The 275,960-nt window shown below is 35.2% G+C and overlaps 4 protein-coding genes and 1 pseudogene across 5 annotated transcripts in view; all 5 read right to left on the bottom strand.

Moving 5' to 3' along the window:
- Nucleotides 1–36,295: 36,295 nt before the first annotated feature.
- LOC109456049 (transmembrane serine protease 11A) lies at nucleotides 36,296–70,431 on the bottom strand. Its single transcript, XM_019748049.2, has 8 exons — nucleotides 70,353–70,431; nucleotides 68,219–68,337; nucleotides 55,640–55,707; nucleotides 53,513–53,673; nucleotides 47,048–47,219; nucleotides 41,692–41,951; nucleotides 38,166–38,308; nucleotides 36,296–36,457 (listed from the first exon to the last, which is right to left on the bottom strand). Exons 1-8 carry the CDS (start codon nucleotides 70,429–70,431, stop codon nucleotides 36,296–36,298), a joined length of 1,164 nt encoding a protein of 387 aa, XP_019603608.2.
- A 30,053-nt stretch (nucleotides 70,432–100,484) lies between these two features.
- LOC109456021 (transmembrane protease serine 11G) lies at nucleotides 100,485–122,763 on the bottom strand. Its single transcript, XM_019748007.2, has 9 exons — nucleotides 122,607–122,763; nucleotides 121,937–122,055; nucleotides 118,858–118,925; nucleotides 118,095–118,255; nucleotides 109,580–109,618; nucleotides 108,672–108,843; nucleotides 107,432–107,691; nucleotides 104,163–104,305; nucleotides 100,485–100,839 (listed from the first exon to the last, which is right to left on the bottom strand). The coding sequence occupies exons 1-9, from the start codon at nucleotides 122,761–122,763 to the stop codon at nucleotides 100,678–100,680; spliced, it is 1,281 nt and encodes a 426-aa protein (XP_019603566.2). The 3' UTR covers nucleotides 100,485–100,677.
- Nucleotides 122,764–145,788: 23,025 nt separating this feature from the next.
- Nucleotides 145,789–219,747, bottom strand: TMPRSS11F (transmembrane serine protease 11F). Its single transcript, XM_074318186.1, has 10 exons — nucleotides 219,665–219,747; nucleotides 193,491–193,642; nucleotides 187,083–187,201; nucleotides 177,737–177,804; nucleotides 175,422–175,585; nucleotides 173,144–173,182; nucleotides 163,376–163,577; nucleotides 159,907–160,166; nucleotides 150,761–150,903; nucleotides 145,789–146,749 (listed from the first exon to the last, which is right to left on the bottom strand). The coding sequence occupies exons 1-10, from the start codon at nucleotides 219,673–219,675 to the stop codon at nucleotides 146,591–146,593; spliced, it is 1,317 nt and encodes a 438-aa protein (XP_074174287.1). The 5' UTR covers nucleotides 219,676–219,747; the 3' UTR covers nucleotides 145,789–146,590.
- LOC109439533 (large ribosomal subunit protein eL34) lies at nucleotides 176,049–176,426 on the bottom strand (annotated as a pseudogene).
- Nucleotides 219,748–269,143: 49,396 nt separating the features above from the next.
- The window catches only part of LOC109436813 (transmembrane protease serine 11B-like protein), an 18,785-nt gene continuing 11,968 nt past the window's right edge, over nucleotides 269,144–275,960 (bottom strand). For both annotated transcript variants that reach the window (XM_074318171.1, XM_019715639.2), the window contains 6 exons: nucleotides 273,636–273,796; nucleotides 272,895–272,933; nucleotides 272,198–272,372; nucleotides 271,266–271,525; nucleotides 270,681–270,823; nucleotides 269,144–269,863 (listed from right to left, as the gene is read on the bottom strand). In XM_074318171.1, coding sequence (XP_074174272.1) covers nucleotides 269,702–269,863; nucleotides 270,681–270,823; nucleotides 271,266–271,525; nucleotides 272,198–272,372; nucleotides 272,895–272,933; nucleotides 273,636–273,796 — 940 coding nt within the window. In that variant the 3' untranslated portion in view covers nucleotides 269,144–269,701. The remainder of the gene's footprint in view (nucleotides 269,864–270,680; nucleotides 270,824–271,265; nucleotides 271,526–272,197; nucleotides 272,373–272,894; nucleotides 272,934–273,635; nucleotides 273,797–275,960) is intronic.

The following is a 275,960-nucleotide window of genomic DNA, read 5'->3' as shown; positions in this document are numbered from 1 at the left end:
TTCTGCCAGTTAACGAAATTTTCAAGAACAACAACTTGTTCTCTGTTTTGCTCTAACTCCTTCCAAGACCTTGTGTTGGACAGTTACTGTAGTAAGCTCCCTCACCTGGGCACTGTCCCCAGGGATGTACAGAAGAGAGGTCATTCTGTATGGGGAGAAGGGTAGAGGGAGTCAGAACAGTAGCGTTTCTCACTGTTATAAAGATGGGGATGTGGCCAGAGGCTGATTGCTGAGATCCAGAAGAGTAGCAAGCCTCTGAAATGAATTAGAGTTGTACGACCAGCAGAAGATTTGTGTGATTTATCATTTTTTTCCACATGAATTTGTCAACCGCAGTGTAAGCCAGTAGAGTTATACTAACACAGCATCCGGTACGATATCAGGCATATTGGCCAGGTCCTGTCTTCTCCACTGCCTCCTCCCCACCACATACACACTCACACTGGGAAGCTTGCCAGAAGAACTGAGTGTGAATTCTTGTTTTATCCCTTGTGTGCTTGGAGATTATATTGTCATTTATCTGAGCTTTTCTTCATCTGAAATATGGAAATAATGCTACCTGCCTCACGAGGCTGTTTTGAAGATCAGTGAGGTTACATTGGATGTTATAAAGTATAGACTCCTGGTTAAATAGGTTGTCCACTAGCCTGTGAGCACCTTGAGGGGTACAGTGGTCTTCATGCTTATGCTTCTGACACTTTCCAGGGTGCCTGGCATATATGGGTGGTTTGCAAATATTTATGATATTTATAAATATTTGCTGCATGTGCCAACTGCTGACCATGTTTCAGATTTAAAAGCCTTAATGGAGCTGAAAAGCAGTTACATTTAGCCAGAATATAATCTAACTTTCATTTTTTCTATTCATTTTGCCAACATTCTCATGTAAGTGGGAAGGGAATGCTATGAAGGTCAGCGATTCCTAGACATTTAGGTTTTACAGCAGGGTAGTGTTTGGGCTGTATCCAATTCACAGACTTATAGAAGGGTACCTTCCGGTGTTTTGCAATGTACTCCCTGTGCATTGTATGCTGTGGTTCTGGGACCAGTAACATGTCAGAAGATTATTATTAGAGGTGGACATAGAATCACCAGCTTTCAATTTTATTGAATAAACACGTTATTCAACACATGTTCAAGCATGCTCAAACATTATCATATAATAAAAGGTCATTTGAATACGTAAAAGTAGAAAGGACTAATCTCAGAATAATTTTTAAAAATGATGAATAATTTAGCTTTAGCTTTATGATGTCCTTTTACTCCATTGCTCTTACTTGTTCATTTTGCTCTACTCACTGACGCTGTCCAAAGTCCAACATTTGGGATCCACTAGTGGTAATTTTCAAGTTGGAGAAAATTGGCACTTTGACATTCGCTGACTTTTGATTCTTAGTTTATTCATCTGTTGCCTTATGGGGTTGCTGTACCACTGATGTGTGATCACAAATGCACGGTGTTTGGCATTCGTGAGTTCAGTGAATGTTAGTAGCCACTGAGCAGTGGGAGAGCAAAAAGGAGACAGAGTACAAGGCAAGGTTAAACCCTCCAAATCTAAATAAGTTTCAAATTGATTGATTCTCCTCCTCAACCAGGAATTCACTCTATTTCCAGAGGAACTAATGTGTCACGATCTATGAGTGTGGAGAGAGAAGTACTGAAAAACAAAGCTTAAGTTGGAGAGCCAAACCCCAGAAAACAAAAACCGAATGTTAGAGTCAGCATATCCTTTAGCTTGGATGAGCTTCACCTGGGAATGACTTTAGAGCCAACTTTGTTTCAGTTCATGGAAAACATCTTAAACCCAGTGACCATGAGACACATGACTCAGTAAATAAAGGGTGTGGAGCCCAAATTACCTTAATCTCACAAGCCACAATTAATTGCGTAAGAATGGATTGTTCCACCCTATAGACACAGCTGAAGAAATATCTGCTTTTTTGTTGGTAGTGCAACTTGTCTTTGAGCTTCTCTATGTGTGACTGGTTATAAAGCTTATGCCACACAAACTCAATTGTGCACAATATTTACTCTGTAAACTATTAGAGAAAATATAAAGTTTTCAAATACTGAATTTTGACTCATAATGCAATGGAAATCTGTACAAGAAAATACCTTGCTGTTAAAGCAGCGTCCTGATCAGGGAATGTTTTAGTGTTTACATTTAAACAGCAAAACAAATATCTAATTGTGACGTGTTTAACTAGCTTTCCTCTCTTTCTTTCATTGACTTGGAAAAGTTAGATAAAAGTTAGAAAACTTATTCTGTACTTTTATTTGGAGACCCTAAGTGTCAGGAATTCTATGCATCTATTGCCAGTCTTCACAATGGTCTTGTAAGGTAGGTATTGGGATCCCTGTTTTCAAGACAGGGAAACTGAAGCTCAGAGTAAATAATTGCTAATTACTCAGGAGTGACAGAGCTGGAAACAGAAACCAGGTTGGTTTCAATCAAAGGACATGTCTCCTTTTTCACACTGCAGGAGATGGGAAAGCTGTGGACTCCTATCTCTCTTGACCTCATTTTGGGGAACCAAAGGGAATTAGTATTCATTAAGTGAGGATTTTGTCTTACACAGACTAAGTGTGCAATAAAATAATCATTGATTTAATTTTAATATAATAGTTCAGTTCAAAACTGAACTTGCTATCTTTTCCCCCCACTGCCCTCGCTCCCCACTATTTCTAACATTGGTGAACTCACTACCCTCTATCTACCTTGTACCCTAAGTGAGAGACCAGGAATTAGCTGTACTTACTCCCTTTTGGTCACTTCCCATATTCAAGAGGTCACTAAACAGTGCTTATCTCACCACCTAAATCTTTTTCTCTGTAACCTCTATTTCTTTTTTAATTCTGGAGGTTATTTCTTTACTTGAAATGTCTCTTAACTGGTCTCCCTTCTTCCATTAACTAATCAGGTAACTCAAGAGACTTTTGTTGGGCACCTCCAATGTTCTAGGCGCTGGGAATACAACGAAAATAAATAGATAAAGATGGCAGTACTAATGGTGGGAGAAGACAGAAATGAATAAGATAAGTAAATTGAGGGGGAAAAGCAGGAAGGTGGGAAAGGGAGTGGGTATGGGTGCTGAAAGTTTAGATAGAGTGGCCAGGAAAGGCTGTGCTGAGAGGGGGACATCTGAGTAAAGACAAGAAGCAGGTGAGTGAACAAGTCATGACCATACAAGGGGAAGAATGATCCAGGCAGAGGGAACAGCAGGCCCTGTGCCAGGAGCTCACCCGGTACATTTGCTGGACCGAAGTGGAGTGAGCAAGTTAGGGGTGGGGGGTGCATTAGAGCTGATAAGGTTAGAAAGATAGCAGTAGGGAGTCAGCGGGTGGGGGCAGATCATTTTGGGCTTTGTATGTAAGGGTTTTCATCTTTACTCTAAATAAGATAGAACGTCTTTGAGGGTTCTGAGTCAAAGAGTGACATCAGATCTACTTTAATGGGGTCACTCTGGGCCCTGTGTGGGGAGTAGTGGGCTGGGGATGGAGTAGGAGATGACTTAGCAGATCATTCAATAATTGAGGTGAGAGATGATGGGAGTTTAGACAGGCTGGTAGCAGTGGAGGTGGTGAGAAGTCAGAGTCTTGGTATGTTTTAAATTTAGACCCTAGAGGATTAGCTGATGAATCACGTATGAGATGTAGGAGAAAAGGAACCTAGATTGAATCCAACATTTTTTTGTTTCTTTTCAAGCAATCCTTTAAAACCCTTGTAGGGATTTTTTTTGAAATGTATCTGCCTCGTTTGAAATTTATTTGTAGCTCGTCAAGATCCTCAGGGTGGCATCCAAACCTTCCACATGGCATTTACGGCCCATCACAATCACCACTGCTGCTTTATTTTCTGTTGCATCCTCACCTGTTGACTTATCCTCAGCCACAGGCCCAGTGAATTCTCATTTTATTCTTAAGATAATTCAGGCATCTTTCTTTTCCCTTCTTGTGCCCTAGCTGCCCCTCATCTGATCTTTTAATGCTCAATGGATTTCCCTATTCTAGTCCTTATCCCTTCACGTGATAAACAATGATTTTCTTGCTTGCACCCACTTCTAGGCTATAACTCATGAAAGGCAAAAATGCATCTTGTCTGTCAGGATATGCCCCATCCCTAGCACAATACCCATTACAGAGTCCACATCAGGCCTTATTTGTGGATAAATTAAGGAATGAGACTGCAGAGAGGGATTTAAAAATTGTACTGTAGTTTGGATTTTTATATAGGATTATATAGGATTGTGTGCTGCTCTGCATTCTTGTTTTAATGCTGACAAAATATAGATCAGAGAATAATCTATTGAGTGTTTACCATGTATTTGGTACTGGGTTGAGTTTTTGTACATCATTTAGTCTAATCCTTGTAAATAAGTCGTTTACAGATGATGAAATAGAGACTTAGTTACTCAGTAAGTGACAGAGCTGGAATGTGAATCCAGGTCTGTCAAGCTCAAACTCAAATGTCCACATCAGATGGGAGGAGATTTTCTGTTAATCATCACATTATTAATAATTTCTATCACATTTATTACCTTATTGTTGATGCTCAGAGATGGAAATTCAAAAATAATTCTACAGACCTTATACTACAGGATATATTAACACATACTTTTGATTATGTTTCTGTGTCTATATTATATATTGAAGTTAAGAGTATGAAAAATGGTTCCAAAGTAAACAGATTTACTCTATTTTAGTCAGTTTCCTTAATTCTTGATGGTTACCACTATGCAGGCAGGAGAGACGAATTCAATGGTTTAATTTTTTTTTAAGTTGAGGAGGTCTTTGTTCAAACAAGATCTTGTTTGGAAGCTCAATAATGGAAAACAGATGAAAATAGTATAGCTTTTCTGTTTGAATTTGGGGTGGGAGAAAATGACCTATTTCCTGCAGATCAGTGATCTAGTCCAACACTTTTATTTTTCTCTTTTTTTTGTTGATAAACTTGATATCAAATTTGTTGATATCAACTTTATCAACTTGATAAGTTTAGGTACACTGTACAAAGAAAGAGAGATACAGAGTTAGTGCCACAGTTTTTAGACTTCTTGAATATATCTGTTTTACTAAATCATGCTTTCCGGAAACTAGATTTATATGGAAGAATTCTATCCTTTGTAAAGTATTGCATAGGGAAAATAGTTTATAATATGGTAATAACTATGTATGGTGCCAGATGGGTACTAGACTTAGTGAGGTGACCATTTTGTAAGTTATATAAATGTCTAATCACTGTGTTGTACACCTGAAACTAATATAATGTGTGTCAACTGTAATTGTTCAAAAAGAGAATCCTGTCCTTGAATCACAAATACTCAACACTCTGTATGTGTACCTTTAGAATGCACTACATGACTTTCTTTTAATTCAATAATTTACTTTCCAGTTTATTTTTTTTAATCTCGGGTAGCATTTAAATAAGTTTATGTTCCTTGAGACTATAAATCGTTTTATACTTCCTGAGGATACAGAGGCTGGGCAAGTGGTGAAGAACCTGAGCTAGCCTATATAATACTTTTGTGAGATTTAGGAAAAGACAACTTCTCTGAGAGGCAGAAAATTATAAAAAGCTGCTCCTTGAGCCACAAGCTGCTCCACTCTGGGACAGATAGGTTGGCAGGGAGCATAGGCGCTGTATCTGCCTCCAGTCTTTCCCTGAACCTTGCATTTCTGTGTATTGCACAAACTGCACAGTTGTATATAGTAGACTTGAAACGATGTGTGAAAATTCTGGAATTTGCTACTTGTAGAGAAAGCCAATCTAGGATTGAAGTTCTTTTTACAAATTTTGTAAGTTGATAGAGACGAATGACTAATAGGTGTATGTGTGTGTGTGTGTGTGTGTGTATAATGTATGCATAATGTATGTAGTAGTTAAGAAGTTGGGAATTGATGATGGTTCATGAGAACCTGCTGCCAATGAAACTAAGAGTGTGGACTCAATTGTTTCACAGGATAGTTAAGGTTTTCCTTTCCAAGGCTCAGGCTGTATTCTGGAACTCAGGGCTTTTTTAAGAGGTAGAGGTCGTAGAGTTAGCCCCAAGAGAAGATGTGGCCACAATAGGGAAAATCCACCATCACTGCTGTGAGAAAAATAAATGCCTTCCCTAATGATGCTCTATTCATTTTTTTGTCTAATTGGTTTTAAACTTGAAGGAATCATTTTCATATTGGGAAGTCCATGAGCATTTCTTCTCCAGTTTATTATTATAGCATTGAAATGTATTTCAAGTTGATTCATAGCAATTATTAGCTAATTTTTTAAAAAAATTCACTAAATTCTAATATTTAAGGCTTTATTAACAATTATTAAAGAAAGAAAATATTGTAGGTTAGGCTTTATCACAGTGTATCAAATCATAATTTATTTGGACCATGCTAAATTGAAAAATGGTTTCAGTTTTGTTCTTTGTTAATAAGGTTCACTTTATGTTTCTACAATAAGTAAGGAGGGTGCTGAATTTTTTTCAATTAAAAAAGATTTCTTTCTGAGTATAGTGTTTAATTTTTGCATTGTAAAAGACACCTACGGGGATGTGCAAGGAGAACTAGAGTTAGAAGACTTACATTGTAGAGACAGCCTTGAGTAATTATTTAGAAGATGTCTGAAGACTGCTGACTGACAGAGTCAGTTAAAGACTTAGAGGCATATTCTGATTACTGCTCTGCTACACTTAAGGTATACTTGCTTTTAGAAGGAAGGCAAACTTTGCTGGAACTGTATAGCTGCCCAAAGAGTGGGTTCTTGCTTACATAATTGAGATTACATAGCCTTTTTAGTGTACAAATGGGCACAGTGAGTGACATGGTAGACGGTGTTATTGTCTACACAGGTGAGCCTACCTAGGTGATTTGAAAACAACAGAACAGATGGAAATATTTCTTCTGGAACTTCATGATTTTGGTATTTTAAGTATATTTCTCTAGGAGCCACCAAATCCATAAAGTGATAAGTGCAATACTTTGTTGACTCTACCATTGTAAAGAACATGTTCCGAGTGTTTCAATACCAACACCTGTAACAGAAGAAGTCCTGGCACAGGTTACTGACCTCCTTGCTGATTAACATGGGAGAGGCAAGCATGTACTGTAGAGGCCACTGCTGTTCAATGCTAGTTTCCTTCTGAGTTCTAAAAAGTGTAGCTATTGGCAGAGCCATTGAAACCAGAATTGTTTCAAAGAAGAAACTAGTTGATTTGCTTCCTTGTCTAATTTCTTCCAAATAGCACTGTTCCCCACCTTGATTTAGTTTCCAAAAACTATGTTTTTTTCCTCCTTTGCCTTCTCTTCTTCCCCTTCATTTCCTTTCCTTTTTTTCCCTTTATTTTTAACTAAAGATGATCTTTAACTTTTATTAGCACGAACATTATTTTTCCAGCTTTCTGAAAATTACAAAAAGATTATTCACGACAGTAAAATGTGATATTTTATTGTCAAATGCTCTTTGGGAAATGAGTAATTGAAATTAGTGTAAAAAATAAATGTATCTATTGGGATGATGAAAATGCTCTGAAATTTTATTTTGGTAATAGTTGCACCCTTGTTTTTTTTTTTTTGAGCTTTAAGTAAGAGAATTTATTTTGTAAGCCAAGAAGGCCATTAAAAATAGAATTATTCCCTTGCTTATTATATTCCAAGGTAGTATTAGTCTTAGTAACGTTTTACAGTTTAATTTAGTAAAGCTAATAGCACATTTCATTTTATTGTATTTAATCTTGTTAAGTGCCTTTAATCCTGTTTTGGACAAGCTGTATATAGATTAGCAAAATAATAAAGAAATTCATGAGAGTAATGACCAATACAAATTTGGAATGATTAGTGATTTCTATCATAAATACAGTAAATATAATATTGCATTATTCTAGATTTATTTATACCACATGAAACATTTTACAGGCCAATCTTTTTGAAGTTAAATTTTAAGCTTTAACAATAGAGAGCATTTTTTTTCTTAAAGAGCATAATATCTACACATCTTCCTGCTATTTTCCTTTTTTTTTTTTAATTTATTGGGGTGACAATTGTTAGTAAAATTACATAGATTTCAGGTGTACAATTCTGTATTACATCATCTATAAATCCTATTGTGTGTTCACCACCCAGAGTCAGTTCTCCTTCCATCACCATATATTTGATCCCCCTTACCCTCATCTCCCACCCCCCCCCCCCTTACCCTCTGGTAACCACTAAACTATTGTCTGTGTCTATGAGTTTCTGTTTCTCACTTGTTTGTCTTGTTCTTTTGTTGTTTTGGGTTTATATACCACATATCAGTGAAATCAAATGGTTCTCTGCTTTTTCTGTCTGACTTATTTCGCTTAGCATTATGCTCTCAAGATCCATTCATGTTGTCACAAATGTTCCTATATCATCTTTTCTTACCACTGAATAGTATTCCATTGTGTATATATACCACAACTTCTTTATCCATTCATCTATCAAAGGACATTTTGGTTGTTTCCATGTCTTGGCCACTGTAAACAAAGCTGCAATGAACATTGGAGCACACGTGTCTTTATATATAAATGTTTTCAGATTTTTTGTGTAGATACCCAGGAGAGGAATTGCTGGGTCATATGGTAATTCTATTCGTAATTTTTTAGGAACCTCCACACTGCCTTCCATAACGGCTGCACCAGTCTGCATTCCCACCAACAGTGTATGAGGGTTCCTTTTTCTCCACAGCCTCTCCAACACTTGTTACTATTTGTCTTGTTGATGATAGCCATTCTGACTGGGGTGAGGTGATACCTCATTGTGGTTTTTATTTGCATTTCTCTGATGATTAGTGATGTTGAGCATTTTTTCATATGTCTATTTGCCACTTGTAGGTCCTCTTTGGAGAAATGTCTCTTCAGGTCGTCTGCCCATTTTTCAAATGGGTTGTTTGTTTTTTTGTTGTTGAGTTTCATGAATTCCTTGTATATTTTGGATATTAGCCCCTTATCGGAGGCACTGTTTGCAAAAATCTTCTCCCATTCAGTTGGTTGCCTCTTTATTTTGTCAACGGTTTCTTTTGTTGTGCATAAGCTTTTAAGTTTCATATAGTCCCATTTGTTTATTTTAGCTTTTACTTCCATTGCCTTTGGAGTCAAGTTCATAAAATGCTCTTTGAACCCAAGGTCCATAAGTTTAGTACCTTTGTTTTCTTCTATGCAGTTTATTGTGTCAGGTCTTATGCTTAAGTCTTTGATCCATTTTGAATTAATTTTGGTACATGGTGACAGATAGCAGTCCAGTTTCATTCTTTTGCACGTGGCTATCCAATTCTCCCAGCACCATTTATTGAAGAGGCTGTCTTTCCTCCATTGTATGTTTTTAGCTTCTTTGTCAAAAATTATCTGTCCATATTTATTTGGTTTTATTTCCGGGTTCTCAATTCGATTCCATTGGTCTATGTGTCTGTTTTACTGCCAATGCCATCCTGTTTTGATTATTGTAGCCCTGTAGTACAAGCTAAAGTCAGGGAGTGTGATACCTCCAGTATTGTTCTTTTTTCTTAACATTGTTTTGCCTATTCGGGGTCTTTTGTGGTTCCAAACAAATCTGATGATTTTTTGTTCTATTTCTTTAAAAAAATGCCATTGGGATTTTGATGGGGATTGCAATAAGTCTGTGTATTGCTTTGGGTAACATGGCCATATTAACTATGTTGATTCTTCCAATCCATGAGCACGGAATGTCTTTCCATTTCTTTGTGTCTTCTTCAATTTCTTTCAAAAATGTCTTATAGTTTTCAGCATATAGGTCCTTCACATCCTTGGTTAAGTTTATTCCTAAGTATTTTATTCTTTTTGCTGCAATTGCAAAAGGATTGTTTTTTGTATTTCTTTTTCTGACATTTCATTGTTAGTATATAGGAATGCAAAGGACTTTTCTACGTTGATTTTGTAGCCAGCAACTTTACTGTATTCGTTGATTGTTTCTAATAGCTTTTTGGTGGAGTCTTTAGGATTTTCTATATATAGCATCATGTCATCTGCAAAGAGTGATAATTTAACTTCTTCATTCCCAATTTGGATGCCTTTTATTTCTTTCTCTTGCCTGATTGCTCTGGCAAGGACTTCCAACACTATGTTGAAAAGCAGAGGTGATAGGGGACAGCCCTGTCGTGTTCCTGAACGTAGAGCAAAGGGCTTCAGTTTTTCACCATTAATTATGAGATTAGCAGAGGGCTTGTCATATATGGACTGTATTACGTTAAGGTATTTTCTTTCTATACCTATTCTATTAAGTGTTTTAATCATAAATGGATGTTGTATCTTGTCAAATGCTTTTTCTGCATCAATTGATATAGTCATATGATTTTTGTTCTTTATTTTGTTTATGTGATGTATCACATTGTTGGATTTGCGGATGTTGAACCATCCTTGTGCCCCAGGGATGAACGCCACTTGGTCATGATGAATAATCTTTTTACTGCATTGTTGTATTCGATTTGCTAGAATTTTGTTTAGGATTTTTGCATCTGTATTCACCAGAGATATTGGTCTGTAGTTTTCTTTTTTTGTGTTGTCCTTACCAGGTTTTGGTATCAGGGTAATGTTTGCCTCATAAAATGAGTTAAGGAGTACTGTCTCTTCTTCAATTTTTTGGAAGAGTTTGAGCAGGATTGGTATTAGAGCCTCTTTGAAGGTTTGGTAGAATTCACTATGAAGCCATCCGGCCCCCCACTTTTGCTTTTGGGAAGGTTTTGGATGACTGATTCAATTTTGTTACTGGTGATCTGTCTGTTTAGATTTTCTAGTTCTTCATGGTTCAGCGTTGGAAAGCCATATGTTTCTAAGAACTTGTCCATCTCTTCTAGGTTATTGAATTTAGTGGCATACAGTCCTTCATAGTATTCTTGGATGATCCTTTGTTTTTCTGTGTTGTCCATGATAACTTCCCCTTTTTCATTTCTAGTTTTGTTAATTAGTGTCTTCTCTCTTTTTATCTTAGTGAGTCTAGCCAAGGGTTTGTCAATTTTGTTAATCTTTTCAAAGAACAAGCTCTTTGTCACATTAGTTTTTCCTATTGTCTTTTTGTTCTCTATTTCATTTAGTTCTGCTCTGATTTTTGTTATTTCCTTTCTTCTGATGACCTTGGGTTTCATTTGTTCTTCTTTTTGTAGTTCTTTAAGGTGTAACATGAGGTTATTTATTTGGGATTTTGCTTGTTTCTTGAGATAGGCCTGTAGTAATATAAATTTCCCTCTTAAAACTGCTTTCACTGCATCCCAAAAATTTTGGTAGGATGTATTTTCATTGTCATTTGTTTCTATGTATCTTTTGATCTCTCCTCTAATTTCTTCTTTGACCCAGTCATTCTTTAAAAGTATGTTGTTTAATCTCCATGTATTTGTGTTTTTTCCTGCTTTCTTTTACAGTTGATATCCAATTTCAAAGCCTTGTGATCAGAGAATGCTTGGTATGATTTCAATCTTCTTACATTTGCTGAGGCTGATTTTATGTCCCAATATATGGTGTATCCTTGAGAATGTTCCATGTACACTAGAAAAGAATGTATAGTCTGATGTTTTAGGATGAAGTGCTCTATCTCTATATATATATCAATTATGTCCATTTCATCTAATGTGTCATTTAGGGCTGCTATTTCATTATTTATTTTCTGTTTGGATGATCTATCCATAGTTGTCAATGATGTATTTAAGTCCCCTAGTATAATTGTGTTTCGGTCAATTTCTCCCTTTAATTCTGTTAATAGTTGCTTGGTATATTCGGTGCTCCCTGATTGGGGGCATAAATATTGATGACTGTTATGTCTTCTTGTTGTATAGTCCCCTTTACCATTATGAAATGTTCATCTTTGTCTCTTGTTATCTTTTTCACCCTGAAGTCTGTTTCATCGGATATCATGATGGCTACACCTGATTTTCTCTGGGTACCATTTGCTTGGCGAGTCAATTTCCACCCTTTCACTTTGAGTCTATGCTTGTCCTTGTAGCTGAAATGTGTCTCTTGGAGACAGCATATGGTTGGATTTAGTTTTTTGATCCAATCTGCTACTCTGTGCCTTTTTATTGGTGAGTTCAGTACATTTACATTTAGGGTGATTATTGATATGTGAGGATTTCCTGTTATTGTATCTTTAGTTTTCTGGTAAGGCTGTGTCTCCATTGTTTCTTTGCCTTTTTGTTGTTGTCTATTATTTCTGTGTGGTGGTATTCTATGATGTTTCCCTCTGTTTCTTCTTTTGTTACAGTATACATTTCAGTGTTGGATTTTTTTTGAGTGGTTACCATTAAGTTTATGTAAAAGAAAGTTTGATATTTAGAGTATTCCATTTTCTTCAGCATGCTTGCTTTCTCCATTCCCATAGTCCGGTTCAGGCCTTTACTCTCCCCGTTTTTATGTTTTGGTTGCCACAAATTGTCCCCGTTGATGGTGGTTGAATAGACTACTTTAGTATTTCTTGTAGTGCAGGTTGTATATTAGAAAATTCCCTCAGCTTCTGTATGTCTGGAAAGGTCTTTATTCCTCCTTCGTATCTAAAGGATATCTTTGCTGGATATATTATTCTTGGCTCATAATTTCTCTCTTTCAATAGTTTAAATGTTTGGTTCCACTCCTTCCTGGCTTGTAGAGTTTCTGCTGAAAAATCTGATGATAATCTAATGGCTTTCCTTTGTAGGTTATGTCTTCTTTTCACTGGCTGCCTTGAGGATTCTTTCTTTGTCGTTGATTTTAGACAGCTTCAATACAATGTGCCTTGGAGAAGGCCTCTTGGGATTGAGGTAATTAGGTGTTCTATTTGCTTCTTGGATTCGAGGGTCCAGTTCTGTCCACAAGTTTGGGAAGTTCTCATCAACAATTTGTTTGAATATATTCTCTGTTCCCTTCTCTCTTTCTTCTCCTTCTGGTATGCCCATTATTCTTATATTGCTCTTTCTGATGGAGTCAGAAAGTTCTTGTAGAATTCTTTCATTTCTTTTAAGTCTCAAGTCTCTTTCTTCTTCCATCCATGTCATTTCCAGGTTTCTATCTTCGATGTCACTGATTCTTTCCTCCATCTGGTCAACTCTACTACCTAAGCTGGTTATTTCATTCTTAATTTCTTCTATTGAGTTCTTAATCTCCAGAAATTCTATTTGGTTCTTTTTTAAAATTTCAATCTCTTTCGTAAAATGCTCATGTTGTTCTTTGATTGTGTTTCTGAGTTCATTTAACTGCCTTTCTGTGTTTTCTTGCATCTCATTGAGTTTTTTCAGAACTGCAATCTTGAATTCTCTGTCATTTAAGTCACATATTTCCATATCTTTAAGTTCCTTTTCTGGAGACTTTTCACTTTCTTTCTGAGCTGTCTTGTTGCCTTGGTTATTCATGGCTATTACTGATTTATTATTTCTCTTCCTAGACATCTACAGGAGTGGCTTCTGCAACAGGTTGATAGGAAGAGGTCTTTCTTTTGTTTTCCAGTACTTGTTGGTAGAATGTTTTATTTTCTCTCCAACTGCAGCCTTGTTTTTCTCTCTCACATGGTAGTGCTATGTTTTCTCTGCACTATTCCAGCTTCTCACACAATGGGGGTATTCCCTGAGAGACGGGCTTCTCCTCTGTAATATTTAGTTGCATTAATATATTTTTGAAAACATCTTGCACTCAACCGCTTCTGAATTTAATCCTAGTGGCTTCTTGCCCAGATTGTCTAAGAAGCAGAGGAAAGATATGACATTCTCAGTATCATTTTTTGCAGCATGATTTTGCTCCCAATGAAATGAGCAGAGTTCCAAGGTCTCTGATACTAATATTTTTGAGACCTACAATAGAATGTATTCGTCAGAGCTCAGGAAAAATGCTGCAGACATATCTCTTATCTTGGGAAGCAGTATGCATAGTGATGGTAAAACTGTTGACGTGATCAGAAAAGCTGTTTGACACAAGACAAATCACTTCTCTGAACCTTAGTTTTCTCCTTTGTCATTAAATGAAAAATCAGTGAATTTATAACCATCACACTGTTCTTTTCTCCTCTCTCCTTCACAAGGATGGCTCCTTCTCACTTCCAAGACTACCCTGTTAGGAAGATTCTCTCACCTCTACTCCATTCTCTCAATTTGTGCAAACCCATTGCTCCTTAAGAGGGTCTGTCTGCTTCCACATTCCTTATTTGTCTCCCCATCCCCACACCCCTCCTCTCCGCAGTAGACCGTAAGCTCCATGAGAGAGGCAGCAGTTAAGAGCACAGACTCTGAAGCTGGACTAAACTGGGTTTGAATTCTACTTTTGCCATTTACCTGTTATGTGAACCTGGGAAATCACCTAACCTATCAATTTCCTTATCAGCAAAATGGTGGTAACAATAGAACCTACCTCCAAGTTATTATGAGGATAAAGGAGTTCAAAATTTAATAAAACAACTAGAATAATGTCTGGCATGGGGCCCTATGTCATTGCTTGATGAGTCCGATAAATGAAGGCAGGGACTGATTGTAATTAGTTCTCTACTGCACCAAAAGTTTTCAATGGTCTGTTCTTTAAATGAATCTGTAAGTGAGAGAATGGATTAGGTGATGGAAGTGAGGCTCTGTCTTCTCTGAACATTACAATGGCTTCTAACGGGCACAAATACCCACGCACAAAAGGGATTCCTTTTTGTCTCCTGAATAAATGTATCTGTTTACTCAATTTCTTTCATTTTTATAAAAATATTCCCATAGCATACTAGTCCTGTATTTCATACCTGACTTCAAATCTTCAAATAACTTTCTTATTAGGGGTGAATGCAGCTGGTGACTTTAAGTTGAAGCTCGTTTACCATTTTGAAAACCCGAGGGCCCTTAAGACTTAGGCGAAATCTACTCTCCCTGTGCTCTATGAATGGGAAAACAAAGGATTGATGACAATACATCTGTTTAAAAATGATTTACTGAAAATTTTAAGCCCACTGTTGAAAACTGCTCAGAAAAAAAAAAAAAAAGTCCTTTCAAAATATTACTGTTCATTGACAATGTATTGTAGTGATGTCTCTAATCGATCGGGGCGAAGTAAATTGAAAACTTCTGGAAAGAATTCACCATTCTAGATGCCATTAAGAATGCTCGTAAGTCATGGAAAGAGGTTAAAATAGCAACATTAACAGGAGTTTGGAAGAAGTTGATTCAACCCCTCATGGATGACTTTGAGGGGTTCAAGACTTCAGTGGAGGAACTAACTGCAGATGTGATGGAAATAGCAAGATATGTAGAATTAGAAGTAGAGCCTGAATATGTGACTGAATTGCTACAATCTCACAATAAAACTTTAATGGATGAGTAGTTGCTTCTTATAGATGAGCAGAGAAAGTGGTTTCTTGAGATGGAAACTACTCCTAGTGAAGATGCTATGAAGATTGTTGAAATGACAATGAAGGATTTAGAATATGACATATGAGGTCTGACAATTGAGTTCACGAACTCAGCCTAGAAAAAGTGCTACATACCTCATTGATGAATATCACTACAGTCAACTTTGAAGTATTCTCCTGGGGAAGCTGTGCAATGACACCAGTGCCTAGTCTGCCCTTCAAAGCAATTTTGGAACTCTTTTTGGAATGGTCATCAGAGCTGTCATCGTATTACCCCTGATATCTTGAATGTCATCAGAATATCTCCTTTCAATATTTCCTTTATCTTTGGGTAAAGAAAGAAGTCAGTGGGGGCCAGATCAGGTGAGTAGGGAGAATGTTCCAATAGTTATTTGTTTGCTGGCTAAAAACTCCCTCGTGGACAGTGCTGTGTGAGCTGGTGCATTGTCATGATGCAAGAGCCATGAATTGTTGGTGAAAAGTTCAGGTCATTTTCATCTTTTTCACGCAGGCTTTTTAGCACTTCCAAATACTAAACTTGGTTAACTGTTTGTCCAGTTGGTACAAATTCATAACAAATAATCCCTCTATTTTTTAAAAAACAGCAACATTGTTTTGACTCTTAATTTGTACTGATGGAAGTTTTTTCGTCCTGGAGAATTGGCAAACTTCCATTGTGCACTTTGTTTCAGGGTTGTATTGGTACACCCATGGTTCATCACCAGTGATAACATGGCCCAAATCATCATCTTGCTTCTCCAAAAGGTCTTGCCAAACTTTGACTCTCCTTTGCTTTTGTTCATCAGTGAGCTCCTTCGGGACCATTTTTGCACACACCTTTCTCATGCCAAGATTTTCATTTCAGATTTTCCTGTTTCTCTATTGATGTTTAATTGGTCTGCTATGCTTCTCACAGTCAGTCGATGATTTTGACTCACCATTTGATGATTTTTTTGCAATGTTTTCATCAGTTCTGCTCATTACTGGCCACCCTGACCTCTCTACATCAGTGACACATTCTCTCCCCTCAGAAAAATGTTTAATCCATTTGTACACTGCTGTTTTCTTCATGGTATTATTCCCATAAACTTGGACTAACATGTTCCTGATAGCACTTCCACTCTTGCCAAGTGTAACAAGAAATTTAATGTTTGATCGTTGCTCTAATTCAAGATCGGAAATTCTCGCAATGGCACACAAAAACACGAAACAACAGTAATTAACGCCACTGAGCAAGACACCACCACACATCAACAGGAACACAGCTGTGAAACATTGATTTACCAAGGTTATGAAACATTACTGAGCTGTTTGTACAGTGCTGCCAATGTCAGCGCACAGTGGCAAGTTCACAGACTTAATTTTCAGACCTTGTATGTTACATTGTTATAAAAATTTATGAATAATGATAAAAATATAATTCATAAGCTCACCACTTAAATTAAATACAACAAAAATAATTCATGTTTTTTAGTCCTCATTACACTTTTACACATGTACAGCTTTACAAAGTGATAGTTGATGAGTAAATACATTTTTGTAATTTGTTTTTTACATAAAATGAGAACAGACATAGTATATAAATTACTTCACAGATTTTAACTTATTTAAATGAATTTGTCATATCCATTGCATGAATATGAAATAATTAATATTATTTTCTTTATGTTATTGTTAATTGCTTATTATTGGAAACTTAGACAGCTATTCATTTTTACTCATATATATATTCAAATGCACATTATTGTACATTTATCTTTAAAATTGTCTTTAGATTATACATGACAATATTATATTAGCTTAATGTGTACAACATAGTGACTAGACGTTTGTATACCTTAGGAAGTGATCATCATGATAAGTCTGGTACCCATTTGGCACCATGCCTAGTTATTACAATATTATTGACTATATTCCCTTTGCTGTACTTTACATCCCTGTGACTACTTCTATGACTGGCAGTTTGTAGTTCTTAATCCCCTGTACATATATTTTATTATTAAAGTGATTTGAGTTTTGATCTGAGTTTAAATGTCTCAAACTTTAGAAAACTCATATACTTAACATAGTCAACACAATGTCCATGCTTTTATTTATTCCCCTTTTAAAATGACTTATCAGAATCATATTTTTCTGTGTCATGGAAAAACAAAATGAGCAATATGTGTACTTATGAGGCATACACAAACTCATAAAATTATATAATGATTTTGAGATTGTACTACCAGAATCCAGATTATGCTACAACTTGTTTTTTTTATGTGAAAGCACAAGAAAATAAATATTTGTTAACTTAGAACAAAATAAAACAAATACTATTTTTTCTTAAGTATCAATAAGAATTTACTTGAAAATAATGATGTAATAAGTATATAAAAAGTAGACAAATAATTTCTTTTTACTTTCTTAAAGAGAACTTCAGGATTCACTGCATATTTAATAGCTAGTAATGATAACCTGATGGGAGTTAAAATACAGAATTCTAAAAAATAATTTAAAACAACAGAAGAATTTTTTTACTGATTTCATTTTTAAAGTCCACATACCAATTTTTGAAAAGGTAAACATGAGGAAACAAAAATACTTCCTTATTTAAAGATACATTGTCATAACGCTAAGCCATCTCTGTAGGTTTTTTCATTTTGTAAAAAATTCAGTCAAGCAGCCAAGCACCTTATTTAAACAATATCAAGCATATTACCTAAAAATATCTGAGTTTTAATGATGTTTTCAGAAAAGTAGCTTGACACAGCGCAAATTTCTTAAGCTTCTGTATGTATTTCACAAGTTCTAAGATATAGTAAAACTTCTAAAACTACAGAAGCGAAAATAACACTTACCTATACATTTTGGTCCTGAATAATGAAGAGGTTCTTTTTCTCTCCTGCTCTGAGATTTCCACTCAAATGAATGACGCTCGTGTATTATGTGTGACCCATGAAAGGGCTAAAGACAGAGGAGGAAATCCCATGTGATTATTATCTAACTTGTTAAACAAGTCTGAAGGAATCAGCTTGAACCCACAGTATGATTTATGGAACATAATCCAAAATAGACAAGGTGATTTCACTTTATTCTGGTAAACTGTGATTAAACACAATAACAGGTGACAGGTATTCTGTGAAAGCTTGCAACTACTCCACATGCTGTAGACTCATTATTTTTCATTTAAAGAAGATGTGACACTTGCCCGTATTACTATGTTTTCACATACCTCATTCTTTGCTACAGCAAGCCAAGACTATCAGAAAATACCATACATTAATGAGTAGTACTACCTGTGAGTTGTTCCTTCTCTGTGGTAAAATACTGTTATTCTTTATAGCATATAAAACACAGATTCAGAGAAGTAATTGAGTAGGTGTACAAAGTTGTAGGATAAGCAAGCAGAATAGTTGGAACTAAAATTCACTTCGTATTTTTCTAAGTATGTTTTTTTAAAAAATATTCTAACTCACTATTAGTAGATGAGTGGACAGTAGAGCATAGTAGAGTATGAAAGGGGTGAGGGTAAGGATGGAGTGTCTGGCGGCGTTTGCAGGAAAGGAGCAGAGTCTAAGAAATTATAGAGGCTACAGTAGTGTGGAAGTGAGAGAAACCATTCTTGTCTAATGTGTTGGAAGGAAGTAGGAGATACATTTGGAAGGTTATGCTGGGGTTACTATGTGAGAAATAACGAAGGCTGAAAATTGGAATGTGTAATAGAATTAGACTGTGTGTTAAAACTTGAGTTCTAGTCTCAGCTTTTTCAGCAACTAATTGGGTAACCTAAGGAAAAAAAATCACTTTTCTCTCTATGAGTCTCATTTATCAACTGAGAAAACAAGAAGCTGAATCAGGTAGCCTTAGAGAACATTTTCAACTCTAAAATTCTGTGACTTTATTTTGTAAATCACTGAAAGCTGATGGCTAATAAATTCACTCCAGACTGAAACTTGAGAAGCGTTTACTTACTTCTACATTTTTTAAATGTAAAATGCAAACCAGGCAATAGGGGCATGAATGAGTGGGCTCCTCTCTGCCTTTCCATTATAATATTTTCATCAGATGCTATATCTCATGTCTGATATTATGGTGCTTTTCTGTGTTGTTTTGTTTTGTTTGTATTTTTTAGTAAAATGAATGAAATATTATTTTTAAAACTTTTGAAGACAGTTAACTAAATCACTTTCATTTCATATATTAACATTTAAGTACTTCTCACATGTACAGGTCTTTTTCACACAGTTATACCATAATGTATAACTTTGTACTATGCTTTTTATACTTAATGTTATTTTATAAACATGTACATGTGTTACTAATTTTTATTTCTAGTAGATGTATATATTATTTCTAGTAGCTACATATGTATCCAGTAGCTGCATAAAAAGTATCTTGTAACTTTTTAATTTTGATATAATGTCAAATTTACAGAAAATTTGCAAATATAGTACCTACATTTATAAATCAGTAACAATTTTAATGGTTGCATTTTAAAGGGTGAATCATGTTACTCTGGATAGATTCGTCATAAAATACTGAAACCATCTGCTAATATGAAATAGTTTTTTGTTTTTTTTTATTGTTGATGATTCTTTCAATGACGACCTTCAGAAATATAGTTTTTCAGCCCAATCCTCAATTTTTCCTTGAAATAAATGAAAATAAAAAAATAATTTATTGGGCCAAATTACTTAAATATTTTAATGGCTTTTTAATAATGTACTTTTGTTTTAGTAATTTTTTAAAAGGATGTGCAGTATTGTCTTCTGGTTTTTGTTGACAGCACTTTCCCCCAACTACGCATTCGCCTATACACAACAACTACTCTTTCTCCTCCATCTTTGTAATTCCTGGAGTACTCAACAAAGGCCTTTTTCATGACTCAGTACTTAGTCAACACATATTGTTTGTATGTCCAATAAGTGAATGTATTAATGCAAATCCCAGTACGCCATCATTATTCACAACAGAACTTGGGAATTAGTCAGGGGAGTGGCATGGGGAAAACTGCATTCAGTCTGAAAGTGACTTCCTGCTCATCAGTGATGAGCTCAACACAGAGAGAGAGGTGGGGCAAGAAATTATGGTTTGTGAGGCAAAGGACTTGCTTGCAACAGGGACTAGTTCAAACGATGTTGATTCTTAAAAAATAATAATAAATTAAAGTTTATCGGGGTTACAATTGTTAGTAAAGTTATATAGGTTTCAGATGTACAATTCTGCAATACAAGATGTATTTTTGAATTACAATTGACATTCAATATTATATTACTTTCAGGTGTACAACATAGTGATTAAACATTTATATAACTTAGAAAATGATCGCCATTGTTAGTCTAGTACCCATTTGACACCATACATAGTTATCACAATCTTCTTAACTACATTCCCTGTGCTGTACTTTACATCCCCATGACCATCTTTATAACTGAGAATTTATACTTCTTAACCTCACCTTCTTTACTCATTCTTCAACACCCCTCCTATCTGACAACTATCAATTTGTTCTCTGTATCTATGAGTTTGTTTCTGTGTTGTTTAATCATTTATTTTATGGTTGTTTTTTTTAGTTCCACATATAAATGGAATCACATTGTATTTACATTTTTCTGTCTGACTTATTTCACTTAGCATAATACCCTCTAGGTCCATCCATGTTGTCACAAATGACAAGGTTTCGTTTTTTATGACTGAGTAATATTCCATTGTATATATGTACCACAACTTCTTTATCCATTAGTCTATCAATGGACAGTTAAGTTGTTTCCATATCTTGACATGTAAATAATGCTGTAATGAACATAGGGGTGCATATATCTTTTCAAATTAGTGTTTTGTATTTCTTTGGACAAATACCCAGAAGTGGAATTGCTGGGTCATATGGTAGTTCTATTTTTAATTTCTTGAGGAAACTCTATACTGTTTTCCATAGTGGCTGCACTAATTACAATCCCACCAACAGTTTATGAGAGTTCCCTTTTCTCTGCATCCTAGCCAACACAAAAGATGTTGACTCAGTCTTCAGATCTTGAGAGAGTGGCAGGATAGGCCTTGACCTTTTCTATTCTTAAGGGACAGCCATTGCAAGAATAAGGCACATAGAATAACATACAAAAAATATCAGAATCCTTTTCCTCCCTGTCATAGGCTTGATTTTATTCCTCCTGTTGTACATTCACAAAACTAAGGCAACCTGACCTCGAAGGAACAGGCTTCAAGAAAATAAAAGGGAAAACTTATTTTGATGGAGTATAAACCATGCAGTGTATGAGCTATTGAGACTGTTTTTTTGTCTGCCTAGACTGAGGGGGAGAGAGCATGGTAAAGAGAGTATCTCCAATTACACAAACGTCTATTAATAGATGTAGCTTTGAAAGGAATATGAATCATTCAGTGGAGTCTGTCATAATAATATGAGCAGGAAAAAACAACCAAAATGCAGATGATCTAAAAGGGTGTTGGCCAGTCGTGTTTTCTTTGAATTTGGAGTTTGTTTAGTCATCAATTTCAGGGCAGTATAGTCATATGGCTATGGTTGGGGATGAATTTGTTGTGACCTCTCTCAGAGTTACTATAATAATTGAAAAGCAAAAATATGCCCACCATTTGATATAAAATATTATTTAAATACAAGTTTTATATTTATTGTAAATGTACATTTTAAAATTGAGTAATAATTGGATTTTGTAAGTGTGGTCAAATTTAATTTTGTGGACCATTATATGTAGGTAATTGGGGTTAAGGAAATAAGTATATCCCACTATGTTTCAAAGGATATTGTCTAGTCAGAAGGAATTGTTGTAATGCAAACAGTATGCTCTTTGGAGTTGGAGTACACCTAAAATCAAATCTTGGCTCTTCTATTTATTACCCATCAAGTTTCTTAAAAGTTATTTATCTCTAAAAGCCTCAGTTTTCTTGCATGTACAAATTGAGTTAAAATACTGTTCTCTGGGCCGGCCCCGTGCCTCAGGTGGTTAGAGCTCCATGCTCCTAACTCCGAAGGCTGCCTGTTCGATTCCCACATGGGCCAGTGGGCTCTTAACCACAAGGTTGCCGGTTCGATTCCTCGACTCAGGCAAGGGATGGTGGGCTCCGCCCCCTGCAACTAGCAACGGCAACTGGACCTGGAGCTGAGCTGCGCCCTCCACAACTAAGACTGAAAGAATAACTTGAAGCTGAACGGCACGCTCCACAACTAAGATTGAAAGGACAACAACTTGACTTAGAAAAAAATCCTAGAAGTACACACTGTTCCCCAATAAAGTCCTGTTCCCCTTCCCCAATTAAAAAAAAAAAAAAAAGTCCTGGACCAGATGGTTCACAGGTGAATTTAAAAAAATAAATAATTAAAAAATACCATTCTCATAATGCTATGAAGATTAAATTCAATCAAATCAAATGAAATGAACTTAAGAATAAAGCACCTGGCATGTTCAACAATATGTAATGTAGTCATTCCTTCAGCAGTAATTCCCAAGGCAGTTTGTATGTGTATACATGTAGTGGTTACAATGGTGAGAGGAGGAAAGCAGGCACAGTTTGAAAATGGCACCAGATATTTCTGAACTACCCTCCTCCCTAGATTCACACACGTGCTTTGGCTTCTCCAAACCAAACGTTCATTCAAACATGGTTTAATAAATCCAAAGCTCATCACAACCTGTGATGGCTTTAATGTTGACAACCAGTTATTTTCTTATGATTTTTACATGTCATTTAAAAAAACAGTTTCTAATAGTAAGAAGCATCTTGGCCATAGGTACCTTTATAACTTGTTAAGGGAAGAAGTATGTGTTCTGTACGCCTCTCCTAAGCCCTCCACATCAGTCTCCCTTGGGCTACATAGAGTCATTTTCTTCTATGGAGGGTAATTCCCACCTTCTTGCATACATACACACATCTGACTTCTGCACTTTTCCTCCACATTCAGAGAAGCAATCATGGCAAATAGAATATATATTAATATACAACTCCCTAAATCATTTTACTAACTGAAATGTCTGGCTGATAAACTCAATTAAAATTATCCTGTATATCTACAAAAGGCTTTTAAGTGATTTTTTATTTGGTTGATAACAACGGTAGTATGAATATATATAACTGCTATAAGTTGTATCTATTTTAACTTTGATTTTATAAATGTCTGACTGTTGGTCTTTGCTGGCTCTTCAGTACTGCCCAGCAATGCAGGTAGATTTCCCTGGTCAGTGTCTAGTTAGTGTTTACAAAACTATTTCAGATATTCTCTACCCCTCCCCAACTATTTGTCTTCTATGACTTACTCCCTGCCCTTGCTTTCAACAGATAACTTACAGTTCTACAATTGTAGAAAAAAATAGAACATCCTTAGATGAACACTTTACTTCCTGTCCATCTTAGATGGCCTGTACTTCCTGTTATCACGTCTATAAATCTTACACGAAGTCTGACAATTAAGTTCACGAACTCATCCTAGAAAAAGTGCTACATACCTCCCTGTTGAATATCACTATGGTCACCTTCGAAGTACCGATGTCAGCACCTAGTCTACCCTTCAAAGCAATTTTGGAACTCTCTTTCTGGAATTGCCATAAGAGCTGTCGTCCTATTACCCTTGATGTCCTGAATGTCATCAAAATGTCTTCCTTTCAATATTCCTTTATCTTTGGGTAAAGAAAGAAGTCATTGGGGGCTAGATCAGGTGAGTAGGGAGGGTGTTCCAATACAGTTTTTTGTTTACTGGCTAAAAACTCCCTCACAGATAGTGCCGTGTGAGCTGGTGCATTGTCCTGATGCAAGAGTCATGAATTGTTGGCAAAAAGTTCAGGTCGTCTAACTTTTTCACACAGCCTTTTCAACACTTCCAAATAGTAAACTTGGTTAACTGTCCAGTTGGTACAAACTCATAATGAATAATAATCCCTTTGATATCAAAAAAGGTTAGCAACATCGTTGCAACAAGTTTGCAAACTTAAATATCAGGCCATGAACAGTGGGAGAGATGGAGGCCATACATGGCTCTGACAGCTTGACCTCTCACTTCTCAATGCCAATAGAACTAACCTCTCCTCTCAATGTCCAACCTATCATCATCAGGGATGAACACTGAACACACAGAATGGCACTATTCCTCAAGTGGCCACTTGGTGGCAGGTCGACTACATTGAATCTCCCATCCTGGAAGAGCCAGTCAGTTTTTCTCAGGAATAGATATTTATGTCAGATATGGGTTTGTCTTGCCTACCCAGAGGACCTCAGCCAGCAGCACTTTTCAGGTTGTTGGGAACATTGTAATTGAGTAGATTCCTTATAATCAAGAGTAGGATTTTTTTATAATCAAGAGAAGGCGATACTTCTTTAGTAACTGATTTCATTGTGATTATTACAAGTTGTTAAAAGTACCTTATATTGTCTTGTTCATTTGGAAGTGGAATGAGAGTGTTTGGCACTACCAACTGCCAGTTATCTTCACTTTTTTTAAATTTGTAGAGAAAACAACGCAGAGAAGTCACAGGTTTTTCTTTTTCTTTTTTTATTCCTATAAACTATGGTAATTTAGGTATGACATGGGTTTTTTTCTCAGTCTCATATCTTTTATATCTATGTTTTCATTTTAAAAGTATTCTTGAGCAATAATAGACCATGCATTAGTATTTAAAAATGATAGTAAAGTTGTATCAAAGACAGTATAAAAACCTCACAAGCATTTGGACATGGTTCTTGCTCAGTATTAAGAAAGTAATATTTAGAAGATTCTTTGTAACATCATTAATATCATGAAAGATAGCAGATGGTACAATAAAATTAATTTAATTATAACATTAAAGTTAGAGATAATGCCTTATATGTTGACTTGAACATATGGTAACATTTTTAAAGTAGTAATTTCTGAAAAATGTATCTATAGCTATGCGATGTTATATTTAAGATGCCTTAGAACCCATTAAATTATGGGTATTAAATTATGGGTATGGATTCCCATGGTGAATGTTCTTTTTAATACCCTATTTGGAACCACCATGGTGTCCTGCCACAGCACAAACCAGGTCTCCAGAAAAGAGGGATTCACTGGAAAGGAGGGACAAGTGGACGCGTTGTGGGAGATAAAATTGCATTAAATATTGGCATAAAAACACTTCTTCACTTTTGTTTTTAGATGCTTTAAAAGAAACAACCTTTGTATGTTTAAAAGACAGTGATTAGATCATTGTGTAGAATACCTCTCCCTAGGGGAGGAAGGATCTAGGAATATTTACTGAGGTCTCGTTGATCTGGGGATTGGTGTGTGTTTGGGGAATAAAATATCAATAATTAATAAAATAGCAAGAAAAACATAAATGGTAGAAAGGTGACACAAGTTATACCTAAATATAAAAATGATGCCAATATACATGAATGTATAACAGATGTAGTTAAAAGACACAGACTCTTCTGATGGTTTTTTTGTTTGTTTGTTTTAATTTTATTGGGGTACAGTGTGTTTCTCCAGGGCCCACAAGCTCCAACTCATTGTCAATCTAGTTGTGGAGGGTACAGCTTAGCTCCAAGTCCAGTCATCATTTTCAATCTTTAGTTGCAGGGGCACAGCCCACCATCCCATGCAGGAATTGCACAGGCAACGTTGTTGTTGAGAGCTTGCACTCTGACCAACTAAGCCATCCAGCCGCCCCTCTTCTGATGGTTTTAAAAAGAACACCAGTTATCAGGAACCTACACATTACCATACACATAACTAAAAGAGAAAGAAAGTTAAAGAGAAGAAGAACAAAGATAATAGGCAATTAGGCAGAGATGGTAAGGGTAGAGGTCCAAAGCAACAAACAGGAAAAAGAAGGCAATTTGTAATGATAAAAAGTACACAAATACACAATTTTAGAAATGAGAACAATAGCGTAATAACAAATGTAGAAGAGATAAGAAATGATAATATGTGAAACTATACTAAAAATACTTAGTCTCAAAATTAATTTATGAAAAAGAAGCAAATTATTAAAATTGATTCAAGAACTAGGAAACTTGAATAGAAAAATAACCATGGAAGAAATGGAAAGTATATTTTAAATTTTTCCTAAAAGCATCTGGACTCATAGTATTTCCAGAAACAGTTATTTCCTATGCTATCTTAACTGTTCCCAAGTATATAACATGCTGAAATCTTTTCAGTGAATTGTGTAATGCTGACTTTAACTTGATTAATAACAATTTTGATAAAGCACTAAGAAATATACCAATCTAGCCCTGAGGAATTATTAACTATATTTGAATAAATAAATCCCTGGCTCTATCTTTTCCAGAATAAGCTACATAGTAGGGTTGCCTATGTAGACTACAAATCAAACCCTTGTAATTTAGAGTGTTTGCCCTTGTGAGCTGCACTTTGAGGTTGGTATCTGAAAATGCTGTTTTTCTTTTACTTATAATATGCATAAAGTGTCCTACTAGATCTTTAGTCATATAGACCTTTCACTGAACTTGGATTTTTCCTACTTTGGCCGTGAGAATTGCAAAAGTAAATTTCTTAATTTTGTTTTCTTGGATTTGTTGTTGTTATTTTGAATAGGTTCATTTTTCCATTTCTTTTTCTAGGTTTTTATTGCTAAATTAAAAACAATCTACTTATTTATTTATTTATTTTTAAAGATTTTATTGGGGAAGGAGAACACAACTTTATTGGGGAACAGTGTGTACTTCCAGGACTTTTTATTTTTCCAAGTCAAGTTGTTGTCCTTTCAGTCTTAGTTGTGGAGGGCGCAGCTCAGCTCCAGGTCCAGTTGCTGTTGCTAGTTTCAGGGGGCGCAGCCCACCATCCCTTCCAGGAGTCGAACCGGCAACCTTGTGGTTGAGAGGACGCGCTCTAACCAACTGAGCCTTCTGGGAGCTCAGCAGCAGCTCAGCTCAAGGTGCCGCGTTCAATCTTAGTTGCAGGGGGCGGAGCCCACCATTACTTGCGGGACTCGAGGAATTGAACTGGCAACCTTGTGGTTGAGAGCCCACTGGCCCATGTGGGAATCAAACCAGCAGCCTTCGGAGTTAGAAACAAGGAGCTCTAACCACCTAAGCCACCGGGCCGGCCCAATCAACTTATTTTTTACACAGCTTTATTGAGATATAATTGACACGTAATATTGTGTAAGTTTAACATGTATGATGTGATGATTTGATACACATATACGAGTATATTGCACAATGTTCCACAATAAGGTTAGTTAACACATCCTTCACTGTACATAATCACAATTTTATTGTTATGAGAAATTAAAGCTCTGCTCTGGTAGCAACCATCAAGTACATAACACAGTATTATTAACTATAGTCATCAGGTTGTATATTAGATCTTGGAACTTATCTTAAACTGAAAGTTTGTACCCTTTAATCACCATCTCCCCATTTCTCCCTCCCTCCAGCCCCTGGCAAACTAATGTACAGCATAGTGGCTATAGTTAATAATAATGTATTGTAAAGGTAACTTTGTAAGGTAATGGATGTGTTAATTAACTTAATGTGGTAACTTTCACAACGTATAGGTATTATCAAATCATCATACTGTACACTTTAAATATATACAATTTAATTTGTCAATTATATATCAATAAAGCTGGGAAAATGTTAATAGCATTTAAAACATCTTCACAGAAACATCCAGGATAATGTTTGACCATTTATCGTTTACCTCTATGTTATACTGCCCACCATCTAGCAAATATGTGATTCCATAGTGTAATTGCTTACAGATATTTTAAAAGATTATTTGAACCTATAATCAATAATCCAGTTGGTTCAAATGGGCATCAATGGCTGGTTTTATATTAGTGTTTTACTCTTTTACCAAACTATGAAATATGTGACTGTAGCCAGACACTTGAACAGGGTTTGAGGTCATTTGGAACAGATGAAAATGTATCATAACACCTTCTGACACAAGATAACAATTTTCAAGGTTAGAAGAGCATGTGGTTGCATGTTTTTCTTTTTGTTGTTGTTGTTGTTGTTTTCGTAATACTGGTGCATTTCCATCAATTCATCCTTATCTGTTTTCCAAGGTGTTTGAACAGGAACATTTAATACTGTGACAGTTGTCTGGGATTAGGAATAGTCTGTAGTCATGGAACAGGGAGAAGTTATTCACCTCACCTTGGAATCCAGTCTGTGTTATTTGTCCTGTGCTATAATCTGTTGATCTGATTTTTTCCCCCAGAGGTATTGAAATGAAAAGGAAATAAGGAATTTGGATCAAATAGGAGATTGTGTAACCAGAGCATGTTGCCAGGTTCTCAAAATGGCCTAGTGAAAAGCAATGTGAGGGCTTGGATGTTTTCAGAGTGGTTTTCATGAAAAGCCAGGAGTAATGTTTGTGCTTTGTACCGGGAGTTAGGGTGCCTTGCCTCAGACATAGTGGGGGAGAGGAAACAGAGCTCTGGTCAGCTGTGAGCATGACTCCTGAGCTAGAAGGGGCTCCTCAATGTTCCATCCTATTTCCTAGTTGTCCATTTAGACTCCTGGGAAAGCTGGAGGAGCTTTGAGTGTTGGAGGAACAGGGAAAGCCTTATGCTGGACTACCATTGTGTGGCATATGATAGAGTCAGATTCCATTACCACTTTTAGTACAATTTCAGGAAGAACACTGATAGGCACCCTAATGCTCCATCTAGGCCACGATTCCAGCAAGATCACTGACAACAGTTTTTTAAGAAGGAAACTTCAAGGTTGATTAAAAACTTTTAAGTTTCACCAGTGACTCATTTCATACTTTTCTAAAACATATTCTCTCTCTCTCTCTCTCTCTGTCACTCACTCCCCCCACCCCCCATGCCTTTATGTGGGAGGTAGTTTTTCTGGAACCTCAGAGATAACTGTAGCTCCTGTATATAATGACATGGATTACTCCAATTTCCTTACCTAAACTAACCCTGCTTTCCATCACTGACACTATCTTCTCTCAGGGACCTCCACTCATACCAAATTCTCCAGAAAAGCATTCCCACAAAGATTTTTTTTAAAGAAAAAAAAACTTATTTCTTCAATATCAAGCATACTTTTAAGATTTAGAACTATTTATTTCAGGGGAACCAGCATCATGGAATCAGGTGCCATGACAACCATGGTACTACCACAATTACTGCCACCATTTCTTCTGGTGTGTTGCTTTCCCTGGAGTAGACAGTCAAAACTGCCAGACAGCTCCTCAATCCTGGAAGCCAGGTTTACCAGGTTTTGTCTTACAGCTGCCAAGCTGTTTGTTCCCCTGCGCCTTTCCCAGGATTTCACAAGGGAGTGCCTCAGCAAACTGAGGCCTGATGGAGAGATATCGGAATAGCTCCTTTGAGGGGAAGTCTCAGCAAACTGAGACCTGATGGAATTATATCGGTCCCTCGCCTTCAATGGATTTCTTGGAGATGTGCGTGTGTGTGAAGGCAAAGTTCAGGCTGGAACACATTGGGAACCTTCGGAGAGACAGCCAGCAGGCTACATAACACACAGATTTTGAGATTAACAATCATTACCTCTTTAGAAGTTTACCAATAAAAACTACACGTTGGCTCAATTCAGGGTTCGGTCCATTGAGACTGTTCCCCTTTGCCCGTGCTTATACTCTGTTTGTGACTACTGTCTTTTCTTAACCCTGCACCGCCCTTCTCCTTCCCCACAACCCACGTTGTGCTGGACGCGACAACCAGGCATAGGGAAAGGAAACTTTTTTCCTAGGAAAATCTAATGAACTTGACAATTTGGAAATCATCTAGCCCCAGCTTCCAACTAAAGCAGATGGTTCCTCAAAAAGTAGAAGGAGAATTCCTGTGGATAATAGTGCCCACCTGAATGCCAGAGACTGCTGGCAGGCCCAGAGTGCAGTTTACTCTATGAAGGCAGTGACCGCATAACTCATTCAGGGACGTGCTCAGCCTAATGCTTTTCTGGACCATGGTGCTTCCCTAGCTGATCCTTAGAGCCCATGTAAAATATTCACCAGGTTTTTGTTGTTGTTGTTGTTGTTGTTTGTTTGTTTGTTTGTTTTGTGTGTGTGTATGTGTGTGTTTATTTCAAAATGTTTACAGAGATTTACAGTGACCCAGAATACTACATAACACCATCTAGTATGTCTAAACCCAGGATACCTATTTCAAGACTAAGGACAGATTAGGGGAATCTGAGGAACTGCTGTTTGTTAGTTTTTAGGTGTTATTGTTTGTTTTCTTTTTCTGACTCCTGGAGCCTCTCCATTAACATTGGTATAACACTACCCTGGAGGGCTCCAATACCCTCCTGGAGTTTAGTCCCTGCCCTGGCCCTTTATCCACACCATCACCATCACTTTCCATGGAATGTTAAGCTCCATGATATACAGCTATTTATTTAGGGAAAAATACTTTTAGTTCTGTTCTCTGCCTATGCCTATTGATAAAAAGAGTTTCGGCTTGGTAATTAGAAAACTCTCCTATTTTATATTTTCTGCCAACAACGCATTTCAGCCACAGAAGGACTCTTCTGCTACAGAAGAATTCCCTGTACTAACTGCTTGTACTTCTTCATCCAGAGCTCAGTGTTCCTCTATATTACACTGCTTCTCTGAAGCTCTGGCAGCTCTTTTGTTTGTTTGTTCAAATAGACTTTATGTGTAGGTCAATTTTATGTTCACAGCAAAACTGACTACAAAGTGCAGAGTGCTCCCGTACACCCCCTGCCTACACACACGTGCTGCCTCCCCAACTCTCAGCATCCCTCAGCAGAGGGGTGCATGTGTTACAGTAGATGGATTTATGAGTGCACTGACACATCATTACCACCCATAGGCCAAAGTTTACATTAGGATTCACTCTTGGTGTTGACGTTCTGTGGGTTTTGACAACCAAATAGTATCATACAGAATAGTTATACTACCTAAAAACCCTCAGTACTCTACCTAGTCATCCCTCTCTTCCCCAAATCCCTGATAACCACTGATCTTAGTGTCTCCTTAGTTTTGCCTTTTCCAGAATGTCATGTAGTTGGAATCATACAGTATGGAGCCCTTTTAGATTGACTTCTTTTACTTACTAATATATATTTAAGTCACTCTATGACAGGGTCTAGAGGTCAGCTAGACCCCTTTGAGGGGATGGCAATTATTAATATTAATCTGCTAACTCTCAACTTCAATTGCCCCATTCATCGACAAACCTCTTTTCTTCCTCAACTCTTCCTGTGCCAGTTAACCAAGACCCCGCTTTAGCTTATATCTACACATCTCAACAACGTTAACCTAAGGAAGAAAACCCAAGTCTGTGCAGAGGTTCCCAGCTAACTCCTATTTTTGTCTACTGAGAAGTGTGCAGGCTAGAGGAAAATGTTGTTAGAACCCACCTTAGAAATATAGCAAGCACATTTGGGTCTTTCAATGAAGAAACCTGAGAGAGTAACTTTATCTCTTCCATCCTTATTTTTGCAAATAATATTTTTATATATTACTCTATTAAAATCTGACTCATTTTACCACTAGTTTGTCTAAGAATTAGGTTCTAAATTTCCAAACTTTCTTTTGAACTTATTATTCTCTTTCAGACTTTCCTTGTTTCTATGTAAGTCGATTTGTATTTAGATTCCCCTTCCTACTGGCTAAAATCTGCAGATTAACAATCTGTAAAATGGCTTTTGGTTTAGCTTTTCTCCAAAACGTGATTTTAGTAATTCCAACTTTAGCTTAAATACCACAGTCCACGAACAGGTGAGTTTTTAGTCACTGAGACTAAAACATAGCATCTTTATCCAAGGTTGGATGCTGCAGGCCCATCCTTACATGTGGAGAGCCTTAACATTCTCACCGCTTCTCCATCCTTTATTAGCCCATGGGCCCCAGATCATTTCCAGTAGTATGTTTTTGGATTTCAGTGCGACATTTAGGATTTTTCCCTCTTTATTTAATTTAGTGACTTCTGGTGTGGGAGGAGTCCCCTGAACTTGGAAAACAGCAAAACAGTTTTAAAAAGTTAGTTTACCAGTTAAATCTTGGTTACTAATAGAAAAGAAAAGGCATCTTACATGGATAATTAAAACTGATGAACCAAATATCATGTTTTTCCGTGAAATCCAAATTCTTTTATTTCTGTGAGTTTTTAAAGAGTAGATAATGTATATGATTTTTAAATTTATCTCTATTGTCTCCCATTTGGCAAATTCAACAAGAAAGGGCTTCAATCAGAAGAATATATTAATAATTATGGATAGCTAACATGGCCATTGGAAGTACTCAGAGTTTTGAAGTCCATGGGAGAAAGAGGAAGAAAGGACAGTCTTGGTAGATTATATAAAAACAAAACAATAAAGGGAATGGGAGGTTTGCTTTTTGGCTTTATTTCCAGCTTTTCCTATGCATTTGGGATGTGCTCATTTAAAGGAACATGGGGAAGAGTTTTTGAGTTAGAGGGGCTCTGAAAGTTCACTATCATGCATGAAGGGCCTGCCTACTGTATTTTGGTTACTTCTGGTGTAGGCAGAGAGTAGGAGGTTTTTAGGAACATTCAAAGATATGCAAAGTAGGAGCAGTCCAGGTAGGAAAGCAGTGGAAAGGAGAGTGACGTAGAGGAAGCAGTTAACAACTGAGAACTGAGTTTTCTTTCCTTCATAGGAATTATAATTAGCCTCTGTTAATTTATTCCTTCACTAAACATAGTATATACAGAATACTGTCTTACATACTGTGGGAGATACAAAAATGAATAAAGTAGTCTTTAGCCTTATGAAACTTAAAATATTTTTAGAGGCAATACATGAACATAAACACGATAATACAGGGTAAAGTATGTGAAATGCTTTAGAGGAGGAACAAAAAAGTCAGAAAGATTTTGGATAGAGAGTAATTTTGTCCAGGATAATAGATAACTGTAGGGTGAAGAGAACATTGCGAGAGGAGAGGGGAGAATGTGTTCAGGAAATAGATAGTAGCATGTATTGCTTATGTACTCAGGAGTCCTGAGTATAAGCAAAACAAAACTCTGTTGGTTGTTGGAAGATTGTAAGGTCCTTAAAAGCTATGGTGACATGGATTTGGACTCTATTTGTCAGGCAAAGCAGTGAAGCTTTGAGAACATGGGAAAAACATTATTGAAAAGTATCACATTTAGTTGCAATTTGTTAAATGGGTAAAGTAGGAAGGTGGAAGAATGGTGGGAGTAGGTGAGATAATAACAATATGGCATTAATAAGAATGAACGTGTATTCCAGAATGTATTATGGATACTGCAGGTTATGACCTGTTAGATTGTGACATCCGTTTTGTTGACCAGGCAAGCATTTTTAAAACATGAAATAGTACAGAATAGAAAATATTGGATTTTATTGCATTTAGTAAGGTATTGTTTTATGAAACTTCTGTTTCCATTTTTAACATACATATATTTTGTTATGTATTTTTGGAACTGTAAAGTAAAAAAATAAAATACGTTTTTGTGATGTGGTCAAGATAGAGAAACTCTACTAAAGGGTGTATTTATAAAAACCCATCTTCATGGTATTGGTTAATGGTGCTTTCTGAGTATACACCAGTCTTGGCAGAGGAATGAGAGAAATCTTCCAAGCACACTGTGTGGGGAGATCAGTTTGTATTTGAATTAGCCACTGACTGAAGTATCAGTCATTTATTCTGCTGTTTCTTTTAGAAACATGATAGTGAATGTTTGGTTTGATCAGGAGACTATAGTTTTTGAATACTCAATGCATTCAAAAATTTTGAATACTCCAAACTCAAAATTTGAGGTATCTCTCACATTTCTGAAAAACGCTTTCAGAATAGTAGTTCTCAACAGGGGACAAGTTTACCCCTTAGGGGACACTTGCTAATATCTGGAGATATTTTCGCTTATCACAGTGTGGGGGGAAGGAGTATATTATAGACATCCAGTAGGCAGAGGTGAGGGTGCTGCTAAATATTCTACAATGCACAGGACAGCCTTTTACAACAATTATCTGGGCCAAAAAGTCAAAACCACCAAGGTTGAGAAATCCTGATTCAGAGTGATCCAAACAAGTTATTTAAAAGAAATGAACAGCAGTTGAAAGAAAGATTCATGCTTTGGCCTAACACAAATTCAGTAATATTATTTATAGAATGCTCTGACCACCAACTTTATTATTAAAATGATAGACCAATGTGCTTACATGTGACCCAGAATGAAATGCTGCACCAAACAGTTTAGAAATACAAAGTTTATAGCTCTAAGATAATTTTTTAAGTATTAACATTAAAAGTCAGAATTATATATACCAACAAAATATAGAATAATTTATATGCCTATGTATATTTTTATATATGAAGAAGCAACTCTGTCTTGAAGTGAGTTCAGAGAATTGGCAGCCAGCTGCCTAAGTGAATCCCATCATTTAAATTTCTTCTCTTAAGAGTATCCTAATTTAAAACAGATTCCATAGCACTTGCTGAAATTTTTATAGATCCGATGATCCAATAAATATGGGCCCCCAGAAAGATACTTGGCAAGGAAAAGGGCATGTGAAATTGGTACCTGGGTTCTTGACCCAGTGGAGACACAAACTACCCAGTTTTGCCAAGTCATTTATGCTTTCTGGCTTCAGTTCTCTGGACTATAAGTGTCTTGGCCTGCATGACTTGGACAGTCTTTCCTAAATTTTAAAATTCTATGAGTATAAGTTATGGATCAATTTCTTTTGGTGAGTAAATTGTAAATCTCCTTTCCATTATTTTGGGATTATTTTCATGCCTTCTCAATAACATATGGGGGGAAATTATTATAAAGTAATTCAGTTTTCCAATAATTTGGCTTATATTTCGACTACATAAGTAAATGCCATCCCACCTACAAACCTGAAGTTTAACGGGTGTCGTCATGCAGAGTAACAATTTCCAGAAAGCCTTCATATAAGTGTACCATGCAATACGTGAGTTTGGCTTTCCTAATATCTTCACTTTGCTTAGAGGGTACGTTTGCTCTTTCAGATTCCTTTGTTCATGCATTCTGTGTGGTAGGTCCTCAAAATTTATATTTATTTTAAAAAGCATTGTTTTTTAAAACTAGAGTTTCATGGTTGCAATAGACTACTGCCACAAGCCTTAGTGGATATTCAGCTGCAGCAATACAAAGGAATAAACTTTCTATGTAGAAATACAATAATCTGATTATTCAGTGTAGTAGCAAATCTCAATTTTTTTCTAGGCATTTAACCTTACAATAATAAAGTACAAAGCCACCTCCTGGTGGTCCAAATATGCAAATGCATCTATAAAATGTCAAATTTTTGTGCCATTGTTTAGGACTGCTTAAGAAGTTACCATCACCTTCCCAAAAATGTATATCAAAAATACACTTTTGATTAGCAAATTACTATATATACTCATTCATTAATTAGGCTTTCTCTGGGTATATCTGTAAGATAGGGAGGTGTGTGTGTGTGTGTGTGTGTGTGTGTGTGTGTGTGTTAAAAAATCACCAAAAAATAAGGTATGGTTCACCACAGAAAAAAGTTAGAAGATCTCTGGCTTAATTTATCGCCGTATGTTGTTTTCTAGATAAAACTTTCTTTTACAACAAAATAAATAGAACATTCATTCCTTATGGTGGAAAATCCTTTTGGAAAACCTGGAATAGGGAAATAAGAAAAAAAATATTTGTGAGCTCTGAAGAAATCATAGGAACTTCTAGGATGGTTTCCAACTCATTGAGAGTTTAAAATTTTCCTCACTTAAGGAACACGCCTGACAAAGACATTCTAATAATCTCATGGATTATCCTCAAAATATTGCATTGTTCCTCTTTTATACTCTAGTTTGCATGATTTAAACAGTTGAGTATTTCTGCTGTATTTTTCAAGCCAGGCTACACTGACCCACTGCTTTACAAATTTAAATCCCTTATAAATTAGCTATGGGTTATTCGATTGATTAAAGTGATTCTAAAATAAATCATGTCATCTGTCTTGTGTTGTTAGGTCCAGTCATTTAATCTTGCTTCATTAAACTACATCCACTGAATATTTTGATTCTCATATGTGTATGGCCTGCATACAGCTCTCTCTGTTTAAATTTTATAGTGAATTAGAGACCCGTTTTTGAAGTAATCCAGTTTCGGTAAAGAGCCACCTTTGTGTAGACTCCAGGTTTGTTCTTTTGACCACAGTTATCGCCCCAGCTCACAATTCCAATGAGATACCAGGTATCTTTAAGATCCTTTATGACTAAAGGTCCCCCAGAATCACCCTGAAAAAAAAATTTAAAGAGAAATAAAATTAGCTAATTATAAAGCTTATTACTTAAGATTCTTTGATGAACTACATATTTTATTATTAGAAATCTACATGGATTACCAATTATAGGATAATTAATTGAAGCATGGATTTCAAAAGTAATAAAAGCCTTACAGTTCAATTCCACATTTTAACTTTTTTTATTTTTCAGCTTTATTGATGTATAATTGAGTAATACAATCGTATTTATTTAAATTATACATGATGATTTGACATACTGTACTTTGTGAAATGATTACCACCATCAGGTTAATTAACATATCCATCCCTCACATAGTTACCGTGTGTGTGTGTGTGTGTGTGTTGAGAATCCTAAGGTCTGCTATTAGCACATTTCAAGTATACAACACAGAAAGTCAAGCTAATGTTTGTTTTCTTCTGACTCTAAGTAGGGTGCTTGGACTTCTGTTTTCTCAGACAGACTAAGCCCCACACCGTGTATACCTGTTACAATTGCTTTATTCCTGTCTTGTTCCCCTGTGCCTGAGTCCCTTGATAACTTCCCCACTTTTTCTATGACTCCAGCTTTGTCTTATTACTCGCTTGCACACTTGTGGGGTAAGAATCTTGCCTTTGCGACCAATCCAGTGAGGTCTCTTCATGACCACCAGTCCTTCTTGAGGCTTGTCAGTAATCTCACCATTTGCCTAGATTCACGTATCATGTCTTCTCCTAGACTCCTCTTGCCACCTTCCACGTGTCTGCCGTGGCGTGGACCTCTCCTTGGATTCCCTGAATTCTAGCTGTCTTCCTCCACGTTCTTGACAACTGAGGCTAGATGTGTGTCAGATCCTGTTCTTGCCCAGCCTGCATGCTATGTGTCTTTTGTAACAGGTTGCCCATGTTGTGTAATTATGGGACTCTGGGCAGGGCTTGCTGCCACCATTCCCATCACTTCACCATGTGGAATCACCTCAAAGTTTTCAGGATCTCACATTATAAAGTGAGTGCCACCAGGGAGAAACACGCTTTTATACCTTTGTCAGAAAATATGCATGCAGGGCAGATATTGGACAACAGAGGAGGGGAGTGGAAAGGGTACTAGATATTCACAGCATGGACTACTCCACCTCCTCAGCGCTAACTCCTTCTAACCTCTCATCCTCCTTATGCTGAGCCCCAGCAGATTACCTGGGGTTCCCTCAAATACAAATTGTAATTTCACACATTCATAGTTGTGTCTATGCTCTTTCTCTTTCCTATTATTTCCTGATTCTATAACTGGGTAAATGCTGTTTATCATTCAGGCCTCATTTACGTATGATCTCTCTGATATTTGCTCTAAATAGTTCCCTTCAAGCTAAACATATTTATTCCTCATTGTATCACTTATAACATCACATCACAGTTCATTGTTCATGATTGTTTTCTTTTGAGATGTGAGCCCATGAAGGAAAGGGAGTTTTATGAACCTTTGGACTTCTGTTATTAAGCAAAGTTAATTTTATTGGTTTGTTTGTTTGATAGCATCAAAGAAACTTTGCTTCTTTCATTTTGCTTTAAAAATCATTATAATTACGTTTATGTTGTGAAACTTGCGCTTAGAAATTTTTGAACTGACAAGATGTTTGTATTATGTACTAGTATAAAGAACATAGAATATTTCTTAAGCCATATAAAAATGTTTTGAGTTCATATCAAAATAACCTCTTTTCACCTACCCTGCAGGCATCATAAATGCCTTCTAGATATCCAGCGCAAAACATTCCAGATTTTATATCACTGCCGTATATATGTGGTTGCTTGCACACATCATCACTTATGATCTTGAGTCTGGCTTCTCGAAGATCGTTTTGAGATTCCCCTTAAGGAAAAACAAAGTAATTTTAGTGTTTACAATCAGCATTCTTAGCTAGAATGAAGTGAGCAGACTTTTTTCTAAACTTTATCACTATAGAATGAGGTTAATGTAAGCAGTTTCCAGAGAAAAAAGTTTCTGTGTAAAATCTGGCACATTTAAATAATTTTTATGCTTATCACATTTTTATAACTACTTATATTAACAAGCAAAACATTTTGTTTCTTTTTCTGGAAAATTTTTGTATTTTTATTTTTAAAAAGAATCAGTTTGTGAATTTAGGAAGGCATTCTTTTTTTTTAATACAGTTTGTATTTGTAGACTCTAAATTGTTTCCAGAAACTTTGCAGGTCTAGTTTTTCTCCCTTGGCTTGATAAAATAACTGTAATACTATGTACATTGATTTTATCCTTTACATTTTATGAAGCATTGTCACCCATAAAATGACATTTAAAGTCAACAATTTCATTTCTTACATATTGTGATTTTGGGACTCCAGATTATAAACTAGATCCTGAGTTGTAGAAACCAATATGATGACAGGAAGACAACTGCCTACAGTAGAAACTAAGAATATCACAAGCATTCACGTATTTTTGATATCAAACCATACAGTCATTGTGAAACTGACACTGTAGTAGAGAGAATTCTGTGATAATCCCTAGGATTTCTTAGTGATCTCCTCTTCCCCAAGTATGGGTGGGCTCTATGAATATGATGGATGTAATTCTTATGATTAAAGTATGTTATTAGGTGCAGGTGATGGAATTTTGCAGATGTAATTAAGATACAGTTGGTTTGACACTGAGTTCATAAAAAAGGAGATTATTCAAAATGGGCCTGACCTAATCAGGTGACTCCTTTTAGAAAGGGTTTAGGCCTTCCCTGAGTTCAGAGACTTTTTCCTAGTGTCGTTGAAGAAGCAAGTTGTCATGAGTTCTATAGCGGCAAGAAATGGAATTCCACCAACAACCAATGAGCTTGGGAGAGAAGCAGAGTCACAGATGAGACCACTGCCTCATTTGATAACTTGATTGCTGTTTTCAATAAATCCTGGAAATCCTTGAACTATTTCTCAACTATTGGGGGAATACTTAATGACATTTCTCACAAAATACTTGGATTTTTTTCCAAGTAGCTTTTTATTTCATTAATTTTCTCTATTATTTTCTTGCTTTCCATTTTATTAATTTCTACTCTCCTTCCTTCTGCTTGATTTAGGTTTATTTTACTCTTTTGTAGTTTCTTAAAGTGGAAACTTAGATTATTGATTTGAGACCTTTTTTTTTCTAACGTACACATTTTCTATGCATTTCTCTTTCTGCACTGTTTTAGTTGCGATCCATATTGACAAGTTTTTGTTTTGTTTTGTTTTGTTTTTCATTTTTATTCATATGTACTCAAAATTTTCTTTAAGGCTTCCTCTTTGACCTATGGATTATTTAGAAGTGTGTTGTTTAATTTCTAAGCATTTGGAGATTTTCCTGTTATCTTTCTGTTAATGTTTTTTAATTTGAGTCTATTATGACTGGAGAGAATACTATCTTTGATTTCAATTCTTTTAAATTTGTTCAGGATTGTTTTATAAACCTAGATATGGTCGATGTTGGTGAATGTTCCATGGGTGCTTGGAAAAAGTGAGTATTCTGTTATTTAGGATACTGTTCTATCCATGTCAGTTATATTCTGTTACTACTCAAAAAGTATTATGGCAGGCACATTTCTGTACCAACCTCAAACTCCAGGCCAGAAACATTTCTTCCCACCAAGCCAAAGGGAATCTGAGATGCCTCTTTCATCATCATGAAGCAGAGAATGCAAACTTTATCTGAGGAGAAAACCCATCAGAGAGAGTGCTGGTGTAGAAACCACATGTGACATTTGGAGAAAATCTACAGACCATCAAGCCTATTCCTGGTCACATTAGTGCAATGTATTCCTGAGTTCCTTAGTGGAGACTGAAAATTAAGAGTTTATTCCTTACAGTTTAATGTACATAAACAAGTTGTATAGAGCTCTGTGAATAGATCTGGTCATTCTCAGAAAACCCTTTCTTACCTTCTCAAGCCAGAGTTAAAGAAACTCCCTTTCTGTTGTGTATGGATGTACCTTGACCAGATTTTAGAATCCAGAATGTGTCTGGCTAAGTATGCCCAAAAATACATTAAAAAATAAAATCTTTTTTACTTTTAGGAGATTAAGTTAGTATATCAATTAAATCATCTTAGAAAGGGCAATGGAAGCTCTGTTATCAGAGACGATTTATCTCTATACAATATTCTTATTTCTGATCACTCTTAAATTAGCCTCTTTAGTTCTGAAGTAGATTTTGCTGCAAATGGAGACTGTAGCTGAGCAAAGGAAATATTTGTGAGGTGATTGAGGAAAGTGATAATGTGTGATAGAGCAAACTACAGGGAAGAGGAGACGAAAAGGGTAGAGGAGGCTCACAGAGATGGAGCTCAAAGTGAGGGAGACTTGGAGTGAAGGTGGGCACGAGGATTACAACATATCTGTTGTACACCTGGCACTGCATGGAGAACAGCACATAGAAATAGATTTTAGTGTTGCTGAAGGAACATTAACTTCTTTTATGTATTCCCTGTGGCCCATCATTTTAGAACTGTTCTCTCTCATTCTGTGTGATCTGACCAAGCTGTCAATCACACACCTGCTTTTCTTGGTCTAGGTATAGATGGGGGTATTTGAGTTAGCCAATCAATTCAAGGACCCCTGGACCCAAGCTGGGACAAAACAGACCTTTCCAGGGATTAATGTAGATTCCAGCAAAGAGAGGGATGTGTTCTTCCCTTGGCATCTACTAGGTAAAGATGATGTCAATCCTGAGCTGCCACTACGTGAAGCTAGAATCCTTCCATTTAAAGGGGACCTAGGGGGAAACAGAGCCAGCAAGTGGAAAGATTCAGAGATTTAGAGCTCAATGACATCATAAGAACCCCTGAATTCAGCTGTGTCTGAAGCCAGACTCATTTCACTCTTGATTTCCAAATTACAAGGGCAAAAGTTTCCATTTTATCATTATTCTTTGCTTTAGCTAATCTGAGTTGAATTTCTGTCACTTGTAAAACTAGAATCCTAACTAATCCAACCAAGTTGTGTGGAAATGGCTGGCAGGAAATATTTGTGAAGTGATTGAGGAAAGTGATAACGAGTGATAGAGGAAACTACAGGGAAGAGGAGACGAAAAGGGTAGAGGAGGCTCACAGAGATGGAGCTCAAAATGAGGGAGGCTTGGAGTGAAGGTGGGCACGAGGATTACAACATACAAAGTAAGGATGGAGATCAAATCACACTACCCTAAATAAGGCTTAGGACTCTGTGATCCTAAGCCCTATAAACACCTTAGGTGGGTTTTTGAGATACCTACCGCCATAGAAAAGTGCTCCAAATCCTGTGATATAGACAGTTGAATTTGGTCGGAAGGTTGTAGAGGCTTCTGGCAAACAAATCCGGCGGATATCATCACTAAAGGTGACTCTGGGGTAGAATTGCACAACAGCAATGTCGTACTCTCTTGCTGGCGAGTGATACCTCTCATGGACAATAATTCTTTTGATGTTTCTTTTCATTAACGGAGGGTTGATTGTTGTCCCAAAGCTAACAGTCCACTGATATGGATTTATATCCCTGGAAAAGGTTAGAAAGGAACAAGGTATATGAACTGCACTACAATAATTGTATTTAGGTAATATAAGGGAAAATACCATCCTGAAAATACTTGGTTGCAATGATAGCTTTTTTGGACTGTTTAAATATAGTGCACTGCTACTATTTTGAAAGATAAAACATATGCAAACAGCATCTTACAACTGAATCCAATTATTATATTTTAGAACTGTAAAGCACATAAAATATCATTTATCTCTTCAGCAAATATTTGTTGAACATCTGTGTGCTGATCTATATTCCAAGCGCTAGGGATAAAATGGTGAACAAGACAGAAAAGGTTTCTGCTGGCAAGAGTATTAGATTCCAGTGAAGGAAAAAGAATGAAGCACATTAACAAATAGATAAATAACTTCGAACAGTGATAAGGACTATGAATAAAATAAAATAGGTCAATGAAACAGAGTGCTAAGGGGTAGTTAGGGAAGGCTCTTTGGATGACAAGACATTTGGGCTAATATACGTGGTTGACAAGGAGTCAGCTGTGAGAAGATGGGAAGACAAGTTCCTAGACAAACTTCTCAAGGCCTGAGACCAGATGGGCTGCAGTTTAGGACACAGGGAAGAATGGTCGGGGGATGAGGTTACAGAGATAGGCGGGGACCAGATTTTAGAGTGTCATGAATAAAGGGTTTATTCAAGTGATGTGGGAATTCACTGGATCATTTTAAGATGAGAGTAATGTAGAGTCATTTATATTTTTTAAAAATCATGTTGGTTCTTTCTGGAGAATAGATTATTGGAGGGAAGAGTGGATGAGGTAAAAGCGGTCTAAGTACTTTGAGAGATGGTCAATTGTATGTGACTTTTAGCTTGTGGGCTTGAGCATCTGGTGGATGGTGTACATACAGGGATTGGAAAGATCATCTAGTAATGAACGATCATCTAGTAAAGCATATATTTTATACTTAAAGGAAATAAGGCCTCGGGGAGTTAACTATTTGCCTAGTATCACATGTCTACTTGTTTCTCTCTGCTTTTCTCTTTATAGGACATGGTTCCCCATCAAAATCTTTATTAATAGGAAGATTAATGTTCCTTAACTAATTAATTGCACATCATCTGTGAGGGATAAGCCAAGAGACAGATACTGCCCATATAGATACTCCTTTCTCAACTAATTTAATTTATAATAGGTAACTAGTCATAGAAAGAAGCACATAAATGTATTAATGGCTTATAAATCCAATCTGACAGCTATTAATTATGTTGGGATTATTATTTTTAAGGCAATTTAAAATTTTGGTTTTATATACAATTTTAATATGTAAAAATACTCTAATTAGAAAAGCTAAATAAAGATTGGTTTTATAAACACATTTGTTCATATAGCATACATATATTGACATTTTTTGTTTATAAATCAATCTTTTGAGAGTTTCATTGGTGCAAATCTCCCTCAACTTAATCAGGACTAGATGAACTGAACCTAAATCAAGTATTTTGAACTTGGAAATGCAAAGAACAGACCTTGAACTGTTGTTACTCAAATTGGAGTGGTCATTCTAACCCTTTCCAACAATGGCCTGACACTATTTAATACAGTGTCATTTGTAGATGACAAACAGGAAAGAAATACCTTTCATGAGAGATCTTAAGTGAGAATTATGAATAAACTTTCTAAATTTTTAATCTGGGCCAAAATCAACACGATGTAATTTAATGGTAGTCAATATAAATCAGTAATTTAGACCCTCAGATGAATTGTAAAAATTGAAAGTCATAACCGCTGATCTGGAAACCATCCCTACAAAAATGATCTGGGAATTTTGTTGATTATTTGCTTTAAAAAACCAATCATGTAATGACGTTTCTTAAAGTGTTAACTCAATATTAGACTGCAATAATATCAAATAATCTCAGAGTAGGGAAGGCTATAAAGTCATTTAGTCCTCTCACTGATCCAATGCTTGAAAGATAGGACTTGTCACAAGGAAGACATATTCTTGTGTTTAACGCCACTATCTCCTAGCATTGTGACCTTGGGCAAGTTACTTAACTGCTTACCAAGCATGTGGGTGTAATAATCACATAAAACAATTCTTAAGCACCTAAGGATATGTTTGTGGCATACTGGAGCTTAATATATAGCAATAGTTGAATACTCTCAAGAGGCAATTGTCTATGCTTGAACACTTCTGCAGGTGGGGACATCTTCTTTGCCTTAGAGTCCCTTTCTTCACCTGGAATCTCTTACATCTTTGAGCAGTTCTGACTGTTCACAAATTCTTCTTTGATTTCCTAATTCTCATCCATAGAAAAGTACCTCAGATACTGTATATGAATATTACTGTGTATCTTCTCTCCCAGAGCTTTCTCAGTATAAAATTTTTGTCTTCTAAGATAATGTTTCTTAAGTTCTATTGTGCATGCAAAGAACCTGGGGAGCCTATTTAAATGCAGCTCCTGATTCTGTAGGCTGGAAATAGGTCTTGAGATTCTTGCATTTCTAACAAATTCCCTGGTGGTGTGAATAGTGCTAGTCTGTGAACAATGCATTGAGTTGCAAGGCTATATGGACAGGACATACTATCACCTTTCTTTACCATCCAAGATTCTGTAAAAGCATTTCATTTGGTCAAGTTCTCTTTAAGTGTATTACTAAGGACAGAATTCACTATCCCAGGCAGGATCTGACCAACAGAGTCTAACATCTCACGTATTCTGTGTTCTGCATTTCTTTTAATGCAATCTAAATCACAATGTAGTTTTGTGAACAACTGATTCATAGTGGGCTAACTTCCCCCAAAACATTTCTAGGCAGTTTTCACAAGTTAAAGCACATAATCTACTTTCTGTACAGATATACTTGGATTTTATTTATTTATTTATTTTTTTACCCAAGTTAGAGCCTTACATTTATACCTGCTAAAACTGTCATTTAGTTCTTGCTTATTAACCTAACATAATTAAAGTCCTTTTGAAATTTCTGAGTTTCTTACCCACACGTTGGTTTTTCCTTTCTAACTTACGTCATCAGCTATTAGGTTGGTGCAAAAGTAATTGCAGTTTTTGCAATTATTTTTAACCTTTTAAACCACAATTACTTTTGCACCAAACTAATATTTTGTTGGGAACAACTTCCATATCATCTGCCAAGCCTAGAAATATACTGTCTTGGACATGGTGCAGCGTTGAGGTCTTTGATGGGCCATAAAAAATATCCTCAGTATTTCTACAGCAATTCTTAATCATCAACCTTTGGCTGGAATTAATTACTGAGCTACCTATTACCCTTGCATTCAAGTCATTTTTTTTTTCCAGAAAACTCCCCATTTTACTTTGTCTTTATGACATTAGTCATACTATATTTGAAAATTGTGTTTAGTTCTTGAAAGCATGTGTTAGTGGAAGCATTGACAAAATCAGGAACATTCAAAGAAGAACCAAGATGGTAGGACATCTGGAAGTTGATGCTGTGAAATAGTGATATTTATTTTCACATATAGTTTGGAGATTCTCTTATTTTTTGTAATGTTTGGGCTCAAAAAGAGAAGCTAAGGAACAACTGTCCTATGGATGAAGAAATAAATTTGATCCCTGTTTTTCCAGATGAAAGAACAAATATCAATGGATGGAAGTTATTAGGTTACAGATTTGTTGTTCAATGTTATAAAGATATTTGAAAAAAATGGAGCAATCTACCGTAAAATTGGCTAACTTTGAAGCTAGTAAGCTCTCCTTTACTTTGAGATATTCAGTTCTAAAGTAGGTACCTACATAAGGATCTCTGTGCTTTCTAACATATTGCCCTATTGAGTTCCCATGTCTTTTGAACTATAAGACTCTAAGTCTCGATATAGATGTAGACTCATAGGTAGATAGAATTTACTATGGTATCAAAAGTCAGAATTTTAGAGCTCAAAAGAAACTTGGATCCATCTATTCCCTGATACACTATGGTTTAATAACTTGCCCAAGGTTACAGAGAGCAGATACAACTCCCCTGCTGCCTGGGGCAATGTTTTATCCACCAAGTCTTGCTGCACACTACGTGCTTTACACAAGGAAACCCTTGTTATCACCATGATATGTGTTACTGGAGAAAGGCCATAAAGTGAAACTACTTAAAATGAATCCAAAATTTCAAGTGTTAATAGTAATAATAAGATCTGAGTAGTTATTTTGAAAGATAAAACTAAAATTATGCAAAAGTCATTTTATCTTACATTTAATAAAATGTAGGTTGTAATTATGCTCAGAATGAATAAACAATTGTTGCTGTTCATTTGGTCAGCATTGCTCAAGGAGTAGCTCGCCATAATCAGAAGTGTCTGGATGCTGATAGTAACCACTTTGATCACCTCTTGTAATTGCAGAAGTCAAATGCGACTTGTATTCATCTTTTGTTATCAGTATATATTGAGTATTGCAATTTCAATACAGTTTTCCTTTCTTAAAATGTGTATACATTTTTTTGGCACCCTTTGTATATTGTATGAAGTTCCGATTGGGTGGCCCAAGGGTGCCTCTTAATCCTTTGTTATTTAAAGGAATCTCTTTTAAAGCACCCTGTCCTTATCACCTTTGTAATTGTATCACTTTGGTTGTGAACTGCTCTAATTCTACCAGATCTTCATATGTCAATGCTATATAATTTTATTTGAGCAGTTCTCCATTCTCATAGTTACCAACTTCCTACATCCATTGAAGATTTGTTTCACTTTGTAGTTAATTTGATTATTTATAATCAGCATGATACTGGCCTGAGTGTCAGAAACAGACACTAGTATTAAGTGGAGAGGATTGTTTGAGAAATGATTCATTATGTTGTTATTAATAAATATTTTGTGTTAGGATGACTTCTGCTTCCTTGCATAATTTCTTTATTTAAAACTCTGAGGACTTGATCAGTGAATACTAGGATAATGACTTCTGCCCCCACTAACTTTCCAAATAAGTATGCAAGTGTTACATTATTTTAGGAAAAAACCTGAAAGAAGTTTTTCTCATTTTACTTCAGTTATATTTGGGGGCATTGATTATTACTCAGAACACAAGAAAACTCAGAGGTTTTTTTAGCAGTACTAGAATCCAATTTAAAGTCAATAACTTACTTTTTAAAGCAGTGCGCTGCAGTGACAAGCCACGTGTTACTAATCAAAGTGGCTCCACACTGATGTATGTTATTTCGCTGAAGGGAAGCTTGCCAAGGCCAGGCAGCTTTGACTGCAATGTCTCCAGACATTATTCTGTTGACTATCAATGGAACTACTCGTTTACCACAACCTGAAAGAGATGAGATTATTAAGTTACAAGAAATGTCTCTATAAACTTTGATACAAAGAACCTAATAAGAGTACTGCAATGCAATATTTGCATCTATCGTTACAGAAACATGTAAAATCTATCATCTATATTTGCTGATATGTTGATATTTCGCTCACTCCTTACATTTATAGATGTACAATATATTGCCTATTGAAGTTATGCTAAACTGCAAAGGGTTGACCTACTACATACAGGTAAGCCACGTATAGCATGGTTGTTAGGCTCTAAAAAATGACGTGTTATGCAAATCCGTGTTATGTGAAACAAAGAACTAGTACAAAAAAGGGGGTTAGGTCCCAAAAATTAAAAAACAACAACAACATACTATTATATTTTATAGTTAAGAGAAATATTTTTATCAAAGCAATTTTCACAAGTATAACATATTAATATATATTAAATAATGTTTTCTTCGTCATCACTACTAAGCACCATTAACCGAGGGTGTTTTCTTTTCGACAAGATATCTTCATCCTCTGAACTTACTCCACAAACAAAATGGATTTAAAATTCTAATAAATTTTAAAATTCTGCAGTCAAATCTGATACGACATCCACACTCAAATGAAAAATTTCAATGAGATATCTTTTGCTCTTAAAAGCTTTTATTACATTCCATGTTGTTCGGGGATTTCCCTAATTTCAAATGAGATATTTTTTGCTCATAAAAGCTCTTATTATGCTTTGTGTTGTTCGGGGATTTCTCTAATTCTTAAACCGTGTTAGAGTGAAACCGTGTTCTAGGATGCCGTGTTGTACGAGGGTTTTCCCCAATTCTCGAACCATGTTAGAGTGAAACTGTTATATGGGGGTTACCTGTCCAATGTGTGTGTCGTGAAGACTTGCAGTATCAATTATATAGATGTGCTTTGAGTGCCTACTAAGATTATTGTTTCCCAGTTGTAGGAGATCCAACCTTGACATGTAGTCCTCACCAGAAGAACTGACCAGGCAAGTAATTGCCTATTTGCTAGAACTCCTTTACCTGTATATTTTGAGTGACTAGTTCCTAAGGTGTGCGTGGGTTAAGGTATTATGGCCAGTTTCTCACTATTCAGGATGGAGGGTTCCATGTTTCCACAGAAACATCATATTCACTATTGGTGGGAATAAATACGTACTCTGTTATGTACATCAGATCAGAGATTAGTGTGCTGCTTAGGGTTCCTGCTAAGAATTAAGCCTGTTTAGCATATGGTGGCAATAAAGAAACAATGGTAGGCTCAATTCTTATTCCAACTAATGAGATATAAAAAACAAAGTTTACTGGTATTGATTACATTCCAACTGTAGCTAGTCATTTTAGAACTCTCCATCACTCTGCCGTTACTATAGTCTACTACCATTTTTTTTTTTTTTTCATCTGGAGGACTACAACAGCTTCCCAGTTTATCTCCCTGCCTCTAGTCTTGCTCCTCCAACTCATTCTCTGCACTGAAAACAGTGATCTTTCTGATATGTGTAAAACCCTTCAGGGATTTCTCATTGCCCTCCAAATATAGTCAAAATGTTTCAGCATGATTCTGGTCCTTGATCACTATTAAGCATGCCCCTTTTCTATACCCCTATCCCCCATTCGATGTTCCAGCCACACTTTGAAATTAGAAGAAATGACCATGTTCTTTTTTTTCACAAGACATTTTTACATACTACTCTCTCTACCCAGGACACACACCGTGTTTCCCCGAAAGTAAGACCTAACCGGAAAAGAAGCCCTACCATGATGTTAATGCATCTTTTGGAGCAAAAATTAATGTAAGACCCGGTCTTATTGCAAAAATTAATATAGGACCTGGTCTACTTTTGGAGGAAACACGGTATTCCACCTGTTACTTGATTTATAGCCTCTCCTGTTTGCTGTCTCAGGGATCCCTTCCTGACATGACAAGTTTAGCTGGATCTGTGATTGACTCTCATAGTGGTGTGTACTTACTCTGTCATAGCATTTATCACACTGTCTTAACATGTCCTGATTTATTTATATCTTCCCCTATCTTTGAACTCTTAATTTTAGAAGCAGTATCATGTTTTATTCACAGTGATACTTTCTGGCACTTGGTACATGTTAAAAAGATATTTGCTGAATGAATAAATAAAAATGTATAGTGTGGTGTATTTGTAAGATACAGAGGCAAATGCATGAATACCTTTTCTCAAATTCATCACCACTTGTATGAAACTTTCAAAATTTAGGCAGCAATGATATGAAGTAAGCAAGTGGAGCTGCTGTCAATCGTGAAGAGGATATATATGAAGCAAATTGTATAGGTCAGTCATAGATAATGGGGTCTATCTCCTCCCCATTTATCACTTTCTCATTATTTTATTTCTCAGCAGAAAGCACATTTCATAGCATTTAGAAAATTATGAAAGCAAGTTCATTTATTCCAAACCAGAAACATAATTTCTTCAAATTGTCCCCAAATTCGAACCACCTTAAATGTTTTTCTTGAGAAAAGATTGGTCTCAGAGTTAGAAGAAAAGTATTTCCATCTATTGCCCAATTGTTGTTCTCTCCCAGAGAAAATGTAGGACATGGATGGGAAATTATGAGCTAATATTTGAAGATATTGTCCTTTCTGATGTGGAAATTGAACTTGTTTGTATAAGCTAACTAGACTTACATGCTTGGACAGTTAGTTTCCCTGTTGATGAGCTCATTGCTGAAAAACAAAATAGAACATAGAATGATAATTTGATATTCTCCTGGTTGGCCTCAATGACCTGAAATTATCAGAGTACCGAACATATGTAGATTCTATACAGTTGAGCATATACATCAGGAGAATGGCTACCTGATATAATAGTATATGTGCAGAATTTTTGTAGAGACTTATAGGTGATTTCTAATTAGGTGGGTAATACCTCAAGCAGTAGGTGATTAAAACACAAATAGTGGGCGATTAAAAAGCACAAATAGTTTGTATTAATATAGAACATTGGTTTTTCAATGGTGCAGGATAAAGCCTCTTTGGATTTCACCTCAGGAGATAGAGAAAGTAGGGAAAGAAGGAGCAAGTAGATGAGTTCTTAAGGCTCAAACCCAGCCTCAACCAGAACAGTTCTGTTTTCATCTCTTCTATTTAAGATTTCATATAAGCCTTTACTTGGTCAAAGGGTTTAGGAATGGAAAAAACTTTGAAAATGCCCACTGTATTTAAAATTCTTCTAAAACATAGTTCTTAAATTATCAAAATAATTTTTTTTGAAGAAAAAACTATTGTGTATTCTTATCCAACATGAACTGAGTATGGTAAAGAGGAATTATTGGACAGAAACTGAGATTAAATTCTGTTAATTCCTAACAAAGTTAGGAATCTCATAAAGGAAACACAAACATTTAGACTTAAATTGGTAGAAGGTTGTATGAAGACTGATGATTTTCAAGATAAAATGGCTTACTGAGCAGAATGAGGATAAACTTTTACTCATTTGTACCAGTGCCATGTTTCTCAGACTTATATTCTCTGCAGCTAACTTCCCATTGTGCAAAATAAGAATGTTTCTTTCTATAAATCCCACTTTGGAAACTAGTACTGATGAACTCTGCAAAGTGGGGGGTTTGAAAATACTGAATTCACGGATACCTTTAAAGTCATCCCCAAATCACCAAATGGTGAAGAATCAATTTCTCAGGACACACTCTCAATGCTTACCCTGTAGAAGGAACTCAATTTTCCATCAAATGTATTTTTAAGGTAGTAAATTTCTTGTTTCATTTTTTAAAAAAAACTATTTTAATATGCCCCATATTAGCAATGCACAAAAATGGAAAATAGAATTTGTCAGTTAAAACTTCTGATTTAGTTTTAACTTCTGAGCAAGATGCAAATCATCTCTTTCCAGGAATGATACTAGGTTAAGTTTAGTGGTTGTGAGTGTAATTGGATTTTTAAGGGTTGAATTTTTAGGGAGAATGGTTACACCTGGAGGTAAACTACGCATACACAAGTAACTAGCTGTTGAAGTTTTCTAATTTTGACAAAATATTTTTTCTTTCTGCATCTAGGAGTGATACGAAACATTAATACCCTAGTCTTGAAAGTAACCCTCTACCACACTTCTGAGTTGGGAGTAATGTGATTAGCATTCAGGGCTTTACATGCTGGGCTCCAGCATAATGGGAACTGGAGCACACACTCACTGAATGTGGGCGGTGAGCTGCTTTTCCATAGCCATGGTGTTTGCAATGCAAAGATGTTGGTTTCAGCTTTGCTTTGACACATTGCATAACATGAAGGACCCACACCACATAGTTACTTGTCAGAACAAAAACACAGATTTTGACAAATGATGGCTAAATCTTGGGCTGCAGGATTATTTGTAGACTTAGTCTAGAATTTCATCAGTTTTCCATTCATTGGGGGTCTCCAAAATTAAGTGTTCCTGGAGAGCAGTGTTTTTGCCTAGAAGAACTGCCTTGAGGTTTCTACTGTGCTTTCCACTAAATGGGCATTTCCTAAGTGCTAGTAAACACTGTTCTTTTTACGTTTTGAAATTTGGAAACCCTCAAGGTTCTAGCTTGTCTTACTACCTGTCAATCACTCGCATTAATGCTTTCAGGTTTCTAAAGCATATGCATGGTTTACTTGATTTCTAAGTGGTAACAGCCTATTTATTCCATATTCTATTTTCTATTTCCTTGTAGCGCCTCAGGGTATTTCTATAATTTCAGGAGGAGCAAACATTATCATTGAAATTTTACAGATGAGAAAATGGGGGTAAAGACATGGGCCAATACTTGTGTGGTCCTGCAGTCACTCATCAGAGTTAGAATTAATCGGGTAACTCTCACATCGGGTTCTCCAATAGCACATCCTGCATTTTAATCTACTACATCATTAAAATAATCTGCAGCTCTCAAACTGAACCTGCAAGAAACAGAAAGACCAGGCAGCCTATGACCATTTCATGTTTCATTTCTGGTTTCAGATAGCTCAGGCTTTTTAATTACTGGCAAGTTAACAGGTTATTGGAAATTACATGGAATACGTAATGTAACTTATCAGAATTGCCGCTATTTCACAACATCGATTCATTTGTCTTTCCATCTAACAAAGAAAGTGGATTAAGCCCTTGACAGGTTCTTTGCTCTTGGGTTGGGAGAGGTCCTCAGCTTTATTCCTTGAGTAGTTGACTCTTTGTCACATCAGCCCATCCCATTCCCTCAGATTTTCACTTCCTGGTCAGGTTTCCTCTTGAAGAGCCGGCCAGACCCTTACAAGGGCAGGGCACCCTGTTTCACATCTGATATGAATCACTCTGATTATTTTCTGTGACTCTACATGTGGTGTCCATTAGAATTTGTAGGGGAAATCTGCACTTGTCTGCCGGAAGTAAATGCTTGTGGAAGCAGCTTAATGTACAAGGGTAATCAGGTTTCTGTCTGGCTAGATTCCTCAGAGCCTTTAATATGCTAATATAAGGGATGAATTTCCAAGAGATGACTATCATATACAGAGTTTCTAAAATGTGTTTGACCACAGAACCCTTTTTAAATGGAGCCTCTCAAGAAATTAGAAATCTAGGTTTGAATCTTATCTCCATTTAATTATTAGAGTCCTTATCTTTTTTGCCCCTCTTTCACATCTATTAAAATGAATTTGTCTACTTCATAGGAATCTAGAAATTAGATGCTGCATGTAAAGGGCATAGAGAAGGACCCTGATAAAGGTTGATTCTCTTTTTAGAGGAATGATAATGGTATAATGGTTTTAATATATATATATTTTTCTAGTTTAGTGATTTTTAAAGTGTTACTTATAAGATGGCTATAGTGGCTCCAAAGTTGGTTTACTGTTTTCCCAAATGCCCATAGGAAAGAAGTTACAAAAACTTCGTAATTTCACTATATACAGAAACCATCCATATTTTTAAAAGGCAAAATATGAGTTTCTGTTTTAGGAAGGTCCTACCCAGAAAAGAAGTTGTTGCTAAATGCTTGGTATTTTCACTTAGTCATGGAGGCAGTGGCTAGATCAGATTAACTCTCTGTTAGTGGTAAGAGTTTGCCTTTATTCTGGGATGAGTACCAGTCAATTACTGCAGGAAAATCTACTTGATAACTAACTTCAGACATGCTTTCTTCAGAGAATAATAAAACCTTAAAATGTCACTTTTTTAACTTAAAATTTTCTTTCATCTAAATTCTAGCTAATATTTGGAATGGAAATATGGCATGTAAGTGTAAGATTAGACAAAAAATGAACCTAACAGAGAACTTCACATTATATAGAAAGGTAGCTACTTACCATTAACTTGAACTGATGAAGCATTTATTGACAAGGCTCTTGTGTTCCTTATCTTCTGCTTTAAGATGCTATGGATTTCCTTCTTTCTTATTGCTCTTTGCTCAGCAGAGGGGAACTGGAATACCATAACAACATCTGCTTTCACACCATCTTCTTCTGGACTATGATACACAACAGAAAGGTGATTATTCAAAGGATACATCCAGTATCGTCTTACAATCTTCCCTGTATTTTCTTCCCCTGAATTACACCTGAATTGCTGAAAGTGTCAAGGGCTAATCTCACACTGACATCTTTTATATGTCACTCTCTGACCCAAGATCATTTTCATATGTTCCATCTTCAAGTTTCATTATGTTTGAGTGCATTTTCCCCATTAATTTGAAGGCTTGTTATAGCAGTTAGCTAAGATTCAGATATCAAAAAATTATCATTGAAATCACAAACTCTGATGATTGGAAGAAATTTTAATGATCTCTTTGACCAATCACTATGTATCTGATACCTGAATCACCTCTAGAGCATCCATGACAAGTAATCCTCTAATTCTAGCACAGCACTTAAAATAATGGAAGATGTACTTCCTTAGAGAGGCATATTTCTCTTTGGTCAGCTCTGATTTTGAGAGTTCATCATTTTGAGTTGAAATATGTCTCTCTATAGCTTCCATCCATTAAGCTTAGGTCTACCAGTTGGGACATAACATAAACTATCAGTTCCTTCATCTACATAAAATATTTGCAGACAGCAATATTGTGGTCCATGAAGTCTTCTCCAGATTAAACATATCTAACTTCTTGAACTTTTTCTTATACACAGATTCGAGTCCTTTTACTTGTGGCACTGAATTTTGCATACTCTTAATCTTAAAAAGAACAAAGCAATTAAAGGTCTTTAAAAAAAAAAAAAAGAAACCTGTGCATTGATCTGCCATGTCTCTTATTTTTATACTTCAAAAGATTCAATCTCTAAAAAAACACTAAAGACCTATTTTCCTGAATCCTTTGACTCCAAAATCATATCAATTCTGGGGCATTTTTACATATTGTGGTCCATTTAGGCTCTGGAATATGAAGATATAAATGATCAAAACTTTATGTCAAATAGACAAACATATGTCCAAGTAATTTTCCCTCTTAAATCAAAGGGAAAACATTGTTTACCGGGTGGAATTTCTCTGGACTCATGCAAAAACTTATGTAGGGATAATGGCTACAAATACAAAGAAGTTCATAAAAGTATGATAATGTTACTAGAATGTTATGTTTCCAATCAGAATTTGAAAACAGAGGGCATGGAATCTAAAAATTTTCAGCAAGTATGTACTTTTTATCTCCTAAATGTTATAAAATCTATCCAATTTATATTATAAAATCCTTCTGGAGGTCACTGGTTACTCAGTAAACGTATAAGGAAATTGGAGTGCATCCATCAATAAGGCATTAGTCTATTAGTGAAAAAAAAAGTGATTATTATTTCCTTCAAATAAATCTGTCTTAATATATTCATTTTCTTTAAGATGAGTCATATAGCCCCATAGGTTTGTACATATTACCTATATCTTCTGCTGCCATGTGCTTTCCAAATAACACAATTGAAACCTATGAGCAATTTCTGCAACTGATATGAGTCTTTTCTATACACCACAACAAACAGAAAAGTTATTAAAACAGAAACACCTTTTTCTTTGGATATGCCTCCTGCCACTAGGGCTTCATTGCAGCTAAAACTTAAGACCCCATGTTGTAGTCAACTTTGCCTTCTTCATATTTTTGAAATGACGTGTCTGTCAAAAGAATACAACTTGGTTTCTGCAGTGACATGCTCCTGGGTTTTCCCAAGACCACAGATTCTGGTATTTCCGGGCCTTGGAATTAATAGGTGGGGTTTGAATCCTGGTTCTGTCATTTGGGGAATTTTGAACATATCACCTAACCTCCCTGATTTTTAGTTTTCTCCTTTACAAAATGGTGGTCAACCCTATATTGAGACTGTTGTAGAGATAACATTTATGAGAATCCCTAGCCAAGAGCCTAGCTCATAGAAGCACAGAATATATGAGTGTTTCTGTCTCCTTTGTCCTTTGTCCGTGAAGGCTGTGACTACCCTTTGCCCAAATATACATACGTCAGTCTGATTACTCGGTTCTTGATATAATATTTGTTCAAGGCCGAATCTATAAATATATCATCCACCTGTTATTACAAGAGAGAAACTCTGTGTTAATAAGATATTTTATAATAAGAATATACCCTGATTAAATATTAAAGCAATAGAAAACATTTTTAACATGAGTAATGTCATTATTTAAACCAATGGTTCTCAATCCTCACAGTAAAACAAAATCATTTCCAGGACTTTTATTTTTTAACAGTTACAGATGCTGGGGTTCCTTTCCCAGCGTTTTGGTTATAATTGGTCTGGGGGAAACCTAAGCATTCATATGGGCATTGCATTCATCTGGGCATTGCAGGTCTCAGATTTCTTTGCCGGTCTTTGGCTGTAAGTGCAGGGAAGAGGCATTAGAGATTTATGTAGGTGACAGCCAATGGTTTTTTAATTGTTGTTGATTGTAGGCTCTAGGATAAATCAGGGAGGAAGAAAAAGTAAGGTGGTGTTGCATGTTAGATCAAGGTTCTGTTAGTGAGTTTATGTCACCAAGGAAGAAGAAAAATTACTGGTTTTGGTCTATACGCACATTTCTAATTGCCTGCCATAGCATCAAGATGCTGTGGCTTATCCTACCTAGATTTGACTTGCAGTATCCCCTAGTGGCCACTTGGTGGCACCTGTGTTACCTGAATGAGAGCACTGTGTTTCACATTTGATAGAAGTGGAACCACAAGTGCATAAAACATGACCTACATCCTTTCGGAAGGGGCAAGAAGACCAATTTTCATTTTGAAAAATACAAAAGTTAAAAATAAATGGAAGGCTTTTTCTGGGATCAAGGACTTCCTTAGTATTATCAGGCATTCATAAATGCTTAACTGAGAACCAAAATATGCATGATGTCCTTTAACCTTTACAATAACTTTATGAAATAAGAATTATTTTGATTTTTATTTAGTTTCAAGAGGAAACTGAGACTCAGAGACATTATATGAATTTCTTTGGCATCATTTGGATAGTAAATTGGGAATTAAACTTAGGGCTTCTGTCTGTAGGTCCGTCTCTTCCCATCAATCACACAACCTCCCTGTTAAATGTGATGTACATTTTACTTCAATTTCTTTCACAGAACACATAACAGTATGTTATAAGATAACTAGTTGATTGACTTTAAAAAATGAAGTATAAAAGTTGTAAAGATATGTATTTGGTAATAGCTGTACAGTTAAGATCAAAGACATACTTAGAAAAAGAGAACTTGCTGGTATCTCAAATATACCTTTACTTGTATTTAAATAAGGAAAGCTCAAATAGGCTGAGGAGGTGTGGATTTTATATGCTAGAAATGAAACTGTTTTGGAAGATATGTTTTCACAAGTGTGAAATTGTTATAAGCATTTCTGTTCTTGTCACCCACAGCTGGTACTATTACTCAGTATTCTGGGGAAATCCAAAAGAAAAGCAAAGGCAAACAAAAAACAACGGGAGAAAAGTGGCAAATACTAAAAAGAAGAAAAGAAAATAGCAATTGGGTATTTAAAGAAGTTTAATGTGTAATTATCCTCTGAAATTCCAACCACAATTAATCCCTTGGCCATTCCTAACTTGTTGGTGAAGATATTGGATTAAGTTTTTGACTCTGGGTGACATCATTCATTTGACAGCATGCCGGCTGGGAAGAATATCTAAACCCAGTCTCAGTTCCATCTTTGAATAGTTCACTTGTCTGGGAAGACAGGAGCTGAAATGATAACATAAGGAGAGTCTAGGTAGAAGTAACTTCAGCAATTATAGAAATAAGGAAGTTTCTTCTTTATAATTTAAATTCCAGGACCCTGCTTCATTGATTTGGTCTGGGGATACGCCCAGGATCTTTAGGTGACCAGATAGCCTGAGGAAAACACTTTGAGAAATGCTAGGGCACAGACTAGCTGGAAGGATTCCTTCACTAAAGGAATTTACAACTGGGGGCAAATCAGAGCAAACATGAAAATAAACTATATTCCAGAATGGAGTTCATGTATGAACTTGCTTTCTAGAGACCCCAAAATCTTGTTTTCCTGGTAGATTAAGGCCTACCTCATCAGAAACACTTTGCCAACACTTTTTGGCATTCTGAATTTCCAGAAGTTTCAGAGGACACTTTTTTAAGCTGTGTGCCAGCTTGTTATAAATATATTTTTTACACTACCTAATAGAGTTGGTGATTTATACATCAATCCTACTTCCCATCTGGGGAGTTTGTAGTTTTGTAGATGGGGTTAGTCTCCTAACATTGAACAAAAGACCCCCTTTCAGGGTAGTACCTCCTTATGATTGATGGTTTAGAAATGCTGGAAATTGCATTGAGATTAAGTTCTAAGAGGGCAATTTGAGGTTAGTTGGGTGTTTAATGAAAGAGTTAGGGAGAGGCTGTCAACTCAAACAAACAGACCTCGCCCAACCATTCAGTAATCATTCCCAAACTAACTCTGTTTACACAGCTCGTCTGCCTTTTCACTGTCAGGTACTCCCAACTGTCTCCTGTCCCAACAGTGCTCACATAGGGGCAGTTTCAGGGCTGAGAATACAAACTTCAGATAGGCATGCTACTGAAGATTGGCCAATGGGATATAAAGACACTTTCTTCCACCATCACAACAGATGAGCCCCTGAGAACTAAAGGAACCAAAATATTCTATGAAGAAAACTTCAGCTCCTGTTTTGTTCTCCTAATTACAATAAGAGTACCTCACAAAGGATGTACAAAAGATGCTTTTTAAAAAATACACCTTTAGCCCTAAACGGGGCTTAATGGACATTGCCTTGCTGCAAGGGCTGAACTCAAAGTAGAAATAGAGAATAGAGCACAATTGCATTTGAGCCTCCAGTCACAGTCAGACGTCCAAGGGTGTCACCAGCTGCCACTGACCCCCCCAGCCATCTTCGCCACCACTACCTTTCAGGCTTGGCAACACTACTTTCAGGCATGGCCCTTCCTGTGTACTTGCCTTTCTTGAATTATTCCTTTGGTCTGTAGCACCCGCATCCATTCTTCTAACTCTGCTTTTCTGAATCACAACTCTCCTTCAAGGTCTATTTCAGATAATACCTTTTTGGGGGTTATTCCTTGAACCTCAGAGTAATCTTTCTACTTCTTGTCTTAATTTTTCTTATCCCTCTTATACCATCTACTTCTTAATATAGTTACTTATGCAAATATGTTACCTCCTCTACTAAATAACAAATGCTTTATGGATGGAGACAGTGATTCATCACTTCATACTCTACAATGTATAGGAATGCAGCATGCTTTTGAATGAATTAACAAAAGAAAGGGAGAATTTATTTATCAGAAAGCTTTGCATTTACCAAAATACTTTTGTAAAAGTTTTTAATGAGCTTTACATTAGATTGAGATCAATGCTTCTGGAGAAAAAAGAAAATTGACTGTGATTATATGAAGGTAATTTTTCTCTCCTTTTTGACGTTTTCAGGTAATTTGATTCCTTGTGGAAAGCTCTTCCATGATGAAACTACATTAGTTATAACAGAGGAATAGTTATCACTATTGTCTTTCACCTGTGTACCAGGCACAAGCTCCATTGTATTTGAGCTCATTTGCCTTTCACATCAACCCTCCAATGTGAATATGATTATTATCTGCATTATATAGATAAGTAAGTAAATTGTCCAAGGTAACACAGCAGTGAGCCAGCTGACCTCAGGGCAAGCACACAAGTAGGTTCTCACTAGGAGCTCCTATCCACTTACCTGTAGAAAGCACATGTAAGGGGACCTGCAGCTATTATACCCCCTCTCCAAAGGCAGCCTGTTTCCTTTGCCACCAAAAGTAAGAACCATAATCTCAATAGTTCTATTGTCATCCTTTAAAATAGTTGTATCTATTTAAAACTCTAGATTTTGGCAAAACTCAGCATTCAATAGGTCAGCTGTGAATCATTATCCTAAGCCTGTATAGAGCAGCACCAACCTGAGTGCTGATGGGGCTTACAGGATTTTGAGGCTTGTTGGTCTTCTGGGAATCAAGTCACTTCATTTTCACAAGTTTTCTTTATAACTCCTGCAGCTTCAAACCCAGTGCTGTGTCTATCGGAGAAGGCAGTTGGATCCAGTGTCATATGGGTCTGTGACTGTATAGGTGAAGCGCCATGAAAGTGTGACTTTTGCAAACAGCATTATTTCATCTTTTCTTATGGCTGAATAGTATTCCACTGTGTATATATACCACAACTTCTTTTTCCATTCATCTATCAAAGGACACTTTGGTTGTTTCCATGTCTTGGCCACTGTAAATAAAGCTGCAATGAACATTGGAGCACATGTATCTTTATGGATAAATGTTCTCAGATTTTTGGGGTAGATACCCAGGAGAAGGATTGCTGGGTCATATGGTAATTCTAGTCTTAATTTTTTGAGGAACCTCCACAGTGCCTTCCATAGTCGTTGCACCAATCTGCATTCCCACCAACAGTATATGAGGGTTTCTTTTTTTTCCACAGCCTCTCCAGGACTTGTTACTATTTGTCTCATTGATGACAGCCATTCTAACGGGTGTGTGGTGATATCTCATTGTGGGTTTTTTTTGCATTTCTCTCATGATTAGTGTTGTTAGCATCTTTTCATAAGTCTAGTGATCATCTGTATGTCCTCTTTGGAGAACTGTCTATTCAGGTTTTCTGCCCATTGTTTTAATTGGATTGTTTGTTTTTTTGTTCTGGAGTTGTATGAATTCCTTATATACTTTGGATATTAGCCCCTTATCAGAGGACTTATTTGCAAATATCTTCTCCCATTCAGTTGGTTGCCTCTTTATTTTGTCGGTGGTTTCTTTTGCTGTGCAGAAGCCTTTTAGTTTGATATAGTCCCATTCATTTATTTTAGCTTTTCCTTCCCTTGCTTTTGAGGTCAAATTCATAAAATCCTCTTTGAACCCAAAGTCCGTAAGTTTACTACCTATGTTTTCTTCTATGCAGTTTATTGTTTCAGGTCTTATGTTTAGGTCTTTGATCCATTTTGAGTTAATTTTGGTACACGAGACAGATAGCTGTCTAGTTTCATTCTTTTACACGTGGCTTTCAAATTCTCCCAGCACCATTTATTAAAGAGGATTTCTTTCTCCATTGTATGTTTTTGGCTCCTTTGTCGAAAATTATCTGTCCATGTTTATGTGAGTTTATTTCTGGGTTTTCAATTCTATTCCTTTGGTCTGTGTGTCTGTTTTTCTGCCAATACCATGTGACAAAAATGGATGGATCTTGAGATTATAATACTAAGCGAAATAAGTCACACAGAAAACGTCAAGAACCATATGATTTCACTGATATGTGGTATATAAAACTGAAAGCAACAAAGGAACAAGACAAACAAAGAAACAAAAACTCATAGACACAGACAGTGGTTTAGTGGTTACCAGAAGATAAGGGAGGTGGTAGATGAGGGTAAACAGGGTCAAATATATGGTGGTGGAAGAAGAACTGACTCTGGGTGGTGAACACACAGTGTGATATATAGATGATGTAATACAGAATTGTACACTTGAAACCTATGTAATTTTTCTAACCATTGTCACCCCAATAAATTTTAATTAAAAAAAAAGAAAATGTGACTCTCTGATTACTCTAAATCAGGAGATAATGATATCATCCAGTGGGTTGTGACATTATGTGATGTTATCAAAATTATTTGATTGCACTAGTTCTTCTTCAATGTTTCTTAGTGGAATGTTGGAAGGAAACAAACAGACATCTGTGACTGATCATATATAACAAGTAGTAATATATTTGATAACCTTAAACCAAATTGGTTTATATTCCTGAGATTGATAGGCAAAATCAATTCATAGAATTAAAATGTTTGCAATTAAGCGTGATAAATTATGGGTGATACGTTATTAAATTTAAGTATACTACAAAAGCCCAGATCTATAAATTATCTTTTTCAAAAAAGGAAAATAAATACTTTTATCTGTTTAAAGTTATATTGAAGATATTTAAACCAGAATGCCCAAAGCAAGGGAAGATTATTATTTAGATGATTCCTGTCCTTTCCAGGTATGTGGTCCTCAAAATATCTAAATCTGATTATTCTGTCAGACAGAGAGAGAGTAATTTTTCTGAGACTCTATAGTGCCTAAATGATGAATAATAATGTAAACAGATTATCTAGTAGAGTGAAAACTGTGCTATGTTTATAACTTTATCAGGAAACTTAAAGATGGCTAATATTGCTTCCTTTCTCAAAAAAACCCCTCAGCAAAAACCCATCCACATCTTTCTTCCAATCATAGATATTTATGCTAGACGTACATATGCAAATACAATTGTACGAGTACATATATGTATATATGTATATATGTATATATGTGTGTATATATGTATATATATATACATGCATATGTATCTGTATATATATTTGTATATATGTGTGTATATATATATATGTGTATATATATATACATACATATATATATATCCATCAACCTCCTTCCTTTCTCTATTACAGTTGCTTTGACTGTTGTCTTTCTCTTCAAAAACTGATACAGACAAGAGGTTGTAAGTCAAAAACAGTAACAAGAGACAAAGAATGATAATGATAAAGGGGTCAATTCATTAAGAAGATATTACCATCATAAATATATATGCATAAGCACCTAAATTAAGTAAATAGTAACAGATCTGAATGGCTAAATAGACAACCATAAAGTAATAAAAGAGGATTTCAAAAGCCCATTTTCAACAATAGATAGATCATTTAAAGAAAATCAACAAAGAAACAGTGGCCTTGACCAGACATAACAGACATATATAGAACATTCTATCCAGTAGCAGCAGAATATACATTCTTCTTGAGTGCACATAGAACATTCCCCAGGATAGATCACATGTTAAGTCACAAAACAAATCTTAACAAATATTTTAAAAGATTCAAATCATACCAAGTATCTTTTCTGGCTACCACAGTATGAAACTAAAAATCAATAGAAAGGAAAAAGTGAATTTGTCTTAATTTGCAGATGTATGATCTTATATATAGAAAATCCTATAGAGTCCACCAAAAAACTTTTAGGACTAATCAATAAATTCAGTAAAGTTGCATCTTCAATTACAAAATAAATGTAGATCTGAGCTCTCAAACAAGGACTCAGCCACACTCTACATCCAGCTTTTCTAATCTCTGAATATGAAGTTTCTTGACAACATCTGCTTGTTTTTTTCCCCTCAAATCTTTCAAATCCAATCTGTTCTCTCTAGGCATAAGGCCATAAGCCCTACATCAAGCATTAGACATCTTTTACTTATCTTACCTTATGCACCTTCTAGCTTTAAATATCTGATACCTTAGTTAAGTTTAAGTTTACCTTGTCCCAGTTGCTTTTTCTCAACAGAACTTCCTGCTTCAGTGTTGATCAGAGCCAAATGTCATTTTGTCTTCTAATTCATTTAGGGAGTGGTCCTAACTACTCTTTGCATCACTTTCTCTTTCCAAGTTTTTTGTTTCTATAACTCAAGACATAATCTCAAGGATATTTTGTGGATAATTTCTGGCCCTGTTTTTGATGTTCCTGGGTTCAAAGAAGATAAAATTTAGAACTGCCTTGGCTACACGAGCAACAATAACAAAAACCACAGGAGTGTTGTTTGGGGGAAGACAACCCTAAGGAAATTTCCACTTGTTGCCATTGTTAGTGCAAATGATAGTCACTGGCCTATGTTAATAGTATAGTTGACAGAGACTGATTTATCAGGGTTAATTACTTGATTACTGGTATTTTGTGGGATAGTAGTTGGGAAGTAAAACCACATTGTTGACCTTAAGGATGATAGAAGTTAATTAAGGACATGTAATTTCAAAGCCTAATTATATACTGAGGGTGCCAAAAATATGTGTACAAGTGGGCACTTTGGTCAACGTTGCTCAAGCAGTAGTTTGCTGTAATCAGAAGTGTCTGGATGCTAATGGTAACTACTTTGATCACCTCTTGTAATTGTAGAAGTGAAACGTAACTTTTACTCATCTTTTATTATTGATATATATTGAGCATTAAAATTTTAATACAGTTTTTCTTTCTTAAAATGTGTATGCATTTTTTGGCACCCTCTGTATTTACTAGCTATATGATCTCAAGTAAATTAACTTTTATGAACCTTGAATTTTTCATTTGTAAATTGTGATAATAATTGTACCTACCTAATAAGGCTGTTTTTGAGGACTAACTGAAATAATCCATACAAGGTGCTTGGTGTGGTGCTTGGCATTCAATACATGTTAGCTATAATTAATGTTATGGGGTTATAGATTTATAACTTTCACACTTTTAATGACCTTATAATTTAAAATATTTTTTGATATTTCTAAAATATATTCTCCAAATAAAATATTCCCTCAGTCAGTGATCCTATTCAAACTCATAACAACAATGAAATGAATCTATTTGGGAGTATCATGAATTGCTGGTGTCTGGTTACTGAAACCTTCTCTGAAGAATGATGTAAAAGATGAGATATGTCTGTGCTATTATATCAGGGCACTGGGATGGGTTTTAGCAGTATATGAGCATGAATTCGTTTTGCTTTTGCATCTCCGTTTGTATTCAAATCAGTAAATCCCAAATTATGAGGAAGAACAGGACTTGCAACCTGTTTTTCTTGGCTATCTAGTTAGCACGCATATAGGACAGAGAGAAGAATCTGGTTTGATTCATTGGGACTTAGCAACAACAAATAGGAGTGGCTCGGGATGAGGCATGAACCCTTCCTGTAATTCTCCTAAGGGTAACATAGGGAGTGGAGAGAAAGGGACACCTGTCTTATTTAAATAGAACTAAAATAATACAAAGCCTTTCTTGACCATGGGAACCCTAGTTGATCTTCCTTTTCTTTGAAGTTCTTTTGTACTTATTGTCCTAAACGTACAATTTAATCCTTAATTACATTGTGTTATGATGTTCAGTTTCACGTGTGTTACTCTCATCAGTCTAAACAGATTGGGAGCAGTTTGAGTGGACAGATCATGTTTCATTTTCTGCAAAACTGAGGTGCCAAGAAGTATAAAGAGCTGAATAATCACACCATATATTGGGAGAACAGATTGTTAAATTAAATTGGGAAGACTAGCTCATTATATGGAAAATAACACTTGGGTCCCTACCTAACGTCACACTCAAGGGTGAGCTCCAAATACATTAAGGACCTAATTTAAAAGGTAAAACTATAAAGTTAATAGAAGACAATATAGAGGAGTATTTTACTGTAGACTTAGAAAGAAGGAATGACTCTCTTTAAAAAAGCTTTAAAAGCATAACCATAAGGCAAATAAATTTGATGAATGTAATTATTTCAAAATTATGAATTTTATTTCTCATGAAGAACACCCTGGTCCAAATTAATAGAAGACAGAATGAATAAGTATAATATCTACAACAAAACAAGCTATTCATATCTAGAAAATATAAGGAACACATGCAAAGCAATGCTAATAAAACAAAAGAACACTAATAGAAAACTAAGGATAGGTATAGGCAATTTATAGAAATGAAAGCCCAAAAGGCTACCAAGTATATATAATGATACACAAACCCATCAGTAATTAGAAAAATGCAAATTAAATCATGAATAAGATATAACTTGATGGATGGCAGAAATTAAATAGCCAAATAATACCAGGTGTTAGCATAGATTTGGAGACATAGAGATCCTCACTCACTGCCGATGGGAGTATGCATTGATTCAGCCACTCTGAAGAGCAATTTAGCACCAATTAGTCAAATTAAGTGCATGCACACCCAATGACCCCATAATGGTGCTTCCAGAAGAAATAGCATGTGTTCATAAGGGGATAAGTAGGAAGCTATTTAGTGCAGCATTTCTTTGGATGATGGGCAGGAGGTAAAACATGGTAGATGTACATGGTGAGTCATCATGTATTAATAGCAGTTAAGAGCAATTAATTAGATACACATTTACCAATATAGATAGATTTTAACAGATCTGAGTAAAAATGTATGAAACAAAAAGTGATGGAATGGATTGTATATTTGTTTCCCCCCAAAATCATATGTTGAAATCCTAACCCCTAATGTCATGATATTAGGAGGTGGGAAGTCTAGGAGGTGATTAGATCATGAATGGGACTGGTGTCCTTATAATAGACTCCCTGCTCTACACTGTGAGGCTACACCAAGAAGTCTGTTGTCTGCAACCTGGAAGAGGGCCCTTACCAGAACCTGACCATGCTAGTACTCTCATCTCAGACTTCCAGCCTCCAGAACTGTGAGAAATACATTTCTGTTGTTTATAAGCCACTCGGTCTATGGTACTTAGCCAGAACTGATTTAAGACAAGTGATTTATAGCACAAAGACCAATTAGAAGCATGTGCACACAAAACAACAAAATATATTTTTGCAAAAATGGATATAAACAAGAGAACACATATGAAATACAGAATGGTCACCTGCAGTGGGAGACGAATTGGAGGTGTTATGAGAATTAAAGGAGAATAAATAGTGACAATTAGAGAAGGGCTTTGTATGTATTTTTTTTTTTTTTTTGAACTTTTTCAGTTAGCAATTTTTTCAAATGTTACCCCCAGTGGAGAGGACGGTCTGGGGAAGTTTGTATATATTTATATCACTGGTTAAAATATAAGTCATTTCAGCCCTTTTGCAAAGCATACTTCATGCAATCATAAAAATATTAATGTCTTCTTTTAAAATTAAAGTTTATTGGGGTGACAATTGTTAGTAAAGTTACATAGGTTTCAGGTGTACAATTCTGTAACATGTCATCTATATATCACATTGTGTGCTCATCACCCAGAGTCAGTCTCCTTCCATCACCATATATTTGATCCTTTTTACCCTCATCTACCACCCCCTAACTCCTTACCCTCTGGTAACCACTAAACTATTGTCTGTGTTTATGCGATTGTTTTTCTTCATTTGTTTCTTTTGTTCCTTTGTTGTTTTGAGTTTTATATACCACATATCAGTGAAATCATATGGTTCTCGACTTTTTCTGTATGACTTATTTTGCTTAGCATAATAATCTGAAGATCCATCCATGTTGTTGTAAATGACACTATTTCATCTTTTCTTATGGCAGAGTAGTATTCCATTGTGTATATATACCACATCCTCTTTATCCAACCATCAATAGAGTGTATTCGTGATGATAATGTATTATTACCTAGCTTAGCCTTTGCTTCTGAGGTTTCTTCATTCCTAAAAATGCTTTTTTGAAACTTAAAAGTCTACTTTCAAAGAATTTTTGTTATAGATGTACTTTAGCATTTCTTTTACTTCCTTTTAGAAGACCTATTGCATTCCTGTTCATTCACTTCAGTAAAGGCAACGTCTTAGCCTAAAACAACAAATCAGGCAGAAGACAAAACACATTTTTAACTTTCCCAATAAATTACATTTTCCATTATTCAAAGAATTTGTATACCTTTTTAACTAAGGCATACTATTTTTTTTTTCCATTGAGGAGGTTATATGGAGTCACTTAGGAGGAGAAGAACAAAGGAAGTACTGGCGTATGTATCTAGTTTTTATCAGATTTTCCTCAAAAAATGGTTGCAAATTCTATTTTCTAAGGTGCTCTGAATATAAAAGAGTGTAAGATGTATATCAATCTATAAATGTTAATTATTGATTCTGGGTGATGAAACCTCAAGATAGAAAAATTATGCATGATTTAATGATAATTGGAAAAATATATTATAAACTCCATCTCCATCTCCATATTGATTATACGGATGTTTTAACTGAGCGTGCCTAGGACAAAGATCAGGTCGTGATACGGAAAAATTAACATTGATTTGAGATAGAAAGGAAATGTTTGGTTGGAAAAAAAAGGTTTTGACTAAAAGGAACTGATACACCTGTCATTTTCACTCCTTTAAAATAACTGTGCTTCTGTGTTTCCTTGTCAGGGAAGTTAACCTGAACTTAGTGTTTGACTGAGGGTTCACAGGTATCCTGAACAGAGCAGTTATACCGCTGAGTTTACTTTTTGACTTCGGGGATTAATCCTTTATTTCAGTTTTAACAAAACTTAACATTTAATTTAAAAATTACACAACAGTTCTGAGTTCTGAGTATTTTAACTGTATTACTAAATTGGTAAGATAAAATGAGCATTTATGATTGTCTTTCCTTTTCTCATATATTTAAAAATACTTTAAATTTTAAAATGTGGTCTTACAAAAAAAGCATGTGGTCTTACAAATAACCACTTCTGGTATGGTTAAGTTTTCTCTTTTGGGTAATAGTGTGGAAGAATGGGGGGAGTAATGGGCTACGATCCCTTGACCTTATTTCTCTCATCTTTAAATAAAGTGGTTGAGTTAGAAAGAGCATTTTATCAGAATCACCCATTTGTTAGGCGTGGTGATTACCTTGCTCCCTGATCCTCACCTCCCCATCCCATCAGACACTGATTCAGTGGGTGTGGAGTGGGATCTGGGGATTTGCACGATGATTCTGATGGAGGTGGCCAGAAAATAATGTTTGAAAATATTATGGGAAATGATCCACAAAATCCCTTCCAAATGTATTATTCTATGATAGAAAGAATTTTGTCTGACTTACCAAGTTTTCACTCATCTCTCGTAAATCCTTAAGTTGGTATATGCTATTTTGTCCAGAATTACTATTGATTTGTACATCTGAAATTTTAAAGGTGCCATGATAATACTCCGTTTGCTGGCCTGTGATGAAAAGGAAAAACAGGAAGTTAAGAGGCTTTGGCATAGATTTCAGGATTCAACTATAACGAGGCTAATATAAAGCCTTGAATATATCACTGAGATTCTTTCTAATTTAATTTCATAAAAAGCATAATAAAAATAATGATTGATGTTTTAGGTTAATGACAGTAGCTGGTATTTATTGAGTGCTTACTATGTGCCCAGTGCTGTTCTGGGCACTTTACATGTACTGATTCCTTACACCAGCTCTCTAAGATTAATGTCATCCCCACTTCACAGATGAGGAAAGTGGGGAACAGAGGCGTTAAGTAATTTGCTATATGTATACAAGTACTAAGTGACCCTTCCAAATTTTAAACCCTGACATTCTGACTCTAGCATTGGAAGATTTAATTACCATATTGCTCCTTTGCTGAGGTGAAATGTATACCATCAGCAGAGGTAAATGAACATCTTTGTAAATTTTGATTTGTAATGTGAGAGCCAGGGAATAAATTCAATGGAATTGTAACAGCTATATACGCTGTCAGAAGGGTAGTAGATTAGGGGAAAGGGGTTATCACTTTGTGAGGGGTGTAAATGTCTAACTGTTACATTATTTTGTACAATAAAAAACAATAAAAAAAGGAAGAAAAGAAAGAAGGAGGGAAGGGAAGGGAAGGGAAGGGAAGGGAAGGGAAGGGAAGGGAAGGGAAGGGAAAAAGGGAAAAAGCTGTCTGAGGTTGGATGTGAGAATATTGTGTAACAGGATGAATCAATCAGATCTCTGCTCAGGGGTCAGGAAAGGCAGGAACACAAAGAGCAGTGGAGACTCCTGAGGAATGTGGTAATCTTTGTGTAAAGACTGTGGGCAGGCCGCTGGGACAGGAAAGCTACTAGAGAAAAAGATAGAGACTAGAACAACCACAAAACAACCTCTCTCCTAGCTCAGGGAGGACACAATGAGGGTTTCCTAGCTATGGACCTAAAAAAGAATGAGGGATCTCAGGATGGTATATCTCCTAAGTGGGACATCTATGGACTATGTAAAGCCTTTTTGGTCGTCCTTATACTTATCTATGTAATCTATACTGTTATCAATCCTTATAGTCACAGTAAAGGGGCTTTGTGCAATCAAATTAACTAACCTGAGAATTAAAGTGCAGATGGGATTGTCATATGGGGCCCAGAACTATGTTCTTAAGCCCTTTAAAGCTCCTAGTAGAGTCTGCACTCCCCCATCAAGTATGAGGAAGGTGGCAACAGATAAGATCATTCAAGTAAGCAACCTGAACTAGTTGTTTTATCACATGTAACTGTGTCAGAGTGACATTGTGGAGATTTGTCAAAAAATGTAAATGGTTGTACTTTGTGCAGAGAAAGATACAATATAAAAAGAGAGAATTCTGAAATATATATTTGTGTGATTGTAAATGTATCAGGCAATAAAAGAAGAAAAATTCCTGAATATTGTTTCGGAAAGAGTGAAATTGTTTCTCTAAAAAGAAATAACAACATTGTGCCATATTTATTGTTTAACAATCATTTCAAAATTCATTATTTCATTGGACATGTGCTTTTCTTTTGTCCTTGAAATGTTGGTGGACAAAAAAAATGATGAATAAAAGACCCAATTTTAGTAACTAATTTAATGACTCATTTATCATAGTTTTTCATCTGAATATACAATGAATGGTTAGTTTATTATGATTACTAGTAAATTTCAGACAATTACTTTTTTTTTAATCTTTTGTGTAGATTCTCAAAAGAATAATAAATTGTGAGCTCTAAAGAGATAGGAAATTGGTCTGCTTTGCTTAACACTGTATCTTGAGTACCCAGAAAAGTATTTGCATGTAATAGGCATTCAGTAACTATCTGTGGATGGAATGATTAAATAAATAAGAAAATATTTTGAATGTAGACATTTACAGGTAAAAGTACAAATGCTTTTTGGACAAAATTACATTTACATATATGAATATTAGCTTTATAGAAAAATCAAATCAGACTAAGTGAAATCCCATTTTACCTACCAGAGACTAAGAAGTGAGCCAGAAGACCAATGGTCACTGCCACTACTGTTAGTAATAAAGCAATGAGAAGGGCGATCATCCATGGTTGCAAACCTCTGCTTCGGGTGCCAAATCCTACTGCTCTGTAAAAGGAAAAACTTACCAGTTACTCTCATGTTGTAACAGTTCAGGCTTCCTGGTTCTCTTTGGATAAGAGCAAGTTGCTTTAGCCTACCTTTCCCAGCAAGAAGACATTTGTCTTCATTTTTGCTCAAGGTCATCTTGGTGTAAGGGGAGGTGTTAAAAAAATCAGGACCTGAGAATCCGTGATATTGCCCCTGGCTTATATGTCTAGAGGCGTTTTGTGGCTTCATGTAGTGGCCAGTCCTGACTCCTCTTAGCAGTGTGGTACAAAGTAAAACATGCGCATGAATAAGGACCATTCATTCCTTCTTTCTCCAACACTTTATTTAAAAAAAAAAATCTCTTTTATCTGTCTATTCTTTTAGAATTTACAAAGTGATTTCAAATCTGTTATCTCATTTACTTAACTTTCATTTTTAACTTTATTACAAAAATTTTCAAACACAGAAATTCAGAAAGAATGGTATTATAAAACACACCTATATTTATCACATCACTTTATCAATTGTTAACATTTTTGCTGTTGACGTTCATCATGCTGTTAACATTTTGCTTCATTCATTTTTGCTACTATATTTTAATGTGAAATAAGATAGCACGACCTTTCACCAAATCATTATTTTAAACAATTATGATATTTCCAACATAACCACAACACTATAACACTCCTAAAATGTTAACAATATTCCTGTATCTTCTAGCAACCATTCCATCTGAAATTTCTTCTGTTGTCCCTGTTATATTCACAGATGGTTTCTACAAACCAGGACATAATTAAGGACCACATAGCACCTTAGTTGTTATGTCTTTTAAGTGTCTTTTAATTTAAAAGAGTTCTGCTTCCTTTTTATTTTTTAACAAATTTGACTTGTTGAAGAGATCAAGTCAGTTTTCCTTTAGAATGTCCCATCTTCTGCGCTAGTTTGAATGCTTTCTTGTGCTATGTTTTAACTTGTTCTTCTATCCCCCTCATTTCCTGTAAACTTCAGTTTAGATCTAAAGACTTGATTAGATTTGGGGTAAATTCAGTTGGCAAGAATACTTCAGAAGTAACGTTTTATATTTTATACTGCATCACATCAGGATTAGAGGAAATTTCCACAATTTAGGAGTATAAAATAAATCCCCTTTTACCGCAGCACCTTATGCTCACTGTAGTGTTAATCACATTGTATCAAGTATTATTTTTCCATATATATTAACCTATACTTAACTGTGAACTCCTCAATGGGCTGGACCAGTCTTGTTCATCTTGTTATCATTAAAACCTAATAGCTGGTACAGAGCAAGAATTTTATAAATCCATGAGCGTCAGGCAGGTATTTTACCAACCTTACATGAAATAACAGAGGCTGAGAGAGAGGGAATACCTGATTTGTTAGAGTCAAGCAGCTTAAAATGGCCTGGGTTATCTAATTCATTTTCTCATGCTCCTTCTCTACAATTTGCCATTGTGGTCCACTTTATTTATTTGTTTCATTAGAATTTATCTTCTCATGTGTATATTGATAAGCCAAATTCTCTGGGGGCAAAAGGCGTTTTTCATATTTTCTTCAAGATTTAGTGCAATGCTTTCACTAAGTAGACTTTTAATAAATAATGATTGATTTACAGGAAAATTTTCCTTTGAATAATATATATGTTATATATAAATATGTATATATATATATAATATGTTTGTATATATGTATGTAAAAGTATATATATGTGTGTGTATATATATATGTATATATATATATATATATATATATATATATATATATATATAATGCTAGAATGAAAAACACAAACTATTTGGACCAAATAATTAAGAAGGTGGTAGTTTTGCTATAAACAATAAATTCTGTTTGGTATGGAAAATATTGACAATATGTGCATCAACTGATTATAAAGAATGTAGACACTGGCTGTGGAAGGCATGTGTCCTCTGATGGATAAGAGCTAAGGTGCTAGAAGCTAAAAGCAGAAAGTCCATGGGGAGTGACATTACTCTTAAATGGCTTAAAAGTTAAACTCAGAAGGCGAACTTAGAAGCTATTTAGTATAGCTTAACACACTTTCCAGATGAGAAAACTGAGGCCCTGAGATGATTAAGTGACTTCTCCAATATAATAGAACCAGCAGTCATCACACACTCATGTCTTCTAACTGGTAGGACACTATTTTTTTCTCAATGCTAGACTCCCTCTCCATTGATTACGTTTTAATTCATAAATAGATTTATTATTTATTCATTTAGTCCCTCGTTCATTTGTTCTTAATTTTTTTGACCGTTCGTTTTTCCAGAGAATCTTATCAGTTTGTCTCCAAGTTATTCAAACACACACACACACACACACACACACACACACACACACACACAGGAGTAAGGCTGGAACTCAAAGTGATTTATGAAATTTGAAATCTGGCTTCTTGCCATGTGGCTCACTCCATCCTCAAAGCCAGCAATGGTCCATGGTAAATCTCCTTCCCATCAAATCTCTCACACATCCTGAATCTCTCTCCAGGTAGAGCCTTACTTATCCTTTTTTAAGGTGTCGCTTGATTGTGTTAGGCACATCAAGATAATCTCCCCTTTTTAAAGCCAACTGATTTGAGACCTTCATTATATCTGCAAAATCCCTTCACAGCAGCACCTAGATTAATGTTTGAATAACTAGGAGAAGGAATGTGTACACCAAGGGATGGGAATATTGGGCACCATCTTAGAATTTTATCACAATTTAAAATATGACTTTCATGAAAATGGACAGAAATCAATAGCCTTCAGAAAAAGCATGTGAGATATAAAATCGTCTCTAATTATAATTGGGGTGGTGGAGAACTATTTCATTAAAACATAATTCTATGTTAAGCATACAATTAGAAGACTAAGGGATATTTTATTCAAGTAATAATTTGGGGGAATACAAGGTGAACTCTTGGAATTTAAAATGGGAAGAAAGCTGCAAGTAATCCCTCATCATGACCTAATTGTCACTCTTCATTCTTTTAGGGAAATGGCAAGTACAGAGGATACTTATTCAGAGTAACACAACCTGTAGTCTGCATGAAATCCAATTTATCATATCCATTACACCTTCATTAAGCTTGATTATTCAGGGTATTCATGACATGATTTTTCCAAAAATGTTGTCAATGAAAACATGGTAATAATTTGAATATTTTTGTGACTTTGCTTTCTGCAGTCTTTCAGACTGAGAGGAGAATATTTAGAGCAGTATGAATTGTTAATGTTCAGAGTTGGGATATTTATTTCTTCAGTAACCAGTCCTAAGCTGAGGACTTCTATATATGTGAGTTCAAAGATGACTTCAGTTAGAAAATACATTATGGACCCCCTATTCCACATGGATCTCCTTTTTCTAGAAAGACCTTCCCTAAAGGTACAACTTTGGCTCACTCCACAGTCAACCACATGTCCTTTGTAATTTTAGCTATGAGCTCCAAGTCTTTCCTTTGTCAGGATTATTTTTCTGCTTTCTTGTAGGTACATGTTATCATTATACAAATGTAGGTACATGTAATTATTTTACAAATGCCCTTTTACAGATAGATTATGTTTCCATAAATCTTCATGGACAGTCTTTGAAGATTAAAATATACTATTTGATTTAAAATGAAATTGTTGGTTAGCTTCCCAGGCATACCCAGAACTCTACTTAACTCTTATTGTAACTGAACAAAGGTACTAAATGCATTGAATTCCTGGGAGCCATTTGGTGCCAAAAAATTTTACTTCTCTTTTCCTAGTCTGGTGCCCATCCTTTGAGGAAAGTTTTTGTAGAACCAGAGTGCCAAACTCTCCTTCCACTAATGAAAATCATCATTCTCTGAGCCACTGAAATCAGTAATTTGTTATAGAACAGAAACCTTTTGTGTTGACCTAATATACTCTGATATGTGAATATCTAAATACTCACATATGTGAATATCTGAATACTCTGAATATCTGAATACTGTCTGGATACTCTGTGACTATTTTAGAATAGCTCTTTAATACTAAAAGTAGTAAGAACTGCTATATAGTAAATACTAACTTTGTAGGAATTGTTGATATATTGTTGCATTTCATCCTCTAAACACGCTTGTTAGTAGAATTATTTATCTTCATTTTACTGGCAAATAGCTTACTCAATTAATGCAGCCAGTATGCAGAGTTGTAACCTAACTTGGCCACTAGGACTCAGAAGCCCATTTTTCTCTATGATATCAAACTTCCTTTTCAGAGTGATTTTTTTCCATTTTCGGAACAGGCTTCCTATTAACCCAAATAAATAATGTGTGAAATTTCAAACAGCATAAAAAGCAAGTGAAGGCTTTAGCTCAGACACAGAACAGGGCTGGTTCCACACCCATGTGCAGCAATTAAAAATCAGGAGGGATATTTCACCTGCAGAGTATCCCTGGAGGAGTGAAGGGTCCCCTGCCAGGTTCCAGTACTGGGAAGAGAAGTCCCCATACCTTCTGGCTGTGGAAACTGGTGGAGATTGTAGCTGAGTGAGCCAGGTGGCTGATGGAGTCTCAGGTGTTCCTCTTGAAGGGCCCATGCAAGGACTTATTCGCTGACAGGCTCACTTGCTCTGAGCTCCAACATTGGAGCAGCAGCCCTGAATGTGCCAGGGACATACAAAGAGGAACTGAATTGTCTGGCTCAGGGTGAGGGATGAAGGGTCAGCTTTCTGCCAGACAGAAATGCTGTTAGAAGCCATTGTTCCTTTGTTGAGCCTTCACATCACACAGCCTGTACACATAAGCAGGTGCCATATCTGAGTCTCCACCAACCTGGCTAATACCATTTGCCTTGCCCTGGTGATTTCCTGAGATCCTGCCCCACCTAACTACCCAGCCTGCTTCCTGTTGCTTTTCCAAACAAATGGCTTGTCTTAGCTCATGTTGTGGACTTTCCTAAAATTTCTCAAAGGTTCACAAACACCAAACAACCAGTATCTGGCCTTGGTGTGCCCAGTATCTCTTGCTGAGTAGCCCCAAACCCAGCCCTAGCATCAGCTGGCTTCTGGTCACAGCTTAGCCTCTCCCAGGTACCTCCAAGCCCAGTGCAAATGGCAACCATTTGCAGATCACTTTATAGCTTATACCAATTGCCCTGGGTAGGATACAGTCAGTGGTTGACTTGGTCTGCGCCACACCTCTCCCCAAAAGCCCCAGAACCAGTGTATCTGTCTGGCTTCAGACCAGACCGGAGTGCCACCCAAATACCTCCACAAATGATACACTCAAAGGGAAGACTAGGCCGGCACCAGAATCTGATAAAGTGAATCCTGCTCCACAGGGCCAGCCCCTGCACAACAACTCCTCTACTGTAGTCATAACCAATCTGCCCAAGGGTCAGTCCCTTCCACTGATATACAAACAGCAACCAAGGCTCAACTACAACAGGAGAGCACACACAACTCACACATGGACATACCTGGAGCACCTGACTCAGGTGACCTGGGAGACTGTGTCACTGGGCCCATAGGGCATCTACTACACATGGCCTCTCTACCGAGACCAGGAGACATAGCAGCTTTACCTAATATATAAAAACAAACAGAAGGATGCAGTCAAAATCAGGAGACAAAGAAATGTGTCCCAAATGAAAGAACAGAACAAAACTCCAGATAAAAAACTAAACAAAATGGATACAAGCAATCTACCAAATGCAGAGTTCAAAGCACTGGTTATATGGATGCTCAGTGATAAATTTAACAAAGGATAGGAAAGATAAAACTGGAGATAGAAAATATAAAAAGGAACCAGACAGAAATGAAGAATACAGTAACCAAAATGAAGAATACATTAGAGGGAATCAATAGTAGATTGGATGAAGCAGAGGACTGAATCAGCAATTTGGAAGATAAGGTAACATAAAACACCCCATCACAAAAAGAGAGAGAGAAAAAAACACAAAACAAAACAAACAAAAAAAAAGAAGAAAAAATAAATAAAGAAAACATCAAATCAGAGCAGCAAAAAGAAAAAGAATCTAAAAAAATAAGGATAGTTTAAGGGGACTCTGGGACAACATCACATGTACCAACGTTTGCATCATAGGAGTACCAGAAGGAGAAGAGAAAAAGCAAGGAATTGATAACCTTTTTGAAGTAGTAATGACAGAAAACTTACCTAACCTGATGAAGGAAATACACATACAAGCCCAGAAAGCACAGAGAGTTCCAAACAAGATGAACCCAAAAAGGCTCACGCCAAGACATATCATAATTAAAATGCCAAAGGTTAAAGACAGAGAACCTTAAAAGCAGCAAGAGAAAAGCAGTTAGTTACTTACAAGGGAGCTCCCAAAATACCGTCAGCTGATTGCTCAATAGAAGCTGTGCAGACCAGAAGGGATTGGCAGGAAATATTTAAAGTGATGAAAAGTAAGGACCTACAACCAAGATCATTCTACCCAGCAAAACTATCATTTAGAATTGAAGGCTAGATAGAATCAAAAATGAGATAAAGAACTTCCCAGACAAGAAAAGTCTAAAGGAGTTAATCACCACTAAATCAGTATTATAAGAAATGTTAAAGGGATTTTTAGGAGAAGGAAGAGGAGAAGGAGAAGGAGAAGCAGGAAGAGGAGGAAGAGAAGGAGAAGGAGGAGGAGGAGGAGGAGGAGGAGGAGGAGGAGGAGGAGGAGGAGGAGAAGGAGGAGGAGAAGAATAAAAAATTTGAATAATGAAATGGCAATAACTACATGTTTATCAACAGTTACTTTAAATGTAAATGGATTAAATAAAAAGACATAAGATGGCTGAATGGATAAGAAAACAAGACCCTTACATAAGCTATCTACAGGAGACTCAGTTCAGATAGAACAACACACACAAAACGAAAGTAAAGGGATAGAAAAAGTTATTTTATGAAAATGGAAGAGAAAAAACTCTGGAGTAGCAATGCTTACACCAGACAAAACAGACTTTAAAACAAAGGCTATAACAGGATACAATAGGACCCAGTAATTCCACCTCTGGGTTTTTATCTGAAGAAACCCAAAACACTAATTCAAAAAGACTTATGCATCTATATGTTTGTTGCGGCATTATTTACAACAGCCAAGATATGGGAGCAATCTAAGTTTGCTCAATCGATAAGTGGATAAAGAAGAAATGGTACGTATATACAATGGAATATTACTCAGCCATAAAAAAGAATGAAATCTTGCCATCTATAAAAACATACATGGACCTAGAGGGCATTAGACTGAGTGAAATAAATGAGACAGCAAAAGACAAATACCATATTGTTTTACTTATATGCGGAGTCTAATAAAACAAAACAAACAAAACAGGAACAGACTTATGATACAGAGAACATTTTGGTGGTTGCCACATGGGAGAGGTGTTGGGGGAATGGGTAGAGAGAGGGAATGGGATTAAAAGCTACAAAATGAAATTCACAAAATAGTCATAGGGATAAAGTATATCATTGGGAATATAGTCAATAATATTGTAATAACTATGTATGGTGTCAGATGGGTACTAAATTTATCAGGGTGATCACTTCGTAAGTTATATAAATGCCTAGTCACTGTGTTGTACACCTGAAACCCATATAATATTGTATGTCAACTGTAATTGAAAAATAAAACATTGTTTAAAAAATAAACATGTAAAGCCTGAAGGAAGATGTGAAATTGAATAATTGAGATTAAAACATAAAGGAAATAAAAATAAAAGAAAGTGAAGAGTTTTATGAACTGAAGATAGAGGCGGTTTTACTGATTAGAGAGGCCACCCATCTTTGTTATGGTTAAGTCTTAAATGTGTTTTTGTTTTCACATCTTCTTCCTTTCTACTGGCTTTGAATTCTCATGAATTCTAAAAAACTTAGGATTCCCTTCTCCCGTTCCCCACAGAGGCTCACATAACAATGGCAGAGGTCATTTGACAAGAAGGAGGAGGGAAGGAGGTCTGTGAAGCAGGCCTGTACTGGGAAAATTAATGACCATATTTGGGGTTGTCTGTAAATTTTGAAGGCTTTTATTTGACACTTTTTCCCCATACTTCCACATGTTCTCTATATGTTTTATATCTTGAGATGTTATATGTACACATACCCCTAAGTGGGCAAGATCTTGAAGAGAGTGAAGAAGTCATAGATAGCACTGAGGCATTTCTCAATAAGTATTCCCAGGTAGCAGGGGAAAGAGAGGTTTCCCATATTCAAGTAGGTTTGGAAAAAATGAGTTAAATAAAGTTAAATAGGATCCTCACTTCTAGAAATCTTAGAGCCTTTACTAGTTTCAAATAGGTATAAAGGTGAGCATCATTTACATCTTGGTTTTATAAATATTCTGTTCACTGATACAACCCCAGTGCTTATACATTGTCTGCATCTTAGTAGATACTTGAGTACTATTTATTAAATTGGATTGAAATAAAAGTTTTCCAAATGTACTTTTTTATAAAATCACCATATTTATCAATCTTCTGTGGGATTCTGATGTTCTACTGAACAGTTTTGAAAACATGGCTCTGGGTGTATTTACACCACTGTGGTGCTCCATGGAGTGCCTCGCTGTCAGGAGGTTTCAAAAAAAGAAGAAACAAAACTTCTGATACTCTTTCTGTACCTAACTCCCAGATATGGGTGGGAATGAGGGGTGGTGCAAAGAAGGTAGTGCAAAATTGAATAAATTTCACTGTAAGTCCAAACCAAAGAAAAATTTTTGTGGAAAATTATGAAGAGATTCAGGCTGAGCTGAATTTAGGAGACTCAGAGAAGGAAAATAAGCACTCCAGAAAATACAAGACTCCACTTCTTCACCTATGTAGGGAAATGCCTTCACCTTGGTCCAAGGGTTGGAAATTGGGCATACTGGTCAAAAAGGAGCATAACTGGGGATTTTGAGGCTGGAAGAGGAAAACATTAACTAAAGGGGATTGAGAACTTCTTCCCTGGATTTGCCATGAATGTGCTTTATCCCCCTGGAGGTGTACTTTTACCCCCCAAATATGTTTTTGACACAAGGTACAGTCCCACCTATTAAAGTTTGTAAAATATGTATCTGATTGGAGGTTAAGGCCCAGGCTGGGATAATATACCTATATGAAAAAGTAATTGTATTCAAATGCGTGGGTCAGAGACTTGCACACTACAAACATGTCCTAACAAAGTACCTCTAAGAATTGACCAGCTATTATAATATTTCTTATTCCTCATTTGTCCTTTCATTTGTCTGTCTATCCATTCAGCTATCTATGTATTGTCCATTTATCCATCTATTTTCCTTTCCACGGCCTCATATCAACTCTTTGTTAAGTCTAGGCATCATGCTGGGCTTAGGGATGCAAGGGTGAATAAGACATGGCCTCTTCCCTCATGCAACTCGGGGTACAACCTATAATAATTTTTTCTCAATTTGTACCATGTGATTAAAAATAATGAAGTATTATAAACTACTTTTCTGTAAATATTTAAAATAACACAAATAACAATTTTCCATTAAGGTAACAAAAATGAGATAATGATTGTGAAATAATAGAAAATTCATATATTGGTCTCTGCCCCTGGTTCCTGGCACAGAACTCCTAAAATCCTTGTAATTGTCTAAGTGAGAAGAGTGTTATGGCATCTTTTGTTTTGATATTTGGTCTTTGGCCAACCCCTACACCATTCCTGACATAGAGCTCCTAAGTCCCTTGGAATTTCCTGGGTGACAGGGTATCTTTTGTTTTGATGAGGTTAACTCTTGGGGAGGGATGCTGAATAGATTCAAGATGGGTGCTAGTCATCAGAAAGACCAAGCCATGATTAGAAGCTTGGAATTTTCAGCTCCCCCATCCTTTGGGAAGGGGAGAGGGGCTGAAGGTTGTTTAATAATCGTTCATGCCTATGTGATGAAACCTCCATAAAAATCCCAATAGTATGGGGTTTAGGGAGCTTAGGTATTGGTGTATCCCAACTCCACAGAAACAGAAGCTCCTGCATTTGGGATCCTTCTGGACTCTGTATGTTATCTCTTCATCCTGCTGTTCACCCATGTCTTTTAATATCCTTTGTAGTAAACTGCTAATCTAGTAGGTAAACTTTTTTCCTAAGTTTACTGTGTTTTCCTGAAAATAAGACCGGGTCTTCTATTAATTTTTGCTCCAAAAGACGCATTAGGGCTTATGTTTAGGGGATGTCATCCTGAAAAATCATGCTAGGGCATATATTCCAGTTAGGTCTTATTTTCGGGGCAACATGGTATGAGCTGCTCTAGCAAATTAATCAAATCAGAGAAGGGGATTGTGAGACCCTATGATTTACAGCTAGTTGGTCAGAAATACAGATAACAGCATAGGCATCTGAAGTGGGGCGAGGGCAGTCTTACGGCACTAAGCCTTAACCTATGGAATCTGTGCTAACTCTAGTGTCAGAATTGATGTGAATTGGAGGACAGCTGGTGTTAGAGAATTACGTGGGGGAAAAATCCCCACACAGCTGATGTCAGAAGTGTTGAGAGTGTGGTACTAGTGTGAAAGTAAAGGAAAACAGAGTTTTTCTGAGACAAAGACTTAAACAAATTCCTTTAAGTGTTCACCTTTATGGACAAATCTTCTCTAGGCATCCTGCTGTTGCAGATATGACCCTGTCTTTAGGGTCAGAAGAGTTTGGCTTCAGTCCCTGCTTGTAACTACTTATCAAGTATCTTGAAAAATTTATGAGACCTCCCTGGATTTCAGTTTTCCCACCTTAAAATAGTGATAATAAAAACTACCCAGATATGTGAGGCAATGAAATGAATAATAAAGGACTGTAGCACATATCAAATTCCCTCTCTGGGTCAGGAGTTCTCATGTGGGTCATCTCATGTAACTGTTGCCAGAGCTTTGTGGGGTACTCAGTGACTAGCACTATGAATCTTTTACTTGAATTTTAAATAAAAGTTATTTTCTCTTGAAAATTATTTTTAAAAAAGGAAAAGCAGAATATCATAATAGTTAAGCTCTGATTCCACACTACCTCAAATCCCAACTCTTCCACTCATTAGCCTGTGATGATACAGGGCTAGTTACCTTTTCATCTGTAAAATTGAGATAATAATAGTACCTAAGCATAGGATTATTGGGCAAATTAAATGTGTTATTATAATGTAGCGTGTATACAGCACATAGAAAGCTCTATGAGTTTGCTGAAAACTAACAAAAAGTAAAATTTAATTGATAAGTTATGCAAAGTTTTGTAATCAGTAAGAAACATGGATATATTAGAGAATAGACTTGGCAAATTAACAAGTTGGTTACAATGAGTATTGAGAATGAAATTAAAATATAAAACGTGAATGTTTACAAAGACTTTCCCAGGACTGTCTTTTTCTCTAAAGGATGATAATGAAGAGGAGGAACCTAATTTTTGCTTTATTGAACAATGCCAAAGATAATGAGCTATAGGAAGAGAAAGATGCAAACTTCTGGGAAAAGGACAACAGTCTCAGATGAAGACGTCACTTGGTATTTTATGTTTTATAAGGGAAATAATTGAGATTTTAAATGAGAGATTCACCCAGTTAACAAATTTATAGGGAAAAGTAGGGGTATGGATATTACTCAAGGCAAATGAAGATGGTTATTCAGAGCAAAGTCCAAACACTAAAGACTATCTCTGAAATGTAAAGAAGAGGGTCATTAAACCCATTAAGAAGAGATTCAATGTTCAGCATAAGAGAAACAGCGAAGATACGAACCAGATATAGTTTGACAAGGCTTCTACATTGTATTTCTTGTTAATGGAGAAGAATGGTCAGTATGACTATAGAGCACACTGTAAAATTAGTGTGAGACATAGGGTTGTCATAGTGCAGGTCTCCCCCATTCTCCAGAAGTAGAGCATTCCTGTGAAACCTTTCGTTCGCCGAAATGGTTTGGAAGACGAAATGGTTTGGAAGACGAAATGGTTGCGAAACCAAAGACGCAATTACAGTGAAGTGATATGTAAAAAAATTTAAGCATTCCCATATCCAAAAAATAACCTACCAAATCATACCAAATAATAAAACCACAAATATATAGTAAGAACAGGAATGACATGATAAGTAGAGTGAGGCTGACAGTGCTAGTCTCCCTGCCTGGGGTGCAGACTGCCTTTGTAATGGCTCTCTGCAAAACAGACATTAAACGCCCTTTTCGCTTTTTGCCTGTTTTTGTAAAAGCAAAAATCCTCTTTGGATTTCTTTTGATTAACAAAAACAAGTACTAATGTAGATCTTTTGTAAAAGCGATGTGGCTGTAACACGAATTTTTGAAAAGTAGGGGGTACCTGGAATTAAGCAGTTGCTTTGCCTTAATCCTTAAATTTGCCTGTTAGTGTGACCTGCCATCTCCCCTAAATCCTCTAAATCCTGGATTAGTGTTTCATGAATTTACCTTAAAGGAACCATAAACTTTCAGTGTTTCCCACTTTGTTTCTTTATCAAGAAACCTCATGGATGTTCTGAACAAGAGCATTGCTCTCCAATATTATTCCTGTAATTTACTTCCCTTAAACTGAAAACATTTCCTATAAACACCTAAACATTAGAAAATATGGCGTTTAATGTCTATAATCATGTAAGTTCATATTTTTAAAAGAATAATTTTGGGGAATGTGAAACATGAAAGTTTGGAATTACTGCTTTCCAGTATCATGATTTCCATAAACATGGAATATGCATTTTCAAATTCAATGAATTTTAATAAATAAGCAAAACATTAATGCTAGACATTTACATTTGTTTACTCATTCATTTGTTCAACAAATATTTGTGGAGTGCCAATTATGTGTGAAACATTATAGACCCTTTCTAAGGGTCTCAGAGACTCTTTGGCAATTACTATGTGCTCAATAAAGGGCAGATACAAACATGTATTTTATTGCTGGTGAAGGAAACCCAGTGAAGTTCACTAACTTAGTGGCTCATTTACTGTCAAATTCTCATCTCTGAAATCCACCAGGTAGAATCCTTGCCATCTGGAGAGTCTGAAAGAGTCCAGGAAGACTGGACTTAAGGCGTTGTGGACTTTAGTTCTCGGATTCTGTCATCATACAGCTCTGTAGATCTGACGAGGCCCATTAATTTGTTTCCCTCAGATTTCTCACTTTAAAATGGGAGCTAATAAATACCTGTTCTACTGATCTTACAAGAATGTTTGATTATTAAATGAAATAACATATGTGAAAATGTTTTCAAAATGGCACAAATATAAGCAATGGTAAAATATTACTGCCATCATGTATGTTTAAACTCACTATTTCAGTTGTATATAAAGTTATGCCAAAGAGTCTTATACTCCTTCTCCCTCTTTTGCGTGTAGCAAACCCCATTTGAAAAAATAAACCTTGAAATAATTCAGTTTTCTTTAATATTTAATAGAAAAATTTTTTAGAGAGTAGACATGTTTTCCCTAGTCTGAATCTCCTATTTCTTTTCTCCCTGCAAATAGTCCTGAGATTTCTATGCTGAAGTCAGGTAGGTACCTCTGCAGCTCTTGACCTCCCAATTTGCATTAGTTCCTAGAACTGACTGTAAGGTACAAGGAAAGCAGCTAAATGGAAAGTACTATAGAAGCTAAATTTAGTCAGACTTCTGAAAGGAGACTTTTTTAAAAAACAGATGAACACCTTTCTCCTCCCACCCCAAATCAGAATCAGTCAGAACGCAATGTAATATACTTTTTCATTAACTTCTAAAATCCCAACTGTTGAACTTGGCAACATGAAATAATAGTTACAATGATCTTTTTTAACACAAAAACACTGATTACAAATACAGGGATTAATTAATCCAGCTGCTATAATAATTCTAGAAATCTCACAAAATCCAATGCAGACGGAATCCACTGAGGATACCACACAGGCAGTCCCCCAACAAGCCAGGAATCTAGCCACTGACAGACAGTAGAGTAAACAAGCCATTTACAAAATAAAACTGAACTTACCGACACATGATCTACAGGAGAAAGGATATGATCTTGGAAGTGTGCACCCACTGAACTTGACTTTCTAATCAACTGTATGACATCTCTAAATATATTAAAGATCTACAGCTGGAAGAAATAAGGAAATAAATTACAAGTAGTTGAAATGAAACTAGTTCGACAAGTCTGAACAGAGAAGCTTCAACCAGCTCAAAGACACAGCATAGTCCCAACAAGAAAGCAAATTTTTTTTTTTGTATTGACTAATTTTGTTGAAGAAGAAACTGGTTGCAAGGATTTAAATGAGAAACACCTGAGGAATGTACTAGGATTAAGAGTTTAAAGAAGATTTTTAGTAGGTATACAGCTATTTTATAGAACATTTTATATATATATATAAACATTTTCAATAAAAACAATCAGATAGTCTTAAAATCTATATTCATAATATAACTCAAGAAATACTCTTTAAATGTTTTGTTGAAAAACAGCTATCTCCATGTATCACAGGTCTAATGAATTTATTAATACAGAATTATTTTTCTTTTAAAAATACCTACTTCTAAGAGTACATAAAAACAGGTTTACATCAAATCAGATTTTTGCCAAAATGACTTAATGTAATAAATATATATCACAAGTTGTATTTGTTATATATATTACATATATATTATGTTGTTTCTCCCTCTATATCTATATATCTATATAGCGAGAGAGAGAGAGAGAGAGAGAGAGAGAGAGAGAGAGAGAGAGACAGACAGACAGAAAGAGAGCGAGAGCGAGGACAGACAGAAACATTAGAAATGAGACTGAAGCTAGCTTTGTTTGATCATGCCCTAATTTTGGTTCCTTTGGTTCCCTGAAGTAACTAGTGTTATTAAGGTCCATCTTTTTATAGAATATACTAAGTATTTACACATATACCCTTATATCTATAGAAAAACATACATGAATATTAATTAAACAGTATCATACACATCCTTGTATAGTTGTGTTTTTTTTACTTAATATTTTGAAGATCTATGTTGGAAAACACATATCTACCTTATTCTTTTTGATAGCTAGATGAAGTATGAATATACTTAGTATTTAGCCCCGATTATAATCTTACAACTAAATGATACCCATTTAAAGGGAAACTTTAGATAAAGGTTTTCAGCAGTCATTGTTTCTACTATTTAGGGAAAGTACATTTGAAATAGTGTTAGTACCACATAGTGCTTCAGGTGGGTAGACTCTCTAGAATCGTAATGCCAGGGTTCAAATCTTAGCAGTTTCCATGTCTGTAATATAGGAATAATACTAGTGACTAGCATATAGGGTTTTTTGAAATGTAAATGTGTTAACATGTGCAAAATGCTTTGATTAGTTCCTTGTGCAATGGAAGCACGACAGAAATATTAGTTAATACTAGTACGACCCCTTACTTTATTTGCATATATTTTCTTAGCTACGGTAACAGCAACAACAACAAAAAAACGCTTAGTGAAACTCATTCAATTGAACTATACAAGGAAGGAACACAAATAGTCACATTCTTCCCTTCCCTTCCCTTGCCTTGCCTTGCCTTTCCCTTTCCTTTTCCTTTCATTCCCTTCCATATTTTCCCTCCTTTTTTCTGGATACAGTGCTTCATGGAATAGTAAGAGGCATGGACTTAGAATGGAATTCTGACCTCTTGGTAGTTATGTGAACTTGGACAGGATACTTTTTGAACCTCAGTTTCCTCCTATATGAAATGAGCTGATACCATATATGTGCAGGACTTTTGTGAGAATTAAATGGTTTAATGTATGTAAAACTGCCTAGCACACTCTCTGGTACTAAATGGCAACTTCCATTGTAGGTGGCAGAAGGACTGGCAGACTGAGCCGAGGCTTTGGAGGGAAATGCACCTGTCTGTAAATCCTGGCTCCCCCATACCAGCTTGGCCCTTCTGTACCTTAGTTTCTTCCTCTGTACATGGAATTAATCATAGCTTTCCAGACTTGTAGAAATTAAGTGAAAGAGAACATGTAAAATGCTCTCTACAAGAACTGAATCGTGAACTTTATTAAGAAAATAGTTATTGCCCTGAATGTTAGTATGACAGAACATGGCAGAAAGTTTGCTTAGAACTCTTCTAGTCACCCTGATTTCGTCTGTCTTTTTAGCTTTCTGGTCTTTGTTTAAAAGAGGGTAGAGGACTAAATGGCTGAATACAAAGGTAAATTCCAGAATTGGTAGTGGACGTTTAAAAAGCTAACAGAAGGTGATATGGCATAGCGAACAAGAAACATACAACTTGGAAACAAATAAAAGTGGAACCAAATATCTATCTTTCACTAACTACAAATTTGAGTAAGTTACTAACTATCTGAATGTAATTTTCCTCCTCTGAGAATAGTAATGTTTGTGCAAATTAAATGAGATTACCTCAAAGGCATTATCCCGAGTAAAAGAAGCCAGACTTAAAAGGCTACAAATTGCATGATTCCATTAATATGACATTCTAGAAAAGGCAAAGCTTATAAGGACAAAAACAGACCAGAGTTGCCAAAGTCTGGTGTTGGCAAGGAGGCATTCACTACAAGGGAGTTTTGGGGATAATAAAAATGTTCTATATTTTGTGATAGTTATAAGACTGTATGTGTGCGTCAAAATTCATAGAACTAGTTACTAAAAAGGGTGAATTTTGATGAATGTAAATCATGCCTTGATACTAATATATAACCAAAATAGAAAAATAATTAAATGAGATTATAATAATTACAAATAAACAGTACTTATCAAAGTTCAGATGTTGCTTTACATGAAGTATCTTAATACTTCACAACAACATTTTGGGGTAGGAATTAACCCCATTTTATAGAAATAGAAACTGAGGCTCACAGATATTAAATAATTTGCCTAATCTTACATCTGAAAGTGGCAGAGATGGCATTCCTCCACCACCCAGATATCTCTGAACCCAAAAATCCTGATCTTTATCAATTAGGTCTACTGTATGAATGGTGCTTGATACAAAGCTGGCCCTCAAAAAATAGTTTAATTTTTTCCCTGTTACTAGCAGACACTGGAGTTGGAAGTAGGGAGTACCAGTCCTTGGCCACTGTTCTAGTCTGTATTTTGTGTTGTACCACCTCAAACAGTTACCATGTCCCAACCTAATTTCCCTAATGTGATGGAAACAAAGATGTGAACTATTATGATTGTCAACGATCACATTTTTAATATGGGTGGAATTATTTTTGTTTTACTTCCGGCATCTACTTGAGTAGATCTCAATAATTCACCATATCAAAGAACTGCATACAGTTGTTCATACCCAAACCTATACTTTTAAAGTTGGAATTTCTCACAGAAAATACTTAAGTACTAAAAAGTTTGTCAATATAATTTAAATTGGCATGCTGCTGCTTTGCTATTGCCTCCTATTAAGGTGCTATTATAATGAAAACTATTATAGTGCATAAGGGTTATATCATGAGACAATAGCAATATACTTTCCTTGAGGGAGATATGAGATATTTCTATGAATATTTTTCTTCAACTTATATTTTTGCCCTCTCTCTGCTAAGAGGAAATTACAAAACCGATACCAGGTGACAAACAGGTGATGTCATGTTGGAAAGGAACAGGTGGAAATTGTCACATACCTTAGGAGTCATGGCACATAGTAGCTCAGACTCTATTGTGTTATGTTTATTTCAGAGAAACCTAATATGTTAAATATCCTGCCATTCAATAACTCATTAAACAGATATTTTCTCAGTTCCTATGATGTGCCAGGGTATGTTTTAGGCACTTAGAGATTAGAGCAGTTAAACAAAAAGACAATCGTTAAAATCACTTCTTTACATATATCATCAATTCCTTTGCTTCTCTTTCACTTTCTACTCTCTCTCTCTTTTTTTTTTTTTAACGATTTTATTGGGGAAGGGGAACAGGACTTTATTGGGAAACAGTGTGTACTTCCAGGACTTTTTCCAAGTCAAGTTGTTGTCCTTTCAATCTTAGTTGTGCCAGGCGCAGCTCAGCTCCAGGTCCAGTTGCCATTTTTCGAATCGAACCGGCAACTTTCTGGTGAGAGCCCACTGGCCCATGTGGGAATCCAACCAGCAGCCTTTGGCGTTAGGAGCACGGAGCTCCAACTGCCTGAGCCACCAGGCTGGCCCCACTTTGTACTCTCTTGATGAAAGAAAACCTTGGATATATCCAAGTTTCCATGATCCATCACCTGTACCTGTGTGCAGATTAAAAAGGACTGTAGAAAGCCACCCAAACTTATTGATATAATTTTAAATTTGTGTTCATGATCCTAAAGTAGCTCCTAATGCTATAGGCAATCACTTCATGTTTCCAGGCCATTCACTTTCCCACACTCCTGGACAATGTCTCACCACCTCTCCTCAAACCCCTTCAGCTACTTTTTCCACTCTCACTCTTAGCCAATCAATAACCATGCTTCATACATCAGTGTGTAAGGTTCCTGAGTCTGCTGTAACAAATTACCCCATCTTAGTGGCTTGAAATACAGAAATTTATTCTTTCACAGTTCAGGAGACTAGAAGTCTGAAATTAATGTGTCAGCAGCGTTCCACTCCCTTCAGAGGCTCTAGGAAGAATCCTTACTTGCCTCTTCTAGTTCTGGCGGCTCCAAGAGTTTCTTGGCTTGTATCTGGAAACTCTAGTTTCTGCCTCAGTTTTGACATGGCTGTCTTTTCTGTTTTCTTTGCATTCCTTCATTTTCTGTCTCGTTTTTTTATTGTGGTAAAATATACACATCACAAAATTTACCATTTTAACCATTTTAAGTGTATAGTTCTTTAGCATTAAGTACATTCACATTGTTCTGCAACTATCACCATCATCCATCTTTAGGATTTCTTCATCTTTCCAAACTGAAACTCTGTACTCATTACACATTCACTCCCAATTTCCCCTTCCTCCAGTCCCTGGCAACCACCATTCTATTACCTGTCTCTATTAATTTATCTATTCTAGGTAACTTATAGGTATCTTATATAAGTATAATCATACAGTATGTCTTTCTGTGACTGGCTTATTTCACTTAGGTTCTCAAGGTTCATCCATACTGCGTGTGTCTGAATTTCTTTTTTTAAGGCAGAATAATATTCATATATATATATATATATATATATATATATATATATATATATATATATATATCACATTTTGTGTATCCATTCGTCTGTTGATGGCGTCTTGAGTTGCTTCCACCTTTGGGCTATTGAGAATAAAGCTGCTATGAACATGGTTGTACAAATATCTATTTGTCCCTGCCTTCAATTCTTTTACATAGATACCCAGTAAAATTATTGTTTCATATGGTAGTTCTAGGGTTAATGTTTTGAGGAACTATCTGTGTTGGACTGAATATGTCTCTTCAAAATTTATATGTTAAAATCCTAACCCCCAACGTGATGGTATTACTCCCTGAAAATAATCCCAGGTCTTATACTAATTTTTGCTCCAAAAGACTCATTAGGTCTTATTTTCAGGGGATGTCTTATTTTTTCATGTACAACAATCTATATGTATTCATTTATTCATGTACAGAAATCTACATTTATTCAAATGCAGTCATGTCATCTTCTGGAACATCGTCATAACTCTCCAAACCCCAAATTCTGGCTTGAATTTCTTATGACTCCATTTCCTGTAGAACCATTGGCCCCAATCTCTCATGTCCAGCAATAGAGCTCTCCTTAAATGAGCACATCTTGTCCACGTAGCCTGCTCGCAGTGCATTGGCAACACAGCTGTCAGTGGTTTTATCCCATGAATTCTTCACCCAAGTCACGACCTCTTGCAGGCTAGGCTTCACAGTTTCCATGCTGATTTCTCTCCATTCTATTTTCAGTGTAGTCATTGATTTCCATGTGCAAATGATCCATGAATTACTTATTTATTGCAATATCAAGAGTCTGGAGATAGGCAGTCATTCCTGCAGGAATCATTATTTGATCTGTTCTTCTCTCTGCAATGAAGTTCTTTATGTCTTTAGCATGATGAGTACTGGCTGAATCCCAGACTAGCAGACCTCTTTGGCCACCTCACAAAACACGTGGCAGAATTAAATTGTCCCACTTCCTTATTACTGCTTGAGTGCACCAGGCTTTTTTGATTTCAAGAACACAAATGCCTGAAACACATTCAATCTTATCTTTCTTGACCTTAGTGATGATTAGAGGTGGGGCTTTCTTTCCATCCAGACGAATTGCCAAAATACAGGTAACACATGCACTTTTGTAACCAGTGGAGGGAATGTAGATTGACGAGGCACCCCTCTGATCAATTGTCGTTTGAGATCCTTGGCCCATAAACACTGCAGTTTTATCCATAGCAATCATGTTGGAGAGTTGGAATTTAGAAAAGTCGATGCCATCAACAAAGGACTTGAATGCAGGTGCACGTTTAATAACTTCAGTATCTTCCAGCTTGAACAGTGTTGTCGATCTTAGAGACAGTTCATATCACTGAAGGAAGCCATCCAGCCAGTGTTGTGATGCTTTGATTTCTTCTGGGAATATTTCTAACTGTGGTGCCATTGCAAGGGCAAATGCTTGAATATCAGCCCTGTGCACAACAAAGCCTTTGCTCTCCTGTCAGCAATCCATTCACATATGATGTCTTCCAGCTCAGGAAATAATAGTTGCCGACATGATTCACACTTGTGCTTCTTAGCATTTCCCTTGTCTACCTGTTGACTGAGGTTATATTCTGCTCGCCATTTTCAGACAATTCAGAGATTCAACTTTTTCTCTTTGCAGAAAGCCGAAAGATTCTTGCCCGGCAAGTCCTCCATGATTCCTTTCTTGTACTCAAGGGAATAGCTCTTTCTTTTTGCACTCATCTTGTCTGGGGGGTCAAAATATTATTTCCTGTAAATCTACCATTAAATCAAGTGTTAATTGAAGACTTACGAGACAGAAGTGGCCACAAAAATGATGACAGTTAAGAATGAAGGTCCACAAAAAAGTGACGAAAAATTCCACCAAAATTCAGAAAATGTTTCTTTATTTCACACGAATACATTAAGTAAGTCCATTACAACTCATGACATATTTAATTATGAAGATTCATATTAGACACAACCACGTCCATTCATTATCAAGTACACACGTTATTTGTGCATTGTGTCTGTACTCCAATTGGTCGTTGGGCAAGAAGTCTCGAATTCATCTGTTTGCATAGGCATTTACCTCTCGTCCAAAGGCGCCGCTTGGGTATTTACAAAAACTTAATTATAATTTATATTATCATTTTTTAAAGTATTAATGTCAATAATATTATTTACCTATATTTAATTATATATCAATGTTTGGATATATAATTCAATAGTCTGTACTATTGCATCCGTCTGGCTGACAATCTTATTTTTGGGGTAGGGCTTATATTACGAGCATCCTGAAAAATCATGCTAGGGTTTATTTTCTGGTTAGGTCTTAATTTCGGGGAAATACGGTAGGAGGTGGGGCCGTTGGGAGGTGATTAGGTCATGAGCATGGTGCCCTCATGAATGTAATTAGTGTCCTTTTAGAGGAGACCTCGAACAGCTCTCTTGTCTCTTCTGCCAGGTGTGATCACAGCAAGATGATGGCCATCTATGAACCACAAACAGTCTCTCACCTGACACTGAATCTGTTGGCGCCCTGATCTCATACTTCCCAGACTCCATAACTGTGAGTAATAAATGTTTTGTTGTTTAAGTCACCCAGTCCGTGGTATTTTTGTTATGGTAACCAGAATGAACTAAGACACTGCCATTCCATTTCCATAGCAGTCACACCATTTTACTTTCCCATCTGAAAATGTACAAAGGTTCTAATTTCTCCACATCTCTGCCAAGATTTATTTTCTATCCTAATGTGTGTGAAGTGGTATATCATTGTGGTTTTAATTTACATTTCACTAATGACTAGTGATGTTGAGAATTGTATCATGTGCTTGTTGCTATTTGTATATTTTCTTTGGAGAACTGTCTGTTCAAGTACTTTGCCCATTTTTGTTTTTAATTTGGGTGTTTGTTTTTTAGTTGTTGAGTTGTAGAAGTTCTTTATATATTCTGGCTATTAATTCCTTATCAGATATATAATCTGGAAATGTTTTCTTCCATTGCATGAATTGCCTTTTCATCCTCTTGATAGTGTTCTCCAAAGCAGGAAAATTTTAAATTTTGATGCAGTTCAATTTATCTATTTTTTTTCTTTTGTTGCCTCTTCTTTTGCTATCATATCCAAGAAATTATTGCCAAATTAAATATCATGAAGGTTCTGTCCTATGTTTTCTAATCCACTACCACAGATTTCAAATATCACCTATGCATTTGACCCACTGATCTCTTTATAGATTTGTTATAAGAGTAGTTCTATGTGAATTTCTTTCTGACACCTCAAATTCAATATATTCAAATAAAATACTGTTTTCTAATTCCCCCCTACCCCCATCCATTCCTGGGTCTCCCACATCCACTGAACTGTCATGACCTGCATTGATTCTTTTCCAAATTTAATCATTTAATCCCATTTAATCAAGAATCTATACCCCACCTCGCTTCCTGTTTCTATTGAACTGGGTCACAAAATATAACAAATGTCTCCCTGAAATAATGAATTACAGCAGTTATTTGGGGTGGGGGTGGATGAAGCAGTGGAGAGATTTGTTCTAGCTGAATTTTATGCTGAAACTAAATACACGCAACACATCACATTGAAGCAGTTCTGGCTGAAGTAAGCAGAGCACACCTGGAATCCCACTTACTCAGCATCTCTCATTGTCTTGAGAGATGTTCCTTTGAACACTGTTGTCCTAGAAGCTGTTGGAGGAGACTGTTTATCCTGTTCCATGCAAAAGAAAGGGCACGGCTTGGATACCAATCTAGGAATATCTAGGCAGAGCTATCAGATTGTCCATATTTTTAATTAAATAGAACAAAAGGAAGGGGATGTGTGAATGTAGTTATTTCAATCAAAGTTTCTAGTTAGTGCAAGTATTTGTTATAAATATGATAATGCATTTAAATTGAAAAATTAAGGTACAAAATCTTTCTTTTTACTGCCTTTACCTCTGAGAGATGAAATCTGTGTTGGTTATTTTGCATAGAATGTGAGATTAATCGTTTACTGCTTAGTCTAACAACCTTGGGAAGTTTATTCAAACTGAGATAAACTTCCTTTAACAATTAAGTAGAGATAGGTCACTGTTTTGAAGACTGTGAAGACTGGCAGCATTACTTAAGAATGTGTGTTTTTCCTTCTGCCATAAGTATCATATTCTCAAGCTAAACTCCTATCAAATGAAAAATTCCTGTGTTCTTGATTTTTGGTTTGCACTTAAAATTTTATGGGAAAATTAAAACTTTCCATCTAATCTAATCTGAAGAAAATGTACTGGGGTACCATTTAAGAGTTTGTGTATGATATGGGAAATTTTAGAATTTTGAGGTCATATGACATTACATACATTTTTACATTCTGTGGGTATTATTTACCTAACAGAAGCAGTGAATAGACAAATGTATTTTTCATTCTTTTGCCTTACAGTTGATATTCTCTGTGTTTTGTTTTAACAATCTATTCTTTATCCTGAATAATTTAACTAAAATTGGCTGCTGACACCAGCAGTCTAAGTCTACATCCTGCCTACACTTGACATTATTCCACTTGATTATTTGGTATAAAGTGATGACTTAGTTTAATTTTAATTGTATTTCCCTTAATGCTAGTTATTTGAACATTTGTTCTATCTGCTTGCTTGCTTTGGGGTTTCTTTTCTGCAGACTGCTTTTTCATATCTTTTGCCCATGTTTTTACTGAGATTGTTCTTTTCCTTTGATATGCAGGAATATTTTACATATTCTAGTATCATTACCTTTTCAGTTTTAGACATCTTAAATACCTCTTACATTCTATGGATATTGTTTACCTAACAGAAAGAGTGAATAGTCAAATGTATATTTAATTTTTTTGCCTCACAGTTAATACTCTATATGCTTTGCTTTAACAATCTATTCCTTATCCTGAGTTGCACAAAAAACTTCCATTAAGTTTTTTTCCTTCTCACTTATGTCTCTAATCCATTTCTGGAGTCTACTATTGTGCATAGTTTAGGCAGGGATCCATGGTTGTGATGATGATGGAAATGTGCCTCTCAGATCTCCAGCTTTGAAGAATATAAGTGACAGGTGGCCCCAGCTGCTGTGCTCTGAGCCCACCGCTGCCCTCACACTGTGGCCATGCCTCCTACAGGCTTCTCCCAGCCTATGACCAGGAGCAGCTCAGCAGGGTTGTTATGGCGGTCCCATTCCTGGGAGATATGGGACTCCTCTGATGGATGATTTTGACTTGAGGAGTCCTCATAGGCCTGGCCAAATTTTCCTGGAACTGTACTGCCATGTGAGACTATCCCTGTCTAACTCTTCTTCTTTCCCTCCGTAATGCACGAGTCAGGCCTGAAGTGCATTCTGAAGGTTCTTTTTGACTCTTCCACCACGTGTTCCATTTTCTTCACATAAATTTCTTCTAATAAATCTCTTTCAACTCAAATCCCCCCTTGAGATCGGATGGTGTGATATGAGAAAATTGAGGACTAACTCACTTTACTGCCTATTAGGTAAAGAGGACACCATCCTTAGTGGTATGCAGGGCACAGATAATCCTCGGCATAAATTGATAGCCTAATTGCTAAAGATTTTACCAGCAGTGACCTGGAAAAACTTTCTGGTATATGGGACACCAGTACAGGTATGACGGTCCAAGCAGTTGAAAAATGACAAGTGCCTATCAAGATAGTGAAGTTGGTGGTTACTGCTAAGTAACAGTGTTGCCCTGCCTAGGGAAAAAGAGAAACTGAGGGTCATTTACAATCAGTTAAAGGCTAAGTATGAGAGCCTGTTACAAAGAGGCCCTAATCTCTTACAAAGGAAGAGTAGGCACAGCTGAGCTGCAGGCCGAGAACCTAATAGAATCCCAGAGTGTGACGCTCAGTCAAAGCAGATCTGCTGTGCTTAGGTCAGAGCCCTAGTTGGGGAAACCTAGCATCTTGAAATGTAAGATGGAGACGAGTGGATGCATATCCTTGAGGGTATTGGTTCTGAAGATCCTCGGAACTGTCAGAGTTTGTAGCAGCATTCTTTACTCCTTAGCTAGAGCCAGCCCGTCTCTCATCCCAAGAGATGCTGCAGAGCCCTTCACCCTACAAGGCAGTAGGTGCCTCCTCAAGAGACGTTCCCATCTCCTCAATTGACAACCCAATTACTCAGCTAGGAATGTGCTGGGGCTGATAAAGGAGGAAGAAGACTATTGCACTGAAAATGCTATAAGAATTAGTGAATCTGTACCGACTCTTCCCGGCATTGGGTTTTGAGGGTGTCTGGTGAGAGAGCGATGAGTGAAAGACTGGATAAGTAAAATTCAATGACTTTCTTGAGATATGAAATTTAACACCCTGGCAAGGACCCAAGGAGATTGGAAAATTTTGCTGCTAGAGCTGAAGAAAGCAATAGCCAAGGCTGAGTGAAGCAGAAATACCCCAGTTGCCCCAGCAGACAGTGGAGGAAGAAATATAGAAGGTGAGGGAAATGGGCATGCTGGAACAGATTCGTCATGTGAAGCCAGAAGACCCACCAGGGGCGATGTTCCATGGGAAGGCCTAGAGGACATGCCATTTACCAAAGCCACTCGCAGTGAGCTGGTGACAGGGGCTGGAGCTTAACCAAGTAGTTCAGTGGTGGTTCTCCTCTGTGGTGAAAGGATGGTAGGAGGAACAGGTACAGAGCTAGTTCTTACAGGGAAGCAGCACCGGGAGGAACCAGTCTCCTTACATTTTAATGCACTAGCCTGCAGCTCTGGAGCAGTCAGTCAAGCTGAGGAAGAGAATACCTCAAAGCAGCTGATTAGTTGCCACCTTTTCTAGAAACTCTTCTCCCATGTCAACTTTAACTGAAAATAATACTTAAAATAAATTTAAAAACTCTTCTTATTAGTAGGCATCTGCCTGCAGACTTCCAAAATTGGTGGTCGGATTTCTGCAACGAGCTTCTGGTATGAAAAGCAGGCAGATATTGTCTCAAGGCAATATAAGGCAAGGCAGGGTGTTGGGGGACGCAAGAGTAAAACTTATAAAGTGTTACTTTCAAGTATTCTCTCATTCCACTCTAGGTTTTAGCCACCTACCCTCTCTACATACTCCAGTTCAGGGTAACCTCTCCTAGCCTCTCACTTTTATTATAATTTCCTGAGTTAGAATCCATGTTTGCCTCTTTCTTCTACAGTTTATCTGATCTGATTGACTTGGAAGGAGTGAGTACATTATGCTAGTTGACGATTTTGGTAAAAATGAAAGCCCAGATATACATAAAATGCATTATACTTATGTTTGTGTGTGCATATAAAATGATGCAATTTTTGAAAATAAAGTGGGCATACCCTTTATAAGTGAATAGATTGTTTATGTTTATATATGAACAGAGAGCAATATAAAAGAATATACAAAACTTTAAACTTTGATTACCTTAGGAGAAAACTGGGGAGAGAATGACAGATTTTTGTGTGTGTATCATTCTATGTTGTAAAACAGCTGGTGTAACATTATAACTTGAAATGAGAGTACAATAAAATATATTTTAAAAATAATACGGGCCAGTAGATGGCAGCATAGTAACACATTTGTTCTAAATATCTTAGTCCCTTTCTTGAGTTTTTGTTTTTTTCCCCTCTCTTTAAAGTACAGTTGCCATATAATAAATATTATTTTAGTTTCAGGTGTATAACATAGTTATTCAACATTTATATACCTTATGAAATGATCTCTAGGGCAATAAGTCTAGTAACATCTGTCACTGTACAAAGTTATTACAATATTGACTATATTCCCTGTGTTGTACATTATGTCCCTGTGACTTATTTTATTTTATGTCTGTAAGTTTGTGTCTCTTACTCTCTTTCACCTTTTTTGCTCTCACCTTAACCCTCTCCCCTCTGGCAACCAGAAGACATTAGCAGATTGTACAATCCAATCCTTATTTCATTTGGGTTGGCTTCTTACTTAAAACATTATTTGATATTTTTAACTTTGTGACTAAATCACTCTGATGCTTCTCCATCACTTGCCACTCTTCTCTTTGGTTGCCATTAATGTATCTTTCTAAGTTATAAGAAATCCCCTGTTGATTTAAAAAGGAACAAAAAAAACTCTAGTTGATTCTTTAATATGCCATTAATTGGGAAAGTTCTGGGATCTTTAGAAGGTTGAAAAACTGATTTCTGACCACTTCAATCTACCTGTGGGTCTCTGATGGGATTGCTATAGCTTATACAAAGATTCCCCTCCCCGTTAGTGAACCAGTGCCCCAAGACGAAGGAAAGTCTAAAAGTGATTGTTCTGGGCCTGGCCAGCCACCCTCCTCTCAAGGCTCTGCTACTTTCAACAGCAGTTCATCAAAAACAACCTTTTCATGTGGTCTTGAAAACAGGACTTGGTTTTATACAGAATTGTATACCCAGTATCTAGAAACCCAATGTCTGACACTTAGAGGCCCATAAATGTTTATTAGATGAATGAGTGATTATGTAGTAGTTGCATAGAGTGCTCTAGGTCAGTAGCATCCAATAAAACTTCTGTAATGATGGAAATGACATATATCTATGCTGCCCAATGTGGTAACCACTAGCCACAGGTGGCTATTTTGTGTTTCAAATGTGATTAGTATGACTGAGGAAATGAGTTTTTAATTGTATTTAATTTAAATTAATTTAAATCTAAATAGTCCCATCTGGTTACTGGATACCATACTGGATAGTGCAGCTTTCAGTGCATAGTGTTACTATGCAATTTTCTGTTCTCTGTTCTGCAGTATTAGTGAATGATGGACTGAGCCATTCTGTGTTAGCCAACTACATAATGCTCTTTCACGTAATATCTATTTATGCATTCTAAGGATACTACCGTGTTGCCCTGAAAATAAGACCTAGACGGACCATCCACTCTAAAGCGTCTTTTGGAGCAAAATTAACATAAGACCTGGTCTTATTTTAATATATAAGACCGGGTCTTATATAATATAATAATATAATATAATATAATATAATATAATATAATATAATATAATATAATATAATACCAGGTCTTATATTAATTTTTGCTCCAAAAGACACATTAGAGCTGATGTTCCGGCTAGGTCTTATTTTTGGGGAAACATAGTAAATAGAGTATATATGGTGCAATTTTGCAGGATTTAGGTATTAGAAATTTCTCTCTCTAGACATATGTGTCTATAAATCTCTATATAGCTCTTTCTATATATAGATCTGTATATCTATCGAGAGGTGAATTATTAGCAGCTCATCCTTCAGACAATCTCCTTCCTCCAAACAGATTCAGCTTCCAAATGATCTTAATTTGGCTAGGACTGTTTAGATATGAGTGTGATTGTGACAGTCTTTTAGGATCCTCGGTGTAGCGGCATTACTTTTATAATGGGTGGTGGGGAGAAAGATATAATGGGAGGAGAAGAAAGAAATTCCAAACCCATGTGAGGAAATTGTGGGGGCAAGATTTTTAACAGTGACATTTTTTCCTTTGACTATTGATCTCATGGCAGTGATTCTCAATGAGGGTGATTTTGCCCATTTTTCAATGGATGCATTTTTGCTTGTTACAACTTGGTGGAGTTACTACTAGCATCCAGTGTGTAGAAAGAGGAAATGCTGCTAAATATTCTAGAAAACAGAGGCTAGCTGCTACTCCTTCACACCCCCTACCTCCCAAATAATTATCTGTGACAAAATGTCAGTAGTAACAAGGTTGAAAAATCCAGCAGTATCGTGATTCAGAGAATGATTTTGACTTTATTATTATAAATATATTTAAATGTAAATAATATAATACAATCTGGGGTAAGAGAGACTCTTACATTATATGAAACTTGAAAAAATCTTACCATGGCAGTTATTTCATTAACTAAATTAATCATAAATGGAAGGGGGCAAGCAAATAAAGAGTTATGCACATGGAAAAAGTTTGAGTTTTCTTGAATACTAGTTATGTCACATAGTTATGTACAGTGCCACAAAAATTCATTTAAATATATATGAAAATGACTATTTTATTACAATAATTAAACCATTCCAAAATGCATTCTTAATTATTTGCATATTCTTCATAAATACCATTCTTCAAAGAATGCCTACCTTTTTAACAGTAAATATAAATGCCATACAATAAGGTCTTCCCAAAATCTTCTGTCAAATTATAAATGTCTGGTTTTATGTTGGCTTCTCATCTAAGTTATTTATAACTATCTAATTTATATTGGCTTCTCATTCTGTCGGTCCCTTAATTATTCTGAAGTTGATTGAAAATAAAACTGTTTAGAAAATAGAACTACATTAGGAAATAATTAAACAGAAGTGAAAAGTAAATTTACACCAGGATTGGAACTTCTCCCATTTTTAGAGATGGAAAGTAGCTCCCGCTCACTCAGTACTTGCCTCTTGTTCTCATTCCCATCCCCTTTTCTAGTGAAAAGGCCAAGAAACTTTGCTTTTATTTTCTGAATACCAAAGGCATTTTTGCATAGTTTAGAACAAAATCCTGTGCTAGGATTGCAGTTCCACTTCCCCTGCTGTTTAATCCAAGCATTTAGTCACTGTTCCAAAGTAAAGAAATATTTGCGTAGTTGTTTAAAATCTGCAGTACTGGGTGTAAATGTAAATGGCAGCTTTCTTCAAGCTTCAAAGAGAGGTTGCATGTGCATCTGAGGGCAAAGGGGAATGGACTCACAGTGGTGCCATGTCTTAAGGCCTGGCTTCACCCCTCCACCATTGTATTACCCACTGGCCAAAGCCAATTGCCTTGATTTGTCTAGTGTGTGGACCTACAGATTCCTAATGAGGATTATTCAATGAGGAAGATCAACACAGTGGAGTCAGGGAAGGGCAGCATTCTGTCAGGGAAAAACACAGAGAATACTTTGCAAGTTGGTCCTTATCTGTTTAAACTGCTGGATTATTCTAAAATGAGATGTGTGTAGGAGGGAGAGAAAGGTGAGTAAAGAGGTCATTAGAAACACTTAGCAGCAACGGCAGATCTTTGTGGAGTACACAGTATCTTGTATATTCATGGTCTGCATAAAACACTTCAGATAACCTTGAAAAAAAGCCTATTTTGCTCATGGTTAAGGGTAGAATTGTCAGATCACACTTATTTGCACCTTGAACTTTATGACAATATACATGGCAACACATACAAGACACAGTTTGCTACAGACCACACATGACATTTACATTTTGGAGGTAGAGATGGTTGTTGCATTAAATGTTAGTTTTAGATTTAATCCAGTCCCGATAATGAGTCACTTTTGTATAAATTCCAGGATTGTTTGCTTTGCCACAGTCCATTCCCCAGCTTACTATTCCAATAAGATACCAGATGTTTCTATCTTGTACTATAACCAGAGGTCCCCCAGAATCACCCTGGAAAAGAAGAAAAAATATTGTCAGTGTAATAAAGTGGTATAACAATGAGAGTTAATCAGCATCTGAATGTCTAATAAATTAATAGTTTAATTGAAGTATGTAAAACTAATTCTTTTTATTTACTATTAGGATACAATAGTAAATATAATTGTGCTTATTACTTATTATCTCTGTTATTATTTTGTTATCTCTGTTAATGTCTTCACCTGAAAGATGGTGTGAATAAAGCTAAGGTTTCAGTTTTATCCTGGTATGGTTTTCAGTTTTGCTCCATATAAACAGAAAGTGCAAACTGAACCTAAGTTGAGGTATCCAGTTCTTACATAAATGATGACTCAAGGCTCAACTAAATGTCACCTCCTCCATGAAGGCTCTTGGGGCTCTGTTAGGTAGAAATAATCTCTTGCTTTGAGTTTGCATCTTACCTTGTTCCACTCATACCAGTTGATAGGAAGGATGTTGTGTCACTTTGCCACAGCTGGTTTGAGAGGAGGACAACATTCAAACGGCACTCCACATCAATTTGTATCATTTATCATACAAAGGATTTTGCTCGCAAGTTAAGGTGGAGTTCCTAGCCCTAGTGAGCTGGTTTGAAATGCGTGAATCATGAGGACTTCCTTGATATCTTTAACTCAAGTTTTGGACAACTGGTTTGTAATTTTATCCTCTAGCAATAAGCCTATTTATTCAAAAGAAGTGCTATGTAACTAGACTGCTATCTGTCACTATACATAAAAATTAATTCATAATGGATCAAAGACCTAAACATAAGACCTGAAACAATAAATTGCATAGAAGAAAGTCTAGGTACTAAACTTATGGACCTCTGGTTTAGAGAGAATTTTATAAATTTGACCTCAAAGACAAGGAAAGTAAAAGCAAAAAGAAATGAATGGGACTATATCAAACTAAAAAGCTTCTGTACAGCCAAAGTATCAACAAAACAAACAGGCAACCAACAGAATAGGAGAAGATATTTGCAAACTACACCTCTGATAAGGGGCTATTATCCAAAATACATAAAGAACTCATACAACTGAACAACAACAAAAAAATCCAATTTAAAAATGGGCAGAGAACCTGAATAGACATTTCTCCCAAGAAGACATACAAGCCACAAACAGATATATCAAGTGATGCTCAACTTCACTAGCTATTAGGGAAATGCAAATAAAAACCAAAATGAGATACCACCTCATACCTGTTAGAATGGCTATTATCTGCAAGACATATATAATAATAACAAGTGTGGAGAAGCTGTGGAGAAAAAGGAACTCTCAAATACTGCTGGTGGGCATGTAAATAGATGCAGTCACTATGGAAAACAAAATGGAGGTTCCTCAAAAAATTAAGATTAGAGCTACCATATGACCCAGCAATCTCTCTTCTGGGTATCTATCCAAAAAAACTGCAACCATTTATTTGTAAATATATATGCATTTCTATGTTCATTGCAGCATTATTCATGGTGGGCAAGACATGGAAACAAGCAAAGTGTCCTTTGAGAGATGATTGTATAAAGAAGATGTGGTACACATATACAATGGAAAATTACTCAGCCATAAGAAAAAATGAAACACTGCCATTTGTGACAGCATAGATAGATCTTGAGATTATCATGCTAAGTGAAATAATCCAGACAGAAAAAATCGAGAACCATGTGACTTCACTCATATGGGATATGAAATTGAAAACAACAAATGGACAAGACAAACGAACAAAAACTCATAGACACAGACCACAATTTAGTAGTTACCAGACGGTAAAGGGAGAGGGGGAATGGGAGAAAAAGGTAAAGGGGGTCAAATATATGGTGATGGAAGGAGAACTCACTTTGGTGGTGAACACACAATGCGGTATATAGATGATATATTATAGCTTTATACACTTGAAACCTATATAATATTCTTAACCAATGTTATCCCAAAAAGAAGTATTATGTAGAAGCCCCTTACAGGCTTTTTTTTTTAAAGAGAAATTATTTTGTTCGAAGCAGACACAGGGTCCTAGAGTCTTGTGCCTTCAGCTCTCTTCCCTTCACATGCTTCTTAGTACACCACAGTACTCAGCAGACAGAGTGTGAAAACCCTGGCCAACCAAAAGCTATCTTTCTTAGTACTCAGTAGACAGAGTGTGAAAACCCTGGTCAACCGAAAGCTACCTTTCTTAGCTCCTTTCCTGTAGGTCCACATGCTAATTTAGGTCCTCAATATGCTAGTAGTGAAGGTAGGAATGGAGCATGGACCAATGGAAAGAGAACACCTGGTCTCTTATAGAATAAACTCAAATACAACTCTCTAACATATTCATTTTTGTGGATTTGAGTATTCTAAATATAGATTTATTTATGTTCCTCCTTGAAAGTCATGTGATCCAGTTTTATCTTGGTCCACCCATGTTCTTTCTGCTCCTCCAAAGTAAAGTGAATGGAAGGAGACCTTGTATTCCAGAATATGCAGCCAAATCCTAGTTTTCTTGTTCATTGCTTTTAGTTGCTTGTGTGCTATTGTAAGTTGATTGTGGATTCACTGTGTTTTTTTCGATGTTAATGTTTCCTTCAGTAATTGCCTCAGTACCTTGCAATTCACCAAAAGTTTGAATAAGTGAATAAATGTTTATTACCATCACAAGACAGACAGCCAATGGCAGATCAGTGGTAACTTTGCATATAAGAAAAGCACTCATGCTGCATATGTGTCAAATTCTAAAAGGCATCCTTAATCCTTCAAGAATTGCTAAACTATTGGACCCAGTTTCAAAGGCTAAGGTGAAATCTTTAGTTATTTAGTTATTTATTTTTAGTCCTTTAAATCACCAAACTTTAAAACTGATGTTCTCTTTTAATGCTTAAGTGATTAAAATTATTTTCCCTAAATAGTGTAATTCTATCTGGATGTACACTGTTTAAGGTGAATAGTTCAAGCACCTATGGGATGAAGTTCTATTGGTTCCTGCAGATCTCATCCCACGGTGCTTTACAATTAATAGGGATTAAATACCTAACTATTGATTATGACGATGGCTTGAAGCAATGATTGTGTGGCTTCCTGATTTAGTTTCTCTTATGCACTTCCAGTCCTTTTCTCTAATCAGAGTCCTAATTTGCAGGTGGTGATCATTTCTTACATATGGATCTGGATAATAATAGGGTGTTAAAGAAGGAATATTTTATGGTTCTTTCATTCCCTCTTTTTATACTTTCCTCTCTCCTCCATGACTTAGTTTTATGGAGTCCCACAAAATGACATTGGTCTGTGGTTAGTAAGGTCATCTTTATTTAATAGAGTCATTTTTGTGGACTTGAATTTTATTCTTACCTCACAGGCATCAAATTTTCCTGACAAGAATCCAGCACATATCATTCCTGATGACACAGCACCACCATATACGTTAACTTGGTTACATATATCATTACTTATGGTCTCTATTTCAACTTGTCGCAGATTATTGGGAAAGGGACCTAAAGAAGAAAAATAAATAAATGTAGAATTTACATATTCCTGCTTATGATAGTTAATTGTGTCTTGCAAAGACTAGCTCAGTGATAAAACACATAGGACTCTGGCCTGTGGAAGTTGTAGGACTCTGGGCTGGATGACAGTACTCAGATTCGAGTTACATTTTGGTGATGCCTTCTATGTGCTAGATATCATTCTTGGCACATTTACTCCCACCATCTTATTTAATCCTTGCAACAACTAGCAAAGATAGATATGAATATTCTCTTTTTCACATGAGGAAACTGATGCTCATCAAGTTATGAGTCTTGCTGTGATCACATAGCTAAGTAGGAGAAAATATTAGATTTAAACCCACAGTACTTTTCACCACCAGGGATAATTTGTGACAGTTTTCTTTACCTTACCTGGAAATCTGCCTGATCATTCTACAAAGGACACAGTTACATTGGGAACTGAGAATCCTTTAGGAGGAGCAGTATAGAGCAATTTTGTATTGTCAGGAAGTCACTTCAATACTGAATAGGTGAAATACTATTGCTTCATAAGAAAGACCATGTCTGCTTTGATAATAGCTCAGATTGCCATTCAAAACTAATAACAAGGTAAGTAACAAATACCAAGATAAGAAATAGATCATGGTTCATTAATGATCCACACATTTACTGATTTGTTATTATGAGAAAAGTATTATTTAGTTGTGTATAGTACAGTTTTAGCCATTATATTCCCCCTCCTTCCCCCTTAATAACTTCTATTTTAAAGACTGTATTAGTTCTTCATATAAAGATGGACACTCTGTTTATAATAGGTTCAAAGACAATTGAGAGGGTGAAGGAGGACAGTGCTGTTAATTTGATCAAGTCAGAATAATTCTGTGCTAAGGGCTCTGATGTTGGAGGCAGCAGGTATGAGTTTATACACTTTGCACAATTTATATGCTATTTGACATTGCACAAGTTACTTAACCTTACTAAGCACCATCATCTGTAAAAAGGAGAAAATGATACCTATCTCATATATTTATCATGAGGGTTAAAACATAATGAATATGATCAATTATGATAGTACCTTGTCCCATATTCAGATTTTAATCAATGGAAGCTATTGAAGAAATAGGGTTATGTATTTAAAACCCTTATGGTCTAAAAACTACCATTCAATGTTAATGATGGATGGTAGTTGCAAGAGCTTTTATAAAAGAAAATCTAGGTTTCTAGGGATTTTGTTATTCACTCTAAATCTAATTCTCTGCTTTAAAACTAGTCAATACATTTACCTAGGATTGACCATCTTGGTGAAGAACTAAGCCTAACTCCTCTATGGGAATAGTATTAAAGATTCTCTAGGGTCTAGTGAATTTCTTCACTTCACTCATCATTTTTAAGTCTGGGAGGGTCATTATATGACAACTTTCTCTTGACTTCATTTCTGAATCTGCTTGAAGTGCGCCCAGTGAAACAATGTTTTCACCATCTGCTCATTATACAGATTTTTTTTTAAAATCTATTTGTTTGTGTAGGTGCCTCAACAATATTCAATTTGCTGTTCCTCATTAGAATTTAAAACTTACAGGTATTTCCAGGCTTCAATCAACTGTATTCCAACTATTTTAATTTCTGTGGGCCTATTTTTATTTTAGCTCATTAGTCTAGGATGCTTAGTTTTAAATTTTAAATGCTTTCAGTTCTTGAATCTCAACTTTTAAAAAGTCAATTTAAGTGTTCCACTGTATAACAAGCAATTTTGCATTGCCAACTATACAAGGAAGAAATGATCCAGAATAAAAAGTTTTTGTTTTACAAGCTGCCTAGTAAGAAGATTTCTAATTAGATATGTGACAAATCTTGGGAGGTAGGAGAAGAAAACCTGAGTAGTACTTGTTTCAGTTTCAAAAGGCAGAAAAAACAAAACCATAATCAAATATCTAACGCTTAACTTTAGACTGATGTCTAACAAATTCATGATGTTATTCCTGAAAAATATGCAACTTGTTAGAGTAGTTAGACCAATGCACAGTAATCTGCACAGTATTGGGCATTGAACAATTCATGAAGAAGTTCCAAATCATTCCCAAACTACTGCTCTCGAAGAGGATGGTATGATATTTTAATCAGATTCTAGAGGAAGTGTAATGGGGCTGCCCTAGTGGTACATGCTATTTGTTTCTACTCCAATCAGTAAGTGGCAGGTCTAATCCCAAAGGATTTAATTCCCCATCACATTCACCAATGCGTGTAGAATAAGGCAGATCCCCCAGAGATGAGGAAAATAACTCTCAAGTTATAACAACAGTATATAAACCTGGACCCAATGTCAGAATTCTGGAGAGCATATTGAAGGGAAGTAGACTTCTATAAAAATCAACTGAAGAAGACTCAGTAAATAAAAGCTATACTTTTAGGAAGTACATAAATAAGACTACAACTTCATACTAGGAGAGTTATTTTCCTCATCTCTGGGGAATAAGAATCAGAAGGTCAAGGGAAGATTAAATCATGTGTAAAAAGTACAAAGAGACTTAGAAACTGAAGATCCATATCAGAATTTAAAGGTCTATCTGCAGTTTATAGTATATTATTAAGTGTAGTAAAGTGTCATATTTGTCAACTCTATAAAGTCTCTGGCTCAAAACTGTTCCATAAATACATGAATCAGAGGGGCCACATTTAATATTTAGCATCAGGAATTCAATTTCAAATTGTTCGCTTAAGGCTACTTCTGTTAAATTGTGTGGCACATTGCAAAAGCTTATCATCACCACTGCTTGCAAATCACATATTTTAAAAATCCTATAGCCATAGCAGAATCTCTACATATTAAAGAGAACAATGGAAAGAAAAATATCATGCAAAAAACTATGCTTTAATTAGTTTTAAAAAGAAAGTTATAGTTTCTAAAATAGCCTCCCCCCCCAAAAAAAAAGACAATAAACATAGATACTGTGTAATAATAATAATAGCCAGTTTCCATAAAGCACCATGTCTGCTTTTTTTTGCCATGTTTTTCACGGGACATATTGATTTCATCTCTTATTTTCTATATTTTGATTTGGTATCTTAGTTTATGTCTCCACTCAAATGGAGGTTTTCAGTTTTTTGCAAGGATCTTTTTACTGAGATACTCACCCGATATTTTTAATGCTCCCCATCCAGTGACAAACACTTTACTCTCAGGCAAGACTTCAAAAGTAGCATCTGGGAGACAGACTCTGTGCACATCATCAGAAAATAGGACGGGGATGGAGAGCTTCACCAAAGCGATGTCATCGTCACGCTTATGGGCAGCATAGTTTTCGTGAATGATAATTGACTGCACCTGTCTTCTCATTATTGCAGGGTGTAGAGTTGTTCCAAAACTAGCCGTCCAGAGTTTGGGGTTTTTGGAACTGATCACAGATTAAAAGGATTATGGTTGGTTCATTTCTGATCTAAAGTTGCCCAGGCCTCTGGATGAACATGGGACATAAGGGTGGGAGAAGCACAAATTGTTTGAAGTGACGTCTGATTGGGATCCCCCCACCTTCTTATCTGAGGCTTCTCCCCTAGGACTGTGTTACTTTTATTTAGCTGATGACAAATCCCTCCATTCTGATGTAGCTTAAATTACTGTCCTCCATGGGGGGGGGGGGTTGTATTTTTTAAAGAAAATATTTTATAAAATTAATACAGTTGAAGAAAATATAAATAAATAAAAATTAGATATATGTACCCACATATACAAACCCATACACACATATCCATGCACAGTTATATAAATGTATGTATGCGCATATAGTTATGGAGAAAGAAAGGAGGGAGGGAAGGAGAAAGGGTGGTAAAATTGGAGCCACAATTTATGTATTGTTTTCTCACCCTTTCTTTTAGGTTAAAATTTTATCCAGAATATTTTCCCATTTTATATGACTTTTCCTAGAGGTTACTGTACCTCTTTATTGTCTCCAGTGTACCATATGTTAAGTCTTTAAAAAGTATATAAATAATAAAAGCACAGCACCAAAGATGTTCATGTGGGATAATCAGATATAAGTTTGTGGATTGGGATACTATTAGTGGATTTTTAAAAAAATCCACACTATACCTCAGGAAAACTGGTGAGTGTGTTTAAATTTTTACCATGTTGACTCATTCTTAAACCTGAGATTGCTGGAGAATATGTGAGTATATTCAGTTGGAGCTGAAGATACTCTCTAAATTTTTCTACTATTTTTTCTAGTAATTTTTGCTTCTCCTGAGCTTGTCAAACAATCATCAATACCATTGGGGGGGAGGGCTAAGATGACTAATGAAAAAGAGATAAAAATTATAGGAAGTGAAGGTGAAAAAAAGGTGAAATTGGTGATCTTGTTGGTACAGTGTGAGGACTTACACGTCAAAGCAGTGAGCGGCAGTCAGGAGCCACTCTTCACTAATCAATGATGCTCCACAGAAATGGATGCCATCCATCTGCAGGCTGGCTTGCCATGGCCAATCAGCTTTCCTTGCAACATTACCAGCAGCAATTCTTTCCATGGATGGGGCCTCCCTCCCTAAACCACAACCTGTCATAAGGAAATAAGAGAGTTATTTCCAGAGTTATAAATGTGAGTAGGTATGTCTGGCACATACTCATAGTTAAAGATAAAAACATTTATAAGTTTGCCTTGCCCTAAAAAGAAAAATCAAAGTTATTTTATAGAATAATGATTACTCACATTGAAAAAAAGGTTAACTTTAAAAAATAAAATATTTAACACCCTTCCTGATGTATTTAAAGCAATTTTACTCGAATTTTTTTTTCATATTTTTCAGGGTCATGTTCTTACATGCAGCAGTTTATCCCAGTGATGTTTGACAATTTTGAGTGTGAAGTGTACACTAATTATTGCAGGAAAATTCCATTTGTACTATTTTAAAATACTTGTGTAATATTACAACTATTGCATTACTATAGTATCAATGTCAAAGTTCACATGGTAAAGTTAGTGGGTTTCACTTAATTCTAAGCAAAATTTTCTACTTTAACAAAGTGAGCCAAATAAACATAAATAAGATAAATTGAAAGGGAATTGTTAAAAGAAGTCAACAGTGAAACTTTCTGTAAGGGAGGGCAAGTTATTTCCAAGGAGTCCATATGACATTCCCAATTATTTGTAGTAATTTTTTTCATTTGAGGTGAGTTAAATCATGTAGCCATCCAGAGATATTATATACTTTTGGGAAATAGTAAATACTCTAGAAGTGTTTTGAGTTTCGTTATTTGATTTATAAACATCTCAGTGGTATTCTTGAACTTACCACTGTTCAGAATGTGCTCTGCTTGTGCTTCGTTTATATCTGGAAAAAAAAACACATGATCGTTCAGCAGGGAAACAATTATAATTTAAAATACTATACCTGTGTGACGTAAATAGTTCTGGTTGGGAGCAACTGAATAAGTCAGGAAATTCTTAATTGAAGGCAACAGAATAAAATCCTATAAAAGGAGAGGCTTAGGTATAAACTCTTCATCTGACTACTGCATGTGGACCCCAGGAAAATACTTCTTCATGATTATAAACTCATTAGCATAGCAATATTGTTTGGGTATTGTTTAGAATAGCATAGGATATTGTTTGCCATGAAGGAGCACTGCATCTAATTAATTAATACCATACCAATTTACTAAAACATAAGTTCAACAGAAGAGGGCCTAGGACCACCTTTACATGTGTACTACTACATGTTTAGACACACTTTCCTTCTGTCCTCACTCACACAGTAGTGTTATAGTAAAGGTGTTCAAAGCATCTTACGTACCTGGCATCTAGGCTTGGTTCACAGATGCTCCCTGTGGACTCAAAATCCACCATTGTACTAATAAATCCTCAAAATATGTTAGTCATTTTTTCATAAAGTAACATAGAAAAAAGCATGACTAGTGGCTGTTCCCCAAAATTATATGAATTGTTCCTTATGCTAGATAGTATAATGAGCAATCCAGATCCACATTTTGTTAAGATGAATGAAGGTTTGGTAAGCCTGCAAATTAGTGAGTCTTTAATATAGGTCAAACTCCAAGAGGAACATAGAATTCATCTGCAGGGAACTACGCGTAGCAGTTTATTAGAATAAATCTCTTAGAATTAGGTTTTGCCAAAATAACAATCTTCTAAAGGCTTTCCTGGCCTCTAGAATAATCTTAAACTTCCTACCTGGATCTGCACAACATGGTCCCCATGTATGTTGTGGTTCCCATTTTGAACTGTTCTTGCTCTTATCCACAACTCAGTGGCTACCTTGGCCTTTCCATTTGTTTGTCTGTGCCAAGGTGTTCCTGTCTTTTCTTCTAGTAGCTGCCCTTTTTTGCCAGGAATGCTCTTCCTGTGTCCTTTTTTATGGTTGGCTCCCCATTGTCATTCAGATCTCAGTTTAAAAATCCCCTCCTCTGAGAGGCTGTCCATGAAACAAAATCTAAATTAGCCTTCCGCTCTCTAGTCTCTGTATGGAGTTTCATACTACTAAATATTGCCTTGTTTATTAGGTCATCTTCTTCACCCCAGTTAGAATGTTAGCTCTATGAAGACAGAAAATTTGTTCCTGGCACAAATGGATTCTCAGTAAATACTTGCTAAATGACTAAATGAGCAATAATGATGACTAATAATGGACTGAGTTTTATTTTCCAGGAACTGTGACAAATATTTCACATTACTTACTTATTATATCCTCACAATGATATTATGAGGCAAATCTATTATGAACATGACTTGAATATTTCTTGAGATCAAAAGCTTGTCCTGCAACCATTTCACTGTAAGATCAGTTATAGTTTAGTGTCACCTTCTGTAGGTTATGGATTAGTGAGAGAGGGATAGAGTTATGGTTAGTTCACAGCTAATTGGAACTTAGGTTAATTACTGTCTGTGCAGAAACTATTAATGAACTTCTGTGATGGTGCTATATCTCACATGTGAACATTATCCAGTAGATGTATTCCACCTGCAGGATAAAAGAGATTGAATTGTTCCAGTTCTAAAACAAAATATTGTAGACTCACTTTTCCCTGCTCTCCTCCTAAAAATGTAACTAAATACTATGAAAAATGTCCATCAGATAACAATAAAAGAACTCTGAAAGCTGGGAGAAAGGAGCAGAATGGCTAGAGATGTCAGAATTTGAAGAAGGACAATGTGGAGTGTTTCCTGGGTTTTCTCTTTATTTCACATATACCCTGGACTGGGGACTGAGAAAGGCTTGCAATCTAGAACCACCAATAGGCATAGAGGGGAAAAAAAAAAAAAAGAAAAGAAAACAAAAGAAAAGTCTTTTTCTCTCAATCCAAATACTGGGAAAGAGGAAGTACAATGGAGACCCAGTAGGAAGGCAAACCTTCTGCTTCACAGCTCAGGGCTGGCAATTCATCCTGCCAGCAGCAGTGATAGCAGTGATCAAGCCCTTTATCATCCCAATCTCCACTTCTCAACCAGGGCACCAGCTGGCAGACTGATACCCCCACAAGGACAATATCAATCTGCATCCACACAGTGATGTAAGTAGCCCAGGTCTACTGTAACCTCCCTCAGAAGGTAGCCCAGGGATAGAAGGCAGCCCAGAGAAAGCATGTTGTATTCCCATAGATGGTTCCAGCAGCAGAAATTAAGGGGAAGCACCAGAAGATTAGAACAGCACTGCAAGGACTCTGAAAACTAAATTATTATCAAAATGGCAAAAGTAAGTGAGAATCTACACTCCAAACCTAAACAGGCTGACTATCTGCTAATGTAGAGGAATTAAATAGGACCGAGAGTCTCCTAACATAATAACTAAAATGTTAAGAATACAAACAAAAATTTATTGCCATACCAAAGCCCAGAAAAATCACAATCTGGATGAAAAAAGACAATCAGTTGATGCCAAGACTAATATGAATAAGATATTGGAGGTATCTGATGTAAATTTTAAAGCAGCTGCTGTAAAAATAATTAGCAATCAATTACAAATTGAAAATAAAAAAAATGAAAATTGAACCAAAAAATGGATATTACAAAAAAAAGAACCAAGTATAAAATGATAGTACTGAACAATACAATAATAAAAAATAACTTGCTGGCTGATCTGAATAGTGCAGTAGAGATGATGGGGAATAGAATCAGAAAACTTGAAGACAAGTCAATAGAATTTACACAGTTTGAAGAACAGAGAGAATATTGACTGAAAAATGAATAAAGACTCTGAAATATGTGGAATGATAACAAAAAATGTAACATTCATATCATCAGATTCCCAGAAGGAAAGAAAAATAATGTTGGACTGAAAAAGTATTCAAAGAAATAATGGCTGAAGACTGCCTAAATCTGACTAAAGACAGAGACCTACAGATTCAAGAAGCTGGGCAAATATTAAATATGATAAACTCAAAGAAATCCATACTAAGACCCATGATAATTAAACTACTAAACACTAAAGACAAAGAAAATAATAACAGAGAAAAATATTACATTATCTGTAAAGTAACACCAGTTCAAATGACAGTGGTTTTCTCATATGAAATCAAGGAAGCCGAAAGGAAGTGGCATAGTATTTTCAAGTTTTGCAATAAAAAAGCTATCAACCCAAAATCCTATATCCAGGGAAACTATCTTCAGAAATGAGGAGGAAATAAAGATATCCTCAGATGAGGAGAAACTAAAAGAATTTGTTTCTAATAGACCTACTCTTAGATAATGGTTAAAGGAAGCCATCCAAACAAAGAGCGAATGATAACAGAAGAAGGCTAGAACCTTCAGAAAAGAAAGAAGCAGAATAGGTAAAAATAGAAATGAACATAATAGACTATCTTTCACCTCATGTGTCTTATTAAACATATTTTATGGTTAAAGCCAAAGATATAGCCCCCATCTGATTTTTTGTTAAATATATATGGAGGAAATACTTAAAAATATGTCTAAAAAGTGGGGAGGGTAAGGAGACCAAAATGGAAATAAAGTTTCTACACTTCATTTGAAGTGGTGAAATGTTGACACCAGTAGGATATAATTAGTTACATATGTATATGTTAATACTTAGAGCAGCCACTAAGTCTGCCACATACTGATAAACTCAAAGACATTAAAAATAAATCAAAATGGAACTCTAAAAATATGGTCAAGTTACCAACAGGAATGGAGGAAAAAAGGAACAAGATATAGAACAAACAGAAAACAAATCAAACAGAAAATCCGCAAGGATATAGAACAAAACAACTCCATCAACCAACAGAATCTAACTGACATTTGTAAAACATCTCATCCAACAATAACAGTGTATATATTCTTTTCAAGATCCCATGGAACATTCATAAAGATAGACTTTATCCTGGGTCTTAATTTTCTTCACATTTAAAACAAATGAAATTAGAGTATGTTCTCTGTTCAGATTAGAATCAAACTAGGAATCAGTAACATAAAGATAATGGAAAAACCTCCAAATACTTGGAAATTAAGCAATACACTACTAAATTATCTATGGGTCCAAGGGGAAGTCTCAAAGAAAACAAAAATTACATAGAACAGAGTAAATATTAAATACAATGTAGCAAATATTGTGAGATGCTGATAAAGCATTGCAGAAAGAAAAAAATTAGAGTATTAAATACTTACATTAGAAAAGAGAAATGATCTCAAATCAATACTTTCAATTTATACCTGAGGAAACTATAAAAATATGAGCAACATAAACCTAAAGTAAGGAGGAGGAAGGACATAATGAAGAGAAAAAAACAATTGAGGTCAAAATTTTGATTAATAAAATTGAAAACAGAAAATTAATAAAACAAAAAAACCACCAGTTGTATGAAAAAAAATCAATGAAATTGATAAACTTCTGGAAAGAATGACAAAGATAAAGATAGAGAAGACATAAATCACCAATACTATTATGAGGAGTTATCACAAAAGAGTGGAGTTCTTGAAGGTTGATTAAAGAATGCTGTGAAGAACTTCATATTCATACATTTGACAACTTAGAAAAATGGACAAATTCCTTGAAAACTGCAAACTACCAAAACTCAGCAAAGATGATGTAGATGAACAGTCCTACTACTAAAGAAATTAAATTTTTAACCAAAAAATACCTGTCAAAACAAAGAACCCACAGGCCCATATGGCATTACTGGAGAATTTTTCAAGACATTCAAAGAATTAACACCAATTTACACAATCATTTTCAGAAATTAAAAGAAAAGGAAATGTTGTCTGATTAATTTGATGAGGCTTGTGTTACCCTGATACTGAAACTAGATCAACAAGAAAATAAAACAACAGATTAATATCTCTCATGAAGTTAGATGCAAAATCCTCGACAAAATTTTAGCCAATTGAGTCGCATAATGTACAAAAATGAATAATACAGTGATGAAGAAGGCTTATTCCAGGTATGCAAGCATGGCTCAATTGATTTGAAAATCAATTAATGTAATCTACCATCTCAACAGACTAAAACAGGAAAATTACATGATCATGTCAATTGACACGGAAAATGCGTTCAATAAAATTTGACACATATCCCATCCACTAGGTTGGCCAAAATTTAAAAAATTGTAAGATAACAAGTGTTGATGAAGATTGAGAGAAATTAATACCTTCATACATTGCTGGTGGGAATGAAAAATGGTGCAGCTACCATGGAAAACAGTTTGACAGTTTTTCAACAAGTTAAACATGGAATTACTATATTTCCCAGCATTTTAGGTATATATCCAACAATACTGAAAACAAGTATTCAAATATTGCACACCAATATTTATAGTAGTACTATTCACAATATTCCTATAATGGAAATAGCACAAATGTATATTAACTGATGAATAGATAAATAAAATATGGTATATCCATATAGTAAAGTATAATTCAGCCATAAAATGGAATGAAGTAATGATACATCCAACAACATGGATGAACTTTGAAAATATTATGGTAAGTGAAAGAAGCCAAATACAAAAAGTTAGATATTATGTGATCCCATTTATATGAAACCTCCAGAATAGGTATATCCATAGAGACAGAAAGTCATTTAGTCATGGTCAAGGGCTGGGGAGAGGTAGAATGAGGATTGAATGGGTATAGGATTTCCCTTTGAAGTAATGAAAATGTCTTGAAACTAGATAGAAGTGATGGTTGCATAATATTGTGTATTAACTACTACTGAATGATACCCTTTACAATCATTAATGGTTAATTTATGTTATGCAAATTTTACCTCAGTTAAAAAAAATGTCCAGCACCCATTTATAATAAAAACTCTTAGTCCACTAGGAATGGATTCAACTTCTTGAAGAGTATTTACAAAAATCTATATCTAACACCATCCTTAAAGGTGAAAGACTGCCTTCTCTCTATGACTGGAAGTAAGACAAGAATGTCCATGCTATCCATCTTATTTAACATAGTACTAGAAGACCTAGCCACTGAATAAGGTAATAAAAAAATATCAGTGTTACCCCAATAAATTTAATAAAAATTTTAAAAAGTTTTCTATGTTAAGAGATTTCCAGATTGTGATACTGTTTGCTGATTTTTTATTGTTAAAAGAAGCACTATATACTAAATCATACATTAAAAAATGAAAAAAAAACACACATAAAAGGCATTTATATTTCAGAGAAAGAAATAAAACTGCCTCTATTGGTAGACATCATAAATGTCACCATGGAAAACGACAAGGAATCTATAAAAAGAAACTCCTAGAGTCAGTGAGTTCAGTAATGCTGTAGGATACAAGATCAATCACTTACATTGCTGCACACTGAAGACAAACAAATAAAAACAAAAAATAAAAAACAACATTTATAATTTCTCCAAAGAAAACAAAATATTCAGTTAAATATAAAAAAGTGTACAGAATTTGTATGCTAAAATTTAGAAAACACTACTACTCAACATAGTAAAAATGTCAATTGTTCTCAAACTGATCTATAGTTTTAGCAAACTTTCTTCAAAGTCTCAGCTAGTTTTTTTGTAGGCACAGGCAAGATTATTCTAAAATTTATATAGAAAGGAGCTAGAGTATTCAATACAATTTTGATAAAGAAGAATAAAGTGGGAGAAATCATTCTTCCCAATGTTAAGACTTGTTACACAGCTGCAGTATTCAAGAAAGTGATTCTGATGGAAGGATAGAAAAATCAATGGAACAGAATGGAGAACCCAAAGATAGATTGACACAAAAATACCCAATGAAATTTTGACAGAGGAGCAAAAGGAGTTCAATTGAGGATGGACAGCTTTTCAATAAACAGTGCAACTGGTCATCCATTAGCTTAAAAAAAAAAAAAAGAAGAAAAGAAAGAAAGAAAGAAAGAAAGAAAGAAAGAAAGAAAGAAAGAAAGAAAGAAAGAAAGAAAGAAAGAAAGAAAGAAAGAAAAATTAGCCTCTCCCAGCATGTCATAGCTTATACAAAAATTAGCTCAAAATGGATTATAGATCATAATGTAATGTGAAACTATAAAATGTATAGAAATAACTATAACATATGAAAAGCATAAGTAAGATATGTATAGAACTTACATAAAAACATAGGAGAAAATTGTTGGGGGTCCAAAACTAGGAGAAAAGTTAGATTTATTGCCAAGAATACAACCAATAAGAAGAAAGTTGGATTAATTTTATCTCATCAAAATTAAAAACTTTTACTCTCTGAAAGACTGTTTACAGGATGAAAAGACAAATTACATCCTAGAAGGAAATATTTGCAAATTACATATCGGACAAAGGCCTTATATCTAGAATAAAGGACTCTCAAAATTTCAACATTTTTAAAATAAAAAACAACTCAATTAGAAAAAAAAAAACTTGTACAAACATGTCATCAAAGAGGATATACAGATGACAAATACATTAAAAAATGTTCAATATTATTAGCTATTCAAGAATTGCAAATTAAAGCCACAATGAGATATCATTCACTACACGTCTGTCAGAAAATCTAACATGGAAAATAATAACACTAAATTCTGGCAAACATGAAGAAAAAGAAGGTCATTCATAACTGCTGATGAGAATGCAGCTACTCTGGAAAGGAGTTTGGTAGTTCCTTTAAAAAAAAAAAATGGATTTACCATGCAACATAGCAATTATACTCTTGGGTATTCATCCCAAAGGAATGGAGATTTATTTTTATGTAGGAACTTATACATGAATGTTCCTAGCAGTTTCATTGCAATAGACAAAATCTTGAAATTATCCAAATGATCTTCAACGGATGGGTAGTCAAAACACTGAAATACTATGACATACAACTCATTAATAAAAAGGATCAAACTATTGATACACACAACATGGATGAACCTCAAGAAAATATGTTGAGTGAAAAAAAGCTAATTTTAAAAGGGTATAGAATATATGATTTCGTTTATGTGATGTTCATGAAATAATCTAATTACATAAGTGGAGAATGGATTAGTGGTTGCCAGGAGCTAGGGATGGGCAGAGGTGATGGGCCTGGCTATAAAGAGATAACACAAGGGAGCCTTGATATGCTATAGAAGCAGAATGTGGGTTTTTATCATGGGATTGCTGAATTAATTCAAACAATTCTAAGATCTCTTTTTTAAAAAGGAGGAAATACTATTATATTTAGGTTATCATATAATTCTTATTTCATAGTTATTTTATATTAACCAAAGGAAGATAATCTCTGGTGTTGATTGTATGGGGATATGTTTATTGTCAAGTAAATGAGTGACTTAAAAGTGAAAAGTGGTTTTATTTTATGGTGCAGTAAAGATGCTTTCTCTGTAGATAAGAAGATTGTTAAAATGATGCACTGTAACAAGTGAGAAAAAAATATTTCTTGCCTCTAAGATAAGGTAATGAAGCATCTATCTTCACGAAGCTTTCATTTAATTTCAACTTCTGATGCAAAATGTTATCAGCTTGCCTTTTTATTGTGTCTGCATTCTTAGAAACAAAGTGAAATTTAAGCAATACATCTGTTTTCAAACCATCATTACTAGACCTGAAAAACAAAAACACCAGAATAAATGTGTGAAGTCATAGCCATAGTAATTTTGTAATTTATTATGTAAATATTAGTTATATCTTCAAGAAAATACAACATAAATTATTTTATACATTTTATTGTCATGGATTCTTTCTCCTTTCCTGTATCATATAGACATTAATACCGGAATTATTCCCTGTCTGTAAAAGTCATATTCAGGGTGGGGAGAGTAACTGATAGTTCTAGAATTTTTTTTCTGGAAAAATAAATCAAAAGCATTTGTTAAATCTATCAACTCTGTATGTATATTTTTTCTTGATTTTTTAAAAAATTCATAATATCTGTTTGTATAAAATTTAAGTAAAATTGAGAGAAGCATTTAATGATTGTGAGAATTATTAACTGCATAGCAAGTCTTTAAAGGACAACCAGTAGAATATATTTCATCTCTACCCAAGTTAAGAACTTCTCCCCTTAAATGTACTCCATACAGGAGAATAACAATTAAATATAATAATATTAAATTATTTTTGCTCTTGTCCACAAACAAATAACTGAAGAGTAACTAAATAAAACTAAATTGCCGTTCATTATACAAATTAATTAGTTGTGATTACCTAAGGTTGACAGCATGAGACTTGATGTAATACTGATTTAAACTGGATATTTGAAATATCTCATCTATCTGAGAAAAGAAAAAACAACAACAATATAGAACTTTGTTAAATATGAATTTCACACATTTCAATATATCATAAAAATGCTTCTATAAAACCTGCATATTCAGCATTCACTTCTAAGTTTGTTTACAGCTATCTCCAGAAAGCTCATTTGGGCGTAATCCTGTTGTCATAAAGGTCGTCCTTGTAATTGGATGTTTATATTTGAACAACTTGTCACAATGGTCGATATAAAGATGGCCAATATAAAGAATTTAATTAAGCTAGATAGTTCATTAGCCAGTATAAAATGCAGTTAGAGATGCAGAGACTGAGTTTCTTTGAAAACTTGATATACATCGACTTATCACCCACTGTCATTCAAGTTCAGTTATTATCTTCATGGATGTGATTGAAGGATCAGTTTTTAGTTGTTAGGGAAAGTTTTTAGGCCATACTTTGATCCTATGATAAATGGGTGAGAGGAGGAGAATGTATATTCATTGGGTACTTCTTTAAAATGAATATACTCATTAAGAAAAATTCATGAAAGCATTACTTAGAATAAGATTAGACTTATATGTCATTTTAGACTTCTTTTTTTAAAAAAATTAAAGTTTATTGGGATGACAATGGTTAATAAAGTTACACAGTTTTCAAGTGTAAAATTCTGTAATACATCATCTATATATCACGTTGTGTGTTCACCACCCAGAGTCATTTTAGACTTCTTACATGGAATAATTACTCTGTAGTATAAATTCTTAGAAGAAATTGTTTCTTACTAAAATCGCAGCTTGTTACAGAATCTGTGGTTTTATAAACCTATTTATAACCATTGACTCATCAACCTGGCTTCTCACAGAAAAAGACCAATCATATGCCAAACCTTAAATGAACCCAAGTCTTGATAATTATTTCCACAAATTGGAAGAGAAGAGCTGCCAAATTGTGAAAATGGGTGCATGTTGAACAAATGCTCTTCATTCATTTGATTTGATTTATAAAATTTTCTCTGGTGAAGTGCCATATTATATCCTATTGGATAGGTTGGTGAGCATAAGTTTATTGAGAAATCAATAGTTATTCAAAAATGAATGACCATGTGTTTTTCTGCTATCTGACTGTGAAGAAAAAAATTGTTGTTTAAGGAAATAGTTTTATATACATACATGTACATTTATATGACAAAACTAATACATATTCATTGTAAAAAGTTATAAAAAACAAACTTTGTGAACCATATATTGCTCATGGCAACTGAGCATATAAACAGTCTAGATAGTTGAACTCCACGAGAAGTCTGTAAAATTCATGTTAGGTACTGGTTTAAATGATTTCTTTTAGAAAAACGTTTGCTACAACTGCAACTCACGTGTAAATAAGGGATCATCAAATTATGGCTTGTAGGACAAATCTAGCCAGCCACTTAGATCATCTAAGAATGACCTTCACATTATTTTAATAGTTGAAAATAATCAAAAGAAGAACAATGTTTTGTGACATCTAAAAATTTTACAAAAGTTAAATGTCAGTGTCCATAATAAAGTTTTATTGGACCACAGCACACTCATTTGTTGATGTATTGTAAGGTTTTGGCTGCACTTGGAATACATGAAAGATTTGAGTAATTGCAGAGGGACTCCAGGGACTGCAAAGCTAAAGATATTTACTATCTGGCATTTTACAGAAAAATTGCCAACTTGTGGCTTAAATTACTGTACTGTTCTTTTTCTATGTTGTCTCCATTTATATTCTAGAGGGCAGGGCCAACACTAGTGAATTAGCCCTTTATTTCCTAGTCATCTCTTTGATGAATGTTTTTATGGTCTTATCATGTGGCAGACTCCATAAGAGGCACCAGAAATATAAGAATTAGTAGACCTAGCCCCTCACAAATCCAGAGGGGCATAAACATATAAAATAATAATGATGTCACAAGGTGGTAACTGCACTAGCAGAGGTGTATGAAGGGTTCTGTGAAAGCACAGGAAAGAGATGCTACCATTTTTTGAGACATTACATTTCATACTTTTTATTCACAACATAAACTAATTCTCAGAATAACTCAGAGAGGTGGATGAGAATATCTCTATTTTGTGGTTGAAATCTTAATGGGTCAAGTAGATTTTCCAAAGTTGATAAGCTGACAAATGGTGAAACTGGATATGAATCTAGATATTCTGATTTCAAAGTTTAGACTGCCTCTAATTCAATATAATAATTCCTGGAATAAAATAGTTTATACCCTGCCCTGATTTTTTTCCCTAATCAAAACTTCTTTATGATGTATTTTTGAAAAGACATGCCAACCCCACTTTGTTGCATCTTTCAACTCATTTCATCAGCTTCCGCTTTTGGTTGCTAAATGGCTAAAGAAATATTTCTGAACCTGGTAAGAATAATCTGTCATATTTTGTCAATGCTAGGCTCAGTAGAAGCCGTGTATACAACTGAAGTCTTCAGTGGACGTCTATGTGTTTCTGTGGTATATGTTCAGGAATAAATGTTCAGTGTAAGTTGCCGAATGAGAAATATATAAGGGTCAGACACACAGTAGGTGCTTAATAAATGATTTCTGGTAAGGTTTTTTGTGCCTGAATTATTGAATTATATTTCTAGATTAGATACTCTATTTTTTTTTTTTTTTTAAGTATTTGAGCTATTTATTTTTCTGTGTTACTTATGCTGTTCAGTCTCTGGTTCAGTTATCTTCTGTCCAATATATTTTTCCATTTTTCCTCAGATAACATTGGTTACACTTTCCAGGATTAGAAAATAAAAATACTGTTAATCTTTAATTTCAGATAATCAATGAATGATATTTTTAGTATAAGCATGTTTAAAATATTGAATTAAGTATAATTTTAGGAAGATCTGAAATTAAAATTTAAGTGGAAAATTTGTATTTTATCTGGTAAACCTAACAGAAGTGCAATTTGGTGTGTTCTCAACTCACTTCCTACTTTATTTTAACCTCCTTCTTTCTAATAGTATTGCCAGGTTAGGAATGATGCCAGCAAAGCTTAGAACTCACCTCATTATTGATTTTTTGTATCAGGTCTGTCCTAATTTTTGAGTGTTCTACTGAAAAATCAGGATTATATTCAATACTGGGAATCTGGAAGGAGGTTTGGTAATAGTGAAATTTCTGATCTGGAAGGGAGAACAAAAATGCATATTAGTTGCATAAATATCAGAAATAGAGGGGATGACATGCAAAAAAGTCCTAAAATTTGAAGACCTCCTAAGAATTAAAATTCAGTAGCTGTAGCCAATACTTCCCTCTTCCTTTTTAAGATCACACATTATCATAGTCATGTGGTTGTCAGTTGTGTCTTGACACAATAAATTGACCTCAAAATTAGAATTACAACTAAAATAACTTCTTATTCTCAGTATATTAAATATTATTAAACCATACATGACATAGGATATAAATCTATTGCATTAGTCCAGAGATAATATTATGTGAACCAAGTCAAATTATAAATGCCAGAAGCAATTTTACACATAAAGGATTATCATTTCCTAAATGGAGATAAATTTTATGCACATTAACATTACATTATGCAAAGTAGTGGTATATTTATGCAAATTTTGTTGCAGTGAAAATTGCATTCTAAAATATTAGAAAATATTAATGCTTTGAAATAAATTTGATATTCAAATTTTCCAAAATAATACAATGTGAGATAGATTCTTACCAAATGCCAAAAAATAAACAAGGATGCCGATGATTATTGCTAGAACCAACACAACAGCTGTGATAATAAGGGCAATCATCCATGGTTTCAATGAATTTGTTCTTCTACCTAGTATTGGTGGCCTTTTGAGAGAGAGTTGTTTATTAAAAACAAACATAACTTAAACAATAGAATCTCAGTTTCACATAGTTTTGGTGTAGAATTTTTTTTCTGGAATTCATGGTTAGCTCACATTGTATTTAGTAGCATTTGAATATATTTTTCTATAAGAAATAGAAAAAATATTGTCAATAAAAATCTCAGTGATTATTTGACTTTATATTTTTATTTTCAAAAGTCAGAATTATGCTACAATTGACTACTGTTTCATATATTTCCTGGTCCATTATACTAGATGTTCTGAAATATTTTTTCTTTGTAAATGTACTAATACCATATATTTGGTTCATGTCCTTCAAATCACAACGAGCCTCAAAAAATGAGGGCATCTGGGTCACTCCTCTCATTCTAGCATGAACAGACAGACAGAGGTTTAGACTGATTACTAAAACCTCAAAGTTGGATATTGGGGGAGCTGGAACTAGAACTTGGGCTGTTAGGGCTCTTTTCACATATCTGTACTTAAACCTATAATTCCCATTTATAAGACAAGTAATCTGTAATGCATACAAAGGGCATCTAAAATAGGACAGGTTGGAGAAAGAAAATAGTCAAGAATGATGAAGAAGTAATAGTAAGAAACTAAGAAAATATCATAATATAATGAACAAACAATTAAATAGTGATAGCTCAAGACTTTGGACAGAGGAACTCCATGCTGTAGGAACCACAGGAGGTATATGATGAATATCTTTTCATAGGGTTATAAAATTTCAAACCTGTGATTTTTATAGATGATATTGCATAGGATAATGTCATATTTATCTGAGTAAATAATGAATCAATTTAAAGAAAAATATTAAAACAATAATAGTATCATTAGCATGTAAATATGGCAAAAAGCATGACTTTTTGCCATATGTGGTATACAAATGACTGACATTTGGGAAACCTTTGTAGAAGCAGGGAAATGTGACAAAGCCCTGTCCCCATCCAAGTGTCAGGGTGATAGTCTAAAGACCAATCTGAACAATTACAGATTTGAGGCAGGCTAGAATGAGACCAACATATGTTGTCTACGAAAATCTAATCCATGAGAAAACTGGACAGGGATGTGGTTCTGAAAGATAGAGGTACTAGTTCTTGTTTTGTTAAAATTACACATATAAAAGAAGGGGAAGGAATTATGCTCTCTAGGGTTGCTAGCTGGTAGCTGGTAAAGTTGCTAGCTGGTAAAGTAGTAAAGTAGGCCCTAGATAAATAATTGAAGGCATAACTGAGGTGTGCCTTTTGGCATTAATAAGCTGAGAGGAGGAGGAATGCTTCTATATCCTCGTATCTGGGCAAAGCAGCTAGAAGCAGTTTCCCCACACCAGAACCTATAACCTGAGCTCTGATAAGTACCTTGGGTAGTACTAATTCTGAGTTCTGTATTTCTGGAGTTACTCTGTCCTGCTGCTTTTTTGTTGGTGTCAAGAAAAAGTATCTACAACAATCTGCAAACATCTAAAGTATCTTTAAAAGAGCCAGGATCCCACTGGGGCAGAGGGAAGAGCTGATGAACATATTCATCACCTTTATTAATGAAAATCATGGGCAATCATGAAGTCATTCAGTTGACATTTACTGAGTTTCTTCTGTGTGCCAAATACTTTCTGCTCAAGATTTAAAAATGAATAAAACATGATCTCCCATCTTCAAGAATATATAATCTAGAAGCACATTAAGTAACTACTATAATGCAAGTGACAAATGTCAATATGGAATTATGTACAGTATGCTATGAGAGATGAGTGGGTACAAATGATTTTGCCTTAAAGAAGTTGTCCTTTGAACTGGGGCTTGAAAGCTAAGGAAAAAGAATTGGCAAGGGTGACATGTACCACAGGCAAAGGGAACAACGTAAACAAAAACAAGGAGACATGAGACAAGGACGAGGATTTCTCAAGGACATACTTGAAAAAGTAGAATTTATGAATGAAAATACAGGTAAAGTTAATTCATGTATTTATTTGTTAGTTCAGTAGACATTTATTGAGCATACCATGTGCAAACCACAGGGGTTATATAAAAAAAGAAACTTCACTAGCTCTTCCTTTCAAGGAACTTATTGTTTTATAGAGGAAAAGGGGCACAGTGTATACAAATTGCTACCAGAGTTGCAGAGAATTTCCAAGAGAGTTTTGGAGAAAGACTAATGATTTCTCTTTGAAGGAAGTAATTACTGAAAAATGATGATAATTTTTTAAAGCTTAAAAATGCTGGACCCATCTTATTGTCTTGTCTCTGAGTCAGATATGGAAAACCATTCCTAAAGAGAGAGCTTGTTTTGCAAAAAAATTTCTTCTTCCAAAAGATGTGGTTTCCCATTGAACTCTTCTACTTCTAACACAAGAAACATCATTGTGACTGAATTACAGTCTTACGTATGTGTAAACCAAAATTAATTTTAGACTGTAATTAAGAATAAGCAGCATTTATTTGAGCAGAAGGAGCTACAGACCAGGAGACACAGATTCCGGTACTGTAGCAACCTAAATTGTCTTCCTCTGAGACAAAGGGAAGGCTGACTTTTATAGTGAAAGTTACCATTAAGGTCCCCAACTAGATCTATTTTATGTAAATGAAGTACCCAAATTGTGTAGTTCTGATTGGACAGGGCAGATTTTAGTCTGATGTTAGAAATGCAAAACCAGGTTTTCCCTGTGGGGGTTGACTCAGACAGTGTAAACAAGCAGGGCATAATACCAGATGCCAAGAGTTCAGTCTGAGGTTCTTCCTGGTGTACACAGTACGTGAGGAGCTCCTGTCAGCAAATGGCCACTAGGCTCTTATGATTCATAAAATTTGGGCCTTTGGTTGATCTGTGGAGTCCATCTCAGCAGATAATTCCTTCTCAGGGTTCATATCAAATGAATCTTCTCAGGGTCCACATATGGGTCACAAGTGAAAATTGGTTTGAATTTATTTCCTTAACAAGGCAGTCGTGCCTTATAATATTTATTCTTAGACTTTTGAAAAATAAAATAAACAATTTGTCCCTAATTGTTTTTAGCATTAATATAATTTTCACTTATACATTGAATAATTTCAATGACTATTTTCAGTGGTAATTCCGGATTGGTGGAGATTGTACGTCATAGATACTTGGTAAATATTTGTCTGCTAAATAAAGAATATGTCATATGGCAGTACGCAGCCCTAAATTATTTGCAACACAAAAGCTATTTTTAGCAGAGTTTTGCTAGAGGTGAATTGCTTCAAATATGACAAGAGGAGAAATGAGATTAAGTTACCTGGAATCAAGATACCATCACAAATTTTATACTTGAAAACTATTAAAGGACTATTCTCTCCTTCTCTTTCTTTCTTGGCTTCTCCCTCTCCCGAATATTTCCAAATGAAAGCATCTAATTTTGGTCAGACTATCCCAGGAAGATGACTAAACAGGTTCATTGTAGTGCAGGAAAATCCAGCCTTAGAGAAATCTTTGACATTCAAACAAACAAACAAAAAAATATGTGACCTCACCTTTGAGGTATTCATACCAAAGCAAAGATGAAGAGTGATGAAAGCTACCAATTCAGCAGGTCAGTCCAGAAAACCTTTCACAGAGTCAAAGCATTTTGAAAAATGTCCTACTTTTAATCCCTCCCCTACCTTTGTTTAAATTCGAGTAGCTCATTATCCAGACTATTTCAATGGGAGGTACTTCTTGAGCCAAACCTTAACCTAAATGGAATGAACTCTGCTTGCTCTTTTCAAAGTCAGCCATTTTATTTCAATGCTGCAATCTTTTACCAAGGTACATTTTCAGGTCCTTTTCCCTTAGATAGCTCTCCTGACATCTGTTACTGTTCCTGGAGCTTTGTTAATTTCTTTATATAACCAAATGTTTTATGCCACTCAATGTCTCAAAGATGAGGCGTAAATGGATTTCTTTCTGCCATAGCAGTGGTCACATGATTTGAAGAGCTCATGGTCTCTGAAAGAGGTGTTTAGCATAGTGGTTAAGAATATGGGTTCCAGAGCCAGCTAACCTGAGTTTCTATCCCAGCTCCCGACCATGGTACTTTGATGGTTACTCAACTTCTTTGTGCCTTAGCTTTCTTATCTATAAAATGGGGGTAATAACCACCTTGTAGGTATTGCACATTCTTGTAAACACTAAATTAATTAATGTATGTAAGAGCACTTAAAACAGTAACTAAACATGGACTTAGAGGAGTTTTGGTTATTTTATTATTTTTATTATGAAAAGCGGTAGAGAAAAGCGTACCAAGGAGTGAATAGATGGAGTGGAATGAGCTGATGAAAAGTGTGTACTGGATGGTAGATGTGCTGCTCTTGAAAGAAAGAGGCAGGGCCTTGGAGTCTGAGTGGCAAACTGGGTGCAAACTACATACAGGTTGGGAAGCAGCTTGGAAGTTTAACAAAGCCCTGATAAACTCCAAGAAGGGTGCCAGCAGATAAGAGACTCCAAGCTTAGGGGAAAGGGCACCACCAGAGCTTTCAAGAATAATCACAGGATTCAGATGTAGGCATCGTGTGTTGAACACATTTTGGAACACCCACGGGGAAAGAATTACTATACAATAATAATGGGTATGGGAACTTTAAGACAAAACAAAATTGGTGAATCACATAGCTGGGGTTTTAATCCATTGCCTAGGGAAAACGATGAACAACTCTGGAAGAAAATTGTTGTTATGAAAATACCAGGAGGTGTTGGTGTCATTATTCACAATAACAGTGGCTAGCAATGGGGATGATGGCTTTAATTGTACTACCAGATACTGTGAGACTTTCATAAAATCTGTGATGTGAGTAGGAATACTGAAAGTTGTGCAAAAGATTAAGTGAACATTTGTGTTTCCTTTTATGTTTCATGTTCTGACAAGCTGTGTGTCTTGTTTCTATAACCTCATATTGTGCCAATAAGAAAGACATCATGTTTCATAAATGAAAAGTTGATTGATGTGATAAATAAAATAACTGCTGTTTTTATTGTTAAGAGCTCAAAAGGAAATAATCAAGGTCAGGGAGTGCTACTCTTCAAATTTCTGATCATTAATGCAAATTTACATGGTGAAGTTGCATGAGAAGCTCTTCCTTGAAGGAAATTTTAGAGTATTGAGGTAATTAAAACCCATGAGGACCAAAAAGAATGTGCAAGCCATTGACTTGGGCTATTGAAGATAAGGTGGTTGGCCAGAGCAGTACTTCCCACCCACTTCGGCCAATATTGCTTCAGTTTTGTTGGTACATTTTTCTGCTTCCTTACGATGTTTTCAATTAAGCATCATTTACCCTTAATCATCTCTCTTCCTAGTGCTATTTAACAATAGAGTTTGACCTCCACAAGAAAGTAGGGCTTGTTTTGAACGTTAAAACAAAAATAAAATTTGAAATTTGGAAAGAAAATAAAGGGCTTTCTTGAGCCAGAAAGAACTACTGAAAGAACTACTTGATACTACTGTAGAAGTCACATGTGTGCCAAAAGGTAAAGATGATAGGTAGGTGACTTTGACAGATTTAGTGTACAATAATTGTCAGGAGCTTTTACATTTAATGAAAACACACTTTGAAGCTTCCAGAACATTTTGGTGCCTTCCTTCCTGCCTTCCTTCTTTTTCTCTTTCCTTTCTTTATTTCTTTAATAACCATATTGAGATATAATTCACATAACATACATTTCACTAATTTAAAGTGTACAATTCAATGGTTCAGTTTATTTGCAAAGTATATAGAAATGCACAGTATATGTGAACTCATTGTATTCACAAAGTTGTAGAACCATCACAAAATCAATTTTTCAAACATTTTACCATCCCAAACTGAAACCCTATACCTGTTAATAATCACTCTTTTATCCCCGAACCTCCTAAACCTAGGCAACTACTAATCTATTTTCTGTCTTTATGGATTTGTTTATTTTGGACATTTCATATGAATAGACTCATATAGTGTATGGTTGAACACATTTTGTACCTGTCTTCTTTCATTAGCATAATATTTTCAAAATTCATCAATGTGGTAGCATGTATCACCTCCAAACTAGTTTCCACAGTACGATGTAAAACTTCATTTCTTTTTATTGCCAATTTTCCATTTTATGAGCATGTTACATTTTATTTACATATTGATCAGCCAATGAACATTTGCATTGTTTCTACTTATTGGCTATTGTAAATAATACTGCTATAAATATTCATGTTCAAGTTTTTGCATGAACATTTGTTTTCATTTTTTTGCATGTACATCTAAGAGTGGAATTTCTGAGTTATGTGATAACTCTACGTCTAACATTTAGAGGAATTGCTAAGCTTTTCCAAAGTGTTTATACCATTTTACATTCACATCAACAATGTAAAAGTGTTATAATTTCTCAACATCTTCACTAATCTTTTTTTTCTTTGCTGTCCTATAATTTTTTTAAATTTTTTCCTTCCTTCTATTTGTTTTTTCTGTGTTATTCTTATTACAGCACTGTCTTTCCAACTTAGTCTGTTCACATCTTATTCCCCTATGCCTTTATTTTTAATCACATTTAAAAAAAAATAAAAAATAAAATTTTCCAGGTTACTCACTCTCTTTGAACCTTCAAATGCTATGATACCTCCCTTTCCACAAGTCCTTCACCTAATCAGTCTACCTCTGCATTGTCTTTCCTATTTGTGCCCTTTTTGCATTTCCTTAATACCATCCTACCTCAGGCATTCAATGTGTTTTATCTGGACAATCACTGTAGCCATTAATAGATCTCTTTATCTCCAGATAATTTCCCTTCAAATACATTCTGCAATGCTGTTGCCAAAATTATCTTCCCAATACAGTTCTGATCACATGACTCATTAGTTCAAAAACCTCAGATATTTCTCATTATATAGAATATAAAGTCTTTAGCTTAGTATTTATTCACTCAAGAAATGTTTATAGAGAGTCCATTATGTGCTGAAAACTAATTCTGTTGCTGAAAAAACTATAGTGAACAAAACGGGCAAGTTCCTACTCTCATGGAGTTCACAGGTTAGTGGAAGGAAACTGAAGGAAAAAAAAAAGCCAAAGAATAAGTTTCACTCATTAAAGTAAAACACATTAATGAAGAGAGTGACACAGCTAGTGGGGGAGGGTACTTTATTGGGTAGCAAGGAGTCATCCCTGAAGAGATACCGTTTGAGCTGAGGGGTGAATTGTGAGGAAACAGCTTCCAGAAGAACTGGGAAAGAGCAACCAGGTGGCAGCAAGTTCCTAGAGCTGGAATAGGAATAATTTGTTGAGTTCCTGAAAGAAATGAGGCTAGTGTAGCCAGATGGTGGTGGGTCCAGGGAAGAGTAGAGAAAGTTAAGCCAGATGGACAGGCAAGGACTGAATAAATCATGGGGCCCCTGAAAGCCGTGGCAAGGTGTTATTAATTCTATGGGTTACAGAAACCCACTGGACAATTTCAGATATGGGAGGGAAAGGATATATTTTACATTTTTAAAAGAAGGGTCTTTCTTTTGCTATGTTTAACTTACTTTTGGCCTCTTAATGTATAGTACTTGCCCTCACATATGCCATTCTGTTCCCACATTCACCCACCGCTGTTTTGCTGACAACATCTCTGCATAATATGTCCTCCATCCCTCAGTGTTTCTAATCACCTTTTCCCCAGCTGCTGGCATTTCCATTTCTGGAACTTTTCAATGTGCTGCTCTAATGCCTTCTTTGTCCTTTAAGGGCAAGTTTCTTTCACAGCTGTTCCACCCCAATTAGCAGCTCCCTTCAAGTTTCCTACACTGTTTTATTACTGTCTATTTTGTTGTATTGGTTATCCTCTATTTTCTGTACTGGCAAGTAGTGTGACTTGCTGACACTTTAGAACAAAATTATTAGGTTAGAAAAGTGTAAACAGTTGATCTTGTCCTTCTCCCTACCTCAGCTGCCCACTTTCATACTGATGGTCTGTACCTTGTCACTACCAGTAGTAGCTTCAACTTCTCCATAATCTAATTTAATCATCTAACTCTTAAACTACCACCACTCATCTTTCCAGCTCACTGCCTTCGTACCCAGACTTCAATCCCACTGAGACTTAGAGTCCACTGATCCTACCATCCTTTCAATGTCTCCGATCACTCTCATGATGGCATTGCTCTCTCACCTAGATAAGTCCCATGGACTCTCATTATACTCATTCCCTGACATATACCCTCAGTTCTATAATTCCCTCTTATTTTTTCATAATCATGTAGTAAAACTCCAACCCTGGTTAAATATAACAAATCATGTCTGTTTGTACAAAAGTGGTTGAGAAAAATTGTTCAACTATGCTGATGAGCCTCATTTTAAATGAAGGAACACTAACTTGAAGTTAGCCCTCAGTAATACCTGGCCATCATACTAATTAAGTTACACTCTCTTTCCCCTAGTGTGAGAAATAGACAATTATTTCACACTTTCTTTTCAAATCACACTTTTTCATCCTCACCCTCAGCTGATGGCCTTGATCCTATTTCACTGAGAAAATAGAAATGATGAGAAGAGAACATCCACAAGATCCCACTAACCCATCTGCCACCCCCATTGTGCTTTCTTTATATTTTATTTCTGTGTCTGTGTTCTCTGCCTTTCTTCTTGTTACAACAGTAGTGTTTAATATAGTTCCTTGTGCAAAGTGAGCAATAAATTCTGGTTAATTCACTGAACTGACATCGCTCTTTTTTCCGCAGAGAATGAAATTTAAGTGAAGGGATTATGGAATAGGGAGTAAAAAGATTGAGTTCTAGTTTTATCCTCTTACAATTTATCAGTATCACTCGGGGAAAAAAAAAAGGAAGTCAAGAATTAAGACAATTATCTAGGTAATTAAAAGAAAAACCTCCCACTTTCTCTTAATGGCACATGTGGTTTTCTCAGTATCCCACTCATCTGTATAATCTGGTCTGTATGTGATCTAGCATATATTAAGAAAGTTCTCTAGGTTGCTGTGGTCCTATGAGCAAGAAAGAAGCTGAGAGTTGCCTATTTATTGGGTTGCTTCTTAATGCATATGCCGTGCATTATTATGGGTAAGGCTCTTAAAAAGAGGTTTGAAGACAATGCATTGATACACTATTTTATGTATTTTACATGATAGCTCCCCTCTTCTAGACGATTCTGTATATATTACATAGTCTTGAACAGAAAATAAGCAATATTTCTTTCATATTGCTTTTTTCTTAAGAGGTTGCTTTGGTCACAGAGGTCTCACCCGGTCTCTGAAGAGAGGCTACATGTATAGTGGAAAGAGCCTGAATTGTTTTCAGACAGAATGCCTTTGTACTCACTAGTCATGTGACTTCATCTCATTTATTAGAGCCTGAGTTTATTAATCTGTAAAATGCAGATAATTCCCACAGAGGCATCATGAGAATGGAAAGAGATAGCAAATGCTCACTGAGTGTTAGCTATTGTTATCAGGCTTGATTAAACAAGTAGTGTGACTTGCTGACACTTTGGAACAAAATTATAAGGTTTGAAAAGTGTAAACAGTTGCTAACTGCTCTCACAAAGGCAGTCCAGCCATTCTGCAGAAGTTACACTCATTTGGGAGATTTCTGTCTAAATGACAACCATGGGATCTCTGTCCAGATAGCTCTCTTGTCCCATTTACTATTGCCCTCACATTTTAGTGGTAAAATACCTGCCAGAGGGTGACTATGCTACTTCAGTTAAGTATAAATGGCATTTGTATATATCTGATGAACTGTCTTAATTGCTGAGAATTCTTTCTGTCTGTGTTTGATAAATTTGCACAGTGTAATCAGAGCCTCATGTGATGATTCTAGAGTCTCAAGGCGCCTGAAAAGGTAAAGAGTGCTCCTTTACTCAAGGTTGCCCAACCTGATTCCAAACACGTTTGGAGAACAAAGGGTGAGGTGTTAAGCGTATAAGGGTGAATCACAGGTCATCCTAACAATACTAATAATGATGATAACAGCTTTAATTTATGAATATATAGCACTGTATAGTTTTTAAAGAGCTTAGCATACTCTGTGACATCTCTGTAAGGTTCACATGGTAAATAGTATGCCCACTTTTCAATTGAGGCTAAAGGGGTTTGCCCAAGAACATAAAAGTACTTAATTGAGCCCACCTAGATTTCCTATCTTCTATTTATGAACATTTTCCTCTGTAGATCACAGGCTCTAATAAAAAATTACCACAACACCGACCAGTGCAGCATGGTATAAAAATAGAACCTTGGGAACAAGGAGGTGAATTTTGCTGAACAGAATTGTACTAAAAATAATTTAATTTTCATCCAAGATTCAGGGGTCTGGAAGAGCCCAAATACACATAAGAATAGTACATGGCAACAATTAAGAGCTTCTAGTACCTTGGGAACCAAAGCCTTACAGTGAAGCTGCCCAGGAGACCATGTTGGGAGGCATGCCTGAGTCACATGGTGTAAGAGTCTCAAGATGGTGAGGTCACCAGCTGGGCTGGGCTGTGACCTTCAGGGCACCCCATAAAGAGTTGGTGGCCAGAAAATGATTATTCCTCTTGGAGAGACCTAAAATCCTCTGGTGAAGACAGTTAATTCACCTGTAAGTGGGATACAATAAACCATTCTATCAGATCTGTTTCCAGGAATCTGAGTAGGAATCCAAGTCAAAATATAATGAACCCTTAGAAAATCACCTGGTCATTTGTTACACAGGTGCTTCTTGCACAACAGTCATGATCAAATCTTACTTTAATATACTCTACTCTCTTTTCAATAGCACCTCCATTGGGTCTGTTAACAATGATAACCTTTTGCATTTGTAATCTTTTATAGTTTTTAGGGTGTTTAATATCAAATATCAGTACAGAGGTAAAAACATGACTTTACACTGTTAGTAACTTTACTAACAATTGTCACCCTAATAAACTTTAATTAAAAACAAACAAACAAACAACAACAACAACAAACACAAGAGACAAAGAAGGACCCAATAATGCCGCTTTTGGGTATTTATCCAAAGAAACCCAAAATGCTGCTTCGAGCAGATGTGCTCATCCATATGTTCACTGCAGCATTATTTTCAATAGCCAAGATATGAAGGCAACCTGGGTGTCCCTGAACAGACGAATGGATAAAGAACAAGTGGTACATATATACAATGGAATATTACTCAGCCATAAAAAGAATAAAATCTTGCCATTTGCAACAACATGGATGGACCTAGAGGGTATTGTGCTGAGTATAGTAAGTCAGACAGAGAAAGACAAATGTATGATTTCAGTTTTATGTTGAATCTAAAGAACAAAATAGACAAACGAAACAGTAACAAACTCATAGATACCGAGAACATTTTGATGGTTGCCAGATGAGAAGGAAATTTTGGGTGGGTAAAAAACGGGAAGGGATTAAGAAGTACAAATTGGTTTGTTACACAGTAGTCATGGGGATGTAGGCTATAACGTAAAGAATATAGTCAATAATATTGTAATAACTATGTATAGTATCAGATGGGTACTAGATGTATCGGGGTGATAGATGTGAAGAAGTTGGGGGCAGGGTGAAAAAGGAGACAGGATTAAGAAGTACAAATTGGTAGTTACAAAATAGTCATGGGGATGTAAAATAAAGCATAAGGAATATAGTCAATAATATGGTAATAAGTATCTATAGTGCCAGCTGGGTACTAGACTAGTCAAGAAGATCACTTATATAAATATCTAAACACTATGCTGTACACCTGAAATTAACATAAAATAATATTGAATGTCAACTGTAACTGAAAAATTAAAAAGGAGGCACAGGTGAAGGGGAATAAGAGGTTCAAATTTCCATGTACAAAACAAGTAAGTCATGGGGATATAATGTACAGCATAGGGAATATAGTCAATAATATTGTGATAGTGTGGTACAGTGTCAGAAGGTTGCTGGACTTATGGTGATCACTTCTTTAGGTATATAAATGTTGAATAACTATGGTGTACACCTGAAACTAATATAATACTATATGTTAGCTATATTTTAGTAAAACTATTTTTAAAAATGAAAAAATGGCTTATAATTTGCATTTTTCTTGAGGATATCAACTTGGCCCTAAACAGAACACCTGTTACTTCACCTAAGGAAGTATTCTGCACTGTGAGTTTAATGATCCCAGTCTAGATTGCGTTCTCCTACTTGCCTATTTACAAAAATGTACTCGTCTTTAAGACCTCATCCAAGTGCACAATTTAAAGCTTTCATTTTCTATCTTGATTAAAATTATTCTTTCTTTGAGTTGTTATAATGTTTCTCAAATTGCAGTTGCAGTCATCACAATTCTGCTATAAGTAAGTACTGATACGTCCAAATCAATTTCCTTAAATTTTGAAAATAGACTCACTTTGTAATATAGCCAATCCTTAAGCAATAATATTTACCAAATACTGAATTTGATTCAGTAACTCTATTTTCTTACGTATACATTAAAATAAATACTACGTATAGTCGTTTCATATATCACCAGCAATATGAGTACTGATCTTTTAGGTAATGCTACTAAAGTGCATTGATTATACCTGTGCTTAACATTTAAGCAAATCTAAATTACATTATATTTATTACTACTTATGGTTCTCTCTCTCTCTTCCCCTAACCAGAGATCATGTTTCCTTTATTCCTCTACAATGTGCCTTGTTACAAATCTTGTCCTTGGTAATAATTGAGTATATTTTTTGTTGTTGTTGTGGTTGAAATGAAATAGCATTGAGCTCATCTTATTGTTATTTAGATTCTTGGTTGGCATAAGAAATACTCTCAATATTCACTCACTATGACCCCTATGTATGAGCCTAAAATTCTCTGTCTGGTTCATTTACCCAACTTGAGTATTATAATTGCATTCTAACTCAGTAATATGTTAATACCCAGGAAATTTTAAAGGAATTTGCTTTTAGATTACTAATAAACTGGGGAAAAGAATATAGCCTGTGCCATGAATTTGTGAAACAAGATGAACTGGGCAACAGTAATCTCAGGCTACAAACTAATCTTTTAAAAGTCTATAAGATAAAATAATTATTGCATATTATTTATTCCTACAGGGGCATTTAAGTGTTGTACTATGTCAACACTTATTAGTAATCTAAAAGTAAATTCCTCCTTATTAAAACTGCTTAATATGTGTAACATATATATTTTTTACTGTTTTATTGACTTTGCTTATAAAATCCTAGGAGAGATTAGAAAAATTAGTTCCACGTGATCTTGGTTTATTTTTACTTTGCTGTCATGTTTATGAGTGAGCTATTCATTTCCTAAAACTCACATATGGAGGTAGAAATCATCAAAGCAAACATTAAATAATTGGTCTACTTTAAAAGAAAAAGGAGGGGAAAACTAATGATTGCATCAAACGTTCTGTTTATCAAAGTTTCAAAATAAAGGTTAAGTGACAAATTGTAAGTTATATATTACAGGTATGCAAAGGAGTGAGTTAACTTATCAACATGAATAGAAAGCCATTAAATATGCATTCCTTTTAATTTAGCAATTTTATTTTACCATTTAAAAATGCCAGGTCCTGTGTGAAATTCATTGTTGTATTTTTACCACCTGGAATATGGTAGATGCTCAAGAATATTTTTTATTAAAATAATAACAAGAGGAGAATGTTCAGAGAAGAATCCTGAAGACTAACATTTAAGATATGGGCAAGGGATGAGGAATCCTGGAAAGCACAGAAGAGAATAAGGAGGAAATATGAAAAAATAAATAAATGTGATATAATAACAAAGGATAGAGGATATTCAAGGAAGGATTGATTCACAGTATTAAATGCTGTTGAAAAATCAAATATAAAAATTTAGAATACCCATTGATTTAAGCAATAGTAAGTCATTGGTGAGCACGAGAGAAAAAGCAAAAGAGTAGTGGCATTATAAACCAAATGTCAGTGGGTTTAAGGAAAAATTGGAAGTGAGGAGATGGGACAGTGGATATTAACATTTTTATTTTTTAGTGAGTTTGGCTATGAATGGAAACAGACAGGTAGGTCATCAAGGCATATGGGGTTGACAGAGAATTTTTTCTTTTTATTGTGAATGTGACAGTTTTGAGTATACTTACAATAGTGTAAACTAGCCAGTAGAAATCCTGAGGTTGGGAGGAGGATTGATTTGACAGCATATTTGAAGTATCATGGATTCTGAACTATTAGGTTTACACATACGTGATTGCCATTTGTGTAGGTCAAAAGGGGCAATATATTGACATTTTCATATGGTTCCACCTAATAGGTTCGAGAACTTAGACAAATTGTAGGCATCCTCCAAAGAGCATAAATAGATACAGGTAGGTTTGTTGGTTCCATGTCAGAATTCTCATCTAATTGATCAATCATGTTATCTTTTTGAAGTAGTTGAAATATGAGAGGGCAGGTGGTGAGAATTGGAACTCTGAGAAGGCTAGAGAAGTTGAAAATAGTCATTGTGGAAAATTGGAGTATAAATTAAGGTGATGTAGTAGGAATGGTAGGCCAGAATTGAGGGCTCAGATGAACTGGCACTTCCTGCACATTTGTGAGATTTTCTGTAGTATTCCTCAGTGGTCTGGACAGAAGTGAGCCATTGTTCAGATAGTTGTATTCTCTCTAGACTTTATCCAGGCATGAATGATGGAAGAAATATGAAACAAGAGATTTCAGTGGAGTTTAAGACATCATTAAGAAATTTGTTGAAATGATGAATCTAAGGATCACAAGAGAAACAAAGATGAGTGTGTTTGTCTGTGTGTGTGTGTGTGTGTGTGTGTGTGTGTGTGTTTGGTGGGGGTGGAAACTGATGGATTTGAAGAATTCATTGACTGGAAGAGCCAATGAAATTAAACAAAAACAAAACAAAACACAAAAACCCCTGACGCATTAGAAATAACTAAGACTGCAAGAGGTCTTACGGTTAGTATAGTGATAGTTGTCTAAAGGTATGATTCACAGACAGTAATCCCAAGTCATGACAAACTCTAGGGTGTGGACATGAAAGTAATATTTGAAGAAAAGGTTACAGAGATGAGAAGAGCAAAGAAATAAATGACTACAATGTTGAGGATCAATCACATGGGCACTGGTGCTACTTAGGCTAAACCTAGGAGATAGGGACGTAAATGTCAGTCTTTAATAAATCCGGGCATAATCATGGGTCCATAGAACAGCGACGAGGAAGGAAAGATGGTGGAGAGCAGAATTGTGAGAGCATCAAAGGAACAAGGCAGTTTACAAGGATGTGGAGAGCAGTGATGTGAGGTGGCATTAGGGAGTGAGAGGACAAAACTCAATCTTCAGTAATAAAGCCTTACTTGAAAGGGCTGTAAAAAATGCTGTGTCCTGAGGGGTAAAAATGAACAAATTGTATTTGAATTTTCTAGGGAGATGGGGAATATTCAGTGAAAAAAGAAGTTTAAGATGTAGAGTAGTTTGCTAATCATGGGATGACATTCTAGAAATTGTGAAAGTATAGAAGATACTTTATCCTAAGGAAACAATTTCAAATGTGTGCAAAAATTAGCCAGAGGGATATTCATTTTAACAGTGTTGTTTACAATTTTACCAAGATTGAAAAAAATAGATATTTAAATTAAAGATAATCTATCATAACATTTTCCTGTAAAAATACTTAACCATATATAAAACAGATATGTTTGCATCTTGCTAAGTCTTATTTTAAAGAAATATGATAAAATATGAGTATGTATCTATATGCATAATATGTGTGTATATGTCCTGATAAAGCTTAAATTTCATCTTTAAACTTAGAATTATGCCACTTTAGAGATACTGATTATTCTTAGTTTATGTGCCATCTGTTTTTATATATTTTTTATTTTTTGTATCTAGTTTTGGTTCTACATTGACAGTTCTGAACTCCTAAAGCCCAAGACACTATTACAAGAGAGGAGTGAAGCCTTTCATTTAAATGACAAATTTAGTTTCCAAATTAAAGCAGTTGGCCCTGTTTTCTATATTTATATGTTTTCACTTGACAGGGTCCTTTTATGCTTATTGTTATAAAATCAAAACTTGATTTTAATAGTCAATGTCGGAAATAACTTAAAGTTCACTAATGGATGTTACTACATGAAAAAAGACTCTAGATGGTTGCCAGAGCTGTGAGGTGGGGCAAAATGGATGAAGGTGGTCAAAAGGTACAAATTCCCAATTATAAAATAAATAAGTCATGGGGATATAATGTACAGAATGGTGACTATAATTAATAATAGTATATTGTATATTTGAAAGTTGCTAGGAGAGTAGATCTTAACAGTTCTCATCACAAGAAAAACATTGAAACTATGTATGGTGATGGATGTTAGTTAGACTTTCTGTGGTGACGATTTTGCAATATATAAAAATACTGAATCATTTTCTACACCTGAAACTAACATAATGTTATATGTAAATTGCATCCCAAAAAAGATGCTAATATTTCTTTTTGAGGCAAAGAGAAAGGTAAAATTATTTAGAACCTCATTGTAGGAAAGTGATAATCCAAGGAAACTGCTTCATACCGTGTTTCCCTGAAAATAAGACCTACCGGAAAATAAGCCCTTGCATGATTTTTCAGGGTGACATCCCCTGAACATAAACCCTAATGTGTCTCTTGGAGCAAAAATTGATATAAGACCTGGTCTTATTTTCGGAGAAACATGGTAGTTATTCATTTTTAGGAAATGAATGGACTAAATATTATATAAATGTATTTATATCTATTTATATCATGATATCTAATTACCGAGTGGCTTACTAGAAAAGTAAACAAAATATTTCTGTGTAAAAAGAAGTATTTAAAAGTGGTATGAAATCTAGTGAAGTCAAATGGAGATTGAAACAACCAGTAGGTGATGAGTTGTTGGAAATTAGTTGGTCCCAAATAAATTTGAAAAAAAATTAAATGGTTCAACTAATAAACATGTGCCAAGAATTCTACTAGGTACTGGCATGTACAACAATGAATAAGATATATTTTCTTCATATTACTCACATGTAACAAAAACTAATAAATAAAGTTTTATTTGTATATTTCAAATGGAGAAAACCCTCTAAGACTTAATTACACTGAGGCATAGATTATCAATGGGAAGAGTAGGGATAGCTTTTCAAAATCTCCCCACCAGTCCCTGTACTCTTACCCCTTACTATCACTGAGCCACAAAGCCAAGGAAAACCAAAGCAAAAAATTATAAAGTAGTCACACTCATTAATTTTGATACGGAAAGGAACCATAAAATTTTCAAGGATTTTGGATCTGCAGGGGACAACTTTGAAAATCTTGAAAAAGGAAAGTAATAGGGATAGAGAGGCCTAAATGGTTTCTTGCTGCATTACCAGATATAGTTCCTTCATTTTCCCTAGATTTTTATTTCGGTGTATTTTTCCTGTTTCTCTACCTTTATGTCACTTTCATTTCTCTCTCATTTAATTTCTATAGACTTCCTTCCAAGTCTATTAAAATACAGAAAACTTAGAATTATTTATTTGCTTCTCATTTTTATATTCTTATGTACAAATTGTTTTTTAGAATTTTTTTTAAAAAGCAAAGAATTTCTCAAAGGTCATTAAAATTCATATTCATTTTTTTGCATTTTAATTATATTTATCAATTTCAGAATTAGGGTTAAAATACAGTATTTCTTATACAGCTTGTGTGTTTCCTCTATTTTCACTGTATCAATTAAATGCATACTTTAGCAGTATATATGCTAAACAAATAGCATTATATATACTAGACTCCGGGGTGAGAAAACACTTTCTTCTTTGCCCCATCCTTCCATTCCTATAAATCTATAGAATTTCACCTCTCTCTGTTTTTCCTCCCTCTCTGTGATTATCTCATTTTCACATTAAACTTGTCAGTTAAAATCCAACCTGCTAAACTTTTCAAATCCTAAATATAAAATCATTAGCATGGTTTCCTGAAATAAAAATTATTAACATTACTATGTTATTATTTCCTCCAAGGACAGTAGAAAAAAACAACTACCAAATTCCCAATTTAGAATAATTGCCTGAATTGGAAACCACAATCTGAAATGAATCTTTTCAAACATGAAAATAAAGTTAAACTTACTGATACATCATACGCTATTAAGAATGCAAACTCTTCCACCTCCGTGCTGCTTTGTGAATTCTCCTCAAATGAGTAGTATCCTGGGCATTCTTTCAGACTTGTATGCTGACTAAAGAAAGAGTGCTTAAGGATTTAAAGTAAACTAGTTTGACAGGTTGGGATGGGTATACTTTAACCAATAGTATGGTTTGAGGTGAAGAATCCTTTGTAAGTCTTTCCTGCCGGAAAAATTTTCTGGTTCTGGATAACTAAGTGAGAAACAATATTATGTTCGAAACCTAAGCAACACCCGTAAGCACTTTGAATGGTTTTGTATTTCTCTTTCAAGAGGTGGCGCTCTTTCTTTCTGAGTCACTACAAGTCTGGTTTTCAGGCCCTTCAATTCATCTCTTTCAGAGGCAAGCGTGAAACAAGGTCAGAGGTGTTCATAAAGCATTTCATTGCCCTTGACTTGATTTTCTTAGTGCGATGATACATGTACTCATTACATCTGGCCCAGTCATTTGTTTGTATCTACTCTAAAGGGTATCGAAGTTTAAAATGAAACAATAAAAATATATTTGTGCCAACTGCCATTTTAAGGGCTTCACCTGCTAATTGTCTCTTCTCCATGGGCTCTCCTATGTAACTATAGAAGTGTCTAGCTTCTCTGAAGTTGAGTTTTCTTTTCTGTTGATCCAAACCTTTTTTCCTCATTGCATCTTTGCCCACATGCCTAAAATATCACTTCCCTTCTTTATAGTACAGTTCTTAATTCAAAGTCCACCTCACTGTAAAATCAAATCATTGAATCAGAATCTGTCTACACAAGGTCCTTAGACTCTAAAGATAACTCCTCCAGGATGTTTCCCTTTAATTTCCTGACTCTCACACTATCTAAATCACGCTTAACCTATGTTTTCCCTTCAGCCAGGCATCTAATTTTAATTTTGCTTATTATTAGATTTAAGACCCATTTCTTCTGTAAGATAGTGAAACATTTGCAACTGTGATGTCTTTCAATAAATACACTTATCAGCACCTCAGCAAACACTACGACATTCAATGCTTACTGAGTCTTTTTTTAGTTGATTTGAAAATCAACATTCATTTTCATATTCCAATACCTCTTTTGTTTTGAAAAAATATTTTTTGACAAAATGGGAACATATTACAATTAATAAATGAACATATGAAAAAGGTTCAAATTGGCTAATAAATATTTCATACCTCAGCTAATGTTCTAGTAATGTGTAACAAATTACAAACTTAGCCACTTAAAACAACAGCAATTTATTATGTAATTTTATTCTGCAGGTCAGAAGTTTAGGAGAGCTCATCTTCGTTTTCAGCTTAGTGTCTCAAAGGCTGAAAGCAAGGTGTGAGCTCAGCTGGGTTCCTTTCTGGAGGCAGTGATGAAAAATCACTTCCCAGATCACTCAGGCTGTTGGCAGAATTAAGTTCCTTGAGGAAAGACTAAGGTCCCTATTTCTTTGCTGCCTGTCATCCTAGGATGCCCTCAGTTTCTAGAGGCTGCCTGCATTCCTTGATACATTGTCCCTTTCATCTTTAAGCTATCAATAGTGTATCTTCTCATACTTAGAATCTCTGCCTTTTCTGCTGCCAGAAAGAGAAAACTCTCTACTTCTAGAGGATTCCATTAGAGCCACCTGGAAAATCTCCTTTTTGATTAACTGAAAGTCAATCGATTTGTAATCTTAATCATATTTACAATATTCTTTTGCCATGTAGTGTAACATACTCACGAGTATGATATCTCATTGTAGTCACAGTGAGAGTAAGGCATACTTTTTGATTGTGTAACAACTGCATTTCTCTCATTTCTTATTAGTCATAGTTAAAACTTTTAGGCAAGAAAAATATTGAAACCTATAAAAGAATGTTTATTGTAAGCATTTACAAAAGCAGCTTAATCAAAACTTTGTAATTAGCTGCATTTTAGTGGGCTTTCTGTAATTTTGTTTATAAAACAGACTAATGAGGCATTAACTATAGCAAAGAGAGAATCAAACATTTGTTGTTTTAGTAGGGTTCAAAATCTTTTGCTGCTCCTCATTTTGAAATATGGTATAGATTTTAAATTTATACCATACCAAGGCTTTAAATTACTCCATAAGAAAAGGAATGAATAAGGTAATGATTTGGAAGGTAAAATTTTCATGGAGTACTCTGACCTGCCACTGTAATGGGCTCTGCAGCTTTGCCTACATTAAAATCATCCTTCATTTCCTTAAGTATAGCTGGATATAGTTTTAAGTGGCGTTATTTGTCCTAATTGTAAAACTGGTTTTGTTCAGTGATGTGTTTTGCTAAATACCATGCGAGTTTAACTTACCTCACATTTTTGCAAGGAGAAACATTAGTTTGGCAACAATCATCTAATTCCAGTGACTTCGAGAATTTCAATGTTCCGTGCTAGTGAACCTGAATAACTCAGATTAGAGTGATGGAGAGATGACGGGACTTGATGCGAGGGCTCCTGGATTTTGTTCTTACACTTGCTGTGACCTACTGTATACTTGGGGAAATTCTTTTGGCTCTGATTTTATGTCAGTCAAAAGCAGAGGTTCTTTTAGTAGGTTCGTGCAAAAGTAATTGCAGTTTTTGCAATTATGTTTAACCTTTAAACCACAATTACTTTTGCACCAACCTAATAGATAATCTCTTTGGTCCTTCCTGGTTCTAACAGCTATGATTCTAGCATTAGTTTCAATAAGTTATAACAAGTTTATTTTTTATTTCCATGATTGCATGAAGGAATGTCTCCCACACATTCCTGCAAATAAATATATTAACAAAGCAACAACTTTACTCAGTTGAAAGGGGTAGATTCCTATTAATATATATTTGTTCTTATTGTTGTTGAATCATGAAGATTTCACCAAGAGAAGATGATTAAGTTTTGCAAAAATTTGGGTCCAATCTTGTTCTAGCATTAAAAATTAACCCTTTAGTTCTCATGGCACCCAACATTCCATCAAGATCCCATATGTATTATGAGTGGTAGTGTTTACTGTCAGCCTAATGGATTAGACCTGTATTTTAAAACAATAAGTCAGACAAATCGAAGGTTGATTTGGATTTTTTCTGTGAAAAGATGTGACTATTATTATAGCATTTACAGTATAAGAGGCAAAGCCCAGGTTTTTTAAAAACCACAATATATTTGCAAAATTCACAAAGCAATGGTATTGATAAATATGCTAACACTGTAAAAAAAAAAAAGCTTCTTTACAATCTTAATGCATTTGCAGCACCATCTGTATTGATAACAATTTACAATAATATATTTTGCACTCTTTTGAGCAGATTTTAAACATTCTTTGACTTTTCAACTTTATTGTTCAACAGGAAAGCCTCACAACAGTGCAATAAGGTAGATAGCTTAATGTCTCATTTGATAGATGGAACACCTGAGGAAAAGCTATTGCATGACTCCTATAACACCACTCAGGTCAGACATCATCAAACTAGAAATAGTACATATAATTTCTGTTTTCAAAATCCACTTTTCCGTTTCTTAGATTTACTTACAGCCTTTTAGATATATGCCTCTCATTAGTGTTAAAATGTCATTGAATTGAATTAAGCATAAAATTATCTAAATCAGGATATATAGTTTCACAGACATTTACATGCAAAAAGTGATCACAGTCTTCTGAAATACAAATATAGTTACACAAAACGACATATCCATTGTTACAGAATTTACATAGTAGAAAATAACTTTTTTTGTAGACAGAGTTGTTTTCCTGTTTCTACCAAAGGCCGTATTTATCTTTAATATAAAATAGGTTAATCAAGCAAATCTTGAATATACCAAATATTCTCTAGAAAGCTTTGGATGTTTCTATGCATATAAAAAGAAGTGTAAAGATTTAGCTTTTCATTCTGCTTTTTCTGTTGATATTTAGTTAGTAGTCATCAACTCAGAAATTTGGTGACATTTTCTGTTTAAAAGGAAAGTATGTATGGATGAACCTTTTCTGTTTATATCTTAATATTGAGCTATAAATAACAACTAGAAGCTTTTTTAGTTATACTTATCTTGTTTACATATATTACATATAAACACATACACATAAAGTAACAAAAGTTTCAGTCAGTAAAGAAACAGGTTAAATTTTTCTCTGATAAATCAGAGCAACGAACCTATCACTTGAGGTCTCACATTGGAGGCCTGGAGATGAACGCAGCCACATCTCTGTAGTCAAAACCCTGAGGCCAGATGGCCATGCGTCCTATGTGTCTACAAGCAGACATAGTTCAAGATGTATTAATGAGACATAGAAAGTGATTTTGAAAATCTAGTGGTTCACCTAACTTTTTCATAGTGTAATTTAATTTTTTTATAGTATATAGTGTAATTTAAAGTATTCTGAAATCAATTACATGACTATAAAGAAACAAGGAAAAGTTTTTAAAAAGCATATTGTTTTATTGAGTCCAAAGCACACTACTAATAAATAGTAGCTTGTCCATACTGACAGTGTGCAGAAACTGTTCCAAGGGTTTTACCTGTATTAATGCATTTAATCTCATAACAACCATATGAGGTGGGTACTATTTTTATTCCCACTGTAGAGATAAAAGAGCTAATGCATAGTGATGTTAAGAAACTCGCTCAAGGCCAAATAGCTCATATGTGGCAGCGCCATCATTCATGCTCGGACAGCCTGATTCCAAAGATTGTGCTTTCCACCACTAGATTTTGGGCTGATTTAAGCCCCAAAGTCATCCACTAATTTGACAAATTAAGTTAATTTATCTTAAAACTCATAGAGACATTCGTTTCCATTATAGCAAATATGTATATAGTGCATGCTATCTGCCAGACACTGTCCTAAGTGCTTTAGAAGTCCTATCAGCTCTTCTAACCTGACATTCTGATAGACATTTGACCTGTCAGAGAGTTGAAGTCTTACAAGAGCACTAGTTACCATATATTGATTTAGATATTTCTAAATAAATAATTGGATAGCTCATTCCACAAAAAACTAGAATGTTTGTTCTGTTATTAATCATTTGAAACAAACTCCGCATGCCTAGGTCCCATCAATTATTTTTATCCTCTTTGTACCCATGGGACAATGCTCACAAGAATCTTTTTTATTCTCCTTTCTGGCCTAACTCCAAAGATGATTCTGTTAAAGAACAATCAGAATGCTTATTAACAATACAACATGCATCCTGAAGCTAGACCTTGTGTTTAAATCAATGTTAACAGCAAGTTCAAATACATTTAAACTTCCTTTAAATGGCAACTCTTGTGGTGAATGATAATGCTCTGTGTTATTATTTACAAACCCAGGTTAGAGTTCAAGTTTTATTGCAAATCCTATGTCTCTCTTTTCTAACCACTGAGTATACAGTCATCAGTGCTAGAATGCTGAAGCCGTGAATCCTCAGGGCAGACTATTGTTTGATTTTTTGCTAGAAGAATCCCAAGTGTTCCAGGTGTTATATGAGGTGAGATTTTGGCAGCTCTGGCAGCTCTTCATATCCTGTAGAAAATGATGTTTCCCGTTTTCCACTGGGGGAAACCATTTATAAATATTCATCCTATTAATAAGTATCACAGTTTCCTTTGTGAGTAAGGAGTTAGTGCTACTTGTCATTTGCTGTGTCCTCTTCCCTCAGGGTAAAAAGACAGTTCAGTCACAAAGGCCACCTTATAATATTAGATTGGTCTGAGTCTGAAGGACTTCTTGACATTCAGCAAAAGCACCGATCCAAACCACGTGAATATAAATAATACACAATATGCAGGAGTTTTAGCTCTGTGTGCCATGGATATAATTCATGGACCGTTCATACTAGATACCAGTCTTTGAGGCAATCCAGCCCCGATACTGACTGACTTTTGTGTAGACCCCAGGTTTTTTGGGAAGAGCACAAGATTGTCCCCAACTTACTATACCGACAATGTACCAGATGTCATGATTATCATAAACCAGAGGTCCACCAGAATCACCCTGGAGAAAAAACAAAAATATTTAAAATTGTTAACTGTAATATAATTCAGTAGGAAGATCACTGCAATCATCTCTCCTCCACAGAAAAAAAGGGAAATTGGTACACAGAACAGGCAGCCAGACTTGAGATAGATTATAAATATTTCTCTCACTTGAGTTAAAATTTTGTGCTATAAACTTTAAAGTGCATTGTTTTATAGAAAGATGAATACTCATTCATATGGAATAATTACATTATTCTAGTTCAGGATCCTTGGACTTTTTTTTTCTAGTTTGATTAGGTACTTTATGCGTGGTTTAGTAAGCACGTATATAAAATATTTACTATGAAGTTAGTATTTGTGCATAATGAAAAATTTTGATGATCTCCTCTGAGTATGGTTACTTTGACTGTGTTTTATGGATTTATTCTTGGCTCTTTTTCTTTTACTCACCTAAATAATTTATGTTTGCTTGCTGAATTTTAATCCCCCATAAATTTCTTTTGGAACAAGAAAGTTAAGTAAATCAGCAGATATAAATGTAAAGATTAAAAGTGTCTCAATGGTTGAATTGCCTACTTATCACTCCCAGCTCTATTAATTACTGGTTGTGTGACCTAGGCTAAGATACTTAACCTCTCTGTGCCTCTTCCTCCTTCTTTATTTATTCTTTTGTAAACGATTTATTGAGTTCCTACTGCATGAGCCAGGCATTTTGATGGGTATTGAGAATACAATAATGACCAAGTATGAATGGTCCCTATGCTCATAGAGTTTGAAGTTTAGGTTTAAGAACCGATATTAAATAAGCCCACAAATTAATGCAAAATTACAACTGTGGTAAGTGCTATGGAAACATACAATAGGGAAATTTTACTAGTTAAGGAGTCCCAGAAAGTGTCCCCTGATGAGATGTAATTAAGCTGATATCTAAAGGAAGAGGAGTTAACCGTGAAAAGCGAAGTATAGACGATATGTGTTCTTGGTAAAGGAAACAGCGTGCCTGGCTTATGCAAGGTCCTATACAAAAAGAGACTGGAGAGAAGACAGCAAGGGCTCCAGTGGTTATGTGATGGGGCTGTAGAGGTAGGGAGAGACTAGTCCAAGTGGAGCCCTGTGGTCATTTTAAGAAGTTTTTGGTTTTTATCTTAAGGAAAAACGAAAGTAAGCCACCAAAGTGTTTTAAAGACAGTGTTGACATTGACATGATCAGATTACATCTTGTTAGAAACCATTCTGGCTTTCATTTCACTAATGCACTAAAGGAGCATAGAATGAATATAAGGAAATAAGACAGCTGACTAATGTGGTTGGGGAGGTGAGGAAGGGAGGAGAAAGGGCGGAGGAGGAGAGAGAGAGAGAGAGAGAGAGAGAGAGAGAGAGAGAGAATGATGGGGGGATGTTTAAGGAGGTAAAATCCATTCAATTAGGTGATCAATTAGTAAGTGATAAGGAGAGAAAGTTAGAATGGCTTCTAGTCTTCTGGCTTGTTTAACAGAATGGAAGGGGGTTGCCATTCATAGAGATACAAAACATAGGAAGAAGATCATATGGCGAGGGTGAAATAGGCAGAGTCAGGTGCAACATTTTGAATGAAATACCATTGAAATATCCAAGTGGAGCAGAATATATAAGTCTGGAGATCAAAGGGGAGGCTGGGGGCTAAAAGTATAAATTTATGAATCATCTGCAAAAAGATGATAATTGAAGCCATGGAAGTGAATTAGAGTCTCTAGGGAGAAAGTACAGAGTAAAAAGAGGAACAGGCATAGTATAGATCAAAATTTCATGTGTGGAATTAAGAGAATGATCCTGAAAAGGAGACAGAGAAGGAGCAGATAGAGTTGTAGGATGAAAATCATTACAAGCCAAGGGAAGACAATATTTCAGGAAAGAGGGAGTGGTAAGCATTGTTAAATGCTGTTAAGAGGTTTAAAAAAAAAAAAGACAAAAATTGTTTCTTGGAGGTTATTGGTAGATCATTGAAAACCTCAGAAAGAGCTATTTTTCATGAAGTGACAGGGCAGAAACCATATAGAAATGGTGTGAGATGTTAGCAGGGGTGGAGAAAATTGAGACAATGGGTATAGACATTTTTCCAAATATTTGATGGTAAAGAGAAGACAGGGTGCTAAGGGTCAGGAAAGAGTTGTGGTGTTTCGTTTTGTTTTTTCCTAACTTGAGAGATCTGAATAGGGAAACATATGGTAACAGGAGAAATGCTGACTATGAAAATAATGATAGAATATAATTGCTAGTAAAAACTTCCCCAAAAGAAGAGAAATCTGAGCAGAGGAAAAGGGATCATCAGCCTTAGAGGCAGCACCTCGGTTGTGACCTAAGCTGAAGGTCGATAAAATGGGTCCAGATGAAGGCCGGTCTGCATGCCTGGTGCTGGGAAAATGGAGAAATTTCCTTCATATGGCTTCTGTTTGTCTTCAAAAATTGGGAAACAAAAAATCATCAGTTAAGAATAAAGGGTTAGAAAAAAAAAACAACCAGAAGCTGAGGAAAGTGAAAAATGTTGGGAGAATTCAGAGGATGGTAGATTTGGAAAAAATAAAAAAACAAAACAGTAAGATTGTCAGTTTTGTTATCTGGAACCTATAGTGGAACCAATGGTTTCTGTTGTATATTTTTCCAGGAGCATTTGACTTCCAGGGTTCAGGCAGAGGGAGATTGGATAGTTGAGTTCTTCCATGTTTGGGACTTTGTCAGTCAGAAATACTGGAAAGAGAGGGCAACAAGTGAGCGTCGGCTATTAGCAAAAGTGTTTTAAAAATGGCAGTAAAATCTAAACTGGATAAGTGGATGATGGAAGCAAGGCCTGATGGGATGTGAGAAAACAGAGAAGCAATGGTCTATAGGTCTCTATAAACTTGAAGAAAGGCAATATTTTATTCAACCAGTAAATATTTGTGCCAGGCAGTGTTTTAGGTGTTGATAATACAAGCAGTAAATAAAATAGACCTCCAAAAAAATAAAAATAAAAAAATAAAAAATAAGCTGTGCCTTCACAGAGCTACTAGTTTAGTGGGAGAGAGAGAATGGAGAATGACAGTATACCAGCCAAATAAAATATATTGTGTATAGGATGATGATGAGACCTAAAGATAAAAATAAAACAGAGAAGGAACACAGAGAATTGTATGTGTAGGTTGTGTGGGTTAGGGAGTGAGGGTTGGTAGTTTGGAGTTGAACACAGACAGTGTGGCCAAGGAAGCAGGAGTAGTTGAAAAGCGGAAACTGGATTGGGGAGATGAGTTAATGGGAAGATTTGGGGAATTAGTGTTTTTGGAGTTGGAAGAGTTTTGGATAATAAGAATAGGTGGCTGAAGATAGGTGAAGATCACTGGAAATTAGGAGATTTAGGAACTAAGAATCCAGCATTCAAATGGGCCAATGTCAATATTATAGGGCTTGAGATGGAGAGGAAACATGTTTCAGGTGTCAAAATCATTAAAGAATGAAAGGGACAAAGCAAAGCGACTCAGACATAGGGGATGAAACAAGATACATGAGAGATGATGACAAAGCTGAATAAAGTGTTCTTCAGAAGAGAGGTTGCTTTTGTTTTCAGTTTTGTTTAAGAACAACAGACCTTAAAAGTAACTGTGTGAACCAGAAATAGTAGCAACAGACTTTAATTTCTTAATTTGTAAAATAGAGATAATTATAGTACTGCTTTGAACTCATCATATTAAATAAAATAATGTCTAAAAAGTGCTTAGCACTTGGTTTGGTGTATAGTAAACATTGAACATAATAATTTTTGTTTTTATGATTATTAATTAAACTGAGTCTTTGGTAAAATATATGCATTTTTTTTTCTCCCAAGTAAAATATACACCAAATTCAGAAATACCTAATGGAAACTTTCTTTATTTAATGGGTTTTTCTTTAATTAAAGTTTATTGTGGTGACAATGGTTACTAAAGTTATATAGGTTTCAAGCGTACAATTCTGTAATACATCATTTGTATATCACATTGTGTGTTTTTTAATGTTTTAACCTTGACTTTGTACTTACCTTACATGCGTCTACTTTTCCTTCCATGAATCCAGCACATAACATTCCTGAAGTTATCAGGCCATCATACACATCCTTTCTGTTACACACATCAGTGCTTATGGTTTCCACCCGGGCTTGCCGAAGTTTATTTTGTGTAGGTCCTATTACATAAACAAACAAACAAACAAAAAACATGTTCTTCAAATACAATTGTAACCAAGACATGGAAGACACATAAATTGTATATTCCTAGGAGTAAAAGCACAGTATTATTTTCTTTTTTTTTTCCACAAATGTTCCTATATCATCTTTTCTTACCACCGAATAGTATTCCATTGTGTATATATACCACGACTTCTTTATCCATTCATCTATCGAAATACATTTTGGTTGTTTCCATGTCTTGGCCACTGTAAACAAAGCTACAATGAACATTAGAGCACACATGTCTTTATGTATAAATGTTTTCAAAAATTTTGGGTAGATACCCAGGAGAGGGATTGCTGGCTCATATGGTAATTCTATTCGTAATTTTTTGAGGAACCTCCACACTGCCTTCCATAATGGCTGCACCAGTCTGCATTCCCACCAACAGTGTATGAGGGTTCCTTTTCTCCACAGCCTCTCCAACACTTGTTACTATTTGTCTTGTTGATGATAGCCATTCTGACTGGGGTGAGGTTTTTATTTGCATTTCTCTGATGATTAGTGATGTTGAGCATTTTTTCATATGTCTATTTGCCATTTGTATGTCCTCTTTGGAGAAATGTCCCTTCAGGTCCTCTGCCCATTTTTCAATTGGGTTGTTTGTTTTTTTGCTGTTGAGTTTCATGAGTTCCTTGTATATTTTGGATATTAGCCCCTTATCGGAGGCACTGTTTGCAAAAATCTTCTTCCATTCAGTTGGTTGCCTCTTTGTTTTGTCAATGGTTTCTTTTGCTGTGCAGAAGCTTTTAAGTTTGATATAATCCCATTCATTTATTTTAGCTTTTACTTCCCTGGCCTTTAGACTCAAATTCATAAAATGCTCTTTGAACCCAAGGTCCATAAGTTTAGTACCTTTGTTTTCTTCTATGCAGTTTATTGTGTCAGGTCTTATGCTTAAGTCTTTGATCCACTTTGAATTAATATTGGTACATGGTGACAGATAGCAGTCCAGCTTCATTCTTTTGCACGTGGCTATCCAATTCTCCCAGCACCATTTATTCCTCCATTCTATGTTTTTAGCTTCTTTGTCAAAAATTATCTGTCCATATTTATGTGGGTGTATTTCTGGGTTCTCAATTCTATTCCATTGGTCTATGTGTCTGTTTTTCTGCCAATACCATGCTGTTTTGATTATTGTAGCCCTGTAGTGCAAGCTAAAGTCAAGGAGTGTGATACCTCCAGTATTATTCTTTTTTTCTTAGGATTGCTTTGGCTATTCAGGGTCTTTTGTGGTTCCAAACAAATCTGATGTTTTTTTTGTTCTATTTCTTTTAAAAAATGCCATTGGGATTTTGATGGGGATTGCACTATATCTGTATATAACTTTAGGTAATATGGCCGTTTTAACTATGTTGATTCTTCCAATCCATGAGCACGGAATGTCTTTCTATTTCTTTGTGTCTTCTTCAATTTCTTTGAAAAATGTCTTATAGTTTTCAGCATACAGGTCCTTCACATCCTTGGTTAAGTTTATTCCTAGGTATTTTATTCTTTTTGCTGCAATTGCAAAAGGAACTATTTTTTGTATTTCTTTTTCTGACATTTCATTGTTAGTATATAGGAATGCAATAGACTTTTGTACGTAGATTTTGTAGCCAGCAACTTTACTGTATTTGTTGATTGTTTCTGATAGCTTTTTGGTGGAGTCTTTAGGGTTTCCTATATATAGCATCATGTCATCTGCAAAGAGTGATAATTTAACTTCTTCATTCCCAGTTTGGGTGCCTTTTATTTCTTTCTCTTGCCTGATTGCTCTGGCAAGGACTTCCAACACTATGTTGAAAAGCAGATGTGATAGGGGACAGCCCTGTCGTGTTCCTGAACGTAGAGCAAAGGGCTTCAGTTTTTCACCATTAGTTATGGGATTAGCTGAGGGTTTGTCATATATGGCCTTTATTATGTTAAGGTATTTTCCTTCTATACCTATTTTATTAAGTGTTTTAATCATAAATGGATGTTGTATCTTGTCAAATGCTTTTTCTGCATCAATAGATATAATCATATGACTTTTGTCATTTATTTTGTTTATGTGATGTATCACATTGATGGATTTGCGGATGTTGAACCATCCTTGTGCCCCGGGGACTTGATCGTGATGAATAATCTATTTAATGCATTGTATTCGATTTGCTAGAATTTTGTTTAGGATTTTTGCATCTGTATTCATCAGAAATATTGGTCTGCAGTTTCCTTTTTGTGCTGTCCTTACCAGGTTTTGGTATCAGGGTAATGTTGGCCTCATAAAATGAGTTAGGAAGTACTGTCTCTTCAATTTTTTGGAAGAGTTTGAGCAAGATTGGTATTAGATCCTCTTTGAAGGTTTGGTAGAATTCACTAGTGAGGCCATCTGGTCCCGGACTTTCGCTTCTGGGAAGGTTTTGGATGACTGATTCAATTTCGTTACTGGTGATTGGTCTGTTTAGATTTTCAAGTTCTTCATGGTTCAGCGTTGGAAGGCTGTATGTTTCTAAGAACTTGTCCATCTCTTCTAGGTTATTGAATTTGGTGGCATACAGTCCTTCATAGTATTCTTGGATGATCCTTTGTATTTCTGTGGTGTCCGTGATAACTTCCCCTTTTTCATTCCTAATTTTGTTAATTAGTGTCTTCTCTCTTTTTATCTTAGTGAGTCTAGCCAAGGGTTTGTCAATTTTGTTAATCTTTTCAAAGAACCAGCTCTTTATCACATTAATTTTTCCTATTGTCTTTTTGTTCTCTATTTCATTTAGTTCTGCTCTGATTTTTGTTATTTCCTTTCTTCTGCTGACCTTGGGTTTTATTTGTTCTTTTTCTAGTTCTTTAAGATGTAACATGAGATCATTTATTTGGGATTTTTCTTGTTTCTTGAGATAGGCCTGTAGTAATATAAATTTCCCTCTTAAAACTGCTTTTGCTGCATCCCAAAAATTTTGGTAGGATGTATTTTCATTGTCATTTGTTTCTATGTATCTTTTGATCTCTCCTCTAATTTCTTCTTTGACCCAGTCATTCTTTAAAAGTATGTTGTTTAATCTCCATGTATTTGTGATTTTTCCTGCTTTTCTTTTGCACTTGATATCCAATTTCAAAGCCTTGTGATCATAGAATATGCTTGGTATGATTATGTTATTAATCTGTAATCTGCCCCCCCTTTTTTTTTTTGGACTATTTTATTTTTATTTGTTTCTGGTGCACAAAACAATGTAATAGTTAGACATTTATCATTTATATCCCTCACACAGTAACAATCCGCCTCCCCCCATCCACTATCCCTCTGACATCGCACACAGCCATTACATTTCCACTGTCTCTATTTCTAATGCTGTACTCCGCTTCTTGTAACTATATATATATAGATATATATAGATATATATATATATGTATATGTATATGTACATGTACATATACATATACATACATATATATATATATATATATATAATTATAGTTGGCATTCATTATTGTTCAACTTCAGGTGTACAGTGCAGTGATCAGGCATCTACATCATCTCTGAGGTGGTCTCCCTAACAAAACAAGTGTCCATCTGATACCCTACAAAATCTTTACAACATTATTGATTACATTCCCCAAATTGACTTTCATAACCCCATAGCAATCTTGTGGTTACTGACTGTGCTTTCCAATCCCCTCACCTTCCCCTTTATCCGCACCCCCCTCCTATCTAGCAATCCTCAGGTTTTCCTCTATGTCTCCGAAACTGTTTCTGATTAGTTCATTCACTTATTCTTTTCTTTAGAGTCCACATATAAGTGAGATCATATGGTATTTGTCTTTCTCTATCTGACTTATTTCACTTAACATAATGTTCTCCAGGTCCACCCATGTTGTTGTAAATAGTAAGATTTCTTTCTTGTTTACGGCTGCCTAATACTCCATTGTATAAATGTACCACAGTTTCTTAATCCAGTCGTCTACCGATGGACATTTCGGTTGTTTCTATGTCTTGACTATTGTGTATAATGCTACAATAAACATAGGGGTGCATTAATTTTTTTGAATTAGAGTTTTAGATTTCTCTGGATAGATACCTAGGAGTGGAATTGCTGGATCATAAGGTAGTTCCATTTTCAGATTTTTGAGATACCGCCAGACTGTTTTCCATAGTGGCTGCACCAATCTGCAATCCCACCAACAGTGCACAAGAATCCCCTTTTCTCCACATCCTTGCCAGCACTTGTTGTTTGCTGATTTATTGATGATAGCCATTTTGACGGGGGTGAGTAGGATCCCTTTTTGTTCTATTGATGGTTTTCTTTGCTGTGAAAAAACTTTTTAGTCTGATGAAATCCCACGTTTACTTTTCTCTTACTTCCCTTGCACGAGGGGATATATCAGTAAAAATCTTACTCCACGTAATGTCTGTAAAGTTTCTTCCTATATTTTCTTCTAGGAATTTTATGATTTCAGATCTTACATTTAAGTCTTTAAGCCATTTTGAATTTATTTTTGTAGATGGTGTTAGGAGGTGGTCCAGCTTCATTTTTTTGCATGGGTCTGTCCAGGTTTCCCAGCACCATTTATTGAATAGACTGTCTTTACCCCACCATAAAGTCTTGCTTCCACTGTTGTAGATTAAATGACCATATAGGCATGGATTTATTTCTGGTTTAATCTTCTTAAACTTTGCTGAGGTTGATTTTATGTCCCAATATACAGTCTATCCTTGAGAATGTTCCGTGTACACTTGAAAAGAATGTATAGTCTGATGTTTTAGGGTGAAGTGCTCTATATATGTCAATTATGTCCATTTCATATAATGTGTCATTTAGGTCTGCTATTTCATTATTTATTTTCTGTTTGGATGATCTATCCATAACTGACAATGATGTATTTAAGTCCCCTAGTATGATTGTGTTTTGGTCAATTTCTCCCTTTAGTTGTGTTAGTAGTTGCTTAGTATATTTCGGTGCTCCCTGATTGGGGACATAAATATTGATGACTGTTATGTCTTCTTGTTGTATAGTCCCATTCACCACTATGAAATGTCCATCTTTGTCTCTTGTTATCTTTCTCACCCTGAAGTCTGTTTCATCTGATATCATTATGGCTACACCTGATTTTCTCTGGGTACCATTTGCTTGGAATGTCAATTTCCACTCTTTCACTTTGAGTCTTTGCTTGTCCTTGTAGCTGAGATGTGTCTCTTGGAGACAACATATGGTTGGGTTTACTTTTTTGATCCAATCTGCTACTCTGTGCCTTTTTATTGGTGAGTTCAGTCCATTTACATTTAGGGTGATTATTGATATGTGAGGATTTCCTGTCATTCTATCTTTAGTTTTCTGGTAAGGCTGTGTCTCCATTGTTTCTTTGCCTTTTTGTTGTTGTCTATTATTTCTGTGTGGTGGCATTCTATGATGTTTCCCTCTGTTTCTTCTTTTATTACAGTATATATTTCAGTTCTGGATTTTTTTGAGTGGTTACCCTTAAGTTTATGTAAAAGAAAGTTTGATATTTAGAGTATTCCATTTTCTTCAGCACGCTTACTTTCTCCATTCCTGTATTCCGGTTCAGGCCTTTACTCTCCCCTTTTTTATGCTTTGGTTGCCACAAATTGTCCCTGTTGATGGTGGTCGAATAGCCTCCTTTAGTATTTCTAATATTGCAGGTCGTGTATTAGAAAATTCCCTCAGCTTCTGTATGTCTGGAAAGGTCTTTATTCCTCCTTCATATCTAAAGGATATCTTTGCTAGATATATTATTCTTGGCTCATAATTTCTCTCTTTCAATAGTTTGAATATTTGGTTCCACTCCCTCCTGGCTTGTAGAGTTTCTGCTGAAAAAATCTGATGATAATCTAATGGGCTTTCTTTTGTAAGTTACCAACTTCTTTTCCCTGGCTGCTTTGAGGATCTTTCTTTGTCATTGATTTTAGACAGCTTCAATACAATGTGCCTTGGTGAAGGTCTGTTGGGATTGAGGTAATTAGGTCTTCTATTTGCTTCTTGGTTTCGAGGATCCAGTTCTGTCCACAAGTTTGGGAAGTTCTCATCACCGATTTGTTTGAATATATTCTCTGTCCCTTCTCTCTTTCTTCTCCTTCTGGTATGCCCATTATTCTTATATTGCCAGAAGGCTCTTGTAGAGTTCTTTCATTTCTTTTAAGTCTCAAGTCTCTTTCTTTTTCCATCTGTGTCATTTCCAGGTTTCTATCTTCGATGTCACTGATTCTTTCCTCCATCTGGTCAACTCTACTACCTAAGCTGGTTATTTCGTTCTTAATTTCTTCTATTGAGTGCTTAATCTCCAGAAATTCTATTTGATTCTTTTTTAAAATTTCAATCTCTTTTGTAAAATGCTCATGTTGTTCTTTGATTGTGTTTCTGAGTTTGTTTAACTACCTTTCTGTGTTTTCTTGCATCTCATTGAGTTTTTTCAGAACTGCTATCTGGAATTCTCTGTCATTTAAGTCACATATTTCCATATCTTTAAGTTCCTTTTCGGGAGACTTTTCACTTTCTTTCTGAGCTGTCTTGTTACCTTGGTTATTCATGGCAATTACTGCTTTATTATTTCTCTTCCTAGACATCTACAGGAGTGGCTTCTGCAACAGGTTGATAGGAAGAGTTCTTTCTTTTGTTTTCCAGTACTTGTTGGTAGAATGTGTTATTTTCTCTCCGACTGCATCCTTTTTTCTCTCTCACACGGTACTGCTATGTTTTCTCTGCACTATTCCAGCTTCTCACACAATGGGCGGATTCCCTTGGAGATGGGCTTCTCCTCTGTTAATGGTTCACCTGGGTCACAGGGCGCAGTGTCTGTGTGGGTGTGTGGAGAGCTTTTGAAGTTCCAAAGCTCTTCCTCCACCAGATTCAGAATCCGTATGTTTCAGCAGTTCTGTTTACTCCTGCAGGGATCTGCCCAGATAGGTGGGGTCAGAGGCGGGGTGAGTTGTGAGAGGTGGCCCAGAGCAATGGCGGTGACCACCACCACAGTCAGTCCTGCTTCCACAGCTCCCTCCCCTTTGCCGGAACTAATTGGGCTGTGAATCTGTTTCTGCAGTCCACAGTTCCAGAACAGCAAATAGTCTACTCTTTTGATCTGACACTGGTACTCTTCCCCTTCTAGCACCGGGCAGGTGGGGACGGGGCGAGCTCTGGGAGGGTAGGGAGGTGGCCGCTAGTCTCAGTGCCTAAGGCTTCCGTTCTCTGCTCGGCAGTGAGGGTTTTAACCACCGTTTTCAGCCTTCTTCCCTCAGTCTTTTCTCCGAGGTCTCTGCCGTGAGCGTTGGGTTCAGCCGTGTCATATGCTGCCCTCTCAGCCCTGTGGGCCACAAGCGGAGCCCTAGCAGTCCGAGTTCTTCCCTCTCCCGCAGCTGTGGTAGTTCCGGGAAGCAGCAAGCTCGGCGCACTGAGCTAGGTCTGCGTCCTGTACCTGTGCGTCTCCGTCTCTGCACTTCCCTGTTTCCTCCTCCCCTGCTCGCGTGATTCTCTCACCTGTAGGTGATTTAGGTAGTGGGCCTCTTCCTCTTGCCTGTCTGCTGTGCAGGGAGTCCTTTGTGGAGTTATTGTTGTTCGATTAGTTGTAAATTCCAGGGGAGCTTTACAGAGGCTCAACTCATGCCGCCATTTTGATGACCAATCCAGTATTATTTTCTTAACAGTAATTGTTGCCTAATTTTATTTTCTGAGTGATAAATGTCTCAGAAATTAAACCATAATTTATGATTCTTTGCAACCACGTGCAAAGAACCATAAATATATGCACCCCAATATTATGTCATATTTGTGGATGTTTAAAAATTATGGGAATCTTTAAAACTACCTGCAACATTGTGTGTGTGTATAATATATATTATACATTGTTTTTTTTCATGAGGAGAGTATCCATTACAATGATCTTTTCCAACTCACACATTTTTCCGTATAAGGAAATTGAATCTCAGGGAAGTTGACTGATTTTCCAAAAGATATTCAAGTAGAAACCAGGATATGAGCTGCACAGAGCTATTTGCCCTACTCTATGCTGTTTTGTGTTATTTAGGGGTGTCTCTAAGCATGGGAAACAGAATGGATGCCAAATATGTGCTAACAATCGAACACCAGCACAGAACAGGGCCAGGAGTTAGGAGAGAACACTGCACAGTTGAGTATGGGATTAAAGCTGTTGGTGAGTTGCTCTGAGCAAACAATGAGGTAAGGGAAGACTAAAGGAGACTTAAAACAACCTCTCACAAAGTCAGGTTGGAGATACATGGGGCATTTGGGAAATCTTACATATAAGAGTTCTCTGGAAAAAAAAATAGATTAAGATGTATTAGCATTTGTCTCCTAGTTTATTCAGGATATCCTTGATAGAACCTTAAACATTTTTAATTTCCTACTTTAAAAGATTCAATTAATCTCTCTCTTTAAAGAGGATGAACTAGTAACTGGAAATCTTAAGTTCTGTTCTTTAGTTTACAAAATTTTAGAATTAATGTCTTTTAAACCTCCTATGAGGTGGGACAGAGGAAAAGAAATACGGAGTCTATTAACTAACCAGAAGGAACATTCTCAAAACAGTCACAAAGCATTCATGTTTTTGATCTCCATAAAGTTTCATTAAAATGAGGAAGAATTTAGACAAAAAAAAAAAGAAAAAAACCTATTAGAAGATCATGGTTTGAATTATATGCTAACCAGGAGTGTTTACATATGGGAAATATACAATTTGGATCATTTACTCCCTTGTACTCCCATAGCATTTTGTCCCTCTTAGAGCATCTAAAACAGTGTGTTCTTTTCTTCTATATTAACCTCTCCTTTCTGTGCACTGCTTCAATTAATTGTGAAATCCTCAAGAATAGGAACTTGATTCCTTTAACTTTTTAACCCTCAGCCCCCTGTTCTGCTCAGAGCCATACACATTGGAATCATCAACATTGTTTTTACTCAAAATCTAAAGAGGGATGCCCTAAGAGGGCTTGTTAGTGCTTAAGGCATATTTGTATTAAGTAAATTGGGTTGAATACTCACCATCATCTACAATAGATCCAAATCCTGTGACAAATACACTTGTTTTAGGTGGCAATTTTGTAGATGAATCTGGGAGGCAAACTCTCTGGACTATATTTGAAAACTCAACTCGGGTAGTGAGCTGAGCCAAAGCAATGTCATTTTCATTTGTTTCTCTACGGTAATGTTCATGAAGGATGATTTTCCCCACTCTTCGTTGCACTGTGGGTGATGTTATAGTTATACCAAAAGTAGCAGTCCATTGACTTGGGTCTTTATTTCTGAAAAACATTAAAAGGTAAAATTTATGCTTCAAAAAAGATTAAGACTGTATTTCTCCCCAACTATTGGGATTATACTCCTGGAAAATCCCTATGGTGAGAGAATTTGCAGTTGATGACCTTATTGAAAAAAGAGATTAAAAATACTGATGATATAAGAGATTATGAAAGCTCTGAAAATATTTTATATCCTCTAAAATAAAAAAAGAGAATAGCGACTAAATGAAATTTCCATGCTTTATTTGGATTAATAATAGTAATGGGCACTATACAATTAATTTCCAATTTTTTAATCCCTTGTTTATTAGAAACTGGTCAGATTATCTTCCATAATTTCAATGAAATGTGTATATATTAATTTTGATTTGTTTTGGATATTATTCATATGAAGAAGCATTTTCCCTTTGTATCCGACACTTCATCCATTCTTATTTTATAACTCACTTGTCAGCTCTTGTTTACTGGCTCTTACTGTGATCACTGAGACAAAGTGTAATTTGTTTCTTGTGAATACAAACTCTTATGTGTATACAGGATTGTTTCTCCACCCTGCACCCAGACCTTATCCTGACATTCAAAAACTGAGCAGCTCTAACTCATTGTCATGCTGTTAAAACTCCCACTGCCCTTTGATCTGGCCTGGTTAGTCCCTCTTTCTCCTTTTGAGTCTCTCCCTTCACGCAGATGCTTTTCTTTCCCACAAAGTTACACCACAATCAACTTCTGTCTAGTCCTACCATCTCTTTACTTCCCTATTTCCTCCAAAGCCCAGTTTCCTCTTTTTCTAATTATTCCCATCAAGAATGACTAGAAATATATAGAAACTTGAAATTCTCTTTGTAGAGGAAAATTATGTAGAAGGAAATCAGACAGAGAAGAGTTCAAAAAGGGGATTTCCTTGTTTATGTATTAGTGAATCATAAATGTTTAAGTGTAATGAAATATTAGTGGTTTTCAGAGTACTAGGCACTGCCCCAGAAATGAGTAGGCAGAGATCCAGGATGGGGACCAGGAGATGTGGAGGGCTCATCTCTCAGCTGTCTTAGTTATTTATACTTTAAAGTAAGGTTTTATTCAAAGCTGAAATCTTAGGGCTGAAGCTTTCATTTGAAAAATAGAATTCTGGAAGATATCAGACATATATGACTTTAGTCTTCATGGAGCTCCTAAACTAATTGAGTACATAAAACAAGTACCCTTTCTCTTCATGCATTGCCAACCAGAAAGGAAGACTTATGTAACAGGCCAGGTTCAACATACTTGTGCATAAGGACAGTGAGACTCAGAAGTTAAATGTGAGGGCAGAACCAGCTGGATATGCCCATGTGAGGGACATATCCAGCTGGTTAGTGTCAGGGAAAGATGACCCAGATCTCATGATATCCTGTCAAGAACTTTTTCCCCACCCACACTGTTTCCTTTTTCATGGACATAAAGATACTAAAATTTATCTTAAAATGATTTTTTAAACCTACACTATTCTGTAGGAAAAAAATAAAAATTTTAAAACTCTGGATAACTGTGACATTGTCTTCAAAGTACCCTGTATTTTTTCCTTCACAACAGTAGATATCATTCATAGTCATCCCTTTTCCCTTACATGAAATTATATCACCCTCAAAATTGAGGTTCATCACCTTTCCCAACCCTTCTATATCATTATTATAGGCATAAAATATGCTATAACTTCACTCATATTTTAAGAAAAACCTTCCTTTGAGTCCACAACCACCTTTACCTGTCAAATTTCTTTGCTCTTCTTCATTTAACAAATCTTTGAAAGTTTCATCCAAACTCACTAAATCCAATCCTTCTTCTATTCTCTCTTCAATTCATTCCCATCCCTGTTATATCACCACAATTTCTCTTATCAAAGTCACCAGTTATCTCATTTTATCAAATTCAGTGCCAATTCCCATTTAAGCCTATCAGCACACAGACTGCATTGGACCTGCCAAAACACATATCTCAATCACTATAGTTTATATTTTTCACTAAATATTAATTAATTGGCATTCTGGATTTATTATTTTTAATTTACATAAACAGAGATCAGTGATAAACTGAAATGGATGGCACTCCCAAAAATAAGTATGAAGATTGGAACACTATGTGAACAAAAAAATCAGAAAGCCTTAAAAAATTAGTGAAACTCAAGTTCACCTTAGGCATGATGCTAGTTATTCTGGGGGTTGTAAATACATATATGTGAGTCCCTTTTCTCTTCTCTCATAAGAGAGTAATAGACAATCACCTTAAATTCATTTAGTCATTCCCAGTACACATCAACCCCATAAATGAAGGTGTAGACACCTTAGAAAGAGTGTTACCCTTAGAAGGATGGTCAAGAACCTCCTAGACTCACCAAAGACGGTATCCTTGAAAGGGTGTGTGAACAGTTCCACTGTCCAGGGCTTCAGGCAGAGCTTTTATCTTTTGAGAGTTTAAAAAGAAAAACTTTCTGCACCCTGACGCTGAAACCTCAAGGGGGAAGGAAGGTATGTCCCTGATCTCCGGGGGCAATACGGTGCCTGTGTATACCCATGTATGTGAACTGACATAGCCGAGTTTTAAAGCTACGACTGTGAAAGCTCAAACAGATTGTTCCTGCCAGGTCCTGTATGACGAACCTTCCATACTGTGAAGTCAGTGAGACAAGGTGGCAAGTCTCTCGCAGCATCCACACACCTCTCTTGTCCACACAAGCCCACAGGGGTTCTTGGATGATGCAGTTGGGAGGGGGAGCTTCAACAGCGCTACCTCTGATTTTTTTCTTATTTATAAAGTGATAGTGGATATTGATAGTGGAAGGATAGAGGGAGTAACAGAAAACAAAATAAAACAGAAGAGGCTAGAATTTCTCCTTAAATATGTGGAAGAGTTTAAACTTGTTACATGTACAATAGTATTTACACTAAAATAATTTATGATATAGTAGGAAAGATAACAGTAGTGTCATGATAATACAGGAAAATATACAAGAACCATGAGAGTGATACAAATGAAACATCATAGATATTGAGAGAAGGGAAAAGGGGTGACTATGAATAGGGCATAGAGCAAGCATAATGTATTTTAGGGGACAGAGCAGGGTCCATCCATAATGGAGAGGAGGATAAGAGGGTGAGATTGGACTCTTCCCCAACACTGAATCAATTGATGGCAACTGATAATGAAAACAAGAGTCACAGCAGCCTTGAGGAACTTACCTGCGGAAGCAGTGAGCTGCTGTGAGCAGCCATGTGTTACTGATGAGGCTGGCTCCGCACTGATGGCCAGCCCCTTTGAGCTGGAGGCTGACCTGCCATGGCCACTCCCCTTCCAAAGATGTTTCCCTTCCTTGGATAATCCTTTCTGTAGAAGTGAATGCTGGTAGTGGCATGTTTGAGGATGTCATCCTTATTCCACAGCCTGTTACAGAAATATACATTAGCTTGTTTTCATAAAAAAGGAGAGGGGGGGGGGAATGCATATACTGACTTGCATTGGGTCCTGATGCTTAGATAATCTATTCTACCTGCTACTCTTTAACCTATTCCTAGCACTCGGTCTCTGAGGTTATTCTGTAAGGATCCTACTAATCCTATTGATGTTCAGAAGAAATACTAACATTTCAAGGCATCCAATGCAGGAATTACCTTCTGTCTCTCCATATAGTGCATACATGGATGAGTAACTAGGTAGACAATTAATTGAACATCAAAATATATAGATCCTCTGCTAAATATTTTAGGTAGATTTACAACAAAACACTTTTCAGATGAGTAAATTCATCCTTGGATAGAGAAGATAAATTGCTACAAGTCACCCAGCTGGTAAGTGAGAGTCGGATATAAAATTAGGAGGATCCACAACAATGTTTGTATTCTTATTAATGCAAGAGAGCCCAATACTGAATATAGGGCATGATTCTCCTTTGACATGAATGTATACACTGTCTTTGGAAAGCCTTGAATTTTAATAATCTTAAACAATAATCATCTCTTCTAGTTTTCTAAAATTTGGAAGTCTAGTTTTAAAACAAAATTCTGATTCCCTGATAACAAACCCTGAATTGATTAGACTTCAAATCAACCTTAAATAAAATTTGAAAGTATATTAGTATACTTTATTAATGTACCTTTTAATTATTTGTATTTTTATGAAGAATACATTTCTTTTTTTCAAAAAGAAGTTTTATTCAAAAACAGATAAAAATAGTTTCCTGAAATCATATTTACAAATACATCATAATTCACTCAGGGTTAAATAGCTTCAGCTTAAGCTGAGCATAAAATTGAACAAATAGGGTCTCTAGGTTAATATGGTATCGTATCAGTAATGCCTAACTCTCCCAACTTCCCCTCAAAATATGCATAAGGTAATAATAATATAAATAATATCTACTAGTTATGAGCCAGGCCTTGTACATACTGCTAGATATATTTTCTCTAATTTTCACAACTCTCAATAGTAGATGTTATTATCCTCATATTGCAGATGACAATTTTGAGTCTATGGTATTTTTCAAAGGCAAAAGGAGCAAAATCATCAAAAATTCTGGAAAGATAGCAAAACATTATAAATTCTTGTAGTAGCTTTCAGTAACTGCAATATCCAGTGGGTTGATTTGAGAAGCAACTTTTTGGACTACCCAAACTCTATCCTGTGAACTAAAACTATATGGAAGCAAGAAGTTTGACAAACTCATTGGCTCACTGCTGCTGTGATTCTCCAGCCCAGAAAAAAAGAGCTGCGCTGCACCTGTCCTCAGCCAAGCAGAAACTACAGTTTGAACCATCCCAGTATAACTCATCAACTCTTTTCTTTATGTGTGTATTCAGAAGCCACAATTCCCAGTATATTATCCTTTATAGGGATACAAAAGAGATGAGAAGTTCTATGAAAATGTAGTCACCTCATACATGGTCTGCATGTGTATCCCCAAAATTTATATGCTGAAATCCTAACCCTTAAGGGTGATGGTATAAGTATTTGGGGACTTTGGAAGATGCTAAGTGATGAGGGTTGAGCCCTCATGAATGGGATTAGAGGTTGATAAAAGAGGCACCAGAGAGATCCCTAGTACCTTCTCCCATGTAATGATGTAAGAAGTCTACAAGTCAGAAGAGGGCCTGCACTTGACCATGCTGACACCCTGATCCTACATTTCTGGCCTCCAGAACTGTGTATAATACATATCTGATGTTTATAAGCCACCCAGTCTGTGGAATTTTGTTACAGCACCTAGAAGGGACTAAGGCACCTCATGAAAAGCAATTTAAATAGAAAAAGGCAGAGTTCTGACATCATTGAATGATGCAGCTGGTGGTACAAACAGGGCGGTTGATGTTTTCATGTACTCTGCTTGCAAGAGCAGAATGTAAGCCTGCATCTAACTATACAGCATGATAAGGCCACCCAAATCAGATGATTTATAAACTCAGAAGACAGACATGTCTCTGAAAGTTATTTTCTATAAAAAAAATTTAGGACACATGTGTTTGTATCAGTAAAGATATACAAGAAAATATGACCTTAATATAACAAAAGCAGACAGCCATAGGGAAAAATATGCTTTGATAAGAGTACACACATAACAAAAGAGTTCTCTGTAATTAAATAAAATTGAAAACAATCACAAAAATATCATAGCAGATATAAAATCCACATGGAGGAGTAAAGAGAAAAATTGACACCAGACAATGGAGATTAAGTACTCAATAAAATAAATTAACAATGAAATAACAAGCTTAGGTATAGAGTTGACCAGATGGAGGAAAGAATCAGTGACATCGAAGATAGGAACCTGGAAATGACATGGATGGAAGAAGAAAGAGACTTGAGACTTCAAAGAACTGAAAGAACTCTACAAGAACTTTCTGACTCCATCAGAAAGAGCAATATAAGAATAATGGGCATACCAGAAGGAGAAGAAAGAGAGAAGGGAACAGAGAATACATTCAAACAAATTGTTGATGAGAACTTCCCAAACTTGTGGACAGAACTGGACCCTCGAATCCAAGAAGCAAATAGAACACCTAATTACCTCAATCCCAAGAGGCCTTCTCCAAGGCACATTGCATTGAAGCTGTCTAAAATCAACGACAAAGAAAGAATCCTCAAGGCAGCCAGTGAAAAGAAGACGTAACCTACAAAGGAAAGCCCATTAGATTATCATCAGATTTTTCAGTAGAAACTCTACAAGCCAGGAGGGAGTGGAACGAAATATTCAAACTATTGAAAGAGAGAAATTATGAGCCAAGAATAATATATCCAGCAAAGATATCCTTTAGATATGAAGGAGGAATAAAGACCTTTCCAGACATACAGAAGCTGAGGGAATTTTCTAATACACAACCTGCACTACAAGAAATACTAAAGTAGTCTATTCGACCACCATCAACAGGGACAATTTGTGGCAACCAAAACATAAAAAGGGGGAGAGTAAAGGCCTGAACCGGAATATGGGAATGGAGAAAGTAAGCATGCTGAAGAAAATGGAATACTCTAAATATCAAACTTTCTTTTACATAAACTTAATGGTAACCACTCAAAAAAATCCAGAACTGAAATATATACTGTAACAAAAGAAGAAACAGAAGGAAACTTCATATAATACTGCAACACAGAAATAATAGACAACAAAAAGGCAAAGAAACAATGGAGACACAGCCTTACCAGAAAACTAAAGATAGAATGACAGGAATTCCTCACATATCAATAATCACCCTAAATGTAAATGGACTGGACTCACCAATAAAAAGGCACAGAGTAGCAGATTGGGTCAAAAAAGTAAACCCAACCATATGCTGTCTCCAAGAGACACATCTCAGCTACAAGGACAAGCATAGACTCAAAGTGAAAGAGTGGAAATTGACATTCCAAGCAAATGGTTCCCAGAGAAAATCAGGTGTAGCCATAATGATATCAGATGAAACAGACTTCAGGGTGAAAAAGATAACAAGAGACAAAGATGGACATTTCATAATGGTAAAGGGGACTATACAACAAGAAGACATAACAGTCATCAATATTTATGTCCCCAATCAGGGAGCACCGAAATATACCAAGCAACTACTAACAGAACTAAAGGGAGAAATTGACCAAAACACAATTATACTAGGGGACTTAAATACATCATTGACAGCTATGGATAGATCATCCAAACAGAAAATAAATAACGAAATAGCAGCCCTAAATGACACATTATATGAAATGGACATAACTGATATATATATAAAGAGCACTTCATCCTAAAACATCAGACTATACATTTTTTTCTAGTGTACATGGAACATCTCAAGGATAGACCATATGTTCAGATATAAAACTAACCTCAGCAAATTTAAGAAGATTGAAATCATACCAAGCATATTCTCTGATCACAAGGCTTTGAAATTGGATATCAACTGCAAAAGGAAAGCAGGAAAAAACACAAATACATGGAGGTTAAACAACATACTTTTAAAGAACGACTAGGTCATAGAAGAAATTAGAGGAGAGATCAAAAGCTACATAGAAACAAATGACAATGAAAATACATCCTACCAAAATTTTTGACACGCAGCGAAAGCAGTTTTAAGAGGGAAATTTATATTATTACAGGCCTATCTGAAGAAACAAGAAAAATCCCAAATAAATGACCTCATGTTACACCTTAAAGAACTGGAAGAAAAAGAACAAATGAAACCCAAGGTCAGCAGAAGAAAGGAAATAACAAAAATCAGAGCAGAACTAAATGAAATAGAGAACAAAAAGACAATAGGAAAAATTAATGTGACAAAGAGCTGGTTCTTTGAAAAGATTAACAAAATTGACAAACCCTTGGCTAGACTCACTAAGATAGAAGGAGAGAAGACACTAATTCACAAAATCAGAAATGAAAAAGGGGAAGTTATCATGGACACCACAGAAAAACAAAGGATCATCCAAGAATACTATGAAGGACTGTATGCCACTAAATTCAATAACCTAGAAGAGATGGACAAGTTCTTAGAAACATAGAGCCTTCCAACGCTGAACCATGAAGAACTGGGTAATCTAAACAAACCGATCACCAGTAACGAAAATGAATCAGTCATCCAAAACTTTCCCAAAGCACGTAAAAGTCCAAGACCAGATGGCTTTAGTAGTGAATTCTACCAAACTTTCAAATAGGATCTAATACCAATCCTGCTCAAACTTTCCAAAAAATTGAGGAAGAGACAGTACTCCCTAACTTATATTACGAGGCCAACATTACCCCGATACCAAAACCTGGTAAGGACAAAACAAAAAAAGAAAACTATAGACCAATATCTCTGATGAATACAGATGCAAAAATCCTAAACAAAATTCTAGCAAATCAAATGAAACAATGCATTAAAAAGATTATTCATCATGACCAAGTGAGGTTCATCCCAGGGGCACAAGGATGGTACAACATATGCAAATCCATCATTGTGATACATCACATAAACAAAATAAAGGGCAAAAATCTTATGATTACATCAATTGATGCAGAAAAAGCATTTGAGAGATACAACATCCATTTATGATTAAAACACTTAATAAAATAGGTATAGAAGGAAAATACCTTAACATAATAAAGGCCATATATGACAAACCTCGCTAATCTCATAATTAATGGTGAAAAACTGAAGCCCTGTGATCTATGTTCAGGAACACGACAGGGCTTTCTCCTATCACCTCTGCTTTTCAACATAGTGTTGGAAGTCCTTGCCAGAGCAATCAGGCAAAAGAAAAATAAAAGGCATCCAAATTGGGAATGAAGAAGTTAAATTGTCACTCTTTGCAGATGACATGATGCTATATATAGAAAACCCTAAAGACTCCACCAAAAAGCTATTAGAAACAATCAACGAATACAGTAAAGTTGCCGGCTACAAAATCATCAACATACAAAAGTCCATTGCATGCTTATATACTAACAATGAAATCTCAGAAACAGAAATAGAGAAAAACAATTCCTTTTGCAATTGCAGCAAAAAGAATAAAATACCTAGCAATAAACGTAACCAAGAATGTGAAAGATGTATATGCTGAAAAGTATAAGACATTTGAAAAAGTTATTGAAAAAGACACAAAGAAATGGGAAGACATTCCGTGCTCATGGATTGGAAAAATCAACATAGTTAAAATGGCCATATTATCCAAAGCAATATACAGATTTAATGCAATCCCCATCAAAATCCCAATGGCATTTTTTAAAGAAATAGAACAAAAAATCATCAGATTTGTTTGGAACCACAAAAGACCCCGAATAGCCAAAGCAATCCTAAGAAAAAAGAATAATACTGGAGGTATCACACTCCCTGACTTTAGCTTGTACTACAGGGCCACAATAATCAAAACAGCATGGTATGGGCAGAAAAACAGACACGTAGACCAATGGAATAGAATTGAGAACCCAGAAATAAAACCACATAAATATGGGCAGACAGTTTTTGACAAAGAAGCTAAAAACATACAATGGAGAAAAGACAGCATCTTCAATAAATGGTGCTGGGACAATTGGATAGCCACATGCAATAAATGAAACTGGACTGCTATCTGTCACTATGTACCAAAATTAATTCAAAATGGATCAAAGGCTTAAGCATAAGACCTGAAACAATAAACTGCATAGAAGAAAACATAGATACTAAACTTATGGACCTTGTGTTCAAAAAGCATTTTATGAATTTGACTCCAAAGGCAATGAAAGTAAAAGCTAAAATAAATGAATGGGACTATATGAAACTTAAAAGCTTCTGCACAGCAAAAGAAACCATTGACAAAATAAAGAGGCAACCAACTGAATGGGAGAAGATTTTTGCAAACAGTGCCTCTGATAAGGGGCTAATATCCAAAATATACAAGGAACTCATGCAACTCAACAACAAAAAAAACAAACAACCCAATTGAAAAATGGGCAGAGGACCTGAAGAGACATTTCTCCAAAGAGGACATACAAATGGCAAATAGACATATGAAAAAATGCTCAACATCACTAATCATCAGAGAAATGCAAATAAAAACCACAATGAGATATCACCTCACCCCAGTCAGAATGGCTATCATCAACAAGACAAATAGTAACAAGTGTTGGAGAGGCTGTGGAGAAAAAGGAACCCTTATACACTGTTGGTGGGAATGCAGACTGGTGCAGCCATTATGGAAGGCAGTGTGGAGGTTCCTCAAAAAATTACGAATAGAATTACCATGTGACCCAGCATTCCCTCTCCTGGGTATCTACCCAAAACATCTGAAAACATTTATGCATAAAGACACGTGTGCTCCAATGTTCATTGCAGCTTTGTTTATGGTGGCCAAGACACGGAAACAACCAAAATGTCTTTCGATAGATGAATGGATAAAGAAGTTGTGGTATATATACACAATAGAATACTATTCAGCGGTAAGAAAAGATCATATAGGAACATTTGTGACAACATGGATGGATCTTGAGAGTATAATGCTAAGCGAAATAAGTCAGATAGAAAAAGCAGAGAACCATATGATTTCACTGATGTGTGTTATATAAACCAAAAAGAAAAACAGAACAAGACAAACAAATGAGAAACAAAAACTCATAGACATAGACAATAGTTTAGTGGTTACCAGAGGGTAAGGGGGTTGGGGGGTGGGAGAAGAGGGTAAGGGGGATCAAATATATGGTGATGGAAGGAGAACTGACTCTGGGTGGTGAACACTCAATGGGATTTATAGATGATACAGAACTATACACCTGAAATCTATGTAGTTTTACTAACAATTGTCACCGCAATAAATTAAAAAATAAAAAAGAAAACAAAACCCTTACATATGCTGCCTACAAAAGACTCACTTCAGATTGAAAGACACACAAAAGGGGCAGCCGGTTGGCTCAGTTTGTTAGAGCGCAAGCTCTTAGCAACAAGGTTGCCCGTTCAATCCACACATGGGATGTTGGGCTGCACCCCCTGCAACTTGATTGAAAACAGCAATTGGACTTGGAGCTGAGCTGCGCCCTCCACAACTAGATTGAAGGATAACAACTTGACTTGGAGCTGATGGGCCCTGGAGGAACACACTGTTCCCCAATATTCTCCAATAAAAATATTTGAAAAAAAGAGAGAGACACACACACAGACTGAAAGTAAAGGGATGGAAAAGATATTTCATGAAAATGGAAATGAAATTAAAAAAGTAAAATAAAAAATAAAAAGGCTAGTGTAGCAATACTTATACTAGACAAAATGAACTGACTCTGGGTGGTAAACACACAATGTGATATATAGATGATGTATTACAGAATCGTACACGTGAAACCTATGTAACTTTACTAAAATTGTCACTCCAATAAACTTTAATTTTTTAATTAACTTAAAATGGATTAAAGACCTAACCATAGGACTTGAAACAATCAATTGCATAGAAGAAAGCATAGATAATAAATTTATAGACCTTAGGTTCAGAGAAAATTTTATGAATTTGACATCAAAGGCAGGGAAGTTTAAGTGAAAATAAATAAATGGGATTATATCAAACTAAAAATCTTCTGTACAGAAAAAGACACCATCAACAAAACAAAGAGGCAATGACCAAATGGAAGAAGATACTTGCCAACAACTGTTCTCATAAGGAGCTAATATCTAAAATATATAAAGAACTCATACAACTTAACACCAAAAAAATCAAACAATTCAATTGAAAAATGGGCAGAGGACCTGGACAGACACTTCTCCCAAGAAGACATACAAACAGCCAGCAGATATATGAAAAAAATGCTCAATTTCATTAGCTATTAGGGAAATGCAAATCAAAACCACAGTGAGATTTGACCTCACACCTGTTAGAATGGCTATTATCAATAAGACAAATAATAAGTGTTGGAGAGGTTGTGGAGAAAAAGGACCCTCATACACTGCTATTGAGAATGTAAATTTGTACAGCTACTATGGAAAACAGTATGGAGGTTCCTCAAAAAATTAAGATTAGAGCTACCATATGACCCAGCAACCCCCTTCCTGGGTATCTACTCAAAAAATTTGAAAGCATTTATTTGTAAATATATATGTACCCCTATGTTCTTTGCAGCATTATTCACAGTGGCCAAGACATGGAAATAACCAAAATATCCTTTGATAGATAATTGGAAAAACAAAATTAGGTTCATATATACAATGGAATATTACTTGGCCGTAAGAAAAGATGAAATACTGCCATTTGCAACAACATGGATGGATCTTGAGATTATCATGCTAAGTAAAATCAGCCAGACAGAAAAAGTCGATATGACTTCACTCATATATGGGATATAAAACTGAAAGCAACAAACAAGAAAAATGAACACAAAAAATATAGACACAGACAACAGTTTATTGCTTACTAGAGGGTAAGTGGGAGTGGTAGAAAGCATAAAAAGGGTCAAATATATGGTGATGAAAGGAAAACTGACTCTGGGTGGTGAACATACAATACAATGTATAAATGATATAGAAATGTACACTTGAAACCTATTTAATTTTACTAACCAATGTCACCCCAATAAATTTAATAAAAATAAAAAACACTGAATTGTGAGAGAATATTAAAAGATAATTATTTAAATATTAAAATAGGATTATAGAAATATAGTTATATGTTATAATATCAAAAATACTGTGTAATTTTCTTTTTTTACCACATTCTGTAAGTCAAAAAACTTAAAATTGTATTTGGTGTAAATTTATAAATTAAAATGTCTTAAAAATAATAAACAGTAATAAAAAGTATTTGGTTTACAAAGCATAAAATGAACCAAAAAAATGAACCAAAAATAAAAAAAAGCTTGGTATTATTTTGGTGATCCTTTTGCAGTATTCACAAATATCAAATCAGTATGTTGTACACCTGAAACTAATATGATGTTATGTCAGTTATACCTCAATGGAAAAAACAATTTTGGTAAATTCTACTTATAACTTTTCTATGGCTTTCATTCATTATCTTTGCTATGAAAGAGACAGTTAATTGTGGGTTTTTGAACTTACGGCTGTTAAGAAGATTCCTCATCTTTTTGCTGTCGATAGCTAAAGTAAACAAAACATGAATTAGTTGGTAGAAGAATATGTTCTTATGTTCATGTAATTTTGTTCAAATTGTCAGTATAAGAAACGCTTATTATCCAAAGCATCCATATTTCAAGAGGGCATGATTTTTCATAACCAAGTTATAAATAACTCTACTTTGATTTGGTCCAAAATGTATAATTTTGCTTTAAAATAAAAACATTTTGGGTTTTATTTTTGCTAAGAAATCAGAAAAAGAAGTTAGGAAATTATGAAAGAATGGTAAGGATAAATGTCCTTGATGGCTTCCTTTGGGAGCTCAAGTATAACTCAAAGAAACAATCTTAAATTCCCATCACTACTGGTGTTCTCTACATCAGGTGTACTAGCCTATGAGTGTTAGGAGGCCTGGCGGCAGTGTTGAAAGGCAGCTCCAATTAGCTAAAGGCATCACAGACCCCTCACAGCCTGATTTCCAGGCCCTGGTCTACAAAGGGTAGGAATTCAGTCAGTGCAGGTCCCTCGTGGTGAATATGGTACAAAGTTGCACATTAGGCAGCAGGCACTAGAAGCATGAAGCTCTCATACACAGTCAGTCCTGGGACCCCAGCAATTTCACAATCTCCCCCTCCACTTTAGGCTTCCTTCTGTGACATTTGTTTCCCCTTCAAATTTATCTTAGTGTTCATTTGCTCTGTTTCATTGGACTTTTGATGGTTTGGTGCTTGTTTTGTTTTGGGTTATTTGTTAGCAAGAAAACAGAGAAGTATATGATAAGTTGCTCAGGCACACTGACTTTCCCAAAAGAGGAATGTGAGTCCCAAATCCTACTAGAGGTTTTCTGGACATTTCACTTCTCTTTATTTAGCAAGAGATATGTTTGTGTCAGAAAAAATATATGCAGTAGAATTTTGGTATTGAGTATGGTCATAGAATATAGAATTATAGAATATAGAACATAGAATTTTGATATTAACACAACCTGTACGATAAATACTCAGTGCACATGACCAAGAAGGCTGATTTTTTTTTATTGTAAAATGAGAAACTATACACTTTAACATCTTTTTTTTATGATACATATTTTACTTTAGCATATCTGATCATGCATTACGGGCAATTATATTATCAGAAATTGAGATTTAATTGGGGATTGCCATTTATAGAGTCCTGGAAAAATACCATGTTTTATTTTAGGATATAATTGATTGATAATAAAGGTGGATACCATACTCTTCATTATTTCTAATACTTCTTGAAAAAGTTCTCATTAATGTGTGTGGGGACTCCATCTCAAAATGTATTTCAAGGAGTTTTCCAATTTCTAACATAGAAATTACCTGTTTCTTAAATTCATGGTTGCTGGGGGGAGAACTACTTTCAGGTCCAAAGGGCAAGGCTTATTTTTTGGTATTAAACCAGAAGTAACTGAACCTGGAATACTTAATCAGAAGCAATGAACAAAGCTGCAACACGTATGGTATGTGACATGTGCTAGAATTTGGGTGGGGAGAGGTAAGAAAATAGAAAAAGTCCCTGAACTTGACACTTACAATCTTATTTGAAACACAGAATTTTACTTTCTCTAATTATATATATATATAAAATAGAAATGACTCTCAGCTAGGATTCCAACTAGTTTCAAAGTAATTTAAGTTTCATGAACTTTTTTACTTCATTTTCTTCCAATTTTAAGGCAAAATAAAATGACAACTTCTCTAATTTTGTGAGAAATAAATGAAGAGATGAATTTAAAAAATTGTTTAAAATTAGAAATAAGCTAGAGAACCTCCTCACAGTTCACATCAGTGGTTCTTCCTACAGGGGTAAACCTTCATAATGATATCTGTAGCTTTGATACAATAGAAGCTAACCCCCAGACCTCTGAGAGTTAGAGTACCTGTGCCAGATCTGGCCCCACGGTTTGCTAGTCCCATATCTTACATCTTCCTTGGGGCTCAACTTCCTTAAAATGGTAAAAAATAATATTTAACTCTTTTATGCTTTTGAAAAGATCTAACATGATACCACATGGGGAAAAAAAAATAGAAACCAAAGCAGAGGCCTAAATCAAATGTAAAACAAATAGTCATAAATCTAAACTTAGCCTCATAGTGAACTTTTATTTTAGTTTTATTCCACACTGGTATGTATATATCAATGGTGAATTCTTAAAATGACAGAGTACGTGTACATTGACCTAAATTCTTATGAATGGATTGCAAGGGAAGGGAATCAGAAAGATGGTAAAAAGACTTACATGTGAGTGTAAATGATGATTTGTTTATAGTCAAAGTCAATTGTTTTGTCTTCAGACTTTGATACAAAATATTCTCAATTATTGTCTTGATTCGCTCAGCATTACCAGTAGATGGATATCGAAACATTAGCACCGTAAGAATAGTCACACCATTTGCATCTGGACTGAAGAGCAAAAAAGCAGATAAATACATAGAATAATAATAAAGCCAGTTCTATAATCATTAACTGTTTTTAGGTATTAAGATTCACACTAATTTTAAAGAAGCATAATGGGTAGTATATGTGTAGATGAGATTTCTAAACTATCTTTAGAAATACTGGCTGAGATACATAGCTGAAAAAAAAAATGTTCTTTGCCCTTACTTAGCTCATAGTCTAGAGGGGGTTATGGGAGAAGGAGATGTTCATTAAATCCTGTTTTACGCTCACTTATACGATTTGCTTTTTAAGGCATTCTGAGCGGAGGTTGTAACCAATGTCATTATTCTTCAGTAGAGAACTGCTTTGCGTTCACCAAACCCAGTTGCCTTTGCCTCCGGAGCATAGATGTAGATTTTTTTCCCTAGCCTCCTTGCAGTTTATTTTATTTTTTTAGCCTTTTAATTGTTTTCAGTTTTATTTTTACTCAATAAAGCTCCTTTTTTTTATATTTAGCTTTCTGACTCTGTGCTTGTGCCTTCAATACTTTCACAACAATTTCCTGCTCCTCAATAAGGAAACCACCCTGATCCTGTCACGGATACATTTAGCACACGTGGCTCCACTGTAGGCCCTGCTGACATGTTTTTTTTTTCATTTTAGACAACCTCATTAGAACTTTAGATCTCATAGCACAAACTCCATGAAGCTAACTTGGGCACATGCCACATGCAGATTTTGGTAAATTTCCAACCTTCTTGGTATAAAGTTAAACAATTCTATTACCAGGGTTTCGGGGCAGCCGCGTTTTGTTAGAAGCTGTATTATGGGACAGCCTCCAATCGTATGTCAAATGCTGGACCATTTTGAATGCCTGTAGACACTGTTCCTGGAAAAGCTCCCTTTCAGTTTATTGAAACTCTCTAGAAAATTCTGGACAGTGGAATGTGGGCAAAAATTATGTATCCCACTTCCAGGCCTGGTCCCTGAAAACCTCCCATACCCACTTCCATGCCTTCACTCTTCCTTTATTTGCCAACCAGATGCAGAAGACCCAGTGCACAATTCCCCAATCCCTACCAGCACATTCCCTGCTGCCACTTCTGACTGGTTGAACTGAACCACCAAATGAAATAAATCTTTATTGTGTTAAACCACTGATATTTGGGGGTTTAATGATCAGTTAATATGTGTTTGATACGTGGGTCATTAGAGAAAGCAGTTATAAAAGGAAATCTTTTGATAAGAGGTTTGAATATATTAATTTATACTGTAATGTTTAAGTCTAGGAAACCTCTAGTCACCTTTCAAGAATGAATTTAATTTGAAACATGTAAAGAAAGAAGAAAAGAAGGAAGAGAGGGAAGGAGGAATGAAAGTAAGGAAAGAGCAAAAGTAGGGAGAGGGAGAGGGAAAGAAAAGACATGGGCTCCTTAACCATAAGTTATTGACTTTACCATCAAGAAGTAAAGCAGACAAATAAGTGTTATATATAGATATACTCATAGATATAGATATAGATGTGCATATATATATATATATATATATATATATACATATATATCTACAAAGCAAGTCTTAAAACTTTTGATCAAAGTATGTAGAAAAGATATATTATTCTAATAAATGTCAAGCCTTTGGACATGATATAAAAAGCACATTCAGGATAGATTCTAGTAATTTATTTTATTCTCTGACAACAAGTGTATATTCAGTTTATGGATATTGCCTTTCATCGGAGTATAAAAATGAAAAGCATTAAAAGTAATAATAGAAATGCAATGGGATTGAAGAAAAAACCTTATTGCAGAGAAAGTCATAGGCTTATTATTGGGTAGGTTTGAAATGAGGACAATCAAAAAGAACTAAACTAAGTTCTACTGAGCCCCTAGCTTAAGGAGCAGGGTGTGTTAGCAGCACCATTTCTTCTCTTCCTGTATTTTTTTTTTCTCTTGGAGAGTACCTTTAAAAAATAATAATAATAATTGACATTGTCTCTTGTCTTAGAGTACTTTACATCTTTCTATTGTGAATGAGAAACAGCTAGACAGTATAAGCCGGGCTGCTCAGGATTTATGAAATCTTTGTGTTCCTGCAAAGGTTTGAGAGGAGCTGAGTAATCTTGTTGAGACAATGCTTCTTAATGGTTTGAAGTTGCAAACCAAGTTTACCTACCTTATTTTGATAACATGAGATTTGATAAACCGAAGTGGTCCAGAAGAACGTTGAAATATCCTAGACATCTGATTAGAAAAATTTTAAGTAAGTATTAGTCTTAAGAAAAATGTTACTCCTTATCTTATCTAGAGACTTGGGTCAATAATAAGGATTTCAGTTTATTGTCAGATATTTGAGCTGGTTATTTGCAGTGGTAAGACTAAACCAAGTTCTACCAGTAATCCTTACAGAACTATTCAACCTTAACAAAATTTTCAATGTTGCTAAGCCTCTGTAAAATACGGTAATAACAATACCAGCCTCATAGAGTTGTTCTGAGCATTAAATGAAATAATGTATATCACACATTTCACACATTGCCTGGCATTTTGTCAACTATTGATAATGTTTATTTTGATTATCATCAAATGAATTAAAGTATTTGTATTATTTTTTAAGGCAACACACTCACTTTTAAGAAAACCCACCCTAAGTTTGTCTTATTCTCAGGTGTGGCATCTAATCCATTATTGATATTTCTTGATTCCTTAAATGATTATCCCATTACTACATCATTTGACATAATATGTAACAACATCTATTGTGTGACTCTGACTCCCTCACTTGTTAGTCATCTCTCTATGGCAATCAGGCTTTTACAAGTGGTGCTAGGTTTAGGAGTAAGTTTTACCACACTCCATACCATCAGCATTTTATTACTCAGATTTTCCAGTCAGAAACATTGATTTTGGTTGTTCAGTAAACTGACTTCCTAAAGGTTCTTGCTTCCCAAAAGACTGTTGAGGCACTACCTTAGAGAGAAAAAAAACACACAAAAAAACACTGGACTAAGAGTTGGAAATTACAGGCCGATATAAGTTTACGTAAGGCCCACTTCCATGGTAAATTTTGCCTTCCAATTACTATATCCTTTGGGAGGAGGGAATATTGCCTCCATCCCCACAAGATTCCTCCTTCTGCCTGACACCTCTAAACTAGTAACAATACTCATTGGTTTTTACTTCCTAAATATTGATTCTACTTCCTTTCCTTCAACCCCACTGCAATGGTCTAAAATCAGCTCCATTGAAACTTGTGCCAAGGCCTTTGTAGCAGTCCCCTCACTGACACGTTTATACGGTTCTAAGCTATCTTTCCTCCCCTCATTTGTTCCCCCATAATGCTACCAACTAGGGGTTTTTTTTATTAAAGTTTATTGGGGTGACAATTGTTAGTAAAGTTACATAGATTTCGGGTGTACAATTCTGTAATACATCATCTATATCTCACATTATGTGTTCACCACCCAGAGTCAGTTCTCCTTCCGTCACCATATATTTGACCCCATTTACCCTCTTCTAAAGTGCCAATCTGAGTATGTTATACTCCTACTTCACGCCCAGTGCCTCCCTCTGTGTGAGCGCCACATTCTTAGCCTTTCATTGACCCTTGCTTTGCCCCTATCTCCAACGCCTATTCTCTTATCTATTGAATGACCTGTTCTTTCCTAAACACACTAGACTGGTTTACACCTCTACGATTTTGCACATTCATTTCTCTCCTCCTACAATACACTTCTTTTCTTAGGCAAATTTTTTCAGTGACAATTCTGTTATTTTTCAGAAACTCTGGTGACAATGAAGCAATCTTTGACTTGCCCTCCGTACACAAAGTTAAACACTCCTTTATTTGGGCCACTCCAGCATCTTGCACATGATTTTATTACAGCAATTATCATGCTGGTTTGCAATTGTGTCTTTCCCACTCTAGACTGTGAGTTGAGTGACAGCTGGGAATGTGTCTGATTCATCTCTGTATCTTCAGTGGTTGGTACATGCTTGGCCCACAGTAAGCACTCAATGTATGTTTGATGAATAAATCCATGAATGACTATATGAATAAATGAATGAAGAATCAACACTATAGTAAAGGGAAGAAGATAATACACAATTGTTTTGTTTTATCTGCAAATCATGTTGCTAAATTTAAGTAGAAATCCATGGGAATCTCAAATAAGGTGGAAGCCAGGAGATCCTGGTGGTGACCTTCAGGGGGATGGTCATGCCAGGGATTTGAATCAGTTCTGAGTTATATCACTTACAATTTCACTAAGCTTGTCTGAGCTCATTTTAGTTCTATTTCTGAAGGAACAGGGAGAAAATCTGATTTTAAGTTCTCCAGCACTTTATATAAAAATCCTCTGAAATTTTGAACTGTACATAATGGCACTTTGGGAAAAGATCAAGATTCTGTCATATCAGAGTCTAAGAAAATATCAAGAATCTATTCAAACTAAAATGTGACATTAACAAGACCATGGTTCCCTAAGGAGTCAACTGCTATTTAAAAATTGGGTAGATTCTGGTACAGTCCAGTACGGGTGTAAGTATGAACACCAGCTTACATGCATGAAGCCCATACTACACGGTAGGCATTGGGCTAATTCCTTTGTTCAGACCTCACCCACATTATGAGGAAAGTATTTTATTTACTCTCAACAGTCCCATTTTATGCAAGAAGAAAATGAGTTCAGGGCACTTAAGTCAACTTGTCTAAGGTATAGGAAGTTGTTCTTCTGTGCTATGCTGTACACCTGAAACTAATATTGAATGTTATCTGTAATTGAAAACTAACAATATTTTTAAATGAACAAAATACACGGAAAAAAAATGGACAGATATGTGGAGTATTAGAAAAACATAACTAAGTCTGACGTTGTGACAGCATAGTGGTTAAGCACATTGTCAACTACTAAAGCTTTCTGGCACCAGAAGATGAATATAGCTTCTCTTTGCCTATGTCTCCTCTCACTTACAAAAGGGGAATTATACAACAGTTAACCTGTAAAGTTGTTATAAAGTTACAAATAAAGCATAAAGAACAACAAAAGAAAGTGGTGGTTCCGGCATATGAGTTCTGACAATTAAGTTAGCAAACTTTGTTGCAGTGATATTGCCAATGTTTTTTAATATCAGAGGGATTATTCATTATGAATTTGGATCAACTGGACAAACAGTTAACCAAGTTTACTATTTGGAAGTGCTGAAAAGGCTGCATGAAAAAGTTAGACGACCTGAACTTTTCGCCAACAATTCATGGCTCTCACATGACGACAATGCACCAGCTCACAGGGCACTGTCTGTGAGGGAGTTTTTAGCCAGTAAACAAACAAATAACTGTATTGGGACACCCTCCCCACTCACCTGATCTAGCCCCCAATGACTTCTTTCTGTACCCGAATATAAAGGAAATATTGAAAGGAAGATATTTTGATGACATTCTGGACATCAAGGGTAATACGACAACAGCTCTGATGGCCATTCCAGAAAAAGAGTTCTACAATTGCTTTGAAGAGTGGACTAGGCACTGGTATTGGTGCATAGGTTACCAAGGGGAAAACTTTGAAAGTGACCGTAGTGATATTTAGCAATGAGGTATGTAGCACTCTTTCTAGGATGAGTTTGCGAACTTAATTGTCAGACCTCGTATGAACCCAGGGAATGTGGCTCTAGATCTTGTGTTCTCAAGTACATTAAGTGACACTGACAACCCTAAGTTACTTATATACTTGACAACAGGTATTCAAGTTCGTAGAGGTAGAGATGTCCTGAGGCAGGAAACCCTTAAAGAAGGCCTCAATACATCTTTTATTTCCTGGCTCTAAACCTCATAAAAGATAACCTCTTTTGAGGTTGCTTTTTTTTTCTGCTTCTAAGTCTGACAGAGCTAAGGGAACTGCTCTGTCAGATACCTAATCATGGTTGCAAGCAATTTCTGGAGATGTTTATATTTTTATATTAACTTATGTTTATATTTTTCTACTGAGAACTCACTAGTATTACATTTAGTCCAAATTACAAAAATTAATTGTATCTTTGACTGTTTATGGTCCAAACCTAAGAACAGGTCATTTTATTAGCGATTATTCCATTTAAAGCAAGTGTCTAAGCTCATAGTAAAGTGGAAAAGTTGACCTAGGAAATCACATACCAATTGCAGTCCTTGGTTTGAACTCCAGCATTAAAAAAACAAAAGAACATGTTTGAAAAATACATGTGAAAAAAATATATATACATGAGGTTCTGACCAATAGGACTCCCAGTAGTAACTGGCAAGTCTCTGGCAAGCTTGAGCTTGCGCCTTTCCCTCTCGCAGGGAACTATATGCAGGTTAAGTCTTCATGGAAGATCAGAAACTCCAATGACAACAAAGGTCTCTTTGGCTTGCCCTCCTCAAACAAAGTTGAACATCACTTTATTTGGGCCACTCCAGCATCTTGCACATGATTCTATTACAGCAATTATCATGCTGGTTTGCAGTTGTGTCTTTCCTACTCTAGGTTGAGCTGAGTGATGGCTGGGAGTGTATCTGATTCATCTCTGTATCTTCAGCATTTTGAAGCCAGCTAGGGAATCCCTTTCCTGGTCCACCCATGAAAATACATCGGGCAAATTCTGCAGATTTCCTGCTATTTTAAGGGAGAATATATCAGCATAGGGCAAATACACCAACAAGACAGATTCCATTTTCCTTTCTTCTCCAAAAATGCTTCCTGCTAGGCCAACAGGTTTTTTTCCTTTTTCTGAACTCCTAAAATACTGGCCATTCTAGTTGTATATTTGACAATTATATTATGCACTGTGCAACTCTCATATTGTTATATCATCTTTTTAGCTCTCATGTTATATAAATTTTCAGTTTGTATTATTTTCCATGCACAAACTTTCATACCTAACCCATTATTATAGACTCCAATAAGGAAGGAACTGTACAGACTTTGGTATTCTTCACAGCCTTGCAAAAAGTAGTTATGCAATAACATTTTCATTAATTGATTGAGTCTTCAGCTATGGGTAATTTTAAACAACAGTGTGAAGAAACAGTAGTATGAAGAAAAAAATCCTGGCTTTTGCATTCATTCATGACACTTTTACTGTACCGTGTCTCCTTTTCTTTTCCTCATTTATTTATTTATTCATTCAACATAGTTAGGAGTCCCCTATATTTCCAGCACTGTAACAACACTGGATAAAGTGTAATGAACAGAAGTTGTAGTCCCTGGTTTCACAGACTAGAGAGAGAAATAAATTAAAAAGCAACTAGTCTGGAAAAGTCATACTATAGAGTAATGGCTGGGGGTCTGTACTAGAGAAGGGTTCTCCAGGGAGGTACATTTAAATGATCGCTGAAGGATCAGAATGAGTAAACACAAAATGAATAGGGCCATGGGGCAATCTTCCAGGTAAAAGAAACAGAATGTGCAGAGAATCCAAAAGGCCAATATGGGTAGAGAACAGTAAGCAAAAAAGAGAGTGTAGAAGTTGGAGAAATAGGGCCAAAGCAGTCAGGACCTTGACGGCCTTTGTGAGTAGCTTGGATTTTATTCTAAGTACATTCGGAAGCCAGTTATGAAATTTTAAGCAAAACAGTAGCATAATGTGTTTTTAAAAGATTGTTCTGGTTGCTATGTAGACAAGATATTAAGACGGAGCCTGAAGTGGAAACAAAGATAACTGTGAGCTGCCTACATGAGGAAATATACTAAGTTAGGTTTAGGATAGAAATAGTGAATTAGAAGTAGAAACATGACTTGTAAATGGATTAGACATGAGAATAAAGGAAATGTAGGTATTCTAGCAACTAGACCAGGGGTGTCCAAACTTTTTTCAATATTTTTCACCAAGGGCCATATGCAGTAAAATACACAAACAGCCGGGCCACTCACTCGAGGTTTATTTATATTTTTATATGTTTTTGGATATATATTTTTGGAATTTGCTGCAGGCCAATTAACAATGGATCATGGGCCGCAGTTGGCCCACGGGCCGCAGTTTGGACACCCCTGAAATAGACAGACAGTAATGTCATTTGTTGAGTGGAAAAAATAGGATGGGGAAGCAACTTTTAAGAACTAGATTTAGATATGGTAACTTTGAGATGCCTGTGAGAGTTCCAAGTGGAAATGTCAAGTAGACAATGAACTGTATAAATCTGGGGTTCAGAGAAATCTGGGTTAGAAATTAAAATTTTGGAATTAGAGCTATTGTGTAGCTATCAGTACTTCTTTTTTTCTGCTAAGAGAACCCCTCTTTCCTAATGAGAACTCATTTTTTATGGTTCAAATGGAGCTAAAGTCACCCCCCCCCTCATCTCCCACAGGGTGGCAGTTTTATTCTCTTAGTCAAAGTGATTATTGTAGGGATGGGCGGGCGTTCCAAATTTGGCCAAGTACATTGGTTCTTCAAAATTTCCTCCAAGGACTATTATGGAAAATTGTCTTTTCCTCCTTCAATGAATCACCTGGGGAAAATGTGCGTATAGAGGAGCTATTAGCTTTCTTACCTACCACATGGAGAATAAATATTTTTTAAGAAAATTAAAAGTCTGAGGACATCATTTGAGCCTCTGGATCCAGCCATACCTGAAGCCAGAGGAATCACTAGATTTTCCTAACAGTTTTGTCTTCCTTCCTCCCTTCCTCCCTCCTCTGTCTTTCATTCTTTCTTTCTTTTTCTTTGACTCGTTAATTGGGTTTCTGCTATTTTCTACCAAAAGTGTTCTATTTATCATGGGAAAGGACAAGGTCATTTATAGAGCAACAGAAGAAAGGGAAGCAAAGTCAGGATCATCTGGAGGCCTAGCAAAATGGGAATTTTACTGTCTATAATCATATACAAGCAAATGAAGTTTTTCTTCTTTCTTAGGAAATTTCTTAGGGAGCTGAATGCACTTAAATGATGATGCATTGTGATGAAAGAGGAATTGCAACACATATTTGTTCCCTACCCAAACTGCATTTACCGGGCAGGTGTATCCATTACCTAACTTTTATAAGTCTTGATTGATCACAGCTCAAACCTACACTTCTCCAGCAGCCTGGCCTTGTCTGACCTGAGAACCTTTCCCAGTGATGTCAAGAGCTTATGCTCTACCTTGTGGTGTAACACAAACAGCCCAGCCCACTTAACTCTGGGCAGAACCACCTTTGTGAGGCAATTTAGGTTCCAGATCTCCCAGAGAAATTAGCCTGAGACTGCATTTCTGAAAGCACCTCTTTGTCTAGCTTCTTACTCTGTTCTTTCTGTTGCCCTAACTTTTTACAAGACTTTCCTGAAAGCTTTTGGTTAATAAATCACTTAACCAAAAGCCTTCATCACAGGCTCTCCTTTTTGGGATCTGACCTAGACAGGGGTAAATTAGTTGGAACTAGAGAATGTTCTGCTATGCATTGATTTCAATGAGTCCATTCTTTGGAAGATCAGTGATCCCACATATTTAATTTTTAGAGGAGGTTTTAGCTTGTAACCAGGAAAGGATTTAACAAACTTAAGTGGAAAAGTGTTTTTAGAGATAATATTATGTGTTTCCAAAGGTGTTTTTATATTGTGTTACTTCTTTGAAATAGAAAAACAAACATTTTTAAAGATTTAAACTTAGTTGTAATTTTAGAACATATGGCATACAATAGAGAGTAGTCTGGTGGGAAGCTAATATTAAAATATAAGGTTAGAAGGATGAAGAGCCAGCATCAGTAGATTTCGATATTGAAAATTCTGCATAATGGATGGAAGTTGTCTTCCTATCCAACAATAATAATTGTAATTTCATTTATAGTATTAGCTTTTTGAATTATTTTGAGCATTGATTTCCAAAGTGAAGCCAATGTTTCACAGATGGTGTGGATAGTATCAGAACTTGTATTTATATTTATTTTTATATAAACAAACAAATTTTTAAAGCATTGGCTCAGAGGTTTGGAATCCTACCAGGAATGCACTGGTTACCTGATGTCCCCAAGAAGAAAATGGAAATCAGTTGGTGGGGCAGGGGAGGTAGAGGGAGGGAGGGCGGATAGAGGATGGGCAAAATGGGTGAACGTAGTCCAAAGGTACAAACTTCCATTTATAAAATAAATAAGACATGGGGATATAATGTACAACATGGTGACATTAACTATATTATAATTAATAATACTGTATTATACAGTAAGTTTTCACTTAACATTGTTGATGGGTTCTGCAGCTTTAAATGAAATTATGTAAAATGAAACCAGTTTTACCATAGGCTAATTGATATAAACAAGAGATAAGTTCCTAAGGCAATTTCATAAATCTTATAATGAAATGACATTATTTGAGAACCAGCTATATATTTGAAAGTTGCCTGGACAGTAAATCTTAAAAGTTATCATGATAAGAAAAAAAATTATAACTGTGTGGTAATGGGTGCTAACTAGACTTATTGTAGTGATCATTTCATGATGAATACAAATATCAAAACATTATGTTGTACACCTGAAACTAATATGTTATATATCAATTATATTTCAATAAAAATAAAATAATCTGAACATAATTCTGAATAAACCCACCACCACTAACATGAGGGAAAAAAAATTGTAGCAACATAATCATGAAAATCACTGTTATGTTAAGTGACAAACATTACATAGCTATGGAAATGAAAATACTATTTATTGGCTTTCGACATTTAGAATCAACCTATATAAAGATAAATAACAGAATAAGATGCAAATGCTTTCCTACATTTTAATAATTCAGGGAAAGGTGAGTACAGTGGTAGAAGAATTGGAGTGCTAAGTCCTCATCTTTTAATTAAGAGATTGTCTATAGCTAATCATAAAGAATCATACTGATTCAGTCCCCTTTCTATAGATAGATTACTTCTTTTTTCCCTAATAACTTTCATAAGCTTAAAGGAGTACACTCTAGGCTAACACACTGGTTTTGCTAAACAAATCTATGGTGTCCACAGACATGTTCTTCATGAGACCAAATTCTATTTGGTTTTCTGCTATGACAGGTAAAGATTTAGCTTGCCTAATATGTATTTTTTAATAGAAATGCCTTGATAAACGCATATGTTTTCAAGGAAAACCAAATATTTGAGAAGCATTACTAAATTTGAGATTGATATCAAGAATCAAAGATACACATCCTTGTATGTGACCCTTTACATACTTTTAAAAGCAAAATAAATAAAATAAGGCAATCTAGCAATCCTATATTCTTATGTTTTAAAAAAAAACAGATTTAGAAAAATGAAGAAAGAAAATCAAAGAATTAAAAATAGGGAAACATCTGTTTCAACCAACAGTTTCCTCAGGTGATAATTAGTTGCGTACTCTAATCCACATACATTTAGTGGTACAGGACATTATTCTAAATATTTTACATACATTAACTTATTTAATCCTCATAACTGTATGACCTATATACTATATTACCCTCACTTTACAGAAGAAGAAATTGAGGCACAGAGAAGCTAAATTCCTATGACAACCACATTCAAAGTGAAGCAGAAAAACACATTCATAAACTTTTAAAATTTCTATTGGATTTACCATCCTCTCAATCTGAAGACTCCTTTGTGTAAATTCTTTTGAGGTTCTCATTCCATAATTGTCATTGTATTTTATATTTGTGACTTGAAAGGAGGCAAGGTAATAAAATGACTTATCATCTGAAAGGTAAAAATAAACAAAAGATCCATGCTTAAATATAATCAAGTTCCTTGTCCCTCACCCCCAGAAAATAGGTTTATTATAATGCAGTTTATTTCTTAGCACAAAATTTATTGTGAATATTTTTCAAATATGTTGTAATTTCATCATTGTACCCAGCTAAAATAGATAAGTCAGGCCTCAAAATATACGTTCACAATATTCCATTTATGTATATCAAAACTTTCATACAATTGGACATACAGTGTAAAGTAAATATTAAAAGCAATTGATGAAAGTCATATAAAAAGGATCAATTTTCTCAAAAACTTTTAATATAGGTTTATCATAGCTAAGCAGTATTGTGAAGATATAGCGAACAGGCTATAATTTTTTTTCTATGCTACTGATAAGTTTACTTAAATAGAAGGCTATAGTTATTGTTTTCACATTCTTTTTGCCTGTTCACATCTCGATTCTCTGTAATCTACTAACACACCACTGAAACTGCCATTGCCAGGGACTATAGTTGTAATATTAAATGACCACCTTTCTTATTTGTTCATTATTTTCTTGATTTCTTTACAACCTTAACCATGTTCCTTGAAACTCCACATTTGACTTTATGAAGCCATCTTCTAATTTTCTTCCTTCCTCCCTGATCACCCCTTCTCAGTTACCTTGAAGAACTTTTTATTCCTACTTCTATCCTGAGCCATCCAAGGTTCTGTCTTTGGAGTGGTCATTAAATAACTCCTTCTGAGTGACCTTAACTGTGATGGCCTCAACCGTCACTTATTTGTTGATGTTAAAAGGTAAACCAAGGCACACTTAAACTTTCAAGTTTATTTCAGCACACATCAATTCCAATGGGGTGCAGTACCAACCAAAAGTGGTTAGGAGCACTCTACCAACAGGAGCTAGGGGAGATTTTTATGGAAAGGATGCAGAAGCAAAGCAAGGAAATTATTTGATCGGCTGTAGCTTAAGTGGTTGTCTTATGTGGAAAAGCCTGTTTGTGATTGGTGTTCTTAAGTTTCATTTTCTCAGGTAAGAGCCCATTGACTCTGGTTTAGGTTTAGGTTTGCTTATGAAGGCTCCCAAGGCATTAGAGCCACCTCAATCCAATGACCTCCCTGTTTAATTATTTTAACAATTAATGACTTCAAAATTTAAATCTCCAGACAAGATCTTTGCGATGAGTTCCGATACTATAAAAACTGACTTCAGGGCACTAATCATTGACTATCAAATAGGCACCTTAAATATATTTCCAAAGGGAAATAATCATTTACCTCTTCCTGTACTCAAACCGTCTTTACTTCCTATATTGTCTGTCTTCATGATCAGTGCAATCATCCACAAAATCACCCAAAGCTTGGCTTCATCCTCATTTCCAACATCAAATCAGTCTTGCAGTCTTTAAGTTCTATGGATGCAACTCATTGAGATCGCTTAAATTCTTTATCCCATCCATAAAATTCTTTATCCCATCCATTCTTAATTAAGTCCTCATCAACCACTCATCTAATGTCTATTGAACACAAATGATGTTTCTATTAAAAAAAAGAAAAGAAAGAAGTCCTTCATTTAGATTTCCCATCTTAAATGCTACCACTATAATCTGCTCTGTCACCCAGACTAGAAATCTTAGCGTAATCTTTGGTCTCTTCCTAAATAATCAGCAAGTTCTGACAATGTTATCACCTAAATTTTTAAAATCCATCCTCTATTCACAAATTCTACTGCCATCAGTACTGTAGTTCATTCCCTCATCATTTGTTGTCTGGAAAATGTAACAGCTTTCTAACTGTTACCTGGCCTCAAGTTCTGTTTTCCTCAAATCTATTCCCCACATAGTAGCAGAGTGATCTTTTCAAATTAAAAATTTGACAGTATCATTTCACCAATTAAAATGCTTCAAATTTTCTCCTTGCCTGTGTAAGGAGTCTCAGCTCTTTGCTATGATCTACAGAGGTTTTTCTTGGCCTAGATTCTGCCTACTTCTTGAGCATATTCTTTGCCAATTCCCTTTAGCATTTATGTTCAAAATTTGTTAAGTGTATTGTATATTAGACTGTGCTCAGCATTCTAATTTTTAACATAATTAATTAATTTTTCATTTTAAAACATTTTTAGATTATAAGTGCTATGTCAGAAACTCTGGAATTAACAAAAAGTATGTATAAAAGAATAAAAATAATCGATAACTAACATCTAGAATTAACTGATATTATTTTGACTTATCTTTCACTTTCTAAAAAATCTTGTTTTAACTGAAGCTTGGTGAAGAAAAAAGTAATGTTCCAAAGACCACACAACTAGTACATGGCAGGTCTCACATTAAAACCAAGGTTCATTTGACTCTAAGTCTCATGAGACAATATATTTCTACATTCCTAGAAGTGGAGCCAGTCCTGCAGAATGGGAAGACAAATGATGCTATCCCAATTTAGACTTCATTTGTAGGTTTCAGAAAATCAAGCTTTAAAAATAGTTTTAGAAAATTGAATTTATCTAGATTTTGTAAAAATGCAATTCTAAAGACTTCAAAAGATTTCATGTAACTCTTTATAAAACAGATTTGTTTTTACACCATAACAAAAGATATAGTAAGTAATCCTAAAGAATCCTGAAAAAACAATTAATCTGGATCATGAAAATATTTGTTGGAAAATATAACTTACTATATAATTCTAGGTGACTAAACTGGGAAGCTCAATGTTTGAATTTTTCTAGTTAATGTCGTATTTCATATGAATGGTACTGGTGATTTTGCTCATTAATATTAAAAAGATCCTCCTACAATTATGAAGGCATATATATATAATATATATGATATATATGATATATCATATATATATCCATCCCATGATATTTTTCATTGACAGAACATATGTGTAAGACATACAACTGACAATGGATATTTATATTCAGAATATAGGAAAAACTACCCAAATCAACAGGAAAAGACAGATGACTCAATAAAAAATGGGGAAAAGATTTGAACACGTATTTCACAAAAGCAGGAAATCTAAATGATCAATTAACAACACATGGATAGGTGTCCAACATCACTGGTAATCAGGCAAATACAAATTAAAATTACAATGATAACACTGTAATGTACACCAAATTAGCAAATATATAAAGACATGCTAATAGCAAATGTCAATGAGTATATGGAGCAATAGGAACTCCTATACAGTGCTAATAGAAAACAGTGTGGTATTATCCATAAAGTTAAAAAAGCACATGCCCAGCAATTCTACATCTGCATATGTTCCCTAGATAAACCTTGGCACATTGTGTACCAAGATATATGCATAAGAAGGTTCATAGCAATATTGTTTCAATGTCTAAAACTTGGAACCACCCAAATGTCCATGACCATTTGACTAGATAAGTCAATTCTAGCATGTTTAAGACAATGGGATATTAGTAGTCGATATTGAAAATAAATGGGCTAGAGCTATCTACAAAAAAGTAGATGACTTCTACAACAATATTGAGTAGAAACAAGGCTGAGAAAATATGTCTCATGCTGTTATATTTGTTTTATGTTCAAATACGATTTTGTTTTTTAAATATTTTATTTTTCTTTGATTAAATGTAAAAAGAGGACTGGAGTGGAATTTCCAGGCATAAATAAGAACCCAACAGCTGATCAGTCTTTTTATTGTGATGAGTAACAAAAAAGTTAGAGACAGACACTAATTGTCTGGCACTGAATATTTAATTAGTAACACAGAAATTATCTTCTAAAGTGATACCCAGGAATTTGTGGACTTGTAAATATAAAACCTGCGAAAGAGAAACAGTGTCCCCTGAACTTCAGACACTGGCCTATTGCTATCATCTAGGCCTTGGCATTCTCCTCTTGAACATACACAATTTCACAGGACATCAACATTAGATGAAGCCACCCTGTGACCATATAGATAATGACAAAAACAAGACCATTCCATAGACAGATTTGAACTCAAACGAAAACACTGTTGAAACAAACAAAGAAACAAACAAAAGAGACAGAACATCTCCCTATCCTGACTGTTATGAGTGCTGCTTCTCTAACAGTTACAGCTTCAGTTTCACTTCATTGCTTTTGCTTTCTAGATTAGATTGGTTAGGATACGAAACCACAGCATTAGTCTAGTTTCCTGACAGCATCCAATCTAGGGCAAACCCTTCCCCAAATGACCTAACACAAATCAAAATCTTACATTCTTTCTAAGAATCTCTGACTACGCCGCCCCATGCTCTCCATGGCATATGCTCTCCTTCTCTGCAACATGGAATACACCCAACTTGTTCAACTACAAATATGTTCCATATCAAACCATTCATATTCTAAAAGTCACTGTATTCTTTTGTAACTCTTATTTTAAGTTTTCTCATATATCAGGGAATAGTTAATTGGTCAGTATTAGAACACAGGGAAAGCTGATCATTCTTAATTTTTGAAATCCTTAGGATAAATATAACTCTATCAAATACATTTCAGTCCTGGTGATGTAAATTTTATCATGTCTGCTAAAATCCTTACTTCTGTTGTGGTTAATTCACATATTTTATAGTTTATATTCTCCTCCCTTTCAGATCCATTTATTTCCACTCTTTAAAGTTAATATTTTAAAACTATTTTTCTTCTTCTTGGTTTTATCCTGATTACTACAATGTGATTTCCTTCACTGACTGGTTTTGATTTCCTTATGCCATAAAAATATGTGCATTATTTTTTTGAAATGTGTGATAGATACCTCTATCTTACCCCCTTTCACTTTTTATCCTTTGTGATAGACAGTTTTCTTCTTTGTTTTGAGAGCTGCTCAAAAGCAGGCAACTCTCAATTAACTGCATGGAGGGTTCATGTGATAGATTCTCAAATTCTTGAGTGTGAACCTCTGTATTAGTTTCCTATTGCTACTGAAAAGAATGACCACAAATTTAGTGGCTTAAAACAACACAGACTTATTCTCGTATAGTTCTGAGGATGAAAAGCCTACAATGAATGTAACAGGGCTCAAACCAAGATACTGGCAGAGCTGGTTCCTTCTGAAGGCTCTAAGGAGGAGAATCTTTTTCCCTGCCTTTTTCTTCTCCTAGAGACTATCCTCATTTCCTGGCCTGTGGTCCCCTTCTCTCTCTTCTGCTGTTGTCATATGGCTTTTTTCCTCTCTTTGACCTTCTTGATTCTCTCTTCTAAAGACGTTGGGGTTATATTTAGGACCCATCTGGAAAATGCAGAATAATTTCTCCCTCTCCAAATCCTTAATTTAGTCACCTCAGGAAGATCCCCTTTGCTGTGTAAGAGAACATTTACAGGTTGTAAGGACTAAGGCATGAATGCCTTGGGTGAGGGGCATTATTCAGCTTACCACAACCTCTATGATATATTTTGAAATACTTTTTTGCCATGGTTTTTATTATCCCTTCACTTTTTTTTTTTAACACCTGTCATATCAGAGATAGAGGGCATTTTTAAAACAAAACTACTTCACTACCTTTTAACCCAAAGAAGACATTAACAAGAAAGACACAATTGCAGAGGATAACTTGGTTTATCCTTTTATTTTATGAGTGTCTAAAAAATGGATATTATCAATCCCCCAATAAAGTGGGTAGGAGAAAGCTGGGCATGTTGGACAATATTCATCTCTTCCTGGGAGGTCTCTCAAGTATGGCTTTATTGTTGGGAGTCATATGATTCTGTAAAATTTTAGGCAAAGTCTCAGTCACATGTAATTACAAATACACATACCAAAGACAAGCGTAAATGAATCTTGGTTGATTGTCATTTGTTTTAAATGTGCTACTATCTATTTTTGCACACAATATGGAATTAATTATAAGCTTTATCTTCTTTCCCCAGTCATGAAACAATCTCTTTTCCTTCAAAAATAATGTTTGATCTTTAGCCTTTTAAAAATGTTCTTTTAGGTAACTTTTCTCATATTATCCAGTTTTCATGGGGCAGCTCATTAAGATATTAATTTTGAAAAAAAGTATATTAAACTCAGCACATGATGTGATTGTCTTTATTCTGAAGATAATCTTTTTATTCTCTTTTTAAATATGTATTTCTTTTAGATGTATCTGTCCATGTAGTATTGTATATTTCAAGCTTCACTGGCTTGAAATATGTAACACAGAGCCCAACACTGGAGCAAACTATAATCTAACATCAGTAAAAGATTAGTAATTAAAATGTTAATATCATGCAAATGGAATTTTTTTTATGCAACTGAGAATTTCAAGTTGTTAAGTCATGGAGCACTTAGGCAATAGAAATGTGACCTGGATACTTACCCTCAACTACAAAATGAGTAACAATACCAATTGCAATTCCTATGATTGCTGCAATTGCCAAAGTGAAGAGAGCGAGCCTAATAGGGTCCCAGAATTGCTGTCTTCTTTGATATTCAACTTGTGGGTAATCAGCTTCTGAAAACTCAAGTGGTCTATGATAATGAAAAGATATAAACAGAAGACAAAAAAAAAAAAATCCATTATAGCTCTATTCCATGTCCACTTGCTAATTACTCTACGCAAATAGTTTATATTGCTAAATAGCAATAGGATACTTAGATCTTAAAAAGAACGTACATTTTAATTTGTATACTATATCCCAACACCCCAATCACAGCAAAAGTTTTAGTTAAAGCTCTACTAATATTGACATTCAAGTAAGGATATATTCTCATTACATTCTGTCTGACGAATTGGCAATTTGAAATTTGACTGGTGAGATACAAAGACTCACTTAAAGAAAAGGTAACTTATAAATAACATTTTCATATTTTAATATGGAGTTCTTAGCAACAAAGTTGTATAATTATTTCATCAGTTTTATTTGATTCAAAATAAACGATTTTAATATGAACACTTTTTAATTTAATACTTTTTAAAAATAAATAATGGCTTGTTCTAAAAGTGGCAACATTACTTTTGAAGACCTGATCATGGTTCTTCACATTTTATTAGCACTTCCCAGTGAAATCACAGATTGTAAATTTACTGGCTAAGACTCCAGTCCCAATACAGATCCTTCATTTCCACTTGACTCTTACCTGTCCCAACTCATTTACTACCTGTGCACCCAAAATACCTTAAACCATTTAAATTATCTTTCTCCAACTTGAAAGTTGACATTTGTTTACTTTATTTTCTGAATCCCCAAGCAGGATTCAATATTTAATAATCTTGCAAGTGGGGTTTTTTTAATAAAAGTTATTTTTGTTTGTTTTTAATTTTGTTTTAACAAATATTTATTTAAAGTTTATTCATTAAATGAGATACTAGAAAGTCCTTAGAATGGTGTCTACTATATTATAATTATGTTTCAGAAATTGTTCTAGAACCCTAGAGGTTCTAAGTATTTTAAGATATAAGTATTTTAAGATATACTCTTTGCCTGTAGGGCACTCACACTTTAAAATGGGATACAGACGTGAAAACAAGTAATTGATATATAACGTGAAAAGTGCCAAAATAAAACTTTATACAAGAAGAGAAAATATTTAACTTTTGGAGGGCTGTGTCAGGAATTTTATCAAGAAGACAACAAAATTAAAACTTTGAGTAATACAAGTTTTTCAGGTATACCATAAAAAAAAAAAAAAAAAGGAGAAAAGAAAAAAACCCAGCATGTGCAAAAAAAACAAAACAAAACGAAAAGAACAAAAAAACTGGTGATGTGAAACAGCATTTATTATTAACAATTATCACTGAAAATAGAAATATATACTTAGAGTATGTCTTGTGCGCTCAGAGAATATATGGTCTCCCAAAGTATATCCACAATTGCAAGTCTTTCACAGTACTGCTTATGTACTAGGAAGAGGATACGGTAAGGCTGCCAGACTGGACCAGTTCATGAGGAATCTCATAACCCAAAGTAAAGAGCTTTTGAAATTGACTCTGCAAGAGATAGGGAGCCAATAAAAGTTTTAATCAGATTGAGAATTTAGAATAATCAGATATATGAATGAGAATAGAGATTAGAACAAAAGTGCAGACAGAAAAATTGGTTTAAAGGTCATTTTGAAAGGTCCAGGAGAGAGATGGTGAGGGCCTGTACCTGGCTGAGGCACTGAGGTAAAGAGGAGGAGTTGGATTTAGCTCTAATGCTTGAGTTTGGGTGACTGCTTGCTTAGATGTGGGACAAGAAAAGGATTAATGGCACCCATGTTTTGTCCAGCTAAACAAATGATTGTGCCTCCAGGCAAGATGAGGAAGATTAAATGAAGAGAAAGTGTTTCCAGTGTAGCATCAATGTTGTTTATAATGAGCAATGTGCTGTCCTTATACTTAAGTCTGAGCCAAATGGAGAGTACCCATTTCATGCCCTTTGTCTTTGACTCATTTTATTTCAGTTTTGTCACTAACAACATGTTTGCATGACTCTAATAAAAGTAACTGTCAAGGCTGGCGTCACACAATTCAGAAAAATCAAAGTTTCTAATGTCCCCATGAGCAATGCCTTTTTCCTCACTAATAATTGAAGTCTCCATTTCCAAAATCTATGGCATTAAGTATTCTTGTTTATTTAGAGTATGGATATTTGGGTTACTGCAATTTTTAAATTCTCACTTCTGCTTTCCTAAGTTTTGTCAATTGCTGTACTCTGTGCCATTCAAGAAGCAAAAAATGACAAAAGTCAACTTCTTTCAAATCTTTGGGGGTGTTAACCATATATTACACCATGATAACACTGCATCATAACATAGAAGATTTTTTTTTATATATCATCGTTATATTTAATTTTAAAATGAGTTTTGCCTGGTGATCAGCTATTCTCAGTTTGATATACTAAAATGTTGAGTTTTGTGTCACGTGGAAGTTAAAATAAGTTTTACCAAATACTTATTTCTGTGTTTTGAAGTAGAGCTGACAGGAGCTGTATGCAGATGCCAGCTAATTGCAAAGAAAGTGGTCGTTACCCTAAAAAACAAAAATTCAAAGCACTCTTAAGTGTGAAACTTTCAGAACTTGGCTATAAGTTAGAAAAATTTTTTTTTTATGTGTAACTTGCTCAATCTATGAAAAACATTGTTTTATTTTGATGACATTTAAAATGCCTTTATATATTCCTATATGTTTCTTCTACTTGTACATGACAATTATTTATTCGTTTAATCCGAATATGAGCCTAATCGAAATGGAACTTTTTCATGGTACCTGTATTGCATCTTTTTAAAGGAAAGAATTAAGCATAAGTTTGTTCTTTAGTGTTTATTTTTTGGAGAGAGGATTGTTCTTTTGCCTTTTTTATTTTCTTCCTTTTAAAGTAAAATGAAAATAAAATGAGAAAACAAATGGAGAAGGAAAATATAACTCAAACTTATTTCTTCATTAAAGCAACCTTTTTAAAGATAAATGGAAAATGTTGGTACATGCTGGGAAGTGGTGACTGCTTCTTTATTATGGAAATAAACACAGACTAACTGGGTTTAATCCTGGTTTTGCTTATATCAGCAAGTTAGTTAAATTCTGGAATTTGTCTTCTCACCTGTGAAATGAGGAATAGAAACTTTTTATGGCTTTGTTAGGATCTAAAATAGTGCAAATAAATAATACAAGTAAAGAATTAGAATATAGTCCTGTTTATTTCTTTCACAGAAGCTAATGGTTTTGTTTTGCTCTCTTTTGTTCTGTTTTTGGTCTTGCCTTTGAATATAATTCTTCAGATGAACTGACGGTTTATAGTAAAGAATATTTTCATATTTTCTCCATAGTTATCTATAATTTAATACAATTATTTTCAGAGTTAGTCATATATTTTTCTTCATAAATTTATGAAAATCATTGTTTCTGGATTTGCAGCAAAATTAATTTGTTGATCTGCAGATGCATAAACATGGATAATATAAATCTATTAGTTTTCAGTGCAAAAATGCTCTAATGAGTTCAACTGGTTCCACATACTAACCAGTCAGTAAAATTAAAATAAAATCATGATCCTCAGTCTGAAGGCAACAAACCTAGAATACTTAAAATAAAACTTATACCTTTGTTCTAACAACCTTCTGGAATAATGCCTCATTCTTTAATGTTTAAATGCAGACATCAAATAAGAATAGCATTATTATGATATCACATTAGTGTACTGATGACATGTAAAACAACTATCACGTTTGTAAGTCCATGTCATTCTAAAAAATTCATTAAAGTAAACAAAATACAGGAGCTAAAGCCTTTTGGTATTTTTAATAAAAACAAAACGATGGTTATAGTAATGAAATACACATGAAAATACTACTAGAAAAAGCATGTAATTTGCATTGGAACTCCAAGGGTTCAAACCTTTGTTTGGTCACGTATTGACCCTGTTATCTTGTTGTCTCTGATTCTAAGAATCCCTTGTCTATTAAATTAGGGTGATAATATCCCTCATCTCTCAAGTTTGTCACAAGGATTTTTTTTTTTTAAATCATGTAGAGATAATTCATAATTTCTGAAGAGCTATATGAATAAGAATTGTCAGAAAACATACCATTGAGAAAAATAAAAGATTATTTTACCACTTTTTATCTAACCCTATATTTAATGTAATTCCTTACATGAATTTTGCTGCTCTTTGAATAAATGAATGAATGATGAATGAAAGAAATGCAGTCTAGATCCTAGATCTAGAAAAATCATTTGCATACAAAAGCTGAAGAATTCTGAAATGTGTTATTATTAAATATGCAACAAACAATTATTTCATAAACATCCACCATGTTTTAAGCACTAGTAGTTACTGGACACACAGTGAATAAAGCACAAATACATGGTCCTTGCTGTCGTAGTGCTTATAGTTTCTGAAGGGAAACAGATAAAACTTATAAACATAGCGATCCTTATGAGTGGTGACAAATGCTAGGAAGTAGGTGAATAAGATGTCCATGATCAAAAATAAGAAGATTATAGATTGAGTGGGGAGAGGGAACTGCTTGGAAAGAGTGAGTAAGCAAGTTCTCTCTGAAGTAACATTTTTGCTGAGACATGAAAAATCAGAAGAGATATGCCATGTGTAGAATGGCAGCAAGTCTGCTTCTGGTATATGGAAAGTGTGTGAAGTGCTTGCATTGAAAAATAACTCGGTCTGTTTGATGAACTTGTCACTGGAAAAAAATACTATGGAGAAGCAGCTATAAACCAGTGAATATTTTGTGGCTTAAATTTTTGTTAGTAAGAGAACATTTCAGTTCCTTTAGCAGAAAAAAATCTCTATTCCTAGAGATAGCCCCTGTTTACATTTTTCCTGAGTCTAAGTACATGCTGCTATTTCATTCTTAGGACTTAACTAAGTTAGATGTCTCAAACTAACTACATTATTACAGACCAAAAAGATGTATACTAAAAGAGCTCAGTCTTACACCTTTCTCTCTAGACAGCTGCACAAGTATTCTGATCAAGTGAGCAAACATGACCTATAGTATTGCCCCCTCCAAAGTGCCACTCATGCAGATTATCAAGTAAGCCTGAGTTATGTCCTCATTTACAGGCAGCCTCTTTAATGATAAACACTGTAATAATACCTAAATAAATAGGTGAGAAAGCCTGTCCACTCCCAGTAATGATATCACTAATTGTAATGAGCTCTATGATTAGTATACTCATATATCAAAGATGGCTGACAGTTGGCCATTCAGCAATTGCTTATTAGAGAGAAGCTACAGCTGGTTCAGTCTTGAACTTTTAAGAAGTTTATTTCAGCAATTGCAATAGAGTTGATTTTCTATTTTGTTTTATAGAATTTTTCTTAAAATGGAGGTTTTTCTGGCAAATTAATTGGGGTGCTAACAAGTGTAGATTAAGTAGAAGTGTGCAGAAGTAGGCCACCTTCATTATATATTTGTACATTAAATGGCATGAGTGTCTTTTATGTTAGGCACAATAAAGAAATTGTTATATGATTAAGACATATCCCAGTCCCTCAGACTTCAAACTAGGTATATCTTTTAGATTATTAATCTTAATGTGCAAATCCATAGAACAAAGCACATGTATATGTAGAAAGGGTGTCAAAAAATGTATACACATTTTAAGATATATTATCTATGTAGCAGTAGTTCACTGTGATCAGAAGTGTCTGGACGCTGCTGGTAACCATTTTGAGCACCTCTTGTAATTGCAGAAGTCAAACGTGACTTGTATATTGAGTATTGCAATTTTAATACAGTTTTTCCTTTCTTAAAATGTGTATACTTTTTTTTTGGCACCCTCTGTATATTATGCAAATATATAATAGAAACATTTAATAATAAATATTAAAACTACAGTATTTTATTTGTTGATGCAGAGGCAAAGCTTGATTTAAGCTTTGTAAACTCAGGTATCATTTACTTTCTCTGAACTCCAAATAGGTTAGAAGTTTTTCCTGTAGTTTTCTCTACCACAGTCTTATTATGTGACTACTGAGTTCATGGCAAAAGGTCCCAAAACTACATATTAATAATATGACAATTGGTTTATTCATGTATAATGTGTTGTTTCTGGGCAAAGTTCACCTTGTACTGAACTTGGAACATACCCAGAGCCATATGTGTGTGATCTGATCAGCAGGATTGTTACATGTCCTTTTCTTATACTTAATTCAGTTCTACTTAAGAACATTTTATTATGTGCCTAATATATTCAAAACACTAGGGCAGGGGTGTCCAAACTTTTTTCAACGTTTTTCACCAAGGGCCATATGCGGTAAAATACACAAACAGCCGGGCCACTCACTCTAGGTGAATTACATATTGCCTCACCTGGTTTATTTAAGTAAACTAAATATATTTTTGGAATTTGCTGCGGGCCAATTAAAAATGGATCACGGGGTTGCAGTTGGGCCGCAGTTTGGACACCCCTGCACTAGGGATATGAAAATTTTTCAGAAACAAAAATGATACGCACTTTGTATTCAAGAGGCTATGGTAGAGTAGAAAGACATAAAATAATAAAACTCAATATAGTGTCATAGGGAAAATAATAGTTTTACCAAGAAAACATGGAGAATTGAGTAATAAAAGTTGTTTGGGAAAGGGACAGAAATGGGTACAGGAAAGACTTCTCGGACAACGTGATAGTTGAGCTAGCCCTGGAAGGATAAAGGGAGTTCCTCAGCACGTGATATTGGGTTAAGTACATCCTGCACCTATTACTTCTTGCTCACAAGCACAACTTCTCATTATCATAACAGGAATATGACCAACCACAAGTTTATTTGGACGTCAAAGAAAACTTACTGATTAATAGAATTTTCTACTACCACTCAATAGAAAACTTTATCAAATTGACAAAAGAAAATATTTCACATGTTTTAGATAGAAAATGAGAAGAAGAGTTTGAGAGAATTTGAGAAACCATGTTAATGGTTTTAACACTCTAGTTCAGCTGATAGCAGTGCAGTTCTTTTTGGGAGGTCTCTTTCTATGGGGGGACTGTTAGCAATACTTGAACCCATGAATCAGAAACATTGGCAAAATGGTGGGTAGTAAAAGAGAGGAGTTGATTGTGTTGTTGCCACATTTAAAAATGATACAGCTGTCTAAGTAGAAATGACACTGGGGTATTTTCATGAGGAGGCAAAATTTGCTTTGGACTTAATAAGAATTTCAAAGAGTAGGAATGCAAATCAAAGGACTCGGGCAAGAAATGTCCTTGGTTTTATCCAAAAGACACATGAGGGTACATTCTAAAAATGTCATCATAAGTTACTACAGAAAAATAAAGAACTGGAAAAGTGGTGGGAAATGGGGAGAATTTCAAGTATGAGTTAGTCATCAAAATTAGCTTCCTTATCAGCTAGACATGACTGGCTTAGCAGGCAATGGAGAAGAACAAATTTGCAAAGTATGGGCAGAAATTGCATAGCCTCCTGCTCCTTTAATGGAATCTGTAATAGCTCTTTAGATGGTGGGGGAGGGAATGTTAGTCCTATTACATCCTATTCACATAGTGCAATATAATATAAAAAAAGCATATGGGACATTTCTGGATATCAGTGATAAACATTTCATGTTTTCCAAAAATTCCTTAATTTTTTTTTTTTTTTAGATCTACCCTCTTTATAGATGACCTTTAAAATCATGATTGCCATCTTGTAAGCACCCAGAAGCAGCCTCCTCTCTGGCTATAATAAATATTGGCAAGGTCAGCTCCATCTCTAAAAGTCACTACATGAACAATAGTATTTAGTAATTTAATTTAATTCCTACAAATATGAGTAACATTTCTATAATTTCCCTGTGTCCTTCAAAAATATACCAGGCTCTTCAAAAATTGTCTGCCTCAAGAAGACTTTATCCTTACTATGACTGCCAAGCATACTGTTAAAAGACACCTGTAATTTCACTCATTTATTTAATGTATGTTTATTGAGCATCTATCTACTTACTTCAGGCACTATTTTAGGTAGTAGGACTATAACAGGACTGAGGACATGTTCTTTACCTTCACATCTTTTATTTGGGAAGACAGACAATAAGCAATAAATAAATCTGTACATAAATGTAAAGTGTCAGGTAAGAAGATAAAGAATGAGTGGGGGTTTCTTGGGGTAGGCTGGGATTAAGGTGATTAAGGGAGACCTCTCTGCAAAGGTGGCATCTAAGTACAGACATGAACAAACTGAAGGGCGGAGCCATGCAGATATTTGAGGGAAAAGTATTACAAGCAGAGGGAACAGTAAGTCCAAGTGTCCTGAAGTGGAAGCAGAGTTGGTGTGTTTGCCAAAGAGTGAGAAGGTCAATGTGGCCGGTGTTCAATGAGCAAGCAGAAAAGGGAAGAAGATGAGGTCAGAGAGAGAGTCATGTAGTGGATCAGGTCACAATAAGGACTGCTTTATGTTATTCTGAGTGAGAAGGGAAGCCATTAGAGTTTTGCTCAGTGGAATGAAATGGTTCTATTAAAGGGGTCATTCTGTGGAGAATACACTATGGTGGGGGTTGGGGAAAGCATGAAGGGGAGGCAGGGAAACTGGTTAGGGTACCATTGCAATAGATCGAGTGAGAGAAGACAGTGGTGTGGACTAGGATGGTAGCCGTGAGGACATCAGAACATATACGTGGATTCAGAATATATTTTAAGGCAGTGCTTTGTCGATGAATTGGTTGCAAAAGGTGAGAGAAAGAGAAGACATAAGGAAGATTCCAAGGTGTTTAGCCTGAGCAGGGGAAAGAAACATTTTGAGATGGTGAGACCCCTTTCTCAAATTAATGCTTATATGGAACTCTAAGATATAACATTCACTTAAAACGGAGCTGTTCTGGGATGGAGAGGGTGTATAGAACTCTACAGTATGTAATTGCCCCATTGAGGCACATTTGCAAGAATTAATGCTGAATTTCACATTGACATGCCAACTCTTTAGCATAACCCCTAAGGTCTCTCCTGATGGGTCCCTCAGCAGCATGATCAGTCACACATTCCGTCCTCTAGCCTTTATCTGCCATACACCCAAGGAGAACCTTTTCATCTTTCAAGTATCACCTCTATAAAGTCTTGTCAACATAGGAAACTCCTGGGCAGACTTTGATGTGTAAGCAAGCAACCCGCAGGCAGACAATGGATATAGAATGAGCCATGTGTTCCCTTTTTGTCCTAGGGCCTCAGAAGAGATAGGAAAGGCTGGAATCTGGAGAAGTTTGTCTTTGACAAAGAGACCTGCTTGCTCTGAGAATGGTTACAAATGCAAATATATCAATAAGTATCGGGGTGGGAATTTGAAGACTCCTTTCTTGATTTTACCCAGGAACCCATGTAGAATCTCAGAATTCACAATTAGACACAACTTGTAAGTAATCCCCTTTAGTCACCAATGCTAAAATCCCCTTTATCATATGAGAACTATAATATGGGCCAGCCTATTCTTACGACCATTCCTTCTTCCTGAGCAAAGTTCTCTCACCTTTGAATAACCTGAGGATGATTTTTAGGAATGCATTCCTAAAGTTTACATCCATAACACTAGTTATATTTTTTCAGGATCACACAAAATGGATCTAATGTTTCTGTCACATGTAATTCATTGAGTAAGTTCTTACTGAGAACCTACTGTGTACTCAGCACCATTATAGGCACTGGGTATTCGCTGATGAGCAAACCTCGGTCCCTGTTATCACATAAATTAAAATCATGTGAACATTTCCAGTTCCTTCCACAGTTGGCCAAATCCCCTTACTGCCTTGTGAAAATAGGGACATGTTGAGAAAGCATTTCCTATACATCTTTCAAGAATTAAGAACTATTAATAGGAATTATATTACAGGTGAATATAAATGAGGAAAGCACAGCTCCCTGAGAACTTTATAAGTATGCTTCTTTCATCATAATTTAAGGCTATGACTTTGTTTTAAAATCAATTACCTAAATGATGCTTCTCAAAATCAGAAACAGAAAGCCAAGAGTTTATTTTTCTTGAATAACGTTGTATATTAGTTTGACTCAATAACAAAGAAAAGGAGGATGCGTTGACCAAGGGTTTAAAGTGCAAAAGAGAAGTTATCTTGTGAGGATTCTATAAACATCCTTGAATAAGTGTGGCCGGTATTATTCAAATTGTTTTGGTCATTCTCACATGACCTCCTCATTGGGCATATTTCTGTGCTTGTTCTTAATGTCATTAAAATGTTACAGGGAAACCCTGTGCAATTAGTTTGAAGTGGGTGAAGTGAATCCATCAGATAAATGATGCCATCGACAGGAGAATTTAAATACCTGGCTATATCCTTAGTACTAAAGAAATGTAAATAACCAGGCTTAAGGTAAATGAGGTACACTCCTCCGTGAGCAGCATAAACATTTATGTGCTAATCAGGTGTTCTCCTGGAAGGTACCAGCCCTGAGGGGAAATTCTTTTTATGTCTTACACATGTCTTAACATATTTGTATTCAACCTGAAGCCTACATAGACATTAGATATTCTGTTTGGGCACAGTTCTCTCTACGTCTTGCCAAAAAGACTTCATTTCTGGGAATGTTCATGATTAGTAATACCTTTTTAACACATGTTAACTGAGGTTAACAACCTTCCTTAAAACAAACACACACACACAACATGCACACACACACGTAGTGATACACACATGCTAATGGATACATGTAGCAACAGAAAACAAATATGCTATTCATTTTAAATGCAATTTTGAATGTCCAAAGGAACTTTCAATCTCAGCAATATCCACAGACTCAGAGCACTTCCTCCCCAGTATTTAGCCATTGGTATAGGGTACAGTGGAATTAAGTCACCAGCAATGGACTGTCTTTCATTATGGTCTGCTCTATGGTCGGTTAAAAGGCATAAAGTTTGTTTTGAGTGATTCGAGTCAAGATTAGTATTGTATAGTATAGTATAGTACAGTATAGTACAGTGGTTAAAAATACCTTCTGGAACCCAGCTATTCCCTTTTAAACCCCCACGTTAATGCTTACTAATTCTATGGCTTTAGGCAAGATACTTCTCTGTGCCTCAGTTTTTTAATCAGCAACATGGGTATAATAACCTCTACTTCGTAAGTTTCTTGTGAAAATAAAATTAGACAATATGTGTTCTATAAGTTCTACAAAGATTTGTGCTGTTATTAAAATGCTTCCAACTTGCTGATTTTTATAAAAACTGTTTTTTCCAGGAATAATTGAATTCAAATGTCTTCCCTCCCTTTCAGTATGGCCATTTTATTTTGGTTCTCACTGCAATGAATATTTTTCTGTATTCTTATCTGACTTTCTTGCCTTTAAAAATAAAATGGCTCTAGTAGGAGGCCAAGGATGGAAATGGAGAATAGCAACTCATCAACTAGTTGTCAAGAACATAGTACAAAGTCCCCTCAGAATAACCAAGGCCATCGTGCATTTTGGTCTCATTTATCTATTAGGCATTATTTAGGTTGAAGCTTACCAATGAGAGGTGGCTCCTGTATAAATTCTGTATTAAGTGTGATGTTGTAACATAAATAAACCTCAGCACCATAACCCCAGAACACAGCTGCTTTCCCCCTTTACCTTTTTGCCCAGTCTACTTTTTACAACTGAAGCTTACACATCTACTATCACAATTTTCATTTCTCTCAGTTTAATACTCTAGTTTCTCTTCAGATCACATAAATATTTTGCCTTTTCACTCCTCTCAGTGTAATATATCTGAAATTATTTCTTCTCTTCCATGAAATATCTTAATAAAGATATTTGTCTTTGCAAAACTTTTATTACTACTCTTATGACAACTCAGACATTCGTGCCTATTGTATTGAGAGATCATGGAACAGATTGCCCGATGTTTGCAGGTAACAGTATGTTCTACTGCTTTATAAGCTTTATAACTTCTTGATAACCTTCAGTTCTATATCTGAAAAATCGGGATAATGGCTCTAATATTCTGGATGATCTTAAGAGATATTGTAAATGAAGAGCTGAGCCCAGTGTCTGACAGATAAGAGGCAGTCAGTAAAAGGAAAGCGTTATGATAACTATTATTCATCAATGTGAAACTGTAATTCATTTGATAGAACCTCCCAAATGTCATCTTGGAGGAGGCAAATTTGTGTGATTTCCACTTTGGAACATCTCCTCTCTGCCAGTCATTGTGGTGAGTAGCAAACTCATGCAACAGTTCCATCATGTAGTTATTAATAGCTTCATTAGTGATGAATTAACTATTATTTGGGCAAGATTAGATAGCAAGAATTGGGACAAAGATTTGAAAAGAGGACTATGATTCCAAATCTGAAAATATTGCTGTATTCTTCACATCTTCCTTTGATAATTAAACTCAAAAATAATTAAACCCAGAGAACAATAGTGGATTCTAAGCTGATCTTGTTTTTACTTTATCCCCCCAGCAATCTATCCAACACTATACACAAAATTTGGGGAAGTCCTTTCCAGATGGTGTTTCTTCTGCTTAAATGTCTTCTCCAGCTGCCTACTGTCTACTGAATGAGCCTACACTCTATAGCATGCACTCAGACCTCTAAACCTACTATTCCAGCCAACCGGTTACCATTTTTATTAAAGTTCCCAGTAGGTTTTGCCTACTGGACTATCTTTGATCCCTTGAACACTCCCCCAACTTTAATGATTCGGCTCAAGCTGTGGCTACAAACAGTATTGCTCTTTCCTACCTGTTTCCCACACCTAAATCCCACCCACCCTTCAAGATCCAGCTCAAACCCTATGTTTCTGTGGATGCTATCTGAATTCCTAGATTAAAGTGAGATCTCTCTTCTTAACTCCAAGCCTCTTTGGAGGAAACATTCTTCTGTAATATATTGTACTCTCTCTACTACATGTGTATTCCCATAGTGCCCTATACTTCTTCATCCTTAATCATGCGTAATTACATATCTTTTTATTGATTTAATGTATTTTCTTCCCCCTACTAGGTTGAAAATTCCATAGGGCATGGATAGTGCCTGTCTTGTTCACTGCTATATCTCCTATATCTAGCACAGTGCCTGGTATATAGTAGTTGTTCAATAAACATATTTGAGTACATAGTAGGTAGTACATTCTACTTCATTTAATTGTCTGTCATACTAATAATCCCCTACATCCTCTCTAAGTTATGACCTCCTAAAGAGGAAAATCTGTAAACTTTATATCACTCATTGAGTTCATAAATATGTATTAAATGTGCAGGTATTAATAAATCTTCCCTTATAAAGTTTGTTCTATAGGAAATAAAGTTTCAGAATATTTACATTTATAATATTATGCATTAAATAAAATATATTTTTAAACTTCAAATATAAATATCCTAGATAACTGCTTCTAGGTAATAAACTGAGGTATAACGGGTTAATATTTTATGAAATACTACTTGGTGCTAACTCATAAATGCCATTAGGAATAATATATCATCTCAAGAATTATAGCATAATGGGATAAAGATTTACAGTTGACTAAACCATGCTGATTTATATAAAAGCAGCTCAATAAAGCCTCAAATCTAATCCTGCTAAAGTTTTACTTTGAAATAAACTAGTAATTTTTTTTTAAATTAAGTTTGTTTTCCTAAACAGTTCAGAAATAACATTTAGTCTCAATCACTAGTAAGTTACATAAAAATTATCCTTACCACTAGGTTAAATTTACATGCATAGGAACTGTCTTGGTGGCTTAGTTCTAGATATTATTTATGCGTATAATTACATTTTCAAATACTTTATAATTCAAGCTGTTTATCTCTCAGTTATTCTGGCTTAGTAATAATAGTTTACTCTGCATTATTAAAAATTTTACCTTTGCATCATTGCACTGAAAGGTTCTTCTTTTGCTTGAAATTTTCCTCCCACATGTAGCTACATGTTTCACACACTCATTTCATTCAGATGACCACTCAAAAGCCATTTCAGAGAAGACTTCTCTGATTGCCTTAAAAATCCCATCTTACTTTATATCTCTTTTACCTGTTTTTGTTATTTTTTGTTGTATTTATCATTATCCAACTTATGATATATGTTTGCTTATTTTCTGTCTCTTCCATTAAAATATGTTAGCTTTGTGTCAAACACATGATAGATATCAAGTAACTATCTGATGAATAAATGAACTTAACATTTAACTTAACAGTTGTCTTCATGTATTGTTCTTTCAGTATTTTGTAACATAAACTTCTTTAGCAGGTTGAACAACAAGTGTGTGTCAAAGATATATTCAGTTGTCTGCATTTATTTTTCAAATATACATACAGCTAATCAAAAGACATCTAGCTACATAGCGTAAGTTTCTTAAGGAAAGAAGCTCTCATACTGATTTAATATAGCACTAATTTTTTTTGCTCAACATAGTGAACCAGCATCAAAGGGAAATAGCTACCCCATGTGTCATGATTACTCTCCTTGGAGTCGCTCTAATACCAACTAAAGGTTGTGATGTAGTTACTTAATAAACTGCTTCTAGTTAAACTTTTAGAGTTAAAATTTATCTGTATAAGTGAATCCACCTACACAGATAGCTTTTAACTCTAAAAGTTTAACTAGAAGCAGTTTATTAAGTAACTACATCACGACCTTCAGTTATTATTAGGACGATCCCAAGGAGAGGTAATCATGACACATGCAAGACTCCTCTTCACAGAGAGGGTGTCCCAATATTGCTCTGATCTCTACTAATCTGTACTTAAATATTTAAAAATCTAGTGTAAAGGATATAAAGAAGTAGTGGTAAAACTATTGCATCAACGAGAATTTTAGTAAAAATTTTAATACAATAAGTTATTACTTTGAGTTTCACTGTATGGAACTACAGGTGGAAAAAGGTAGTCACAGTAACATTGACATTGAAAACTCATTCTTTCAAAACCTATCCTATAGACTTATAGTAATAATTAAAGATATAATATCATTTTAGTCTCTTTTAGATACACCTTCATTTTATATTAAAAACAGAATCATGGCAATGTAATGACCATATGTTGTAGTGGCTTCTGATATTTAAAAAAAGTCTGTGTACTTAAATGTTAAATATTTAAGAAAGTATATATACATTTGAATATTGCTCAGCAGTCAAGTAATTGAGTTTTCAGTGCTAACTTAATGTTCCATTAGTATTCATTCGCTATTCATTTCTTTCGTTGAACAAATAGTCACCTAAGGATTTTCTCTAGAAAAATCTCTGAGTATCTACCAGAAAGGGACTAATATGTAAGTTTACACACATCACAGAATAGCAAATTATATATAAAAATCAAACTGTCTTTCCATATGTTAGCATTGAACAAATTGATATTGAAATTATAAAAACAGTACCATTTACAATTGCATTAAAACCATGAGACACTTAGATATTAACCTAACAAAATTTGTAAAAGATTTACATAAAGAAAACTTTTACTTATATAACCTTCAACAGAAATAAATTACATAAATAAAACAAGACTAGCTAATTTTCTTCTGTAACAAGTGTCTTTGCAGAATCCATGCATAGATGGCAAGTATCCTTAGAAAATCCTGTATATTTTGCTTGCCATTTTTCATGTTAAGACTCTCTTTTACTATACCTTCCTTCTTAGTAAGACTGTCACTAGCTGAATGGTTCAGCAAGGCTTAAACCATTCCATTTCCACAGATTAAATTGCAACAAGGATTGAGAGAGAGAGAGAGAGAGATCATAAAAATGTACTTCTTGTACACTGGCATGAGAACTTTTCAATGCTTAGTATTACTTTGAAATGTCTGTTTTAGAGACTAGAAGAAATCTATTACTTTCTGAAATGGAGAATCGAAGTTTGTAGTTAGGAATATTTATTTTTCAATTATCTTGAGTATCAAAGGGGAGGAAGTTACTCTAAAGAGAAAAGGCATAAGTGTTCAGATCATGTTCACGGATTGAACATAGTTAAATCTCTATTCATATTCATTCCCTAAAATGGTGGTGGGTAAAGGAGATTTCTTGAAATTTTGCACAGGTATTTGCAATAATAAAAATGTTCCATCAAAATATAAATCTGAGCACTGAATACAAGTAGTATCCAATTATTATTTAATGTTATCTTAAATGAGAAGTTGGGCATTTCATTGAAAAACCTTTCTGGCTCATTTTGCTTCTTAGAGTTCTCAATCATCAATTCAATTATAAAAAGAACTACTAATACCATTGATACTGGGCAAAAATTCCATTAATTCACATCCCTACATATATTTGACCCCAAGTAATTAGTGCCAGTTAATCCTGATAGTTCCATTTCCCCTGGTCAATAGTTGTTCAAGAATGGGCATGAATTCAGTTCTAGCAATGATATATGAGGGGAAGGTAGTTGGGGGACTGCTGGAAAGACTCCCTTTCTTTTAAAATAAGTTAAAGAGATGGCTTCTTTTGTTTTCCTCTTGACATTATGTGTCCATGTGACCCATGGGAATGCCGCAGCCCTCTTGCAGCTTTGAAAAGAGCCAACCTGAGGACAAAGCTGACTTACTGAGAACAGCAAAGTAGAGAGAAAGAACTTGGGTCTCATATAACACATTTGAGTTGTTATATCAAACACCACTGAGACCAGTCCGGCCTTTGGGTTTACTGTTATAATAAATAATAATTTTTCTTATTGTTTAAGCCAGTTTGAGGCTGTTTTTAATTAATTCTAATAAAAACATCCAAACTAATACACATATTTAAATATTAATTACACAGCCTCTAAGGGTATGGAATAGCTTTTATTTTTGAAACTTCAAGAAAGGTTTAATTCAAGCTCTATTATAACTCAATTTTTGATATTTCACACAATGGTTTTTGTATTACATGCACATAAAAATATTTAAAAAGAAAATATAACCTACTGAAGAGAGAAACTTTGTTTACAATTTGGAAGTATCCATTACATATGCTCAATATGCTAATTACAAAAGATTTCCAGCAATTTTTTGAATTCAGGTCTTCAGTTTTATGCTTGGTAAATAATTCTAGCATTTATATATTCATTCAAAAAATAGTCATTGAAAATTTTTACCGGTTGGGAGTGAAATGTTTAACCAGACTACTCATAGAATTTATAAACTAGGGAGAGATGCAAACATTAAAAAATATTATAGGAATATGTGTGTAATTACCATGAAATGCTAAGAGAAATGCAAGGTGGTCTTCTATGCATATAATGGAAATCTTATATAGAGTAAGGAATCAGGGAAGTTTTCCCTGAGGATATTTAAACCAAAACCTGAAGGATTATCTAAGTAGATAAGTGAGTAGAAGTTTGTTAAGTTCATATACTGAAATAAGACTAGTGTGGATGTAATATAAAGTCACTGCAAAAAAAAATATGCAAAAAATCCCACAAAAATTTTTGTGTATGAGTGTGCAAAAATCAGCTTTATAAATAGCCAATATTATGGAATATAAAGTTTATTAAAGAACAATAATGTAAGTATACAAAGTTGTATCACATTACTCTGAATATCTTTAAAATTTAGTAACTGAAATTGTTGGAAAAACTCAGTATTACCAGAAATACCATATAGACACAACATCTACAAATTATACAAATACTACTGTGATGATTATATATAAACATCCTGGCATATTATTAACATTCTTCTATCCTTTACACCTGTACTTTATAGTCCATTACACAGTTCAGCCCTTGCTTGCATGTTACTTTTTTTTTTGCTAATGTGTGTAAAGTTACTTCTCCAAGATTGTATGTGGCTGAAGGGCGGAAGTTTATCTTTTGCATATTTTCTGTTTCCAAAAGGCCCCTGCATAGCAGTTAGTTAGAAAATCTTGTTGACTCAGAAAATTGCAACTATGAATATGAATCACAGTGTACCCCAGATTCACAACTTGCCAGGATTTCCTGAGGACAAGAAGGACATAAATCAACATTTGACAATCAGCAACTAACAACAACTACAGTAACTTTCTAGAATCAAATCAAAATTTCCTGGTCTGAAGTTTTATTTTGTCCTCTGAAACCATAGACAAATAAAATAATACGTCTGAAACTGTAGACAAATAAAATAATACATATAATCTAACAGTAAAGAGAAAAATAAGACTTTTCCATTAGGTATTTGGACTTCAGATCAAGTAATGATCGAGGCATTTATTTTTTTCCTCACAAATGATCCTGGAATTCTCTTTTCACATAATGGCATAAATTGAAAAGGAAAATGCTAAATTACATGAAAGTGCATATTAAATCTCACCTTCCCTTCTGTATAGCACACCTACCGACTGGGTCCATACCTCCTATGTCAGTTCTTCATTTTTTTTTTTTTTTTTTTTTAATGAGATAGCCCAATGGCCTCTGAAAAACTCAAGTCATTTCTTTCAACTAGAATAATTTTAACCATCCTCATCCAACACAGCATAAAATGCTCCTTGAGAAATCAATCTTGCTACTTGCAACTTGAGTTTGGAATAATATTTTAGGGGGCAAAGGCAAACTTAAAATAGTCTTAGTACTTGAAAAAGAATCCATAAACTGTTAAGCACATACTCTCCTGACCAATATTTTGTATATTTTTTGAAGATTTTTTGTATGCCTTCCCTAAAAAATCTTCAATATTTTGTCGCCTACTTGAAGACCAAATAGTTATACAAAGTGCTGTTAATCCCCATAAATTTGAACTTGCAATAAATATCAGTTCTATAAATATATGACAGATGCCAAACAGAATGTGCTATTACTATGCAGTTTCTGGCAAACTAAATAGTTAAGTGTATAAATTTTAAATTAAAATTTAAAACAGTTTTCAATAAGCAGGCGATGTTCTTCTCTTAGCTTCCTGTACTGGTAGAAAGCTTTGTGTTTCAGTGGTATTTCACAATCCAGTTAAGAGGGAGGAACTATAATTAAGATATAAATGTCCTAGATAGAAGAGATCAACAATGTTCTCACTTACAACCAATATAATCTGCATATTAAATAAACAAAATTAACATGTCCTAGAATCTTTGTCACATTTCTGAAGCGCCATGTAGGTTAGAAAGCTGCATACAAAGAAATTTAAGAGCTTCTCATTCTTGAAATTTTCCCCTCCAATGCTGAGTTAGATGACTTATCATTGACTAGTGAACTAAAATATACTACCACCCAAATGTGCTATTTCATTAGATTTATAATTTCTTCAAATAGCCTTTTTTTCCCCTTTTTGAAGGTCTGAGTATACATTAAGTGGTTCAGTGATAATTAATTACTATAATAAAATCATCTAATTCCCAGAAGTTCAAAAAGACATACTATGTAGCTATGGAATCACATAGAATAATTGAATTTTAACTTCTACGCTTTTAAAGAAAACTTACAAACTGTGTATATAGTTTAAGCAATGTAAGTATTTAATTTTATCTTTGCAAGAATACCTAGAATTCTATTATTTCATATTCTGTTAGATCCTACTTTTATTTCCATGAATAAACAGAAATTTACTTCTATATTTGCATGAAAATCCATTAATCAACTTATAGTATTACATCTGGCTACAGATAAAACTCTAAAAAGGAATTGCAGAAATAAAGCTCATAGCTATATTCATAATAGTAGTCATATTTCATTAAGTATATTGAAGGATTTGGAATCTAGTTTCCATGTATTTTCTCCTTTGCAGTTAAGCATTATAAATGCCACATTAGCATATGAATAAAAGAAAATGCACTTCTAATAGGTAGATTCCATTCTAAATAGTGTTTATTTCATTTATTCTAATGTATAGATAACATAATTAAAGCAGATAATCCGCTCCTAGGCAACTAGAAGAACTAATACAGACTATTGAATGAAAGTGCATCTTAATTAAAATTTATTGCATCACTTCCAGAAAGACAATCATGAAGATTAACATCCTTTATCTTTATTAGTTTAAAGATATGTTCCTTGAGTTTCTGATCCACTTAAAAAAATTTGTTTTGAGGAAATGTAGGTTAACACTTAAATCTGAACTCAGCTTTACTATGTTCCTTGATAATAAACTACAAATCTACCTAAGCCATCCAAATTTCCAACTAATAAAGGGTCCTGGGAGTCAGGCAAAATGGATTCCCACAATACAAATAGATATACACAACTCTACTAAAAAATTGATTCAAAGTCCGTAAGTTTGTGAATAAAGATATTTTGGGCTAATAAGCCATTCTTTCTATGTGTCACAATTTAGTCATAAGTAGTGTTCATACTCTTTAAAAGCTGTTGTCAGTAAAAGTTGATGGCAGCTGACCAGCTCAATAAATGGAAACAAGGAGAAATGAATGGTTTTCCCAATTCTAAAGTAGCAAATACTGACTAAATTCTTGCTGCTCTTGTTGAGCCAAAGGGTAAAGAACACAGAAGCAGTCCTAAGCAAAAAATAATTGCCCCCCAAAAAAGATGAATCATGAAAAGCAAAGGATCTAAGTCTGTGTTTACCTCTAAAGAGGACATATTTTTTAATTTTACTAAATATGTAAAAGGTGAAGTTACTGGTCTCAAACATTTTATCTGTTAGTATCCCAAGTACCCAATCATAATACCCCATGAGTTAATGTGTTCTTAAAAGTAGTATGATATATAAGCAATGAAAAAAAAAATTAGTCGATCTTTCCTCTACCTTACCAGTAGCAGAAAGAGTGGTCAGTAGTACTACCTAAAGCAACTGAAGTTTGCGATTGGAAATGAGACTAGTAACCACCAAGGAGAAAGTTGATTATGGAAGAATAAATGATAAGTGGGAAGGGAAGATTGGTAGGAGGGTCATAATGGGGCAGGAAATGCCTCCTGAACTTCATAGAGATGAGAGCTAAGATGATACCATTGATCTAGTTTCGAGGTGGTGTACATGCTAATTGTCAAACCCAATCCTTAACATACGTGTACAACTTGTTGAGGTCTACAAGCATGATCGAAATCATGAGTTCATTATGAACGATGCAAGTAAGAACACTGATGTGATTTTTAATCTATTGTTAGAAACTTATCAAGATGAAAACTGTAGATTCTTACTGTAGAGCTCCTCTTATGATTTGACAGTACCATATTGTACTAAAGGCCTCATTCATGTTAGGTCCTTCTGCTTGTTCACATTTGTTTGGCTGATCATACAAGAATCTGTCAATGGGTCTAAGATGGGTAGATACAATAGTTAAGGCAGTTGTCTGACGCCTTATAGATCCAAGGATTGATTGGATTCCCCCACCCCCCTTTTTTGCTTATATTAGTGTTTAGACACACCCTACACTCTGTTTTGCATTGGATTTTTTTTTTTTTTTTCTATTTTCAGAAGTTAATTCTTGCCAACATGCTCTATCTTAGTTCACCTGTTGGGATGTGTGTTCAAGACGGTTTGACATTCTAGTATCTAAGCCACACAATTAGAAAATATTTTTTAGATAGTTTGAAGGATTTTTCAAATGTTACCTTCATCACTTTTAAAATCATGTAATTTTAAAGTTGCATTAGTCATTCCATATGTTATAGTCTAGGATAAATAAAACAAGACCTGAAAAAGATTTGATGAGTTTGAACCATGTAAAATTTCTGGTATTCAGTCATTTTTAATCTACAAAAGAGGCAATTTCATGTGGCTCCCACTAGTAGATCATGGTACTGTATTTTCTATAGTTACATTTTAAATTAATTCCTTTTTATTTTACATAAAATACCTAAGATATGGGCTGCTCTCTTTATCCAATGATAATAATGTATGAATTGTTGAATGCCTCAAAGTGTTATAGCTTGTTTTCCAATTTTGAGCAGTAATCAGCAATTAATTGTAAAATCTTAAAAACTTTGTGAAATAATTTAAAGACAAGTCAATATATATTAAATACTGGAAACTATAGGGAAACAATTAAGAGTCAAAGTTTACTGACATACACTATTGGGAGAAAATATAATGTACAGAGTCAAAAAAAGAAAATGCGAACATCTCTGATTTGTCTTTGAATTGGTTTTTAAATCTGGATTTTAAATATGAATGTTACTGAAATGTTAAGAGTTCAAATGCTTAATAATAAATGATGAAGTCATGTAGTGGTTATGATTTAAGAGTATGAAATCTTTGTTGTTATTTGTCCCTAAATATCCATCCACTACCTAACATACCGACCCTGCAGCAGTCAAGACACAATTGCTTTTTTAAAGACTACTGCAAATAACTGTAGTCTTTAAAAAAGACTTATCTTCTTGGTCAAATCCTGTTCCCATCTTGTCTTCCCACACATATTGAATACGTGTCTTAAGAGGTCCTATTTAGATCTTCACAAGACTTCTTTAAGCACAGTAGGAAACATTTTCTGTACATAACACTTTAAAAATACATTTCATAAATTTAGCTTTCATTTATCTTGCAGATAAACAAACGTAGACTGTATAGGGTTATCATATAAACTAAAAATCTATTTTTTTAAAAAGTAGGCAGGTATCACTGCCAGCATTATCATCAAATCCAGCAATTACAAAATAGACAAATTTTTGGAAAAAAGTACAAATCCTTTGCCTCATAATTATCACATTTATAATTCATACCCATTTGTTTGTTTAGTTGTTTATCATGTCTCCTCATTTAGACTGCAAACATCATACAAGTAGAGAATATTTTTGTTTTATTTATATGTGTCTGAATGTGTATGTGTTCATGTGCATGTTATATGTACATGTATACACACGCAATATATAGCCACGACATTTCCCATGTGTATATGTAATGTATGTGTGTACATATATTATCTGTGGATAATTTGCAACTAGTACATTAAAAGCTGGAATAATAAGCATTTGTAGAATTAATGAGTAAATTAAACTTTAAAATCTAGTCAATATGCATTTATCTGATGTTTTCATCCTTTCTACAATAAATACCCATCAGCACCACAATATAAGTTTATTTGGAATTAATTCTCTCCACTGTTCAGCTTTTTATTAGCTTCTGAATTATTGTAACTCAGATATCTCATAGGCTTTCTTGAATAGATATATAATGAGAAGTAAACTTGAATTTTTATTTATTCCTAAGTTTTCCTCTTTCTCAGCATGTGTGCTTTGGCTTTAGGCATAGTTTATCATAAGTCTACACACAAATGTTGAGAGTCTACAGTGGGGCGGGCAATGTATTTGGCAATGGAAATACAGAGAGCTCTCTGCTTAACTGAGGAGACATAATTGAAAAGAAATAATTAACCATACAGAGAAGTACCAACAGAAGTATATAAAATGTGGTATTCAAGTTTGAATAGGATAGCTGTGCTTCAGGAATAATTAAGATGTAAGATATGAGGGTAGGAGAAAATTTTCACAGTAACTTTGATTAGAATCTTGAAGGAAGACTATAGTGTCCCACCGAATGCAAGAAGAAATATTCATTGTAGGCAAAAGAAACATGTACAGATGTGGTCTCCCTGCCACTCCCTTCATTTAGTTCTCCAACTGTATCCAAAAGGCAATTGAACCACCAAACTGTTCTGGACCTCTCTAAGGATTCTAAATTGCAAATTTCATCATTTCTTCTTCTTGTTTAATTTCTACTCAACTCTCATAATATAGTTCAGAGATGTTAATCTGGTCCTTCCTAGTCAGATTGATCACTTCAGTTCCATCTGGTAACTTCCAACAGCTATTTGTGAGCATGTCTCAAGCCTCTTGGCCTTTGCAAGGGCTATGTTCTCGAATCCAAGAATACCTCCTTCTTTCTCCTTCAGCTAATTCCTAGTTGCTTTTTAAGACTAAACTCAATCATATATTCAAAGAAGCTTTTGTGAGATTGAGTGGGCACTCCCATAGCACCTGTTTATGCTTCTTTTTTTTTTACGTTTATCATAGTGTGCCATTAGGGTGTGGCTTATTGATTTGCTTCTCACCTCTGAGGTATGTACTTTCTGGTAACCATATCTCTTATCTTTGTTTCACTTGTACAGAGCTCCAGATAGAGGGACTAGTAAAAACAAAAAAAAACCAAAAAAACACAAAGTATACTCTGGGGTAACTTAAATAGTTCTCTAGTGCCTTAAGAAAATTAATGTCCTCCATATTAATTAGCTGTTAACTCTTTGGAAATCATAGAATTTAAGTACTCCGAAGGATTTTAAAGCTAACTACTGTAGTGTTTTAATAAATATTTTTGACCATGACCCACAATAAAAATGTTCTACATCACACCATGGGGCACACACACAATTATATATCTGAAACAACAGTTCCACAGTACAATGCTTATACTTACTACTTATGATATAGTAAAAATATAAGAAAATTAACATCAGATACTATTTCATGATTATCTAATACAACAAAGGAAAAATATAATAAAAATAAAACAAATAATAAACTGATAAACCAAAAATAGCTTCATGCTTATTCACAAAAATGATTTCAAGTCCCATTATGGTGACAACCTCTCCTCCTCCCCCATTTATTTTAGTTTCAAACTCTCCTCATATTTTACAGATACAAGAAGTGAAGTCTGGAGAGATAAGTGACTTGTCCAGACAAATGAGTGCAAAGCTGGATCTACACACATCTAAGTGCTAGTACTAGTACTCTTTCCAATACACCACAATGAGAAAGATGGAAGTTCTGCTAAGAAGCTTTGCATAGCTAACTCATCCTCTCTTTGAGACTATACTCCTTGGGCAAAACACCTTTACTGGTGAATTCAATTATGCCAGGGTCCATACTTTTTGATAATATCTGTGTTAAAAATAACACTGATCTGGAATCCAGTTAGAAAGGAGACTTAAAGTCATCAAAACTATAAACTCTGGATTAAAGCTGATGAGCCTTCAATATAGAAATTTCGTGTCTGTAATGATACTTTCAGAGTGAAAAAAATGAGTGAATAGAGATGATGCCATAAATTGAGAAGAGGAGAACCAAGCTGATAGAAAAGCCATACTACAGAATTCTGAAAAAAATGAGACTGAAAGAACTTCATGCTCTTCACTAATTTTTTTGAAACTAAATTTGTTAGCATATCATATTTGTATGAATGTTTGTCAAATATAAAAGTAAGTTTTTTTCCACTGCATATTTTGTCTTACTCTGTCCTTATCTTGGTAAATAAGAAATACACTTTCTTTTATTTGATAAGAAGTTCAGATAATATTCTATCATGAAAGGGTCCACGAAGGGAATATTATGCATGAAATGGAATCTTCCTCAGGCTCATGTGTTATTTGAGAAAAAATTAGAGAGGGCAAGAACATTCACCATTTAATGTCAGAGTCTATAGGCCTAATGTATTACATTTAATTGAAGCCAAAATCAAGTGACTGTACAATTATAGTTATCACAAAATCATGAATGAGTTTGAAACTTTAGTCAATACAGAACATGTGGGAAAGGTGTGCATAGATTGTTCAACAACCTCTTTGAGAAGCAAGATTAGACTGAGCAGGAGTTTGAATGAATTCACTCTGATCAAGTGTCAGCTGTTCATTTCTGAGTCTGTACAATAGCCTGAAATTACCTAAATATAAATGTATCTAAATTTCTTTACCTTAAATTCATTAGTTGATTAATTATTTTGGAGTTCAATTATGACAAATATCACATAGAATCTAGATTTTTTAAATTAAATAATTTTTACATATGAACATTTTAATTTTTATCACTTCATACGTATATACAATAATCCTGTTGCTACCATACTTTCTATTATTTAGAGTTAAAGAAATAAAAATTGGAGTAGATTCTCCTCTTACATTTATATTTCAAGTTTTCCCAGAATATACTTCAATAAGCAACATAAAATAAAAACTTATACCAAACTATTGATCATACTAAAAACACCAAATAAACTACATTAAAAACTTCACTTTTGAAGCATAGGTTTCCTAAATGTTTAAATATAATATAGCTAATTTATTACTGCTTATCATTTATATTTCTATTATTTAGAAAGAAAGGGCGACTTTGGCTCCTCTTGTTTAAAAATACTTTTACATTTAAAAACAACAACAAAATAACACTTTAACTCAAAATACAATAACATACATGGAAAACTTATTTTTAAAACACTCTCCACCAGCCAACATCTGTCCAGTCTTTCCCAGGAGTTGTAAACCTCTGTCCCCTTGATAACCCTGACTGAGAAAAGCTGAGTACTTACGCGTACATCATGGACCCAGGACTGGGGCAGCTTCTATTCAGTCACCATCTGATCTGTATCAGCCAGGTCAGGGCTGGGAGACTGGAAAATAATGACAGTCATTGGCAACAGGAAAGAAAACGAGTCTGACAGGTTTAGTGACTGAGATCTGCAGCCTGGATATAGTCTGATAAGAACATGATCAATGTTGTGATAGGTGGTTCCACAGAGAAGTTCCCAGCTGTGGAGGGCACACAACGTGAAACTGGTGATGATTCAGGCCACGCACTTCCAGCTGGGGAGGAATGATCAGCACTGAGGTGTGGCCCCAATTTGTTTTTAAAAAAAACCACAACAGCAAACATTAGAGTACATTGATGGCACTTCTTGCTTCTTTCCTAGAATTGTGTTTCTTCCCTTTGAGGGAACCATGAGGTGTGGTGGTGTGGGAAAGACCTGGGCTCCACACAGGCCAGGGTGCTTGTTTTTGCCACCTTAGTGGTGTGAATCATGGGCAAGCTGCTTAGCTCATTGGGACTTATTTTCCTTATAAGTAAAATGGCAAGACTGTATTATCTTTTCTAATACTATTCATTTTATCTCTAAAGAAAATAGATTTTATTGCAAGAATTTGTTTACCCCCAAAAAGGCAAAAAGAGAAAGTATCAAAAACAAACCTCTTCTTTCCTTCCTCATGATGAGAAATATCATAGTCCATCTTAGTGTATGTGAATTTCCCAGTATTTATAAATAATTACTTTAGATAATGGCATTCACCCACAAAGATTTTAGTCTGAATATATGAACCCCCAGTAAAGATCAGTAAAGTTTCAGGATGGATATTACAATTTTAAGAGTTACTTTTAAAGGCTCAGAGCCAGGAGATGATAAAGAAAAAAAAGCTATAGAGTAAATCTTTGTTGTTCATACATTTACTTAAAATACTACAAATACAATATGAATCTAATATTAAAATTTCATTATCATATTCTGCTAAGCATTAATATGAAACATGTTTCCCAAGACATTTCACAAATGAAAAAAACTGAGGCAGATTGTCAGTATGTATAATCATCAATAATAGGACAAAAATATGTGACAATATAATTTTGAGAAGGAATAAAAATTTCTGAATAAATGGTTCACAGAACTTACCAAATAACTTTAATTAAATTGAAAATTATAACTTAATTTAGCAAAAGTAACTTTGTTCCTTGGAGATTTGATTTCCCAAAAGTAAAAAAATTATAAAAATCTGAAAAAAAAGGTGCTAAAAAGTTATGTGATTTTAGTATATAATTATAACCCACCATTATTTTGATTTTCTATATAGTAGTACTTGTGTTAACTTGAGATTAACATTGTGCATATATGCTTTTGAAATGGTTTTAATGGTTATATTAAAATATTTCTCATTAATGAATTGACATTTTCATAATTATTATTTGTTAAAATTTATTAAAATATTCTCAGCTCTCTATATTTGTTAATAATAATATGGTAGAAAATAATACTCTGTGGCTTTAGTGAAGAAAATTATGCTATACAAGAAGCATACCCAAAATAAGTACAAGAACCAACTTTGAGAGTTCTGGAATGAAACATGTGGTGTGTACATATTTCTTCTCTTACTTAAAACAGAAAAATCAGCATTTTTCATATTGGATCATAGGACTCGAGGAAAAATTAAGAGATACAGTAATATTTAAACAAAGATTGCAGTGGAAGCTATCTTTTTGTGAAAGCTCAAAAAAGAGGTTCAACTGTCGCCCACAGGAAACTTTCCTGCTATTTCCTGCTAATTCTCTTAAAGTATCTTCTGCTTGGTTTTAAAGGTTCTATTTCTTTGTTTTAGTTTTCTCCCCTCCTTGTGCTTTCAGTGAATATGTAAAATAACTTATTTTTCTTCTCTCTGATGATGTATTTATCATGATGGACTGGCATAGTGGAGTACACCATACTCCTGGATAAAATGACTGGGTTCAGTTCCTGGTGCTATCACGAGCTAACTGTGTGAACTTGAGAATGTTCTTAACCTTTCTACACCTCAGTTCATCCCTCTGTAAAGTGAGGATAATACATGCACCTAGTTTAAATGAGATACTAAGTATAAAGGAATTAAAATGGTGTCTGGTCCATAATAAAGTCCTCATATATATTAGGTACTTTATTCTCTCTCTCCTCTCATTTTTCCATCCAAAGGATTAGCACTATATTGCTAATTGTTTTCAATAGACTTCAAAAGTGGTATTTTCCAAGCTCTTCTCTCTATATGGTTCTTTTTTCAGCAACATATTGCCTCAAGATGCTTTATTTGTAATAAAGATATTGACGTATTGAGTTCAAATTAATGCAGCATATGAAGATTTTTAAATATATATTCTTAATAAGGTTTAAAAACTATCAGCTAATTCTGAGGGTTGGCAGGCGAGAGTAATTTGTACTATAGAAGTGAAATCACTACATATGAATTTTATTTCATAGGTTCTCAGCACCCTCAGCACACGTTACCACATGTGGGCAGACATCATACTTGTTTTTATTGCTGCATTGTTGATTGATTTATTAACAGTCAAAGACAAAAAGTGTATGGTGTAAAACATTAATGAGGAAAAGTCAACAATAAGAGGATATTACACAAGGACATCAAAGGGAAAGTTAAGATACTCCCAAATTGATCATATTTCTTTAGTGTCAAAAAAAAAGAAAGGAATAGGAAAAGATCATTAGAGTATATGAAGGGATTATGTACATTTCCTTGCAATTGCAGACTTGATAATAATTAATTAACTTTACAAACTTAATTAAATAGTCATTATTAAGGAAGTAACTTAATTTCATACTTACTAATAGCCTAAGGTTTGAGGACTGACCTTAAATTTTGCTTTGCACTTATTAAGGCAATCAGAGTACTATTTTTCCACTGAAGAAAGAACATAAGGAGATTTAATAAAGGATCACATCTTCACTCATGTCAGCACTGTCAACAGGTGATAACACAGAAGAGAGACTACTCTTGAGGGAAAAACAATGACTCCCATGGATTAGAATGGATGATGCATCACTGACCTAAGGAAAAGGAAACCAAATTAGGTAGCCTTTCTCTAAAATATTATAAGAATTAATTGAAACTATTTGTCCAGAAAACTGAAGTAACAAAAACTAGGGACACTCACTATAAAATTAATTCATCTTCATGGATCATTTCCATGGAACTGAGAAGATCAAAACATAATATATGGTATGTGCTTTTTTTAATCTCAAAGAGTAGATTCTGTAGTTGTTTGAGCCAATGTTCAAAGAAAAATTTTTTTCCAAATCTTAATTGTTTCTTTTGGAAAACTTTTACTTTTAAGCAAAATATGTATTTTACATATAAGAAATTATTTCAATATAAATAGCTTAATTACTTCATTATAACCATCTTCAAAGTTACAGACATATTCCATTATCATTCAAATATAAAATACTAAATGATATCCTTGCTGATAAATATCTGTAATGGTAGCTAAAATAGTTTATCTGTTCAGCAGTACATTGAAGACTTCAGAAACTAACTAATACAGCATTCTTTGGATGATCTTTTCATGATCTTAGAGGTTTCTGTTTTCCACTGTGTAACTGTAGGATCAAGTAAACATAAAAGATGAAAAATATATCAATTTTTTACATTGTAACCTTTTTCACATGGTTGAGGAAGTCTAAGAATGTATGTTCCAGGGGTTGTATGGTAGTAACAGAAATTTTCAAAATCACAAAATCTTATAAAATTTCAGTTTTTATTTTTTTATAGTTAAATTCTCTATATTTTAAAACATTTCTACTTAAGTTTTTCTACAGGTAATAAAATATGTTTTGCATGCTTATATGTAGAGTTTACTTTTTGTACTTTGTGATCCATCTATGATCTAGCTAAATGTTGGGAACACAGCAGACACAGTGGTTATATTGAAATGAATTGACTAACATCAGTAGTACTGAGAATCTGTTTTTAATAATCAAGTAGTCATTTATTTTTATTCTTTGAGTGACTTTGGAAAATATTTTAGGTACAAATTCTTTAACTCTTGGGAAATTTTAGAAATTCTTTTGTCGCACTTTCAGTATATCTATAGTTTATGGATTATCTTCTTTCATGATACTTTCTGCCCTGGTTCTTCACAATAGGTCTTATAGATAAATGGCTTAATAACATCTGTGTAACCTGTTTCACCTGGTTGAGGAAGTCTAAGAATGTATGCTCCTGGAGTTGTACAGTAGTAACTGGTTGACTAACACTTATCATCTTTAAGTGGAGATCATCTTGAGCCTGATCTCCAATTTGATGAGCAGCTTGGATGCTAGATGGCAGGGTAGGCTATTAGGGAAAAATTAAAATAACACAACTTCTTAATGCCAAGGATCTTTCCACCAAAAGAACCTTTTTGAGTGTAATGACAACTGAAAATCAAATGACAGAATCTCAAGTGGTCAATAATACCATGCCAAAGAGTGATATAAGGAAGGGTTCCCCTGAGCCTTCACAGAGAATATCTGTGCTTCTCCGTCATCACAAAGATCAGATAATTAATGTCCTGGCTCATTGGAATGGCCAGTGAGTAAGGAATGACCAAACTCATGAAACAGCAACAACAAAAATCCCATATTGAAAAGCTTTATGACTGGCATATTTGACATCATCATGCAAAACTCTGAAGGGTATAGCTCATGACTGTGGGTGAGATTGCATTTCTTCCGTACTGATTTTTCTATATCCAACTGATAATCTAGAAACCCACATCTACATTTCTGCTCCATCTCCCAGTAGATATATCCAGTTGTCCAGAAATATTCTTCCCAAGAAATGATGCATTTCCTAAACTAAAGGAGTCATAATAATTTCTCATTCTCCTTATTTGTGTTCATTCTTTCTTAGGACCACAATTTTTTTCCAAGTCAATTTCTGTTTGTGCACCATGAATTGTCAGAGGGACAGCTGGCAGATAGCTGTGCCACAAGTAGAAGGTTCATTCTGAGCATTGACAAAATGCTTTTACACAAGTACTATGTTTCCTTTCTGGAGCAAATTTAACCGTAACTAGTAGCACAACTAGTTTAAACTTAACTAGTAGCACAATGCTATCAACTTGGTTATTTAGGGTATTTTCTTACTTAAGAACATGATGAGGTTACTGGTTGGAAATGGAGCAGGTGAAACTGTTTCCTCTAAGACAGTCAGCAAAGATGTAGGAAGAGCCATAGGAAATAACCACAGGGATCCTATAGCACTGATCCAGTACTAAGATTTCTTCACCAGACATATGAACTGAAGCAATTTCTTATAGGCACATAGGTAGAGTAATTTTCAGGAGAGAGGGAAGTAACTGTTTAAAAAGGAAATCTATGAGAATGTCAGGGATGTGAAAGAAAATCCTTTCTCCCTCTATAATCTCCTTTCTAGGATGAGAAGTAAAAACATGATCAAGAAGCTAGGGAGCTAGGGCCCTGGTGACAGAACTGACTGCCACCTCATAGTTGTGTATGTGAACAATACAAATAACATCTCTAGGTATAATTTTCTAAATAGATTATTGGATGAATTGGTAGGAAGATGATGACAGATAGATAGATAGATAGATAGATAGATAGATAGATAGATAGATAGATAGATAAATGATAGATAGATTGATAGATTGATAGATTTCAGCATTGGGGCTGGTCGAAGGTCCATAAATATGTTTCAATTAGATTTACTGAAATTACTATAAAATTTGTTTGTGTGCGTATTTTCCAAAGGAAATTTCATCATTTTCATCAGATTCACCATGGGCTTATGATATAAGACACATGAAGAATTATTGAAATAGGTGCTCTTTGAGGTCCTCTTGATTGCTTATATACCCTATTATTCGAAGTGTAGGACACACTGACCACTGATCTGATGCTCTGATAGTTATTTATTTGCTTGGTAATTTATTGTTCTCTGGAAGCTTCAGGGAACAGTTCATAGGGAAAGCTGGTTCTCTATATGGAAAAAAGTTATTTACAAATTCTCAGGACAGTCTTGATGTATGCATGTACTATGTTTTCTTTCTTCCTTTCTTTTCTTGTTTTTTCTTTTCTCTCTCTTTCCATACATGCAACTGCACTACCTTGTGTGGATAAAAATTAATATCCTAGACTCTAGAAGAAAAATCAAGAAGGGGAAAACAAAAAAAAGAGAGACAAGAGAAAGAAAAGAACACAGAGGAAGAGAAGCAGAAAAAGAACAACAAGCAGGAGAAGGAAGAAGAGGAAGAAAGGGAAAATCAAGAGAAGAAAGAATCCAATCTAGACGACAACAGATATATTCTTTTGGCTATATAGTTAAGAGTTTACGCAAGATCCTTAATGAGGAGACAATAAAAACTTACATTAAGATTTTTTTATTTATCTTATTAGCTGCATTTTTTGTTTTAAAATTATTGAATATTATATCTGTATATTTCTCATTCGAAAATATGTGGCCATCCAAAATAATCAAACCACTTTATCATCTTTAGAAATTCTCAAATTAAGAATCCTTCTAGGAATTGGACTTAGATTTTCACTTATTCAGGCATAGTCATTAAATGTTTATTGAGCACCTATTATGTGCTAAATGGTGTGCTAATTGCTGAGCACACTGTAGCAAACAAGATTATTTTCCACCTGCAAATATCTTAGAATTGAGCAAACAACAAATACCAGCAAATAATCATAGTAAAGCATGTTATGATAGCAGAAGTACAAGGTGCTATGGCAGCATAATTGACCACTACAGTGAAGATTCAGAAAAGCCAAACAAACAACATTTTCTGTCAGTGAATAATCACACTCAGTTTTAGTTCACTCTACATTTGAATTAGTTTAAGAATTACTGACTTTGTATTTCATATTGTGCCAAGTAAAACAGTCTTTAATCTCTGTAAAATTTTGTGAGACAGATATGAATATAACTCTATAGAATATTTTAAAGGCATATCTAGTTTATTCATTTTTATACTATATCAGATTCATTCCTTGCCCCAATTTAATGATTACAGATGAGGATGTGAGTGAAGTAGAAAGGATTTTTACCCAATGCTTCATTTTATATACTAGGTACAAAAAATCTGAAGGATTCATAGCAGGTTCTGAAAAAAGAAATCCAGTTTTTCAGTGCTGAACTCTATTTAGAGCTTTAAATTATGCACTGTTGCCCAACATTCTTTCAGCTCTTGATTATTTGACTTACTTTTAGGTATCATAGTACCTTAGACTCAAGAGTTTCAGTAACTATCAATAACTATAATAAGAAAATTTATTATTTTAATCAAATTTTAACATTCTGATATCTAAGGTAAAATAGATTTGATTTGATTTTGTTTTTTCTCCAAAAATCTTACATTGAGGGAAAGGGAGGTGTCACTATGAAATTTCATATTTTTGTTAGCAATTTTCAGCCCATGCAGAGAAGAAATTCAGAAAGATATGATACTCAGGTTAAGAAACATTTTGATTCTTTTGCTCTTTAATACTAGGCAATACAGAATTAAGAAGTTTCTAATAAATTGAACATTTACAGTTGAGTTTTACAAAACAGGTATAAAACTCTAACAATTTCTTCCAGAATTGTTAGGTTTTTTTTTAATGTGAATTAAATGTGTCCCAGTATTTTCCAAGTGATATGTATAAGGACTCCATCATGTCTCATTTACATTTTCATGTGATTTGTTTCTTGGGTAACTTCACTACAAGCTTGCCATGTAACATTTGACTAACAATTTAGCTTCAGTGATTAAATCGTCTTATTTCACCCACTCATAAACTAGTAGATTTCAGTGAAAAGCTGTAATTTTCAAGGAAAGTATAATTTTAAATTATATGAACAAATAATTTTCTCAGGCTAAGTTTAATCTATTTGCACTATTGAGGTAATGTTGGAAATAAAATTGGAAGAGTAACTGGAATATTTTCAAAGTTGAATTTTATTCAATTTTTATTTATTTATTATTTTTAAAAAAGCATTTTTATGGAAGGATGTAGTCTGAGACATACAGCAGGGAATGAGGGAAGAATTAGGTCAATATCTGCCTCTATTATCATTTGTTGCATGAAGTCATCAATATTCTGATGATATTTAAAGAGCTGTTTTCCAGTTTAATAAACCAAGATTGGTTTCCCTAAACTGTGTAGATCCCACAATGTGATGTGGTCAGTCTTGATAAAACTTCCTTACATAGCCCTGTTGATTGCATGTAAGATAACACCAGTCATCAAAATGGCGGCGTGAGGTGAGCCTCTGTAAAGCTCCCCTGGAATTTACAACTAATCGAACAACAATAACTCCACAAAGGACTCCCTGCACAGCAGACAGACAAGATGAAGAGACCCACTACTGAATTCACCTAAAGGTGGGCGAATCACGCAAGCGGGGAGGAGGGAAGGGAGAAGTGTGGAGACGGAGCAGCACGGGCACAGGATGCAGACTTAGCTCAGTGCTCCGAGCTCGCTGCATCCCAGAACTACCACAGCTGCAGAAGAGGGAAGAATTCGGACCGTTAGACCTCTGATTATGACCCACAGGGCTAAGGGGGCAGCATATAACACGGCTGAACCCAACGCTCATGGCAGAGACCTCAGAGAAAAGACTGAGGGAAGAAGGCTGAAAATGGTGGTTTAAGCCCTCACTGCCGAGCAGAGAACGGAAGTCTTAGGCATGGAAACTAACCTCCTCCTCCTTACCCTCCCAGAGCTCGCCCCACCCCCACCTGCCTGGTGCTAGAAGCGAAACAGTACCAGTGTCAAATCAAAAGAACAGAATATTTGCTCTTCTGAGAACTGTGGACCACAGACACAGATTCGCAGCCCAACTACTTCCGGCAAAGGGGAGGGAGCTGTGGAAGCAGGACCAGCTGTGGTGGTGGTCGACGCCATTGCTATGGGCCACCTCTCATAACTCACTCCGCCCCTGGCCCCACTTATCTGGGTGGATCCCTGCAGGAGTCAACAGAACTGCTGACACATACCGGCTCTGAATCTGCTGCAGGAAGACCTTCGGAACTTCAAAAGCTCTCCGCATACCAACCGGGACACTGCGCCCTGTGACCCAGGCGAACTATTAACAGAGGAGAAGCCCATCTCCCAGGGAATCATCCCATTGTGTGAGAAGCTGGAATAGTACAGAGAAAACATAGCACTACCGTATGAGAGAGAGAAAAAAAAAAAGGCTGCAGTCGGAGAGAAAATAAAACATTCTACCAACAAGTACTGGAAAACAAAAGAAAGACCTCTTCCTATCAACCTGTTGCAGAAGCCACTCCTGTAGATGTCTAGGAAGAGAAATAATAAATCAGTAATTGCCATTAATAACCAAGGCAACAAGACAGCTCAGAAAGAAAGTGAAAAGTCTCCAGAAAAGGAACTTAAAGATATGGAAATATGTGACTTAAATGACAGACAATTCCAGATAGCAGTTCTGAAAAAACTCAAGGAGATGCAAGAAAAAAACAGAAAGGCAGTTTAATGAACTCAAAAACACAATCAAAGAACAACATGAGCATTTTACGGAACAGATTGAAATTTTAAAAGAGAACTAAATAGAATTTCTGGAGATTAAGAACTCAAAAGAAGAAATTAAGAATGAAATACCCAGCTTAGATAGTAGACTTGACCAGATGGAGGAAAGAATCAGTGACATTGAAGATAGAAACCTGGAAATTACACAGATGGAAGAAGAAAGAGATTTGAGACTTCAAAGAAATGAAAAAACTTTCTGACTCCATCAGAAAGAGCAATATAAGAATAATGGGCTTACCAGAAGGAGAAGAAAGTGACAAGGGAACAGAGAATATATTCAAACAAATTGTTGATGAGAACTTCCCAAACTTGTGGATAAAACTGGAAACTCGAATCCAAGAAGCAAATAGAACACCTAATTCCCTCAATCCCAACAGGCCTTCTCCAGGGCACATTGTATTGAAGTTGTCTAAAATCAACGACAAAGAAAGAATCCTCAAGGCAGCCAGGGAAAAGAAGATGGTAACCTACAAAGGAAAGCCCATTAGATTATCATCAGATTTTTCAGCAGAAACTCTACAAGCCAGGAGGGACTGGAACCAAATATTCAAACTATTGAAAGAGAGAAATTATGAACCAAGAAAAATATATCCAGCAAAGATATCCTTTAGATATGAAGGAGGAATAAAGACCTTTCCAGACATACAGAAGCTGAGAGAATTTTCTAATACACTACCTGCACTACAAGAAATACTAAAGCAGGCTATGCGACCACCATTACAGGGACAATTTGTGGCAACCAAAACCTAAAAAGGGGGAGAGTAAAGGCCTGAACCGAAATATGGGAATGAAGAAAGTAAGTGTGCTGAAGAAAATGGAATACTCTAAATATCAAACTTTCTTTTACATGAATTTAAGGGTAAACACTAAAAAAAATCCAGAACTGAAATATATACTGTAATAAAAGAAGAGACAGAGGGAAAAATCATAGAATACCACCACACAGAAATAGTAGACAACAACAAAAAGGCAAAGAAACAGTGGAGACACAGCCTTACCAGAAAACTAAAGATAAAATGACAGGAAATCCTCACATATCAATAATCACCCTAAATGTAAATGGACTGAACTCACCAATAAAAAGGCACAGAGTAGCAGATTGGATCAAAAAACTAAACCCAACCATATGCTGTCTCCAAGAGACACATCTCAGCTACAAGGACAAGCATAGACTCAAAGTGAAAGGGTGGAAATTGACACTCCAAGCAAATGGTACCCAGAGAAAATCAGGTGTAGCCATAATGATATCAGATGAAACAGACTTCAGGGTGAAAAAGATAACAAGAGACAAAGATGGACATTTCATAATGGTAAAGGGGACTATACAACAAGAAGACATAACAGTCATCAATATGTATGCCCCCAATCAGGGAGCACCGAAATATACCAAGCAACTACTAACAGAACTAAAGGGAGAAATTGACCAAAACACAATTATACTAGGGGACTTAAATACATCATTGACAGCTATGGATAGATCATCCAAACAGAAAATAAATAACGAAATAGCAGCCCTAAATGACACATTAGATGAAATGGACATAATTGACATATATAGAGCACTTCATCCTAAAACATCAGACTATACATTCTTTTCTAGTGTACATAGAACATTCCCAAGGATAGACCATACATTGGGACATAAAACCAGCCTCACCAAATGTCAGAAGATTGAAATCATACCAAGCATAGTCTCTGATCACAAGGCTTTGAAATTGGATATCAACTGCAAAAACAATGCAGGAAAAAACACAAATACATGGAGATTAAACAACATACTTTTAAAGAACAACTGGGTCAAAGAAGAAATTAGAGGAGAGATCAAAAGATACATAGAAACAAATGACAATGAAAATATATCCTACCAAAATTTTCGGGATGCACCTCATGTTACACCTTAAAGAACTAGAAAACGATGAACAAGTGAAGTTCGAGGTCAGCAGAAGAAAGGAAATAACAAAAATCAGAGCAGAACTAAATGAAATAGAGAACAAAAAGACAATAGAAAAAATTAATGTGACAAAGAACTGGTTCTTTGAAAAGATTAACAAAATTGACAAACCCTTGGCTAGACTCACTAAGATAAAAAGAAAATAGACACTAATTAACAAAATCAGAAATGAAAGAGGGGACGTTATCACGGACATCACAGAAAAACAAAGGATCATCCAAGAATACTATGAAGGACTATATGCCACCAAATTCAATAACCTAGAAGAAATGGACAAGTTCTTAGAAACATATAGCCTTCCAAGGCTGAACCATGAAGAACTGGGTAATCTAAACAGACTGATCACCAGTAACGAAATTGAATCAGTCATCCAAAACTTTCCCAAAAGCACTTAAAAGTCCGGCACCAGATGGCTTTAGTAGTGAATTCTACCAAACTTTCAAAGAGGATCTAATACCAATCCTGCTCAAACTTTCCAAAAAATTGAGGAAGAGACAGTAATCCCTAACTCATTTTATGAGGCCAACATTACCCTGATACCAAAACCTGGTAAGGACAAAACAAAAAAAAGAAAACTTCAGACCAATATCTCTGATGAATACAGACGCAGAAATCCTAAACAAAATTCTAGCAAACTGAATACAACAATGCATTGAAAAGATTATTCATCACGGCCAAGTGGGGTTCATCCCAGGGGCACAAGGATGGATCAACATCCGCAAATCCATCGATGTGATACATCACATAAACAAAATAAAGGACAAAAATCATATGATTATATCAATTGATGCAGAAAATGCATTTGAGAGATACAACATCCATTTATGATTAAAACACTTAATAAAATAGGTATAGAAAGAAAATACCTTAACATAATAAAAGCCATATATGACAAGCCCTCAGATAATCTCATAATTAATGTTGAAAAACTGAAGCCCTTTGCTCTACGTTCAGAACAAGACAGGGCTTTCCCCTATCACCTCTGCTTTTCAACATAGTGTTGGAAGTCCTTGCCAGAGCAATCGGGCAAGAGAAAAATAAAAGGCATCCAAATTGGGAATGAAGAAGTTAAATTATCACTCTTTGCAGATGGCATGATGCTGTATGTAGAAAACCCTAAAGACTCCACCAAAAAGCTATTAGAAACAATCAATGAATACAGTAAAGTTGCCGGCAACAAAATCAACGTACAAAAGTCCATTGCATTACTATGTACTAACAATGAAATGTCAGAAAAATGAATAATAAAAACAATTCCTTTTGCAATTGCAGCAAAAAGAATAAAATACCTAGGAATAAACTTAACCAGGATGTGAAGGACCTATATGCTGAAAACTATAAGTCATTTTTGAAAGAAATTGAAGAAGACACAAAGAAATGGAAAGACATTCCGTGCTCATGGATTGGAAGAATCAACATAGTTAAAATGGCCATATTACCCAAAGCAATATACAGATTTAATGCAATCCCCATCAAAATCCCAATGGCATTTTTTAAAGAAATAGAACAAAAAGTCATCAGATTTGTTTGGAACCACAAAAGACCCTGAATAGCCAAAGCAATCTTAAGAACAAAGAACAATACTGGAGGTATCACACTCCCTGACTTTAGTTTGTACTACAGGGCTAGATAATCAAAAGAGCATGGTGTTGGCAGAAAAACAGACACATAGACCAATGGAATAGAATTGAGAACCGAGAAATAAAACCACATAAATATGGACAGATAATTTTTGACAAAGAAGCTAAAAACATACAATGGAGGAAAGGCAGTCTCTTCAATAAATGGAGCTGGGAGAATTGGATAGCCACCTGCAAAAGAATGAAACTGGACTGCGATCTGTCACCATGTACCAATATTAATTCAAAATGGATCAAAAACTTAAGCATAAAACCTGACACAATACACTGCATAGAAGAAAACATAGGTACTAAACTTATGGACCTTGGGTTCAAAGAGCATTTTATGAATTTGACTCCAAAGGCAATGGAAGTCAAAGCTAAAATAAACGAATGGGACTATATGAAACTTAAAAGCTTCTGCACAGCAATGGGATACTATTCAGCGGTACAAAAAGGTGATATAGGAACATTTGTGACAACATGGATGGATCTTGAGAGTATGATGCTAAGCGAAATAAGTCAGACAGAAAAAGCAGAGAACCATATGATTTCACTGATATGTGGTATATAAACCAAAAACAACAAAAGAACAAGACAAACAAATGAGAAACAAAAACTCATAGACACAGACAATAATTTAGTTGTTACCAGAGGATAAGGGGAGTTGTGGGTGGGAGATGAGGGTAAGGGGGATCAAATATATGGTGATGGAAGGAGAACTGACTCTGGGTGGTGAACACACAATGGGATTTATAGATTACGTAATACAGAATTGTGCACCTGAAATCTATGTAATTTTACTAACAATTGTCACCCCAATAAATTAAAAAAAAAAAAAAAAAAGATAACACCTAGGAAACATTGCCTACTTCCAGAAATTTTGAAGGACCACTCCCAAGAGCAAGCTTTGAGTTTTGCCCATTTACCATCAATTATTAACATGTAGAGTGACTCTAGATTAGTCTGCTATAGTCTTCAAAGACAAGGGCTTATACTCCATGAGGGTGATTAAGAGATATGGGAGGAAACTACTAGAACTTATTGTACATGTATTTTTTTTTAATGTAAATAATAGAAACAAAGAAGCAAAATGTCACTAATGTTTAATAGTTTGATTAACACTGGAATCTTTATTTGGCCTTGGATGTCAGATCATACGTCACATACGGAATGCCAGATATCCTGAGGAAAGACTAAGTGTTCAGTTGACAGTGGCACTGACATTTGTTGGCTTGCTTTCATCATATTTTGATGTATTGTTATTTATGTTTATTTATTTAGGTGGATTATTTATGAATAAAATTATCTGGTTTTAGTTAAACTTTCCTCACAAAATGGAAAGGATTGAATATAAATAATAAATTCCCAAACACACAGAAGTTTGGTCTATTGGGAAGTATAACCTCTTTCAGAAAAGCTTGGGAGAAAGTGTAACTTTTGTTTCTCATACCTCTAAATAATGCAATATATCCAGCCTCTTTCTAAAATATAATTAAATTTTAAGGTATGACTAATGCCTCTTTGGATTAATACCCACTCTTCTAGTCTTCTCTTTTCCTATATGCCACTCAGAGTTAACCACTGCTATCGTTTTGGTGTACACCATTCCAAAATGAGAAAGCATGAGCCAGAAGTATGATCTACTAACATTTTCCAGTGTATACTTCCAAAAACCAATTAGGTGATTCTCATTTGGAATCAAGCCAACTGAGATATTCTCTTCTTTATCAAATGATATTGGATCTGAGTAGGGCAGACTAATGTGCTTTACATTCTTGTATATAAGCTGTATCTCAGTGACTTTGACTGAAAGAAAAATTGAATTGTGAGTTGTTCTCCCTAGTCTTTTCTCTCAGTTAAATATGATACTTTATAAAAGCAACCCAATTACTACTTCCTTAATGAAGTCTCTGACAGTTTAAGATAGCAGTTTAAAGTGCAATTCCTGGGTACCAACTGCTTTGATTCAAATTTTTTGTTCTGCCACTAACTTTGTGACCTTGGTTAGGTCACTTAATCTCTCTGTGCCTCAATTTCTTAATCTGTAAAAACAAAAAACAAAAAAAGATAAAAAAGGAGTATCTATCTTTTAGAATAGTTGTGAGTAGCAAATGAAATAATGAATGTAGATGATCTGAAAAAGCATCTAACAAGAGTAATCAGTCAATAAACGTTGCATAACCCTAATCATCCTTATCAATATTTAATAGTAGTGGTATATTATTCTAGAACTGTAGTTTCTCCTCTGATAGATTTGTCTAGCACTTACAACCTATGCCACATTTTGTTAAGAAAAAGGAATCTTCTAATAAATGACACTTCAGAGGAAAATTTGGATAACCATTTCTTCTAAATACTTTCCTTCTCTATTTGGTGGCTGATCTAGATTTTGCAGTTGCTTATATTTTTATTCATAAGTGGCTTATTTTTATTTATTACGATAAAAGAGACTGATGTGTAATAACTTGGAATTTCCACAGCTGCTCTACAGCAATGGCACACAAAGATTGGAGTCAAGTGTTTAGGAAGTACTCAAGAAATGAGGGGGTTATGTTGTCTGTAAGGAATTTAAAGCAAAAGGAAACTGATTAAAGTTGGTATGACTATTATTGTCACCATGCACCAGCAATTCCAAACATCATTAATAAAATATTCCTTCCTGTTGAGGATGGACTACTCCCACTAATGCCCCACTCCCATTCTACCTCTTACATCATGCTCCAAAGTTATTTTTGTGGGCATTAGACTTTTCCTTGTCAGTATTGGGGATTCTAACATATCCTTGGGCAGCTTTTCCCCCCAAGTTTTTCTTTTCACCATGGTCCACCGTAAAATACATTTTATATCTAGCATACTACACACATAGATAAGCATGTATGTTTCCCAAAACAGTCATCTTTACTACCAACAGGTAATGGCACTGATTTTGAAAAATATCTCTCTCATTTGATCCTTAGGCATACAAATTAGAGCTACCAAGAAACTTTTCTAGAATAAATTATGTAATTCCACTGGGGTCCTGTGAATTAGATATAATTCAAAAATGGAAACTAAACTAGACTTCTGATATTGAGGGGTAGTCATAGAAATCAAGGAGCTGATTTACATTCTTTGGCCCCTACACTAGTAGGCAAAGACAACAGGGATAATAAATAGTACCTCAAAGCCTATGTCCGGGCTGAGGGGTGGGCGTCACCCAAAGACTCCCACCCTTGCTTTTTGGCGTTTCTCTTCCCAAGTCTGGCCCTGACCTGAGCACTATTCCTCAATTTCTCCCCCAAGCCTAATCCCCATCTGAAAACATACTTATTATTCTCATTGAATTCTGGCCAATTTTTTATTCCTTTCCAAATTCACATTAACACTGACGTTTATTAATCACCATCCCTTTTTGAACCATGTGTTTTGTTTCATTCATCTCCAGTGAGTGTACTGATTTCGTAATTACCTCTGTCACTATCTATGCATAATTCAAGTACTTCTCACTGGAGGAGATTCTTCCCGTATTCGTTAATGAAACCAGCCATGACGCAATGTTGGCTGGTCAGGGTTTCCTCATGACAGCTATAGTTAGATGCCTGATTAATAGCAAGACGAGAAATTTATGCTTAATGACACATTTCAAATATTACAACTTATTCTCTCTTATTTATTTTGGTTTAGGATAGACCCCAGTTGTAAACAGATTTAATTATTATTATACAATTTCCAGAAATTTATTATAAACAACTAAAATTTTATCAAACATATTTAGGTAAAGATTTAAAAGAGGATGATTTATTCTTAATTCTACATGAATAGCCATTCAGTTATTTTATATCAAGGGAGAAGATGATCTTAAACCTGTTTCAATAGGTTATAAAGACTGATTACAGATTAATATGTATACTTTTTAAACTAGCTAGTATTAATGTAGGTTATCATTTCTTCTGAGCCATTATTTTTCGCATTGTTGAAACGAGGGATTTAAATATTATTTAGCAGTTTTCCGTATGCTCATGATAATATGATATGGCAGGAAATTGTAAGACTTTTAGCTACTCAAAGGCTGGTAGGTAAAAATGCTATTTCTACATAGAAAATCCAAGCTAATTAAGGGGAAAACTACTAAACTAATAAAAATTTCAAAATGACTTGATTCACAAAGTAAATGTACCAAATTTAATAACTTTATCATTATTAGCCAACTGTAAAAAATAATAAAATTATTTCTTTCACAAAAGCAAAAATTGTACAATATAACTAGTAATAGTCTTAAAAAATGTGCAAAACCCATAGAGAAAACTATATACATTTTAAAAAGAAAAAATTCTGCAAAGATATGCACAAAAATATTACAAAAGAAAGAGACATTTATATAAGGCTAAAATGATTTTTATATGTGAAAACTGGCAACATACAGTTGTTAAATAAATGTAACACTTTTTTAAATGTGAAAATTCATTTTAGGTTTGAGGATGGGGAAGGGGAGGAATAGAGAAGAGAAAGAAGAAAATGGGCAGAAAAAAATTTTTTAAAAAGTGAGAGAAGAAACAGGAAATTCTGAAGATTACAAAGCTTGTATCTTGATATAAACTTCAGAATATTCTCAGGTCTTGGCTCTTCAAATGCTTGTTTAGCTATAATCTCTCAGAGGTTCCAATTTATCATTATTACCCAAATAATCATAGTAATGTTTCTGTTTTTGTTTTAATTTATTTTTTTATTTTTTATAAAACAGACATGGTAGCAGCAACTAGGACAGTAATACCTGGAAAATTAAGCTAAAGTTCCAAATTTGATTTGCAGTATCATGTCTTCCCACCTCTAATTTAGTACCTCAAGACATTAACTTTATAAAATTGAGCCATTCTAGTGGACTGAAGGAATGGGTGAAACTTTCAACGATCACCAACTTAGGTTTATGGAATTGCTATAACATTATAATCAATATTTTGCGATCAAGAACAAAGATTCCACATTATCAGAAAGTGGAGATCAGGAGAGAATAAAATCAGCATAGTGAGAAGAGAATTCAACTAAGAAGCCAGGTTCTAGTTCTAGAATTAGTCATACATTAATTTTATATGTTATCTACTCCTCTCTGAGCCTTCATTTCTGTCTCTACCAAAAGAAACAGACATGGTAGCAACAACTAGGACTACATAATTTCTGATATCTTTTTTTATTCTAAAATAATTATACTTCCAGGATTTTAATCACATGATCTATGGCAAATCTAAAACTATTTGAAGTAGGGTCAAACAAGGTTCTGATCATACATATAGAAAGATAGATAGATAGATAGATAGATAGATAGATAGATAGATAGATAGATAGATAGATGATAGATAGATAGATAGATGATAGATAGATGATAGATAGAGAGAGATATCATATATATATACGTATACATATGTACATGCATATGTATATGTATATGTATGTGTATATATATATATATATATATATATATAGTTAGTTAGTTAGTTAGTTAGTTAGTTAGTTAGTTAGTTAGTTAGATATTGTCAATGTGATTGTGGAGATGATTGTGTTAAGTGCCTGGGGCCAAGAAATAAGCATTAATTAAGACAAAAAAAATCCACCTAGAGCACTAACATACTTTTCAAAGGTTATGGTCTGCACAGTCATTAGATGTATAGTCACTATGTTAAATATGTGGTGGGCTGTTTCACTGAATGAAAAAAAAACAGATTGTGTGTGTGTGTGTGTGTGTGTGTGTGTTTATATATTTTTAAAAATACAGCTTAAAGGTAAATAAATTAACACTCTATAATTACATAGTTCTGTAATGGCTGACTTCTCCATTGCAAAGAATTAAACCAGAGGTACTCAGACATTTTAGTTTCAGGACCACTTCACACCCATAAAAATTATTGAGGACCCTAAACAACTATGGTTTATGTGATCTATCTATCAATATTTACTGTATTAGAAATTAAAAGTAAGAAATTTAAAATATATATTTGTTAATTTAAAATAAAAATAACAAACCATTAAAAAATAACATGCTTAGTTTTTGAAATTATATTTTCAAAAAGTTATGAATCTCATTTTATATCTATCTGCTTTTGAACTCACTAGATTGCAATGGGTTGTTCTGATATAGGTATTTTAGCAAAATTCTGTCTCACACAGAGATGTAGTTGGAAAAAAGGAGGAGTACTTTGATAGCGTTTTCAAATAATTGTAATGTTCTTTGATTCTACACCAAAACTTGACAAGTGGTAGTTTCTTAGAGGTTAGTTGTTGCAATGCAGAATCTGAAACCATATCAACGAGATTTTTGTACTTTTTTATGTTAACTTCCATCATTCTCCATTGCACTTTGAGTGAATCTTTTAATGCGTATAATTTTGTAGTATTATGCATTGGCTATTTATGAGGTATTGGTTCACTTAGTTAACAATCATATGGATGTGCCAAATATTGGCACATTTCATTATACAATATCAAAAAATCATATTCTTTAATGTCAACATCAATCTCATTATAAAAAATCTTTAAGTATTAGGAGGCTGTGAAATTTACAGGGGATGATACAAGTTTTTCAAAATTCTAATTTTCAATTGAGAGTTTGAATTATATCACAAACAACAAATTATTAGTCGTTTCCTTGAAGTGGCAGGCTCATTTCATTAACTTTTAATAAACTGTCTGCCAAGTGCTAAGTCTAAATAATCATGACTTGTCTGTCAGCCTCTCTTTCAAGTAAAAATGGTGATATATGTTAAAGAGTAGCTATTTCAGCTTTCGGTCTCAAATATCCGAGACTTTCCTCAAGAAAACCATCGTACTTCAGTATACAGCAGAAGTGTTTATGCATGCTTTTCACTTTGTCATGCAGCATATTAAAAAAATCTGTACCTAATGATCAAGATTTAATAAAATTAATTTCTATGGCTTCATCAAAAGCATTCTTAAGTGAAACTGGATTTCTTTCTTTTCTTTTCTTTTCTTTTCTTTTCTTTTCTTTTCTTTTCTTTTCTTTTCTTTTCTTTTCTTTTCTTTTCTTTTCTTTTCTTTTCTTTTCTTTTCTTTTTTAATGATGCCACTGCCTGGAGTCGCTCTAAGGTGCCAGTGGTATTGACCACCTTGCTTTTGCTTCATCAGTACAATTGTCAACACAGTGAAACTGCAAAAGGAGACTTTAGTTTTGATGTCAGCCCAAGACATCTCATGGACTCCAGGAGTCCACGGTGTACACTTTGAGAAATACTGAATTTAACGTTTCACGCTAAAAGATATTTTTTAGTTGACTTGAAGTACATTTCTAAGCAATGACTTGAAATGTGTAATCATTCACTTACGGTTCAAGTAGAAAGAATAAAATTTGAAAAGGTCACATTTAAAATATAAACATAAGTAAACTTTTAAAAATATCACACCAGCTTCAGTGGTGTAATATCTCACTAGTACATTGCTTTGTACACCTGAAACTAATTAAAAATAAAAATCACACCATAGGAAACTATAAAAGGTCATAAGGAGGAAAACAAAAGGATTTACAAATATGCATTAATTCCTTTAACCATTGTTTTCCATACCTTGTCTCTTATAGTCTTGAAGTGGTTCTGTCATTAGATAGCAGCCGTTGGAAATGGTCCTAGAATGACACTTCCGATGCTTTTCTCTGAGATCCAAAATATATGGAAGACCATGCAGAGTTCACCTCCTTCTCCCAGAACTTAACCTTTTAAATCTGTGTCAGGAATGGACCATGGTTTCAAAAGGCTTCTTGCCAATTTGAAGGTAGTCACATGCCACCTTTCTTTAGCCAATGATAGGACCATGCTGAAAAAAAAAAAAAAAAAAAAAGACCAGCTGGTCAATGAGGCATTTTCTAGCACACCTATAATCTCTATTATCATTATCCCTGGCTGTCTTCCAGAGAGTTCTGAGGACAGCTCACATCCTATCAGGTCTTTCAGCTTCCAAGATGTAGAAAGAAAATATTATGCTTACTCTATACAAACGTGATGCAAATTGACCAAAGCCTCATAGTAACTCAGAAGTAAAAATGTTAATGAAGGAACTTGAATATGGATTCTTTATTTCAAGAAATACCTTTTTTCTCATTCATATTTCTTTATGTCACTGAAGAAAATAAATGGGAAATATCCCCTACAGTAATAATTTTAGAGTGTTCTTTGCTAGTACATAAAATGGCTTTATGATTATTAAATATATTTCTAATGAATCATCACAGCATGCAACAAATATTTATTCGGTTCTTACTACTGCAAGACTTAGGCACAAAAGATTTGAGGGATTAAGCAGACATTATTATTACATAAATTATTCACAGTACCTTTAGTGTTTGATTAATCCAATTTAATCAAAAGGTTTCAAAAGGTTATTGAACAAATACCATAAGAAAATAATTTGTAGTTACATTTTGGCTTCATTTATTGCTAATTAACAAGGAGATCTGTTCAAACTACTATACACTATGCTGTTACTGTGCCTTTGGCAGTAGTACATTGTATCTGATACTTTATAAAAACTGCTCATTACAGGGCAACAACTCAGGCACTTTTTGCTGAATCCTCTACTTCTTTCCAGCCACTGAATCTTGCCAAGTTCTCAAGGTTCAATTGTCAGAGTCACATTTACTCTCTGACTCTCATCCACTTTCTTTGTTTCAAGTATACTGTCTATACATGTTTATGATTCCCAAATTTACACTTTGAGTCCTGATCGCTTCTCTAACTCCAGACCTGCATATCTACATCTCTATTCAATATACTCGCTGTGTTTCACGTAGGCATCTTATGCTTCACATGTCCCAAACTTAACAATCAATTTTTCCTAACCCTCATAACTGCTTCTTTCCATTCTTCTCAGACTCAGTAAGTGAGTTTCCATTCTTCACCCAGTTGGTCATGACAAAAATCTTGTAGTCATGTTAAACCCTCCTCACATCCAATTCATTTAAAAATCCTAGAACCTCTACCTTCAAAATATACATGTATATTCAAATCTGATCACTTATTGCCATCTAATACCATCCTAATCAATGCTCTGATCATCATTCACCTGAAATAGTGAATTACCTCCTAACTGGTGTCACTGCTCCATGATTAGCTCCATTCAGTCTATCCTGTATGCAATAGTCAGAGTGATCTTATTGAAATATTAGTCAGATTATGTTGCTGTCTTACATAAGTCCCTCAAATGCTTTTCAGCACAGTTAGAATAAAACTCAGTTTTATTTTGGCATAAAAGACTATATACAATCTTACCTACTATTTCCCTGATATTTCCAACCTCGTCTCTACTCAGTTCCAACCATGTTGTCCTAAGTCTTTGTAATTTCTATTCGCTCTCCTTTGAAATCTTCCTGCAGATACTTTCAAGTCTTGCTCCTTCACTGCTTTCATGTCTCTGCTCAAATGTCACCTCATCAAAGGGGTTTCTCTGATTATGATATCTGAAATAGTCACACCATAACTCTCTATCCTCAACCTCTGCTTACTTCTTAGCATTTATAGTTCTCTCTCTCTCTCTCCCCCCCATCTCTACACACACACACACACAAACACACACACACACACAAAGGTCTGACAATCAAGTGCTACATACCTCAGTGCTGAATATCACTATGGTCACCTTCAAAGTACTCCCCTTGGGAAGCTATGCACCGACACCAGGACCTAGTCCACCATTCAAAGCAATATTGGAACTCTTTTTCTGGAATTGCCATCAGAGCTATCATCGTATTACCCTTGATGTCTTGAATGTAATAAAAATGTCATCCCTCCAATATTTCCTTTATCTTTGGGTAAAAAAAGAAGTCATTGGAGGCCAGATCAGGTAGGTAGGGAGGGTGTTCCAATAGTTATTTGTTTATTGGCTAAAAACTCCGTCACAGACAGTACCATGTGGGCTGGTGCATTGTCGTCATTCAAAAGCCATGAATCATTGGCGAGAAGTTCAGGTTGTCTTTTTCACGCAGCCTTTTCAGTAGTTCCAAGTAGTAAACTTGGTTAATGGTTTGTCCAGTTGGTACAAATTCATAGTGAATAATACCTCAGATTTTTTTTAAAAAAGATTGCTGACATCGTTGCAACAAGTTCATGAACTTAATTGTCATTCCATGTGTATGAGTATGTGTGTGTGTACATATACATAAGGTATGACTACACACACACACACACACACACACACACACACACACGGTGGTCCCCAAAAAAGTATACACATTTTAAGAAAGGAAAATTGTACTAAGATTGTAATACTCAGTGTATACTGATAACAAAAGGTGAATACAAGTCACATTTGGCTTCTGCAATTACAAGAGGTGCTCAAACACTTCCAGACACAGTCCAGACACTTCTGATTGTGGCAAACTAGTGCTTGAGCCACACTAACTAAAGTATCCACTTGTATACATTTTTTTGGCACCTCTGGTGTGTGTGTGTGTGTGTGTGTGTGTGTATACACATATACCGTGTTTCCCCAAAAATAAGACCTAGCTAGACAATCAGCTCTAATGCATATTTTGGAGCAAAAATTAATATAAGACCCTATCTTGTTTTACTATAATATAAGACTGGGTCTATATAATATAACATAATATAATATAATATAATATAATAAATATAATATAATATAATATTATACCGGGTCTTATATTAATTTTTGGTCCAAAAGACGCATTAGAGCTGATTGTCCAGCTAGGTCTTATTTTGGGGGAAACAATCAAAATATATATAAATTTATCAATTATTAGTAGAATGAAAACATGAATTGCTTCCTCTCCAGTTCTCACAACAATTGTAAATATTGTTGAAGTAATGAATTAATCTATTACTCTATCATAAGGACTTTACACATAAAATCTAATTTTTGAGAGTTTCGCTCGCTATACCTACTGGCCAAGGTTTAAAAAATCATTTATTACTAAAGCACTGGAATTTAATGTTGGAACTGAACTACATCATATTTATAAATTTTCCATATATATTATAGAAATAAACAAAGAGAAGCTAAATGAGAACAAGTAAAGGTTATTTATTCAGAGTTTGCTATAGCAAGGTGGTGAGCAACCACCATTTGTGTTTGGCAGAGACTCAAAGGCAGGCAGAGCAGGGGGAAAGCTTTATAGTGGAAAAGGGGAAGATTTCATGTGTGCCCTCATTAGAGGCTGTTAGCGTGGGAAAACTGTAGGAAGGCTAATTAGAATTGAGGCATACTCTTTGATTTGATGGAGTGCATATTTAGTTTTCTCTATTTGGTCCTAAGATGGAAACAGGGAAAACTAATACAGAAGTATAAGTTATTAATCAAGTTATCAATCAAATCATAGTCAGGACCAATGGCTTTTTAGTTTTGCCTCCTGGGTTGGTTGTTGCAGATAGTGGGTTTGCTTTTGGGGCTAGTTGATGAAGATAATGGGTCAGAGTTTTATTTTTTTATGTGGTCTGGCCATTGCCTATTTGAATATTCAGCCTCTTACTAGGTAACTTTTAATTAACTAAATATAATTCTTTGTGTATTTTAAAAAATATTTTTATAAAACTATTTTTTAAATAGTCTCATTTAGCATTTTGTCATCTTTGAAAATCTCTAAAGAACACCTCCAGATGTTGCTATTGCTAAATATCTAGAACAAAGAGACTCATTTAACAATAATAATTAAAATTCTGGCTCCAAGGATTTCTTATTTTGAAATGTCAAGAATATTATCTAAAATACCTATAAAAGCATGGAGGAAGATAAAAAAAAATATTCCATAGGAGTTTTATATGAAAATAATGGAGTGAGACAACATTAAAAGAAGTAACAGCCAAGAATTTCTAAGAACTGAAGATATAAATCTGCAGATTAAAGGATCTAAAGAGTTTAAAGTAGGATAAATTGTTTTTAAAAGTCCCCCTCTATAAAATATTTCAGTAAAATTTCAGAATACCAGTAACTAGGAAAAAAACGCAAATCAAACATAAAAATACATCTTACCCTTTAAAATCACAGATGAAAAAAGAGGAAAATAGAGCAATATCTTCAAAAATATAAGAAAATGATGTAGAACCTGGTACTCCATTTTCTAGATATGTGATTACTTAAGGAGGAGGAAGAAATGAAGACATTATTATACATTCACTGCCTATCTCTCTAGCTCACTCCATCTAGTAACCTGATTCCAACAAGTCTTGGACCTCACTATGACCTTCAATCCATTAATCCTATCCGATTTTGATGATTTTTCACCCATATGAAGTCTTCTGTTTCTTTGTTACACATTTCAGATTGCACAGCCCTTCCTTATAAGTACTCACCTACATACACTCTCAACTGTCTTCTCTATTTAAATTTATGATGTTAAACTCAAGTGGCACCTGAATGCTATTTAATAACCCTACTATATGTCTGTATTCAATTCTTATCACATTCTCCCAGAGAATTATTTCAGACTTTATGTTCTTTTCAGAGACCTCCTCCTCATTCTCACTCAGCTGATGGCCTTATTACTTATTTTACTAAAGAAATAGAAGTGAATCTGAAATGAATTCCCACACTCACCTAGTAACCTGCCTTCATCTGAATCCACACGTTCTGCCTTCTTCTCTTCTGTGGATGCATAGATCAAACTGTTCTTATCTGAGGCTATTCCCCTTGAGCTGTTCTCCAGTAGTCTGTCAAAGGATGTCCCTCTAGAAAGTGATGGACTTTCTCTCCTGCATCTGCATTTTTTCTACTTTGTACTGACTTGTTCCTTTTAGATTTACAAACATGTTGAATAAACCTATTTTTAAGAAACAAATAAAATCCTTGATGTTAGGTCATTTCCTCATTACTATACTTTAAAGCAAAATTTCTATAAAGAATTATTACTTTCTAGTAAATAGGAAATAAAAAAAGAAATACAAATGACCAATAAACATAGGAAAAATATGGAACTCTGAATTTAAATTAGAGAAATATCATTTGAAACGATTAGATGAGCATTTTTAAAAACTCTTTAATATCGAATCTTAGCACAGGTCTGGGGAAAAGGCAGTCTCACATATTGGGGGAAGAATAAACTATTTCCTCAGATCTTTCTAAATGTTAACATGATCTTGATTTTAAAATCTATTAAGCCGGTGCTCCTCCCTTCCTTGCTTCCTTGTTTTCCTTCTTCCTTCCTTGGTTGCTTTCTTTTTTCCTTCTTTTATAATTCCTTCCAAATCGATTGAGAGTGGCTAGGTGAGATAGGAGTCTATATGAGGCAGTCTAAAGAGAGCCCAAGTTGATTGATGGCATCCATGCAGGAAGGTGGCAGTGGCAGAAGCCTGGCTCAGGGTTGGAGCCCAGCAGAATAAGTTCACATGGGGGCGTAGGAGCTGGGGAGGAGTAGGCAGAAGCAGCTGCCTGTCAAGGAGTCAGGTCACTGATTACTCAATAGTAGCTTGACTAAATCAGTAAATATATTGAAGATAATAGAAGCCATGTTTCTCACAGTAGGACAAGGATGGTACAAATATTACAAGGGAGAAAACTTGAGTGAACTTGTGATTTTGGATTGAAATTTGAGGTATTGGTATTAATTCATAGTTTTCAATATATTGGAAAAGAAATACAGATGTAAAGATGTATATACATAAACAGTTATAGTATAGATATAAATATATTCTGTAGCTCTGTCCACTAAAAGAGGTTGGGGGAAGCAATAACACCCCAATAGTAATGGTCACAGCTAGTATTCAGGTCTTGGTTTCTAAAGACTATTTTCTACTAAAGTAACCAGAGCTCTTTAGGAAATGACTGATTCCACTAATACCATATTACGATCCATTAAATAAAATAGGAAGCTACAAAGCATGCTGTTATAAATAAATGAATGAATAAAGAAATGGAGAAAATAGTGTTTCCTTATAGTGGAGTATTTATCAATGAATGTAAAAAGAATGATACAATTAGAAAAATCATCTTTCGGCAACCATCATAACAAAGATTGATTGATTCAGCCAAAAAATATACTAAATTTAGTAAGGTTGATGAAGAACAGAATGTTTGCACAGACTCAACATAAATTCCACAAATTACTTATTAGGTACAAAAAATATTACAGTGGAGAAACCTGACAGACACATTTTAAATCAAGTGATTAAAATTAATATGACCAACAATGGGGCAAATAAAAGTTGTGTCTTACTTGATAGGATATAACAAGAACATAACAGCATCATTCCTGTAACGTTTCTGCCAAAAATGCAAAACTTATGTGGAGAGATAGCTTGCAAAATAGATGGCCTATAGTCTTCAAATATGTCAGGGTAATGAAAATCAAAGAAAGACTGGAACACTCTTCTAATTGAAGGAACCTAAAAAACTAAATGTGACATGTGATCTGAATCACTTAGCTATAATGAATGTGATTGAGATAACTGCTGAAACTTGAATGGAGTCTTTGGACTGGGGGAATAGTATTTTATTTATGTTATGGTCCTGATTTTGGTGGTTTTACTATAATAGAATGGTGTCGCCATTTGTAGGAAATATACACTTCAATATGCAGCAAGTGATTGAACAAGATGACTGCATATTACATATTGTGTAAAGAAAATAAATTTCGTATATTAAATTGCAAATTTTTCTCTAATCTTAATGTTATTTTAGAAAAAGAAAAACCTAATTAAGATGACACCAAAAAGGGTTCTGGTCAAGATAGTGGAATAGATAAATGCTGTGCTTGCCTCCTCTCATAGCCACATCAAAATTACAACTAAACTACAGAACCATCATTGATAATAACCTGAAGTCTAACAGAACTGAAACACTACAACTAAGGATATAGAAAAAGCCAACTCAACACTGGTAGGAGATGCAGAGATGCAGAATAGTCTGATCCCCTGATCAGGAGGGATATCTTGACTACAGAAGGTCCCCCTGAAGAGCGAGGGGTTCTAGTTCCACACAGTCTCCCCAGCCCACAGTTCCAGTGCCAAAGAGAGAAGTCCCCACAACTTCTGGCTACGGAAACCAGAGGAGATTGTGTCTGAGTGAGACGGATGGCTGCTTGAGTGCTGGATGCTCCTCTTAAATTGTCTATGACAGACTTACATGATGATGGACTCGCTCTGAGCTCCAGTGTTGGGACAGCAGCTTGAAAGGCACCAGGGACTGATGAGGAGGAACTGAATTATCTGGCATCAAGGAGAAAGCTGGAGGGGCAGTTTTCTCCTGGACAGAATTGTTAGCATAAGCCATTATGCCTTTGTTGAACCCTCCCCCCACCCAGCATGCAAATTAAGGCAGCTGCCATATCAGAGTCTCCATCAACCTACCTAGCACTGTTCACCCCATCCTGCTGATTCCCGGAGACCCAGCCCACCCACTTGTGGACTCACCCAAGCCACTTCCAGTGGCTTTTCCATACTAATGACCTATCTGGCTTAGCTCATGCTGCAGACTTCCCTAAAACCTCTCAAAGGCTCACAAACAAGCAGTATCTGGCCTCACCATGCCCCATACCTCTATCTAGACAGCCTCTAGCCGGGTACTAGTGACAGCCTGTCTCAGGTCGTAGTTTAGCTTCTCCTAGGTACCTGCAAGCACAGCACAAGTGGCAGCCATCTGCAAGATGGCAACCACCTGCAGATCACTTTGTAGCTCATGCAAAGAGGCCCCAGACAGGCCATAGGCAGTAACTAATCTTGGCCTGCAACAGAGTCTCTCCCAAGAGGCCCCATACCAACATACCTGGTGGCCAGCTACAGACCACATGAGAGCAATACCCAACCACCTCCATAAAAGACACACACAATACACAGACTTATCAGGCACCAGAACCCTGCTAAAGCAAATCCTGATCCATAGGGTCAGCCCCTCCACAATAGTTTCTCCACTGCAGTCACAGCCAGTCCTCACAACCAATCAGCCTGAGGGTCAATCCCTCCCACTGATGTGCAAACAGCAACCAAGGCTCAAATACAACAGGAGGGCATATACATCCCACACAAAAGACACACTTGAAGAACCTGGCTCAGGTGACAAGTGAGACTGTGCCATGAGTCCCACAGGAGACCTAGAACATAAGGTGACTACATTAGGACAGGGAGACATAGCAACTCTACCTGATACATAGAAACAAACACAGGAAGGCATCCACAATGAGGACCCTCACACACACACACACACACACACACACACACACACACACACTCAAAAAAACAAATAAACAAACAAACAAACAAATCATGTTCCATATGAAAGAACAGAAAAAAGCTCCAGAAAAAGAACTAAATAAAATGGAGAGAAGCAATCTACTAGATGCAGAGTTCAAAACACTGGTTTTTAAGGGTGCTCAATGATCTCAGAGAACTTTTACAAAGAGATAGGAAACATAAAAATAGAACTAGAACGCATATAAAGGAAAAAGTCAGATATGAAGAATACAATAACTGAAATGAAGAATACATTACAGGTAATCAACAGTAGATTAGAAGAAGCAGAGAATCAAATCAGCGATTTGGAAGATAAGGTAGCAGAAAACACCCAATAAAACAGCAAAAAGAAAAAAGAATTCAAAAGTGAAGCTAATTTAAGAGGCCTCTGGGATAACATCAAGCATATCAACACTCACATCATAGAGAAGAGAGAGAGCAAGGGATTGAAAATCTATTTGAAGAAATAATTATGGAAAACTTTCCTATCCTGGCAGAATAAATAGACGACAAGTCCAGGAAGCACAGAGAGTCCCAAACAAGATGAACCTAAAGAGGCCCAAACCAAGACACATCATAATTAAAATGCCAAAGGTTAAAGACAAGGAAAGAATCTTAAAAGCAGCAAGAGAAAAGCAATTAGCAATGTACAAGGGAGCTTCCCTAAGACTGCCAGTTGATTTCTCAACAGAAACTTTGCAGGCCAGAGGAAATTGGCATGAGATGTTCAAAGTGATGAAAAGCAGGAAACTACAACCAAGGTTACTCTAGCCAGCAAAGCTATTGTTTAGAATTGCAGGACAGATAAAGAGTTTCCCAGACAAGAAAAAGCTAAAGGAGTTCATCACCACTAAACCAGTATTGCAAGAAATGTTACTGAATTCATTTATCAATTCTAATAGTTTTTGGGTAGATTCCTTATGGTTCTCTATATATAGTATCATGTCATCTGCAAATAACCACAGTTTTATTTCTCCCTTTCTAATTTGGATGCCTTTTGTTTCTTTTTCTTATCTGACTGCTTTGGCTAGGTCTTCCTCAATTTCTTAAATGACCTCCACAAGTTATAGGAAATATTAGGAGAAATATTAAAATTTTGTTATGTAAATTTGAATTTAAAATAAAATTCAGACATACTCAGAACTGACTTCTAAGAATAGAATTTTTAAACATTTTTTCTATTAGTTTCAGGTGCACAGAACAATGTAATAGTTAGACATTTATAATTTATATCCCTCACACAGTGACAACTGCCCTCCCCCATCCACTACCCCTCTGACATCGCACACAGCCATGCCATTACATTTCCACTGTCTCTATTCCTAATGCTGTACTCCACTTCCTGTATATATACTCCGCTTCATATATATATATATATATATATATATATATATATATATATATATATATACACCTGCATCTATATATACATATATATATATATATATATATATATATATATATATATATATATATATATATATAAAAATTGCAGTTGGCATTCATTATTGTTCAACATCAGCTTCAAGTGTACAGTGCAGTGATCGGGCATCTACATAATCCATGAAGTGGTCTCTCTAATGAGACAAGTGTCCATCAGATACCCTACAAAATCAGTGCTAAACAAAATAAAAAACCATGATGGTAGTATATCAAATACAGGAAGCAACTAAAAGAGCCCCCAACAACAAAGTATTGGATTATAACTCCAAATATAAAATAAACATCCACAAATCCATACTGATATAAATAAATGATTTAATAAATGAATAAATGAGAGAGAAGAGAGAAATCTCCCATACAAAGGAATTCCAAAAATGTTTATGTAGATATTTCATTCTCAAGATGATAGAATATATCTCCCTACTCCTTAAGTGTGGGCAGCAAATAGTGGCTTCCTTCCAAAGAGTACTGTATGAGAAGGGGAGGAGAGAGAGTAACTTTACTATGGAGAACTTCACAAACACTACCTCAGCCAGGTGATCAAGGTCAACATCAACAACAATAAATCATATTGATGGTACGTAACGATGTAATGAAAGTAGCACTTTACCTCTGTGTTCTTCCTTCCAAAAACCCATAACCTCAGTCTAATCATGGGAAAAACATCAGACAAATCTTACTTGAGGGACATTCTGCAAAACACCTGACCAGTCCTCCTCAAAACCATTAAGGTCATCAAAATAAGAAACTGTCACAGTTGAAATGAGCCAAAGGATGCATGACCTAAATATAATATGGTATCTGGGATAGGGTCCTGGAACAGAAGAAGGACATTAAAAAAATATATGAACAAATATGAATAAAATATGGACCATGTTTAAGAATAATGTATCAATATTGGTTCATTAATTATAAGAAACATACCATATCAATGTAAATTGTTAACAATAGAGGAAATTGGCGCGAGAGGGACATGGAAACTGCACTTGTATCTTTACAACTTTTCGGTAAACCTAAGACTGTCCAAAATAAAAAGTTTATTTAAAATAAACTTTTAACTAAAAGGTTTGTCTTTCTAAACAACAAAATAATAATAATTGTGATCTTGCCAAAAACAGCTGACATTAATTTCAATTACATCAATTGAAAATGAGGTTGATAAAAGTATAAATTTTGATAACCTAACAAATGAGTTTCCATAGGAGGCAGCCTAAAATTTCTATGATAAATCAAGATACAACATTTTAAGTATTAACATTTTAAGTATGTATCAAATTACCTAAAGTTATGACACCAAAAATTATATTTTTACAATTTACTACATAATTTATAATGTTACTCATGTACCACCAATATTCCTATTATTATGTTTTATAAGTAATAAAATGTTTTTAGAGGGTAAAGCTTATGTGGCCTCACATTTTCACTAGGCCCAACAAATTATGTAAATGGCCTGTTCCCACATCATAGGACTATTAGAAAGTTAAATGAGATCATCTAAGCACTTAGCTTACCACCGGCTACACAGGAAGTGCTTAATAAATAGTAAGTACTGTTATTAAGGAGTTATTGTCAGTGCTCAGATACTGATATCCAAGAACAATCATTCTTCAGAGAATGTTTGTAGCACCTCAGTTCAATTTTTAACTAAGTCAAAGCAAAATCACTTTAAGATCCAACCAACTGGTGATAGGTAGCTGGTAGAATATACTGGCATACATACTTGTATGTGAAATTAAATATTTGAGAATGTAAAAAGGTGTGGCGACATATAGTTTGGGAGCAGTTTCCAATTTAACCAAGATCTGCTCGTGTCTTCTACTGAATGCTATACTGAGCATTTTCAGTATTTTGTATCTTTTAATTCTCACATTGCTATGAAGTGTATACTGTTATTCCCATTCAACTGGAGAGCAAACTGAGATATCAGGGAGGTTGAGTAAATTTCTCAAACCACAATATGAGTAACAGAATTTGGATTGCAATCTAGTTTTTCTTACTTCCAATTAGTTTTCTTTTCATACCTCACAGTGCCTCATGTTTCCCATGATGTGGGGACTATTTGTTTGTTTGTTTGTTAACTCACTTTGGTGAATACTGCAAAATGGTTGGATATCTCTAATGAACTTAAACAGGTAAGAATTAAGAATGGCTTATTCACCTGGTTCTTTTACAAGTTTAATTTTCATAAATAGTTTTTTTCTTGCAATGACTGCACTCCTTTATCATGATCTCATTCCCTTTTAGCTCTTTTGGTTCATTGCTGGACCCAGTTTTTGTTCATCCCTTGGATTTCAGACTGTAATTTTCCACAGGATGCTCCTGATAATCCCCCAGAAGGTTTCCTGGCACCTATTGCAGTGTAGACCGTACAGTAGGGATTTCAGACTTTATTGGAGGAAAGCTTGCTGATATCTTCATGGTGGGGGCCATGTTTTCATGGTATTCCACTTGCTTGGACAGTCAGTCCCATTGAGGTTCCCAGTCCCTCATGGATTCTCCAGCAAAACCTGGCAACACGTTGTCTCATGCTTTACTCTGCACCTCTAGCTTCCCACTTAGGCTTTTCCTTTGCCTCTGAGACACACTAGAAATGTACTGAAGTCTATATGTAAACAAGTAGGAAGTATCACTGACTTGTTTCTGCTCACTAGCTCACCCCATGCAGTGTTGCTGCTGCAGTGGATGTTGTCAGTGCTGTTTGGGGATGTAGCCTTCCCAGGGCTGCTGGAAGGGTCAGGTGGTACAACGCAAAACCATGTCACTATTGATTTACTGTAGACTGAACTTAGTTCACAGGCAGATAGGAGAAGATAGGATAAGTAAATTCTTCTTCCTTTCTCTTCGTTGTCAGACTCTTCAGAAACACAGTAGCTCCTACAGTCCTCTGAAGATGTCTCACTAGCTTGATAAAAAGCTCCAACCAGGTTGGTAATCTACGCCTTGCATTTGTTCTCCATCTCTTTGTGCTTCATTGCCCCCATTCCTTCACTCCTTCTCCGGAATTACATACCCCCAGAAGTAAGGTTTTTGCCTCAGGCTCTTTTCTAGGAACTCCAAATAAGATCATTGGTAATCTTAAGATTCCCCTACCATTAACCTCTCTTAACTAGAGTCAAATCCTATTCACCCTATTTAAAAAGATCAGCAATAGCTTTAAGTTGTAGAAACAGAATATTTGTGGACTTACAGTTACTTGATTGAGAGACAAAAGAGAGAATCACATTTACTGGGCTCCAAGTAGAGGGTGTTGTCCCACTAAAAGCATCATGATAAATTTCCTGACTAACTTCTGTGCTTCACAGGTAACAGATGGTATGGTGGGTGGAAGGGAGTTATACATGCAGCTATTCAAGTCACTAGCACTGAAAATATCGGACTTGATTTGCAAGAGGTGGAGTTCAGGATTTTTTTAGGTACAGACATATCAGAAATAATTCTGATGCAGCAATAGGTGAGCACATGGATAAACAGGTTATTCCATGTATAGTTGTTTATTTGCTTATGCTTGTGATGTATATTAATGCATTGTATTCATTCATAGCAAAATATCCAGAGCAAATTTGCTAATGTACTGTGTTTAAAGAATAATAGCCCAACTTGAGAGAAGAAAAGAGTACAGCATGATCTCTATTTCCATTGCTCTCATAGGAAGAAAATGAACTGAAGACAACTGTATCAAACTTGTGGGAGAGGGAAGTTCAGACACATAAAATACTTTAGTAGAGCTACCAACTTTTGTCCTATAATTAATGGTAATCTAATTGATATGTGTCTGCAAATGTTGGAATAAAGATCAAAGATAAAGACGGGGTCAAATAATGTGAGATGGATGTTAAAAATTCAGATGTCTCCTGACATAATACTGTAAATTAAGTACTTTGGGCCGCATCAGATTTTTCATCAAATGTTGAGGATATTCTTTGATGATCTGCTTCCTTAGTGTACAAACACAGGTCTAGTCTATTACACCTTTAAGCAACCTCATGACATGTATTCTTTGTCTTACAGTGGCTGAGGTTGCAGGAGTTCAAAATGTATTGTCACTTTGATGACGAGTTATCAAGTGACAACACACATTACCTAATTTTAAATAATACGTTAGAGGTTTAACCTGTCTGGGTTTAGGGGAAACTCTGATTAATGTCTCTATCATGTGAGCACTGAAATGAATAGCTATGCCATGTACTTATATCTGAAAAGCAATGTTCTTCCACATGTTTAAGCTGCAGCCTTTTAGAACAATGACTCATTCCTCTCTTACGCGTTTCCAACTGGGCAATTCTTCTGTGGCACCTCTTTTATTAGTAAGAAATTCTCATTTCAGGCAAAGATCCAATGACAACTATAAAGAAGTGAAGGGTCTTCTATGCTCTTTTAATTTAAATTATTCACTGAGAAGATGAAAATGGCTGCATATAACAATCAATTTATTTGCCTTGTTGTAAGCATTTGAAACAAGTGTTTAATAGTTTATTTACTTAACAAATATTTACTGACGGCCCACCATGTAGAGACACTGGTCTAGATGCTGGAGTGACAGTAGTGAATAAAACAAAGTCCCTTCAGTCATGGTAGTTTATAGTCAAAGAGAGGGGGCAGGGAATAAGAGAATAAATAGATAATATAACTCCAGGTTGCGTTTGGTGCTATGAAACAAAGCAGGATAAGGACTAGGAAATGAAAAGGGCATGGACGCTATTTTAAGTGGTGAAGTAAAGAAAAATCTCTCTGAAGATGTGAAATTAAAATTGAGACCTGAAGAATGAAATTCTTTGGTAAATTTTAAAATATCTATTGTATTTTATTTCAATAACTCTATATATTTGAAAGCGGTAGGTAATCTGTATTTAAACTATTGCTTGAAGGACTAATAGATATGAGGATTCCTTATGATGATTACATATCCCACTCCTTTCCTTAGAGCCCCAAAGCTGGGAAACACTCTCTAGATCGACCCCATATGCCCAGTCCTATCCCTTCACTCCGTCTTGTGCACTTCTTTCCCAGTGAGCTTAAGTGTACCGTGTTTATTGCTTTGTTCAAGATTATTATTCCCCTCACCTGATACCCCGGCCTTTCCCTGCACTCTCTGCTGTCCACATCGTCCCTTGCCATCAAGGCCTAACTTCTGTAACAAAAGATGGTGGGAAGGGGTGGTCTGACTATGTGGTAAGCACTGTGTTAAATGCTTTGTATTCATCCTGTTACATACAAGCGTTGATATTATTATCATCATTACTTTGTACAGAAGGACATGGGGACTTAGGGAGTTTAAGAATCTTGCCTGAGTTTGTCAAGCTGGGCATTGGCAGGGACAGAATTCCTATACAGAGCTGCTGATTCCAATGTCCGTGCTTTAAACTGCTACTCTAGTGTACTTTCCCAGACCATCCTGGGACAATTTTTCCATTTTCATATGGCCTGGCCTCCTTAGAATGCTTATAGAAAGTATACTTCCCAACTTGGTCCTGCCTTGCTTTGTCCACTGGTATTTCATATATTTAATTTATATTTCCCAGTTTGAAAGCAAGGGACACATTTTGTGCTTCTTGACCAGACTCAATAACAATGTTTACTGTTCTGAACACATGTAAATTCAGAAAATACTTGATGATTAATCACTAAGCACATCAAATTATATTATCTTTTTCCCTGTTTGGGATATTTTTTTTTCTCGGTAAGGTTAACAAAGGCCTCATCTAGCTTTCCTGCCTCACCTCCGACAGCTCCTTCATCGTTCTTTTCTTAATTAAGAGAGGCCTAACTACTTGTGGTTCTGCAAATAGGCTTTATGCTCACTTCCACCTCCAGTCCTTTGTGTCTGCCTTTCCCTTTGTGTGGTGTGCTTTCGTGCAAGAAGTATTTTTTGACAGCCTGAAAATCTTTAATGTTTAAATTCAGCTAACATAATCTTCTCAGAAGTACCTGATCAACCAGAAGTTTTAGGTGGACCCCGTGTACTTCTATAACACCTATATTACGCTATTATAAAACATATCCCTTTATTTTGAATTATGTATTTGTTTATTTGTCTTCACATGAGCTCAGAGAAAATGTGGATTGTTTCTTATTATCTTTGTGAGAACCTACTACGGTACATTGTATCTGGCACAGTGTGATTCTTAGTAAATGTTTGTAGAATGAATGAATATATCAAGCAACAAACATGTCTTTATCCCAGGTACCTAAAGTGTAATAGTTCTAAGTGCTGGAAAAGCATCTAAAACCAGAGCAAAGAAATAATAAATGGATGGTTTTTGTGAAGTGCAATACTACGCAAGCCAACTCTTCATTTGTTTTTATGAAAGGTTCTATGTCTTAAAAAACAATACTACTTTTATTTGGCTCATTTCTCCATTTATTAGAATAACCACAATTTGGAGAGGCACAAAGCACTTAAGTTTTACATGACTACAAAGTTATCACAAATCCAAACTTTTTAGCCACAGATATTTCACTTACTCCATTTAAAGAAAACTTTCAAAACATCTGAGTTAGCAGGATACACAGAGACCCTGAATGTACGGAAACTGAATATTTTTAAATGCCTGAACTTCCTGCTCTAATAATGTCTTCTTTAAATGGAATCCAGCATAAAAGGGATTGAAATACGTAAAATCATGATGCAAATGCTTTGGAGATACTGAAATTCATCTGTACAACATGGAAAAAGATGTTGTGCGCACAGAAGTTCTACAAGGACTCACTGAGCCACCTGGGCTTCATGGCTTGTGCTGTCTGTTCTGGTGCTCTCTGACTAATTTTCTTTAAAAGTTTATTTTCTTGGGAACGAAGTGATTGAATGGGAATAAAGTGATTGGATCTGTTTGTCCCATGTAGGCAGGGCTTCTCGTGTTTCAAACTGAACTGTTCCATCAATCTGATCAATAACTCCATTCATACATCCTTGTGTTATCATTTGCAATGCTGTCTTTTCTGCCTTAGCTGCAGGGATCCCTAAAAGAGCTCCAAGTTCTTCAAAGGTAATATTATTGTATAATTTATTTGCAGACAACAAATTATGTTCAGTAACAGCTCTGTCCAAGATGCTAGAATCATCAGCTGTAGTAGCTTTTTGGTGAGGCATCAGCATGGCAGCAAATTCTTGAAGTTGTTTTTCTCTGTCATCAGAGAAAACATCCTATCCAGGATCCCATAAGCTGCAAGTTGCTGGCACCTTTCATCCTTAAAAGGAGTTGCTAGCATTCGAGAATGCTGCTGTCCTGCTGATGCTAAGATAGTGCATAGCAAAGCATGATTTCCAATTGATAGAGGGTTGGAAATACTTCCATTTGCAACAGCATGGATGGATCATGCTAAGCAAAATAAAGTCAGATGGAAAAAGTCAAGCACCATGTGGTTTCATAGGGATATATCCCTATATCCCTTATAGGGATATAAAACTAAAAACAACAAACGAACAAGACTAAACAAGCAAAAACTCATAAACACAGACAACAGTTTAGTAGTTATCAGAGGGTAAGGAGAGCGAGGGTAGGTAGAAGAGAGTAAAGGGGGTCAAATATTTGGTGACAGAAGGAGATTTGACTTTGGGTGGTGAATATACATGCAATATATAGATGATGTATTATAGAATTGTATACTTGAAACCTATAAAGTTTTATTAACCAGTGTCACTCCAGTAAATTTAATTTTTAAAAAATCTCTCCTAAAAAAGTTTTATGCTTCATGTATAAGTAAATCACCTAGTTACGAGACAGTTGGAAATTTGGACTTGGGGAAAGATGATAAAGAAGGTGAATTTAAAGGTAACAATGAATTCTGAAGAACAGTAACGCCCTAGTATAAATGAATGAACAGAGGAAGAGAAACATATATGTATGTGAGTTAGATGATTAATTGTGGAGATGGTAAGTTTATGGGACCTTGAATTGTTTGAAGTGGTCAAGTTCACTCAGAAGATGTGAAACATATGAAATGGACTTTAGAGATCTAAACCTGGCAGTTGTTACTACTGTCTTGCCTTTGAGTTTGCTGTCTATTTATACTTTCCATTAGATCTTGTAGTTTTCAGAGCAGAATCCATTACTCAACATATACATCCTTATCATGGATCTTAATACTGTCCTTTGCAAGAACGGGTTTTTTAAATGGAACTTAATCTTCTTCCCAGAAACATTTTTAACCCCTCCTAGAAGTGATGCCACCGTCATAAAAACTGTTTGCCCTTTGCACTGTTAGCTGTCTCCATTCATTTGATGCCTGGTACAAATTGATAACAATATGCACAAGTCATGTCAGTTTATATTCTTTGTTTATCAGAAATAAGTATTGCCTCCTAATGGGACTATATTTCGCCCATGCAGGAGAGTTGTCAAGTAACTATGAAAATTAAAAAAAAAATAAAAAATATTGTATTAGTTTCTGGTGTACAAAACAACATAATGACTAGACATTTACACCCCTCATAAAGTGATTGTGATTAACAACCACCCCAAGTCTACTACCCCTCTGACATCATATATAGCTGTTATAATATTATTAACTATATTCCCTATGCTGTACTTTACACCCCGTGACAACACACATATAGTTGACGTTCAATATTATTCTACTTCAGCTTCAGATGTATTGCACAGTGGTCAGGCATCTATTATACACAATCTATGATGTGATCCCCCTGATAAGTCCAATAGAATTGATCACTATTGAAGTAACTTGCAAGTTAACTATGCAAATTTGACATTTATGGAAAAATGTGTGAGGCGTGACATACTTGGGTTGTAGTGCCCTCTGCTGGGAGAAGTGATAGAATATAGGTGTTTTGTTTGCAAAAGAAAAAAAAAATTTAAAAAACCCAGATTACAGAGGTAAAAATTAAAATCTTAATAGCGAATATAGTGAATAATATTTCAACAACTATGTATAGTACCAGATGGGTACTAGACTAATCAGGGGGAATCAATGAATAAGTAATATAAATGTCTAACCACTATGCCGTACACCTAAAACTAAAATAAAATAATGTTGAATGTCAAGTGTAATTGAAAAAAATAATTTTTACAAATACAAAAAAAGTAAAACCTTATTCTCCTTTAAGGAAACATATAGAAAAATGATTTAAAATAATACATTTATTTAAATGCTAAGCTATTTTGGAAATTTAAAATGTAATTCAGTTTATAAAAATTGGATTAACACAAATTCATTAACATATTTGTGGAGAGCAAGGATTATGTGTTATGATAAATCTATCACATATAATGCACCCCATTTAAGCTTAAAGAAACACAATTACAGCTTTTTAGTTTCAGGGGGGCTACGTAACCATATGATTTTCCAAAACTGTTTGATGCAAATTTTTCAATCTTGTCAAATTTTATATCAAGGTGCATGTCCCAATTTAAGGAGACATATTCACCATATTCATGAATTTCTCATCTCAATATCTGACTTATTATTTGCAGAAAATTTATCATTAAAATCGGCATTTTTCAAAACAAAGCTTAATTTTTTTCCCTTTGGTTATAAAGTAACCATTCTCATTATGGAAAATATAAGTAATAGAATGTGGAAAACAATAATCATTCATAATATCGCCATAATAAACTGTTGAAATAAATTTCCTTTTAGTCTTCCTTCTATGCATATTTTACACAGTAGGGACAAACTACATAGAAGTTTTGTATAACTTTGTTTACTCTTAGCATTATGACATAAATTTGTGTAATTCTAAAGCCCTCTCTACATACCTGTTTCCTTTTCCCTCTTCTATCTCCTTACTTAAAGGAAAAAGTTAGCTCTCCAATATTAGTCTTAGCTTTTGCTCTCTACACCATAAAGAATTTCCGCTTATTATGTGAATCCTCCAGTTCTACTTCTACTCCATTTTGATCTGAAACTGTAGTGTGAATATGGCTACTAGTCATCATTATGGTTGATTAACAGAGTCCTTTACTGTTTACTCCATAAAAATTACCTCTTCTTTGCAACAGTAGAAATTAGTGCCAGGTTTCTGTTTTAAGGATCTAGGTTAGGACAAAGAAATTTATGTCTCTCCAAATATCCAACTGCTTTCTCATTTGTCAGCCCCCTTAAAGTTAGAAGGGGTCATTTGAGGAGTTCTAGCTACTGGTCTAGGAGCATTAATAGATGCATTTTCAGTTCTGTTAATAAATCTGTTAGTAACTCTCTGTTCCTCTGCCATGGAGATCGTGGAGGCCACATGTTCAAATGTATATCCACAAGACAAAAGCAGCCTGAATTGCTGACCCAGCTGCCTTGCAGAGATGTCCTAGTGGCAATAGTCTATAAGTGAGTAATAAATGTTGATGTGTTAAGCTATGGAGATTTAGGTTGTGTTACCACAACATAATCTAGCCTATCCTGACTAATTCGTGATGCTATATTCAGTCATGATGTTTGACAATATGTCTTTTAGATGCCCTTCCCAAGCAACTCCACCCCTTAACCAGGAAGTCTTTTCCTGGCTTCCTCTTGTTCATCTTAGAGGACTTATTTCAGTTTGGATTGGCCCCCATCCCCTTTCTGGGTTAGTTTCCTGTTTCACAGGCTTCTGTCATATATTACTGCATGCATAAGTGATTCTTGGTTATTTATGGATTGATGAGATTATTTTGTGGATGTTGGTAACATACACTTCCCTTTAGAACAATTAGCATAGATAAGTGGTTTTAAAAGTTTGGTCTGCATACCCCTGAGGGTCTCTGAGACTCTTTCAAGAGGTCTTTGAAATCACATCAATGGTGCATAAGCAATGGTGGATAAAGCTGCTGGCACCTTAGCAAATCAAGGTAGTGACATCAAACTCTACCCGAAGTCATTGTATCATTGTATTCTTCACTGCCACAGTCATAGGGGAAAAAAATAATTTAATTTAGCAATTCCCTGCATGAAATATTATACACTGTATAAAATCTTCATGCTGAGTTCACGTCTTTGTAATATTCTGAATGACAAAATGAGAAGTACAAATAAGCACTTCTGCTACATACATTTTAATTCTACTGAATTAAAATGGCTGTCTTGAATGAAAGCCATTGAACAACTGTATGATTTGTATGCTAAACTCGACACTTTTGGCATAGAACATTTTATTTGGAAGAATAACTGACAAACTATGGTTATTTAGAATCAGTATTTAGCAGGCATTATTGAGGTAAGTGATGTTGGATCTGCTAGCAGTTTCTGAGTGTGGGCTGGGATCGTGTCTCATGAAGCTGAAGAATGGAAACATGGACCAGGGAGAGGCAAAAAGTTTTAAAAAGAGGATAGTTTATTAGAGGCAGGAGAAGAGGTTGCAGCTCCCGAGCGGAAGGGGGTCCCGAATGGAGGGTGCCCCATGACTAAGGCAAAAACTCTTACTTTTATACCTTCACTTGCCTGCTTGGGGAAGGGGAGCTGTTTGAAGAAGGGAACTGGTGCCTTCTAATGAAGTTTGTCTGCCAGGTTTGTTCTGCTTGCCCAGCCTAATGGAATTAGCAAAGTAACCCGCTCTTTATCTATCAGATCAGCTCCGTTTGTCAGGCCAAAATGAATTCTATGATTAACCTCAAGGCCTTGTTATATTATGTCCTGGAACGAAGCAGTGATTTTAAAACCTGAAGTTTTAGGACATGACTGTCTTTGTTTATTCCACCAAGGAACTCCCTGTCTACCTAGGGACATGCTAACTCTCCTGTATCATTATCTTGAAAATGAACAAAGGATCCTGTCACAAGGAAAACAAATAACAACATTCATTGGTAATAAATTTCGAGATTTAGCATGAAAATTAGAATTTTGGTAAATTTATATGTGCATCTGTGATGACAGCCACCTCATACCTAAAGACTCAATGATGGGATAAGTTCTGATATCAATGAATGTGATATTTTTGGTGTTGTATAATAAAAGGTGTCAACATTTAGAACATCATCTTAACTCAAAATGACCAATAAAAACTGTTACAAAATAATGCATGGATAAAATATCTATTCTAGCTAATAGATTGAATAAAGAAGCAGATAAGAGAATTCAGGTGTCTTCTATTAAGCCAGATATTAAAGACATTTGCAAAACTGTAAAACAATGCCATTTTTCTCACTTTTTTGTCTTGGAAAATATAGCTATTTTTTAAATAAAAATTCTGTTATTTATGTTAACAAGTGATAAGCATATTGTTATTTTAAGTGAGTTAAATATTTTAAGTGAGTTAAATATTTTTTAGTTTTAATTTTTAGTATGATAAATATCAATAGATATAGCTTACATAAACAAAAGCTCTTTGGAGTTCTCAATAATTGTGAAGAATGTGAAGGGATCCTAAAGATCTCAAAGTTTGAGAACCACTGCTATAAAAACTCTAGGATAGAGACTATGGACTTGGAAAGCTAGCATAGTTGACCAGCTACACCGACAGAGAAAGAGTTTATACCAGCTATGAGCACCCTCAAGTCCACAGGTCTCAGGCAACTTATTTATAATAAGTCCTTCCACCTCATTTCAGGATAAAGCTGCCCCAAAGAAAGTGATGAAAACTCTCACTATTCCATGTTCCCAGGTACAGGAGCGAGTCCTTCACAATAGGCTGACTAAACTCCTTTAAACCCTCACTCCCTGTGCTGGGGCACCACTGCCCTTTGCTCCTACACTGATACCCACCCCAGTGTAACTGAAAGGAATTTTTTTTTTCTTTAAATTAAAGTTTATTGAGATGACAATTGTTAGTAAAGTAACATAGATTTCAGGTGTACAATTCTGTAATACATTATCTATATCTCACATTGTGTGTTCACCACCCAGAGTCAGTTCCCTTTCCATCACTATATATTAGACCCCATTTACCCTCTTCTAGAGCCCCGCTCCCCCCTCTCCCTCCCCTCTTGTAACCCCTAAACTATTGTATATGTCTGTGAGTTTTTGTTCTTTCAGTTGTTTGTCTTGTTCTTTTCTTGTTTTAGGTTTGTATACCACATATCAGTGAAATCATATTTTTCTCTACTTTTTCTGTCTGAGTTATTTCACTTAGCATTATAATCTCAAGATCCATCCATGTTGCTGCAAGTGATCCTGTTTCATCTTTTTTTTACTGCCAAATAGTATTCTACTGTGTACATATACCACAACTTCTTTATCCATTCATATATTGAAGGACATTTTGGTTGTTTCCATGTCTTTACCACCATAAAAAGAGCTGCAATGAACATTGGAGCACACTTGTCTTTATGGATAAATGTTTTCAGATTTTTTTAGAAAGGAAATTTGTTGAAGGAAAATACTAAAAGGCTACTTAGTGCTGTAAAAAGTAAACTATTGTTTTGAAACTATGAGGCTACTGCCTGAGCAGGCTCATTTATAACAGAAATTACATAGCTCCATCAAATAGTTACAATTCGTGTAGGAGAGTTGGAAAAGAAAAGCAAGTAAAAATTAAAAAAAAAAAAGCATGAAAAAGCACAGTAGAATGTGGACAAAAATGGAAGGACCCATCTTCAGCTTTCACAAACACTCTTCAGGGGATGCTAAGGGCCCTAGTCCCTTTCTTTCTCAGAGGAGAAGCCTTTCCTAAGAGGAACACATGCTACGAAATCAAGTTTTGCTTTTTGTTGCTTTTTATTTTTGCTTTTGACAGAACCCGACACTTTTTGAGAAAATGAGTAAGCCAAAAAATCCACGTACTATTGGAAGCAAGGCCTCAAAGGATATCATAGGATCACAAAAGAACAAACCAACAAATCCAGCTAACATATTAGCAGATCTAAAGAGGCATGTGGAAAGTCCTGTGGCTGAGAATGAGTGATTAAAGAAAAAAAAAGAGCAGCTAAAAACTGAAAAGACAGGACTTCAAAAAGTTCCAGTAGAAAAGTAACTCTATGTAGATACTGGTTTTGCAGAAAAATCAGTTGCAAAACCTGCCACCACCAACTGAGAACATTGTCAAAGGCCTAATGCATCTATAAGACCAAAGGAGGAGCAAGAAGCAAATGGCGAAGACAGCTACAAAAGAGAAAATGAAGGCAGCGATAATCCAGATTTACTTCACAGCAACATACGAGATGCACCTTTCCCAGGACTTAGAAAAAGTGTATTATGATTATTAGCTAACCAAGTTTCCAGACTTGACAGACACTGAGAGCTCCGAGGTTTGACTTCTTCTTATACAAACTCAATAAATACCAAGAATAATCCTTTTCTTAATTTCATTATTTTAAGGTATAGAACTTTAATATGTTTAATACATAATATACAATGCCATAAATGTTCAAAACACCTATATTTGAAACCTTGTTATTATGCATTGACTGTGTCCATGTTGCTATGCACATTTAATTAATTTACATGAAGTATTTAAGGTAAACATGTTTCTAATCAAAAGTCGTTGTGCCAAATTTTGCACTACTCATAACATAATGTTAATATCAAGACTATCAGGAAGTAAATTTAAATTTTTCACATTATGAATAAAGGAACCAGATTAATTCTTCTTTATCTAAAATTACCAGTCTAAAAAATTAAGCAGAGTACACTTTAAGTTGTACCTTTTTGTTTATGGCATACTCTATCATTTAAAAATATCCACAGAATTATCCATCTGTTTTGATTAGTTTATGAGTGGACATGATTCAATTGGCAGTACTTGATTTAAAAAAATAGTCAATAAAATTTTATATATAAAACAGCTGCCTTGGCATGGCTGTTTCTCATTGCTACGTTTGTCATTAACAAACTTATATTCGATAAAATACAATATAAATAATACTTAGAAGTTTAAATAGTTTACCAGTTAGCGTCCATAAAGCTCTTTTTATTTTGTATTCAAATAGGAGGTACACAAACGTTTATTTGTTATAAATTGATTTTTTATATAAAAAGATGAAGTTTATTATTCCACTAAATAAACTCCAGCCCTTACAGGCAGATGGTAGCCAAGAAGATTTTAAGTCCAAGATGGAATTCCAGCAAAGGTATATGTTGAACAGTTCAACTATTATGGAAGCTGCATCTAAAGGTTCAGAAACATATTTTAATAATTACAGGATTGATAAAATTCTTAGTGGTCATAGTATCACTCTTTCCCAGTCCTAATCTTAACCTACACTTCTAAAACCAAATTCTTGAATCCTTTCACCACCTCTGGGATTGGAAGTAGGTCGATGTATTGCCTTTGTTATTCTTCTGCTTTCTTGGCAGGTCCTAGGAGTAGTTGTCAGAGACATTACACCAATATAAAAATGCACATGTCATCATGACCAGAATTGGGTCAGAATTAGGCACTCTCTAAAGATGAATTATTCGTTTTTTATTCACGTGTGTTAAGTAAGTCCTTGATATAACTTTTTTTTACTCCAGTGAGGCTGCATTTTAAAAACATTAATTTATCCTTTTAGCTGACATTTCTATCCATGATAAATGAAAGCAAAAGAAAACTGGGTTCCTTTGAAACTTCAGAGTGTTCTCCATTTGCTTCATCACATGGCCCTCAGCTCCCAATCAAAATAAGATCATCCGGGTAACTAAGTTTCTATTCTATCCTTTCAGAACCCTTGATTTATCCCTCTTTCCTAATTAATGCTCGATTAACATGTAACTTAGTTCTTTACTGAAGTAAGGAAGTTTGAGTATAATATTTTATGTTAATTTCAGAAATTACTTCTAAGGGGGTATAAAATTGGTTTATTCTAAAAAAGACTTTTGAAATTAACAATAAAATAAAGAGGGTTTTTTAGGTTTTTAAAATAACATTTATTTTTTAAGGTAAATATGTGCATATAATATGAAACTGAAAAATACAAGAAGCAAAGAACAAAGTCCTTCATAGTCACACACAGCTTACAGTTTGTAGTTCCTGCTAGGTCTCCTGTGTGTATTTACACAATTAAGCTTCCATTTTTGTGTAATTAAGATCATACAGTTATGTATCAAGCTTTTTCACATATCATGAATATTTACCATTTCAAAGTCCCAAAGCTGTATGAGTATTTTCATAAGCAAGAATACACCACACCAACTCAATCGAGAAGAAAAATACATATAATCCTGCCTTTCTTGGTGACAAAAATTTCATAAAGAACAAAAATAGCAACAGGCTTCTGTGAGTAGATAAAGATATTGACAAAGAAATTTTGCAAATTACACATGACATCAATTTTATCCTAGCACAGGAAATCATTTGGGTGCAGGCATACTGCCTGAGTTCTGCGAATGAAACTCCAATCTACTTCCTATTGATATGGTTAATAGATCCTTGCACAGATTCTATAAATCTTCTTAACAGTGGAAGCAATAGAATAATATATGATATTCAAGAAAAAGAGAAAATATGACTTTTATTGGGAGAGACCATTGCAAATGTCACAGACCAAATAGAGTTGATGGTCTAGTTATTTTTGGTTTATGTATAACTTATTTAGATATTTATATTAAGTTTATATTAGGTTTCCTTCTAGTAGGTTGCCATGAGGAATGTGACATATGTTCTATATCTTTCATTGAAGTTGAGTAAGCCTTGGGAAATCTGAGACCTATTCTCAGGCACATTTCTAACTTATGCCATTTTTTTTATCTCTTTTATGTCCTTCTCAGTATATGTTTAACAATTCCTCTAAGTCTGAAAGACCTAGAGAGCAAGGTGAAATGATATTTAGTGCTACTTGAAAAGTTTCATGGAATGCTGTGAGTGAAAAGAGGGTCAATGGGCATCAAATTCACAAGGCCATGATTCAGAGGGCATTTTTATATAGAATCAAGAGAGATATAAAATACTCTACAAATTTAAATAGTTTTGTGGAAGTGCTCCTGGTGTCATATCGCAGCGTGAACTTCTTACTAATGTTAGGTATTACCCAAAGCTATAAGGAGTTTCACTCTATTCAGAATAAGCAAACAAACAAACAGAATAACCTCAACAAATAAAAAACCCACAAATATGTGAATAGTTCACACCTCTGGTTAAAGTCACTTCCTTGTCATGGACTTCTGTGATGGACTAAGGAGGAATAATGTAGGACGGATGTTATTCTGTGTCCTTGGACAAGGTTGTTAACCTCTTGGTGTCTCAGTTTCTTCATCTGTACCATTAAGATAATAGTGCTGTACTTCATAGGACATAAGGATTGACTGGGATCATGCATGCAAAGTTATTAGAGTTGTGCCTGACACATAGAATTCAATAAATGTTAAGCTTTATTGTGTAATTTCTTATGATGATGATGAATAATATAATATTTTATGTTAATTATAACCAAATGTATTAAATATCAAGGTAGTTAATAACTGAATTTAATATGCCAAGACTTCTTTAAGAGCCTTTGGTATTTGATCATCTTAAGAAACTGGGATTATATATGATAGAAAAGAAAACTTTAAAATGCCATTTAAAAGCAAATTTATGAAACTCTGGGACAACTAAATTACATGGTGGTATATGATATGTACTTATTCCAGATCTTTGGTACATAGAAAATTGTTATCAATAGATAGAGTAAAATCCATATTTTCTGGGAGGAGAAAATTCAGTGGATAAAACATTGCCTCTTATATATCCAATCTAATTGAAGCTTAAATAAATTTCAAATACTATCTAAGGACTCGTGAAGACTCTGAGTCAAATTTTCAGTAAATACTGAAAATTTCTACTCTTGAAAAATGAATATTACAAACTGAAGTTACTTAACTTGTGAAGACTGTATGGTTCATAAAACAGGACTCATGTTCACCTCTACAAATGGAAACCAAGAATATGGCCAATAATAAATGTTTCTCCCCTACAAAACTGCCAAGTACAGGCACAGTGCGTGCATCTGTCTCTTGTCAGGATGCAACTGCTCTTCCCTGCCTGCTCTCCAGCCTCCTACTACCCTCAAGAAGAACCATCTTCTTGATCATTCCATCATCTGCTTCTGAGACCCCTGAATGCCATTTTGGGGCCATAGTTGGCTCCTCGTGGCCAAAGAACTATGAGACCCCAGATCAGCTAGAATTGTTCCTCCAAAGTAGAAGCTGCCATCAGAGCCTGGTCAGCCTGCATCTGCGGACCTCACACACCTACCCAATCTGGGCCTCCATTTCCATGTGGAACACCATGTGGCCCTGTACAGTATGCAGCACTTCTTCGGCAAGTTAGCTGAGAAGAGAGGACACCCTGCCTCTCTTAAAGATGCAAAACCAGCAGAGTGACCAAGCCTTTCTCCAGGAAGTTCACAAGCCATCCAAGACAAGTGGGGTGGCAGCCTGCATGCCATGAAAGCCTCGGGAGACTAGGCACACCCTGGGCTCTACCTGTATGGGTTTCCACCTCTGTGACTTCCTGGAGAACCACTTTCCAGCCCTGGAGCTGAAACTCATCCAGAAGATGGCGGCCACCTGACCAAACTCACCAAGCTGTTGGGCCCCAATCCTGGCTGAGCCGGCCTCATTTTCAAGTGTGACTAGGAGCTTCCCATGTGCCCAGTGGCCTTTGCACCGTCCTGGCCTACCTGAGCCTCTCCTTCCCACGTCAAGGTCGCTTTTTAACCACCCTGGAGCCCTCTCCCAAGCTGTTGACCAAGTAGAAGCAATAACAGAAAAAGAAAAGAGAAAAAGCCACCTGCAAAAGACTGTTAAGAAAACAAACAAAAAGAAAGGAAAGTAAATTGTCATGTTGAACAAAAATAGTCTGCTTTTAAATTTGTTTTAATTAAAATGCTCTACACATTTTCATGGTTCATAGCTACTTCTTTTTATATATGATACAAATAAGGAATTTCTACAGAAAGCTGTATCAACACTGAAGAATTGGGGCACCTGGTCTCTGTACATCTAAAATGTGTTGTTTTGCCCAGTTTTGCTGATAGTGAAATTCTTTCACAATGACTGCAAGAGTTGGCCAAGATCCAAAATAAGAGACTCTAACTCAGTGCCTAAATTCTGATCAGATTTAGTTCACAGCAACACCCATTCTGCAAAAACTAAGACATGAAAGCTGATGTTTCAAACAGCATCCTCTAACCCAACCCTTAGGAGGTGTTGGTTCCAGTCTTTCACAGTGCTGCCTGGTAACTTGCAATGGACAAGGACATAATTCCATAAAGTCTGAATGCCTAAAACCAAAAGCTTTATGCTACGGTGAGATAACTATGGTGTGGGATCGTGAAATAGAAAACAAATAATAAAAGTCAGTTTTTGATAGGAGTACTTTGCTTAGGCCTTTCTCCACTAAACATGAGACTTCTTGCTTTGTCATGTAGTCTGCTTAAAATTAAAGTTCATAAGTATTCCCTTAGGACCACAATTCTTTTGAAACCCATTATACACACTAATTTAGAATGCATGTTTAATAGGAGTAACAGGTAAAAATGACCTAAGATAATTTCTACAAGATGCTTTTCTCTTAGATATGAGTCTTGGAGGCAATCCAGTTGCGGTAGGCAGTCACTCGCATATAGACTCCTGGCTTATTGATTTTACCACATTCTGATCCCCAGCTCACTGTTCCAACAAGGTACCAAATATTTCGAAAATTGGGATAAACAAGAGGTCCTCCAGAGTCACCCTAAAGAAGACAAAGAATATTTGTCATTATGAGAATTTACTCCCAGATATTTCACTCACACAAAGTGATAAGCCCAGATGAAGTATGTGATTCATATTTCATAGAGACCATGGGAAGCTGTATGGTATAAATCCTTGCTTCACCCTTATCCATAACAATGACTAGCCAGAATATATTCCCTAGGGCTCTTTGAGGTTCTACTGAACTTTGAAGGCATGAACTGATAAGTTACAAGGTCTAGTTCTATGAGAAATCTTTGGGAGACATATGTTATTGATATACTCCAAGTATCTGAGAAAAGTACCCAGGCCCCTGGCCATGAGAAAGCTAAGAAGGTAAGAGAAGTGGGCTGGAAGTAACTGAAAACTTTCTGAGACTGATCCTTTATTGAAATATGGTTAAAAGTATGGACTGTGATGCTAGACTACCTTGTTTTGGATGTCAATCTTCCCACCTTTTAGCTGTGTGACCTTCTGCAAATTACTTTACCTTCCTCTGCCTCAGTTTCCCACCTATAAAATGATAATAATGGTAGTAACTATATCACAAGGTGTGATGAGGATTAAATGGATTAATATTTGTAAAGGACTTCAATCTGTGCTTGGTTCAGAGTAAGTCCAACATAAGTGTTTATTAAACACAAACTTATGTTGCATGTAAGGGAGAATAACTTAAGTGCCAAAGCCAAGAGGGAGTTTGACAGGATTGTCAAAGTGCAAATTAATTGTAGTATAGAATTGTCTCCATATTGATAATTTTTAAAAAATAATAGTTATTTTAACATTACATGGTCAATGTAAATAATGTCCAGACTTACCTGGCAGGCATCAATATTTCCTTCCTGGTACCCAGCACATAGCATTGTGTCTTTCACCAAGCCGTTATATCCTTCCCTAGCATTACAGGTCTTTGTATCAATAATCTTCACAGGTGCTTTCTGAAGTAACACTGGGTATACACCTATAGGAAGTAAACATCAGCAAAAGAGCTGCTCTGAAACAGAGCAGGACGGAAAATTTGTTTTGTCCTCTGTACGTAAGTCTTGCATTTGACTCTTGCCTATTAGGATGAAAAAGCCCACTCAGTTCCCTGACTCAAATCAATTAAAAAGAAATGTTCGAAGAATAATTTGGAACAGCTTCCTAATGCTTCCTTTCTATGGCCTGATCTCTCTTCTTACATCTTTGGAACAGAATTTTCTAAATTAGTTTCTCCAGATTAGGGAATTTCCACAAACAGATTGGACTTCCAAACCAAGGAAATTTGCAAAGTCATAACTCTATTTTTCCTGAGAGAATCCCCTGGGAGTACCAGGCATCCAGAGGTAAATGATGACTTTATACCTAGATCACTATTTTTTTAAAAAACCTTACACACTATGTCAAGTTTTCACTGAACTTACCATCATACGTCAGTGCTCCCCATCCTGTAACAACAACTCCTTCACCTGGTAGAAAAACCTGTGTGGCCTCAGGAAGACAAACTCGATGCACATCATTATTAAATAAAACTTTTTCAGTGAGCTCTATAATTGCAATATCATCATGATGTTCATCCCAGGTGTAGTTTTCATGAATAATAATATTTTTAACATAACGTTGCATGTAGGATGGATATACTTTGGTGCCAAAGCTGACAGTATAATTTCTGGGATTTTGTGTCCTAAAGAAACAAAAATTATGCACTTTGTATTTATTTCAAAATAATAGAAATATGACATTAGAATTCCCTTGTTGAATAGTCCATTGGCAGTGATACAACATGATTTTTAAACTCATTTTGAAAATCCTGTTTGGGCCCCTAGACCATACACTATGTGAGGCAATAAGGATATAGAAATAAAAATAAATAAATTTAAAACAATGAAAAATAGCATAAACACAGGCAGCTATAATTGCTTAAATGGTTGTATATACAATTAGTGGGACCACGAAAGAAGAGGATTTAAATCTGCATGCTCTAGGGAACGGAAGATTCCTTAAGGAATGTGGCGTTTTGGATGAAACTATAGAGCTGAGTCATATTTGCCTAAAAGAAGAAGAGAGAGGGACAGATGTGCCAACCGGGAAGGTGGTTTGAGCAACTATAAATAGTTTGGGATGTCTGGAGTATAAAGTGATGTGAGATAAGAATCACGTCAGAAAAATATGTCATGTGACTGGTAAGGTAGGAAAGCCTTATTGGCTTACCATATAATTTTTCTCTCAAACCTTCCAGGATGCTATTGAGAATGAAAGGAAGTGATACTGATGATTAAACTGGGATAATAAGGATAAACTGGAATTGTTCCAGGGACTTTAGTCTTCCTAGCCTTGGGCGACATGATGAACTTACTTTCGAAAGCAGTGAGCTGCAGTCACTAGGTATTTTTCACTGATCAAAGATGCCCCACAGATGTGTTGGCCATTCTTTTTGAGACTTGCTTGCCACGGCCACTCTCCCTCCTGAGCAGCAGAACCTCCCTTGATTCTATCATATGTAGCTGACATCCTTGCTCGTCTCCCACAGCCTGTGAAACGGAGTCAGTTTTGTTTCATTGAGAATAGGAAGACACTGTTTATTGGATTACAAAGCTGACAGAGAAGTGAATTATTCTTGTATGTTCTGTCTGACACTATCTTACATTTATAGGAACAAAATAACCTGTCCAGGAATCACTAGCATTCCTTGAATCACCTCCATACCTAGCGTAGTACCTCAAAGACATCTCAGCACTTGGAGAATATGAAAGTTGTGGGAGTCAGATAAAGTAATGGTTAAGTCCATGAATTCTGCAACAAGACTCCGTGGTTTTAATTCTGTTCCCACCATTTACAAGCTAGTTGAATTTGGGCAAATTATTTCACTCCATTGTGCTTCAGTTTCCCCATCTCTAAAAAGAGACCGTAATAATACCTATTTTAGAATGGTTGTGAGAATTAAATAAATTATATATCAAACACTTAGAGCTGTGCCTGGCCAAGAGTAACAAATCCTGACTGTTATGTTTTAGATCATCTCATACATTTAATTAAAAAGTATATGAACTTACGGCTGTTAATAATCTTTTCAGCATTGACCTTACTGATTTCTGAAAAAGAACCAAAAGAACACGGTAAATTTAATACCTCGCATTAATCCAATGACCCAGGGGCCCATGAAGTAAGGTGGTAGGCCCAGCAGAGCAAGGACCAGAAATAATCTGGAATCTCACGATAAAATGTTGATAAAAAGGAAAGAACACTGGCTTATTTGAATTTTTCTTTTACTGTAAGTAAATGTGTGATACGGAAATACCATCTTCATAGTTCCATGTGAGAGACTTCTTTTTATTTAATTGGAATTGTATTCTGCATTATCTAGAAAATAACCAATATCATTCTTTAGAAGAACAGGAAGTTCCTACAAGTGAACCTGATTTCTGTCAATATACAAAAATAACTTTTAGAAAAGTGATTTGTCATAATGGCAGATCCTAGGCTGTTTTGGAAAGTTATAGATCATGAAAAAATAGCAAGACACACCTTTACTTACAGGAACTGTTCAAAGTCATACTACCTGCTTTAGAATAAGAAGCAACATTTTCCCCTCAGAACTAGTTTTAAGGTATGGCATTATTATGATTTCAACGTGTTTTTAATAATGAAGAATAAAAATTATTGCTCTGATATAAAACAATGACATTCATTTTTTTGAAACTATTGGGGATCAGCTTTGCATCTGGTGCTTGTGATATGTGTTAGGGATAAAAAGATGAAAAGTAATATGCCTCCCAGCTAATGCATAAACTTACCCACGAGCCTAAGAGAATTAGGATCTGCAGTCAAGGATCGTGAGCGGTTATTTAGCATCTGACGTAAGATGTTTTCTATTCTTCTTGTTGTGCTTTCCTTCCTTGATCTGGGAGCCTTGAATATCAGCCATATATGTGCTATCACACTGTTGTCATCAGGACTGGAAACAACATAAAGGTGTCATATGTTGCTACAAAAAAACTGCAATTCTTTCCTCATATCTCGATTTCTTCTGCTTTTTTATGGGTTTGTGCAATACTTTCACTTTACTCACAGTACTATCCATCTGTCTACCTTTACTTGGTGACAGTATGCATGCAGCTATGTTACTCAGTTTAGAGGGCAAGCAGTTCTACAAATCTGAAAAGTAGGAGAGGCCTAAGGCACAAGGTAGAAAAACTGGGTTAATTTATTCATGCATCCACCAATCATTAATTGCACAAATGTTATAGACAAGCAAGTGAGTTAGGTACTATAGGGTGATGTGAGGGTGACTAAGACATGGTTCCAACCCTCAAGGAATTTCCAGATTATTAAGGGAGATAAAACATATCTACAAATGACTATAATAAATGAGGCGGAAATGGTAAGATGTGTATCTTATATGCAGATAGTCAGAGGAAGGATATGTCATTTTTTTCTTAACAGACCACAGAAATTTTCATGAAAGAAGTGACATACACATTGGAACTTTCAGTATTTTCACCACTGTGTCATCAGCAAAAAATATTCACAGGCATAGAAGAGGAAGAATAGCACTCCAGAATAATTGGAGAACAATAACATTATTTAGCATTTATTGGGAATCTGCTGGGTTCCAGGTACTCTGTCATCACATTTATTATCACATTTAGTCTTCACCACAACCCGGCAGCATCGGTGTCATTGTCTTTATTTTAAAGACAAGGAAAAATTGAGGGTCGGAGAGATTACCTAATGTGCTCAAGATTACACAGCGACTAAACTAGGATCCTGATTCAGTACAATTGACTCTATAATCCAGGGTTTTTACACTGTGTACTGTCCCCCTGTGCCCAGACAGCCAGTTACCACAGGTGTCTAGGAGATTGGGCTTAGATGGAGGAGGGTCTTTAATGCTAGCGAAAGGGTAGTAGTGAAGAGAAGTTGAGTAAAACCATGCTTGAGGAAAATTAATGTGACTATCGTGTTCAGGGAAGATTTGTTTGTAATTGGGAAAGGGATGGGCAAACCAAGAGGCTGGCCAACAGCTATGTAAAAATTGTCAAGCAGTCCTGAGACTAGTGTCTGAAGTGTCATTCTTTTACTTTGAATCTCCCTAATGGATGACCAATCTTCTGGCATATAAATCAGTAATCATTCCTAGGATGCACTCAACTCATGCAAGTTTGATTATCATAACAGGGTGTGCCAAAATAAAAAACTGCCTCTCCATCATTTCTTATGGGCCTATGCTTTGTGTAGATACCTGAAGTTACATACATAAGAAAACAAAACAGCCTACCAGTGGTTGCAGTTTTCTCTGAGAGGTACACGGGCCCTTTAATTTTAGTCTCCCATTTCTTTCCAATACTCAAATTGAGCCCCAAGGTTAGTGCTAGTTGAGAGCTTGATCTATTCTGCAATTCCACGAGTCTCATGAGTTCCAGGAGCAGAGAAAGAAGGGAGACATAGTCTGGTGGTATTATTGAAGGTGAAAGCAACAGTTTCCTTCACTTGAAATGTGTTTATTTGCAAATATTTCCACACACGTTAACTTACGTTAACTTCTTTGACCCTGAGTACAGTTTTATTAGAGAAACAATGTAGGTATTATTATCAATATTTCATAGATAGGGGAGCAGACTCAAAGTGATATAGTGACTTGCCCAAGGCTCTCTAGGACACTAAGAGGTAAAGGTTGGGCTCAGGTTGTCTAACTTTCATGCTAGGCCTCCCTCTGCTTTCCCATGCTACTCCAAACCCACACACAGAGAACACAGCATAGGTATTTTACTTTTTGTTATGGTGACTAGAAGGCTTTCCTTGGCATCAAAGTCTGGTGTGAACATGCTCTTTTCTACCCTTTAAGAACTCTTAGACAGTTCTATAAGGTGTTTAACTGACTTGCAAGGAGAAAGATATGAGAAAACAAGGTCTTTATTTATGCTATTGCTAAATAAAAATGTCAGAGCATTAAACGTTGATCTTAGGGACCATCTAATGTTTGCTGGTCATAAAAACTTATGAAACCAGAGGGATACATCATCTGTAATTTATGGATTGATATGTTCTCAATATAGCTAATGAACTAAACTATAGAGCCTGATCTTTGCTTCAGTTTTATACTCAACACTTAATCTGAC

Source organism: Rhinolophus sinicus, linkage group LG02, assembly GCF_036562045.2.
Source record: "Rhinolophus sinicus isolate RSC01 linkage group LG02, ASM3656204v1, whole genome shotgun sequence".
Taxonomy (NCBI): Eukaryota; Metazoa; Chordata; class Mammalia; order Chiroptera; family Rhinolophidae; genus Rhinolophus; species Rhinolophus sinicus.
This window is presented reverse-complemented; position numbering and strand designations above follow the sequence as displayed.

Bases quoted from the DNA above. Each gene is read 5' to 3' on its own strand.
- LOC109456049 (XM_019748049.2), bottom strand. From the start codon at position 70,431: ATGATCGCCCTTCTCATTGCTTTATTACTAACAGTAGTGGCAGTGACC. The intron at 47,220-53,512 runs GTAAGTAGCTAC...CATCTCTTTCAG, and splicing joins TTCATCAGTTCAAGTTAATG to GTTGTGGTAAACGAGTAGTT. The intron at 41,952-47,047 runs GTAAGTTATTGA...AACCTTTTCCAG, and splicing joins GCAGCGCACTGCTTTAAAAA to GGATATAAATCCATATCAGT.
- TMPRSS11F (XM_074318186.1), bottom strand. The intron at 187,202-193,490 runs GTAAGTATCCAG...TTTACCTTTCAG, and splicing joins TACTCATTTTGTAGTTGAGG to ATGATAAGTCATTTTATTAC. The intron at 177,805-187,082 runs GTAAATCCAATA...TTTTCTAATCAG, and splicing joins GTCTTCAGATTGAGAGGATG to ATGTCTAGGATATTTCAACG.
- LOC109456021 (XM_019748007.2), bottom strand. From the start codon at position 122,763: ATGTTTGTTTTTAATAAACAACTCTCTCTCAAAAGGCCACCAATACTA. The intron at 108,844-109,579 runs GTAAGTTCAAGA...TCCTTATGACAG, and splicing joins AGAGCACATTCTGAACAGTG to GTTGTGGTTTAGGGAGGGAG. The intron at 104,306-107,431 runs GTGAGTATCTCA...TTTCTTCTTTAG, and splicing joins GGGAGCATTAAAAATATCGG to GTCCCTTTCCCAATAATCTG.